The sequence below is a fragment of the Meles meles genome, chromosome 4 (genome assembly GCF_922984935.1).
Source record: "Meles meles chromosome 4, mMelMel3.1 paternal haplotype, whole genome shotgun sequence".
Lineage (NCBI taxonomy): Eukaryota > Metazoa > Chordata > Mammalia > Carnivora > Mustelidae > Meles > Meles meles.
The window spans coordinates 7190514-7414695 of record NC_060069.1 but is presented as its reverse complement, the minus strand read 5'-3'; the positions used below and the strand labels follow the sequence as shown (position 1 = coordinate 7414695).

General features: G+C 50.2%; 2 protein-coding genes across 2 annotated transcripts; both read right to left on the bottom strand.

Moving 5' to 3' along the window:
• Positions 1 to 3661: 3661 nt before the first annotated feature.
• Positions 3662 to 61912, bottom strand: RAB6B (RAB6B, member RAS oncogene family). Its single transcript, XM_046002912.1, has 8 exons — positions 61550 to 61912; positions 34667 to 34725; positions 13360 to 13413; positions 13053 to 13158; positions 11321 to 11432; positions 10224 to 10317; positions 7359 to 7425; positions 3662 to 5780 (listed from the first exon to the last, which is right to left on the bottom strand). The coding sequence occupies exons 1-8, from the start codon at positions 61617 to 61619 to the stop codon at positions 5716 to 5718; spliced, it is 627 nt and encodes a 208-aa protein (XP_045858868.1). The 5' UTR covers positions 61620 to 61912; the 3' UTR covers positions 3662 to 5715.
• Positions 61913 to 79786: 17874 nt separating this feature from the next.
• On the bottom strand, positions 79787 to 160811 carry SLCO2A1 (solute carrier organic anion transporter family member 2A1). The gene is made up of 14 exons (XM_046002980.1): positions 160442 to 160811; positions 124510 to 124647; positions 118417 to 118579; positions 99738 to 99965; positions 98761 to 98859; positions 96338 to 96474; positions 94499 to 94577; positions 93792 to 93956; positions 92567 to 92756; positions 90381 to 90546; positions 87896 to 88059; positions 84590 to 84654; positions 81906 to 82029; positions 79787 to 81741 (listed from the first exon to the last, which is right to left on the bottom strand). Exons 1-14 carry the CDS (start codon positions 160535 to 160537, stop codon positions 81621 to 81623), a joined length of 1935 nt encoding a protein of 644 aa, XP_045858936.1. The 5' UTR covers positions 160538 to 160811; the 3' UTR covers positions 79787 to 81620.
• Between the last annotated feature and the right edge of the window lie 63371 nt (positions 160812 to 224182).

Genomic DNA, 224182 nt, shown 5'->3' with positions numbered 1-224182 from the left:
TACGTGTGAGGCACTTAGTGTTCCATTGACTTGAGATTATTGTGTTTCAGCTGAAATGTGTGTTTCTGTTAGTGGTATTTTTGGTATATGTATCAGTGTACTTTGGTATTTCTAACTACAGGTAAGCATAGGATTATCAACGCTTCTTTCTCCACCCTTGCTCACTGGACACAACACAGCTACAGTGATAAGGAAAGCCACCTCGAGCAGCATCCTTCGTGCCACGCGGGGCGCTTCGGACAGGTCGTCTTCATGTTTGTGTGGGGCATCTCAGGGGGCTCCGTTCTTCTGGCAAGGCCCGGGGCTGCTGGACAGTTACGTTGATGCTGTGCCCTACATTATTTCCTCCCCTTGCTGTCTCTAGTCCTGTTACCCTGAACACAGTAACCCTGGGAAACGGTTGTGGGCTCGGAACAGCTTGCCTCTGGCTTCAGTCTGGTTTGTACAAGCGCGTGCACTTCGGCTGCCAGGCCTCTGCCCCTTGCTATCCCCGGACCTCCTCTATACCTCATTTTACATCTGGCAGCCGGAGAAGTGAGGCCTAGTGGGCAGAGCGTCTATTTCCTGTCCCTCCTAATTTAGAGGTGGCAGATAGGAGGGTGTTCCAGAAACTTTAGAACCTTCAAAAGGGAAAAATATGTAGTGAAGTTGAACTCAAGAGAGAATGAGACCTGATGAACTTGGCTTACTCCATAGCTCCAGGATTCCCAGCATTCTCAGGCCAGAGCAGTTCTGGGCCTGATCTTGGCCTTTGTGTCCTCTCTGGATTGGTCTCACGGTTGTTCAGGCTTTCAGGGCATCTTTTAGTCTGGAGATGACTGACACCTGAAGGGGCCTCTCAGGGATGTTCTCTAATCAGTGTGGGGAAAAGCAGGAGGGGGTATGTGGCTGCTTGGTGTCACCTGGAGGATGGATTATGGCTCACCTTAAATTCTTTAATGGCTTTCTGGAGATCACTAGAAGGGAGAGAGATTCAGTCCCTGCCCCCACCCTTCAGAACCCCCAGCCTTGGCAAGTGGGGACCAGGGATGACAGAAGTTATTACACAGCCCTGAGTCTCAGTTCGACCTGGGCCTTCCCTTTCCATTAGCCTTCAGACAGTGGAGACGATGGAAAGGAGTGAGACTTTCACCTCATTAGTGTGTCTGAGGATGTGGAGGGCCCAGGTGCAGAAGAGGAAGAAGCAAAGGGCTTTGGGTGGTAGACCCCCAGACGTGAGACAAGGGTTTATGGAGCAAGCATGTGAAGAAATCTGGTTTGGCACAGTGCCCCCCCCACCCCCAACCAGCCCCCCATATATGACTGCACCGCTTAGAAACACTGGACGAGAGGTTTTGTGTTGAGAATCAGGACAGTTTATTGTTTGATCAACATGCTGAGTCTTCCACATTTTACACAGTTTTATGTAAAGTCAGTGTGGCCATTTATGCCTGCCGAGCCAGTAAAAGATGGAAATGCCACCCTCTGTGCTCCTCATGGCCAATCGCTTTCAAGGGGATGGGTGAGGGAAAGTGAGAGGACAAGTTGACACACCACGCAGTGCAGGCTGGCCTTCCGCATCTGGAAGCTAACCGCTGGAAGGAAGCTTCCACACCCCACTGCAAGGATGAGCCATGCCCTCCGGGGAGTGTCAGCCACGCAGGGGTCTGACGCCAGAGAGTTGACACGTGAGAGCCCACCTAGATAGTTCATTTCAAACAAAACCTCAGACGGTGCCCTGGTGTTTGGGTGCCCGTGACAGTCAGAGTGGACGTGGGGACTGGCCCTTCTTGGCAATGCAGGAGTGTGACATGGACATGCATTCTTTCCCAGCTCACTCAGCTACGCCGGCCAGAGTCCTAACCAGAGTAGAGGTGGTCTGAGGAGCACCCGAGCCCGACAGCCCTTTGCGCGCAAGTGCACGGTCGGTCACATCTGCGCACACGGGTTGGTGATGGATAAAGAACGGAAACACCTGGGCTCTGACGGCTTCCGGCTTGCTGGATGACCAAAAGCAAGTGGCCCTTCTCTGCCTTGGTCTTCCTGCCCGTGAGACAGAAAGGGTTGCAAGACCTCCGTGTCATGCTGCTATGGCGAGATGGTGACACCTCACATGATCGAGGGAGAGGTAGTTTGGAGATGAGTGAGCGTACGGCCCTGCTCGGTTGCCGCAAAACCCGTTCGGCTGCCCCTCACGTGGCTCGGATGGGACTCGGTCCTTGGCTACCTGTTCTCACATCCTAACATCCTCACCTGCCTTCTGCCGTGTGAGGGAGAAGCTGCTCTGCCTGCAGGACACCGAAGCCAGCGGTGCCTGGTGTCACACCTGGTACTTGAGGGCAGGCGCTCCCAGCACCGGCTTTGCCATCGGGAGGCCAAAGACGTTGCACTCAAAAGAGGTCTGTACGTTTACCTGCCATTTTCATTCTTGCTTCTGTTGCCTGAGGTTCTCCAACTGACCTGCCATTGCTCCTCAGACCCAAGAGTGTTCCAGAATGTTTGAGGATGCTGACAGAAGAGAGTGGTGACAATGACGGCAGAGAGGCCTCTGACCAAGAGGGACTTGCTCCTAACTGGCCAGCTTGTTAACCGTGGCCTCCACGCTGCAGTTCTCACACTTACGCTGCTGACATCACCCCTTCCTCCGGGCGTGTGTGTGCATTTGTAAATACGCCATCTGCTTCCTGCATCTCACACTCGTTCAGACCTGTGGGATAGGAGCTTGACTGACAGCTTTGGAGATCGCCCCCATTCAAAGGAAGAAAAAAAGGCCCGAAGAGGAGGACTCTGGCCATCTCCCAGGTGAGGGCCAGTGCTCAGGGAGAGGGACTGAACGATGGCTTTGCCTCAGGCCAGCCCATCTGGATTTGGCAGGGATGTACCACTCGCTGGGGACGTGGAGGCAATTTCATCCCCTTTTCTTCAAGGGAACCCGACAATTTTATTACCGGACCTTAACTCCAAGTCAGGATACCACCTACAAGCAAGAGAACAGTGATGGTACCTGCCCACAATGAGAGCCAGGGAACCAACCCACTTCTGTGCAAGAGATCTGGCTGCCTCCACAGCCCTGGAAGTGAGGGGTGGAAATCGGGCCTGAGAGGAGGGTGACGGAATGGCATGGCACCACTGAGACGGGCCGGCAAGAGGAGACAACTGCCCTCGCCTGAAGCCCGCAGGGCTGGGGAGAGCCTGGACTCGAGAGAGGACCTTGCAGATTTGCTAGAAAGGCAGGGCTCACCAAGGCCGCGTCAAGCCATGTGACATCTGTCTACTGCATCTCTTACCGTTCCCAGGCTATGATGGTAAAAAAAACTGTTTGTGGTGCCTTAACTATGCGTGCACATGAGGAGGGAACTGAGTTTCTGCTTTGCTTTTACAGGAACGTTTCAGGAAAGCTACTCTTTAGTACCAAGAAAACTAAAATCCACCATTCATTCATTCACTGGGACCCAATGCAGATCCCAGCAAATGGGGCTGTCCCAGAGGCCAAAAGCAATGGTCCTCACTGCCGACCGGGCCGGACGCTATAATGTGGACTGTCATAAATTCTCACAAGGTAAGTAAGCACTCTTTCAACAGGCACCCCTTGCGGGGGCGCCATGGTTGGGGGTACTGGCCCACACGGGCATGCACGCCTATGCATGTGAGTAGAGAGAAATGGTGCACATATTCCCATGGCTATTTTTGCCTGTAGTTGAACACATCTATGCATTAGTTTATTGATGGCAAGACAATCACAAGTTTTTTGACAATATTAAGTATTTCTTATTTCAACACGTTGCAGTACTTTTGAATTTCCAAAACTGTTATCACAATGCAAGTTCCAACTGGAGAGCAGGAAAAACAAGAATGTACACGGAGCACATGTCTCTCTGTGAGAATGTGTGTGGAAGGCGCACACACAAGTCTGTCTCTATAATTATGTACACAGAGAAAAACTGAACACACGACACTGGAATCACGCTCGTACGTCAGTCTGTGCCTTCTGGAAGAGGCGCTCAGGAAGGACTCTATTCTCTTGTTCACCTGAAGATAAATTCCTCTCTAAAGATCCACTCCGACAGACACAATCTCCTTAAGCTGAGAGTGTGTGACAGGCCCACTGGACAAATACCAGTGAGTCCTGCCCACGTACTGGTTGCCATTTTGGATTAGTTTCTGAGAAGTTCCAAAATTCACTGCAATAACTTGTTAGAGTCCTGTTTTGTGGAGGAATTCCCCCTCCCCCCCCACTCCCAGATGGTCATTTAGCTCACCTAGGACATGCCTAACAGCAGCCTGGACGCAGAGACCATGCCAGCTTGGGAGGGCAGGGTTTATGGGTTTTGGCCAGAGTTGCCGCCTACGGCCTGGCTCTCCGCAGGGTCAGGTTCTGTAAGCCTGGGTCTATTTTGGAATGCTGGCCAAATGGGTTGCATTCCCTTAGAATTCTCTTCAGAGATTTTATAGGCCCTCAGGACTAAGCCCTTCTCAGAAATGAGTCGCAATGGCAAGGATGGCTCTCTGGGCAGCCTTCTGGAAACCCCCCATCAGCAGCACCCTCAGGCAACCAGAGCGCTGCTGCAATATCCTCAGGTACGTGCACAATGACTACAACTGCTCGATGCCAGTGGGGCAAGTCAGCTTTTCCAGAACAGCGCTCAACAGTATTAGCAACTGAGGATCTGAACATGCATCTTCAAGGTCGTGGTACCGGAATCAACACCCCCTTCCCCAGTCACAGACACACACCATGCGATACAGGCTCGAGCCTCCCTGGCGTGCAAGGCCGAGGGCTTCAGGGCAGTACACGCTGAGTTTCTCTTTGCTGTTTCCTTAGACTCAACCCAGACATGGGTGCTGACTACTGGGAAGGTTGGTTAGAACATTTTCAGAACCACACATGGTGCCCCAAGATCGACCTGTACAAGCCCACAGTTGCCAACAGCACCCCATCCTTCCTTCCGATGACCTTTTGCTCTGCCAGTCACTGAGTGGGCCATAGAGGGCACAGGGTGCAAGGCAAGTGCCCTCCACGCCTTCAAGGCTTGTCAGGGAGAGGAGGGGGGAGGCAGGAGTAATTCCGGTGAGGCCTCTGGCTGGGCTCCCTGCCATCCACAAGGCCTTAATTTCAGCTCAGGGCCATGGCTGATGTCCCACTCCGGCCGCGGAAGGAGGACAGAGTTAAAAGTTGCCTCTTCAGAGGCTGTTTTGTTCAGTGTTTGATTTAACCAGGTGGGGCCTGTTTGGTGGGTGGGGCTTGGGACTGGAGCCTAATTAAGTTGCCCCATTAATTGTAATTTAGCAGCCTAGGGTGGAGGGAGGGCAGAGGTGATGGCCATTCAAAGAGGGCAGGAAGGGGGAGGTGTGTGGAGAAGGTTCTCTGTAAGTTTACAAATATACAAAACCAAAAAGCACATCTTTTAAATAAAAATGACTACATTTTTATCTGGCAAAAAGTTGTATACACATGATTTAAATTTTTTTTTAAATTTTAAGTTTTTGGCAATCTTAATAAAGTACAATATATTACAACCAAACCAAAAAATAGTTGTTTAAGTAACAGCTGTTAAGAGTGACGTGATCCCTGATGCCCAGCCTCCCTCCCCGCCCCACCCTACTCCTAGAGACAGAGAGAAAAGAAAAATCCTCCCATCTTGATAAGCTCATTTCCCACCCCCCTCAGGAAGCTAACCAATAGGAAGCAACACAACAAGCGAGTAGTGTCAAAGGAAGCCGGCAGGTCCGGCTGCATTAGCAGGAGCAGCCGCCCTCACTGGCTGGGGGCTCCTGGGGTTTGTCCAGCTTGATGTCAATCACTGCGGGAGGCTGCGCTAAGGAAGATGACTGACGAGAAGCTGCCACCTGGCTCCTGTCCCTGGGCACCCCTCAGCTGCCCTGTGCAGATCCTCCGTCCTTCCACAAAATACCTAAGGACTCCTGTCTTTGCGGGGCCTGGGGAGGAAGGACGCGGTGTCACCAGCAACCACCCCTCTTCTTCCCACAAGCCCTCCCCCCTCATCCACCTGAAGCAAAGCTGGTCTTGGGCTGCGGGCTGACTGCGCAAACACCAGCACCACGGGCCCTTCCTCAGAAGCCTTCTTGGTAACCGGTGCCTCAGCCTTGTCAGCAGCCCATCCCATCCTCAAGTGCACTGAAGTGGACAGCCTGCTGGTCAGGAATGAATCCCACATCTCAGCCCAGGGCTAGGTGGGCCTTGGCCTAGCCAGTCCTAGACACACTAACCCCTCGAGCTCCACTCAGAGTGTCACTTAGACTCTGAAGATGCTGCTGGGGGAAGGCACAGCCCCAGGAAAGGCCTCCAGCCCTTCCCACTGGTGCCCTGAGACTGCGGGCGGGAGGAGCACCCGTCAGAACCACCCGAGGAATGGCTTCAAAATGCACAGCCAGGCCGCCCCCGGGCCCCCAGCAGGCTGCCGGGGCAGCAGGCTTGCTGCAGGAACGCCCGGGGCAGCCGACGGGGTGGAAGTGTGGGAAGCGCTGCCGTGGGACCCGCTGTGGCCGTCCTAGGGATGTTTGCGTGGCCCCTGTTTCAGGGCTATGGGAGAGACTGTTTTGGCTTTATGTACTATAAAGAGCCACGCTTCTCCTAAAGACCCCCTTTTCTCTCCTTGCCACTCTCTGGCCAAGGCATGTATTTTGAATATGACTTTCTCTATTTTTATTTTCCCTACACCTACATAAATAACATTTTTACCTCATGTATATATACATGAACATCTTTTTTGGCAACATGGCAGAGAATAAACTGCCTGCCTTCCCACTTCCTTCCACTGGGCCCATCGGACTACCTCTCTGAAACTCCATTTCTGCTTCGGGGTATGGTCTGAGGTTTGGGGCGGACTGTGTGAGTGGCGTGCAGACCCTGTCCCACGGGGCAGTGGGTGCTCCAGGGCTGTGCGGGGCAGGGCCGAGGAAGCGGGCAGGATACGGGAGGGGCGTATCTGCTGGGGAGACGGTCTTATGGAGACTAGGCTGAACCGTGTTCTGGGTGTATAGAAGCCTTCCACGCAGTGGAGGGTCTATTGGTGCCCATGGAATACAAAGTGATGCTCACTGCGAACCTGGGCAGTTACTATTTCTCATGCCACACCCTGCACAGACATTCACATCCATCTGGTCCACCCTCCATCCACCCCCCGTATTGTTTTGGAAATAGAAGCTCAGACTGTTCGAACGGGATGAGGTCTTAAAGCCCTTGAATTCAGCCTTGTCCCGGTCCAGAGGCGGGCCCACACCATACCCCTCAGCAGAGAAGGATGGGCTGGAGACCAGGCAAGGGCTCGCTCGCTGTTCTGAAGTACTAAGTGAATACGTCAATGGATAAATGGCTTCTCTAGCACATCTTTCACTCACTTATCAAAGGAAAAGGATACTCCCTTCTTTGCTTTTCTCCTGGACATTCTCCATTCCAGGCAGAGCTGATGCCACACGTCGGAAGAGCTGGAGAGGGAGGAGACGCAGGATGAGCCCCTGACCCCGTCTTTCCTGCCCCCACTGTCTCCACCATCTTACCTCTTCTAATCCTGACCCAGGGCTGTGTTCTCTTGTCTGTCCCACTCACTGTGCCCTGGAGGGCAGGGGCTACACCAAACTCCTCTCTCCCTTGCCCCTAGGGCCTGATAGGTCTGGGCCCTGACAGGCATCTCAGGCAACGGCTGAGGTCACCAGGTCCACGGGTCACCAGGAGCCGAATGTGGGTCATGCTGACTGTAAGGGACCTAACCCAGTGCAGAAAATGCTCTAGGCCCTGAGACAAGCCCTTAGGCAGGCTTCTGTCCCACTGCCTGTGTGGGGACCAGGTGGGAGGAACCAACTCTCAACGTGCCCTTGAGACAAATGAACCTCTGCAAGTCCACAGGCACCCAGGCAGCAGGGTGCTGGGAGCCAGGGCCGCAGTCACGTCGGAAAGAGAGACTTCCAAGACGATAAGCATACAGCATGTGAATTCGTGGTGCTGTGGGTTTGTTTCGGTGTGGGTATTAGTGTGATGTGTATGTTGTGTGTAGAGATGTACGCGTGCAAATGTGCAGTGAATGTGCGGTGTCTATGTGTGTGAGATTGTGTAAGTGCACAGGGAGAACCGTGGGGGGGGGTGTGTGTGTGCACGCGGGCACGCACACTGGGGAAGGGGTAGGCAGGGATGTCGGGGAAGACGTGGAACCTAGGAGGTGACAAGTACAAAACACTAGTTTAAGGCTCCAGAAGATTCTGAACACTCCCTCTCTCACTTCTCCCCTCATCTACGCCAGCTCTGGGGACCCGGTGAGCTCTATAAGGAGAGTGCACCTTGTTCATGGTCTCACCCTAGAGCCCAGCTTTGTGGGAGCACCCAGGCTAAATGGCAGGGCCAAAGGCGGTGAGGACCAGGGTGGGGAAGTCACTGGTGGGCCTGGCAGGGGATGGGACCTCGTGGGCAGGGATGCAGAGGCTGTTCCGAGGTGGGGCGGGAAGAAGTGATCCAGGTTGCAGAGGCCCGGTCATTCCTGAGCCTTCCTTCATGGCCTTGTCCCAGGCGGCACTGTCCTGCCTTCTGTCAAAATGGTCACAGCCTCTGCCAGTGGCCAACCTGCCAGTTAGGAGGAAACTCTTGGGGTCACAGGTGGGGCTCCAAGAGCAGCTACGATCAGGGTGGAATCCAAGAGTCCGCACTGCATGAGGACCCCTCAGAACCGCAGACTCTGACCTGACCACGTGTGATTCGTGCTCAGACCAGCACTGCGCTCCAGAGCACTCTGAAAAGGGAGGCACTGGCGTCTCCCTGCCTCCGACCACTAGAGCAGAAGCTTCCTGCCTTATGGACTGCTGTCCCCACGGCCCGGGACTTTTCATCAGGGCCACAGAGAGCAGCAACCCACTGCCTCCGACATGCCTCCAGGGACAGGTAGCTCCTGCGCCAAGAGACACCTCAGTGGCACTGGGAAGGGCGTGGACGTGAGCAGAGCCACACTGAGGGTGCTCTAACTGGGGAGGAAGGCACTGAGGCCTGGGGACCAGGGGGCCCCTCATCTGTCTCTCTGCTCTTCTGCCACCTTCCCCGGCGCCATGGGCACCGCCCATGCTGGGTGAGCCGCCACTGTCTCCAGGCCAAGAGCTGCTGGGCAGCTTGTGTAGTGCTCCCAGGTGCTGCTGAGGCCGGCCGGGCAGAAGAGACACCCCGCCAAGCCAGGCTCTGCACTCAGAATCCCCTCCGTAGGCCTCAGCACCCCTCCTGCCGCACCTCCGCTCGCACGCTACCTGGTCTGGAACAGCCCCCCTCTCTTCATTGAAGGCAGGGGCTCCTAACCTCTTGGGAACCAGAGACCTCCCTGGCAGTCTGCTGGGCCTACGGTCTCCTCGTAAGTGGGTGATGTCAGTGACGCAGGAGTATAGAGAAACCCATTCAGAACTGAAAGACACCTGGAAATCTCTGAAGACACCAGTTGGTTATGCACCAGCATTCTTCTGGCAGCAGGTCTAATCACCCCCATGAACTGGAGCAGCGATGCGTGTCAAGGCCAAGAGACCCGTAACCCCGCGAGGGGACAAGAAAACGGCTGGGATCTGTACTGTGCCCAAGCCAGCCACGTTCCTGGCTGAAGGAGGTGCTGAAGAGTCGCAGAGGCACGTGAAGATGGAGGGGTGGCTCTCTCCAACGCAAGGCCCCTGAGCTGCGGACTCCCATCTCTGGGGGGGGTCCACGGACCTAGGGAAGCCCCTGGCTGCGAGGCTTGGCCGTAATCTCCTCCACGGCTTCTCTGACCGTGGTGATTCCCCAGGCTTCTCCCCCTGTAAGCTCCAGCCGCACCAGGGCGGGCTTCTTTCTCCAAGCCCGCCTGGCCCTCCACAGCTCTGAGCACTTGCCAAGCCCCAGACATGAACCCGCAAATGCTGGTCAGACTGGATTTCCCACACCCCCCTCCTAAGTGAGGTAAGATGCTAGAGAGATGCTGCTTCTCTCACCTGGAAGTTGGTGGCTGGATGCCGGGCACCTTAAAAGGCCACGTGACTGGTTGCTGTGTGACGGCTAATGAGGACATGGTCCAGACACCACCCCCCCCCAGAGTGCCTGCTCCTGCCCTCTCTCGTGCTTTCCCAATGCTAGAAGTTAGCTTGTTTCCCATTAGGTGGGGTTCAGGGTGCTCTGACTGCTTGCCCCAGCCTGCACTCGTCCCTCAGGCAAGCTGGAGCTGGGCCCACGAAGGACCAGGCCAGAAGCCACACATGGCCCCTGGGCCAGATCAGCGCCAGGTGCATCCTACCTGCTTCACGTTGTAGCCAGTCTTGGCGCTGGTCTCAATGAACATGACGCTCAGTTCTTTGGCGCGCTGCTCCCCCTCCTCAATGGTTATCTGCCTGTGAGAAAGGGGAGAGGGGAAAATGAGTCCCTGGTAGAGGCAGAGGGAGCAGCATGAGATGAGGAGGCCTAGGTCCAGGACTAAGGTCCAGATGAGGAGGTCTTGGGTGCAGGACAAAGACATGGGGCCGCAGGAGGACACCAGCCTGCCCCTGTCCCATCTGGTTTGCCTTCCATGGTGCCTCCCAGCTCAGGAACAGGCCCTGCGGCAGGCAGTAAACCATCCTAACAGTTGTGTGCATCTGTGTCTAGAAAGCTCTTCGAGCCACACAGCGCCCCTTGGGTGGTGTCATCAGTCCCCATCTCCACAGGAGGACAGTGAGGTTAAAAGTGACTACTGCCTGAGGTTGCATGGAGAGACACTTAGCAGTAGAACTGGGCTTTGAGTTCCATTTCCCTTACTTCAAGGACAGACCTCAAATGAAGCAGGCTCGAAGTTGGATCATTGTGTGGATGGTCAAAGGACACTTCAGAAGGCCAGCGGTCCAGAACCTGTTGCTCTAGCTGACCAAGCTGGGTCCCCTGATGTGAGTGAACGAATGGGGGCAGGCGGCACCCGAGTCAGCCATGTCTGCCCACTGGAGACTCAGCGACAGACAGGAAATTCTGCCTGTTCACGGGCACAGGCATTTCGTGGGGACAGAGACACAAAGCAGAAGCGGGAGCCAGTGGGGGCCCGAGGGAGTGCCGTCTGCAGCTGCGCTGTGGCCACGGCCGGGCCCCAGACCCCGTGACGCCGTGCAGCCCTCTCACAGAGCAGTGCCCCTGCAGACCGTGGAAGGTGGGGCCTCAGAACTGAGCCGCTGCCATGGGCAAGTGTCTGCCAGGTGCTCACAAAGCCTCCAGTATCCCTAGGGGACCTTTCTCAGAATCACGGGGACAGGTCAGAAGCACAGACTCAACACTCCCGCATCCCAGAACGCCTTCTCCGGGAGGAGCTGCAGGGGACTGGAGGGCAGGCTGGGCCCGCCAGCCCCCTGCTCCTTGCACCCTCACACCTACCTCTTGTCGGCCAGGTCCGTCTTGTTGCCCACCAGCATGATGATGACATCACTGCCCCTCTCGGTCCTGACATCGTCGATCCACTTAGAGGTCTGCTGGAAGGAGTTGAGATCTAGAGGTGGAAAGTGGGGAGACAACAGAGTGAGAGTCACCCTGAGCAGTAGAGGGCAAAGGTGGGAGGGAGCATGAGACCAGGAGCAGGAGGGAGGGGACTGTGCACCCTCACACGCAGACCAGTGAGTGCGTACCTTCTAGTGGGGGGGGCAGGAGGGGGGAGCATGTGTGTCTGGGCAGCTGCTGCCCCAGGGCCCTGAAAGACCCTCATGTTGCTGAATGATCCCCGGGTTGTGGGGGTCACCCTGTTGGAAGGTCACTGTCATGATTTGCTACATGGATTAGTGGTTTTAGGGGCCCACCTGAGAATCAGACCTGACTTTGGGGGGCAGAGCGGAGTGTGAGAAATGGTGCACTGGACTTGGCTGAGCTTGGAAGCGGGTGTGCGTGTGTGTGTGTTGGTGGGGAACCCGAGCAGCTCCTGGAGGAGAAGGGCCCAACACAGTGGTCTCCCACTGAGGGGGGTGGCAATGGGAAAGGCCAGAGTTTCCGAAGAGAACCCTTGATCTCTAAGTAAGAGGAGGGGGAAGGTGGCCCCAGGAGAGACAATAGCCATGAGAAGTGAGACCATTTCAGGGCAGCCCTCTCCTCAGTCAGAAGATGGGACAGACCTTGGGGAGTGGTCGCAGGGCAATGCCCACCACTTAGCAGCCCATGCACCTGAGAGGGGGGAGGAAGCCTGTCCCAGGAAGCCTCAGTTTCCCCCAGCCTGCTCTCCCTCCTGCTCACATCAGGCTGCACAAACCCAGGCTGAAGGGCCCAGCTCCCACCTGTACTCAAGGTGGAGGGGGTGTGTGGTCAGAGGGAAGCGTGGAGAGAAGAGATGGGCAGAGCCTGGGGCAGCGGGCTCAAAGCAGTGGGGTACACGTGCTTCCCCATGTGATTTCAGTGCTGTGGACAGCACCCAGGGAGTCCTCCCTGTACAGGCGTAGGCCCAGCACAAGGGCTAAGCAGGTGTGCTCTGGTACACCTGCCTGTGCAGCTGAGGATCCGCACCAGGCCCTCTCCCTCCCCCCACCGTGAGTCTTCCACGGGGCCGTGCAGTTCTCTCAGGAACAGCTGTCCCAGCCAGAAGAGCTACACTGCGTGGGAAGCGCAGCCCACCCTCGGCTCTCCAGACCTGCTTGGCCTCCCCTTCCAGGAGAGCCTCTGAGGAGCTGCATGCCAGCTGACAAAACCATGGCTGCTGGGCCACGACTGGCTCAGAGACCAGTGTCTTCCCCCATCCTGACACATGCACACGCGCAAGTCGCTCCATAAGGGTCTTTCTGGCCGTCGGGGCCAAAGGGGGCACAGGGAGGTGGGAGCAGGCCAGCCTCATCTCTGCTCACCCCTACACACAGCCCCACCCCACCCCTGCTCTGGGCAGGGCCAGCTCAATCCCATACAGCCATGCCTGTCCCAGGAGGATGGGTGAGGCTGGAACCCATGCTGGTGGTGTTCGAAGGCAGCTCACCCCCTACAGCAAGGACCTGTCTTCCTGCAGTCAGAAGACAAGCACGCACAGCATACACACGTGCGTGTGCACGCACGCACACCCACACACACGCACACACGCACACACACCCTGGAGCCTCTGTGAGCCACCCTCCCTCTGGCACCCGAGGCCCAAACTCACTTGTGATGTCGTACACCACTACAGCCACGGTGGAATCCCGGATGTAGCTGGGAATCAGGCTGCGGAACCTCTCCTGGCCGGCTGTGTCCCAGAGCTGCAGCCGCACCTGTCGCAAAGAGAACAGGGTCTCAGGGAAATCCTCATGGTGGGGTGGGGCTGGGGGAAGGCCCCGGCTCTGTGATGTGGGCACTGCCAGCTCTGTTACGACAGGGCACGGGCACTCTCGGTGGTGCCCGGCTAAAGGCTCCAGGCGGTGAAGTCCAAAGGGGCCCTCCCTGTGCTTCTGGTTCTAAAGTCAGGCACTCACCGTACGATCTTCCAAGTACATGGTTTTTGACAAGAAGTCAATCCCAATGGTTGCCTATTAGAGAAAAACAAGGAAAGGTTAAAATGGAAAGGTCTCAGGCAAAGGGGCAAAAGCTCAGTGATCCAGACAGTGACAGCCAGCAAGAGAGGGGACACCCATGCCAAGCCTAAGGCAGGTCCTGCCCTGCTGTCCCTGCCTGCTCCCCACACTCAACAGTGAATCCAGTCAGGTCTCTCAGAGGAAGCAGCTTGGAGTTAAGTAAGGATGAGGACAGGGTTTCAGGCATGACAAAAGTGCTTTGAGAAGGCAACAAGAGCCAGGTGAGGAGGCTTCCTCAGAGTCAAGGCCACTGGTAGGTCTCTCTCCTGCCCTCCTCAGGTGGGGCCCTCGAGGAGAACGGGCCGGGCGGTCTCCCTGCCCAAGCCTGCTTGGCCTCACCTGCCTCCCACACTCACAGCCTCCCCTCGAGGCTCCTGAGACTCAGGCACCCAGGCCTGGGTTCACCTCTGCCTCCAGCAGGCAGGGGCGCAGTGGGGAGCAGGGCACCTTGCTGCTGTGTGGGCAGCAGAGAGCGGCTGGCCTTCCTCAGGGCCATCACAACCCACCTGGAGCAACATCTTCCTGGGAAAGCGCACTCTTTCCTACCCAAACCGGCATATTAGGAGCCGACCGTCCCCAACACACCTACGCCACACCTTTGTGCTCTTTCCTGGCCTTGGGCAGAGGCACCTGGACAGGGTGCCATCAGCCTTGCGGCCAGATGGCCGGGACCCACCACTCACTCGCTGTGTAGCCTTGGGCCGGCCACCCAACGTCTCTGGGCTCACCTGCCCCACAGCATCTATGATAGGCGCCAGACGCTGCTGGTGTGAAGCGGAGACGGCACTGCTATGCAGCCCTAGCAGCGAAGACTCAGACTCGGGCTGAGCGCCCCGGGCACTGACGCCGCACGGTGTGGCACAACCATGGGATCAGAGTCCTTGGCAGCCATTCAAAATCGTGTTCTTGCAACGTATTTAAGGATTTGGGGAAATAGGCTCTCAAGTGAAAAAAAAGGTGTAAACATCATTATAGTGTGACCCCAATGCGATGAGCGGAAGTAGAAGTATTCTTCATACTTTCTTAGATACTAACATGAAGGGAATACACTAAAGCCTTAATAACACCAGGGTGAATAATGGCATCACGGGCATTTTTTTTTTTTTGGCTTCCCTCATTTTAACTCCCTCTATTTTCCACATCTTCTACAATGAAAGTGTAATAGTTCTAGAGGTAGAACTAGAGTGTTTTGGAACAAAAATAAAAGACTAAAAATAAGCTCAATTGTACAGGAAATTGTGCAGCGACTTCCGATTACAAAACCCACAAGCCAGGGAAGCCCGAGGAAATAGAAAAACCCACTCCACAGCTCCCAGGTTGTCTGCACGCACACACACACTTTGGGACCTCCAACTCGTTCCACAAAGGAGTTAAAGTAGCTCTATCCCCCCAGAAGCCTGCTTTCATGCAAAGTTGTGCAGTGTTGAGGCATCTCACAATTCTACAACATGGGTGCTAGACACGCACCTTAGACATAATCCAATCCAACCCCTCTGGAGAGGAAAGATCGGGGAAGTTAGAGGGTACACACCTTGTGTGACTTTACGAGTCAGGGGCGGAGCTGGAAGGGTCGGCACCCAAAGCTTTGCAACACTTGGGCTCTTTCTACCCCAGCTTGGCGCACCTTTCCTACGTGGGGTGGTCACTGGGCGACAAGTCTGGAGTTGACACGTGGCTTGCGGACCCAGCCTTGCTCCTAAAGTCATATAACAACACTCCTGCATGCAGCGCAACCGTCCTCATCCTCGCATACCCTTAAGGAGAGATGTGCAGACCAGGTGGGAATCTCTCGCTTCGTCAGTGCTCCCTGGGCTCCCCAGGGAGTGCCAAGCTCCTTCAGTAAAGTGACCCTGGAGCTGAAAACTGGGTGTATGACCTCAAGGACTGGTGGCAGGGACTGCTGGCTGTCCTCCATATGCAGTCTCCCTTTCCACTGTAATAGGGTTCTACTGATGGCTCAATGGCTGCCCCAAATAAAGGTGCTATTTCCCAGCTTTCTTTGCAGGTAGGTGGCTAAAGTCTCGTCAGTGGGATGTAAAGGTGGTGTATGCGTCTCCTGGGATGGGCCCTTCATGGGGGATGGGATGTGGTGACACGCCCATAGCTGCCCTCTTTCCCTTTCCACTGGCTCAGAATGAAGACAGGTGGAGAGATGGTGGTGAGTCATCCTGGCCCGTCCAGACGAAGGCGACACAGCAGTGATGACAGAGCAACCAGACGGAGGAAGCCTGAGTCCCTGAGCCAGGGGAGCCACCTCAGAGCTCTAGACTGCTCACACCCACACTGTTGGGTGAGAGTGAACAGAACTTCTGTTTTGCTTTAGCTACTGCTATTTTGGTTTCTTTTAACACAGACTGACAACAGTCTAACCAATAGAGCAAAGAACCGTGGAGAAACATATCCCTCAAAGGTAAGCAGCGTGGACCTAGTGATATTCTTGAGGACAGTGTAACAACGAAAACCCCGATCTACTTCATGCGGGCACAAGCCACTTCTACTTCCATGGAGGACTGAGAAGTCACCAGATGACATGACAAGAATTATGCCATTTGGACCAAGCCTTAGCAAAGCTCAACTCAGTGGCCTCCACAATCATAAACGCCATTACTGGACACCCACACACTTTATCTCCGTCGCTCCTCACAAAAGCCTGACCACATGAGTGGTACTGAGGAAACAGTCTGGAAGAGGCCAACCTCCTCCCTCTTCAGCTCTCTCCCCCCTTTCGTCCCACTTTCATGCTTCCTCCACATTAGAGAGACTTCTGATTCTTTAATTGGACCACTCTGTCCCCAGCAAGCTAGGCCACTGAGCCACAGCAGACCTTCCCATGGCTGTACAGATTCTTGCCAAAACATAAGCATTGTCCCTGGGAATGACGGAACCATCAGCTTGGCCCCAAAATATATGCCTATGTTTAGTTTCCAATAATGGCTGTATAGTTTCTATCAAACTAACCCTCCCACAGATAACTATTCCAAAACTGTGGAGAAATACAAGAAATAACTCTTAAGCACTGAAGACTGATCAAAAGCTGACAGAAAATGGAGGGGTTACAATCTCTGAAGGAAGGAAAGAGAACCAAGTCCGATCCAACATCTAACCAATTTTTTCCCCTGAGGTTAACTTCTTAATCATTTAAGTTAGAAGGACTTGGTAAACACCTCAGGCTTTCCATGGGAAAACCACAAGGGCTGGCTTTGGGAGGAAGGTTATCATCTCAGGACTAAGGGTCACACCAGAAGACTGAGGGAAAAACCCAAATGACCTATCTTAACAAAATTTAAACATGGTAGATAATTCCTGCCCCCTTACCCCCCCAAAAAGATTAGCTGTCCATAATTTAATTGCCTATTAAAATAAAACTCAACACTCTTCAGAAGAAAGTAACAGAACCTAGGAATCTCTATGACTTATTATAGGCACACTTCATTTTACCATGCTTCACTTTATTGTACTTTGCAGATAATGGTTTTTCACAAATTGCAGGTCTCTGGGAACTCTGTGTAGAGCAAGTCTACTGGGGCAATTTTTGCAATAATGGTTGCTCACTTTATGTCTTTGTGTCACATTTTGATAATTCTCATATTTCAAAATTTTTATCATTATTACATTTTTTATGGTACTCCTGTGATGAGTGATCTTTGGTGTTACTATTATAATTGTGTTGGAATGCCATGAACTGCACCCATATAAGACAGTGAACTTAATCAATAAATGCTGTGTGTATCCTGACTACTCCATGGCAATTGGCCATTCTTCCATCTCTCCCTCTCCCTAGGCCTCCCTATCCCCTGAGATACAAGAATATGGAAATCAGGCCAATTAATGACCTGCAGTCATTGCCTCTAAGGCAGAGTTGCACATCTCTCACTTTAAATCAAAAGCTAGAAATTATTCAGCTTAGTTAGAAAGGATGTCAAAAGCTGAAATAGGTTAAAAGGTAAGCCTCTTGCACCACACCGCTAGCCAAGTTGTGAATGAAGGAAAAGTTCTGGAAGGAAACTAGAAGTGCCACTCCAGTGAACAGATGGGCCATAAGAAAATGAAACAACCTGATCGCTGATATGGAGAAAATGTTAGTGGTCTGAATAGAAGATCAGACCAGCCACACATTCCCTTAAGACAAAGTAAAGGGGCGCCTGGGTGGCTCAGTGGTTTAAGCCTCTGCCTTCGGCTCAGGTCATGATCTCAGGGTCCTGGGATCGAGCCCCGCATCGGGCTCTCTGCTCAGTGGGGAGCCTGTTTCTCCCTCTCTCTCTGCCTGCCTCTCTGCCTACTTGTGACCTCTCTCTCTGTCAAATAAATAAATAAATAAATAAAAAAAAAGACAAAGTAAAATACGGAGATAAGCCCTAATTCTCTTCATTTCTATGAAGGCTAGGAGAGATAAGGAAGCTTCAGAAGAAAAGTTTGAAGTCAGCCGAGGTTTAAGGGAAGCAGCCGTCTCCATACATCAAAGTGCAAGGGGAAGCAGCCAGTGCTGATGTAGAGGCTGCAGCGAGAGATCCAGAAGCTTGAGCTAAGATAACTTGCAAAGGTGGCTGCGCTAAGTAACAGATTTTTAAGGTAGACAAAGCAGCCTTATGCAAAGATGTCATCTAGGGTCATCTAGCTAGCTATTGACTGGCTGATTGATTTGAGGGAGAGTGCACAAGTAAGGGAGAGGGGCAGAGGGAGAAGGAGAAGCAGGCTCCCCACTGAGCAGAGAGCCCGATGTGGGGCTCTATCCCAGGACCCTGAGATCATGACCTGAGCTGAAGGCAGATGCTTAATCAACTGAGCCACCCAGGTGCCCCTAGGACTTTCGTAGCTAGAGAGGAGAAGTCGGTGCCTGACTTCTAAGCTCCAAAAGACAGGTGGACTCTCTCATTAGGGGCCAGTGCAGATGGTCACTTTCAGTTGAAGCCAGTGCTCATTTACCATTCTAAAATCCTAGGGTCCTAAGAATTATGCTAAATCTACTCTGCCTCTGCTCTAAAAACGGAACAATAAAGCCTGGATGACACACCTATTTACAGCATGGGTTACTAAATATTCTAGTACTAACACTAATACTAAATGTTGAGACCTGCTGCTCAGCAAAAAGGATTCCTTTTAAAATATTATTGCTGATTAACAATGCACCCAGTCATCCAAGAGCTCTGATAGAGATGTACAATGAGATTAATGTTGTTTTTGTGCCTACTAACACAACATCCATCCTGCAGCCCATGGACCAAGTTGTAATTCTGACTTTAAAGTCTTGTTACTTAAGAAATCATTCTGTAAGGCTTCAGCTGCCACAGACAGTGATTCCTCTGAGGGATCTGGGCAAAGTAAATTGAAACCTTCTGGAAAGGATTTACCATTCTAGATGCCATTAAGAACACTTGTGATTCATGGGAAGAGGTCAAAATATAAACATTAACAAGAGGTTGGAAGTTGATTCCAGCACTCACAGATGACTCTGAAGGGTTCAAGACTAGGGGCACCTGGGTGGCTCAGTGGGTTAGAGCCTCTGCCTTCGGCTCAGGTCATGATCCCAGGGTCCTGGGATCGAGCCCTGCATCAGGGTCTCTGCTCAGCTGCGGGGAGCCTGCTTCCTCCTCTCTCTCTGGCTGCCTCTCTCTCTGGCTGCCTCTCTGCCTGCTTGTGATCTCTGTCTGTCAAATAAATAAATAAAATTTTTAAAAAAGGAGAAAAAAATAAATGAAGGGTTCAAGACTTCAGTGGAGGAAGTTAACTGCCAAGGTGGTGGAAATAGCAGGAGATCTAGAAATGAAGCCTGAAGACGGGATTGACTTGCTGCAGTCTCACGAAAAACTTGAACAGATGAGGATTTGCTTCTTATGGATGAGCAAAGAAAGGGGTTTCTTAAGATGGCATCTACTCCTGGTGAAGATGCTGTGGAGATTGTTGAAGTGATGACCAGGGACTGAGAATACCACATAAAATGAGCTGATAGAGTTGCGGCAGGGTTTGAGGGCACAGACTGCAATTGTGAAACAAGTTCTACTATGGGCAAAATGCTATCAAACAGCATCACATGCTACAGAGAAATCCTTGATCAATGAGTCAACTGCTGTGACAAACTTCCTTGTCGCCTTAAGAGCCACGCCAACCTTCAGCAATCACCATCCTGATCAGTCAGCAACCACCAAAAGTGAGGCAAGACCCTCCACCAGCAAAATGATTACAACTTGCTGAAAGCTCAGATGATGGTTAGCATTTGATAACAATAAAGTTTTTGAAATTAAGTTATGTATGTTATTTTTTAGTCATAATGTTATTATATGCTTAATAGACTATAGTGTGGTATTAACATAACTTTTATATGCACTGGGAAACCAAAAAATTCATTTGCTTCATACTGTCATGGTCTGGAACCAAACCTGCAGGTATCTCCAAGGTATGCCTGTTTTTGCAATGTCCACTACTCAATAAAACAAGGTTTAGGCAAGTGAAGAGGAGGAAATTCAAGTCATAATCAAGAAAACAGATGCAGAGAGAAGGGCTTCAAAATGCTTGTTATATATATGTTAAAAATAGAAAGGAAAAGATGAATGATGAATTTCAAGAGATACATGGAAATTCTAAAAACAAAAACTGAAAAATCTCAACACTACAAAATACAGTACCTGAAATAAAAATGCACAGGATTTCTGTAACAGCAGCTCGAACGCTGCAGAAGAAAGGTCAGTGAACTTGAAGACAGGCTAAAATGAACTGTTCAAACTGGAGCACAGTGAGAAAAAAGATACAATAAAAATGAAGTCTCCTGAACAGCTCGGACAGTATCAAGTGATCTGCTATACATGCAGTTGGTGTCTCATAACGAGAATAGACAGAATCAGCAAAAAGATTTTTGAAAAAATAAGTTAAAATTTTCTCTAATTTGGTTAGAGACATAAACCCATGGTACCGAGAAGCTCAGTGAACCTAAAACACGATAAATACAAAGAAAACGACACGTGGGAATGTCATAGTCAAATTACTGAAACCAAAGATACAGAGAAAACCTTGACAGCAACCAGAAAACAGAAAGACACATTATGTACAAAGGAATAATGCCGAGAATGATGGTTGATTTCTCATCAGAAACAATGGAGGATAGAAGACAGTGGAAAAGAATCAAGTTCCTAAAGAAACAGTATCTCCGCCACCATTATGTCAGCCTACAATTCCACAGCCAGTGTCCCTTTGGTTCAGAAATGAACAACAAAACATTGTCAGATAAGGGAAAGCTGTGATAATCTGTCACCAGTGGGTCTTAATTAGGAGAAATACTTTAGGCTGCAGGGAAACGCCGCAGATGGACATTTGCATCTTTAAAGAAGGAGTAGAAGAGCACCACAGATGGTAAATCTACAGGTAAATATAAAAACAGATGACTTGTCCTTGATCACCACCTAACTTCTATCCATATCAGCAACAGTTCATAACATTCTCCCCTCTTCTTCTGTCCTCAGTGTGGCTCCCTCTCAGAAATGGCCTCAAATCCTACTTTTCAACACTAGTTATAAAGCACTTCAATTCCTTGTGTTTACCGTTAGTACAAAAACAGGGGTAAGCGCGGTACAATGATGAAACGTCCGAGTACTCAGCCTGCGCCGGCTATTGTGCAGAGTGCTTGACATGCCCTACTTCGTGTACTCCTGATAACCTCTGTTACGAGCTAGTTCCTCAGTATGCGGTCGCCACTGCTGAGACACCTGAGTGTAAGAGGTGTTAAGTCACTTGCCCGTGGTCAACAGCTGCACGTGGCAGAACCAGGACTGAAAAGGGTATTTGCAAAGTTGTCTACAAGTGTCCAGCCCTACCCCACATCCCTCTGGACTCTGAGTGTTTGCTCCTCCTGTTCGAAGCCAGCCTCTCCCTGCAGGTCCCCTTGTCCCTGACCCCCTCCTCCCAGATGATGCTCTGTCAGCCATCTTCTTTCTATTATTTTCAGTCTTTCATGTACTACTCACTCTTTGCCTTTGTCCAAGAAGTATTCTCAGAAATCTCATGTCCCTGTCACTAAATGTTTCTCTAGCTACTCAGCAAGTTCTCACCTCTCTTCAGGTGATATGCTTTCTGGAAAAGGACCCCAAACCCAGTCTCCCCTTCCTCCCCTCCCACCTGCTGCTTGACTAGGATGGTATGGCTCTGTCCTCTGTCCACTGAAGCTGTTCTTGCTATGGTCACCAGGAGCCATTTCATCTCCAAACTGTAAGGACACTTGCAGGCCAAGTTCTACTTGATGCCCTTGACCCTGCTGACCAATCCTTTTCCCTGGCACACCTCCTTCCTTTGCATTTCATGATACTACTTGTTTCTGGCTTCCCTGCCTCTCTAACTGCTGTTCCTCATTGATCTCTCATAGGAACTTGTTCCTTTCTCTAACATGTTGCTTGTCATTCCCTGTCCTATGTCAGGGGACCTCATTACTCTCCCAGCTTCAGTCCACATCCTGGGCCTTACCTCTGTCCTGCACCCCAAGTCCAGGCATCCAGCTGTTCACTAGACATCTCCCTAGACACAGTGTTTCCCACACAGCGCCCACCATCTCTTCCAAACCAGCTTCAATTCTCCCCCCTCCATGAACGGCACCTCTATCACCCCAGGTGCCTGCCCAAGCCTCTGGGCGCCCTCCTGAGTCCCTGCTGGTTGCCTGCTCTCTCATCTGCTCCCTCATGTCAGAAGAATCACTGAGCTGATGGCTTCACTCCGGAGCATTTCGCCTCTCCATTCTCAGCATCCCCCCAGCACTGCCCCAGTTCAGACCTCCAGCTTCTCTATCTGAATAACCTCAACAGCTTTCTAACCAGTTTCTCTGCCCTCAGGCCCTCCCCCTTATAACTAAACTGTCATCCAGCACCAGGGTTAGCTTTCTAAAACATAAATCTGAAATCAGAAATGAAGGGATTTCAGGAAGCAGAGAGAGTACAGCCAAGTAGTCAAAAGCAGAGGCTTTGAAGTCACGGAGACCGCGTTCAAACCCTGCATCTGCCACGCAGGGCACCTGTGTGACCTCGGTTTCTGGGTGAGCCTTGGTTCCCTAATGAACGGCACCGTCCGCATACATGGGCATCTCCCTCTGTCTCTCACTCCAGGGAGGGAATTTATGTTTCTAAAACATAAATCTTCCCTCCCTGCTATCCCTAAGAAACAGTCTAAATGCTTCACTGGGTCTACAAACAGTTCAGGGCCTGCCCTCACTTCCTCTCATGTCCAGCTGTTACTTTATATTTTACTGACCATGCTCTGGTCAAGACACCACATACACAAGTCACTTTGTGTTTCTAAGTGTTATCTTGTGCTGTTCCCTCCTTGGAATGTTCTTCCATGTGGCTAAAATCTATTCAGATTCAGCTCCTCTGCAAGTCCTGTTCTCCAAGTCACTTTCTGCACCCTCAGTTTGGCCCCAGGGCCCCTCATTTAACAGTGAAACAGGGAAGATCTCATACCAGTCAGTCTCTCCTACTGGCCAGGGATTCAGTGATTCTCAACACGTAGCGCATGGGCCACTTGCTTCAGAGACCAGGATTCCAGATAAGCCTGCAGGTAATTCATTTGTGCAGGGAAGGTTTGCAAACAACCTGCCTAGTCTCTGAGCTTGCGCTGTAATCAGCCTGAGAAGTCTGTGGTATACAGAGGGAGGGGACGTTCCCTCCCTGGAGTGAGAGACAGAGGGAGATGCCCATGTATGCGGACGGTGCAGTTCATGAGGAAACCAAGGCTCACCCAGAAACCGAGGTCACACAGGTGCCCTGTGTGGCAGATGCAGGGTTTGAACGCGGTCTCCGTGACTTCAAAGCCTCTGCTTTTGACTACTTGGCTGTACTCTCTCTGCTTCCTGAAATCCCTTCATTTCTGAAGCTGTCACTGTGCCCTGAAGCTGTCACTGGGTTTGCATGGGGGTCACATCGTGTCTGGCTTCTTATTGTCAGACTCGTATGGTCATTAGCCATAATAGCTCAGCAGAGCCCACTTAAGAGGAACTTCATTTGCATTTTAACGAGAACTACAAAAGAAGGCTCTCTAAGGAGGGAGCAAAACCAAGAACTTTTAAGATGGCCTTGGCTGGGCCTTGGTTACCAGGAAATCTCTAGCTCCCTGGCATCATCTATTTTCCCAGACACAAGGCACAAGCTGTTGGCCCCACACCACCACCAGCTGGAGCCCGTCTCTCTCAGGCCCTGGGCAGCCCCTTTCTGGCAAACACTGCGAGTAAATAATAACTCATTCACTTTCTCATCCTCGAATGCCTCCTAATTATTAGGCCCAGAGCAGAATGAGCCCCCGGCCCTGCACATGAGGACACATTCCCTCCCCCAGAATGCTCTTCCCCATGGTTAACGCCTATTTAGAGTTTCAGATTAAGCCTTGAACTTCCAACCGTGTAGAGGAGCTAAGATCACAGCACACAGAACTGTGGTCCTCGATGGATGGAAAGGACCAGGGCAGTGAGAAGGACTCTAAGAGAAGGGGGGCCCTGATTCTGATTTCCTGAGGCAAGATGAAGGAACTATACAAGTCCTCGAGTGAATACGAACTTTCCAGCAGGTGAAAATGGGGGAGTCGTGGAGGATGGGAAATGTGGGGAGAAAAGCCCCAGATGGAGGGAATGGAGAGTTCTGATTTCCATCACGGCAGAGCTCCTATCAGACCGAGCCTCTTGCAGACTGGTATCATGAACTCTGGACAGAATACAACCAACGACTATCTGAAGGCATGGCAAAGGGACCAAAAGCAGGTAGAAACTGGAGGGGAGTCAACTTAAAAAAAGGGAAGAGCCCTGGGTGAGATTCCTGCTTTTATGACTGATGGTTGGAGCCCAGGGCTCACTAAAATTTGGCAAGAAACCCACAATCTTGCTATCTGAGAAACAAGTCAGATCCCAAAGCTACCACAACAGCCAGATAATGTGGGAAATCCTAAACATGAGAAAGCCACAGAGAGGGCACTCCAAATTCTACATATGAAAGCTGCCGAATCTCTGACTGACCCAAGCAGACCCCAAGCAGCTTACCTAAAACTGAAAACAAAACAAAGCAAACAAATCTGATAAAACTTTAAAACTTGGTGCCTACTACATGGAAGAAAATGGAGAAACTGGGTCCAACCAATACTCTTCCGAAGTAAGAGGCATGATCCACAGTCTAAACTACAATGTGTAGGATAAATCTTGATGTACTCAGCATATTTAGTGCAAACCATATTCAAGAAAAAAGAGCACAGGTGGAGAACAACGTTGAGGTGACCCAGATACTGAAAGTAGCAAAGAGTTTAAAGTAGCTAATATAATTATGCTCAAGTATATAGAGAAATATGCTCAAGGCGCAGATTTTAAGAAAATCTCAGCAGAGAAAGAGAAACTATAAAAGAGAACCAAATACAAACTCAGAACTGAAAAATAATTATCTGAAATCGTAAAATCACTGATAGGCTTGACAGCGCACGGCAGTTGGAACAGCGAATGTGAAAACAGATCAACAGAAATTATCTGACAGGATGATGGGGGCGCCAAGCAAAAAGAACAATTTGCCACCCAGGCAGAATCCTCTGTGATTCCCTCTTACCTGCCACAACCCACACTCCCTCCTGAAGGCCAGCACGTGTCACAGAGGGGGGTGTGTGTTGATGGGAACGCGCGCATGTGTGGGTAGACCCCTGCACAATGGAGATACACACGTGTGCATGCAACTACGTATTCATTTGCAGGTATCAGTATGTGTACGCGGGCAGGAATGGGTGTGCTATGCTTGTGTGGGTGAGTGGGGCATGGGGAGAGAGTCTCTTCTGCTTTGAAGGTAAAGCCCAGATCCATGATATGCCCACAGCCCTTGTGCTGCCAGGAGGCTTAGAGGCCGGAGTGATCAGGAGACTTCATAGGCTCTTGGGGAGGGGTCAAGGGCAGATTTCTGCCAGCAAACGCAGGCTTCCTTCAGGGCCTCTCTGGGCTGACCATGACGAGTTCCAGAAGCTGCAGCTGGCAAAGTGCCCCACCTTTGCCAAATGGACCTGGGTGGGATCATGTGCTGTTTTCAGTGACCCCTGCCAGTGCTCTGTGATGGGCTGAGAAAAACACTGATTTGGGAACTTCTCTCTAATACGGGGATTATCCATAGCCTCCTTGAAGGACTGCAGATCACAGGAGTTAGACTACACACAGGTACTCTGCATAAACAAAAATGAAGGCTGACCAACTGACCAGAACATTTCTGAGAGAAGCTGTAAAAACCTGCCCCACAGAAGACCCACCCTCCCACGTTTCTCAGACTTGGCTCTTGGAAATACATCCCCATGTGGTGACCTACAGGACAAAGGTAAACTGTAATCAAGTGTTTCTGAGAAAGGCTGCGTGTTCTAACTCCTAGTGGAGGGCCATAAAACATGCTGGTGCAGTAAAGTTTCTGAGAAGTCCTGCGCTGAAGGAACATGAACAATTACAGGGAACCCAACATTTCCCAAGCTCCCTTGTTCTAGAAAACTTTGTGCTTATAATCCTTATTAACATCCCTTATTAATAAACTAGTGTTCCCAGGGCTGTAGGAAAGGATCTCTGGATTCTAAAGGAGACCACATCTCTCTTCCAGCTTGTCATGAAGTCTGAGTCAAAGTATGCATTCTCTGTTCTTCATTTCCTCTTATAAATAAATTAGTCTTGCTGGTAACTATGCCACAGGAATGCAAAGAGGATATCAAGACACATGAGCAGCGGGCTTGATTTCAGGGGCTCTCTTGCCAGTCCATGATCCCCATGGACTCAGCTGTGAGTCCTCAGCTGCGCGGTCTGCTGCCCGTCCCCCAGGAGGCTGGGCTGAGCTCTGCACTCCACTATCTGTTCCTGTAGTATCACGCTTACAAAATGCACTACTTACGAAGAATGGCAGCCATTTCATTGTACACAAACTATGAGAAATCTTAACAAACACAGATTCCCCAGCTGCGTCTACAACTTCAGAAGAAGGTGGTATTACACAGTGTCAGCGGGGACTCAGACACCGTCCAGAACGATGGTCTGTTGTACATCTCCCTCTGCACAAGACAGCCACTGGCCCACTGGATCCCCAAGAAAAGAGATGTTTCCTAAGGCACTTGTTGACATCTTTTTTGTTGTGTGCGTCTATGATGAAATATAATTTTGCATCGACATTCTGGCAAGACAGAGTAATAAAGTCTGCAGTGGAAATCTGCATGGTGATTTGCATAAATTGACTCAAGACTCTTCTCAGGAAGAGAAATCTTGAAAAGGAGTGTGTGTGTGTCTTTTTCTAACCTTGGCCAGGCCTTGGCCCATGGCTGGGGAATCATCCACAAGTGGCAGAAAGCAGCTGGGCATGACAAGCCCTTGACAATGAAGCTGCTGTCTGTGCTCTGCACCAACCATAAGACGAGAGTATAGGGTAGAGTCATGCAAATTAGCATGCAAATGAGGCTGGCAGAACTACGGATTCAGACTGGCAAGTGGGCGCTGTGGGGGAAGGAGGCGGCAGCCTCTGGAAAACATGCTGGTCAGGGTCTGTCCTTGCCAGCAGCTCAGCACTGCGCTCTGGGGGAGCAGACGCTGACTCAGGAGGCCACGACACAGGTACCTGGCTTCTTTCAGCCACTTCAGCCTCAGAGTCTGCACAGGCCGAGGGCCACTGTCCTCCCAGTGGAGACTGGCTTGTGCCTGCCACCAGCCAATTTAAGTGCCTATATCAATTGGTCTTTTACCTCCTGTGGTCTGACAGATCAACCAAACAGTATGTACCTTCTGACTTATATAGGGGTTAAATTTCATCAGAATCAGTCAATCCCTTTATTTTTTTTTTTTTTAAGATTTTATTTATTTAGTTGACAGAGAAAGATCACAAGTAGGCAGAGAGGCAGGCAGAGAGAGAGAGGGAAGCAGGCCCCCTGCTGAGCAGAGAGCCCGATGCGGGACTCGATCCCAGGACCCTGAGATCATGACCTGAGCCGAAGGCAGCAGCTTAACCCACTGAGCCACCCAGGCGCCCAGTCAATCCCTTTAAAGCCACGCAGATGGCCAGGGATGTGTGGCCTGAGGGCCACAAAAGGGTCCAAGCACAAAAGCCCTCTTCTTAACAGGGCGAAAGATGCTCCAAGTGGTGGACTTTTGAGGGTGTCTAAGAGCCATCTAGGGGTCAGCTACAAAGTGAACAGGACAGACTGTTGCCATCTGGGGCAGAGAATGGCATCACGAGCCCCTTTAACTCACAAAGCATAGCAGGTGCTGCGGTGGGCTCACCAATACCTACCGGTCACCTCTTCCTCCTCTACTTGCCTAAAGAAGGTCAAAGTGATCTTCTGCTCTCCCAGCCTCTCCAGAGGCTAACGGTGATCGGGTGACCCAATTCCGGCCAATAAGATTTAAGCTGCAGTCTGCTAGAGGGCGAGGGCATTCCAGGGAAGCACTTGCTTTCCTTTTCTGCCCTGAATGCAGAGGTGATGTCTGGAGCAGCAACAGCCAGCCTGCATGCAGATGAGAACCCACAGAGCAGAAGGAGGACCAGAGTGGGAGCCAGCGCCCAGGGACCACAGCACACTCGTGCAGCGGTGCCCCTGCAAGCCCCCCCGTGACTGCGTGCACCTGGAAAACTTCAACCCCTCTTCTCAAGCACCATTAGTCAGCATTCTGTACTAGGAGGGGACCACATTCCTAATTTGTATATGCTCAACAGAAGAGGCAGGAAGAGGAGAGGAGGGCAGGGAAGACAAGCGGTCAGAGCCAGAGCAGGCATGCCCTCAGTCCAGAACCAGATCATTTCCAGATGGAGCATGTGGGTGACTGGTGGCACCCCAGTCTCTGAAGGCACGGTCATCTTGCCAAGCGGCCTGGCGTTCAGGGACATTTTGCTGTATAGGACTGTTGCCGCCCATTTTGACCACAGAACTTAATGTTTCCGAAGATGGACCCGCACGCTGTGAACATAATAAGATCACCAGGTTGCTAGAGTTAAGTGAGGACTTGAGGCACAGCAGCATCTGGCAGAGCTGCCAATCCCTGTCCGGGGCAAGTGCAGGGATGGGGGGGACGGGGGCATGATGTCCTAGCCAGACACTCCATTAGGGAGACCTTGTTAGCCCATCTCATCACTATCGACCCAGCTGGAGGTAGAGCCGTTGCTGTCGTTGGTGAGTTTTTGTTCTGTTCTGCTTCCCTACAGAGTATACTGGGACACACATCTATGTCAACAGTACTGGCGGCCTGTGGCTTTCCATCACGTAGACTTTAAGACCCATGTGATGAGCTACGGTCGAAATACAAATGAACCACATTCTTACTGCTAAAGTTAGAAGCAACTGGTCTAGGTCATACAGGGGTTAAATCCTATCCAAATAGTTTCCAGGCTAAAAGAGAATACAATACTGAGAAAGTAGGATGCCGGCCCAGGGTCTCTGAGCTAAGCGACAGAGCTGGGCTCTTACCCCAGACCTCCTCGGCATGCAGCATCATTCTGGAGGAGAAAGAGCGAGCTGAGGTAAGTGCTGCATCCGTCTCCTTAGTGTGTGACCCCCCTCGGACCACCTCTACCATGGGCAGAAGATCCTATTCCTGTCTTCTCCAGGTGCTGGGCAGTTACCGGAACACCCCATGTGGATGGGCGGCATCTTAGATTCTGTGAAGAGAGTCCCCTCCGCCTGGTCCCCCACCTCCTTTCTACACTCCAACCCACAACTCATCAGTTCTTAGGGCTTCGGGAATCCAGCTTCCATGCAACCATTTGAGGGTCCGCCCCGTGTATTGGTCATTTTCAAACACCTTCCCTTGGTTGTTCCATTATTCCTTCCCACTCGACTCTTCGTTTTTCTTGGTGCTGATGGCACTGATGGTTTTCCCGGGTATCTAGACAGAAACCTAGCGCCCACTTCAGCCTCTCCTTCTTCTGCATCCCACGGACCCTCTCTGTTCATTCATGCCTTCCACTGCCCTTGGTGTTTCTGTCCTTGGCCCAGGCCCCTCACTCACCTCCCACGTGGCCCTGCATAACTGCTCCATCACACTCCTCCCTGCCCTTCCCTGCTCTGCCCCACATAGTGGCATCCAAGTCTGTGTGAGCCGCACCTGCAACCATCAGCCCTGCCCCAGCCCCGCGCTCCGCATCTGTCTCCTGCTAACTCTGAAATCTTTGATCCCATCAGTGCCCACAGTAGGAACCCTCAATAGCTCTCTGTTTCCTGCCTCCTGAGCCCAAGTCCCTCTGAGCTTCCAGGGCCTTCCCCAGGCCCAACCATCCAGGCACATGTATCCACGAGGCAGGGCAGGCTCACAGCCTAGGGCCCAGGGTACTTTTAGGGGACCATAAAAATATTTTCTGACTTTTAATTTCTTTGAAAATCAAGAGAAAACTGAACATAATAAAAATATATAATAATGAATTTAGTTGGGATTATATGTTCTCTTAACAACAGCTGTAAAATATAATTTCGTATATGTGTGTGTGTGTGTGTGTGTATATATATATATATATACATATTTAACAAAGGAAGGAACAAAGTACCCATAAAGGCAAAAGTGCATAAGGTCCATGAACATCAAAATGCAGCCTGCCAATAACCCAACCAAGGCCCCACTCTTACCCTCCACTGCCATAGGCAGACCCCTCCCCCCCCCCCACACACAGAGTGATGGATCATCACACTTGGGATTTCCACAAAGCCTTCTTCTTCAGCACGTAATCATTCCTCCCTCCAGCACAACTACAGTCAAACTGTCCCACACTTCCCTGCAGGACCTTCTGTGCCCACCAGAACAGCCACCAACCCCTGCCTCGTCTGAAGCTCCAGATGGTGCCGAGGCCCAGGCCAGAAGGTCTGGTCCCCACTGGGATCAGACTAGGAGGCGCCATAGTGGGCTGAAGAAGTCCCACCCCAAATTCATGTCCACCTGGAACCTCAGAATGGCATCTTATTTGGAAACACGGTCTTTGCAGATGTAAGCAGTTAAGAATCTCAAGCTGGAAAACCACCCCACATTTAGAACAGGCCTCTCCATCTAACGAGCGGTGTCCTTTTAGGAAGAGGAGAGGACACAGAGAGGCCCAGAGAGGAGAAGACTGCATGAAGACAGAGGCAGGGACTGGAGCTTCGCAGCCTGACGACACGGGTCTGTGGCCTACAGCGGCCAGACGCTGGGGGGAGACACAAGGAAGGCTTATTCTCCCAGAACTTCAGAGGGAGTGTGGCTCTACATTTCTGGCCTCTAGGACAGTGAGAAATTAAATTCTGTTCTTTAAAACTACTCAGTCTGTGGTCTTTTGCTCTGGCAGCCCTGGAAAAAGTCCAGAGCCCAGAGGTGAGAGGAAAGCCTCAGGCAGAGCGGCCAGCAACAACGGTGCAGCTCCCTGAGGGGACGAGGGCTCCGCGGGCACCCCTCGGCCTATGCCGGCACAGCGGTCACTGCTGTTCTGTTCCTTTCCCAGAGGCTCTGTGGGATCCCCGGAGTGACCCAGCATGGGCAAAGCCTCTCAGTCCTTCAGGAAGGGTCCTGGGCTCCTGGGGCAGCTGAGTAAGCTCCAGCAGGCCCGGGCCCTCTCCTAGGAACAGCCGCTCAGGTTAGCCGTCTCCTAACTTGTGCTGTGGTGGGAGGTCTAGGGACGGGCTGCTGGCTCTGGCCTTGGCTAGAAGGTCATCTCAGTCACCTCAGAGATTCAAAACCACTACTGCCTGCGCCCGCCTATGGATCTCTGGGCCCTCTCCGCCGTAGGTGATGTTAAGGTACAGCCAAGACAGAGAGCCTCTGAGGAACCCACGAGAAACCCCAGAAGAGTACTGTTCCCAAATCCTGGTCTCCCCTCCCAGTGGCCGCCGCGGGGGCGTGAAACCTCTCATCATGGCGCTAGTGCAGGTTTCCAAACAGGTGGCCCAAGGACCAGGCCTGCAGGTGTGTTTCTTCGGGCCTAGGCAGAGGGTCAAGTCTTATCACAGTGCAGGCAGCAGCAGGTGTCTTCCACAACAACTTTTGCAAGCAGTTTTTTAGTTGGGGTTCTACACAAGAGTTCATCTCATCAGGCTGTAAGTCTTGATTTTGGGCTTAATCAGGTAAATGGATTTTGATGGGGGGATGGGAGGGGTGGTGAGAGGCTGGTTAGCAAACGTGTCAAGAGGAGAACAAGGGGCTGTGCCAGGCAGGAGTGGCAGGAGACCCCGTCTCCTGAGGCCCACCAGCTGACAAGGTGGCATCCCCCCAAGGCCTGCTAGGCAGACAGGACCCCTCCAAGGGGTGGAACGAGGAAACCCAGCTCTGCATGCCCCTGGTCCTCACAAGTCCTCAGGCCAACCCCTCAGGGCCTCAGGCTTGTCCAGCACCAGACTGAGGGAGGGGAGGGCTCACGCACTGCCACTCAGGATGAGGTTGAACCCCTACTCCCTGTCCCCCGGCTGAGGACAGGGCCAGATTCTGCGGCCAGGCCATTGTCTCCCACTGTCCCTCCAGACACAGAGAAGGCACTAGACAAACACCTGCTGTCAGAATGAGTGAATGAGAAACACAGGGGATGAGAGACAGAGCCAGAGGCATATAAAAGGATGGGAGTGAGGGAGGGATGATTCTGTCCTGGGAACTGAATGTCTCAGCTAACGGGGAGGTAGGGGGCTCTGCCGGCTGATGGAGAGGACGTTTGAGGGGGTTGGTGGGGAGAGGCCAGGGACAACTAGCAACATTCCCCAGAGCCCCTGGGTATCTTGTCTACTTCCCAAATGTCTCTGCCACCATCTTAAGATAAACAAAATAAACAAAACCATTTCCCCCTCTTTCTCCAGAGAGTTCATTAAAATGGCCTGTGTATGCACAGAACTGGATCCCTGGCCTCCCAGCCTAATTACCATTTTAAAGAGCTTGGGAAAGAAATTCTATCTGCTGCAATAACAAAGTCAAAAAAGCCTAGGTGGGCAAGGTCTTGCTTCCCTTTGGGCTTTCTCTCCTTCACGCTAAGACATCTGGACTCTGTGGCTTCCTGGCCTGGTGGGGTCTAAAAACCAAAGCAGAGATTGCCCCTCCCAGCCTCTCTGGTGCCAGCAAGTACTTGACGCCAGCAATGTCCAGGCCCTGTGCTGGGCCTATGAATGCAGGGGCAGATCTGAGCGGTGCTGGCCTCAGTCAAACGCAGAGCCCGTCCAAGGAGCCAGAGCACACAGGAGTTCCTGTGGAACTGGGAGACTAAACGAGGCCTGAGGACAATGTGCTGGGGCAGAGGGGTCCAGAGTAGAGGGAAGGGGGAGGGTGGAGTAGAGGGAAGGGGGAGGGCCCCACCTACAGAGCAAACAAGTGCTCAGAGTCTTGATGAGCCAGAAGACCTTCTCATAGCAGAGAAGCAGAGGGGGAAGGTCATTCCAGCTGAGGTGACACTATGAGCCAAAGTGTGGAAGCGTGACTGTTGCTCATGTGGGGAGCAGCAAGCAGAGAGAACCGTGGGCCCAAAGGGTGCAGGCCCAAGCATTGGGCCATAGGAGAGGACACCGGAGAGGAGGTAGGAGGAGATTCTGAGAAACTCAAAGGACTTGGGGAGAAGTTGAGGCCTTGATCCATGCCAACGAGAATCACAGTCACTGCAAAGGCCCCGGGGCCACAGCTGCTGCTACCCAGTGCCAAGAACAGCAGCCAGCCAAGAGTCCCATTGTTTTCAGTGGGACACCAATGAGAGGCATTATCAATAACTTAGAATTTTTAAAAAATCAAATAATCAAATAATATCTGCCAGGTCATTTGCATACAAACAGGCACACACACAAATAAATGCATATCCAGTTAGACTTCAGAACTGAAGTGTGTTAGCACGGTAATCTCAAGGGAAGATTGACGTGGCCAAACTCCCCTATGGGGAGGCCTCTGGGAAGCCCTGGCCTGGAGAGAACACAAAGTGTGGCCAAGACAGACATTCTAAAGCCACTACCCAGGGTTTTGCAGAGAATTCCGGGCCCCCTCTGAGAGCCGCTTGTTCTTATCCTCTGTCAACTCTTCCCAAGGCCATTAGTTATCTGGTGTTTCAGACACAGCAGAGGAAAAGCAGGGAATTAAAGGAGGCAGAGAAGAGTGTATTTGAGGCAACGACGATGACTGGTCCTGAGGGAGACAGACAGACTAAGGAGCAGACACAGACCTGTCATTTGCCTTGAGCTGTGCTCCATATCCTGTGTAAGTCTGGGGAAGCAGAGGGACCTCTTAGCACAGCAGTCCCAGTTTGTGCTATAAATACGTGTCCTCTGAGGACTCGGGAACAAAAGGATCCCATGATCAAACACCACTGGGAGATCCTGCACACTATATCCCTCTTTCAGCAAATCAAAACCATCTACCGATGTTGTAAAAGCCTTGAGAAGTCCTGCAGCAGGAAAGTCAATTGACTTTTGTATACCAGTGTTCCCTATATCTGTATAGGCACCGAACCTTCATCCCTACCTTTCCCTCTCAAGTGACACCAGCTAACATCTCTTGGAACTCATAGCTTACAGAACCCACTGGCTTAGAAAATGATTACTTGTCCTTTTGTTAAGGAAGAACATATCTTTTTTCCCCCTTAAACATAGTTGAAATATTCTCAATTTTGTGCATTTCACAAAAAGCTATAGTTGCAGGGGAAACTTCCTTTATCTGTATGATCCTCCAGACTCACCAGTAATGCCAGTAGAGTGCAATGTTAGTGAGTCCCAGGAGCTCGGTCTTTGGGCTTCCTGGAGCCACCTCTGGGCCACTGGTTGGCCCCAGACCACTCTCAAGAGGCGGAGCTACAGAGGTCACTCTGCCCAGCCTCCCGCCCTCACCGAGCAGTGCAAGCCCATCACAACCAGCCTCTCCAGGAAGGAAGTGCCTCAGCCACTGTGCGTGTTCATGTGCACACATACCCCTGTGTGCAGGGGTGAGCCAACATAACCATGTTCAAGGAGCAAGTTCTCTTCCTGCTCTAATTTTCATCTCCCTCATTTTACATCTTGCCTATCCACTCTCCTCTACATGACGACACTCCAAGTAACCAAACAGTGTGGTGGTTTAGACTTGCCCATGGGGAGCAAGAGAACAGAGACTGAAACGTGTCCTCTCTGTTTCTAGAATTTTCCTCTTGGAAGTATTTCCTTTATCAAGGTCTGGACTTTCAAAAGGGCTCTGGGTCCTTAGTGGGCTGGGCCCAGCGCACAGAGGGGAAGCTCTTCCAAGACAAAACAGATGCTGGCATGGTGTCTAAGCGGTCATCCTGGCTGCAGACACGGTGGGGGGAGGCAGGGGCACCCAGGACCTCACCTGGTACGTGTTATCGAAGCTGTCGTACATGAACCGCGTGATCAGAGACGTCTTCCCGACTGCAAAACAAGAAGAAGAGAGGGTTTCAGCTGGAGCGGGTATGCTAGACTCCTCTAAACAAGTATCATGTGAAGCAAATGGATAAGGAACCAAAAAGCCTAGAGGAAAGGAGGAAATGTGGAAACGGAAAGAGGAGGCAGACCCCCGGACAGGGAGTCTGTCCCTCATGGGTGTCCCGTGGTGAGGTGGCCAAGGCTCCACCAGGTGGGCTGTAGGGGAGTTCCTGTCAGCACCAAGCAGGAGGCCTCCCCTGCCCCGAGAAGTCTCACCGCCCACACCCAGGTCTTCTTTGACCCCCAGAAGCCACATATGAAAATCAGAGCAAGCCGGTACAAGACAAGATGCCCTGCTCACTTGGGCCCGCGTCCACCTGGAAATACATCCTTGCCATTGGCCACAAGCTGGGGTGGAGGCATGCTCTTTTCCCCCATTCACTCAGCCTGGGGACTGGTAAGGAGGATGGCTTTCCAAGGAACTGGAGGGGGCAGCGGGAGTAAACGGACTAACCCCTCGTGGCTCAAGGGCAGGACTGGTTTTTGTAGTGTGTGCCTGAGGGTCTAGCTCCTCACAGGATGTGTGCCTGAGGGTCTAGCTCCTCACAGGATGTGTGCCTGAGGGTCTAGCTCCTCACAGGATGTTTAACATCCTTGGACCTTGCCAGGTAAATTCTGGCAGGATCCCTAGTCACGTGTCAATCCAGGACCCCCCCCTCCCACATTTACAGAAGCCCTCTGAGGGGCAGTAACACCCCCCAAACAAGAACCACTGGCACGGCTGAGAGAAATCAGGTAAGGCTCTTGGGAATTCCACAAATGCCGCTAATTTCCCAAACTGCAAGGCTGGGCTTCTGAACTAACCCTGTGCAGGTCCCCTGGGGCCTGGCAGTGGCAGAAATACCTATGGCCGCGTTTCTCATTATCTGGGAGGGGAGGAAGGGGGACAAAGGAACAGCTGTTGGGTCAGGCCCAGCACAGACTGCTTTTCTACACTGTCCCATCATGTCTCTGCCATGGGCCTGGGAGGCTCGGAGGGGAGACTAGCCCAGCCGAGCTTGGCTCAGAGCCCCTCCTGCTCTGGGCTGCTGGAGACAGACGACCCTGGCAGGGAAAGCAAGAAAGTCAGCTCCTGAAGGTTCTCTATTCTGCCTCTCCCGGATTCTTTGGTGGGATGTCCTTGGGCTGGGCCTGGTGGGGGGCTGCTCACTGCCTGGATGGAGCAGGGCAACCCTACTCGGCTCCTCTGGGAAGGGTCCTTTGCCAGTTTTGAAGCCTTAGTACTACACCATGTAAGAGACAAGCAACCATCTTCCAACAGCCAACATTTCTAAGGGAAAGGCATCGTCTTCTAGCCAGAAGGCACGTCTGACAGACTGGGGCAGATTCAGATGGCCGCATCTTTGACCCAGAAGTGATTAGCTGGATTCAAATCCTAGCAGGGATGCTATTTAGCTGTGTCGTTGTGAAGCGGCCACGGCTCCTATGGACCTCAGTTCCTCATTCTAAAGTGGGTACAGTAACATCAAAGACTTCAAAGAGCAGTGTTAAGAATTAAATAAAACAGGAGTGCTGGGCACATACGAAATGCTTAAAAGTGGAAGGAGGCAGCAGGCAACGAGATATTGAGACAATTTCCAGAATATCAGATAAAAAAAAATACTATCGCAGCCACTGGCTAGACCTTGCCTATCATACGTCTCTTCGTTTGGCTGTTTCTAATTTGCATCCTTTAAATAATCAAACTATAATTGTAAGTAGAACACTTTCCGGAGTTCTGTGAGTTGCTCTGATAAATTATGGAACCTGAGGAGGCTCTGCGGCTAGCTGGTCAGTGTGGTGTCCTTGGGAAGCCCACTGTGGCTGGCATCTGAAGTGGGGGGGGCAGTCTCACAGGGCCATGCCCTTGGAGGGGGGGTCTGAGGCCAGCTCTGGGTGGTACTGCCGGGTCATATCCCAGCTGGCATCACAAGAGCCACATTTCTATCCCAAATATCTCTGGCGTGAGCAGTAATAGACCCATGATGTCTTCTAATCTAACTTGGAACCTGAAAGGTATGAATCTGTTCGGTGCTTCCTAGTTGCTTTAAATCTCCCCTTACTTACCTTTCACATGAGGTGAGAAATGGAGGTTTCCCGCACAGAAAGGCCTGGCTGCAAAGGGCTAAGGGGACCACAGAGTAAAACCTGGAGCCAGCAAGAGGCAGACAAAATCAAAGAGAACACAGCAGCCACCTTTTCTAAGAGACAGTGGAAAGTTACCACCTCCTCAGGAAGAGGGGGGTCGCGGGGCATACTAGTAATTTCCCCAGGTGGTGCACACCACATCTCGCATCTCAGGGAAAGGGGTGAGCATCAGGGAGCAGGACCGGGAGAAGGAAGGATGACACCAACTGTCTTCCCGCGCTGGGTTTTCCCTGGGGCAGCCAAGCAGGCCGGGAGGAGAGCGTGCAATGGCAGAAAGTCACTAGGAGAGCAGGAGGGTCCGTGGAGTGGCTGGGAACTTAGAAATCCCTGCTAGGGCTCCAAAGGCCAAGTTACCCATCTCGAGACAACAGCCGCAGGCTGGTGGGGGAGCACTGGCTGGCTGGGCGACTGCCAGGTGGCAGAAGAATGCCCTGAGACAATAAGCTGTTCCCTGGGGTTGTGCAGGAGGAACTTGCAGGTGTGGAGTCCTGCCAGAGCTTCCTGGCATTCCCCCGATAACCATGACGGGCAGCCCCTCCCGTATTTGGAGTGTGCTCCAGGCACGCGTCTGGCACAGATTTACCTGGCGGCAGTGAGCAGAGGGCACGAGACCCCTCCCCGCTGGAAGCTTGCAGGAATTCTGTGCCTGCAGCAACCCCACACCAAGGCCTTAACACGGTTTAGGCCTCAACTCCCAAGCAGGTGCTCACATCAACCTCATTTTCCCACGTGGGGAAATGAATTGACAGCTACTTGCCCAGAGCCAGACTGAGTGTGGGATACAAGCTCCTCTCCCTGACCTGCCTCAGCGTCTTGGGGTCACACTGGGTCTCGGGATTTTTCCAGGTCACCGCTACCACCAGCATGGATGTCACAGGACTCTGGAAATGGCCCCAGCAAGCCAAGGCCCCTTTTCCCTAGGACCAGGTACAGGTGGGGGGCTTTGCCCCCCGGAGGTCTTGCTTGACCCAATCCGGAAGGTCAGAAACTGGGAAGTGAGAGGCACGAGGTGGGCTCAGCATGTGAGGGTAAATGGGCTTGGACACCTGGGACCCAGCACTCCGCCTCAGGCCTGGACTGAATGACAGGTTCGTTACCGATTCGTTGCCAAAGGGAATAATTTCCTTCTGTTCCTCCAAGCCCATCTTTCTCACTTCTCAGAGCAGTAGCCCACCTCTTCAACGCCTCAGCGCTCGCCCCAGACCACCTGTACTCTGCCCGCAGCTGCCAGGATAATGTGGCTCAGCCCCTCCACCACTGCCCTAGGTGGAGGTTTCGGGACCCGCAAACGGAGAGCTCGCACCACCCACCTCCTCAGCAGCCCATTCCCGCGCGCTCCCCGCTCCCCGCGAAGGGTGGCAGGACAGCCCCAGCCTCAGCCGCCACCTGACTGGGCACTACCACTGCGCCAGAGGCGGGGGAGGCCTGCAAGGGGCAGCCACATCGTGCCTCCGACCAGCTCCTGCCGCCTCTGGGAGCTGGCCTCCCCTCGCAGCTCTGTTCTCAAGGTCACACTGTCCCACATGCCTCCCAACAGCAGCTCCCGGACACCACTGCAGCAGCGCAGAGCTGATTCCGAGGACAAAGATTCAGCTCCACCGGCAGGATTATATTCAATAGCCGGGCGTATCGCTACTGAGCTCTTCTCTCTGCTCATGGCTCAGCAGTGTCTTCGGGTAGTTTAGTCCCACTTGATTAGGCAGGGAGACGCATTTTTCCTCTTTCAACCAAATGAGGGTGAGAAAATTCATTACCGAGCATCTGCCAGGAGTCTTTACTAAGGAGACCGACTGTCTTACTAGGCTTCTACTCAGTGCCGGACAAGAAATGTGCTGCCTAACTTAGGTTCCCTCAGTGAACCCCAATCATGGTCCAGTGGGTTAGTTTCTGCCGCAAGGTCACAGAGCTGCTAAGCACTGGAGCTGGCGTGTAAACCCAGACCTGCTGCCACCATCCACACCGCATGCACGACGTTGTGCAGGTTTATGGAAAGGCCTGACTGGCAGCAAAGCAGGAGATCGCTAAAAACCGGCCCAGGTGGCTGGGCCGTCGGGAAGGCCACAAGGTGGCCACAAGGGCAGTTGCTGAGCTGTAGGAGGGTGAGGTGTTCTCTCCAGGTGGAGAGAACAGTGTGAGGCAAGGCAGAGAGGCAGAGACACAAAACTCATGTGACAAGGGAGGCAACAGATCAAGGGGAGCAGAAATGTGTCTAGGAGCCATGGGGGACACACCGGGAGGTCGCCACATCCGAGTTTTATCTCAGGGAAAATGAAGCCCGACCACGTGCGAGGAGAGGCATGAGTGACAAATACTGTTCAAGGAAGCTCCCTGTGGCCAGGGGGTCGGCTCTGGGCCCGGCTGTGGAGGGCAGGAAGCAAGGGAAGGCAGAGAGCGCCAAGGCGGCAGGGCAGGGAACACACCAGGAGGATGGATTCTCTCCCAAGGGTGGCGGCAGCTTCCGAAGGGTCTCAAGTAGAGAGGCGGTGGGAACAGGGCTGGCCGTTCCTAACTTCCATGACGGCTCACCAAATATTCCCCATCCCCGTGCTCTTTGTACAATGTGCCACTGACCCGCTGTCCAGGGGTGAACTTGGGTGGGCCTGTGACTGTGGCAGAAATGGCACCGTGACTCTCCCGGCTGGCTTAGGAAAGGTGGCAGCCTCTGTCTGGAATGCTTCTGCTCCCTCATGCTCTGGAAGCTGTCCCTTCAACACAGCCACCATGCTGTGAGGAAGCCCAAGGCAGCCCACCTGAGGGAGGACCACACAGAGGCGTCTACCTGGCAGGAAACGGAGGCCCCCACCAGCAGCAGATCCGTGGGTGAGGGAGCCATCCAGTGACACCAGCCCACAGCCTCAGAGCCGTCAGCTGATGGCCAGTGAAACAGAAACACACCTTCCCTGCCAGGATCTGCCCAAACGATACAGATTCCTGAGCAAAGTAAATATCCATATTGTCTTATGGTACTGAGTTTTGGGTGTGTATATGAAACAGCATTATGTAATCAGAGCAAAAGAGCTGTGCTTTAGGAAGAAAATTTCCAGCACTTAGGGTAGACTGGCTTACAGGGGCCAGACTGGGGACAGCGGTCCAGCGAAAGACAGCAGATCTCAGTGAAAGCAGAGACAGCTGGGCTGGGGAGAAACAGAGCTAGGGACAGCAGGACCTAGTGACAGGTCAGATGCATAGGAGAGCCTGTGACACCTCTCTGTTACCTGGCTTTGTGACCAGCAGACAATGGAGCCATTCTTTAAGCCTAAGTAAACTGGACGAGGAGCAAACGCCAAGTCAGTCAAGTCACCCGGATTCAGGTCACCCATTAAAGTTTTTTTTTAATTGTCAGGCCAGAGCACAAATGACAGAATTAATCCAGAAAGAAAACCATTAACAAATGATTAGTAATAATTTTTCAGTCTCATGGGCTGAGAATCTAAACTTATTTTTCATGACTGTCATCATCATAAAATAGTTCTTTTCTCACCGAGTGTGTACTGTGGCCACAGAGGTTGTGCAAACCTGTCCAGATGAGCTCAGTCCCACATGCCCTGAAATCCCACCAGTGCGGTGCGGACTGAATGCTGGCCTTTCACAATCAGCTACCAGCACACACCTGGACCTCACTCCACCAGCCTCCCATAGGCCCCAGTCCCCAGGTCAGTGGCAGGTCCCAGAAAAGTAGACCTTCGTACATTTGGGTGGCTTCTAAGTAGCTGCAGAGGCCTCTCTACCCACTCAACACACACACACTGGGGCTTACTCTGCCAGGTCCACGGGTGGTACAGAATTCCCAGCGAGAAAGCAAGTGCGCTTCTGATCTCTCCCGTGCCCTGCTCCAGTGGGGGAACTGTTCAGGTGCAGATTCCTAACAGTCCAAGCAACTTCGGAGGGACAGTTGAGAGCCGACGAGAAGACAAGGCCACTCAGTTGGAGAACTGCAGTCATCTCCTCAAAGAGGTGGCCATTTGAGCTGGGTCTTAATTGGTGGGGACAGGGCATCAGGTGGAACGGGGTCCTCAGGGGAGGGGCTGGATGGAGCTGGGGATGTGAGGATGAGGTATCCTTTGCATACAGCTGTCACCCACACTTCTCCATGGCCACCATGTGAAGCCAAAACCTCCCAGGACCTTGGGGTCAGTAGCAATGAGGGCCCCCAGGCTTGGTTTGTGCCCCAGTCATAGGCTGATAGTTGAGTGGGCCTTGAGCCCCCAGACTTTTGCTCTAACACCGTCTCCCTCCATGAAGGACCCCTGTTATCTCCATGGCAGGTGTGGATGTGGTGGAGAGATTGCTGTGAGGGCCAGAAATGGGGCAGAACATGAGGGAGAGCACAAGAAATTAGCTGGAGACTTCGTGCAAGGTCTGGCAAGACCTGGCAGAGCAGGAACTGCCCACAGGTTAGCCCTCTTGCTGAGCCAGAAGCTCGGCCCATAATCTGTCCGAGGCCACACACTCACATTTACCACGCACATCAGCTACGGGATGCTGCTGGACGGTGGGGTTCTGCCTGGTATTCCGTGGGGCCACAGAGCTAGGCCGAGTAGGAGGCAGGAAAGACCTGGAAGAGCCCCCTGCCATTTCTAGGCCACCCTGGCAGGCTGCCCACTTCTTTGATACCTGTGTTTTTAGCAGAGCAGTCCACACGCCAGGGAAAGGGTCTCTGCATCCTTGGCCCACAGCCAGGCCCAGGTTAGAGAATGTCTGTAGCTGTCAGAAGGTGGCCCTCGGGACTGAAAAGGCAAATCTACTTCCCCACAGCTGAGGCCAATAACCCGTTCCTAGGTTAGGCCCAGGTGACTCAGGTATTCCATCAGCTCAGTTTCCAGAATACCAGTGGGAAAAACTGTGTGCGTGCTGAGGAGGGCTTGTCTGCTGAAGGGCTCAGTCCTTGCCCTGCCACTAGGAAGGAGACCAGGCCATCCTGGGCCAGTATCTCTGCTCTGCAGGGGCCTGGAGAGAGGACTCCATTGTTCCCCTGCACCCCCATGCCCACAAAGTACCCCCATTTGGCCTGCCCATGGGTGCACAACCCCTGCGTCCTACGGTGATGAGAGGAACCAGTGAGACACCAAGCTACATCTGTCTGACTCTCATTTCCTTTTGTGCTGTTTTCACAAAACAGAAAAGTCTACTCTAACCTCCTTGCAAGGCTGACAAGCCTGGAGGGCTAGGGGCCAGGCTCCCCATGCCTGCCCTCTCCACCCTGCCACCCTGCCAACATGCCACCCCATGTTCAGAAAGGCAGCTCTAGACCAGGGTTTTGCTGGCTCCTACCTGAGCCCTGAGGGGCCAGCTGGCTCACTGTAGGCTAAATGAGGAAATGTGAAAAATCCCATTTCAAACCATCCCCCCAAAGACTCAGACAGTAATTAAGAAATATGCAAAACCCTTCATTGGACACTTTAATTAAGTGTGTTAATTCCCTCTGACAGAGGATGCTCAGCCACCTGGGCCTCACTGAGGGACCCAGGGAAGACAGAACAGAGGAGGGAGAAGGGAGTGGGAGGAGGGGTCGGCAGGACAATGATTGGGGTTGGCTTGGCTGAGGTCTTCTCTCCTCTTCCAGTTGGGAACATGACCTGTTCCTGCCCCTCTCTCTTCCCTAGTGTCCCCTACCCACCCCTGTCTCTAGGAGAGCCTACTCTGTGTCAGGGGCATGGGGTACCATCCCCTCCCTTGGCCCCCTACCAACATACATCTCAGCTCTGCCATTCACTAGGCTAAGAGGTCATTATTCCAGGGAGGTCGGGCCAGATGGTCTTACAGGTCTGCTTCTGCTTTGGGGCTGGTGACAAATGCTTACCAAGCCTGAAATACAGCTGGATGAAAGCACCAACATGAGCTCCTCTCCTGTTAGGCGAGAGTCTCTCTGACCTTGGGTTTTGCCAACCTTCAAACACTTCATCCCATCCCCACTGCCTCCCCAACTGGCCTGGAGCCCTGAAAGCCCAAAAAGGGGCTGTGCTCTGGCTGTCTCGTCTGGAGGGAGGGCTGGGGCGCTGGCACAAAGGGAGAGGCTGTGCTATCTGCGTGCGACTGCTGCGAGTGAGAAGTGCCTATCTTACTGGATAGTCTGGCTTAACCCTTCTCCCTGACTTTTTTCCTCCGGAAGGGTTATTGGTAACTTTTGAAAATATATCTGCTTAAAATAGTATCAGGATATAGTAGTTACATATCAGTAACAATACTGAATAGCCTCCCAATCTTTTTGAATACCCCTCTTACACCTAAGGAGGTCCAAAGCCATCCTCCCCAGTAGAGGGCCTTTCTTGGAGCCATATTATAGGCACCTGACTTGGCTCTCCTATGGGACCCTCACATGAGACCCCACTGGAAATGGCCAACATGAATCTCTGGGGGTGGGGGAGACTCCCTCCTGGTTCTGCATATAGAGGCAGCCCTGATGTGGGTTTCAGCATCAGCTTATGCCAGTACCCAGCACAGGAACAGTGCCTCCTCCTGGATCAGTCCTGGTGTGACTCAGGCTGCTGTTCTGGGTCTGGTCCTTTGACCCTCCCAGTGACTCTGAACTTCCCAAACACTGCTCACATTCATTGTCTGCTCTGCTCAGATCAGCTGGATAGTAAAAGCAGATGTCTCTTGCTTGCAACTGAGAATTCTGAGAGGGATATAAGGCAAAAGACAAGTGAGCTAAAAAGAGAAGGCTGGAGCAAAGAGTTTGTTTACAGAAGTACATATTATAACATCTTACCAGCCCCAGAAGTCAGACTAAGAAATTATCTGAGCTCCCTGGCAGGCAAAAGAAAGAAAGAAAGAAAGAAAGAAAGAGAGGAAGGGAGGGAGTGGGAGGGAGGGAGGAAAGAAAGAAAGAAAATCTCAAAAACCAAAAAAATAAAAACAAACAAAAATCATGACCAACAGTAACATTCATGATATTCATGAGATTAACCAAATTAGTTGTTAATACTAAGCTTTTTATATGAGCGAGACAACAGAAAGTTCTTGAAAAGCGTCTGAAGGGCAGAAATCATGTGGCCAGTTGAATTACATGCTAATACAACCAACAGGATGAACATCACTGATGAAAAGCAAGGGTGCTACCAGCCCCAACAACACCACCTGCCCAAGTCACTGTTCACAGTCATGAGTCCAAACCAGTGTTTCCTATGAATAAATGATTAAATGAAAAACCAAGGGCCCAGGACTTTGGCTTGTGGTCAAGATGGAATAAAAGGGACCAGATTTATCATTTCACTTGAAACAACAAGAAAAACAGTCAATATATATGAAACAATGATTTCCAAGACCCTGCAATGAAGAATAGTAAAACCTGAAAAACACAGAACAAGTGACATGAGCCCCACAACTCCCCTCAAATTGTTGTTCTGAGGACATTTCAGGCCATAGCACAGGAAGGATGCAGCCAGGTGGACTCCTTGAGTTGAGGAGATCGTGCTCAAAAGTCCAGAGAAAACAAGGCAGCTAGAGTTCATAGGACAGAGTGCTGGAGAGAAGGGAGATGCATAGAGAGAAAGAGAATTCCAGGACATCCTCAGTCTTCAGCTAAGGATGGATCAGCAAATGCGTATAAGGAAACTACTCAAGGTTGGGGAAAGAACCACTCAAATGAATTAAAGGAAATTGCCTGGCATCCATGCAGGCCTGGGGGTAGTACCTGTTTCTACCAGCTAGAGTACAAAGCCTCATCATTTACAGGACACTGGGCTGTGCCTCAAAAGTAGGCAATAATTAGACCCACTCTGGTGAGCACCCCTCTAGTCCCAGCTAACAAATCTCAGGAATATTTATAGGAATACAAAAACTATCCAATACACACCAGGGCAAAACTCACAAAGTAATTAAAAATTACTAGGCATGCAAAGAACCAATAAAATAGCTCTCTAAAGAGGAAGAAAAAAACAATCAAAACCAGGCCCAAACTGACACAGATGTTAGAATCAGCAGACAAAGACATTAAAAAATTGCTATAACTCTATTTCATATGTCCAAAAAGTTAAGTAAAGATGTAGAAGACATTTATTGACACAAATCAAACTTCTAAAGGTATGAGATTTAAAAATACACCAGCTAGGATTAACAAGAGATTAATCCCAGATTAACTGCAGAAGAACGGATCAATGAATTTGAAGACATGGTGATATCTAAAATGAAACAAAGACAAAAAAGAATAGAAATAAAGGATTGGAACCCCAGTGAACTGTGGAATGATGTCAAGTGGACGAATATATATGTAATTAAAGTCCACAAAGGACAGGTTGTAGGGGAGCAGTGACAGAGAAAAATATTTGAAGAAATAATTACTGAAAATATTTGAAATTTGAGGAAAGCTATAAACACACAGATCCAAAAATTTCAATGAGTTCCAGGCAAAGGAAACACGAAAGAAACCACACCAACGTACATCATAACTCATTTGCCAGAACCAGTGATAAGGAGAAAATCATAAAGGTAATAAGAGAAAAAGATACATTATGTACATAGAAACAAAGATGAGAAGACAGCAATTTCTCCTCAGAAACAATGCAAGCAGGAAGATGATGGAGCAATATCCATAAAGTACTGAAAAAGAAAAACCTATCAACCTAAAACACCATAACTCTCAGATATATATTATCTAACATCTGTCAAAACCAAAGATAAAATAAAATTTTTTCAAACATTCAAACACTGACAGATTTCATCACCCGCAGACCCTCACAATGAGGAACGTTAAAGGAAGTCCTCCAGGAGAAAGTGAAATGACACCAAATGGAAATGTGGATCTACACTAAAGAATGATGAACATGAGGAATCGTTAATACATGGTTAAATATGTAATATTTCTTTCATATTATTTAAAAAAATCTTTGGGGGCACCTGGCTGGCTCAGTTGGTTGAGCATGTGACTCTTGATCTTGGGGTTGTGCGGTGGGTGTAGAGATTACTTAAAAATAAAATCTTTAAAAAAAATAAAAATCTTTAAGAGATCATTGACTTTGTAAACAAAAATAATAACATGTTGGACCACAGACCTAAGAAAACGTGGAAGAAAAAAATTTATGTTTCCTTCTCAAAAACCACAAGCAAGAAGAAAATGAAGTGACATTTTTCAAGTACTGAAAGAAAAGTATTGTCAACACAGAATTCTATACCCAGCAAAAATCTTTTTTAAAATGAAGGTGACAAAAAGGAATCAAATGCCAAAACAATTTCTGCTAGGAGACCTGTAACACAAGAAAGTAAGTTCTCTGGGCAGAGGAACAGGACACCTGCACACTCATGCTTACATCACACATATGACATGCACTTAAAGTCTGGCAGATCTGGATTTGAGTCCTGGGTCTGCCACTTCTTTGCTATGTGATCTTAGGTGAGTTACTATCCTCTCTGGGGCTCAGCTTCCTCATATGTACAATGTAGGTAGAAATGCCTATCCTCACCTCTCATACTATGAATTCTATGAGAGCAGTGAAAAGTTAACATTCTGAGTGAAACACACATGGAAGTCTTTGCACTATTCTTGTAACTTTTCTAAAGGCCTAAAATTATTTCAAGATAAAAAGTTAAAGGAAGAAAGAAATATGGTGATTTTTTTTTTTAAACAACGCACATACGTGCACACATCCGTGTCTCTCAGATTCTTGGCACATTCAGGAAATGGCTTGTTCTGATTTATTAAACATTCTGGTAATCATGAAGTTTTCCTAAGAAACCAGAATATAACTGGACTTGGCATCAACTTAGTCTTTTACAGAAAACCAGGACCTAGCTGGGCACCGGGAAGCTGCTGGGAGCCTTTCTAACCATGGGCCAGGGGACTGAGCAAGCCTGGACAGATCAGCTCAGTGGGCAGAGTCTATGAGAAACCACCACGTGTGCATGTGCGTGGAGATGCATGCAAATGCGCACACACACACACACACAGCCATGCTCAATCCAGCAGGCACCAGAAGCCTTAGTGTGCATTGGAACTCCCTGATCCTCCTGGTGTCTTAGCTGTGAAACTGAGACAACATCTGTGGGACCCTCTTGACAACCACTTGAGACCCGACCACACAGCTTTTGTGGACTATAGAGATCGTCCCAACCACAACTAGTGCACATACTGTCTGTACCTTCTCTGCCTCACTGAGTCATCTCAGACACTCCTGTCAGCTTCAAAAAAGGTGCAGTCTCCCCTCCAGGTCCCAACAGCAGCACCAACACCTGCTAGCTTTGAGTACTAGCCACCCTCCACTCCCTGCTCAGATCAGGAGCCCCCACCCACAGCACACAGTTACCCTCTGCCATGGCTTCCCTGGAGAGCCAGCCCAGGGTGGGCAGAATGACCCGAGGCTCAGTCCAGCTCCATTCAGACCCTACACAGGACAGTCGTGTCCACATGCCTGAGTAGCTGCACTCATGCTGCGAAAAACTGATTCATAGTGAGGATATGTATGTTTGTTTGAGAGAAGGAGGGAGCCCAAGCTAAATTCCCACCACCAGACGATCTTTTGACAAGGCCGGTGTTAAAGCAATCTGGTCGTTTATTGAACTGATAGGAACTCTTGGCCCATGCACAGCACAGAGTTTGGCAAAGCCGTATTTGTGCTCATGTTTATCCCTTCTTCCCGAAGCAGACTGCTGGTGTCATTGACAGTAAAAGCCTCACGAACAGAGAGAGAAGAGTGGGGCAGTGAGAATGAGCAGGCAGTGCTGAGAGGTATGGCTTATGCTTCCAAGGCTGTCAGGTGAGGTCCAGTCAGAGCGGCCCTAAGACGGTGGACCCACACCTACTCATCCATGGGAACACTGCTATCGTCTGGCCAGGAGAGCAAGCTCACTCAGGAGGTGAGGGTGGTGTCCAGATTGCAGGCTAATGTGGGCAGGGCACCTTCCCAGATGCCCAGGCCCCTCAGAGGACCCTGGGCTAACATCCATGGGTGCTGTCCCTGAGGTGTCCCTGAGCACAGAGAACTATTCTTGGCACTCTTCCTGGCCCCAGCTTCTCCTCCTCTCCTGTGTTCACCCTCACACAGTCTCACATAGCGGCTCACCTTGCTGCTTTGACAAGCAGGCAACAGGCAGAATCCCAGCCCCTGCACCTCTAGAGCCAGCTGGGAAGGGAAGAATGGATATACAGAACTCGTCCTTCAGTCAACAGAAAGAAGATGTCGTGAGGGACTCAAGGTCACCTGCTCAGGGTTCACTTGGGGAGCAGGGTTGGCCTTCCTGGGGAAGTTGAGAGATTGGCATCATTGTTCCTGAGGTAGAGAAGGTGCTCTAGATCTCCAGGGCCCTGGGCCTGGGGTTGGACACAGGGCCACCCAGTAGGGAGAGAAGAACACTATGTCTCCAGCCCCTGTGAACCAGGGAAAACTGATGACCGGGCCCTGGGGTGACCTGAGGGCCAGGCAGAGGGAGGGAGCAGAGTTAATGCTGAGGTCTGCCCTCTGGACTTGGATGTCTGGGTCCCAGGACAAGGAGAGGGTAGCCAGGCTCACCCCGTTCCTATCCCACAAGCTCTGGCTCCCTAAGAAGCCCTCTCAAAAGCTGCACTTGAAGTGCCATGAGCCATCAAGGACTCCAGAATTCATCTTGTCCAAGTCCCTCACTGAGCCGAGGAGATGTGCGGTTGGACAAGAGGGGCCACTTGCTCAGAATCACGCAGCACCAGGGCCATGGTCAGACATTTTTTCTCCTGGTTCCCAGCCAGATCTCTTCTTCAAAGGTTTCTCTGAGCCTGTAAGGCTTATGGAATTGTGCTCAGGACAAGGAGATCCTGCCTCCTGAAGTCCCAGTGGAAATACGCAACACAGAAAGTGCCAAGGAGCAGCAGGGAGTAAACTGCAGGAAGATGCAAAAGCCCGGTCCCAGGAGGCTTACAGATCAGAGTGGCTGCAAAGTACCTCGTCAGGGCAAGAAGGCAGGTAGAGGAAGTCTGACCCAGCCCTGACACGATCCAGTGTGTGGTGGCGAAAATGGAGGTTCGGGGAGCAGGAGGGTTTGTCGTGAGGGACTCAAGGTCACCTGCTCAGGGTTCACTTGGGGAGCAGGGTTGGCCTTCCTGGTGAAGGCCAGGGCCCCAGTCCCGGGGCCTCCCTCAACCCCTTTGGGTGGCCCAAGCCAGTGGCTTAACCTGGAGCAGGTCCTGGCCCCACCCTGGATGCTCCAAATCCTTGTCTGCAAAACAAGGGCATCTCTAAGGTGTCTCCTTCCTGGAAAAATGTCACCCCATCGTATTAGTTATGGGTTACTGTGTAATACCACAATCTTAGTGGCTTATAACAACAACTGCTGATTATCTCACAGTTTTTGTGGCCACATGTCTGGACACGGCTCACATGGGTCCTCTGCTCAGGGTCTTACAAGGCTGCAGTCGTGGTATCAGCGCGGTAGCAGCACTTTTTTCTAGCACTTGACGTCCAAGCTCTTCCAAGCTCCTGTGACTGCTGACAGAATTCAGTTCCTTGTGGCTGGAGGGCTGAGGCCCCCATTTTGTTGGGGCTGCCGGCCAGAGGCTACTCTTAACTGCTAGAGGCCCACTCACTGTTCCACGCCACAAAACCCCTTCCAGCCCTCTCACACGAGACAGCTTGCTTCTTCAAGGCCAGCAAGGGGACTCTTCTACAGGAACAACCGCGGGAGGGACATCCACCAGCTCTACCATACCATACTGGGTAGAAGCAAGCTCAGTTTCCACGTGCACTCAAGGGGAGGGGCTGTGCCAGGTCAGGACTCACTCGGGGTCACCTGAGGTGGCATGTGGCACACTATATCTCACATTCACATGTTCCTAAGAGATACCATCTCTACCCTGCACTCACCCTCTGCTTCTTCGCCCACAGTGGTGACAGGCTGGTCGTCTACAACAGAACCTCCCGGGCCTCCCTGCCTCGGGACAGAAGCTGCCAGCCCCAGAGAGAGGCTTGGGGTGGGGGAGGAAGGCTGGACCCCGGACGTGTCTACTGCACTGGGCATTTGCACGCTGCTCTGCCGGGTGCTCGCACACCACATCCAGCCCTCCCAAGCCAAGGTGTGCAGACGTGCTGACACCATCCAGACCAGAACCCTGGTTTAGAGTAGCCCTTCTGTGGCACAATGGAGGCAGGAGGGAGCTGGGTTCTGGCCCTGCCTGGGGAATTCTGCCCTCTTCTGATGTAGGTGGGAGAGAACCAAGGCGGGTGGTCGGCCTGGCACTTCTTCAGGCCTGCATTTCAGACTCTGATGTGGGCAGCAGCCTGCGGCACACTGGCTCGGTGTGAGGGAGGAAAGGAGGGACCTAATGAATCAGAATCAGAGAACTTCTGGTTCCTGGTGCTACAGGTAGGATCTGCTAATATTCTAAAAATTCAGCTACTTTGGGGGAAGGGGACCTTTTTTCCTTCCTAAAAAGAAGCTCTTCTCAGAGGTGCTCCACGCAGGGAAGAGCAGAACTAGACAAAGACCTCCTGCTCCCAAGACTTGATCCTGCTCACAGCCACCCCGTCTGGGAACCACAGGGTCCCAATGGGGGCAGAGCCAACCTGCCTCAGAGAGGGAGGGACAAGGCTGACACTGCTTGTCAGAGCACAGCACTGGGGCAGGACCGCTGAGCATCCTCTCTCATTGTCCCGGACAAGGTGAGAGCCCCTCTTTCCACTCCTGCCCTGCCACGCTGGAGGTCAGCAGCCGTCCACAGCTGCAGTCCCCACTGCTCACCTCGTCCTCGACCCAAACACAAGTCCCCGCACTCCTGTGCCCAGTACACATCAGTGCCTCCGTGGGAACCTCCAGTCTTTCACTCTGTTTGGACAGAACCTGGGCTGGAAGGCACCGTCACCTAGAGCAAACCACCCTGGTTCTCCCATTGCCTCGGTGCTGCTCCAGGAGCCCCGTGACTGCACACCTAGGTCTTTCCGTGTCTGGGGGAGTGCCAGCCCCTCCGTCTCAACGCTTCTCCATTCTTTCCCCCTAGCCCGCTCCCTTCACCGGATGCGGAAACAAACGAGAAACACTTGTTAGAAATGCTTCGCTTTACCCTCTTCAGTCCGCACAGTGTTTACTCCCTGCTCATCAATGGGGTCAGGACAGAACGTTCTCTCCGTGTCTCTCTGAATTAGCACACCATACTCAGAGGGACCTGTCTCTCACGCAAAGGGCACAGTCAGAGCTCTCCAGTCCTGAACCGGTGGAGATGGGTCTCCAGGTCCCACCTCTGCCCCCGGAGCAACGAGGAGAGAGCACAGGGGGTTCAAACGGTCAGAGCTGCACTGAGCTGTACGTGGCCAGCTTCGGGGCCCATTTATCTCCAGGCCAACAACTCCAGGTGAAGGAGACACCTCTGCTGAGCACCAAGCAGGGGAACAGGTCTCCTTACCCATCCTGACCTCACAGACAATAACTCCAGCATGGCTCCCAGGGGCCATGGGCAGTGACTGCAATGTGCTTGATTACTGATAATGAGGACATTCTTCACTCAACAGCCACACTAACGAACAAATACCCAGGTGGTGCTTAGGAACTTGCACAGGCACTGCCTGGGCAGAAGACAGTAGGGAAAGGGAGCAGGGTGAGGTTCCAGTCCTTGAGAACGGACCATGAGCGGCCTATGGGCAGGGGACTGTACCAACTGACCTGAACAGGCCACCCTCTCTGGGCTACTTGCCTGCCTCTATTCTGGCTCCCTGGCTCTGGCCCTCCACTTTTGGGCAGCCGGACAGCTTGAGATTGGGTTTTTTCCTTCAGGTCAGGGAGTGGGGCTCTCCCTTATACAATGCTGCCCCCCTCAAGTTCTCAGGGACCCCTAAGCTTGTTGGTGAGCTAGAATTCAGCAAAGAAGAGCAAGGGAATTCATGGGAGAAAGCAAAGACAGTGGGTCAAGCACCCATTGGAAGAGGAGCCCAGCAAGGGAAGAAGTGACAAGAAGTGGCGTAAAGGGCCTGGGGAGCTCACAAATCCAATGACCAGGAGGCTGGGGGCGCAGACACCTAAGAACCAACATCACACCAGGTGGTACGTCCTGTCTTGAGCAGGCAGCAGAGGGGAAGATTCTGGAAGGGATGCCAGCAGCCCTGGAGCACTCCTTTGGCAGGAGAGAAGCAGTGAGGGCAACCAGGGCATCGTGGAGGCAGGAAGGACAGAGGACTCAAGGTGGCTGGTTCTGGCGTATCCAAGTGCAGGGTAGCCGTGTAGAGAAGCCCAAGAGCCCCGCCCGTACACGCCTTCATTACCCTGGAGTTCTCACCCTAGAAAGAACCAGGAAAATTTATGTGCCCAGAGGCCTAAATCTCAGAGCTGGAAGGAACCTCAGGCTCACAAACCCTCCTTTAGATTCTAGCCTCTAACTGTCCCCTGCTTGGCCTGATTCAGGCTGCCTGCATCTCTTGCTTCCAATGAGGCCATACTCTACCTTTGTCTTCTAATCCATGAGCATGTCCCTCCTTGGTCAAAAACCCCCAGTTGTCCCCACTACCTGCAGGGAAGACCCAAACCCTGTGTGTGGAAGCAAGATTCCCTGGGGCCTGACCCTCCTCACTTCCCCAGCTCAATGCTTTTTCCAACCATGCTCCTTAACTCACCCCCCACACCTATGCTAGAGTCCAGCCACCCTGAACTATGCCCAATTCTCCCAGAAGCTCCAATCCTCTCCCAATCCCCTAGCCTTGGTATATTTGGGCCCTCTGCTCAAGATACCTCCCTTGTGTGCCTCTGAATTCCTGCTCACTGTGTAAAACCTCCTCTGGGAAGACTTCCCTGACTTCCCCCAGCAGACCCACCCCCAGCAGACCACGCCCATAGCCTTGTCTGTGTGCTTAATAGTCATGTTACCACCGGCTGAGATTTATTACCTGCTTACCTCACCAACTACTGTTGTAATCACAACATGGCAAAGCCTGGGCCCATGTCGTCTACTCAGGCGGCACCCCTTGTCTTTGGGGTATTCATAAAGCCATGAATATGGGGCTTCCTGTAAGCAGCTAGGGGGGCCCAGCAGAGTAAGGCTGGGTGAATCTGTTCACCCAGATGTTTTCCACAGCTCTGGGATGAGCTGTGGAAAAATGCCAACTAGGGAGTCTGAGGCCTGGGAGCTCTTCCCAGATCAGCAGTAACCGGTCTGAGCCCTTCAATCTGTGAAAAAGCTGTCCCCTCTCAGAGACACACTTTCTTCATCTATAAAATGGGTATGCAGCTCCACTCACCAGATCACAAGGGTGTGGGCTCTGTAGCTCACTACACAAAAATGACCCATCAGTGATTCTCAAATCCTCCACCTCTACTTCTTTCTCCCTCATTCATCTATAAAAAGGGGGACTGTGGTCACTTTTTCATTAACAAAATTACCTATGACTTGAGTATTTTCCATGAGCCATGCATTGATGTATTTGATCTTCCTGCAACCCCTGCTGTCTGGTGAGGAAAATGAGCTCCGTGGTCCTATTACATCCCAGCCCCACCCAGAGAGTGAGGAGCAGAGCCGGGGCGGAAGTGCAGGGAACTGGAGCAGGGAGTATGTAGGTGATGGGGCTGGAGCAGGCGCTGGGGCTGGCCTGGTAGGGACACTGCATATACCCCACTTGGTGCTAGCCATTTCCCAGCCCTCCCTGCTTACCACCCACCCACTGGCTGCAGAAAGAGGTGGTCCTAGAGTAGGAGTACCTGGGAGCTGTCCCCTTTTCTGCTATCTCAATAAAAGGTCCTTTCTGTAGGGTTAGGAATAATCATGGCAGGAAGGACAGGACAGCCCCATCCCTGTTTCCTGGCAACCTGAGTCAACCACAGCACCCTGGGGGCACACCAGGGAGGAGGGCCAGGAAGCCCTCCCAGGAGAGGAGGTAGCAGGCTGGAGAGGACCCTGCACTGGGGCCTGGCCAGGGAAGTTCTGGGGGAGACAGTTAGCAGCGGCCGTGATTACATGCCTTCCTCTCTGCAGTCCCTCTCACCTTTCTAGCCAGCAGTGCTGTCTCCCAGCTGGGAGTGTTACTGGCCTGGCATCATACCCCGAGCTGGCGCTGAATTCCAGGACCCGAGTTAGAGTTCCATGGGCCTGAGTGGTCACCCAGCCCAGTATCCTCTGAGGATATATCAAGCCAGAGAATGGTTGGGACTTATCCAACTACAGAGGCTGCTGGTGGCTGACCCCCGAACGGGATCAGTCTCCAGGGCCCTGATATCTCCAGGCCTGGGGGAGAATGAGGCCAGGAGAAGGGTGACCCCAGACCAGGGGGGAACCAGCCGCTTAGTATGGTTGGTTCTTCCCTGCTTAGGAATTCTCCGCTAAAACAGGGATGGCATCTACCTCCATACGGCAATGCAGGGCTGACCTGGGAAGGCCTTAGCCGCCCCACACTCTCTACAACTAACTCATTTCAAACCACCCCAAATCAGCAGTTCATTCTGTGTAAGAATGGAAGGTCTGATATGCAATCCAGCTCCAGCAGACTCCCACACCGAGACCCTGCTTACTTTAGAGCAATCCCCTGTCCTCCTCCCTGCCCCAGTGTGTCTCTCCAGCTGAGGGGAATCAGAGGCCTCTTCCCACTCACCCCCATGCTGTGATCCACCGGCCAATCCTCAGCAAAGATACTGGCATGTAATTCCCCAGGACACACTTACAGCAGACTTCAAGTCTCTAAGGCCTCGGTGTTCTTCTGTCCTCTCTTCCCACAACAGGGTCTGAACCTGCCTTTGAGGCATGAGGTCCAAGAGATCTCTATGTGTTTCTCATAGTGACTTGGGGTCAACTTCAATGCTGCCACACTGGCAGTGAGTCTGAGGCCATGACCAGCTCTCTCTGAGCCTCTGTCTCCTGATCTGCAAATCAGGGAAAAGTTCACATCTATCACAAGATACTAGGGAGAAAGTGCCCGGTGTGGAGCCTAGGGCATAGCGGGTATTCCTAACTGCTACCTGGAGGAAGAACAGAGAAAGCCCGCAGGGTCAGCTCCATTTCCCAGGAAAGGCAGACTTGTTCTGGACCCCTTCCCACCCATCATCCTCTCTAAGCCGTTAGAATGAAGAATCCTTCCTTGGTGTAGATGTGACTGTGAGACTTCCCAGCTGAGGACCCTCCACCAGCTCCCCACTTCCCTCAGAATCAAGTCCCAGTTCATAGCCAGCCTCTGTGACTTGCCCTCACCTCATCTGCAGCCATGGGGGAACCTAGGTAAGCCGGTTAACCCAATACTGGAAGCCTCCTTCTCTGGGGAAATCTTAGTAAGCCATCATGCCCCTTCACCAATTGTCCACCCAGGCCCTGGAAGAAATCTGCGGTCTCTAGCACAGAATGCACACAACTCCAGTCTTCCTCTCCCCCTGGCTCACTACCCACAGCACCTGCTGGGGCATCAGACTGCCAGTCCTCCAGTGCATTTCCTGGAAGTAACCATGGCTTTTAATGCTCTCTTCTGTCCTCAGGTGCAGGGTATCATCTGTTTTCTCCTGTACCCTGGCCTGTCCCTTGGGCCTGCCCGGGACACGTGGTCGAGTCACCTGGGCTCCCACTGGTCTTGTTACCAAGAGCCCAGGATAAATATGCTTTTTTACTAAAAATAAATCACTTCACTAAAACGACAAAGTATTCACAGCAGTGAACATTTGCTTTTTAGGAAGATTCCACTTAGTTTAGGCCAATAGTTATGGAAACAAATGGGAAAATTGGAAGTTTCAAGCCCTAAGATACAGTAAGGAACTTCTCCTAGGAGTCCATAGACACTATGACTCTTTATCCGCTCCTTCCCTGTCCCATGAAGTACAGACTCTGCCTGGTGCCTGTCTTTTCGGCTCTAACCAAAGCTGCCCACCTCAGAGTGTGTCTGGTACTTCTCCCTGACAACCTCCCCATCTTCTCTATTCTGTGCTGATAAATGGAAAAGGAGGACAGACAGACAGTTGAGAAAATGCCCAGCACCATTTTTTGAGCAGTCCACTCTGGATGTCTATGGATTGTGCTGTTCACCCTACTTCTCTCACCTTGATCAATGGTTCTGCCCAACAATTTTTTTTTAATATTTTATTTATTTGACAGAGAGAAATCACAACTGGGCAGAGAGGCAGACAGAGAGAGAGGAGGAAGCAGGCTCCCTGCAGAGCAGAGAGCCCGATGCGGGACTCCATCCCAGGACCCTGGGATCATGACCTGAGCCGAAGGCAGAGGCTTTAACCAACTGAGCCACCCAGGCGCCCCCCAACAATTTCTTTAAGTGATTTACACTGAGACCAAACAGCCTTGTACATTCAATGGTTCATTCATTCAGCAACAGTGGAAGACGCAAAGGATGGGGGACGGAGAGACGCTGCAGCCTGGATAGACACAGAAGTCACCCTTCTCAGGTCTGCCCCATGTGAGTCTGCAAGGTCAGGGTAACACCTATAAGGGTAAATATTCGTGGGCTGACTTCAGGGATGTTATAAGTAGCAAAAGGATGATAAGGTTATTTCGCTGTATTTTAATTTGGGGGCGAACAATGATCAGGATAATCAGATCAGGCACAGGATGGTACCATTACATTTGCAGAACCAGAACACATACCAACATTCTCATTTTTCTCTTCTGGTTAGTTCTCTTGTCTCTGACCCTCAGCATCGAGGGCACCATGCTTGTCTTATGCCCAATACAGGTTAATTCTCACCTTGGGGTCTCATCTCACTCTCTCTCATCTCATGCACACCTCTTTAAAGAAAAATAGCCAACATTCTGGGTCCATACACAACACCCAAGTTTCTCCCCATCATTCCAGCCACTCAAGAGGGGAGGGAAAAAATTGGGAGGAGAGAAAACAAGACCAAAAAGTTGAAGCACAGAACCCCCTTGTGATTTACCCCAGATCTCCAAGTGAACTCTGGCAACCTCTGGTTTGGGCATGTCCCTTCCTTCCCACCTTGGAGGTCCTGCTGCCTTCTCACATTTCTTTAGAGAAGGTGATGGGGATGGGGGTACCCTGAGAAGTTCAGCTTTTGTGAGATGAACTGTGGATTGGGCACAACCAAGGCTAAATGCTCCAACCCCCAGTGAAAGATTCGTAAGTGGTGCTAGTAAAGATCTCTAGGCTTGAGAAAGCAGCAGGTGTCAGGATGAAGAATCCTGTTTCAAAGCTGCCTTGACTCCCCTCACTTTTAATCTACAAATGGACTAGCAGTACCTATCACATAGTGAGGATAATCTCATCATTTTTAAATGCAGATATTTAATGAGCACAAACCCTCTGCAGATGGGAAGAGGAGAAAGGAGCTAAGACCTGGTCCTCTTAGATGTTTAAGTTCACCTTTAAGGGGCTTAAAATTCAGTTAGAGGTTTTGTATCTGAAAGAAAGCTAATAAACATTTAAAAATCCAGAGTGAGACAACAGAGAGGTCATGGGGCAGGATGGTGGTAGCTTTTAAAAATGCTCAGAAAGAAACCAAAGCTATGCCACGGTGTGTGCCCGGGTGGGCTGGCCACAGCAGAGTGAGCGGGTCTGGGAGGTGGCGGGGAGCAGACTTCTGAGATGGGCCTCAGGTACAATGCCCAGGCCAGCAAAGGGCTCCCTGTGTGATTAGGAGTGGTGTGTGGTGGATGGTAACAGACAGGCTGGGCCATGCCTTGGGTGGGACAGGGGGAACCCTCTGGGTGGGAGGTGGGGGAGAGGAGAACTGACCACTCCTTAACCTGCAGGACTGAGATGACTGTGGGGGAACGCCCCCACTCAGCGCTAACAAGCCAGACACCCTCGTCCTCCTGCTCCCCACCCTACCCCTTTCTTCTCCACAGCAGGGAGAAGACAGAGGGTGGGCCCCTTGTAAGACCTACTCCCCGCATTCAGTCCACCGAAGGAGTAGCAGCTGGCTGCCTACAGAAGCATCTCCTCTGAAGCCTTGGAAGCCATCTCTGACACCTGCCCACAAAGGTGGGTGGGACGCCCCACTAGGCTCTTCCGTGGCAGCTGTTCTTCCTGTCAGAGCATGCCGAGACCTTTACTGTAATTACAGCCACAGATGTCTGCGCTCCCCAGTGGACCATAAGTCCTGGGAGGCAGGGATATACTCAAAGACCTGACTAAATGAATAAATGGATGATGGAAGGAGCAAGGCAGAGAGGGAGGTGGGGAGGGAGAGAGTGAACAAATGACTGAGTGGCCAAAGGCAGCCATGTGCAGGGTCACTGTGTTGCACAACTCTGGGGACGCCGTTCACATTGTGCTCCCTGTGATGGCCCCTCCAGCAGCACAACCGTCCGGGACAGGACAAGGAGGACGCATGTCAGAGGGAGACGCGGTCATGTGGCCTCAGCCTGGGAAACCAGACCGAACTTGTGGTGGTCCCTCAATCTTCCTGCTTTGGCTGGAGGAGTCTTGGGAAAGGGAGGTCAGAGGGGCCGGAACACCCGCAGGTCTGTCCACATCCTTAGTCTCCACGACACATTCACATGCACTGAGGGAAGCCTAACCCCCCAGAGAACACCATCAGAACTTCGGAGGAAGACGTGTGTCCCCCAGGCCTCCTCTCCTTCCTCCTACACCAGCCCATGTGGTCTGGATGTTATCAAGTGTCACCGTGGGTATCAGAGTGCCTGCCCTACTACTGCCATCAGCACAAGAGCATGGCCAGCAGACCCAGGGACGGCCATCTGAACACCAGCACGACTGCACAGCCTTCCTACTGGAAGGAGTCCCCTCATGCTGGGTCCACAGCCCTCTCCGCAATCCCACCCCTGCTAGCCTGACATTGCCAGCCAGCCTGTATTCCATGGTCTAGGAAACGGCAGTCATTCTGCTGCCAGGAGGGGGGCCTTCTCACAGGCTAGACGTGTTCTCTCTAGAGTGGTTCCTTAAGGGCTTCCCACTCAAACCAGGCCCTGGTATTTCTGAAGGCTTCATGCCCTCCTGGGATTATCTATTTCAGGGTGTCCTCTGTATCACTGGGCTTCAGCTCAGGGACACCTTTTTGAAGTCCAACTATCTTTACCTACTAGTCTAGGGAGGTGCCACGACTATACCAGGCACAAGAAACATGAGAAGGCCACATCCCTCCAGGCCCTTCCCCTGGCTTCTATCCAGGGAAGTCAGCACTTACATCCAGACCCATGTGGCTCTAGAAGGCTCTGTCAAGCTCAGCTGGCCCATGTGTCCCAGGTACAGAAGGTGACTGACCTTCAAGGTCACATAGGAAGGGAGAGCCAGGGTAGAGGGAGGGTCAGACTTCAGGGGCTCCCTGCAACACACAGGCTGCAGTGACATAAAGGGCCAACACACACAAAACTTAAGTGCAGACAAAACAGAAGCAGTGTCTACAAAGGCAGTTCCCCAATCCCCCCCAGGCTCAGGGATGCATGTGTCCCCCACCTAACTCGGGGGCCCCAAAAGACTACAAGGTATACAACCCACTACACCCTCAAGTAGGAGGAGGCTTCTCAGGGCCCTAGGGCTCCCAGTCAGAAGGGACCAGGTCCAATAACCAATCACACTGACGGCAGAGCATTTATCTCTAATGACTTATGTTCTAAGGGCCCACAAACCCTGCCCCCAACCCAAACAGCCCAGCATTCCCACCAGGTCACCCAATGTAGCCACAAGTCTGATCAGAGAGTGACAATCCTCACCTCGATTCAGGAAGACTTCCCCATTCTTCGTTTCCCTGGTTCAAGGTCATCTTAATTCCCAGTGACATATTAATGATTGGGAACAGGACACGGGGTTCCAGCCCCAGAAGTGCTGGCAACTCACAGTGGGACTCTCCACAAACCCTCCCCATCCCTGTGCCTCGGACCTCTAATCTACACATGCAAGCTGGGAGCTCTATCTCTGAGGACTCAGAGGACTAAGCTCTCATTTCTGTGATTTAGGAACAGAGAGGGTTGACGTGGCTCCTCAGGGGCCTCAGCCTATCGGAGATTCTGAGGGAGTCCGAGTTTTCACTCAAACTCACAAGAGACATTCTCCTCATCAAAGCCCTGGTGCTTTACTGAAGCATGTTCAGACTTAGAATAAACAAATGTTTCCTGAGATCCTACCAGGGCCAAGGCCCTTTGAGAGGCACTGGGGAAACATAAAGAACCTCAAACGACCATTTCACAGAGACAGAAAACTGAGGCTCAGAAAGGCCTGGAAATCTGCTCAAGGAAACACAGGAATTCAACTCCCAGGCTGCCTGATTAGGCTTCTAGCCCAGGGCTCCAGGCCAGGTAAGATTAGCACTGAGATGCAAAGACTCCTGAAATCCTTTCAGGCATGGGAAATAGTGAGCTCTGAAGCTGGACTCTATAAAAATCAGAAACTCAGAGTCTAGGACACAGGGCTGGCTGGCTGAATTCATCGTGTTCTGAAATACCCAGCCTGGTCCCAGGATCCATCTCCCTGTTAGGACCTGACCTTCTGACATCCTTCTCGGATCCATCCATCCCAGATAATGAGCAGCAACACAGGAGACTGCCATGTGACCTTCACAACCCACTTGCACCCACACCAGGCGAGCACTGTTCCCTGAGCCCATCAGGTCCTCCTAAGGTTGCTTGTGTCTTGGCCCCTAGTACAGATAGGCACCAAAGCAGGTGAACTGGACTGGTCTGCCGAGCCAGAGCTGGGGATCCCAGCCCCAGCAGCCACCTTCTTCCTGAGGTGAGCTGGCAAGGCCCAGCAGGTCTCTCTGCAGCCCCAGGTAAGAGGCCTCTGGAGAGATGCTCTGAGAACCACTCCTTCCTACAGGTGTCGGAGGGGTCCACGCTCTTCAATCTGGTCCTCCCGCCTTGGGGCCAACCCGGGTTTCAGAGACGCTTCCCCCAGGGAGGCTGCTGGGCAGCAAGGAAGCTGTCTGTCTCCCCCTCCCCCCGCCCCTGGCCGGCTGCCACGGTGACCTCCCCTCCCCCAAGACGGGCGGTGAGCTGGGTGGTGGGGGTGGGAAGACTCCTCTGCCATCAGCGCTCGCAGGAGGGGTGCTGGGAAGCCAGGCAGGGCGTGTCGCCTGGTCCTTTCTCTGCCCAGTTCCAGGCTTCGCCGCCTCTTGGTGCGAGGCACCCCTGTACCATCCCCCAAATCTGCCTCGCACCAGGGAACCCTCGCCGTCCTCGCCCAGACCCTGAGCCCGAGAGACGCTCGCACATGCTGGCACCGGGCAGCGTCTAGAACCTTCCGTGCCCAATCCGACCTAGGCCAGGGGAGGTAGGCACCCTGTTCCTCTGCAGCCTGCGCCCGCTCTTTCCACAGGAGACAGGTGCCGGCCTTCCCCCACGGCCCTCTGTTCCAGGGCCTGGACGTGCCCGTCATTCAACATGGGTCCGGGCAGGGTCCGCAGGGAGCCCTCCGGCGAGACGCCGGCCCCGCCTCATTCTCCGAAGAGGGGCGCCCGTCCTCCCCCGGCCCCCGCCGGCTCCTGGCCACCTGCGCGGTCGCCCGCAGCCGGTGCCGCATTGCGAGCGAGCGGGCGAGCCCCGCTCCTTCACGCCCCGGCCGGCGCGGCTGAGCGAGCCGCCGCCCTCCGGCCTCCCCGCCGCGCCGGCCCCGCAGCGGCTCTAGCCCCGCACCCCACCTCCCACCCGCACCCCCACCTCGGGCCCAGCGCCCCCTCCATCCCTCCCCCGGGCCCCTCCCCGGCCCGGCCCCACCCGAGCCGGTCCTGACCCCCACATCCCCGTCCCTCCCCTCCACCCAGGCTTGGAGGGGCCTGTCGGGGCCGGGGCCGGTGCCCCCGCGGGGCGGAGGATGTGCCGGCGGGGGTCGACTCGGCGCCAAGCCAAGAGAATAAGCGGGGTACTTACCGCTCTGTTCCCCCAGGAACACCAACTTGAATTTTCTCAGTGGGTTCCCAAAATCTCCCCCTGCGGACATGGTGCTGGCAGCCGGGCCTTGCAGGAGGAGGAGAAGCGAAGGAGCAGGGAGGGAGGAGGAGGGTGAGGGGAGGCGGCCGGCGGTGCGGGAGCCGGAGGGGGAAGGGCTGGCTGCGCGCGTCCCTGACTCCCCAGCTGCGTCCCGGCCCCGGCCTGCGGCTGCGTGTCCGGCGGCGGCGGCGGAGGAGAAGGCTGGGGCTGGGCTGCTGCGGGCGGCGCTCGCTGCGGAGCGAGGGGCGCGCTCTGGACGCCCGAGGCGCGGCGCGGACAGCGAGGCGCGGGCGGAGCGGGGCGCAGGGACGGCGCGCGGGGCGGAGGAGCGCTCTCCCGAGCCGCGCGCCGCGGCCCCCTCCCGTCTCCCTCCTCGCCGGCGCCTGCGCTCTGCGCGCTCCCCAGCCTCTGATGTCATGCGGGGCCCGCGCCGCTGCGGGGCAGGGGGCGTTCGCCCGCTCATCCGGAACCCGCACTCGGCGGGAGAGAAGCGCCTGGCCGGGCCTCCGAGAGACCCCTAGACCGGGCCGTCTCTCACTGCCCGTCTACGTCTGCTTGCCTACTCCCTCGACCCCTCCTTTGAATCCAGAGAAATGACACGAAATTGTCAGGGGACATTTGTTTCTGGTCTTTTAAAACCTAGATGCCGGTCCCTTCCTCCACCTCCCGCGACGCCGATGCACGCCCCCCCCCAAGACAGAAAGGAGGATGGGGGAGACCAAAGGTGTGGTGGATCATGTGGGGGATAGACTGGATTGACTGTGACCCCATGGCGCCTCTAACCCACACTCCCTTCTCTAGATCCAGGTCCCTCCTCTGGGCACCTCTATGGGGTCATGGGTGTCCCTTAGACCTCGCCAGCAAGAGAGGAGGACCAGAAAAGGTGCACCGATCTCAAGCCAACCGCCTCCACAGATCATTTTATCCTCAATCTGCTGTCCCGTGGGATACCTGAATATCAGCGTGGCCGTCTCTGGACAGTGTTCTGGAGTTCCTGACTCTGGGGCCACCAGGCTGACAAGGCCACTGCTTGCCCTGGCAATCAGTTGTGTCTCTGAACAATTAGCTCCCAGAGGACGGCAGGGTTGATTCCATTCCCCTCTGCATTCGGATGGCCCACTGAGGCACATGGGACGAATTGTGAGTGGGTGAGAACAAGAAGTCAAGTGTTATGAGCACTCCCAGGACAGCCCAACGGTAAGGCATTCCCATTGATGAAGGTTTCACAAAACTGCCTCTTACCGTCCTAGTGCCACATGGTCTCCTTCTTTATAGCGGTTCAAAGAACATTTATTTGGGAACAAGCTGTGTGTGTGTGTGTGTGTGTGTGTGTGTGTGCATGTACATGGACACAGAGAGAGAAGAGTGAGAAGCAAACTCAACCCCCAGAGATTACCAAAGGACAGTGGTTATCCTCTTTCTGCCGTCCATGGCTTGACTGGGCTGTCTCCCTGTCTATCTCCCTGGTTTGTTTCTCTTAAGGCCCTCTCACACTGCTTGTTTGAGAACTAGCAGGTGAGTTCCATGACAGCAGCTGTTGAAGGTCCACTGCAGGATCTCAAGGACCTGAGAACTTAGCAAATAGTTGTTGAATGTTTGAATGAATGTCTAAAACGCAAATCAAAACAACTGTTCTATTTCTCAGAGCCACCCTTGCTTGGGATCCCCAGGGATTGGAGGCCAGCACTCTGGGATATCTACCCCACTGTGCCTGGCATCAGGCTCGGGGGCACCCTTGAAAATCCCACTCTCCTGCTCCGGGGTTCTTGCCCTCTTGGGTGACTGCATCCAGCTTGGGGCTGAAGGAAGCTCTAGAAGGAAAGGAGGCTCCCATGCTGCAGCCCTTCCTCCCCCTGAGCGGTCTCTCCACTGAAATTCTAGAGGAGTTACAGGCAAGCTGCCACCTGGGGCTGTCTTCCTGCGCCCTCACATCCTGTGCTGAGGACATTGTCAGTGTCAAGACAAAGCCACTGAAACGTGGCCATCGTTTAGGTAAGCCTGGGCAAGTCCTATACCTTCTCTGATCACCTGGTCCTGGTGGTATGCCAGGAGGCGAGGGATAGATGGGACCCAGGCCCCTCTGCACACCCAGAAGTCTTAAAGTCAGACTCAGCTGGGCTGACTATGGGTCAGGATGCTTGCGGGACTCTCAGGATTCTTCCAGTTCAAACGACGAAAACCCAGCTCCACCCACTTTAAGCACAGGAGACAGGTTGGCTCTTGTCGCTGGAGCTGATACTGGTGTCGTTCACAGAATGTGGTCATTGTGCTTGGAAGTCCGAGTCTGCTCTGCCCCATGTCCCCCTTCTTCCCTATCTTTTATCATTATTTGTCTCCCCTTATTTGGGGTCTTGTCCTTAACCGGCCCTAGAGGAGACAGGCTTTCTTCCGGTGGTAAAACATTGTGGAACGTGGCCACTATGGCACTCAGTTTGACAGTCCTACCAGAATGAGTTACTTCCACATAGCCTCTTTGTGTTCCTTTATTTTCTTAGTTAGTTAAAGCTTTTTATTGCATATGTACAATGTATATGTAAGTTATAAGGAAAACCTATCATCGCGAATGCCCATTGGCATTCCACCCAGCTGGAGAAATCAAATGCTACAATACTGCTGAGGTCTCTAGCTATTTCCCTCCCCTGCGTCCTTTTCCCTTCCTCCCTCCTCAAGACAGAAATGCACAACTCTGGCTTTTCTTTGGGCATTACCGCATTTGGATGTGTCCTTCAACAATACTTTGTTTTGTTTGCGTCTTTTGAACTTCATGTAAGTTATCAAACTGTATAGTCTCTCTTATGACTTGCATTTTTCTTAACATTATGTTCCTGAGATATGTCTGTCGATGCACATAGCGGCGGTTCTTTTGTCTTCGCTGCTATTTCGTGAACATTGGAGTGTATGCTCCAGTTTTTGTACCATTTCCAGTAAAATGTGTCCAGATAGAAATTTTTTTTATTTAAAATAATTTTAGGTTCACAGTGATACCATCTCCCGTTGCCATCATACATTAGGAAAACCAGGAAATGAACATCAGAAAATGCCCAGAGTTTTCTTTGTGCTACTGCAAATGCTGCTATGAACATTCCTTATGTCCTTCCTGAGGCACCTGGGAGAAGTTTTTCCAAGATATGTATCGAGTAGATGCATTGAGGTATAGAACCAAGTATGTTTGATTTTAAGACAAACTGTTTTCCAAAGATTGTCCTCAGGTCACCTGCTTCTCCTTCTTCCCCTATATTTGTTATTTCTTTGAGAAAGTCTTGGCTAGTCTCAGCCCTTTGCTATTATATATACATTTTTATTTTTATTTATTTATTTTTTTTTAAAGATTTATTTATTTGACAGAGAGAAATCACAAGAGAGGCAGGCAGAGAGAGAGGAAGGGAAGCAGGCTCTCCACTGAGCAGAGAGCCCGATGCGGGACTTGATCCCAGGACCCCGAGATCACGACCTGAGCTGAAGGCAGCGGCTTAACCCACTGAGCCACCCAGGCGCCCTTTTTTTTTTTTTTTTTTCTAAAGATTTATTTATTTGACAGAGAGAAATCACAAGAGAGGCAGGCAGAGAGAGAGGAAGGGAAGCAGGCTCTCCGCTGAGCAGAGAGCCCGATGTGGGACTCGAACCCAGGATCCTGAGATCATGACCTGAGCTGAAGGCAGCGGCTTAACCCACTGAGCCACCCAGGCACCCAAAATTAAACTTTTTATTTTGAGGTCGTTCTAGATTCACAAGCAGGTGTAAGAAAGAAGACAGATCCTGAGTATCATTTATCCAGATTCCTCCAGTGGTAACGTCTTGCAAAACCGCAGTACAATGACACAGCTAGGGTGTTGTCACCGATCCATCTCCGCTGCCACAAGGGTCCCTCACATGGTTTTTTTATACCCACACCGACTCTCCTCCTGCTTCCCCGTGCGCCCAGGGTGTTGAACGTCGAAGCTGACTCATTTTACTGCCATGCAATCTTGCACTGTGTGAATGTATCAGTTAGTTATCCCTCTATCAGAGAGGGACATTTTGGCTGTTTCGAGTGTTTGCTTATTACAAATATTGCTGACTTGTCCAGAATCAGTAAACGCTCCCAGGGCAGAAGCAGTCTCAATGCTGAGCGTACTTTCCTGAATTCCCATTTTCTCCAAGCTCTCCAATCTCCCCTGCCACTTCTTTACTACCTTGTTCTCTCTCCATTATCTTTAAGTATGTTTTATAAACTGTGCCTGTTTGTCTTGCTGTTCTGAATGAATTTCCTATTCTATCAGAAGTGGCACAGGTTTGCCTTCTTTGATTGCTTCTTGTTCTTCTTGTTCCTTCTTTTCTTTTCTTTTTTTTTTTTTAAAGGTTTGTTTGTTTGTTTTTTTACTTGCTTATGAGAGAGAATGAGCCATAGGGAGGAGCAGAGGCAGAGGGAGAAGCAGGCTCCCCGCTGGGCATGGAGTCCAATGAGGGGCTCGATCCCTGAGATCACAACCTGAGCCGAAACAGAGAGTTGGACATTTAACCAACTGTGCCTCCCAGGCACCCCTTCTTCCTTCTTAATTTTAGCAATATTCTCTCATGTCTCTGAATATCTTTGTTATATTTTGTATACTTACCTTGGGCTGTTGATCTGTCTGTGGTCTGCATTGTGTTGTTTGTTGTGTATCTTTTTAGTGGTGCTATTCCTCATGTCTCCACTGACTCTGACTTGTGAGCTCAGGTTTCTCTCGTGGTCATCAGCTGCCTGGTCAGATAATGGGGGTGGGTACGACTGAGGTCTGCTTTTGTCCCTCCAGTGAGAATGAAGGAGAGTGGGGATGAGCCCTAGGATGGAGAGCCTCAGGTACTCCAGAATCACTCCTTAACATCCGTTTTGCTTTCTTTTTTTTTTTTTAAATATTTTATTTATTTATTTGACAGAGAGAGATCACAAGTAGAGAGGCAGGCAGAGAGAGAGAGAGAGGGCAGCAGGCTCCCCGCTGAGCAGAGAGCCCGATGCGGGACTCGATCCCAGGACCCTGAGATCATGACCCGAGCCGAAGGCAGCGGCCCATTTTCACAGACAAAGTTCTCTAGTCAGGATTCCTCTTTAAATTACTTGGAACAAGCAGCACCGAAAGAACGCAAGCTCTTCTGACCCGTCGGTCACCATTCACAAGGAGGTCATCCACTGACCTTGAAACGGTCATCTGCCATCCATGAGGGTTTTGAGGACATTGGGACAGAAGAGTAAACGCCATCTAGTCCACCTGTGTGTGTTTTTATCAGAATCTCACCTTGGGCGTGGCTCTGATATGACTCTGACATTCCCAGGCAGCCAAGCTATTCCCACGGATCTCTTTCTTCCAGTGACAGAGGCCACCAGTCACTTTCCCTGGGAAATATGGGAGCGAGGAATGAGCAGAAGGGAGAGTCCCCTCCACGTTCTTCTCTCCCCATCTCTGCACCTGCCACCCCCACCTGAGACTGCCGTCAACTTTTCACACGAGTTCACCCTAGCTTTACTCTCCCCAGCAACCAGTCACGGTCCTTATGTTGTTTCTCTGTCTCATCTCTGTCATTTCTTTATTGCTAATTGTTTTGGAAGCAACCGGAAGCCAAGGCTAGTTTTCTAGATCGTAGGACGCTACTATCTCTCTTTCTTTCTCCCTCCTCCTCCTCCTGGAACTCCTTGTCACCGTCATTAATGCCCTCTTCTTCCTCCTGCTCCTTCTTCTTTTTCTACTCGAAGTTTGGTTACAGTTTTTTGTATCTCTGCTTTTCAAAATACTCTGCAAGGGAGCCTTTAGAATTTGTTTTTATTTCGGGGCGCCTGGGTGGCTCAGTGGGTTAAGCCTCTGCCTTCAGCTCAGGTCGTGATCTCAGGGTCCTGGGATCGAGCCCCACATTGGGCTCTCTGCTCAGCAGGGAGCCTGCTTCCCCCTCTCTCTCTGCTTGCCTCTCTATCTACTTGTGATCTCTCTCTATATATCAAATAAATAAAATCTTAAAAAAAAAAGAATTTTTTTTAAATTTCTATACTCTTTTCTCTTGATTTGTTTTGACTTGTCTTTGTCACGAATAGCCTCAGTCTAATCATTCTAATTGTGAGTCACTCATCTGAGACACTGAGCTTCTCTCTTGTTCAATTCCTACTGAGGTCCACCAAATGGTGCGTCCAGGCTGCTGCACCGACAATGGGGGTGGGGAAAGTGAGGTTAAACTAGGTATATATGGGCAAGTCGCATTTAGTGACTGCACGTGGATGGCGAGGAGGGAGCTGTGCAGTGGGTGGACCGATGGAAGTTTGAGACAGCGATAAAAATGTCAGGACGATGACAGAGAAGAGCTAAAGGATTTCAAATAAGGGCAAAATTTCTGCCTCATGATCTGAGGTTGTAATCTTCGCTGAGGACTCTTCAATAAAGAGAGGATTCGTTACTGTATGAACATTAGAAGTTTCAGTTATTGGGGAGATTACTGAAGGGCTCCTTATTTAATAGGGTACCATAAGACCCACAGTCTCTGTTGCAAGGATTTTCATATGCGTGAGAGTGAGTTAGAGACCCACGGGCCTCCTTATTGTGCTGGTGGAATGCTGTGGTCTTCTCTTGATGGCTGGGAAATGGAACAAGAACAAAAGAGAATCTTAGAAGGAGACAACTCCCTATTCTATGGATATGGATATAGATACACTGGTTGGATGAGCAGATGAATTAATAGAAAGGATAAAAGGATCCATGGGAGATGGAATGGACTGATTTGGGAAAGGGTGGCTCCATGGGTGAGTGGAGAGATAGAAGAATTTCTGGACCAATGGATATATCTATTTATGTATTCATGTATAGGTGGATGGATGGATATTGGAGTGAATTAGTATGGATAAATGGATAGATAGGCGAATGGGAGGATGATGTGTTGATTGACAGATGAAGTCGGTGGAATGTCTGGATAGATGAATGGCTATGTATGTACGTCTGTAAGTTTGTGTCATGTATGTGTGAGTGAAATAATGGATGAATGGATACCGGGCTACACAGCTGGGTAATGATGGATAATGAGCAAATGTATAACTGAACGGGAGCAGTGGATAATGGATAGATGACAACAGGGTGAGATTTGAAATTGGGCCTTCATTTGCATTCTGACTTTGCATACTAGCTGTGTTACATTGTGTAAAATCTTTTACTTTCTCTAAGCCTTGGGAAAAATTTTAAATTTTTAAGAAAACATAAGTTGCAATTTAGAGTAAAAAATTTAAGGGGAAGTATTGTTGAATATAAGTATTTTTGAAAATAAAAACATTTGAGAAATAAATATCACTAGCTGAGAGGGGATAAAGATTTTACTTGAAGTTAAATTTCTGTAAGTCAAAAGGAAGATTTCGGTAGTAGAGAAGCTGTGGTGAGATTTGGAAACATTTAACGATGAAGTAATATTAATAGAAAACATTTTACAAATTATATTTATGAACTAAAATATAAACGCTATTTATGTAAGAATATTAATGTCACAATACGTGAAGATGTGGGGGAGGGGGAAGGAAGGCTCTGGATCTGATGTCCTCATTTTTCATTGCAGGGAGTCAAAGGATGATGCCAAAATCGAAGTATGGAATGTAAAAATAATTACTGAAGTTGCAATGTTTTTCCCCTAAATCTCTTTTTGTGATTATAAAAAGATCTTTAAAAATTATCTCATACCTAATATAACTAATAAAAATATATCTAATATCTAAAACCATACCTAGTAAAAAACTCTAGTATCTAATATAGCTAATCTGTATATAATTATGTTATATATAATTATATGATAATTTTATCTATTAGATATTATTAACATAATAATTAGAGTTAGATATAATCTTTTAGATTCCTTTTGATTTCTTCTTCCAGTTTTAAATACAAATGAAGTTAAATATAATAACATTGCAAGTAACATATATAAAATAATCACATATTTATCAAAACCTTTCGGTATATCTATTTAGCCTTTCTGGAACACCCACATGAAAAGATCCTCCTAATGTAAATGCTAATTATTTATGAACAGTGGCATTTGAATTTTTTTAACCCCCATGTGGTGCTTGAATAATTTATAATAAGTATGCATTCTTTTTATAAAATTCATACTGGTTTTCTTTCATATAGAAAAGAAACATTTTTAAAAATCACTTGCTTATTCTAATCTTGTCATCATTACCTTAAGTAGTTTATTCGCAGGAGTGCACTATAATCTTCAGCAGTCTACCTCTAGAATTACCATTAATTTTCTTTGGAGTGTAACCTCTCCTCTCAAGTCCTTAGAGACTGCAATTCTTATTCTGTGTATTTAGCAGGGAAAAGTGTTATTTTTTTTTTTGTATGTTCAGTAGAGAAAAGTAGTTATCAAGATGCTTGTAAAAAATTATGAATGTTTGCCTCGAGTTGCAAACGATATTGGTGGTAGGAAATAGATTTGCTCATAACCACTTGACAAGTAATTCTTGACTATGTCCCTCCAACCTTGTTTATAATTAATCTGAGAGTTTATAAACTAAGGAGAGCCCCTGGGGAATACAAAGTTAAAGGTAAGATTTCTTCCTTAAAAATATTTAGGCAAGAATTTGTAGCATATGTTTTTTAAAAATAAAATATAGAGTCTTTCTTTAAAGATTTTATTTATTGGTCAGAAAGAATGAGAGCACAAGCCGAGGGAGAAGCAGGCTTCCCACTGAGCAGGGAGCCAGAGGCAGGGCTCGATCCCAGGACTGGGGATCATGAACTGAGTCAAAGGCAGATGCTTAACCGACCGAGCCACCCAGGCACCCCACATAGAGTCTCTTTTAGGGCAATTATGGAATCACGGCCAGATGGACAAGACGCCTGGCCTCCCTGGCATAGAGCTTTATCTCGTGGGATGTCGAGGATACACTTCCCTGCCAATTCACAGCTAGGAGGGGCTGATTTTGCTGTATAATCATTTAATCACAAATAGAAAGGAAATGCCAGCTCACCAGCCAACTGGGTTGAGGACCAAAATTTTAGAAACTTGGTCACAAGGTGAATTTAGGGTTCTAGCTGAGAGGTCTTATACTAGCTTCCTACGGCTGCTGTAACAATGACCACCACTTTGGTCAAACTTTGTTCTGACCAGCAGAGGAGAACAGAAAACTATTCTTACAGTTCTAGAGGCCACAAGTCTGAAAGTAGGATCACTGGGTTGACATGAAGACCTTGGTAGGGCTATGCTCTCTCTGAAGATTCTAGTGGAGAGTGGTTCCTTGCTTCTTCCCGTTGCCTTCTCTTCTGTGTGTGATCGTCTGCCTCCCTCTTATACGGACACTTGTGATAGTATCTAGGGTCTGCCAAGATTATCCAGAATAATCTCCCCATTTTAAGATCCTTAAATGACACTTGCAAAGTCTTTGCCATATAAAGTAACATTCACACCTTCCAGGGGACTGGGGTATGGCCATATTCTTGGGGGCCAACATTCAGCTTACCATAGGTGGTAAGATTAAGAAAGCTAGGAAAGTTTCTCTTCCCTCAAATAGGTTTCCATCTCAAAGCTGGGAATGCGCCACCGTACTCAGATCTGAATTGTGAATCCCCGACATGGGAGGTTTCCATCGTTGTCCCAGGCCAAGGCAGAGGGTCAGGCTTTCCTCAGGCCTCCCTTTGTGAAGGCTCTCTGCAGAGAGGATAAAGCCTCAGTCAGAGAAGACACCTGTGCTGGCTGGCTTGAGTTTTTGCCGTTTGGGATCCTTGGTAAGGACAGGAAGGCAGAAGGGGCTGTGCTGATCCACAAATGGCCAGGCTAGGGCTCTCATGCTTCTGGCTCCAACTTGTTTCAACAGGAGTCAGTCCCGACCACATTGTCTCTTTCCTTTTCTTCACTGTGCACGGGGCATTTGTATGGGGGCATCATTCACATTTCAACGATAAGACCCACAATATAGGAGCCAGAATGAAAAGGAGGGGCTCACTGTGTACGTGTCAGGGTGTGTAACCCCCTCTCTGGAAGTCACCTTTGGCTTTGCACCCCCGAAGATCTCCCTGCTTGACTAAGTCATGTGGGTTGAGAGGCCCTTCTGGCACTGGGTTGGGTTCCATTGTTTAGTGGGAAAGATGCTCCCCACCAACACGGTGAAGTGGGAGGTGACAGGAGGGTGTGTCTCTAGGGATTCTCACTCAGCACATATGAATCATGGCCATACGAGGTTATCTACCCAGAGATGTTGAATAATATTCCAACGGTATTCAAATAAACAGTACGGCGATCTGTGGATTCCTGACTCATTGTCTTAACAACCAAAGGCTTGATGAACATTTCGTTCTTCCTGCCTGTCCCCCATGAGTCACTATAGCCCCAGGGGGCCCATTTTTGCAATCCTATAGAAAGCCAAGTGAAAGAGTGTGATTTTAAAACTCTAAGATATGTGTAAGCATATTAAATAAGTTTTAAAAATTCATGGGTAGAGAACAGACTTTACACAAAAACAACTTTGCTCTTGAAATAGGTAGCTTGTGGGTATAAAATTAAACTATTAATAATTAAGCTTCCGGGGCGCCTGGGTGGCTCAGTGGTTTAAGCCGCTGCCTTCAGCTCAGGTCATGATCTCAGGGTCCTGGGATCGAGTCCCACATCCGGCTCTCTGCTCTGAGGGGAGCCTGCTTCCCTCTCACTCTCTCTGCCTGCCTCTCTGCCTACTTGTGATCTCTGTCTGTCAAATAAATAAATAAAATCTTAAAAAAAAAAATAATAATTAAGCTTCCATTTAACAAGTAAATATTGTGCTCTGACAAGAGAGAACAAATATATGCAGATATTTTGGGGGTAGAAAGCTATTAATTATAACATTTTAAGTTCCAGATGAATTTCAAACAATAAAGATTAAAATGTTATTACAATTTATGCTGAATGTTAAAACTGATAATCCTATTGCTTCTCACATAATTTTTTTGCCCTATCAGACAGTGCAGACTGAGCAAGTGGGGAATAAAAAAAATCATTTCTTTTATTTTACTAAGTTAAGAAAATCAGACTTTTGGCTCAAAGCCATCTCCGTCTCAAATAAATCACAGGGCAGGTGGTAACTTGCGACATGGTACTATCAGCCCTCGTTAAAAAAAAAAAAATCATAAATATAAAAGTAAATTGGTAGAAGTTTTATGATGGGAAAGGCTTTCCATTTGAGGGCCTATTAGTACAAAGACCGTTTACTTAAAAAGATGGTAAAATGTTATTTTACAATAAAACCATGCGTGTGAGTCTGAAATGTACTCAGAACCACCAATTCAAGCAACCTTGGGAAAATCAAATCTGAAGTGTGAGTCTGACTTTAAGGATGACTCTGTGTTTCCCTCCCCGGGGGTGATGGGTATACGGCGGTGCCCGACTGAGATACATGCGTGACCTGCAGGCACTTTGTTCTGCAAACTGGAAGACTCGAAGTACAGAAAGCTCAACGAATTCTTCCCAAACCATGGACCCACCACGGATTCCAGAAGCAGGACATGGCTGCAACCACAGACCCCTCTCCTCGTGCCTCCGCAGTGCCTAAGCTTTCCCCCTTTATTTTTTTCTGTCTCCAAACCTTGGGTCTGATCAGCCTTAAGGCGGGGGGGGGGGGGGGGGGGGGGTGCCATGAAGCGCGGTGGCAGAGTCAGGGAGAAGAGGTCAGGCAGAGAGACGGAAGTTCAGTTCGGACGCCGCTCTCTAGCGCCCCCCGCCGGCAGTCCTCCGCCGGCTCCTTATTTCTCAAGCACCTCCCTTCAGCCCTTTCCCGACAGGCTCCCGGATTTTCAGTGGCTCAGCTGGACTCTTTCAGGGCGTGTGTATGCGTGGAAATTGAAATACCCACAGGGACTCAGCCGGTGATGTGGGGCCCCACAGCAACCCTAGGAGTACAGGGACCATCTAAAGGAGTGCTCTGTACTCCGCTCCAGCCCCTTGTCATCTGGCAGGAGTGCTGGCGCCCAGGGTTTTTTTTTTCAAAAGAAAATCCAAAATTCAAACACTCCCCCACGTTTGCGGCAACTTGAAAACGGGAATGTCTTGTGGGCCTATCAGAACCCAGACACCGTCGGTTCCCAACATCTGCTTTCTAACAAGGCACATTCTGGCCCCGGGATCAGCTCCTGCCCTGGGGTCAGCACACAGCGGGGCTGCTGCGAGCCAGTGGGGCCTGGGGTGCTCTGCTGCTCACAGGCCCTCCCCTCAACTCTGGACCCATGAGAGCATCCCAGCTCTGATCTTTTCCAGCGCCGGTTCCCCCAGCAGCCATAATGACAAGAAGGAGGCCTCCTTCCATAGAACCCACCTTGCCAGCCCGGCTCCCCTTTCCAAATACACCTGCAGCCCCAACGGCCTTTTATTAAATAACCCAGAAACCTGGCTGCATCTTTCCTCTGTTAACAAGCTGTCAATGCCTTCCCATTACCCACAGACAGCATCCAGTTGCTAAAGGAGGTGTGCGTGGTACAATGACCACCCATTATGCTCCGGCAACTTGTAATGTGCACTCCCTGCCCCTGCATTCCAGGCAAACATACCCCAGCTTTCTTACCTGCGAACCTTCACTCCTGCAGCCCAGTCTGCCCAGAATAGCCCCGTTCTGAGGCCTTGCTCAACAAACTTGCCCTAGCCTTCAAGGTTCAGCTGGAGTTCACGGCCTCTACTCTTGCCCCCTACCACCCCCCCCCCCCCCCCAGGCAACTGGCCTCTCTGAGCTTTGGGGGAGCCCCATGGACCTGCTCCTCCCCCTCTCCCCCTGCATTCCAGTGTAGGTATCCATCTGTCTGTACTTCTTCACGGCACTGCTGCACCTGTAACAGATTATTAGCAATTGCCATGCAATTTGCGTGCCTTCTTGGTGATGTCTCTCTTGCTTCCTGAATTGTAAATTCCACGGGGGGGAGGGGTTCTGTTTGTCTTGTTCAGCCACAGGCTGGTGCCCAGTGCTTGCTGGATGTCTGATTCCACAGGATGGGCAATTGGATTACTCCCCTGGTGGCGATGCCCAGGACACAGACAAAGCTTTCTCTCTGATGCCCGCTCCCATTTCAAGGCCAGGCCCTCGAATGTGCTCTGGGGACCCGAAGAAACAGGGATCAGGGGGACCTGAGCCCTCAACAGCCGCAGAATGGTGGTCCCCAGAGGGCGACGCTGTGGAGAGGCTGCGAGGACTCCACATTGCGGGCTGGGTGGCCGCTCTGCACAACAGGTCAGAGAGCGTCAGGAAGCCGCCTTCGCCCTTTGGTGCTTCCCGGCATCTTTCCCTTTGCTCTCCGTGTTCTTTAATGTGTTCACTACACATTCGTGCTGAAAATACAGATGAACAGACTAAATAGTGCTTTGTCGCCGAGCGGGAGAGAGAGACATCTCCTTAAGGCCATGAGCTTGTGAGCTGGTGCCCAGATCCCAGGCGGCTCCGGGTCGCCAGGGTAGGCGGTGTGGGACTGGGGTGGGCGTGAGGACCAAGGGCGCCCAGGCGGGGGCAGCTGCGCGGCCAGAAGCCGGGCGGAGTGCCGGATCGCCGCGCGGAACCGTCCCGGCCGCGCGTCCCTTGCGTCCACCGGGCGTGGTGCCTCCGCGGGGCTCCTGGTAGGGCCCGGGCCCAGGGACGGGCGCGCCCTCTGGTGGCCGACCGCTACTCTGCGGGCTCGTGCGGCCCTACGGGGCCCCGCTCTTCGCGGACCCTAGAGCCCGCCTGCCCAGCGCGCGCCCCCTCCCGGCAAAGGAGAGAAATGCAACCGAGACCGCTGTGCGCTGCGCCTCAGGCTCCTCGTCTGTGAAAGGGCGGAATGGAGGCATGCTACAGGGCTGCAGTGATGATTCAGGGTGCTCGCCTGTCTACCTCGCTTGGGACGGCGTCTGAGCTATCGGAGCCCTGCGGTTCAAGAGTCCCTCTGAAATCTCAGTGTGTCCGGAGAGGCTGCTTGGGTCAAGGAGCCAGAGAGAAACAGTGTGAATTTGGCCTGGGTCCTTTCCCAGTGAGGACCCACAGGAGAGCTGTCACATCCTGCCATCCCTGTGCCTCTTCTGTAAACTAGGGGTAGTGAGGTGTCATGAGAACCAAGGTTTAAACAAATGTTAGTCCCTATCTGGGACCTCTGAGGTCACTTCTGAGGATTGGAAGTCTGTTAAAGGGGATACCTCCTGTATCTCACTCACACTGATGGCCAGCAGAGTAAAGAGAAAGGGATTGGCAACAATGGGGGACTTAAATGAGTTGCTTTATTTGCCCTGGAGATGAAGCCTCTCAAATCCCAGCTCCAAGCCTGGGGCTCCAGGGCCCAGATGGTCAGAGAGAGGAGGTGGGAGGGAAAGGATGGACACAGAGCAGCTTTCACCCCACCCTCGGCTGGGGCAGCTTTGGAGCATTGACCAAGGGTGAGGCTGCAAATGGGTGGCTCCTTCAAGTGCATGAGGTAGGGGCTCCCTGAGTGTGTGGGGCAGGGCTGGTGTGTGCTGGGAGTACGGTAAGGCAGCCCCTTGAGGGTATTGCATGGCCCACTCAGGTGCCCCTTTCCAGTGCAGACTCCAGAAGGAGGCCCAGAGCTAGGAGCACCTTCCTGGGATTGGTTGGCTGGGGCTCTGAGGCTCTTCTCCCAGGTCCCGACCAAGGAGCCAGGACTTGGCTGGCCCCACCACTCACAGCCTGCCGTAAGCCAGACGCCAACACCCTCCAAAAGCCTCTAAGGATCTAGTTGAATCCAGCTGCCTCTCCAGGCCTTATGTCTGATCTCCTTCGTGGGTCCTGTGGCTCATGGTTTCTCAGAGCTTGCCCAGGTTTTCCTGCTTCCTTCCCATTGCCTGGAAGGTCTTTGCACCTTGTAGTCTCTTGAGATCCAGTCCATCCTCCAAGACCTGGATCAACCCCCTTCTCTGATCTCTCAACCAAATGAGCTCATAGCACTTGAACTCTGCCCCTGTTACAGTCTTATTCTGGCTCCTAATAAGCCCCTGAAGGCTAGGGACCACGTGTTTGTCATCTCCGGCTCTCATCTGCATTAGGTACTAAGTGAACAAATGGAGGCACAAGTGACAGCTGGAAGGGGGCCTCGTTTTTTCCATTCCGAGGATAGGATTAACCATACTGGCCTTCCAGGGCGGGTGGAAGTTCGGGCTGAGGCTCCTCCAGAGCGCGTCAGCTCACTCCTCTTCCTTCCCAGGGTTGCTCAGACAGCTGTACTCCTCTTTGGCTTCTCAGCCTGCCCAGGAAATCTCTCCCATCTCAAGAGAACCTTCCTGGGACCCGCCTCTCTCTCAGCTGCTGCCCCAGCGCCCCTTCCTCAGCTTCCTTCCCCACCTCCCCTCCTCTCTGCAGACTGCCTGTGGGCTGGGCCTTGCCTAGAAATCATCCCGTCCCCTTTCAGAGCCAGCGTGGAAGCTGCCTCCTTGGAAAACACTTCCCCCTTCCCAACAGCCTGACGAAGCTGGCTTAAAGGTGCAAGAGCCCCACGTCCCCCAGGTTCACCCCTGGTGGAGAGGTTTCTAGCACTGTCTGTACCTGCTTTCTGTTTCTTCTGAGCTCACGGGATTATCTTTCCCCACTCCCATGACAGCCAACACGCTGGGGGCAGAGGTGGAGTGTGTCACCTTGGGGCCAGACTTGACTTACCAGTGCGGGACCTCTGAAGACTTTCTGGGCCTGCCTGCTCAGTGCTGGTGGCACGGTGTGACATGGAGGGACCTCGGCATCCAGGCAGATGGCATTGCGGAGCCACTGCCCTAGAGAGACAGCTGGACCCACAGGAGACTTTGGGTGAGCAAGAGAAGGGCTCCTGTTATGTCCTGTGACAGACGGGGATGGTGACTACGGCTGGTCCTGCCTATCCTGACTGAATTCCAGTTAGAGGAGCTGGCTGGATGAGCAGCTGGGCAGCAAAATCCCTGTGCATTTTAGTCACTGTTACTGACTTCAAGATGTGGCAGCGCCTGGGGTGGGGTGGGGGGGGGTGCAGGGGCCTCAGCAAGTTGGGTTGACCCCTGTGTTGTGTGGGGACGAACGGCAGGGTGTGTCATGGGAGAAAAGCTTTCTCTTGCAATTTGCCAAGGGCTTGCCTGAAGCCTGTTTACATATTTAATCTCTGAGGAAAGGTTATAATGAATCGGGTGCTATTGGTAGGAGATGGACCTTTTCCCCAGGTATGTAGTTCCTATGATTGGAAAAGAGGATTTCTCCTTTGGATTTGCAGTTTATGTCTGTCTGTCTGTCTGTCTCTCTCTCTCTCTCTCTCTCTCACACACACACATACAGAGCCCCTGCCAATCTCATCACTTTGGGAATCTGTAATATGATATTTTCATAACAATCCGAGACAGCCGGATTCAGCCCCCAGCTTAGCTGTATCTCTCCACCTCTGCGAGGGCTTGGAGAAGATCACAATGTGGCTTTGTTTCCTAAGCGAGAATCTGCTAACCTGTCACCAGGTGGGGGGGTTCCCTTGAAGGTCTGTCTGTGTGTAGCTCTCTCTAGGGCCTTTTTGTCTTGAAAGGCTTTTCCTCTGTGCATTTTCTCTGTGACTCTCCTTTAACCCATGGTGCTATGGGGCGAAACCGGCCCTGTGGGATGAGCACGGGTAATGTTCTTGCTACTTGAATGGAAGGTGGGGGTAAAGGACGTTGTACCTGGTCCTCCCCACCTCCCTTCCCCCTGACATAGCCCTCAACAGATTCCCCCACCTCCCTCCATGGGCCAGTGAATATCAGTGGGAATAGAGGGGCCTCCCCCTATTTCAGAATGTCTCAGTAGGGAGGCTGGGGCTGCTTCTGAGTCTGGAGGAGAAAGAACTGGCAGCGTGATTTAAGTCCAGACCCAGCTAGGTGTCATTTGGGTAAAGTAGGCCACAATGATTTACCCAATTTCAGGTTCCTCGTCTTGGAATGGGGCCTTTGGACCAGTGCGGCCTCCCTAATGGGACTATGATGAGGATCACCCCAGAGGGCCTGAGACCCAAGGATAAATCGTGAAGAGATGGTATTTGATTTTCACTGCATTTCCCCCCTCCTGTGCTAAGAAATTCCAGGAAGGATGAGGTAAAAATTTCCTACAGACCCTTTCTCCCCTGGCTTTTTTTGTTCAGCCCTTGAGGTGCTAGATTTTGCTGGCAGAGGAAGTGGAACCAAGAGGTGGGCTTCCTGGGGCGGGGCAGGGGGAGGGCCTAGCCCTGCATCTAGCCTCTGCATGGTGGGGGGTGGGGGGAGTGGTGGGGTGGGGGTGGTGGTGGTGGTAGGAGCAGGGCAGGTCGGGAACCTCAGCCTGGGAAGGGACCAAGGATCCACACTGGCAGGACCCAAGGGACTGTGGATGTCTTTGGGGGCCAGACCATTGAGGAGGGTCGACGCTAACCTTCCAGCCAGCTGGCCGGATGACAGCTAGAAAGCAAACCTAACTGATTCAGAGAATAATTGTGCCATTGTCTGCGCACGCTCAAGCTGGGAGAGTGAGACTCGCACTCTCAGTACGTGGCACGCACTTAACACAGCACAGTGAGCTCTGTTCTTCATGCCCACCGGCTCCTGGTTGCAGCGGCCCAGGGAATCCGATTAACGGACACCCCTTCCCCTGCCAAGTCTTTGACCTACCAAAGGCCCACAGAGTCTCAATTCTCAGCGGCCCAAGCACAGGTGGGGGTCACCAAGGTTCCGCTGCACTCAAGACCCACCACCCAGGAGTAGGGACTCCCCATGTCGGCCTCACAGGAGGGGCCTGGGACAGGAGCCACTCCCATAGACCCGGGGGCTGGCTGGAGGGGTTGGGAAGCTGGGTTTTAACCACATCCTCTGTGAGTGTCCAGCCCTCCGGGAAGTTTGCTCAGCCTTAGAAGCATTTGCTCTAGAACTGAAATGAAGGTGGCCCCATTATAGTCTCTGCTGGCCGTCAGGGGAAAAGCTTTGCCGTGGGGAGGGGTAGGATGGCTGTGACCGAGGGGCCAGTGACAATTAGGATATGAATGCTGATCTGTCTCATGGACTGAGCTATTGGTGCTCCGCTCCACCTGCAGATATGAACTCAAGGCACCGTGGGCCTTTGATGGTAGTCTGCAGAACTTCACTGAAGGACCAGCAAGCACCTGCTGCCGGCTCTGAACCACACTGATGGGTGGGGAGTCATGCTACCTCCGATCCCCATGGCCAGGCGCCCCTGTGGTTGTGGCATGGGCACCTCCTCCAGCCAGAAAGTGCAGGTTCTATGACGGATACAGATGACATTACAAATTCACGACCGAGTTATATCAATAGCAAAATTATAATATATTAATAGCAACATCATAATAGAATAAAGCCTTGGGAGGGCAATCAGTCTTCCAGAATCTGCAGGTTGGTATTCATTGTTCGTGAGCTCAGCTGAGGGCAGTGCCTCCAGAATTTGGTTACATCACAGAGAGGAGGACCAGGATGACTTACAGGGAACCATTTTCCAAGCAGAACCGTCTTAAAATGCTGTCACTGTCCCCGGAGGTTGCATGGAGCCTCCCTTCCTGAGTGAGATCTTTGGAAATAAGGCCACGTGTAGCAGTGTGACTTTCACAAAGACTTCAGTCTCACAGCAGTTTGGCCACTGGCATACAATTTTGGCTTACCACCCCATGAGTCTTTTCCAGAGATGGCTTCTGGAGGGTTCTTCCAAGAGGAGCGGCACTCAGGGGGCCATGTGTGGCAATAACCAGTTCCATCTGCTCCAGAGGACGTGGTGAGCCAGATCTCTGTCTGGCAAAGGGCCAGGTGCTAGGGCCCTCTGGTGGGACACAGATGGTCAAGATCCTGTTGACAGTCTCTGGGTTTGTGCTGGGTCTCCCCTGCTGCTGCCCACCGAGCACATTCTGGGAGAAGGCCCCGTGTGGATGGAGGGAGGGAGGGGGAGCTCCTAGGAAAGCCCAGTGGAAAGCCGTGTTTGGCGCTGCCTTGCACAAAGCTGGTCTGCAATAAATATAATACTTGATGAAAGGCCTCCATTGTGGACACCTAATTCCGAACCTTCACCACACAGCAGTGGGGTCGCTTGACCCCGGGCCCTGGAGGGGCAGTGAGGGGAGGCTGAGAACATATTGATGAACACAGGCGTGTCTGGAGCCAGAGAAGCCAACCACCCCGGCTTCTGTTTCACAGACTCGCCATCCAGCTCAGCAGCCCTTGACGCCACCCCCCAGCTTCACTGCCTGCTCTGTTGACATCTCAGACTGCCTGTCTTTACTCTTCGGCACACAGGGCGAGGTCCAGCAGGGAAGCCCATGAGCGGCCACCTCATCCACTCCCAAGGAAACTCGGAAGGGTCTTCCCGTCACTCTGAGTTGAGCAGTCTCGTCCTCACATAGAGGGTGAGGGAGGTTGGGCTCCTGACCACTTCACAGCCCTCCTTGGGTCTTCACCATGATGTCGCTTTCTTAGCACAGAAGGAGCTAGTTAAGAGGAACAGCATGTGGATGACCCACTCTCGGGGTATCTTGGTCTCTGCTCTGGTGCCTGAGGGTGTGGTACCTGAGAGGGGATCGGCTGACCAGATTCCTTCCCAACATGGCAGCTTCCAAAATGGCCTTTTGGGGTAGGAAGCAAAGATCTGAGGGGAAGGAGGCCAGTCCCTCCCCGGTTCTGTGCTGATGCTGAACCAAGACACAAAGGGGGTTACAGCCAAGCCCCTCCCTCTGCTAGCCTGCCTCTGGCTGTTAACCATAACCCAGCCCTCTCCCTTTCGCTCTGGGGAGATAATGCTTTGCTCTCTCCTCTTAGGAAACCAAGCCTTCCCCACAACGCTGGGGTGGGGGCAGGGGCTGCATCCCTGCTGGGAGATCCAGCACCCAGGAGATCCTGGGCACAGGGCCGCCTCCCAAGGAGCTGAGAAGTCCTGGCCCTCCAGTCCAGTGCCCATCCAGCCCAGGTACACAGTGGACCTAAGGAATCCTGGTGGGGGAGAGAGGTGAAGGGGAGGCAGGGAGGGCAAATGGTGACTGGGGTTTTCTCTTATTTAAAAAAAAAACGGAAATGATATGTTAACATTAGTAAATACAGACAGGTGTGGGGGGCAGGGTCCACTTTCTGGAGCAGGCAGTGACTGGCCTAGGGTCAAGGGTCAGATGAGGCCCGCAGCCTTCTCCTGCACGTTGTACTCCTTGTTCTTCTTCACCCGCCAGCTGATGAACAAGAGCAGCAGCACGCCCAGCGCCTTGTAGCCCACCTGCAGGCCCAGGTACCTGGGGGGCAGGAGGAGATGCAACAGTGAGGGGGCACGGCGGCTCCGTGGTCCATGTCCCAGGGTCAGGGCCATCAGGAAGGGCAGTGGCCCAGGGACTATGCTGTCACCACTCAGGGAAGGATCCATTACCACCCGGGCCATGGGGGCATGCGGGGCCCTCACCTGTCTCGGAGAGCATCGTTGTCATAGTACGCACAGGCCCCCCGCCTCCCTGAGCACTGCGAGCTCCACCGGATGCACGAGTGGTCGATGGTGAGGCCGTAGAGGGCTGGAGAGGGCAGCCAGGCTGGCGTCCGCGGGAAGAGAGTTCAGAGAGCCCAGGTTACACAGAGCTGCAGGTGGAGGTGCCTGGCAGGGTGGGGGGCGAGTCCCTGCCCCCAGTGCCCCCGCATGTTCCCATGAATGAGAGCGGCTCCGCCCCACCCCCCGGGAACTGCAGTGCCTCTGGACAGCCAAATAGCTTTCTGGGAAGCCTGAATTTCTCTTTCCCTAGAGGCTTAGGAGAGAAAAGAGACCTGAGCCATCCTTTCAGGGCAGTGAGTCACAGAGGTCACTTAGCTGCCAGCTCAGACAGACAACACAGTTCTCACACTGGATTGGCCTCAAGTGGAGAGATGCTGACTTCCACAGGGTGGCAGGGGTCTCCAGAGGGCAATGACTCCTCATGTCCTCACAGGGCCTGGAGGTGGGTGGGTGCCCTCGTTCTAAGGAGGAGGAAGGTGGGCAGCATGGCTAGCTCACGCTCTCAGAGCCAAGAGGGTTGGGGCTGGCCTTTGAATCCTTGTTTCCTCGAAGCCCATGCTCTTCCAGGACACCAGGCTGCCTGCTGCCGTAGACAATGCCCCCGGAAGACCCCGGACACCCTGGCTGCTCAGAGTCTCTCCCCCAGCTCCCTGAACTTCCCCACAGTTGAGTGGTGAGACCCGATCTAGCAGAGGCTCTAGAGGCCTTCCTGCTGTTAAGTATTCAGAATGACCCCTGTATTGTTAGCTACAGTTCTAGGCAGTCACTGGACTAGGGAGGACTTTGTCCAGGATCCACACCCTGAACCACGGCGCTCAGAACAGCCTGGCCAACCCTGTGGAGGATCCTGAGAGAAGCTGCTTCAGGAGGAATGAAAGAGGAGATCTGCCTGTGGCTCCACCCATAACTGGGAACCTTCAAGAACCAGCCTCTCTTCTCAGACCCTGCTCACTTCAGAGTCTCTGGCTAAGCAGAACATGGAAACTGGCCAAGGGGATTGTCCACCAACATAGTAAATAATAGTAGTAAAATAACGGTAATAATATAATATAATATAATAAAATAATAGTAATAAATAAAGTAATAGTAATAAAAAATTCCTACTTAGTAAAATAAGTCCAGAAACATTACTGGCCAAGTCCTGGTGGGTAATTTTAAACTTGCTGTGTTTTATCCATGGGAAATCCTGCCTTCTACCCCACAGTGCGATTGCGTTCTTGGGTGATGAATGGAAGGCCTCTAGCCCGGATTTTCTAACTGTGATCCCATATCGAGTTGTCTGAGCTCAAGGGACCAAAAAAAAAAGGCGGCAGCTGCCGTGAGTGGTGGGACAGTGGTTGTTTCCCAGGTGGCTGGGAGAAGCTCTTCGAGGCCCATCCGGGCCACTGGCTGCGCTGGGCGCAACGCGGGGCTTCCTTCCCAGCTGAGGTCTCAGAGCGAGCTACACATGAGTGCTGTGTGGTAAGAAGGAGCCGTGATGATGCCTCAGCCACCAAGACATGGCAGAGCTCGCTGCCCTGCGTCCTCCACGCTGGTAATACAGGCCCGAGCAGCAGGCTCTGAAGGGGCGGTGCTGGTATGAGGGCAGCCAGGGGCCCGAGGCTGAGAAATCCCGTGGAAAAGACTGGTTCAGTCATCATCTGCACGCCCCACCTAGCCTCCGTGGGAGAGGCCCTGCAAAGGTTGTGGCTCAGCAGGCCCCAGGAGGGACATCACCAACACAGCCCAGAAGCATCAGGGAAGCTGCTGGAGGGCCAAGTGCAGCCTGGCTCCTGGATAATAAGGCACGGCGGGCTCTGCAGGAGGGATTTCAGCACTGGAGGGCAGCCAGGACCCTATAACAGTGACTGAAGTCCTTCCCGGGTTGCTGCCGAGCTCCCCGCTGCTGTGTGCACCTGCTGCATCCTGAATCAATACTCAGTTGCGCGTAGTCCCTTTACTTGGCTTACCAGGCCCTGCAAGAGTCTGCATGCCACGGCCTGCGTGGGTCTCGAAGGCCTGGTCCGGCCTGAGCCTCCGGGAGAGGGTCAGTGAGGGGCACACACGCGCCCCCCCCCCCACGCCCCCAGGGAGGGCCCGGTGTTCCCAGCTCCCCCCAGGCAGGGCTCCATTTCACGTGGTCTCTGGGCTGCTTGAGTGTAGGCTGGGTTTGCCGGCAGAGGGCCCCACACCGGGAAACACTTGCTGAATAGAGGCAGGAGGAGTGAGTTCTCTAAAGTGGGAGGGAAGCCAGGGCCAGGCTCAACTGCTGTTCTGGCTGGGACAGGAATGCAGGGGTTTGTTCCTACAGCCAGTTCTTGGAGAAAGATGAAAAAAATACCTGCGTTCAATTCTTTATTAGGTATCCTCAGCTGGGTCCACTCTTCATTTTTCTTACATAGTTTTGTTTGGAATTAATGCCATAGATGGAATCTTTCCTAACCTCAAGTAACGGGGAAACTGCCCATATAGGGTCTCGGCCTTTGCTGACGTGTTGATGATGCACTGCCTCTCCTTACAGCAGAGATGAGACAGGGTTTCCCCCACGCCTGCCCCTCGCAGCCCCGCCCCCCCATGGCTTGGAGCCCCTCCTCAGGAAGGAAGGGGGCATCTCAGACACTTACCCAGCAGGCGCATCAACAAGAACTGTACCCCGATGGCAAATGACTTTTCGTCCTGGTTCACCACACTGAAAAGGAAAATAGGAAGAGTCAGGAGCCAGAGGACTCGGGGATGTGCCTTGGCTCAGTCGGGGCAGCCTGCTGCAGAGCCAGCCAGAACCTCCCCTCAAATGGCCCGACAGCCACCTGGCTGGCTGGGTTCACCCCGGCCGAGTGCTCCTATTGTTGGAATTGGTGGTTCTCAAAGCGTAGTCGCTGGGACAGTGGCGTGAGCCCCCTGGGAACTCATTAGGAATGCAGATTCTCAGGCCCTACCTTAGACCTGAGAATCAGGTCCCCTGGGGTGGTGCCCAGCCATCTGTGCTTTAGGAAGCCCTTCAGAAGATTCTGTTGCACAGTCAAATTTGAGAGCCTCTGGTCTTGTGGTTTTTAGGGTTGCCCCTGCCCCCTTCAAGAGGCAGAGGGCAGAAGAGGCTGGGAATGGAGAGAAGGATGGGAAAGGGTGTGTTCACAGCAGCTGGTCTGAACAACTCCCGTGGAGTGTGAATAGCAATAAAGACAGCCCCGATGAAAGTGTAATTAAGGCCCCTGGGCCCTAGGCTTCTGTGTGCAACTGAAAAAATCCTTTACCGAGGGGCCAGCTTTGTGGGCATGTGGCCTGTGCTGCCCCCCAGGGCCCTGTCCTCAGAAAGGCCCCAGGCTGGATTTAATGTTCTGCTGTGGCTGTCTTGAAATTCTTAATAATTTTGGAACCAGGAGCCTCTCATTTTCAATTTGCGCTGGGTCCTGCAAATGACAGAGCTGGTCTTGTCCCTACCCTTGTCCCTACCCTTCTTCCCTCAAGAGAGGACAAGTGTTCAGCTGAGGAAGGAGATTCAAAGAAAGACAGGGAAGCTATCTGGCGGTGGTATTGCCAGGCCCTGCCATCCCAGCTGGGCAGGGGACAGAGAGGGAAACCCCATCCACAAGGTGGGGAGCCAGGAGGTGGCCTACAGAGGCACTAGGCTTCTCCTGCTCTGAACACCCACACTCCTGGGGGGTGGGTGCCATGGGGAAGGGCTTTTGGGGTGGAAGGGACATCAAGGAAGGGAACTCAGAAGTAATGTCCAGGTCTCTGCACACATTTTGTTCTGGCCCCACACTCCTGCTAGCAATATGGAAAAGGGCCCTCTTCCAGGTCCTCTGAAGGACAGCCCATTCAGAACCCCCTGCCCATGAAACTTCCTCAAATCTCAATCTAATGGATACTCCCTTTATGCCCACAGTTTCCTCCAGTGGCCCAAGTTCATAATAGTCCCAGTTATTGTCCCTGAGCAGACTCCCCTAGATTCTGGACTGAACGCGGCTTGGGTACCCCAGTTTGGTTTCTGGTGAACAGCTTGAGCCCCTTCTGGTGTCTGCCCTCATCGGCTGTGAACTAACTCTGGCATTTGGTCCTCTGTCTCCTTCCAAATTTCTGGTGAACCTTCCCTCCCAGCCTGTATTTCTACATCTGGTTAGGGGCCAGGGTACAAATAACACTTGGGTCACCTACAAGGTCCTCTTGAAGCCTCACCTTCTCCACACTAAATAGCTTCCATTCTCTCATCTTTCCCAGTGGGATCTATCTTTAAACCATTTTGGGATCCAGGGGCCTCTTCCGTTTCGCTCCAACCCTTGATCAGACTTAGAAGGGAGAGGTTTTCTAGGAAAGCCCGTCCTGTGGTTGAAAGGATGCTCTTCCTTCCCCAGCCCTGGGGCTTGATGGAGCCCTCTGGGAGGCCGACTGACAGGGACTGCCCCTTACCCGCTGCTCAGGAACTTCCCTGTGAAATGTCCTTATCCTGTTCCCTCTCCTTGTCATGGCCACCCATGATATTTCTTGGGGTTACAGGGTCCACCATGGCCTATCTGGTCCAGGTGCAAGATGTAACCCCACTCAAGGTCTTGGATGAAAGCACCGGCGCTTGGAAGGCACAGGGTGGGGAGGGACAGAAAGAGGGTGCTGATGGTGTCGGGAAGGGTAACATGCTGGGGCTCTGAGCAGCCCCACTCGCTCCTGTGGAATGTGCTAAGAACACAAAATTCTGACTACTCTTTTCCCGGGCCACTTCTCAGGCTTGTGGTTGCAGTAAGCAACCCGGAGGCATGGGGTAAAACCTTACGCTAGACCAAGAGCAGGCTTGGTCTACGTAGGTGGTGGCTTTCTCAAGCTCAGTGTTCCTTACCATGACAGGAGCTCACTGTGTGGGAAGCATACACCTGGGTCCTCCAGGTCACCCTGTGGGATGTTGGGCACAAGGATGAATGATGCAAGGTTCCTGCCCTTTGCATGCACCTGTGAGTAATAGACCTTTGTCTTGGAACCACCAGGCTCCTATCTCCTGCCTGCATTCTCGAAATAGTAACAAAAACAGGAGCTTGGTAGTTTGCAAGCTAACTTGTCAGCAGGGTAAAATCCCAGGCCCTGACACGTGGCTGCTTCTGTTATCTCCTAGCCTTTTGGGAAAAATAGGCCATTGGCACCTAGCTAGCTGTTAATAATTCTTAGAATTTGGTTAACAGTGATAATTAACCAATATACAGAGTACCTTATATTTACAAAGCAATTTATCAGATAATCCTGATACCAGTCCTTTGTGGTCAATATCATGAACCTCTTTTCATAAATGAGGAAACTGAGACTCAGGGAGGCCGGCAACATCCCAGGACATACAACAAGTGCGCAGCTGAGCTGGGTCTTTGACCCTAGCACTGGACGTCCAGGTCCTGTGTTTTTCCCTCTCTGCTCTCAAGGAGGGTGAGGACAGAAAAAAGGTGGGCAGGGGTGGGTTAGGTGAACTTGGTTGAAATGTTGTTTTCTCTTTGGCAGAGGGTGAGGTGAAGGAAGGGTCAATTCCCTCTCAAAAGCTCAGAAGCATTCCAGTAATGGGACACCTCTGCTCTCCCCTCCCACCTTGGCCAGCCTCTCTCTTCTGACCTGAGAACTTGGTCCTGGCTCCTAGCACACTGAGCTTTTCTTATTTTCATCCTTTCTCAAAGCCCTCATTCTGTCTCTGGAACTTTCCACATTTTTGTTTGTTTGTTTCACCTTAATTTTGTGCATCTACCTGAATTCTCTTCCTTCCTCTCAGTTCTTTCAGGATTTAAACATAAGTGAATCTTCAGGCATGTCCACAGTGTGGAGCCAGGCAGCCTGGCTTCCTCGAGGCTCAGCCCTTTGTGGCTCTGCTCTCCTGGGGATGGGGTCTCTGTTGGTGGCAGGAAAGGAGGAGAGACAGAATCAGGCAGGCAGGGCAGGCAGCGTGGGGGAAGGAGAGGCGCACTCACCGCAGAACCATCATGTAGAGCGGGTTGTGAGAGATGCAGGCTATGAGGGCCACGAAGGAGATGAGGAAGATGGCCGGGAGCAGGAAGTGGGCACAGGGGATGGGGCACGGTCCCGTCTTGGCTGAAGCGGATGCCCCGGTCACACAGCTGCAGTTCAGATACGTCTTGGAAAGGAGAGGGAGGGGGAGACCTGCTGTCATCATTGCACAGCCACACACTTCAAAGGCCGGCACCAGCTCCAGCCAGAGAGTCCCTTGGGTCTGGGGAGCTGGACGATGATGCATGTGGAGGCTGGAGAGCAGACCCGGTGAGGTTTTTGAGGTGGCCCACGGATGCCACCTCTGACCGCTGTTTGGGCCATCAAAACCATCTTTATGGAAACCGGTCATGGAGCATGGGCGGGGCCCCTCCCCAGTTCCACCCTTATCAGGACAGGGGGGATCCCATGGCCAGGCAGGGCCTACCCAGCAGGGGACTGGCGTGGGGAGGGGAGGGCTCTCTCCGTGATGGGGCTGCCCTGTGCCCAGCCACTGTGGTTGTTTTTGCTGTCTGTGTGCTTCTTACAGGGAAAGCAAGAACGGTACAAACAGGAGACATCAGTGGGAACCCAGCAGAATCCACTGAACTCTTCATCAGTCAGGCCTTTGACAGAGCTTCCTGCTTGAGAGGAGCTTCTGGCCATGAAGGTCTCTAGGGAAAGAGTCCCTGGCTCTGGTCTGTTCGTACAGTTCATACGGTTCAGCACTCTTATACAACTGGCTTTGGGGGCCACTGCCCACGTCAGGTGGTGTTCGCCTTTCTTCTCACAGCATCTGATGGACTGGCCTGCGACCATTTCAATGTCCCAGTAGTTACAAGGCTAGGACTGGAATTAACCAGCTAGCAGGCTTTCTTCCGGCAGACGGCAGAAACTACGCACCCTCTTTATTTTGCCTACTGGGAAGCTCAGAAATAAGTCATAAACAATACAGCTGTTATTTCTCTCAGTCTGCGTTTTTTTAGCATACATTTTTTTCTGTTTATAATCTACTGTCTTTTCTTGAGAATGGATTTGTGCTATTTTGGGAAACCTGTCAAGATAATTTCTGGAAGTAGATGAGTCAGACGGAAGTAAATAAAGATAAGAAAACCACAAAAGCCGCCACAGGCTCCTCTGACTAGAAGGCAATGGAGAGACCATCTTGTTTGTACTCTTTGTCCTCCCTCTGCCGATGAAGGTGGCTGTGAGAACAGCCCTGCCCAGTCCTCTTGGAGGAGGAGGCTAAAGTGGCGGCCCCGTCTTGTCCATGGCCTCCACACGGGCTTAAGGGAATGAGGCACGTTCTTTTCCTTAGGGCATTTCATTTCTAGCAGAACTGCACAGACTTCCCACTGCTCTCAGGAAAAGGCACATCCAGCTCCTAGGCCCAGCCTGCCCAGCCTTGGCCTGGGTGTGGCATGGCTCTCAGCGCTAACCCTGGCCTTCTCAGCTTTCTCCTGTGCCCGGCTCTGTCATGTCCTTGGGCCCTGCACTTGCCGTTCCTTTCCCTGGAAGGCTTCACGTCCAGGCCTTCCTAGGGTTTTCTTCTTCTGGTTGTTCAGTTCTAACGTCACCTCCTCAGGGAGGCCCCCAGGAACCAGAGAGGCTAGTCAGTAAGTCTCTCCACAGCATGGGTTACATTCTAAGATTACCTTGTACATTTATTTGCTAGAATGAAAACTCGACGAGAGCAGGGACCTTGTCTGATGGGTTCACCACTGAGACCTCACACCTGTGGCTGTGCTGGCTGGTCACTAAGTATTTGTTGAATAACCAAATAGGTGTCTGAACTTGATTTGCTTCTGGCTGACCCTAGAAGCCAGGAGCCTTAGCCCTAGAAGGCTGGTAGAACCTCACCTTGTGGACCCAGTGAATGCGGGCTGTGCAAGTCAAGTCTGGTGGCCAGGAGTTTCACGACCTTGAACAGACGTGCCCCAGACTGAGGCAGGGTCCTGGGTTCTAGTCTCACATCTGCCCCCAAGTAGCTGCATGACTTCAGACCAGTTGTAAGGCTATACACATGTCGGGGCTGAGAGGTTCGACCAAATGCCCTAGATCGCGCTTCCAGGTTCTAATCATAGATCTCGATTCCTCTGGGCCTGTTCTTGTGGCTTCCCACACAGCCAGGATGCAGAACCCAGCGCTGTCCCTTAGGATCCGTCAGGATGAGACTCAAAGGCGTCAGCCGAAGGAGTGCTTTGGCTCATTTCTGCTCTGAGCATTGTTGGGCCTCAGGAATGTGCATTTTTTTGAACATCGGCCAATATTTAATTGACTTTGGGCTGTAGGCATCTGGTCATGACCTTAGGGAAGGGGAGGTAGAGAGCGGGCGGGTGTGGCGCAGAGGCCACGAGGCTGGGATCGAGTGTGGCTTGGGTGGCATTCTGCCCATCCTGGTGCTGAGGAGCAGTCTGTGAGGGCCTGTGCTGAGCACAGAGACCCCAGTGGGGCCTCTCCTGCCCTTACCAGCTGCTTGGAGGTCATGGAGCTGATGTTGATGCCGCTGCAGCCGGCCTGGCACGGTGAGAGGTACTCAACTCCGTTGTCTCCGCACACTGGGTGGAAGACGGAATCTGGGCACGAGCAGTGCCTGTGGCAAGAGGAAAACTGCGGATGTATAGAACTTGATGTCCTGCCAGCAAAACAGGAAATGGGGAATCAAACAAAGCAAGAGCAAAAGAAAAACCTCCCTACGCCAGCCCAGTGTGAGTTCCCCGTCTGGTTAGTGTGCCTGTGCGTCTCCGTTTGTCTCGGGCCAGCGCCACCCTGGGATCTAAATTATGCTTATTGGAGCCAATGGTACATTGACGGCTTGGTCAGTGCTCATGGCATCACCAACTGCTGCCAGGAGGACGTGGTCAGCAAACCCCACACCGCAGAGGGGCATTAAGACAACCAACCAACCAACCAACCAACCAACCAGGACTCCAATGAAAGAGACGGCAGATGCTACACCAAAGTCACAGGCAATACTTCCCTTCACTCCTCTTCCACCCAGGCTTGGGGTGAGGGAAGACTGGGGCCCCTGGTCCCTGCATTCCCCCCTGCACTACAATCCAGGGGGTTTCACCAGCTGATCTCACCATTCCCACCATTCCTCCTCATCTGACATTCACGATTGCTCTCGGGGGGGGGGGGGGGTTGGATAGGCTGACAAATCACCGATCAGGGCTCTGCTGAAAGAATCACACTGCTGATGGTTAACATTAATGGGGTATCTCTTATGTGCCAGGCATAGTGCCCAAGACTTTTCATGCTGCCGTCGTGGCAATTCGACAATTAATCATGTCCCTTTTGTGATGAGAACACTGAAGATTAGAAAAGTGACTTTTACCAGCTACAAAGCCCTGTGCTAGAACTCACCCCAGTCTGAGGACAAAGCCCTGTGCTAAAAACTCCCCACAGGGTGGGGGGAGCGCCTGGGTGGCTCAGTCAGTTAGGCATCTGACTCGCGATTTCAGCTCAGGTCATGATCTCAGGGTCTTAGGATCCAGCCAAGTTGGGCTCCGCGCTCAGCAGAGAGATTCCTTCTGCATCTCCTTCCCCTTCCCCCTGCTTGCTCTCCCTCAAATAAATAAATGAAATCTTTAAAAATCTTTTTTAATTTTTAGAAAGGATTTCATTTATTTATTTGAGAGAGAGAGCAGAAGCAGGGGGAGGGGCGAAGGGAGAAGCAGGCTTCCCGCTGAGCAGGGAGGCCAAGGCAGGGCTCCATCCCAGGACTCTGGGATCATGGCCTGAGCTGAAGGCAGATGCTTCACTGGCTGAGCCACCCAGGTGTCCCTAAATAAATAAATCTTTGAAAAAATAAAAAGGCTCCTAGTCTCAAAGTCTTCTCAGCTTCTCTCAATCCATAGTCAGCTTGCAGAACAATACAAACCCGGTGGGAGTTTGCCCTGAGCAATCCTCCCTTCCCTCACACCCCTCCTCTCCTTGACCCACCAAAGACAAACGAGGGTATCGCAAAGAAAAAGAGAAAACATGAGTGCTGAAAGGTAGTTCCTCCAACTGTTGCAATCTCATTAGGCAAGACCTAAAAGAAGAGGTGGTTGGAAGGGGCACCCAGGAGAAAGTACACGCTCCTTGCTCGGCACCCTCCCCTCACGGGCCCCTACAGCTCTTGCTAAACATGAAGCCAGACTTCAAACTTGGGGCCGGGTTGCTTTATTCCATCTGACAGGTATACTTTACCTGCCCTCTTCCTCACCTGCCCTAATCTTTGGTTTCTGCCATTGCTTTCATTGTTCTTTCCCAGATCTTTTCAAGTCCCTTCTCTCATCTTTCTTCAGCAGCTCAAGAAGACTTTGTAATTGTAGCCGGCACAGAGCGGATGCTAAACACAGCTTATTTCCTGGTTCCTGAGGCTTACGGCCCTACAGATTCATCCTGAAACCAAACTAATTAGTTTTTGGTGCTCCTTAAAAAAACAGAGCCCTGATCCCAATGGCTGGTGGCCCACTAGAACCCTCTGATTTCTTCTCATAACTGAGCATGCGATTCAAGACCTCATTTTCTACGTTGCCGCATAAACGGTTAGGTCAAAAAGGGAAAAGGAGAGCAGAGAGTTGAAGAAGCAGAAAGGAAGAGGATGGCAGCCAAATCCAGGCTCTGGCCTCAGCAACGGGGATCTTCTCACCTCTCATTCCCATTACCTGGGGGGATAGACACCCTCTACAGTGGGGGTGGAGCATCCCATGAAGAACAGCGGGGTGCAAAGGACCATGGAGATGGTGATGATGGTGGCAGCCACTCGGGGAATGGCTTGCAGAGAGAAAACAAAACGCTTCATGAGGATTCCTCCAAACAGCATTCCCAGCGCCGCAGCAGGAAGGTTCACAGCACCTACAGAAAAAGAGAAGCTGTCTGGGTGCACAGGACTGGGATTGGGGGCAGGACCATGACACTGGGCTGAACTATGGACAAGGGTCATGGCTCTTTGAAGGAACATTTGATACGTTCAATTGCAATGGTACTAGCTGACATTAAATGAGCGCTTCCTGTTTGCCGGCACATCGAGCACATTGCCCTGCTTGTGCAAAGAATAAAGAAACAAGTGAGTCCTTGCAGCCAGAGGGAGGTGGGTTGATGGTGCATTTATTAAGCACCTTTCATTACCTGGCCCCTCATTACATTCTCACTGTGACCACATGGGTCCCACGGTGGTGCCCCTGTCTAATGTGCTAGCTGGTAACTGAAGGCTAAAGGGATGAGGTCACGGCCAAGGCCTTGACCACCTTGCCACTTCCTCATGGCCAGGCTCCCCTGTAGATTGGGCTCAGTAGTTCACTTTGGTGCTTAGTGGGACCACGTCAGGACTTCTCAACCTCAGCTGCACAAAACACCAGTGCTGGGCCCTACCCAGAGACTGCGCTTTCAGGGACTGAGCATGGAGCCTGGGCGTCTGTATTTTTTTTTAAGTTGTCCAGGGGATCCCAAAGTGCAGCCAGGGTGGAGAATCACTGGGCCACATATTCCTTACCCAGGTGAATGCATTCAGTTCCTTGGTGAAGAAGGGAAAAAACCCACAAGGCATTTTGCCTAACCTCAAATTCTAGCTTCTCTCTTTCCTCTGTTGCCCCTGATGATGTCAGGGCTTTTGGGAGGCTGTCAGACTTCCAGCCCCTCTGACGGGGAGGAAGGCAGACCCTAGCCTACACCCATCCCTGCCTGGAATGATGGGGGTCCCAGAGATCTGCCAAGAACATTCTAGATTGCTAACCAGGAAAAATGTCCTTAAAATTCTTTCCTCTGGCTCTTGTCTGTGTCCCGTCTGAACTCGCCCCTCCCTGGATGGGTGGAGGAGGGTCCAGCTGCTCCCGGAGGCTGGGCCCAGGCAGGGTCCCCCAGCCCCTGTAGCACCCACCCTCCAGGACTCACCAATGAGGAAGTTGGCGTAGGCCGCGGAGGCGCCATACTGCTTCTCTAGAAACTTGTTGAGGAAGGTGGAGAGGCCCGCAATGACCGAGGAGAAGGTGCACTGGGCCAGGACCACCAGCATGAAGAGTGGGTTCATCAGCAGCCTCAGGAAGATACGGGGGAAGCCTGCAAACAGACACTGTCAGGGCCGGGCCCTCATGGCAGTCATCACAGGGCTACGTTGGGACTAGTCACTGCCCTTCCTCTTCCTCTAGGCAGCCCTCCTGTCTTCCTCAGGGCAGATCTAAGGCACCAAGATGTTCAGTGGCCGGAGGCACGGCAGCTGCCCGACTCCCACTCGACATGCTCACGGGCTAAGTAAAGTGAGGGTGTGCCGAGAAGATATCAGGCAAAGCCTGGCTAGAAATAGAGCTAACACCAGGAAACTCCTTCCCACATGACAGCCACCTCCGTGTGAAAGGAGGGGAGAGAACGCGGGGGCCGGGGCTGGGAAGCGGGGCTGACTCTGCTTACATCTGAGTCTCTTGGAACCTGCACAGAAGCAGGCACCAGGACCCCTGGCAGGACCCCTCCTGAGAGATGGGACCACCTGCTCTTACTGCCACTTACCACACACCACACCACATGAGCTGGGGCACCCCCTGACCCTCAGCTCAAGCAAGTAGTCCCCCACCCCGCCCCAGGGCTTTGCGGGGTCCGTTGGTTACGTTTAATGAAATCCATCAGGGAACTTCTTGGCTTGGCATCGTCCATCTTCCTTGCTTCATCCACTATGGCAGGAGACCTCTGCGGGCAGCGAAGGGGGAGAATGTTAAGGCCCAGGTTCCCTGTAGTGACCCTTCCCTGGGCCCTTGCCCCTCCTGGTCTGGTCTCGCTGGCTCAGAGACGGGCACCACTGAGCTGCCCCAGGTGTGTGGGAGGGTGCACAGAGAATGCTCTCTCCAAGTAAATGCCACCTGCATGTCCGTGGACCCTGTGTGATGGCTGCCGGCAAGAACATGTCTGTGCCAAAGCCTCCAGAGACTCCTCTGGGCATGTTATTCGTGTCTAACTTTCCCTTGCCTGATGCCAAAAGGTGTCCGATCAGATCTCACCCCTTGTCTGTCTGTCATGGCTACACTTCTTCCCCATCCTCAGATTCCAGGGGCCGCAGGCTTCTGGGATACACTGATCTAGAATGACCTCTGTTTCCAGTTCTTTCTTACTGTCTCCTCTATAGAGTCTCTGCTTCCTTCTGGGCCCAAAGCTGAGTCCTGCTCAAGGCTCCATCCTGGACCCTGGCCCACACTTTCTACCCATACCACCTCAGTGAGTTTGCCTATCTCTTGTGAACTTGTCAGCAGCAGCTTTGAACCCCTACCCACGGTGTGCAAGGCTCCCGAGCTCTGACGCTGTTAGAGCTCCCTGGAACCCACCACCAGGCATGGGAGTCCCCGCACACTGGGTGCTTACTCTACGCTAGGCGCCGCGCCAAGCCTTCCACACATATCGGCTCTCCTCACAGCCTCGCTGAGACAGTTGCTCTATCTCCAGTATGTTAGAGGAAACTTAGAAACAAGCGAACTTGCCCAAGATGCTCAGCATCTGGACCCAGACTCAGGTGTGCCTGACCCCCAAACAACCACGATGCACTGACAACCTCTGAAATTCTTCCCCAAGCCAAGCAGAGGCCCTCCCACCCCTGCTCCTCTTCCCGCTGCTCGGCCTAGATCTCACACCTCACTGCCAAATGCTGAGCTCTGGCTCTGGCTCAAAACCTTGGTGCTAACTTCGGCCCCCTTCTCCTCCAATCTGCCCACTGCTGAGTCCTCGGCACCCTCTCCAAGGACGTCGCCCCCTGCCCTTTCCTCAGCTGCCCGGCAACCCCTGCCCTGGCGCTCAGCCGCATTCCGCATGTTTACACAGGCCTCTTCAGATGGCCAGCCTTCCCTCCTTCCTGACTCCCCAACCTCGACCCAGCTGCCATGGTGTGCCCTGCATGGTTACCCACTCACTGCAGCACCCCCGAACCTTATGGGATCACACCCTATGCCTAACATCGAGGCCCCACTGAGACTTCTTGTCTCTATTTTCCCTTCTCATCGTTTTCTGACTTCCTTCCCAGCAGACAGGGCCGGTGGACACCCCGGAGGTCCCTCTGCCCATAGTCAGCTCGCTCTCAGTGCAGCCTCGCGCTCTTCAGCTCCAAGGGTCTCCTTCCGACTCAGTCCTGTGGGTTCACACATGATGGGCCAACTATGCCAGGCCATATATTCAGCTTTTCCTGACTCTTAACTGTGAACCTGCTGTTTCCCAAAGTACATTCCCTGGAACCCTCCGGATGCCTGAGATGCTGATGTGGTAAGGGGAGGCTGGTGAGAGACCATCTCTTGGAAATTCACCAGCACTCTTACTTCTCCAAGCCTCTGAGGAGTCCTGTATCATATAACTTCTCTAGACTTAACCCAGAACTCGCTTCACTTGCGGGAGATCCTCAGTTCATTTTTCCCCCACACCTCCCTTTCTTGAACTCTAATAGGCAGAGTCATGGGCTCTCAGGACCTTACCTCTGCTTCCCTGAGCATCGTTCGAGGAAAGAAAAAAAAGGGGAAAGAGGTGAGAACCAAGGAGCCTGAGGAGATGAGCAGGCCCAGCCACCAGGCTCCAATCCACCGGGGGTCTCCGGGGCTCAGGTTAATGGCAGCTGGAAAGACAGCAAAGGGAACAAGTGTTTTCTGGATTAATGTGGGATCTCATTTTGCTGGAAAGAGGGCCTCTGATCAGGAGGACTTTCTTTCCATGCTGCAGAAGAGGTAAGTCATGAGCTAGAGTCTGATTCAAGACAACATTCCCTCTCCAGGCCAGCTGGTCTGCAGAGCATGGCAGCCAGAATCAGAGAATCCCCAGGCTGAAGGAATCAGAAACTTGGCCTCACTTTATTTTATTCCCAACCCTTGGTAGGAATAACAGTGAAGGCGGCTCCATCTACCCACCTCCAATTAATCAGAAAATTGAGGATCAGAGATGTTAGCTTTGCCCTGGTCCAAGGTCAAGGCTGGTAAGTATGATCTCATTGGCCAATTTTAAACCCACGTCTCCCTGGTGTCCAAATCTGCACGCTTAACCACTGAATGCTATGGCCTCCCATTTTATTGATCCCTAAGAAAGGAGGCCCCATAATCCTTAGAGGCCTGATGGAACAACCATCATCAGAGTGGGTTGCTGAGCCTCCAAAGGAGATACTTCCAGCAACGTCTCCCACCTGCAGCTGCAAGTCTGCCGTTGTGTCTCTCTGTAAAGAAGCTATGTAGGCGTGGAGGGAGGGAGATGGTAGCAGAATGGCCCTCAGCCAAACAATGTCAGGCTTCACTGGGCACTGTCCCTGGTACTGGGAGCTCAGCTTCGAGTCTCTTTGGGCAACTAAGAGGCAGGAATCAACTCAGGAAGTGCCAGTGAAAGGGCAAAGATGGCTTGACCCTGAGGCAGAAAGTTCCCCCGGGCTTTTCCCTGTCATGTGAAGTAAAGGAAGGGGACACCTCAAGGAAGACATCGTGGTCTGATGGCCCCCAGGAGCAGCAGTTTTGGACTCAGGCAGCACGGTGGCTCTAACGCCTGTCCACATTCTTTGTGTGATGGGAAGGCTCCGATCTGCATGCCAGGAACTGGTGGGAGTATCACTCCTGCAAGTCTGGCTCAGACCTGCCTTCTAGCCACATCTTCCGGCTGGTGGGAGGGAGCTTCCTCTATCTCCCCCACACTTCACGCAGGTTCCCTCTCTTGGCCTTGTCCAAGTATTCTTCTCCATCTGGAAGGCAGAAATCCTCCCCCCGCCCCGCCCCGATGGGGCTCAGTGCAGCTGTCAGTGGTCTGGGACGCCCTCCCTAAACACCTCAGGCAGGAGCCCTGTCTCCTGCCTTGGAGCTTCCAAGCACTTCACCTGCCCCTCTGTGAGGCTGGCTCTCTCTGCCCTCTGGGAGGCGGGCCGGCATCAGACAAGCTTACGAAGGCCATGAGCTCTTGCAGGATTCCCTGGGGGGCTGCCTCCGTGAAGGGTTACCTCAGTGTTTGTGCCCTGGCCTATAGACCCTATGTCCTCCTCATTCTAAGATACACAGTGATTTCGTCCATACCATTTTGTGAAGAATAAGAGCTCATTCCTGTAAACCTCTTCATATAGATCAGGCATGTTCTAATCCTGAGGACAGCTCTATTGTACTACCATTAGGTCCATTTTCCTTGAGGATTAGGCCCATTTACGATGAGGAAACTGAGGCACAGAAAGATGTAGAAACTTGCTCACGATCACTCAGCTGGTGAGAGGCAGAAGAAGGATTAGACACAGCCCATTTACTGCCAGTGCCCATGGAGTCCCACATGACGCGAATCATATTCCGTGTCTATATTTTATGTAGTGCCTCTTTTTTATCCTCAAAAGAGCTCTTATTAAATCTTTTTTTTAATATTTTATTTATTTGACAGACAGAGATCACAAGCAGGCAGAGAGGCAGGCAGAGAGAGAGGAGGAAGCAGGCTCCTTGCGGAGCAGAGAGCCCCATGCGGGGCTCGATCCCAGGACCCTGGGATCATGACCTGAGCGAAGGCAGAGGCTTTAACCCACTGAGCCACCCAGACGCCCCTTAAATCTTTTTTTTTTTTTTTAATAATCAAACACCATCTTAGAATCCAAGGACTATAAAACTATTTTTAATACCACCACCAAGATAGGCAGCTATGGTGACAACCAGTGAGGCCCTGCCCCAAGTCTCAAGGTTTCCTGCTACAGACTTCCCAAGGACAGACAGGGACCTGTGCAAGACGCAGCACGCGGCCCGCTCCCGGCTGTCTGAGGCTTGGCAGGGGTGACGGAGTGAGGGCAGAAGGAGACCCAAGCATGTGGATTTAAAGCTTCATTTTCTGCCCTGCCTGGCTGGGGCTTGGGAGGTTGTTTCGTGGAACCAGTGTTGGGCTGGGCATCCCTGCCCACACTCACCTGTGTCCACTCTGCCGTAGTCCACGAAGATCTGCAGCATGACGGAGCCCAGCAGGTACCCGAAAGCCGGTCCGAATACAGAGATGGCAAATAAGATGGCTGGAGGGGAAAGTGGGGAAAGGAGGCTGAGGGAGGTTGAGGGGGTGGGTCAGCCCCAGGTTTGCCCCCTAGCTGAGGGATTCCTGAGCTGTCCTCTGGCCTTCACAAGTCCACACCCAGGGCATGTCCCATAGACAAGACCAGGATCACTCAAGATCCTGAGATGTGCAGAACCAAAGCTGCTTCTCCTGCAGCCAGCTACCAGAGAGACCCACTCGCCAGGAGGGAAAGGCTCCCCAGCATTTAGCGATTCCTGCCGGGCATGCTGGTGGCCGAAGCTCCCCGCAAATACAATGATGGGGGCTCCGGCAGCAGCTGTGGGGCTACTGAGCCGCAGTGTGCTCTGTCTGGTATGGGGCGTGGGCCTCGAGAATGCTCAGCGAGGTTTGTTCTAAGGGAAGGATGGCAGCAATAGATGATCATTTGGTATCTGCCTTGTTTGTCCTTCCTTGAGGCCGTCTGGTCCCTGAGTGGACAGTTTGGGAAGACACGGGTACCCTGGCCTGTGCCTGGAGGATTGGACAGCAGCAGCTCCAGGAGCTGGTAAAGGAGCTCCCCTGTGCCCGGCGTGGGGCTACTGGGTTACACACATTGCATATTTAATGCCACGGCTGCCCAGGGCACAGATACTGTTAGCCCTGTTCTGCAGGTGAGGACCCTGGGGCCCTGGGGGCCAGCCACCTGCCCAGGATCACACAGCTGGTAGGTAACAGAGCTGGCCTTCCAACCAGATCTGTCTGCCCCCGCAAACCTCAGCACTCATCTGCTGTGTTGTGGGGCAACGAGGGTCTGACCTCAATTCAGCCCCTCTGGGCCTCAGCAAGTGCCACTTTGGGGCTGGGCCCCCTCCCTGCGGCTTCCCCAAGCCTGTGACTCACAGATGTACAGGGGTGAGTTGTTGGGCTCAGAGAAGTCGTCCACATAGGAGATTCCGAACGGTTGAATGGGCACCGTCCCAATGCCTGCCAGCAGCTGGGCGACCACCATGAGACCCCACATGCTGCTGGTCTCCTTCCGGGAGTCCTGGGCGGTGCTATGGCACTTGCTGGGGGGCTGGTCCTTCCAGTGCTTCTGACAGAGCTCGGCTTGGAAGTGGCTGCTGTTCCCTGCAATGAGAGGGCGTGCTAGTCACCACTGGGTCTTCTGCTTCCACCAGCAAGCCTCCAAACCTGCCCTTCCTTTCAGGCCTTTGGGAAGTGACTGTAGACACAGAGGTCAGAGTGTGGCCTTCCTGTTCCAGGAGCAGCCCTTCTTGGGTGGGAGAGGAATCTTCTGCCCATGGCTATCCATTCCGCCCAGGGCTGTCCTCTATGGGTACAGGTGGGGAGCTGAGCATGGAGGCTGAAACCGTCATTCCCGGAGGAAAGGGTCACTCAGGTGAAAAAGGGGGATCCAGGATCCAAACCCAGGCTTGCGGGCCTGAAGCGCCCTGTGCTCAGCCTCAGGCTTGGGGTTCCCAGGGTGTGGCTCTCTTTAGTGGGACAAAGGCCATTCTGTCTCACAGAAGACAGTATCAGCCCCACCTGGGATGCATCCCTCCCGTGTCAGGACCCTCGGAGCCTGACTCCTGGATAAGCCTGGCAATGTGTCACACAAAGGCATTTAATGTCCTTACGGAAAGTGGGCAGCAACCAAGGATCCTACAACGTGGGGAGTTAAGGAAAGGACTTGAGACCGTCTAGTTCAAGCCCTCCTATTACAAACGGGGAGCTGAGGCTGCACCCACAGGAGCCAGACTGCACCTTGAGACCCTTCTGTGAGGCTCCCAGAGATTCCCAGCATGCCACGAGCACTGTGCAGTTTGTGGCTGTGGGGACCGGGCCAGGCTGGACTGTCACTTCCATCCGGCTGTTTTTAACTTGGCCCACACTCGCCAATCGGCACTGTCACCTCTCCAAGGCCTCGCAAGCTCTTGAGGGCTCCCTTGCATAAGATCCCTTCTTCTCTTACCTTGTCCGAGCCAATGGACACCACTGACATCCCTGATCTTGCTCTATTTTTGTTCTTTTCACACTAACATAATCCCCTTTAATTCTCATTTGGGATGCTCCCAGAGAGGGTAGAAGCCCTGATCTATGGGGGTCTCAAAGCCCCACAGAGAGGAAATTCAAGGGCTGCAGACTGGATCTGCCCCTCTTGCTCCACTCTGCCCCAGGTTGCCCTGGATGGTGAGGTGGGCGGGCCTGCCCGCCTCATCCCCCAGGATGAGGGGATTCTCTCCGTCCCCCAGGCACACATGCTCTGTCCAGCCTGGCCCGACCCTTACCTGTCTTCTACACTGGTGTTTGTTTCATAGGACACATTTGAAAACTGCTGGGGCCTACGGGGCTCTCCCACTGAACGGGAGGCCTGTCCCAGGAACAGCAAGGAAGGGCAAGATGTCTTCTTCTCAGGGTCATCCAGACTGGGGGATAGTTTGCATGCTGAGTCCTGGAAAAATTCCTGGGCCAAATTTCGTCCATCCTCAGTTGGTCAGTCATTTGGGAATAGTGACCGTGGGCAGGCACTCTGCTGGGGTGGGGGACAAGGAGGTGACCGAGACAGGCACAGGTGCTCCCTTGGCCCACTGCGCTACAGAGCTCACTGAAGAAGCAACCACAGTGTCGCCTGGGCCAAGCCAAACCACAACGAGATACCCTCTCACATCCATCAGGATGGTCATTATCAACAACAACAACAACAATAACTAACAGGAAACACCAAGGGTTGTTCATATAAGATGTGGGAAAAGTTAGAGCCCTTGTACATTGCTGGAAGGAATGCAAAATGATGTGGCCACTATGGGAAACAGTACGACAGTTCCCCCAAAACTTTAAATACAACTACCATGTGACTCAGCATTTATAGCTCTGGGCATATACCCAGAAGAATTTAAAGCAGGACTTAACAGATACTTCAACACCAGTGCTCATAGCAGGGTTATTCACAAGAGCCAAAAGGTGGAAACAATCCAACGTGTATCAACAAATGAGTGGATAAACCAAATGTGACAGATACATAGAATAGAATATTACTGAGCCTTAAAAAGGAAGGGAATTCTGACACGCTACATACCAAATGGAAGAACACTGAAGACATTATGCTACCTGAAATAAGCCAGACACAAAAGTACAAACACTGCAGATTCCACTTCTATGAAAAAACACAAATAGGCAAATTCATAGAGACGGAAAGTAGAATGGTGGTGATCGGGGGCTGGGCGGGCAGGGGAATGGGGAGTTAGTGGTACAGCTTCAGCTGGGAAAGATGAAAAGTTCTGGAGATGGATGGTGTTGATGGTTGTACAATAGTGTGAATGTGTCAATGCCCTTGAACTCTACACTTCAGGAGAGTTAGAATGGCAAATGTTATGTTAAATATATATATATATATAACCACAATAAATAATGATGTAGCCTGCTCCACGCTGAGTCGGCAGAGGACAGGGAGTAGGTGGGAGAAGCGCAACCCAGCGTCGCTGGGAGAGGGTGAAGGAAAAGATTCCTGGAGAAAGTGGCCCTGAGCTAAGAAGAAGCAATGGGAGTAGACAAAGATCAGCCACGAGGAGGACGGGGGAACAGCAATGTGGAGGGGCTCAGAGATGTCGGTGACATGCTCCAGGGTACAAAATGCGGCTCGCTGCGAGCCGCACGCAAGGAGAAGCACGGTGAGTCACGGCCGCTCCTGGATGGCTTGTGGGTGCTGGGAAAGGGCACGGACTGTGTCCTAAGGAAAACCCCAGAAGGGTCAAGATCCTGATGGGAGCGGTGCAACGAACACATTGGAGGCATTAGACCCATTGGCAAGGTCCATGTGTAGAGAGTGGAATTGACCCCAAAAAGAGCTATTTTGGTGGTAAAATAGGTGAGGCCGTGCATTGCACGTGGGGCAGCGAGGGCTGGCCGGCTCTGCGGACGTGCAGACTGGATGCACAGCCCAGAGGCGTGCGTGTGAGACACACGAGGCCAGGCTGGCTGCGGGAGTGTGTGACAGATGAAGGCCTGGAGAATAAGTGTTTTCTTCTAAGAGTTCTAGTCCTTGATCTCTCTGATTCTTACTATTTTACTATACCCACATTTATGAGAACACTGTTGCCGGCGTGGATGGTAACATTATTTTCTGTGGGACATGTATGGTCACCGAAGATCATAAAAATGTCGACTGGCGTCTTCAGCCTTCATATGGCGCACTGCAGCATACGCCAGGAGCACAGAAATCCTCAGGAAACTCCACCTGATGAAACGCCCAGGCGGCAAAACCCTCTGGGGGTCGTGGGCGTCATGATCTCTTAGAATGTTACACTCTGTGTCAGGAATTGCCTTTATTAAAACATGTACTTTATTATTTTTTTTAAGATGTTATTTATTTATTTGACAGACAGAGGTTACAAGTAGGCAGAGAAGCAGGCGGCAGGGGGCGGGGGGGAAGCAGGCTCCCTACTGAGCAGAGAGCCGGATGTGGGGCTCGATCCCAGGACCCTGGGATCATGCCCTGAGCCGAAGGCAGAGGCTTTAACCCACTGAGCCACCCAGGCGCCCTTAAAACGTGTACTTTAAAATATAGGCCATTGGCCCCAACTCTCAAGTGTGTGGAGTTCCTCTTTGGCTCTTCCACATTCTGAATTGATTCAAGATCTCCTAACCCACTGTCTTTTCCTTATGTCAGCCCTGAATGGGGCCAAATCCACCCTGGCCCAGGCTGTGACTCATGCAAAATTCACCTGCAGAAGAGCAGGCTTCGTTCCCCAGGAGCGCTGCCCAAGGGAAGCCGCAGCTGGCTGTCTGGGGGCAGGGAACCCCAGAGCCAGGAAGAGCAGAGGGCAGTGGTGGTTGCTATGACCTGCCGCTTCCTGCCTTGATGTGAGCACAGGTGTTTATACCAGAAACAGGCACAGTGTGGGCTTCCCAAGAACTCATGCCTGAGACTCTGGCAGTGGGGGGCTATGGCCTGCTTCCTCTGGTGAGAGCGGAGTTGTCTAAAATTTAGACCCTTAGGCTCTTCTCTTAAAAATCTAGGGGACAGGGATTGGTGAGCCCAAGGGCTAGAAGAAAGGGGAGGAAAAGACCTTGTGTTGGAAGATCTTGGCAAAACTGGTGATGGGTGGGGGGACTCAACTTTCTTTGGTCCACTCCACCCCTCTCCTCCCTGGAGTGGATTTCTCAGCTTCCTTTAGGAGCTCAGGCCCATGCGAAGGGAACAGAGCCACTTCCCCCCATTTCCCAAGCATTCCAGCAAAGGCCCTGTACCCAGATACTCTCCATTGACTTATGGAAGCATATCACCCTCCTCTTCTGATGTTGCTCGTTCTGACCTTCCCACCATGTCAAATCCTGTGGTGAGGTCAGAGAAATGCCTGCCTATTCCAGCCACCACAGACTCCAGAGGCTGCCTGCCCACCCAAGGTCCCTTTCCTCCATCTTGGAGAGCCCTGAGAATGGGAGAGAGGGGAGTCTGTTCATCAGAGGGATGTCAGTCTGTTTCTCATCTTCCCTGAGGCCGACTTCTGGAAGGCTCAAGTTCATCAGAGCACATTCTTTTCCCACAAGACACCAGAAGTCTGGCTGTGCCCGTTTTCACAGGGCTGTGAAATGCTAACTAGAAACAGGCTGGGACCTCTCTCCTCCTCCAGCTACCCCAGCACCACCCCAGCTGCACGTGAGTCAACTCTCTGACTCATTTCCACAATTTAAAATCAGAGTTTCAGTTCTAATTTCTGGACCCCTCAGTGGGTTTGGAAAGATAGGAGACTCTGTGGCAGGAAGGTCTATTTCCCCAGAGTGGGATCTACAGAGACAGGGCAAATCTGGGCAGACCAAAGTCTAACCATTCCATTGTTCAAGGACTTACATTTCAGGGGCAGCCAGGCTGAGGCCAGCAGGAGGGCTGCCAAGGGTATAGGAGGTCTCTGCACAGAGATCTGAAACTGTGTCAGAGACAGGACCCTAGAAGGATCAAGCAACATAGGAAGTCCATGGCAAATGGGGCTTTCCTTTGACTAGTCATGCTCATCATTCTAGTAGAGGAAAGAGAGTTCTTCCAGGTAACAGAAAGGCAGCAGTGAGTTCTCCTCCAAGTCATGTTCTTTGAAAGCCACACATACCTCCCTGCTCAGAAGGGGGCATGGTTTGCAGATGAGTAGGGTCAAGTGAGGCAAAACCCAAGCCTCAGAAGCAGTCCATAAGAGAATAATAGGAAAAGGCCAGGGGGTGCTTCTGAAGAGTCTTCTGGAAACATGTTCAAGGTGCCAAGCCCTTAGGCTATCAGCAAACCCCTGGAACCTCATTCAGAATGCTCCACTCTGAAGGACCTATTTCCTAAATTCAGCTACTCAACAATTCTTCCCGAAAACTCTGGCAACACCCACTAGCAGGCCTGGAACAGACTGTCCCAAACTCAGACATGATTTGAGGTCTCAAAGTGGTTTGCAAAGTGGGTTGTTCACACATCAGAAGTGACTGGGTTCCCAGGGCAGTTCACAAAGCCTTGTTATTCCATAATGCCTCGATAATAATATGTGGTCTCTTCCACTAGACCAAGTCTCCACTTACAAAATAATTTCTATGAGCATGCATTCCAAGTTTCATTCTGGAACACTAGGAGACTGTTCTCCTCCTTCTGCACCAGCAGAAGCCAACAGAGTTAGGTTTGACAGCCTGAGACACATCATAGGGTAGTGAAAGCGATTCGCAGTTTGAAACCAGACAAATCAAGTTTAAATCTCATTCTACCACTCACTGGTTGGGGGCCTCTCAGAACCTCAATGTCTTCATCTCCAAGCAGATATCATAATACCTACCTTGCAATATTCTTATTAGGATTAAAAATCATGGGTATATTATAATCTGGGGCATAGTGATCAGATAATATCAATTTTCATCCAGAGACCAGAAACTCTGAGAAATTTAAATGAAGGTGGGGGATGGTGGAACCATGGAGACAGGTGATAAAGCCCAGGTTTCTAAGAACCTGGGGGCTGGGTCTAGAAACTGGAGACAAATAAGATCAGTGCTGATCACCAGCAGAGGATGGATTGTAATAAAGGAGCTGCCTGGAAGGGTTCATATTTTTGAAAGAAAAGAGTGAGCTCAGGGAGTGGAAGGAGAGCTTTCCTGGGTTCTATCCTCCGACTGAGTTTGCAAGACTAGTTCTGAGGTTGAGGCTGGTCACCCCTTCACACACTGTTACCCCAGCACTAGTGGGGACCCTGGGGAAAACGCCTACTTGTATAAGGAGGCCTGTGACCAATGAGCCAGACACGAGAGGGCCAGTCCACTGCGCATGACGAAACAAGGCTGGACGTTACCCTGCCGGTGAGGGGCTTTCTGCACCCACACCCTTGGCCCTGCACCCCAAGGAATCACCACCAGGTCAAGGAAAAAGGAATCACCTGGCCTGGCTCATCATCAAAACTATTTCTTAGTGGATAGTAGGGATGGAAGCTCTACCTGAGTGAGAAGGATGGTGGCTGAAAGCCATTTAATTTTAATGTTGGAATAGAGGCGAACTTAATATGCACCCCCGACTGGGAGTGAAGCAGGACTTACTCTTCAGAGATTTATTCAACAGGCTGATGAGGAGCTCTTTGGAAAAAAAACGTGATTAGCTGAGCCAACATGAGTTCATAAAGAGCCATTCATGCCAAACCAACCTCATTTCCTTTGTTCGTGGGGCTCGCAGGCCAGCAGGAAGTTGTAACATGGTGTTACTTGACTGGAGGAAGCCTTTTGACAAAGCCTGTCATGATAGCCTGGTAGACAAGATGCGGACACGTGGCTGCAGAGTCCTCTGGGGAGAACCGGCTTAAAGCGTGCCCAGGGCTGGCATCAAGGGCCCGTGTGACCAGGGAGATGACCCTGACTGCACACCACTCAACACTGTTGTCACAGGCTTGGGTGAAAGCAGGAGCAGCTGACAAATTTGTGAACAACACAAATGACACAAACTGGGAGGGAGAGTTAATAAGACAGACCATCAAAGACTCTTAATAGCAGGAAACCAACTGAGGGCTGCTGAAGGGGACGTGGGTGTGGGACGGGGTAACTGGGGGATGGACACTGGGGAGGGTATGTGTGTAATAAGCACTGGGTATTACCTAAGACGGAGGACTCACTGACCTGTACCCCTGAAACAAATAATACATTATAGTTAATTTTTAAAAAGGAGGGAAAAAAAGACAGTCAAAAACTTGAAAACTTAAAATTAGGCTTGAGGCTATAAGGAGGGGCTCCAGTCAAGGAGAATGAAGCTAATGGAATCAGTCTGGGCTGCTATACCCAAGTATCCTAGACTGAGGTGGCTTAGAAACAACAGAAAATTATTTCTCACAGTTCTGGAAGCTGGAAGTCTGAGATCAGGGAGCTGGCACAGACAGGTTCTGCTGAGAGCCTTCTTACTGTGTCCTCACAAGGCAGAAAGAGAGTGAGGGAGCTCTCTGACCTCTAATGAGGGCTCTGATGCCATTCATGAGGGCACAACCCTCATGCCCTCATCACCTCCCAAAGGCCTCCCCTTCTACCACCATCATGGTGGTTCTGGCTTCTCTTTGCTGTTTTCCCCCCTTTAGATTTTTTTTTTTTTTTTTTTTTTTTGACAGATAGAGACTACAAGTAGGCAGAGAGGCAGGCAGAGAGAGAGAGAGGAGGAAGCAGGCTCCCAGCCAAGCAGAGAGCCCAATGCGGGGCTCGATCCCTGGACCCTGGGATCATGACCTGAGCCGAAGGCAGAGGCTTTAACCCGCTGAGCCACCCAGGCGCCCCTGTTTTCCCCCCTTTAGATCTGAGCCCCACATCCTTTCTGACGGTGGCCAATTCAAGCTGTGAATCCTGAAGAGTGCTTTTGTCCTTGTCTCTTGCTGGTTTCCTGCCTCCTGGCGGGTAGCACACTACCCCGATATGTCTGGTGGTTCCCATTTCAAACCTTTGGGAGGTGTCTGGGCACAGCCAACGGTTCTGCTCTACCAGGTGTGGCAAGAAGGGCAGAACGTTCCTCCCTGTGTCCTCCAGGGATCCTGAGGATCCCTGAATGAGGCCTCCTGAATGAGAGATCAAGGGTTTCTTCAAACCCTAATCCCCAGTGGGAGAGGGGCCCACACTCTGTTTCTATAGGGCTAGTCCTCACTCCCTAATGGTTTTCCTGGGGTGCCCAAAGCCACTGGAACAGTAACCGTATTTTCTTTTCCACCCTGTGTGTTGACTCTCCCAAGGGAACTAACCCCCTGCAACCTCCCACCACACCCAAGACATACAATGAGCGGGGGGGGGAGGCGCTGGAGGAGTGACTCTCCCCAGGGCAGCGGGGTGCAGGATACAACTCGCAGGGTGCAGCTGGCTGCCTAGGACTGCCCACCCCCCACCCGAGCCAAGCAGGACTGACACCCCCGGCCTCACTCCTGAACAGGGGAAATGACTAAACCAGCCTGGAGGGCCTGGCTGGGATGGGGAGCCACACTCAGGTCCCTACTCAGACCTCAGCTGGAGACTTGGGAGAACAAGGGGTTCTCGTTTCCAGGCTGGCCAAGGGATCCCACAAAACAGATGCTAACAGAGTCTGACAGTCAACTACTCTCAGATCAGCTGCTGGGGCCTTTAGAGGGATCACAGTCCTATTGCCATGGAAAAACGACCAGTTCACCTGAGGAGCCCCAGCTCCTTCCCTGGCCTTCCCCTAATGTTCAACACTACAGCCTAGTGTTTTCTATCACTTCTCCCCATAGGTTTCTATTCTTTCCTACAGTATGCATTTAAAAATGTTCCATATCAAATTTTATTAGGTTTTGCTGTGCTCATCTGTTTAGGGCTATTTTTTCTCAGTTGATTTAATCACCCCCATGTGTTTTGTGACCCCCCCCCTTGTTATTTTCTCTTCCTTTTCAGGTTAAATAGACCCAACTAGCCAGGTTGAACAACCAATTGTTGTTCGCCAATTGCCCACCCACTCAACCTCCCAACATACACACTTTCCCCTCTGCCCCCGTATATACCCCCAGATCCACACCCTCACCAACTCCCACCATACACACTTTTCCCTCTCACATCCACCCCATCTCAACCCTCCACACGGCTCCCCCACATCTCTTCCCTTGCACACAGTCCCACCTCCACCCTGCCTACCTCCACGTACAACCAGTTCCCATCCACACCAGTACACCTTCCCTCACACACACACACCGATACACAATTACCCCACAGACACACTCACACTCCCAACCCCCCACGCCAACCCCGAGCACCTTCTGAGCATAGCCATCTCACTCCAGCTGGGCGTTCACCACTGAACAGCCCTGAGCTTGTTTGCCAAGAGCAGTTCCCTCAGCGGGAGGACCCTGAGTGGCTCCCACCGTTCAGCGGGGCAGGTTCTGCTCTGGGGGTGGGGGAGCTGATTCTAGGCCCTGTGTGCTGTCCACTGAGGAAGAAACCGTCACTCAGGAGCCTGAGGCTTCCTCTCCTTATGCCTCCTCACCACCCTCCTTCCCAGAGACACCCATGGGATGAATGAGCAGGGATGAGCTGGCACGTTTATGAATAAAGGACTGGAGAGTGACTCTTCCCTTTCTTCTCTTGCCTGCTTCAAAAATGCAATCCAACCCCCACCTCTTATCTTACAGGAAGTTCCCTGCCTGTGTGCATCCATTGTCTGCGTAGTAGTCGACTTCCCTCTGGACGTGCCTTGGGACCTTTCACAGGTTACACCTAGTCCTGCCAGACACTGGTTTCCGAAGACCCTTCTTTCATTTCCTAAGGGAACTGGTGTCACCTTGGCCTGTTTCCCGTCCACCAAAACCTCTCTGCGCCTTCCAGAAGTGGTCTTGGAGGCTTGGCTGGGTAACTAGTCTTTTTTTTCTAAAGGCGCCAGGGCACATTTCCGGACCCCTCTGACATTTAGAAAATCTAAACATTCATAAATGTCTGCCTGGCCTTTTTTAAAATTAGCAATTAGTTGTTAAAGGTCTCCGTGATTCCCACAATGTTCAGCCCCTCTTTATTTTTTTTCCTAAAATACATAGTTACTCTTCATTTCCCATGTTCATTTCTGGAGTAGCTTTGCTCCAGGGGAGGAAATCAGCAATCAAGACATAATAGGCCTGGGGGTCATTACTTATGCGTAACAGATTTCAAATGTCACAGTAAGGGCAGGCCCAAAGAAAAATTTGCTGGACAGCCAATATGGGCACTTTACCTATACTATTTTGTGTTAATTTTGCCCTCAGAACACCTCGAAAGTGAAGGTATTCTGGGTACCATTTTACAGATAAGGAAACTGAGGTTCAGAAAAGTAAAGTAGGAGCTTGCTTAACGAACCGTGGCAAGTAAATGGCTGAGCTACGTTTGAATGCTGAAGTCCGTGCTCCACCCACCATACCAGGCTGCTCCAGCTGAGGGTCTGGGAATAGAACAGAATAGCAGCCCAAGCTTCGACTGAGAGACTCACTGAGGACTCACATATGGAGGGTGCAGCCGGCACTATGTTGAGGGAAGAGCCCTGCTCCAGGCCAGAGCAGAAGACCTACAGTGAGGACGAGGGAGAAGCTGCCTTCAGATGGCACCGGGATGCCGGGCCCATCAGCCATGAGCTGTGAGACTCAGCTTGCTACTGGAAGCAGGATGCTTCCTCATTTGGGACCCTAGTTTACCCAGCATAACATGTATCTTCTCCCCATTACTGCCGATCATTTTTGTTCAAAGATTTTACTTATTTTTGAGAGAGAGAGAGAGAGAGAGAGTGATCGAACATGAGCTGGGGAGGGGCAGAGGAACGAACAGGCTCCATCCCAGGACTCCAACGTTATGACCTGAGCCGAAGTCAGACACTTAACCGACTGAGCCACCCAGGTTCGCCATTCTACTACCATAGGTTATAAACGCCAACATTTAACAGGCTAAATTCTGAGCAAGCATCCTCCCACCACTTATAGCCCTGTGGGCAAGTGTCTGTTTCATATGGGGAGGAACTGAGTCTCGCTTGGGGAGGAGGTGGCCCGAGGGAGGGCGTCTCCATTCCCAAGGACTGCCTGACTCCAGAACACCACTCAGGGTGGTACATTTAATAAAATGCATTTGTTCCTGATTGCCTTGCCTAATTCAAACCTAAAGTTCCCGTAGGAATACATTTGAAATAAGCTGCTTTTCAAACTTTTCCCATGAAGTGAGATTTCTGGCTATTTTCATTCGCACATGTTAGCATAGCAAATGCCCATGCTGCCCTGGTACCCAGCACACAGGCCCAGATAGATGCCACCTATGTGGCCTTGGGCTGACATCCTCCTCATCCCACCTCCTGACCCCAGGAAGATGCCCTGAAGGTGGCTCAGCCCTGAGCACTTCCAGCTGCGGCTATGACACTGGCCAGAGTAAGGGAGACTGCTGTGCCTGATTGTCCAAATAGAATTTACACAGATGAAATGAGCAACAACACTAAAAAAAGTTAATTTTCCTGGTCTGTGGTTCCTCCCTGCAGGCTGAGAGGCCAGCTGTGGTCCCTGTCCCAGTCCCCTTCAGTTTGCTCTCTGTGGAGTTTGGCTAAGAGCACTGAGGTCAAGGAGGGAATGGCAGAGTGTTTCCCTCCCAGCGGGGAGGATCATGGTGGGCTGAACCCCGGCCAATGGACTATCCCTAACAAGGAGTGGAGTGATTGCTTTCAGAGGCCCGCCCATCTCTGACCACCCTCTGTGGTGGCTGCTCTGTGCGGAGAAAATGCCGTTGGTATGTGGCTCACACTACGGGCAGCCAATCCACCAACCCACAGTGTGTGATGCCTGGCAGGATGCCCTTCCCTCAGCTTGGCCCCAGTGCCCCAGGCTCCTTGCTGGTTTCATTAACCCAGTCCTCATGCTGCTGAGGAAGGGGCCTATAGTGAGCTTGGCACGGGGTTGTCTGGGACGGTAGCCAGCAATGCCGGACTCTCCTTTAGAGCCGGCCTCAAATCCCTTGTCTAGACTGAGGAGGGAAAAGAGCATGGCAGGACACCTAGGTTTGGGTCTATCTTACTTCTGGACCTACTTGAAGAAGGATTCAGTCTCTATATAGTCCAAATAGATACAAGGCTGCAAGGCATTCATGAGAAAAAATCAGTTCACTGGTGACTTACGTGGTAGTGGGGAAAAGAGTCCCATGATCAGAACCAAACAGACATTTCATCATTAGACACTGCGACTCTAGCTCCATTCTTTTTCCACTCCAGCCTCCCTACCAGAAGTCTCACAACCCATTAAGGAATCCCTTCAGGGCACCTGGGTGGCTCAGTTGGTTGAGCATCTGCCTTTGGCTCAGGTCGTGATCTTGGAGTCCTGGGATCGAGTCCCATGTGGGGCTCCTCGCTCAATAGGGAGTCTGCTTCCCTCTCTCCCTCTGCCCAACCCCCAGATCATGCGTATACTTTCTCTCTCTCAAATAAATAAATAAAGTCTTAAAAAAAAAAAAAGGGAATCCCTTTTATCATTGTAAGTGATTCAACTCTTGAACCTGACCTCTAGATATGACAAAACGACAACAACAACAACAACAACAAAAATCCAAGCCTGACATTTAAGTAAATGGGTAAAGAGGAATCAGAATCAGTTACTCCCTTAGCACATCCTTTGGTGGCTCATTTATCCTCAGACATCTTTAGCTCCAATACAGTGGGCCAAGGATGAGCATTTGTGGACTGGGCCTACCTTTGCTGCCCATCACAAAACCACTGCCACTTCTTACGTCCTTCAAAACATGTACAAGTTTATCCCAAGCCAATAAACTATCACAAAATTAGCTCCAAAGTAGCATTGTTCCTGGGATGCTGAGTGAATGCAAATGCAAAACCACTTTGTAAGGCGATTTCCCCAACCCAGACCACACAAAATTTCTACAGGGGAAAAAAATCCCACTGCAAATGATCCCATAGTCAAACATTATAAAACATATGGTAAATAATCCACGAACAAGAACAAGCAAACACAAAACACGGGAGGATTAGCATTCCCAAAACTTTAGCTAAGGGGAGCCAATTGAAAAAGATTATATAAAATAAATACATTTAAAATAATTGAAGAGACCAGAAGAAAAATAGGAATCATAAGACAATATAAAAAATCATACAATAGGGCAGAGAGATTTGAAAACCTAAAATAACTTTAGAAATTAACAAAATATACAGATCCATTAAAATGTACAATGTAGAGTATGAGCTGAATCAGATTAAGAGAGCTAGAGGGAGACTAAGTGAGCAGGAAGACGTACATGAGGAAATCACCCAGGAGGCAACTTAGATGAATTAAGCACTTGAAACTATGAAAGACAAGAGACCAGGAGGCCAGACATCAAAACATATTATGTATAACACATTTTGTAATATATGCATTAATGTATTATAAGCTATAAATTATATGCATTTACATATATTCTCTATATTTTTATATCTAATACAGTAAATGGATTTTTAGAGGAAAGAATGGAGAAAATAGGGTTATGCAATATCAGGAACATTTTTGGCTGAGAGTTTTTCAGAACCAAAGGAAAACCTTAATTTCCAAAAGAAATAATAGCACACTGAACTTCTAAACAGGTAAGTAAAAATTAACCTATACTGAGAGACACCATATGGTAGACATGCACGACCACAAAGAAGAGAGACAATCTTAAAGTCAACGGGAGAGAAAAAATGGGATTCCCAGAAAGGATGATGTTGAGACTGATGGAGAAGTCCTAAGACCAGTAAGAGGAGCCAGAAGACAGAGGCATGGTACCTTCAAATCATTGAGAGGAAATAACTAGGAGTTTAAAACCCTGCTTGCAGCCAAACCATAATGCAAGGACAAGGATAAAACTGACATTTTCAGACACAGACTTAGAGATTTTCTCACTCATGGGCCCACCTGCAAATAATGCTAACGAATATATTTCAGGAGAAAGGAAATTAAATCAACAAGGGTAGGTGAAATGCCAGAAGAAATTGTGAGTAAATAAACCAGTAAACTTGTGGGTAAATACATGTAAGTGCTGACTTATTTATTATTAACAGTGACTATAATAATAATGGGTCCTAGGGGGCAGGTTAAAGACAGGCAGAACGGAAGTACGGGTCAACAAAACATGGAAGATGGAAGAGGACAGTGAGTAGCAAAACATCTCAGCACCCTTACTTTGTTCTGTTGGAGAATAAAGACATTCATCAGCTTTAGGGATTGTGAAGTCATAGGTCAGTGTTAAAATGTAAGGGCAAGGGTGAGGCATACTGTGTTCACGGACTGGCAGACTCCATAAACATGTCCAGTATCTCCAAATTGATCTATGAATTTAATACAATTCTAATAAAAATTCCAGAAGCATTTTTTTAGGTAGAGACAAGCTGATTATAAAGTTTATATGGGGAGGCAAATGAATAAGAATAGATAAAACAATTTTGAAAAAGAAGAAGAAAGTTGGAGGAATCATAGTACCCAATTTTAAGTCTCAACTACAAAGTTGCAGTAATCATGGCAGTGTGAGAATGGGAAAGAACAGACACAGAGACTAATGGAAAAGAAAAGAAAGTCTAGAAAAAGACCCACATGAGTATAACCAATTGATTTTTACTAATGATGAAAAATATTAAGTGGAGAAAAGGTAGTCTTTTTTTTTTTTTTTAGATTTGATTTATTTATTTGAGAGAGAGAGCACAAGCAGAGGGGACACCAGGCAGAGGGAGAGGGAGAAGCAGGCTCCTGCCTGAGCAGGGAGCCCAATGCAAGGCTTGATCCCAGGATCCTGGGATCATGACCTAAGCTGAAGGTGGATGCTTAACTGACGGAGACACCAAGGTACCCCAAAAGATAATCTTTTTGATGAATGATGCTAAAAAAATTTAACATCCATGCAATAAGAAGAAAAAGAATCTTATAGAAAATTAACTCAAGGGCGCCTGGGTGGCTCAGTGGGTTAAGCCACTGCCTTCAGCTCAGGTCATGATCTCAGGGTCCTGGGATTGAGCCCCGCATTGGGCTCTCTGCTCAGCAGGGAGCCTGCTTCCCTCTCTCTCTCTCTCTCTCTGTCTGCCTCTCTATCTACTTGTGATCTCTCTCTGTCAAATAAATAAAATAAAATCTTAAAAAAAAAAAGAAAATTAACTCAAATTAATCATAGATCTAAATGTAAGTGGGAAGCTATAAAACTTAAGGGAAAAAAACCATGCATAGGAGAAAATCTTCCTGACCTGGAACTAATCGAAGTGTTCTTAAATATGCACCAAAAGCATGATCTCTTAGAGAAAAAAGAATGATAAGTTGTATTTCATCAAAATGAAAAACTTTTGCTTTGCAAATGACAGTTTTAAAAGAATGTAAAAGATAAGCTAAGACCTGGGAGAAAATATTTGCAAATCTTCTACCCAATAAAGAATTTGTATCCAGAATTTATAAAGAACACTGACGTTGAGTAAGAAAACAGATAATCCCATTACAAAATGGACAGAAGGCTTGAACAGACACCTTCCCAAAGAGAACACATGCATGACAATAAACACACGGAAAGATATTCAACATCATTAACTTATATTTATAAAAGACACTCCCAGACACAAATACTCACAGCAGCTCTACTGGTACTTGGTACAAACTGGAAACAATTCAAAAGTCTTTCAATGGATGAAAAGGTAAACTGTGGTATATCCATACAACAGAATACTATTTGGCAATAAAAATGAATGAGCTACTGATACATGCACCAACTTCAGTGAATTTCAAAGGCCTTGGCCCAGGGAAGAATCCAGTATCAAGATGTTACCTGCCTGATGTTGCCATTTCTATGTCATTCTCAAAGCTACAAAACCGTAGCAATGGAAATGGGCTAGTGGTTGAGGTGAGTGTGACCATGCAGGAATAGCACGATGTGTTGGAGCGATGGAACTGTTCCGTATTCTGTATTCTGATTGTGGTGGCTACCCAAATCTATAAATGTGTTCAAATTTATAGAACAGTGTGTCACGCCCCAAAAAAGTCAATCTTACTCTCTAACAATTTTTAAATGTTTCAACGTAAGGATAACTAATAATGTATAACTTCCAAACCTGTAGAAGAAAAAAAGATAAGGCTAAATAAATAAGACAAAGGGGTGCCTGGGTGGCTCAGAGGGTTAAGCCTCTGCCTTTGGCTCAGGTGATGATCTCAGGGTCCTGGGATCGAGCCCCGCATCGGGCTCTCTGCTCAGCGGGGAACCTGCTTCCCCCTCTCTCTCTGCCTGCCTCTCTGCCTACTTGTGATCTCTCTCTCTGTCAAATAAATAAATAAAATCTTAAAAAAAAAAAGAAGACATAACACTAGAAGGAAGAAAAGCATACTGATATGCAGTGAGCTTAAGCATACCAACTGCTGGGGAGTGGCCACCTCCTGTAGGGGAGGAAGTGGGGAGCCAAGAGGGAGTTAATGTCTTCTTTCTTTTTTTTTTTAATTTTTAAAATTTTTTAAACTTAAATTCAATTTAGTTAACATACAGTGTATTATTATTTTCAACGGTAGAGTTTAATGTTTCATCAATTGCATATAATACCCCATGCTCATTACATCACATGCCCTCCTGAATACGCATCACCCAGTTACCCCACCCCCACCCATCTTGCCTCCAGCAACCTGCAGTTTGCTTCCTAGAGTTCAAAGTCCCTAAGGTTTGCCTCCTTCTCTGTTTTTATCTTATTTTATCTTCCCTTCTCTTCCCTTATGTTCACCTGTTTTGTTTCTTAAATTCCATATATGAGTGAAATCATATAGTATATATCTTTCTCTGACTGACTTGTTTTGCTCAGCATAATGCCCTTGTCTCAGTTCTTTTTTAACAAAGAGGTATCTGGCGGCCTAAGTGTCCACGGACAGCTACCGGGTACATAAGATGTGCTGTAGCCATACAATGGCATATTATTCGGCCACAAAGAAATGAAGTTCTTGATACATGTTACAATACGGATGAACTTTGAAAACATGATGCAAAATGGAATAAGCTAGATAAAAAAGGACACATATTTGTATCATTCCACTTACATGAAATATCTAGAATGGGCAAAGTCACAGAAAGCAGATTAGAAATAACCAGATGCTGGGGAGAGAGAGGAGTGGAGAGTTACTGCTTAATGGGTGCAGTATCTGTTTGGAATTGATGAAAAAAAATTGTTGCAAAGTGATAGTTGCAAAGTATTGTGAATGTAATTAATGCCACTGAATTTATACTTCCATTAGTTAAGATGGAAATTTGTGTGTGTGTGTGTTTTTAAAGATTTTATTTATTTCAGACACAGAGAGAGAGCACCAGTGGGGGGGAACGGGGAGAGGCAGAAGTGGACTCCTCACTGAGCAGGGAGCCCGACATGGGGCTTGATCCCAAGACTCTAGGATCATGACCTGAACCAAAGACAGATGCTTAAATGACTGAGCCATCCAGGTGTCCCAGTTTTTATACTTTGTACATACTTTACCACAATTAAAAAGTAACATGAGAGGGGCTCCTGGGTGGCTTAGTCGGTTAAGCCTCTGACTCTTAATCTCAGTTTAGGTCTTGATCTCAGGGTCATGAGTTCAAGCCCTATGGTGTGAAGCCTACTTGAAAACACACACACACACACACACACACACACACACACACACACACACACACACCCCAAAACCATAATACACCAAAACCGTGGGCTGTATACCTTAAATGGGTGAGCTGTATGGTGTGTGAATTATGTCTCAATAAAACTGTTAAAAGAAAAAAGTGGAAAGAAGAAAAGAGGCATCTGAAGGAAAACTGATAAAAATGATCAGTATGTTTAAGTGTTTGTTGTATTATTTTCTTTACTTGGCTATATTTTGATTTTTTCATATTAAAAAATAAAATATTTTTTCAAAGAAAAGGGAACTCTTACCAGGCAATTTCATGTTACTTAATTCTTTGTTTATTACTTAGGTAAAATCCTCATACATGTCTCCCTACCACAGGGCATATCACTAAGAATCAGAGACTGTGTTACAGAAGGGGCTACTTGTCCAAGAATCGGGAGACCTGGGTCTGTCTCTCCCTAACTGACTGGTGCCCTTGGAAAGTTACTGAACAACTTTGAGTGCCAAGTTCTCATCTTAGACCTTTTCTCTCCCTTTCACAGGTATCCAGGAGAATCAAATGAGATCACAGTTTAAGTGTATTGTAACCTAAAGAATGACGGACGAACGTACAAATGTCAGGAAGTATTAAACACATGATTGAACATGCAGAAAATCCACAGCTCTCATCGTGGGCAATGCTTTGACCCTCTGCCAAGCCCATCACAGGCACTGCTCGAAAGCATCCCCACTTGCGTGCACTGGATCATTCCTTGCAGGAAGCAGAGGGAAGTATGAGGAATGGTGGGGGAGGCAAGCCACCTGCTGTACGCTGTGACCTCAGCAAGTCAGGGCTGCTCCAAAGCTCTGCATAATTCTGTACGTTTCACTTTGAGGTGTGCTTTGGGGAGAAGCAAAACAATAAAAGCCAAGGACTCTTTCTGGTGGGAGAGGACAGCATGGCCCTAGAGTGGTACCCACTACCCCAGAAGCATCCCCGCCAACTTTGGTGAGATGCCCACTCCTTCCTCATTCCCTTGAAGCAGGGGTTGGGGGTCACTCACCAACGCTGGCCACAGTGTACTGGTAGGGCTCTGAGAGGAAGTGTGGGAGGGTGAGGACGAAGGCACCCGAAGCTAGGAGGAGACCCCCAATGCCGATCAGCCGTGGACGGTGCACCCGGCTGCCAAAGTAGCTGACGAAGATGATGAGGATGGCGTTGCTGATCTGCAGAGAGAGCAGAGGGGCCGAGTGAGGCCTGAGCCTTCGTGCCTAGTCACACAGAGAAGACTTGATTGTACCTGGCCCAGGAAAAACAGGGATGGGAGAGGCCACCTTGTGTCAGCCTCACCCAGAGAGCCCCACAGTGGGCCTGGGATATGCTGATTCAGCTCTCCCCTATTGTCAGAATCCCTTCCCAGCCTCAGCCTCTTGGACCAGACAAAGGAAAGTACCTAGGGACCATGAAAACCTCATAGCCTAAATTTCAACCGTCTTAGGCCCAAACCTCTAGGGGCAAAGTCCCAGGAAGCTTCCAGTTCCAGCTGGCTCCTAGGAACAGTACACACTGACTAAATGCCCTAGGGACACTGGCTGAGTAGTCAGAAAGCCACCAAGCAACATGTACTATCTCATTTCCTCATGCAACAACTCTCTTTTGTGACAACAGTGGGACTCAGAATAGTGGGTAACTTGCCCAGGCTATGAGGTTAGGGACTGTCCGAGTTTAAAGCAGCCAGTTTTAACTGGACTGGTCTACTGCCTCTTGGAGAAGCGGGTCTCTGCCCCACAGCTCTGCTACTGACCTGGCCCTGGGCCTCCTTGGGCTTACTTCCACTCCTGTCAGTGAGGGAGGAGGACTAAGCCACCCCAAGCTCCTTCCCAGCTCTAAACATCAGTAACTCCACATTCTTGGTGCTCCCTGGAATGTGTGGTCTCCCAGCCCCACCTGAGCCAGGGAAGGGAAGTGAAGGCTCGGCTTAAGGAGCAAAGTCTTAAATGATAAAACAGGGTGTTGGCAGGTCTTCTGACTACAGCTCCGTCCAAAGAGAGGATCCTCTGGCCCAGAACGTAAGCTCCTCTGGACTGGAGGAGCCCTGAATGTCGGTACCCACAGCCCTGCCCCATTCACACCACGGTCTCCTTCTGGCTGGAAAAGCAGGTGCCCCGTCTCAGGAAATAGGAGCCAGAGTCTTGGTATGTGGCTCTTACCAAGATCACCAACTGGCCACATCTCAGTTTTCTTACTTGACCTCTCAGAATGTGATTCAGAGAGCCATTGCTGCCTGAAACATTTCCTTCACTGAGTTTCCCAGACACCACCTTCTCCTAGTTTTCTTCCCCTGGCGGTTCCTTCTCCCTTTCCTTGGCTGGTTCCTCCTCGCCTCCCTGAACTCTCAGCTCTCCCAGCTCAGGCCCTGAACCTCTGCTCTTGTCTGGGTGAGCTCATCTGGTCCCATGGCTTTCCATGTTCTGTGTGTGCTCCTAATTCTCACAGGCTTAGCACACCCAAACCTCATGCCTCCTCACCTACCTGAAAACCTGGGCCCCCACCTCAGTCCTCTTCATCTCCGAAAATGGCACCAGCCTCCTACCAACGGCTCAACAAGACACCCGAGCGTCATCGCTGACCGCTCTTTCATCACGCACATGCCGCCGTCAGCTAGCCCACTGACCTTCAGTGACCACCTGGAAGCTGCTTCTCTCCACCTCTCCCACTACCTCCTGGTCTGAGCCATTGCCGTCTCCTCCCTGAACTTCTCACAGCGGCCTCCTCCCCGGGCCCCTGCCTCCACTCTTGCCTCTGTGCAGCCTGTTCTCCACCCAGCAGCCAGAGTGGTCCTGCTGACACATCAGGCCACGTTCCCTCTGTTCAAACCCCAAACAGTAAAGGCAAAATCTGCCCCAGAGCCTCCACAGCCCTACGGAGCTCCCTCCCCCGTGAAGGCTCTGATCTGTTCTCCTCCATCCCTCCCCTTCACTCCGCCCCGGCTGCTCTCTGCCTCCAGCTGCTCTCCCAGCTGCACACATGCGCCCTCCTCAGGGCCTTTGTACTTGCTGCCCCTTTCTCTTGCTTGTCCACAGGGCTCCCTGGACGTCTAACCTACTTTAGACCTATGCTCAGAAACTTCTCGTGAAGGGCTTCTCTGAAAAATGAGGGGGGTGGCGGTGGACGAAATGGGTGAAGGTCCTCAAAAGGTACAAAATGCCAGTTATAAAAGAAGTAAGTACTGGGATGTGACGTCCAGCATGGTGACAACAATTAATAACATTGTCCTCTTTATTTGAAAGTGGCCAAGAGAGTAGATCTAAAACAATCTCATCAGAAGAAAAAAAAAATAGTTGTAACTACGTGAGGTGCTGAATGTTAACTAGACTCATTGTGGCGATCATTTTGCAATATATACAAAGGTCCAATCGTTATGTCGTATACCTGAAACTAATATCATATTGAATGTCAATTATATCTCAATGAAAAGGAGATAAGTATAACTTATCTTTATAATAATTAAATATCACTTATAATTTAAGTTATATTTAAATATTTTATAATTTAAGTTCTATTTAAATATTTTTATAATTTAAATAGTTATTTGAAATATAGCCACCATTGCCCTCTGTGACTTTATTTTTTTTTTATTATTTTATTTATTTGACAGAGAGAAATCACATCTAGGCAGAGAGGCAGGCAGAGAGAGAGGAGGAAGCAGGCTCCCTGCGGAGCAGAGAGCCGGATGTGGGGCTCGATCCCAGGACTCTGAGCCGAAGGCAGAGGCTTTAACCCACTGAGCCACCCAGGCGCCCCTGTGACTTTATTTTTCTTCATGGCACTTGTCGTTATCTGATCTACCAAGTTTTATTTATTTCTATAAACAAATGTTACATTTATCAGTAGAATGATATATGAGCAGAGAGTTCTGTCTGTTCATTCCTGCCTCCCCAGGCCTAGAGCAGTGTTTAACATACAGTTGGTGCTTATGAAATATTTGTTGAATAAGTGAATGAATGAACAAAAGATAGGCTTTTTCAAGAGGAAACAATTGCCCAGAAGCCCCCTCCTTTGTCTCCAAGAGTAAGATGGTTTATAAAACACACAGAAAGGGGGTGTGAAGGTGTGTGTGGGGAGGGGAGTAACCCAGCCTGATCCAGGGGGTTGCTCCAGCCCCTGGCCAGATATCATTCTAGGAGATTCTGAAATGCACTCCTGGAAGCAAAGCATTATTCTTAAGCTTCTTAGATTTTATCTCCCCATGTTCTTATTTCTCTATCATTTTTAAAAAATATTTTATTTATTTATTTGACAGAGAGAGAGGTCACAAGTAGTCAGAGGCAGGCAGAGAGAGAGGGAGAAACAGGCTCCTCACTGAGCAGAGAGCCCGATGCGGGGCTCGATCCCAGGACCCTGAGATCATGACCTGAGCCGAAGGCAGAGGCTTAAACCACGGAGCCACCCAGGCGCCCCATCTCTATCATGTTTTTTAAGACGTGATTGTGTCGGACAATATCAGCTAAGCTAGCCGAAGCTGACTTTAAAAGGTCTGGGTGAGGGATGGCAGAGTGCCCCCAAAACGGGGAGGAAGACCTGGAGTGCCCAAGCCCCACCCATCTGGACTGGCCCTTCCAGCACTCCCAGGGCATGTGCTCGTTTCTCAGCCGGAAGTAGGACTTCCACGGCTCTTATGGCTGATGCTGGCTTAAGTCCTTGGTCCCCAAACTTTTCTTCAGCAGTGGTTTCCCTTTGCAAAAACAGTTTTAACATAACATAACATAACATAACATAACATAACATAACATAACGTAACATAACGTAACATAACGTAACATAAACATAACAAACATACATTATGCTATATGGCACAATGTAATATGATATGATATGACACAATATAATATATAATTTTATAGATATACATGAAGCTGTTCTAGCTGAGGAGAGGAGGGTCTCTAGAGTCCATGCCTCAGCCTCTCAGTCCCTCTACAACCCAAGCTCCATTGTAACATATTCCTGCCCATCAGTGTCCCCAATCCAGAGGGCTCCAGGCAAACTGGTGGGAGGCATTAAGGATGGGACCTCAAGGGCTCCCTCTGATTTTGTCTGCTCTGGTCTGGCCTTTAGCAGTGGGCAGGAGAAGCGGTTGCTTCACTGGGCAAGATGCCTGTGTCTTCTCCTATCAGCCAAGCTCCTCATCCTGCTGCTGGCCCTTTGTACCCAGCCCTCCTCTCCCCTTCACTCACCCATCAGCCTAGAAAGCTCTGAGACTGGGCAGCAGCCTGATTCTACTATGATACTGATTAGTAGTGTGCTTAGAACACCAAGTTGAGAAGAGTCAGAACCTGGACTCAGCTGGAAAGATGACTGCGGTCGATTAGTGATACCTGCCAGGGATAGGACTGCAGTGACCCAAATGTCAGAGATTCTGTCTTCCTTCCCTCCAGGAGTGAGGACGATGTATGCCAGGGGCATTATTAAAGTAATAGGCCAGCCCAAGGACGTGCAGTCTGTGGAGGGGTGCCAGGTCCCTGTGCTGTGATCCGTGTTGTGCGGGAGCTGGCCGAGTGGCAGGAGCACAGCCCATGTGGAGAAGTACACGCTCACCGGCATCACAAGGAAGCCAAGACACAAATGCACAGACAGAGACACACGTGTATACACACACACACACACACACACACACACACACACACAGACAGGAAGCAGTGGCTCTGGGAGGGAGCTCAGAGGAGAGGGCCCGAGGCCAGCAGGAGTGACTGATGGGCCACGGGGCTGCAACTGGGCAAGTACCTGCATGTCCCAGGTGCGGAGACAACCCATGTTGGTGGGTGCGTGCAGAGATTCTGGCCATGTGTTTGCAGGAGAGGATTTGGGGCAGAGCAGGGCTGTGGACAAGGGAGTGAGGAGGACTGGTAGAAGCAGTGGGTTGGGGTTCAGAGGGGGACCTTAGCATGGTGGCCATCAGCCAGACCTGGGCTCGGACGCTGGCTGCCTTTTATGTGTGGCTGTGGCCAGCCTCGATGGGGCACTCAGGCTTTAGCTGTAAGCTTCCTCATCTAGAACCACGGCTAGGCAGAGATGCCCCCACTCCTAGGACCGCGAGGGGGATCTGGCCCAGGGTAGGGGCTCCTGAGGGCACTGCTGTGTAGGCCACTGAGAATGAAGGAGTAAAGGGCAAAGGAGTGTTTCCAGCTGGGAGCAGGATTGGGGATGGGGAAATAGAAAGGGAGCAGCTCGAAGGCACCCCCCACCTTTTTTTTATGGCTCTGTCTTAGAAGCTGGCCTGGTGGAGGCCAGGCTTTTAAATGACTACATCAACCTGAATTTCACTAAGGGAAGATGGAATTCTGCTCTGGGAGGGAGAGGCCATGTCTCCATCCCAAAAGAGTGGGCCTTGTGGAAAGAGAAGAGAGAAGCCAGGCAAGGGAGACCCATCGCTTCACGTGGAACGACCAGCGTTGCAGCCACAACAGAGGGGGCTCTCCTCTGCCTCTTCCTCCCTGGTTTCCAGTGACTCCCAGCTGACCCTGCCCTTTGACCTCTCACTCCCCATCTCTGGGGCCACCCCATCTTCCTCTAACTCTGATATGCGGTCACTGAGGGGCAGTGTGAAATCCCCGCTGCCGGGATGGGACGTCACAGAGAGCTGACCTCATTTGGAAGTCAAGGCCATTGCAGGACTCTGGCTCCTGTGATCCTCCTAAGACAGGAGCTACGGGGCCCGGGGCTGCTTCTCCACCCGCACGCCTAAGACTCATCTACCCCTGGACCACGGATGAGCAGAGGCCACATAACCTTGTGCGTGGTCACAGAACTCAATGAGAGAGACGCAGCGTTGGGAGGCAGACGGCCCACCACAGCCAGGGCAAGCCACAGCACACGCTCTGCCCCAGGGCCTGCACCTGTCAGGTGGGGCGAGGAAAGACTCGCTCACACGGCTGCAGTGACTGGGCCCCAGAGCCCGGTGCTGCCAGAGTCTCTTTGCTCAGTTCCCAGTGCAGGGAAACGTCAGCTGCCACCACACCGGCCCCATCCAGCCATCCCTATTCCCCATGTGTGCCTCCCAGCTCCCCGTTCCCCTGCCCCTCCCAGAGCCCCCAGCTGGACTGTGGATCGGGGTGGGGGTGCACAAGTGGGGTCTGAGGGACCAGAACCTCCTGCTTACCTCATTCAAGCTGGAAATGAGCCCCGAGGAGGAACTGGAGAGCCCGAAGCGCTTCTCGATGGTGGTGAGGCAGCTCTTGAAGTAGGCGCTGTAGAGAAGCTGGCAGAGCTGCAGGAGGCCGTGGCAGAGCACGAACACCTGGGGGAGGACACATGGGCTGCTGAGGCCTCCCGATAGCCGGCCCCGGCCGCGACCTTGGCCTTCACTGTGGGGCCTCGGAGCAGGGAGGCCAGCAGTCTGGCCTGTTTCCTCACCTGTTACGTGGGAACGCTCCGGTCATGGGATGGTCCTGAGGGTGAAACAGTATCCGGGTTACACCCATGATTTACACCCCACCCCAAGGACTGGCTCAGTGCCGGCCACCATTCCCGTCATTCCTGCCATTCACATCCGGTCAGCATAAATGGACCTGCAGGACCACGGTGCTGGAGAAGCACCCCCGAGGCAGGGGCCTGACTCACCAGCCACATCCAGAGCACTTAGCACTGGGGAGTGCCCTCACTGCTCCACCGAGCCCAGCGGGCACTGATTTGCCTTCCCTCCAGTGTCTTGGGACGCCTGGGGGCGACTCTCCAGCCAGTGCAGCTCACTCCCAGGGGCACAACAAGCCCTGGGTCCCATTGCTTCACTCCTCTTGACCTGTCCTCCACTCCCCTCTCCAGCATCAGCACCCATTCTCTGAGGCTCACCTCTAATTCACCGTGATGGTGCAAACCACCTGGTTTGAATGGCTACCCCCCCCCAGTCCACCTCTCATCTGGGGTGTCTGTGATTGTGCTTGTTTCTCTTGCATGGATGATAGGGGTCCCGGGAAGGCCCCAGGCCATTGTCCCTGCATCCCACCCCACCCCATAAGCCTGTCCCTGTGGGTCTGAGTGAATGTGAATCTGAGTGTTGCGTTGGCGGGACAGATACACAGCTGTGAGGGTGGACAGCAGTTTGTAGCATCTGGAGTTGGCTCCAGGCTGAGCTCTGGGATTTTCTGGGTTCTTGGCGGTGTGCTGGGCCAAAGCAAGCTCAGAGCCAGGAGCCCCACATCCCTGAGCTCCCCTGTGAGGTGCCCCTTTCTGGAGACTGCACTTTTCCTTCAGGGAAGGGTGGGGTGTCCTTACGTTTCATGGCCTGCCAAAGTTCTTCTCTTAATTGAAGGCCTGGCATCTTGGGACAGCTATTGGGGCTCCACCTTCATTTCCGTTTCCTCGCACAGCTGAGCCCACCCCGTGTACAGGGGCCTCTCTCCAGGCTGTGGGATCAGAGCTGACTTTCCCTCTCCTACCTGCCAGGGCAGAGCCTTTGTGAGGCCAGCCTGGGGCTTCTGACAGGGCCCAGCACTGGCTGCCTGCCCATGCATCAGGCTCACAGTTTCCAAATCCAAGGAGGCCGTTACACCCACAAAACCACACGTCTCTCCCGACTGCCTCCTGCCTGAGCCCGCGGCCACCTAGCTCCCCACCAGGGACAAAAGGAAGCCTGCTCATCTGCAGGGAGAGGGAGCACTCCCTCCCTGCATCCCTACGGAGCCTTTGCTGTTTCCCCTCATATACTGGCATTCTTGAGATTTTATGATGAAGGTGTTTTTGAAAGCTAGTCCCTTGTCTTTTACAAACGGGGAAACTGAAGTCCAGAGAGGGGGATCCCAAGTGCCTGCCCAGCATCCTGCATACAGTCGGCCCTCTGGGCTTAGAGGCCAGGCACTGGAAATGCCTGAGGTGGACCAGTCTGGGGCTGCCTCTCACTCCACCGAGCTCCCTTAGCCAGTGCCCGCCCTCTTGGGCCCCAGATTTCCCTGTGAGGTAACTGGGCTAAATTGGTGGCTCTTAACTCAGTTTTGATCCATAATCACCTGGTGGGAGGTGGTGGTGTCTTTGAAATCTAGAAGTCAGGCCCAGCCCCAGGCCTCCTGAATCAAAATTGAGGGAAGCCCCCTGATTTCTCCCCGGCGCCTCTCCTACTGGCCCTGTCCTGTGCAAGCAGGTCCTGCCTCATCCCCAACCCACCTCTCTCCCTGGATTACTGCAGCCATCTCTCATTGGCATCCTGTCTGCCCCCTTAAAACCCTTCATCCCACCACCCCAGAGACAGCTTTCTCAAACTCAAATGCAAGCAGGCTGTCCCTCAATTAACATTGCTCACTGCCCCCTGCCCCCATTCCCTATAAGATAAAAACCCACGCCTTTGGTACGGTATTGAAGATGCTACAGATCCTAGACCTTGCCTGTCTCCGGCTCCATGCCTTGCTGTGGCTAACTGTGTTTTATGAAGACTGGCTATACCTGTATTTCCTGTCCTACATGCATCTCTTCCAGTGTGACAACGACATTCCTTCCTCAAGAGGTGGGGTCTCTGTTCCCTCGCCTTCAATCAGGGCTGATCTTAGCTGCCTGCTTCTAATGAAGAGAGTGAAGCAGAAGTGAGGCTGTGTGACCTCTGAAGCTAAGTCCTGATAGAGGATCCATCTGGCTCCTTCTCTCTTGGGACCCTTAGAAGCCAGACATCTCATCGTAAGGAAGCCCAGTCTCCCCTACTCGTGGGGCGGTCACATGTCGCTGTTCCCGCCAACTCCAGCTAAAGTTTCCGTCTGCAACCAGCATCTGCTGCCAGAGGAGTTACTGAAAGAGTCTCTAGAGGATTCCAGCCCCAGCCTTCATGCCAAGTGGAGCAGAAATGAGGTATCCCACCAAGCTTATGTAGATGACAGATGTGTGAACAAACAATGCTGTCATTGTTTGAAGCACTAAGTTTTGGGTCACTGTGTAATGCAGCACTAGATGCTTGCGACACCTGCTGCCACACACCTTGCCCTTCAAACTTCATCAAGGTCATATGCCTCAAGTTCCCCACAGCACACATTCATTGTCTGTGTCTTTGCTCGCTATCTGGGCACGATTATCTTCCCCTTCTTGGTCTGGATAATTACGTCTTCTTGGCTCGTTTTGCCCAGCATGGGGCTCAGTCATGAGTCTAGCTCAACGTCGGTTCTAAAAACCCCAGTACCCCATTGCTGCAGAGGCCTCTTGCTGGCGTGGCTCATGGTTGGCATTAGAAGGAGCATCTGGCAGGAGTGAGGACTGTCATAACGGCCTGGGAAAGAGTACAAGGTCAGACCAAAGGATGGCCGTGGGGATGCAGGGAGAGAGCTGCAGAGGTTGAACTGACAAGGCTCTCACCGATTCAAGGTAGAAGAAAAGGGGCAGAGTTTCCAGCCTCAGGGCCAGGAATGGGGCAAGGCCATGTGTGGAGACAGGGGCCCCAGGTGGAGGGGTGTATGCGGAGAGGGAAGGCAGTGAGTTCAGTTTTGGAACACCTGAGTTTCTGAGCATGAAACTCAGAAAAGACCAGTCTCCCTCTAACCACATTAGTAATGAATTAATAGGAGTGACTAACCTCTACCAAATTCCCCAGCAGCCTCATGAGAAGAAGGTGAGGACAGTAGGAGAAAAAATCTGTCTCAGGTCTTTTCTGAAAGGTGTGCCTTAGGTCTTTCCAGAAAACGCAGAAATCCCCCATTTTCTACCCCCTGATATGAGGTGGGAGACCCACCTAGAGCCAGCCAGCACCTGTCCACGTCCTATGCCCCTCACAGATCCATCACCAGCTTCTGGCCACTGCAGCCCTGTCGGTCTGGGTGCCTTCTGGGTGTCTTAGCAGAAAGGCCGGTGTACATGCGGGCCCTTCATTCCAGTGGCTTCAGCAGATGGAGGGGAATGAGAAGATGTATGGCCACCGGGGAGAAGATGCCAGCAAGGGGAAGAAGTAGATGGAAGGTTGTTGCAGAGCATTCTGGCCAGGGCCACTCAAGGTCACAGCCATCTGACCCCACTTACTGAGCTGATGCCGACTGGACCCTGGGACCATCATCCAAGCTGCTTGACCTTACTAAGAACCCATTCCATGGTCAGCATGAGATGGAGAAGCAAACTGTCAACACTTGCAGGAGAAATAGAACATGGGGTTAAGAGTCTCTGGGGACGCACTGGTGGGAGGAGCGTTGCACAGAGGAGGGATACTCAGTAACTGGAGACTTCTTCCACTCCCCTCACTTGCCAAGTAACCGAGCCTCTCTGTTGCTGCCTGAGAACTCTAGAGCCAAATTTCCCACAGGGTGCCACGCAGAACACCCCTCGCTCGAGATGCTTGAAGTTGAAAGTATTCTCAGGAGAAAAAAGTTTGGAGAATTTTGCTTACGATCATCCTGCCTCATGAATATTTACAATTCATATTAGCATATTAAAGACTTTGAGAAAGTCAAGAACTGCTTAACTGCTTTATCCAAATTTCTCCATAGGTCTCCAACCATGGAGACCCCCTCGCCCAACATACACTTCTAAAAAATAGACTTAACAGATAGTAGCACCTTGCAAAATATACTTTGAGGGAGATCCCATGTCACTTTTAGAAAGCAGCTTACTGGTAGAATCAGCCCTGTGAATTCTTCAGAAAACGAAAATAAAATAAAGATGTGTTACACGCCCTATTACCTTTCATAAAAGAGCGCACCATGATTTCCTATCCCCTCACTCTACTTTTTTTTCTTTTTCGTGGCACTTCTTGCTTCCTAAAATTATATCATTCTCACTTACTGGCATGTCCCCCCACCAGACAGAGACTGCAGGAAAGAAAGATGATGAATGGTTTTTAGGGTGCTACTTCCCCATTGCCTGGAACAGTGCCTGGTCCGCTGCTGGGGCTCTGTTGTCAAGTGAATGAATGTGTCTTTAAACACACTAACTCATGAGTCCTTACTCCAGAAATTCATCTGTCAGAGTAGCCATTCAGGAAGCTGCAGGTTCGTTGTAATGGTCTGTCCTCAGTCATATATGAACCCCCCTTCAGAGCTGCTTTAGGTCAGTCCTCAGGCTGTAAAGGTCACAAGGCACAAAGAAGCACGTGTCCCCTCTGCTGCCCCATTCGTTTACTGGGCTCAATGCTAAATCACTGTCGGGTGTTTCTAAACTCGAACTAAAAAGTTCAACAATGGCACTTATGTCTGAAGGAGCTTTCTGGGGTGGTAGAAATATTTAATGTTTTGATTGTGGCCGTATTTATGCAGGTATTTACATTGTCAAAGCTCATCAATCATTTAAAATCTGAGCTCTTATTAGATGTACACTATATTTCAATAGAGTTGATTTAAGGAAAAATTGATTTTTAAATAGATTTGCAACCATGAAAGCATTCAAAATAATGTTCTGAGGCTTTGAAGGGAATTCCATAATTTTGTTTTTTCTTTTTTTTTTAGAGGGGCAGGGAGGGGCACAGAGAGAGAGAGAGAATCTTAACCAGGTTCCACACCCAGTGAAGAGCCCAGTGTGAGGCTCAAATCGAGGACACTGTGATCACGACCTGAGCTGAAATCAAGAGTTGGACGCTTAACCAGCAGAGTCATCCAGGCATCCCATTTCATTTTTTAATATTATGAGCAGTGTCATTGGAATACGTGTATTTATTCAAGGAGCCCACTTTGAAGGAGGAGAACCCATGTACAGGGCGAACTCTGCGTGGGTGCCAGTATAAACAGCTAGGTTTGGGGGGAGGAGTTCATTCTCTGATCTGAAGAAGAGGCTGCAGGAGAGGCGACCATAGGCAGAGACGATCCAACAGCTAGCATGTCTTTAGACACATCTTGTAGAAGGAAGCTCGAGGAGAAGGCTAACGTGAGGGACTGTTCCCACAAGGTGTGGTGTGTGGGAAGCTCTAAGACCCAAATCTTCACACCCACAGCTCCGTTCCTCCCACAGCACGAACAAATGTGAAGAGGATGCCTGGAGAGGAGACTGGGGTGGTCATGCAGATCTTTCTTCTAATGAAGAGAAATCTTTTTGCTACCTGTGTCCAAGAGCTACCAAAGGCTGATGAGCAGCTGTGATGGCGAGTGGAGGTTCAGACCGGGGTCCTGGTCAAGCTTCCGGATGTAAGGAATACAGCCATAAAGGGTGAACCATAAGGACACTATAAGGACAAGGAGGGAAAACTTCGCAGCTCAGGATGCATGAGAAACAGTCAAAGGGCAGCCAAGATGAGGTGTCCTTGACTCTACCTGTTCATCACCCTCTTTTTCAACCTAAGCGTTAGGACAACAATCTGAGGCATCCACTCGTGATTACAGAGACCCTGGGCAGAAGTTCTGAAATGCAAACCCCATGAAGTTGCTACCCATTTGATCACTGACTCTGCTGTGAACCACTTCTGATTTTGTCCACACATATCCTGGGGAAGGCAAAACTCCAAAAAATTCACCGAGCCTGAGGTCCACTAGGATGTGATGTCTCTGAGATAATTTGGTATATGAGGGAGCCTAGGAGTGGGAAGAAAACCCTTCGGGGGGGTGGGAGGACTGACCAAGACATAGGCTGTGACTGCCCAGTGTGCTTCATTCTACCAGAGGCTGCTGCCAGCAATCCCAACAGAGCTATTCTTCAGAAAGAAGGAAGGAGGGAAGGAGGCGGGGAAGGAGGGCAGGAGGGAAAGAGGGGAAGGAGGGAGAAAGGGAGAAGAAAGAGAAAAGACGAGTGCAGTAAGACCTTATTCTCACTTTCCCCAGCAATTTGGGGAGAGTTCAGGGGTGTGCTGAAGGCCGCTCTCCAGCTCTCTGAGGGAGGGAGGAAGCAGACCCCACAGTGCTGCTTGCTTTCATCCCTCCAGCCTCTGGGAGTCAAAATCTGGCTGCAGTGTCCCTTCTGTTGCCCTTGTCCCTAGGCCAGAGCTGAGCCCACCGCAGACAGGCTCACATATCTGGTGGGAAGCACCAGACCTGCATGGCCATGCTGACAACCCCAGGGGGTCTGAGCGACAGCTGGCCTTTGGAAACTCTTGTCCACAGTCAACCGGAATCCCTCCTATGTAATCACAAATCCACTTCCATCTCTTTTCTCTTTTTCGTCTTTCCCCCTTATTCTGAATCAATGTATCACATATGTTTAAAAAAAAAATCAAGTAACACCGAAGAGTTTAGAATGCCAAGGTCCTGGCCTGCACTCCGCCCTAGCCCACCACCCGTGCTGCAGGTCGGGGACAGCCACCTCTGGGGTCAGCTTTTCTGTGCATTGCATCCATGCATATCAAAATAATACGCTTGTTCTGCAGTTTCCCGATTTGTCACTGTAGACTGCCCGCCATTAGAGGAGAGGATTCAACTCCCTAGCTCTTGCCTCTCCCATCCTTCCCACTGCTCCTCCTAACTCGTAATTGTTCTCTGCATTTGTGTGTTAATATGGGACCATTTCACTCTGAGTCAAGCCAGCTGCGAGCCCGAAGGAGCAGGGCTTCCCTGCTCGGCACACCCCCATCCTAGCTGATGGTTCCTCAGCTCATGGAGAACGTTGTCTGTGTTTTCCACGGATCAAAGGATGCTCTATATTTCCCTCTCGGGGTTCAGCCCCACTTCTCATTTCTGTCTCTGCAACACCACCTCGTTCTAAGTCTGTTGCTCTCTAGGGCTGTGCCCAATCCAAGGGCTCCCCACACTGTAGGCCCCATGCATGCACCTGGGAACGGTCCTTCCTTGGTCCACTGACATTCCCAACCATCTCCATATTGCTGAAATTATTGCAACTGTTCATCTACTCATAATCTCTTTCCCTCTTCCCTCTTTTTTCTGTTACTGGCTTTCACCATTCTTTCATTCTTTATTCTCATTATAAGGAGAATGATGGAATTGAGGGAAGACAAACATGTGCCCAATCTGCCATCTTGAATCATAAACTCAATGTCTTTCTTGATGCTAATCTAGCAAACAAATTGATAATTCTGTGCCCACTTTTCCAATGGGGAAAAAAGCAGTATACACTTGTCAGTGGACTAAACAGTCAAAGCAAAACGTGTACCCCTGTCTTTCTCTACAACTCTCCCCCACACCTCCCTGTTACATTCATGCATTCTGCTACCTCATTTATTTGACCACAGTCTTCCAGAGTGGTTGGAGTGCCTCCAACAGAAGGCACATGGCCAGAGAGTGGTGCTGGCTCTGGGTGTCTGCCCAGCTCCACTGGTATTTGTGTCTTTCAGTGTAGATCTCTACCCTCATAGCCCATTGTCAGTCCTGGCTGGCAGTTCACCACATGGGTAGGACCTAGGAGGTGAGGCTCTGGGCAAAAGAGGCCATAGTGCAAATGGGGATGAAGAAGGCAACTCAGAAAGGGTAACTCCTGGCTGTTGCCCAGTGACCTCAGAGACAAGTAGGCCTCTCACATGAGACTAAAAGGGGAGGCAGGTCTCTGGGAGGGCTCCTCTGAGGCCCACCTGAGAGGCTCCTCAGAGCTGGATGGGAGACAGGTATCCTTTTCCCTGTCTGCCAAAAGAAAAAGAAGGGAGCCAAGCAAGGACTCAGATGTGAAAAGCCTCCTTCACCAGTTGGCCTATTTACCCCTCCTCTACCGTTTGCAGGGTGTGACTTTGGATCCACACCATGGCCCCGTGGCCCCAAAGGGAAATGTCTCTTTCAAGAAGTGATTCAGGAAATCAAATATTTTCCCATGCAGGAAGACTGTCTGAACAAGATAAAGTTCAGAGATTCAAAATAGCCAGTCTTGGGTCAAAGTTGATGGTATTCATAGTGGCGATAATAAAAGGTATCTTTAGTGTTATTATGAACTAGAAAAATGCCTTTGATATGACAGGGTCCTGGGAGCCCTTGGAAGTCTAAAAATCGGGATAACCTAAAAAGAAAAACATGATTTCCACTACTGCTTCCTTGTTCCTTAAGAGGGAAGTAGCCAGGCTGGAGAGTTGCAACTGGGAACCAAGGGGAGGCCGGTCAAGCCAGTCCCCTGATGGGTCTCTCCAGCGCCCCCTTGGCAGCCTCTACTGTCCACACAATGGCCTTACTGTATAGCAGGGTTCTCCTCAGATGACTGAGAAAGTCCCCTCTCCGAGGCCTGTAAGAGCTGCTTCAGGGAGGATGGAGGCTCAGTGGAAGCCAGGAGGCCACAGAAAATCACAGCTAGAACGGAGGAGCATCACACCCAACTGGGCTCCCTCCCACTTTCATATTGCCCAGGGGGTCCTGGCCAAGGCACCTCTTGGAGCCGGGTCCCCACCAAATTGAATTAGGCGAGATCTTTTGGTCATTTTTTAGTTTAGTCTACTCAGCTTAGATAAAAATCTCACCTGAAGGCCTCTATGTAAGATTGAAATTAGGATGGACAGTGAAAGTCCCAACCTGCATAATTCCTTTAGTTTTTGTTATTATTTTGTGTTTTTGTGTTTAATATTATTATGAGCTAGAAAAGGCCTTTGATAAGCCAGAGTCCTGGGAGTCCTTGCAGGTATATAGACCAGAACCATCTGTAAAAACATACAGCTGCCATTGGGGTGTCCTTGTCTGAGGGGACGCTGGGCACAGAAAAAGGAGGTACAAGAACTCTCTAGCTCCTAATACCGGTGATCCTCGAATACTTTGGGCTGTGGTTGTTTTGTTTAGGTTTTCTCCTGTCTGACACTTGGCTCCAGGGAGGGAGAAGGCAGATGGCTGGGCTGATTTGGTATCATTTGTGAGGGAAGATAAAATGAAGAACAGAGAGTGAGAGATGGCCTGGGATGATGGGAACCTGAAGCCTGGGCTTTAGAAATCCTGGATTAAAAAGAAAATTCTGGTAGAGATGAAACACGAGCACATGAGACTAAATGAGTTTATCAGATTAGCTAGGAACATGGTGCTCAAGGGTTCTCAGAAAAACCAAAACTTTGAAACAAACCTATCATTGACATTTATGTGAATACGTGTCCAAATTCTTCTGCAGAAATTCCTGAAATTATTTACTTGTTTTTTTTTAAGTCAGAAAAGCTTTCCTTCATGGAGTACAAGTGTCATTTGCGTTTTCCAGAATCTGGCACAAGAGCAATTTGTTAGAGTGAAACAATCACCGTTAGGGAAATTGCTTTGAATTCACGTATGACAGGAAAAGAACATTCAAACTGTATTAATATGGAGACTTCAACCTATTTTCTATTCTTCCTATACTTTGTAGTAAAAAGACAGGTTGTTACTATTTTCCCCTCACTTCCCTGAAGGAGGGGAAGCTCGTTTTTCAGGAGGAGAGAAAGCAGGGGCTGGAGACATGGTATCCAAAGAGCTCAGAACCCTGAAGCTGATCCCCAGGAAGCTGGTCGGGAGGAAGGCTGGCTTGCGGCTCTGGGGAAGCACCAAGGGGCTATTTTCTTCACATCACCTTGTCTGTTTACTTATTTTGTCTTCCCCCTGCATCTGGCTATCCGGCACGTAATAAATGTCCAGTCAATATTTGCTGTGTCCTGCTCATCCCCATACTACCCTGAGAGGCAAGCAGGATTCCTTTCTTTATGGATGAGGAAACAGAGCTTCAGGGAAGCTTACAGTTGTCTCATGTCACACACCTGGCAAGTGGTAGCAGCCAGCCGATGCCAAATCAGGCTGTCGTCCTGCTCCACCGAGCTGCCCAATCTTATGAGAGGATTTGGGGGGAAGAAGTCATCCCTAAAATTGTTTTTATCGAGATTGGTTATCGGGGCACCTGGGTGTCTCAGTCAGTTGGGCGTCCAGCTACAGGTTTCAGCTCAGGTCATGACCTCAGGGTTGTGAGACGAAGCCCCGCGTGGGGCTCTCTGAGTAGGGAGTCTGACTGGGATTCTCTTCCTCTGCCCCTCCCCCACACGTGTGTGCGTGCTCCCTCTCTCTCTAATAAATAAATCTTAAAAAAAAAAGGTTGCTGGCTCTGTAATTGCCAATCCAGTGGCCTCCAGAGGTGGCTTACCTAAGTTCCGCAGTGTTCGACACACTTGTTCCCCTCACCTTTGTGATGTCACCCGCCATCTCAGTGCTCTTTGCTCTGTCTGACTGTCTCTTCTTTCTTAGAAGCCCTTTTCTGGCTTCCCAGAAAATGAGGGTGGTATCTGGGCTCTGTCCTCAGCCCCTTTGGCCGTCTCCCTATACAGGCTGGCACTGGGCACCCCACTCACCCCCTGCAGGGCCACCCTGGAGGCCCACTGACACCCCCTGGCGCAGCTGGAGGGCAGACCCCCCTCCTCTAGCCCGGACCATGCAGTGAACTGCATTCCACACATTGCAGCTTTGACGCCCGCCAGTATCGGAGATTTGTGACCCAAACCATTATCTTCCCCTGGGTCGTCTCCACTTCTCATTTCAGTTCTTGCCCTGGGACGTCAGCCTCCAAACCAAGACTCAAATCCACACCAAGCTCTCCAGCCCTCTACTCCAGTCACTGTCAGATCCCACCTGGCCACTGTGACAGGTTCCCGCCCTTTTCCTCAGCCTACTCCCTCCTCCTTGCAGTCTGCTCTTGGGCCAGTAGTCATCTTTTCAGAAACTTGAAGTATAACATTCACACAAAAAAGGCATAAGTCACAGAGAACAGCCTGACAAAATTTCACAAGCTGAGGCCACGTAAGGGACCAGTACCCAGATCAAAAAGCAAAAAGGGCCTTGTTTCCCAGAAGCCCTTCGTGCCCTTCTCTGCCATGCCCCACCTCCCGGGGAACAGCTCTCCTGACTTCCAGCAGCACAGGTCAGGCTGCCTGTTCCGTGCTTCGCGGAAATACTATGGATCACATACTACGTCAGCAGATCTTCTGAAAATGGAGATCAGAGCCTGTCCTGACCCTGTCAAAAAGCCTCCAACAGAGTCCCACCAGCTCAGATTAAAAACAAGCCAAGTGCCCCAGCCTCCAGGGCCCTCCCTGTCCCAGCCCCCAGGCACCTTCTGCTCTTGTCATGTGACCCACCACCTGGGCCTCCTCTCAGGTACCGAGCTATCTCTGTTCAGCCTGGGGTAGAAAGTGGAAACTGAGCGGAAAATTTATAGCCCCTGTGAGATGATGTGTTGCCTCAGAGCCTTTGAGGGTGGAGGTCATTCACCCTCCCCGGGGGCTCTTTACTCCCGTCCCCTCCCTGATCTTTCTGGTGGTGGAGAATGTCCCTCCTGTTACACACTCCCCATTGTTCATTGGGGCAGTGAGCCCTGGCTGCAATCACAACCACCTGCCGTATTTGGGGCCCTGAGGCAATCCTGGTGCCTCACATGTACCTGTCACCGGGCAGGAGGGCAGAGGGAGGAAACAGTCGCAGAAGCAGGGCTGCTACTTGATGAGAGGAGGCTATGGCTTGGCCCATGCTTCATAACCAATAAATCAATGGGAAGGATTACATTTCGGCAAATGGCACCACTGGTTCCTGAGGTCCCTGTAAGCCATAAGCCAGTGGATGTGAAGTGATTAAAAGGTACTGTAAATTCCTTGTACAATGGGTTGTTTTTTCCTTCCTATTGTATTCCAAAAAGTTCTGGAGCCTGGTAAGTTGCTTAGCAAGCCCTTGTAACTTTCACTCTCCTCAGAGTTTCACCCTGGACCAGCTCCCTATCAGAGCTCCCACGCATCTCCATTTGTAGAAATGAAAGCTCAGACCCTTTTTGGCTCTTGGCCCCACCAGATGCAGCAGCAGAGGAGAGACTGGAGCCTCACCCCTGCAGGGTGAGGAGGGGAGCAAGTGAGCATCTGGGAGTGGCCTGGCCCACTGGATGAGGAGCCTGAGAAGGTTCAGTAGAAACAGGTGGGTACCCTGGCAGGATAAGGAAAGAGCCCTTGCCCAGGGAAGCCCCTGCCAGGGACGGCCCATTCCCACCTACTCTCCACTGAGTAAACCATCCCCAGCCTCCCCCGGTAAACCATAGCGTGCTCAGCCCATCAAAGACACAGGGAGGACTGAGAATAAAGCATCCAGAGCCTGTAAGAGAGTCAAACACAGCTTGAGAGGAGGCTGAGCTGCTGCCCAGCCTGAGAGGCCAAGGCACAGACATGTGTGTGTGGCTGCCCATGGGTGCAGACCCAGACACTTCGCTGGGCGCCGCTCCTGGTACATCAGCACTCTCTGTCCTGCCTCTCTAGTGTCAGGGTGCCCCCAGAGGCTCCAGCACAGACACAATGGGGCACGCAGGCACACACATGCACCAGATGGGCACACTCAGCCCGCCACGCCCATCACGTGCACGCACACAGGTGGGGACTCCCCTGCAACAGGCTTGTCAGTGGCAGAGACATGCTTTCCCACATGGGAACGTGTCACACCGTTCCGATTGTCTTGGCATTCCCCTGCATGCTCAGGGACCCAGGATTCACAGCCCCAGGCTGTTCTCCCAGAGGCCCACACCCTTCCAAGATCCTGTCACTCTGGAAGAGAGGCAGCCCCCTAAAACCTTGGCCCCAGGTGGAGCAGGCCCTTGGTAGCCAAGACATTCAAAGGAAAACCCAACCTGCAACAGAGTGAAGTGATTGCTCCCACGTAGGGAAACCACATTTCTGTAGTTATTCCCTCCCTCTGTTCTCCTGGTGGCAGGTGGAAGGATGGCAGGAGGAAAGGGCTTTGTCCCACACTCGAATTTCTCTACCCCCTCTGATACTTCAAGGGAATAAAATGTCTTCCCAAAATGCTAAGCTATGATCATGATTCCAGAATCTGCCACCCGACCTCCTGTAGATCACAAGAGGGGCGTGCTCCCTGGTAGTCTCCTTTCCCCACACTGACCCATGAGAGTCAAAATATTAAAGATATGGACCCAAAGGGTTATACCACCTACAGTTCAGTCCCCTAACACTCTTTGTTATGATCCTCATGACTGATCTCATGTGTCTCTACACCCAACTCCCTCTGCCTCTGAAACTCACAGCAAAGTACTCGGGACACTCTCTACCACCTACGCTGGGCTCAGCCTCCTTGCTGGGGATGACGGGTTTAACTCTATCCTTGGATTAGATTAGGGTCAAAGCCCTGACTCCTGGTACCCGTGAATGTAACATTATTTGGAAATGGGCTCTCTGCAGATGTAAGCAAGTTAAGGTGAGGTCATACTGGAATCGGGCGGGCCCCCCGCCAACGACTGATGTCCTTATGAGAAGAAATTTGGATACCGAGACACACAAGACAATGGAGGCAGAGAATGACTGATGTGTCTACAAGCCAAGGAATACTAAGGACTTCTGCCAGTCACTAGAAGCTGTGACCCCCTTGGTCTTCATCTCCTCATTCAGTGACAGAATCCTGTCCCTCTGGTCCAGCTATCCTCAGCTGACCCTCGCAGAAACCTGTTTCACCTCCGCTGGGCCAGGTGGGTGCACCACCTCTCCTCCAGCTCCAGGGGGGTGCTCTCACTGACTTTCCAGGTGACTGAGGAAGCAGGTTGCTTTATTTTTCAATTGTTAAGTCCCTCCAAGTTCACCCAGCTATTTCCTTAATTCCTCTATTAGTCACTTATTGTCCACTGTGGGCAAACACAGTAATAGCCAAGGTCTCCTGTGCTGGGCACCCATTTCCTGCCTCACCCTTGTTCCCATCCTTGATCTGTCTTGCCTTTAGGCTCCTCTCCCCAACACTGGGTGTCTCTTTACTCATTCTCAGGTTCCTCTGCCTTCTATCCACAGCTGGAGGTCCCTGAGAATGTTCCCCAAATATGCAGAAATCTGTTGCATGTGAGCCAATAGTTATAGGAAGCCCATACAAAATGGGGGTGTGGTGTGCTCCTTCTTTCCTCCAGCTGAAACTCTTTTCCTTTCTACCTTTCAGAGCTGTTGCACAGAATGCCCTGTCTTCCTGGCTGATGACAAATCCTCACCAGGATCAGTCCATCTTCAAGCATCCTGCCACAGGCCAGAGAACAGATTCTACTCACCATTTTTTTCTAGAACTATAGAGGATACAGCTCCAGATTGACTTGCTCTTCCAGACTATTCTTTTTCCTGACTCACTGCAAACCTGTGCCTGCCAGCATGCACACCTGTAGGAGGCCTCCTTCCTTTGCATGGCTGGCTCTGGGAGGCACTTGTGTCTATTGCTTAAACACACCTCTCAGCATGTGGGTTCTGCCTCCTGCTCATGCTGCTCTCTGCCTAGAACTCTCTCACGCACCCTGCCCTCCCTTGACTCCTTGTCGGTCTAGCTCTGATTTCCCTGTCAAGCTCTGTTTGCGCATCACTTTAATGCCATCACCCGTGTGATTTCAGGGCAGTCGTGGTTATATTGGGAGGGGCGGTCAACTCCTAAAGATCTCACTTAGTTCAAAACACACACAAGTCAAGACTTACCCTTCACTGCATGTGGGCTCTCCCTATGATGACTGAAACAGCGCCTCCCTCTGGCAAAGGTGCAGACAGAGTTTATGATTCCTTCGGACTGCCAGCTCCCATAGATTTGATTGGGGCTGTGAGTGTGTGCGTGTGTGAGTGTCTAGTTGGAGGGGACATTATTTGCTCATTTTGCCCAGGAGGAACATAAAAAATAATGTGATAAGCAGATATGTATTGAATACCATCATGGGCCAAACATATTCCGTAGGAAACCAAGGGCCAAGCAGGGCCAGACCCCTCCTGGGGCTCCCATTTGTTAAGAAGATGAGGGATATGTACACAATAGTAGTATCTGCTTGTAAGAGGATATGGAAGGTGCTGGAGTGGCCATACACGTAATGGTGCCAGAGGCGCTCTGAATTTGAGACCGTGAGGGAGAGGTCCCTGGAGAAAATGAGGTCAGAGCTGGGTTTTGAGGATGAGGAGAATGTCAGAATGTAGAGAGGAACAAAGCGGTCATCCTTGCCCAGAAGACAAGATGAGGAGTGGAAAAATGCAAGCATGACAGGATTAGGGGTCAGGAAATAATATGGTTAGCCTGAGAAAGTTCTGGTTAGGTGAGAAGAGAAGAGCAAGTTAGGAAACAGGATGGTGCTTAAGGAGAGCCATAGAATTTTCTCTCTCTTGGGCCATCACTGAATACTTGCGGGCAGTGATGATGCTTGTCAACCAGTTCTAGAAAGGTTTAACCAGTAACAAAGGGAGGAAGAGAGGAGAGAGAAGGAAGAGGAGAGGCAGGTAGGCTCATGCAAGGTCTTGGAAGAGGTAGAAGAAGCCTCCCGTCCGGGGGTGGCTGTGGACCAGTGGATGCCAGCATGAGAGATGAGCTCCAGGGGAGGCCGTGACTGGATGATGAAGTGGAGGTGGGGTGGGGGGCGGTGAGCAGCCAAGGAAAGGGAAGGAAGGAACTCAAAATACAATGGAATCAGGGTGAGTGGTGACAACTATTCAACCTCACACCCAAGGAGAAAGGAAAAGATCCTTTGGACCATATGGAATTCAAGGACTAACCTCTAAAATAAAATGGAAACTTAGTAGCTACATGTAGGGTTTTGAAATAAATCCCCCCCTTGGGCTTTATGCAATGTTGACACTATATTCCTTGAGCAAGACTACAGCTATGGGAAGATGTCGTGTCCCATTATCTCTTCCACCTTTTGCTCATATTCCCCAAGGCCAGAAGAGCTCTATGCCTTGTTAGAATCCACAGAACTATAAGTTACCATCTTGACATGCAGAGTCTGCCTGAAATGGAGCCCCGAGGAACACCGCCAAACAGAATTTCACTTGCTAGATTTGCAGGAGAACCAGGAGGCCGCATGGCTGTCTGGGACACAGAAGTCTAACTTGAAAGATGAAGGATCTGGAGCAGAATGGTTGCTAATAACATACGTGATTCGGTCCAAGTTGAGTCTTTTGTCTAGTCTCCAGGGGCGGGCAGCTCTACCACCAAAGTCTGCACCAGGATGCAGGTGGTCCTCCATCCCCAACAGCACAAGGCCCAGGCCATCTAGTCTAGGTCTACTCTCTCCATTCCTTCAACGCATTTCTAGACTTTTGCAGACAGATGGCTACTCCTGTGACCTCGCCTCTTCGACTTTCCTGTGTGTCACCTAAGGTGCTCTTCTCCCCTCCCCTCTGTCTGCCTTCCTCCCAGTTCCACTCCTCAGCTCAGCAAGGAGGGCGAAGAGGGAGAAACACTGGTGGGCCTGCAGAGGGAAAGGCAGAAGGAACTGGGTGGGAACCAGTCTTTGGGCAGAGAGTAGGGAGGGCTTTAGTCAGCACTGCAGAAAATGCCCAAAGTCTCCCTTGGAAACCTTCCTCAGGTCTTAGGCTGGTGTCTGAGAGGAAAGGAAACTGTTACATGAGAGGTCAAGGCAGGAAGTCAAGAAGGCATGCTAGCCTCTTTCCCATCGGAAAGCTGTGTTTAGATAAAAGCAACCAGAACATCCTTCCCTCTACCCACACCCTCTGGTACTCCCTCCCACATCCACTGCCCAGGACCCCAGGAACTGACAAGGAGACAAAGCTGCAGTGATCTCCTCCGCTGCTGGGAGGGCTCGCTCATGTCAAGGTCTCCTGTGCACTGCGACATATCCCATCTAAACACAGGAAATGTGGGAAGGAGTGGGAGCAGGGGGGAAAAGCAAGCCAATTTCTCAAATTCTCTGTTTACCTATAGTATTTAATTTTAACCTATAAATATCATTAGTTCGAACACCCCTGACCTAAGAACATTTGCCATCCCCAAACTACCTGGGGTAAAAAAGATTGGAAATGGAACTCAGCCTAGCACACGGCAAGTCTGTGGGCCCAGAGCACCTCTGGAGAGTCTCTGAATTCAGCATGTGGCCGGCCACGCTCCTGCAGGCTGAGAGCCTCTGTGCTCTGCACCCTCCCCACCTCCTCTTGCCTGGCCCAGGGGCTGGTCTCAGGGTCTGACGTGCATAGCCCTTGACTTTGACCCTGGCTACACGCAGCAGGAAGCTGCCCAAGTTCCTCCCAACCACTATGGCTCCACATTAGAGACACTCCCTGGAAACCATTTCAGTTTAACTGACTACTTCCCATCATTAGCTTTACGGAAATCTTGGGGACAAGGATATCACAGACAGCCCAGTGACCTCTGCATGGGAATCAGTGTCCTGATATGTGCCTTGCCTCAGAGTAGAGGTTCTAGAATTTCAGGGTGCATCAGAATTACACAGAAGGCTTGTTGAAACAGCCTGCTGGGCCCCACCTCCAGTTTTAGGTTCAGAAGCTCTGGGATAGGGCCCAGGAATCTGCATTTAGAACAAGGTCCCATGGGATGCTGATGTTGCTGGTGCAGGGACCACACTTAGGGAACTGCCACCTCAGACTTGAGTAGATCCACCTGAGCTTTAACGCAAATCTTTCTTTCCAGACATTTCTTTCCCGGAGACAAGGCCCAATCTCTGTTGCAAATCCATTACCAAAAAAGGGGGGAGGGGTGAAACTGAGGCAATCTCATGATTTCTCGGCACTTCCCTTGGCCACCTGGCCATGTGGACATGCGGTCCCCTCACGTGGGTCCGGCTGCGCTACTGGTGGAGGCCGGCACACTGGCCCTGGCTGTGTACTTCCGTCCACCTCCCAATTCCCTTGACTATCCCACGCTGCCTTACCTAGAGGTGTTGAAGGCAAGTGCACGGCAATGTGGTTTCATCATCCACACCTGGTTTGTTTTGGCTGGGATTTCTACCTGCAGGTTTAAGACTCATGAATGAAATCATCAGTAAGCATCCTTAGACGGGAAAAGATTAGCTAAGCAAATACTTGACGCCTACCAGCTGCAGCCCTAGGAGCAGCAGACATGAGCTCACTCACCTTCCCAGCACCGCTATCCACTCACGTCTGCAGCCCAGAGGCCTGTGACCGCCACAGCACATCACGGGACAAATACTGATAAGCAACATAAGGAAGGGGCATCTAGGCATGGGCGATATGCTGGGCATCTGATCTGTGCGGAGGACGGAAGGAGATGCCAGTCATGGGAGAAGTGGATGGAATGCCCCATTCTAGGCTTCCTTGCAGCCACTCACCCCAAAACGTGCCTTCCTCCCCTCAGTGACTTCAGCAAAGCCCCTCTGGCCCCTGCAGCCCTTTTTGGGGGGTTTGTCTATTGCCCAATGGTGCTCACCTCTCCTGGAGCCCTCTGCCTGCTGCTGCCACATTCTGTCACGTGCAGGTTCTGAATGTCACTGCCCTTTGACCCTGTGACAATGTTTTTGATGTGTCAGTTTGGCTAGGCTACAGTCCCCAGTATTCAGTCAAAGAAACGTGGGTGGTGCTGTGGAGGAAATCTGCAGATATCACTACAATACGTAACAAGTTGATGTTAAGTAAGAGATTATCCTAAATAATCGGGGCAAACCTGACTCAAGTAATCAGAAGGCCTTACAAGCAGGTGTGGGAGGGAGAGAAAGGAAAGGAGGGAGGTGGGGAGGAAGGAAGAAAGGGAGGAAAAGAATGAGGGATGGAGGGAGGGAATGAAGAAGGGAGGGAGAAAGAGAGGGAGGGAAGAAAGGAAGGAAGGAGAGAGGGAGAGAGGGAGGGAGGGAAGGAAGGAGGAAGGGAGGGAGAGAGGGAAGGAGGAAGGGAGAGAAGGAAGGAGGAAGGGAGAGAGGGACACAGGGAGGGAAGGAGGGAATGAAAAAGCTAGATTCCCCTGAATAGGAGTTTTGGCTCAATTTCTGTGCTCATCTTTTCATGACTGTATGCCCTATGAATTTTTGACTCGATTATCCAGTCGCCACAATTGTATAAATCAATTCCTTGAAATACATATACATATACATACATGTATGTGTATCTTCTATTGACTCTGGTTTGATCAGACCCTGAGACAGACAAAACAATGACCTCCCCAGAGTCTCAGTCCCCGGCAAATATGTTGCTTTACATGGCAAAAAGGACTTAGCAGAAGTGATTACGTTTTTCAGAATAGGAGAATATTCTGGGTTATCTGGGTGGACCCAAGGTAATCACAAGATCTTATAAGAGGGAAGCAGGAGAGTCAGAGTCAGAAACAAAGGTGAGAGGGAGAGAGACTTCAAGGGGCTCAGCCACTGACTCTGAGGGGGAAGGAATTTTTTCCACAAGTCAAAGAAGTAGGCGGTCTCCAGAAGCTAGGAAAGGCAAGGAAACAGATTCTCCACCAAAACTTCCAGAAAGACCACAGACCTACCAACACCTTGATTGTAGGTCTTTGTCCTCCAGAACCGTGAGATAGTAAATTTGTGTTGCTTTAAGTCACTAAGTTTGATGGTGATTTGTTCCAACGGGAGCAAAAAACTAATACAAACACTGATTTGTCCAGGACCCTTCCCTTCTTCCCCAGTAGCGACGCCTTCCTCCATTCAGGCTACATCTTTCCCCTCAGCAATGTCTCCTAGAGGTGTGTTCTCTTCCTCCCAACAGGAAGTCTTCATTTTCTGGTCTGCTCAGCCCTCCTTCTGAGACCAGCACTGCCCTCCTCCTTGTTCTAGAGAAGGGCCCCTATTCAGCCACAGGGTTCCAAGAGGAGGCCCCTGTCAGAGGATCCTGCCTTGCCTCAGGTAGGGGCGCACGACCCGGCAAAGCTAATCAGAGTCACCCTGCCCTGCCTCAGGGAGGGGAGCACGACCCAGCAGAGCCAATCAGAGTCCTGCCCTGGGATTCTTTCAAGGTGGAACTAAATGAAGGGCAGTAGGTAAGCTGCTTGCTGAGCATGACTCAGCCATGAAGAAGACAGGTTTACCGTGTTAGATATTGGCAGTGACATTCAGAGAAAAGTACAGAGGGCAGACAGAGCCCAGCTGGCACTCCAGACCATCTGCCCAAATCCTTGCACACTTTTCTACTGTGGTTCTTTTCTTTCTCTTGTTAGGAGATCCTGGATGGTCTAGATATTCGTCTCTAGTCAGTTTTAGACACTGCAAGCAAGTCACATTCTGCCATTCTTCTTGCCTAAAAAAACTCTTTTCTTTAGTTGACATTCTTCTGATGTATTTTGCAACTTTTTCTTTGAAAGAGCATGTAACTAGATTCTCTCTCCCTCCCTCCCTCCCTTTCTCTCTCTCCCTTCCTCTCCCTGTCTCTCCCTCTCTGTCTCTGTCAGAGCATGTAACTAGATTCTCTCTCCCTCCCTGCCACCTCTCTCTCCCTCTCTGCCTCTTTCCCTGTTTCTGTTTCTGTATCAATCTGGTCTGAGATCTCTAGCTCTGAAATGGTAAGGATGGTCTGTTTTCATGTGTTGTAATTTCTGACATATCTAGATTTATATCTACTTCGTTTAATTGTGCTCCTATTTCCATGATTTTTTTTGTTTTATTTTTATTTATTTTTATTTTTGGACTTTCATTCTCTTTTCCAGCCTTCTATTGGTTTGATTACATTTCAACTTTTTACTCTTTTCTGCTTTGGAAGGTATACATTCAGTGTCTTTTCTGTTCATGATTACCCAAACATTTTAACATACGTAACTGACTTAACAAAGACTAAAGTTAAATAAATTTTCCACTCTCCTCCCAAACAAGCCAAGGACTTAAGACTTAACTTCAATTTTCCCTTCTAATTTTTCATATGAATGGTGTGTATTATCCTTCTCCCATCTTTTCTGCCCTCCATAAATCTTTATTATTTTGTCTACCTACAATTAATTGCTACCACTTTTTGCTTCCTATCCTTTTCTTCTGTTTTATTTTTTGCTTTGTGAATTTTGCCCTTCCTTATTTTAGCGAGGACTCATGATTAGTAAACTCTGTTTCTGTTTGAAAAATCTCTAATTTGTCTTCTTGAATTATTTTTTAGTTCTAAAATTTGAATTTGGTGGTAATTTTCTTAGCATTCTGAAAATGATTGTTATTTTCTAGTGTCTATTATAATTTTCTTTGAGAAGACTGGTGTCAGTCTAATTACTGGTTCTTGTAAGTAAACTGCAATTTCACCCTAAAGCTCATAAAACTTTCCTGTCTTTACTGTTCCTCAATTTCAGTGTACTCCGTAGACGCGTGCTTACTGTAAATTTACTGTGCTTTTTTACACTGCAGTACTACAGTACTACACTACAGAATGTTTTCTCAATTCTGAAAATTCTCTGTCACTTCGTCAATACTGTCTGTCACTCACTCACTCTACTCTCTTCTTTGGTACTTGTTTCAGACTTCTATTGGACTTCATCCTTAAGTTTTCGTACCTCTTAAACTATTGTTCACAGTTTCCACTTCTTTATTCCTCTGTGGCTGATTCAGGGTGACTTCTTCAATCCTCTTATAAAATATCACTTATAAAATATCATTAAGTGCAGATGTGATTAAGTTGACAGTTTGAAATTGGGAAATTATCTAATCAGTTATTTAACCATTCACTGAATTTTTACTTTTTATATCTGTGTTTTTCATTTCTAGAATTCCCATGTGTTTCTCAAAACTGCCCATTCCTTTTTCATAGTGTTTATTTGGTACTTTCTATTTCTTCTTACACCCCTTTCAAAATTTTTAATATGGTTTTATGGTCTCTTTCAGAATGTTTCATTATCTCAAAATCTTGAGGTGCTAATTTTCCTCATTGATATGTCTGTTGCTTATGGTGGATCATTTCCTTGTGTAAATTTTTGTTGTAAGCTCTTCTTCCAAGGGCATTGTCTTCTCCTAGGGATTCTGGTTGGTCTGGATTACAGAAACATAATTCCAGATTGGTTTCACTCTTGAGCCTGCCAGATGGCAAAGAGTTATCATCAGCCCCAAAACAATTTTTATGCTACTTTATTTGCTTAGAGATCCCCATACCCTGTGGATAGTATAAATTCTGTTTTCAATTCTATGTGGCATAGACTTGGGGTTATGATTTCTTAGAGAAATTATTTCACCCAGAGGTCCTGTTAGAGATAAGCCTCTTTGCAGTCCCTAGGGAGGTGGGCAGTTTTATTAGCTCCCTTCTCACCAATGGCCCAGCTTTATGCATCAGTCCAAGGGCCAACTCCGCATGTTTTCTTTGCCATCTGTGTGATTACTAACACCTACTCACCATTAGGAGTTTCTTTAGGGGGGCGCCTGGTTGGCTCAGTGGGTTAAAGCCTCTGCCTTTGGCTCGGGTCATGGTCCCAGGGCTCTCTGCTCAGCGGGGAGCCTGCTTCCTCTTCTCTCTCTCTGCCTGGCACTCCAGGCCATTTGCCCAAATCCTTGCACACTTTTCTATTGTGGTTCTTTTCTTTCTCTTGTTAGGAGATCCTGTATGGTCTAGATATTCGTCTCTAGTCAGTTTTAGACATTGCAAGCATGTCACATTCTACCATTCTGGACAAATACTCCACCTGCTTGTAGTATCTCTCTCTGTCAAATAAATAAATAAAATCTTTTTTTTAAAAAGGAGGTTTTTTTTAGGGTTTCTTTACTGGTCTAGTCATACCACACACACTTCTCCCCTCCATCCTTGCTGCAGGGTCAGTTGGTACACTCACTGTTTTGGTTTCAACTCATTTTTCATTTCCTGAACCTTGAAAATTTCACTTTCTTGCAAACTTGGCTCCATTTTTAAATATTTGGTGGTGTTCTATTTTATGAAGCATTTATAGTATAAAGTCCCACATAATGTGAACCTGTCATATTGATGGGAGGCATAGTTATAATTCACTATAGTTCTTTATGATCTTCTTTATGATCCATCTTATCCTAACTAACCACAGCCTTGAAAGATAGGTACCTTGTCTGATATACAGCTGTGCTCCCCAAGCAGAGGTTATACATCCGAAGCATGAAGGTGACTTTAGAATTCAGAGCCCATGGCCCCAAATGGATTAAGCAGAATCCAGTTCTGTCACTAGCCTCTTCTCCTTCATAGAACCCAGTTCTTTTCTCTCTTATTTGATACACTTTGTAACTAGGTTTATTTGTGCATCTGCCCACTGTTTATATATCTCTTGAGAGGGCACAGTTTGTTCATCGTTGTATCCTCGATGGTTGACGGTAGGTGATCAATGATAACATGTTGCATGAATGAATGAACAAAATGAATGCATCTCAGGCAGCCTTCCTGACACCATTCCTGGCCTCGGAGTTTTGAAAGCCCTGCTGAATACAACACTTGTAAAGTGCTATCATACAGCAGGGGGTGTTAATCACCGCTCACCAACGGACGGGGAGAAAACCCACCCAGGATGTCCCTGCATCATCCCAGATATAAAAGTCCAGGCTCAGGACCAGATCCCAGGCAGCGCTTGGCAGTTCCTGTCCCAGCCTCTATCCTCTCTGCCTCTCCCTCAGGCCCACTCTTCCTTCATGGCATGGAGCCCATCAGATACACTCACTTCCCTAAGATGCGTGGCCAACTTTAGGGCTGGATTCCCAAACTCTGAGCCAGCCCCTTGGAGTGGGCACCAGGAGAGCACAGACGGAAGTAGAGAAATGCCTCTCACATCTTCCCGGAGAAGAAAATGTTCCATAGTTTTGCTTTTCTTTCAGAATTAAAGTATTGTTGTGGCGCCTGGCTGGCTCAGTCAGTTAACTGCCTTCTGCTCAGGTCATGATCCCGGGGTCCTGGGATCCAGCCCAGGCTCCCTTGCTCAACAGGGAGTCTGCATTTCCCTCTCCCTCTGCCCTTCACCTCGCTCAGGCTCTCTCTCTCAAATAAAAAAAAGTCTTAAAGAAAGAGAAGTAAAGTACTGTTTTCTGACTTTACCTCCAACTCTGAAGAGACGTAAGACTCAAACACAATAACAAATGTAATAATGCGTGGGAACAGCGGTGGGAACTGCAGGAACGGTCCTTCTAGAGGAGCCCACAGCCCTGCTGGCCATCCTGGCTTCACCTTTGCTCCCTCCTGAGGTACGGGAGACCAGACACCTCTCGTCTTCTCTGGTATTTCATATCCCACAACAACTGTCTCGCTGTATCCGCCAAAGGGGGTTGTGGGTGTCACCACAGGCTTTAGGGCTTTTTTCTAATTATAAGTACAGGACGTTTACCACAGGAAAATGGAAAACACAGACAGGCACAAAGAAGGAAAACAAAACCACTTGTAGACTTCTCACACAGAGAACTATCCGTTTAGGGGTACCCTCTTCAAGTCTTCTTGTGACTTAAAAATTTGGATCATCTCTGCCAGTGGTTGCCTATCCTGCAGCCTCTCTGCTTCAGATCATAGAATGAACTCTTCCCCCCAAGTTTAAACTATTCTCAAGAAGACTTTTAAAAAATTGTAAATATTCCATAGATGGATGTCCCTGGGTGTATCTGACTCTCCAGTTGCTAGACATACAAGTCATTCCCTCATTATAAGCGTCTGAGCATGTGTGACTCACATCACACATTGTTCTGCTGTGAACAACAAAATGTTGTTCTGCTGACTGGGTTTCCATTTATTCTTTAGGAAGGGCTTCTCAGCCACCTTCTGGCTTGTCCCTGGCCCAAAAGCCTGTGTGCTGTGCAGCTGCAGTATCTGTCTAGCCTGACGAGCACAGGGGAGGGGAAAGAGGAAAGTTGAGGAACGAAGACTTTCAGGGCCACTATTGTCAAAGTTGGCTTGGGAAAATAAAGTAATAAATATAAATAAGTAGCCCCGCTTATGTCTGTTGGTATGAAGGACTGAGGTAGCGAAGCTCTGGCTCAGCTGGCTGGGATTTTATTTATTTGTTTGTTTATTTATTGATCTGAGAGAGCGCAATAGCACCCATGAGCAGGGGAGTGCTGCGAGGGAGGGGCAGAGGGAGATGGGGCTCCATCCCCGGGCCCCGGGATCATGACCTGAGCTGAAGGCAGGAGCTTAACTGACTGAGCCAGCCAGGCGCCCCGGCTGGTTGGGATTTGGGTGGGATGCAGGAAGCTGCCGTAGAGGGAAGAGTCATAAGACAGAGTCCCCAAATACCAGCTTTGTCACCGTGAAATGTGGCAGTTCCCATGAGTTGCCTAACAGTTTTGTCCACTATGAAATGAGGATAATATGCATCTTGGAGCATGGGAGGTAGGATTGAGTCAAATAGCATTTCTGAAAGGTCCGCTTATTATTTCACTAATTGGCACATAATATGTTCCCCCAAATGCATTTGCTTTCACGATTAAATATCCATATGCCCCATATATTTTCCCATACATATGTGCCCTAATAAAATGTATCCATCTTTGTGATGATAGCTCAGAAGATCATATCATAATTGTTACTAATAAGAATGTGTTGCTGAAGGAGGGAATATTTGTAATTTTCAGGCAACCAAAACAGGCTTGTCCCCACTCCTTGTGAGTTTTACGTGCCTACATGTTAAATTTACATGTTGATTCAGTAGGACTGTGCTTTCCTGGGATACTGAGTATGAAGAAGAAGCCCCAGGCTGCAGTGAACCTAGGAAGGCAGCCTCCTGACATCAAGGGCAATGTGAAATGAAATGGACAAACACAAGGCCCTGTAGGCTCACTTACCAAGTCGGTAACAAGATCCGGGGTGGGGATGACCCAAAAGACAAGGCTGGTTCTGTAATAATTTGGCCCTGCCATTTTGGGAGGGGAGGGTTGTGTGTGGTGTATTCCTGGAGTACATGCCACAGGAATGTTCCTGCTGGCATCGGGCCAGATCCCTCTGTGAGGGTCCCTGCTGGGCACTCTGGTGATAAAGTCAGGACAGAGTCCCCTGTGAGCCTCTCTTCTACTTCCTCCTGAGAGATGTCATCTAGTTGGAGGCCAGAGGATAAACAATGATTTATCCAGGGCTCTTCCCGGCTTGGCACGGACACTCCATGAAGGTCTGCAGAGTCAGGGGGGAGTGAGATCGGGAGGTAAGAACAGAGGAAGATGGGGGTAAGGAGGAAGAGTGTGACGAATGGGTTGGGACAGGCCTCGCAACTCATGAAGGTATAACAAATTTGCAGGGTCTGTGGGGGCAGAGGTCCCCATCATGGGAAGGTCTCTGCTGGTTCCAGAAAACTCAGGGCCCACCAGCTGCCACAAAGCTGGAGGCTCCTTCATGAATGGTAAACCAAACTCCTCGCAGTGACTAGGACCCACAAGAAAACCTTTGTGGTCAGGGACAAAAAGATTTGGGGATCACAGATATCCTTTAGCAATGCCTAAATTCAGAGCTGGTTCAGCTCTGACCCAGAGGAAGGTAGCCCAGGACACCTGGCTTTCCATTTCAACCCTGCCAAGCAACTCCCCAGTTAGAGAAACTTAGGAGAGAAGGGAGACTGCTTTTTACTGGAAGTATGTAGGAGAGCAACCAGGCAGAGAGGGTTCTGTTCACTTTCCTCTGGGGACGTGCATGGAAGGGCAGGAGATGATTTCAGCTCATCATAGGAAAAACTTTAAACCTGTGGTGTTACTAGTTCCTGGACTTGCCTTGGGAGGGGTTCCTCATTACTAGGGCTATGCCAACAGAGGTAAGGACATTGTCAGGAGGATTCCTGTGCCTTTAAGCAAATGGTCTTTCTTATCATGTTCAATTTTGACATTCAATAAGCCAAGAAGCACTGTCTTTCCAAGGTCAGTTTTATCATCACTTGTATGAGATGTTAAAAATGCTACATATCATGAGAAGCAAGGAAGACAGGACCGGGCAGGGGGATACCTGCATACAAATAAGAAGGAATACGGGGCTGCTGCTCCATGAGCCCCACCAACAGTGTCCTGGTTCCTGCTCGTCTTCTCTCTGGAAGACTACAATCTCCTCCTGCCATAGATCCTGGAGGCTTATTTCCATCACCGAGCACCATCCCTGACCCTCCATCGGTAGCCCCTCTGCCCCACAGTCAAGGTGGAAGTCCATTCTTGTACAATGTCACAGCGAGGGAGGCAGTAGGGGGACCAACTTGTCCCAACCTGTCCAGAACTCTTCCAGTTTTAAAACTGAAAGTCCTGTGTCCCAGAAACTGCCTTAGTCCTGGGCAAAACGAGGCTGGTGGTCGTGTTGAGAGGAAGGCAATTTACGACTCTTGCTTCTTGAAAGCTTGGGAGCCTCTTAGGCAGCCAAGCGCAAACAGTAATAGCTGGTACAGAGCCTCACGTTGGGGACGCTCAGGAGAGGCCCCTGTGGGAGTGAGCCCCAAGCTCCCGCGCCAATTCTCATCTCCCACCACTTCCCTCAAATGCGCTGAGAATCAAAGACAAAGCAGGAAGCTTTCAAAGGGGCCTGAGGCACAAGGCAGGAAGGATGTGAAAGGGACTGAGACAGCGGGCAGTCTAATCCCATCCTGGGCACCTGGGTGGCTCAGTGGGTTAAGCGGTTGCCTTTGGCTCAGGTCCTGGGATCGAATCCCACATCAGCTCCCTGCTCAGTGGGCAACCTGTTTCTCCCTCTCCCTCTACCTCTTCCCTCTGCTCATGTTCTCTCTTTCTCTCTTGCACATGTTCTCTCTCTCAAATAAATAAGTAAAATCTTTCCCAAAAAATCCTATCCTGCAAACTTATTAGCAGCCCATTATGCAGGGTAAGGGTGACTCAGGAAACCTACTGTCCTCTCCCTGCCCTTCCCTTCTGCTACTCTCCTTTTCCTCCAAGCCCACAGAGACCTCAGTACATTCTCTAGCCAGCTCATCTCCTGGCTGTCCCACAGGGATCAGCCCAGGAAACGGCTGACATCCACACCCCATAGCTGTCCCACTTAAACTATCTAGGTACGGTTCCCTCTTCGCTTCACAAGCTGGCTGAGTGAACTAACTGGATAAACTAGTTCTGACTTGAGGTCTCCCTGTGTCGTGTTTCCCAAACTTGGTACGTTCTACCTGGGAGACACATTTGGGAGACACGAGCTAGACACAGCATAGCTTCCTAGAGCATCAATGTTACTCCAGGGTTTGGGGGGAAGTACAACATATTTGGAAACATATAGCTATACTATGGAAGAAAACATAAAATTCACTTGATTTTAAGATAAAACATATCCCAGAAATGCAATACTCTTGGCTCATCCACTCCTCCTCTTGTCTACCCCATGTGGAAACCTGTTCACTCTCTCCTAGAATTCAGGGCATCTCGGTGGGATAGCTGGACAAACCCTGGCTTACTGCAGCCCTCCCTAATGACATCTGCATTTCAACTGAGACCTTCTGTGTTCTAGGCCAGCATCTCCCAGGGGTGTTAGATGAAACATTCTTCAGAACATAAATAGGTATTACTGATGTTTGATGAAACTTGTTACCAGAACTCCCAGATTTCTACAGGATTTAGGTGCACACTAAATTTCTACTAAAGGGTTAGTGTGCCTACTTTCTGGGGGGCAGGGGGGCAGCCCTGTGGGGAGCCAGCACCAATGGTGACCAGACTGATTGTCCCTGGTTTATTTAGGGTTAGTGTCCCAGGCTGGTTCTCCTCGCCCCAGCCACGCCAGAGCCTCCAGCATTTCCCCTGAACCTCCTGAGCATCTCGTTCAACAGGGCAAAGAGGCTGGGAGGACTGGCTCTGGGAGAGGGCTACTCCCTGGAGTATCTACCCATCCTTCAACCCCACATTGCAGCCTGACACTCCCTGCCTTGGTTTCGTTCCCCACCCTGATCGAATGTAATCCATCCCAAATAGGAGGACACACCCAGGGAATCAAGGTCCTCCAAACTGAGAGAGCTGGGCATTGATCAAAGACGACCTGCCAGTCTGCACCCTCCGCTTCTGCCAGGTTTCACAGCAGGTCTCCCGGAAAAGCTCAGACCCATTGGGCCCTGCTCCCAGTCTCATCTCTGTCACCAACTTAACAGCATGAGATGAGAATCTGAGAACTTGCAAGGAGCTCAGAGATCACTGAGCTCAGGTCCAAACGTTCACAGATGAGAGAATCCAGAACTGAGAGGCATTTTGTGGCCACAGGAAGGAGAGGGCTTGGCAGCGAGCTGACCCTGAGAGAGATTTCCTGCTTGCTATTTGCTGAACAGGTGGCCTTGAATGAGCCTCCATTTCCCAAGTGTGAAATAGAGATGCTGAAATCGCCCTTGTAGGGCTGTTGTTGAGAATAAAAAAGGTTTAGGATCGAAGATTAACGAATCAAGCTCAAAGGAAAAGACAACTATTCAGCTAAGCCCAGAAGAAAAGCCAGAGCACAGAAATACATAAGATCCCATCCAGTTACTAAAAGTGAGGTTCAAATTTGCCCTTCTATCTTCTTAAAAGGCAACGTCGAAGGGAAGCTGAACGGGTTATGTACGTAATGTGGTAACGATAAGATAAACACATACCACCGCAGACTAAAGTCAACCCTCTACCTGACATCGAGACTTGCTGAGTAGCTACAGTAATCAAGATAGTATGGTCCTGGTAGAGAGATTCACATATACATCAGTGAAGCAGACAGAAAACCCAGCATAAATCCACACAAGCATGGCCAACAGGCTTTTGACAAAGGAGCCAAGGCAATTCAGTAGAGAAAGGACAGTCTTCTCCACAAACGGTGAGGGGGCAATTGGATAACTACAGATACAAAAAAAAGAAAGTGAACCTCACACCTACACAAAAATGAACTTAAAATGGATCATAGATTTAAATACAAGATTATAAAACTTTTAGGAGAAGACATAGGAGAAAACTATCAGGAACTAGGTTTGGTGAAGAGTTCTTAGACATACACCAAAAACAGGACCCAGAAAATTAAAAATCAATAAATGAGATTTCATCAGAATCCAAACACTTTTTTTTTTTTCTGTGAAAGACCCTGTTAAGAGAATAAAAAAATAAGCTACAGACTGGGAGAAAATATTTGCAGACCACATGCCCAACAAAGGCCTTGTATCTAATATACATAAGGAACTCTCAGAGCAATAGTAAAAATTCTGATTAGACAAAGGATAAACTCTACGAACAGACATTTCAGTGAAGAGCACATACACATGGCAAATAAGCAAATGAAAAGATGTTCAACATCACTATTAGGGAAATGCAAATGAAGACCAGGCCGAGATGTTCTACAAACCCATTTGAACTAGCTAAAGTAAAAAGTAGTGACAACACCAAATGCTGCCAGAGATGTAGAGAAACTGGATCTCTTCTAAACTGCCAGTGCAAATGTAAAACTGTATGGTCGCTTCGGGAAAAGTTTGGCAGTTTCTTTAAAAAAACAAAACAAAACATGCAACTACCATCCAACCCAGCAAATGCACTCTTGGGCATTTATTCCAGAGAAATGAAAGTTTTTATCTATCCAAAAACCTGTACGTGATTATCTGTAGTAGCTTTACTTGTAATAGCCCCAAACTGGAAACAATCCAAATGTCCCTCAATAGGTGAATGGTTAGACAAATCACAGGACATCCATACCATGCAGTACGACTCCGCAATAAAAGGGAACAAGCTATTGATATCAGCAACATCCTGGACGGATCTCAAGGGTATTAGGCTGAACGAGAATAGCCAGTCTCAAATGGTTACATATTGCATGGTTCGTTTATGTAACATTCTCAAAATGACAAATGATCGTGATGGAGAACAGATTTGGGGTTGTGATGGTAGTCAGGCAGGAGGGGGTAGGCAAGAGGACAGGGGAGCAGCACAACAGAGATCTTGGTGGCGACAGAACTCGTTCTGTGTCTTGAGGCAGTAGGGTGATGGTTCCACGAATCTCTACATGTGACAAAACGGCATGGAACTACACACACACATTCTATCAATGTCCATTCCCTGCTTTTGGTATTACAGTGCAGAACTAAGACAGAGCCCCTGGGAGAAACTGGGTGAAGGGTACATAGCACCTCTCTGCACTGTTTTTCCTAGGAATAGATGATTATTTCAAAATAAAAAGTTTTTTTTTTAAAAATTCAAAATAAATCAGGCTTTGTCTGTACTAAGGACTCAACTTTTTCCCATGGTCCCTCAAAAGGATCCCCCAAGGACTATGGGGACAACCCAACTGTGCTGGTCCTGTGGGTACAGACAAGTATAAATTCACATAGCTACTTCTTTACGTCCTTGTTAACAGATACTGAGAGTGCAATGCCCAAGTACACGGTCATGAACTTATGATTTAAAATGGGGGCCACTGTCCGGGAGCGTCCCAAGCTGCTTCTTAGCTTCATCATGCCCAGCTCTCTGGCTTTGGCGCATAACTGGAGCTCTCTGCAGGCCAGTGCCTCCGCAGGCAGAAGGTGGGGTGAAGCAAGGGCTGGAGGAGGCTAAACCCATGGATGGGAAACCAAGCAGGGGTGGGAAGAGGGAGAACAAGGAGGGATGAGGTCTGCATTGGGGACCACCTACGTTCCTCTGCATTCCACAAACAGAACAAGAGAAGGTGAGGGAAAGCCATGCTCCTAACCCAACATCCCAACATCATATCTTCGTCTCCTAGAATGGGGGAAAAAAGTCACAGACAAAGGAGAATTATCCGAAAGAGGTAAGATAAGTGGTCCATATTGTGAGACATAAATCACTCTTCCCTTTGTTCTGTGGCAGTATAGGTCCCAATTCTTTACCAGGAGTAGGGCCCTGAGTATCATCCCAGGAGAAAAGGGTCGGAGTGACCTGTGACCCCCACCCAACCCGTTCCCATTGTTCTCCCCTCCCTCCCCATACCCCCACATATAAGCAGGGCAAGCTAGACCCTCCCAGGGGATAAATAAATGGTGTCCTCAACATCAGAGAAATACCCACCAGCCCCAGGGCAGGAAGAGTGGGCACCCTAATCCATGGGGTCAGTTAAAGAGCTCTTTGGTCCAAGGATTCTCTTGAAAGTGTTTTCCCCAGGCATAAACAGTCAGGTTGGTGGCGTATAGCACTTTCCTCTGGAAACCAAGAGGTTAAGCCCAAGAAGCTAAGCCTAAGCTGCCTCCCCACATTTGGGGGTCAGAGGCCTTAGGAAGTTATAGACACAGGCCAGGATAAAGCACCTCTCCCTCATGTTGGGGCCTCCCTCCCAGGTCAGTGGTCACTGGGCCACTCAGGCCATGCTGTGAGATCTGTCTATCCCTTTTGTCCCACTGTGCATCCCCCGCCCTCCATCCCCACTGGATTCTCCCTCCCTGACCGGATATACACTATTTCCCTACGCAGGGGCCTGAGGTGTGGGAGTTCCTGAAATTTGGGCAGCAATTACCAATGGTCTACTCCTTTTGTAAGATAACCTCGGTTGGGCCCCTCAAAGTTCATTTTAAGAAGAAACAGATCTCTTTGAGGCTGCCAGGACCTGGTAGTCACAAAAGCTCTCTCCTTCCTCCTCACCCCCACCCCCATAATCGCTGAATGAACCTGTTTTTAATTTAGAGTTCTGGAGGCTGAACTGCTCTCTCTGACAATGACTAGGGAGGAGGTCTACTTCTTAAGAATCCTGTAGCCAGAGGCAATACAGACTGTCTCCAGAATAAATACAATTGTATTTACTCTTACAGGAGAGAGTACAAAAACCTCACCCCGTAAGTGAGAGCCACCAGGCCCTTTAGGGGAGAGTTGTGAAGAGTGAAAAGGTATGACCAGCCCGTTACTGACTGGAGACATCCATCCTGTAGCCATGAACCGCGACCCCTGCTTACAGCTGGGATTCGTGTGCGTCAGCAGGGCCTGAAGAAAGCACTGACCCCTTAGAACAAACATACCTCCAAGATCCCCACGTGCTCAACCAAAACTGAGCAGCGCTGTGTGGTGCTGAGGGCAGGTGCAGGGCAGTTCGTCTGACCCTGGGGTCTCACATATCTAGTTCCTCAACACTCCACCCCTTTCTGGCTGTGTGTCCGCACTCACTACGCCTTGGTTTCCTCACCATTATGGGGGCAGTAATAGTATCCACTAGATAAAGTTGTAATGGGGATTAATCATAGGTGGAATCCATCCAACGTTCTTACATCCAGATAGCTCCATTAGGGTTAGCTACAATTACATCTATTTTGGATATTAACTGTGGTTTCTCTCAACTATTAACTATGCCCCATGACTCTGCTGCCCAGGGAAGGTGAGAAATGCCCCCCATGTGTTAGTAAGAGGTTGGATCCACATCTTGGACCTACGTCTCCTGGCCTCATCCCCTTCCCCCTAAACCATATGGTGTGTAGGGTTTTGCAGGAATGTCACAAAGCCAATCATTTAGTCTGCCCCAGCATTGAGGAACCCAGGAAATGATGGGTCCTTTGGTTGGGTGTCCCCTGTTAGCCCCTATGTCACACATGTTCACAAGACACACACAGTCCATCCACCAGTGAGAGGGCGTGCAGGGTAGTCACCTAACCTCTCATTGGGAGGAGGGAATCTCCCAGGAAATTGCAATTCCCCAGATAATCATTACTGCCCTCTGGAAGAAAAGGCTTACATGAGTTTAACTAATGGAATTCCAGGTCCCAGATTTGCCTCGGGATATCCAAACTGTACCTGATTTCAGGTTGACTAAGAGAAGCTAATTGAAGTCTCTCTAAACTTTGGTTTCAGAGTTACAATGGATCAATGGAGATAAAAATTGATCTGATTTTTGGGATTAAGAAAAACTCTCAACTGGTATGAACCTTTCAGAGGCCCATTGGCCTGGGTCCAGGCCTCAGGCACGTGTGGTTAAATCATCAACATATGAAAAATTATCTCATTTTTACAGATCTTCAAAGGAACTGCTGCCATAAACTTATTTTTGGAACACAGGGCAGGTCTAAATGGATCAGTCTCATTGCGGGTGACCTTCACTGTCAGAAAACTGTTCTGGGGCAAGCGACCCCTCTTCCCCTTGTTGGTGAAATAGGGAGAGGTGCCCCCACCCTGATTCTCTCCTGGGCCTCTTTCTTTTCGGACCACCCAGCTGTTGCTCCCACCCTTTCCTCCCAATCCCTAATTTATAAACATCAAATTTTCTACAGTTCTCTGCTGAAACTTCTCCAAGTCTCTTTTGAATGGTGGGACCAAAACTGCACACAGTGTTCTCATCCAGGTCTGGCCAAAGGTGAGGCAACTGGAGGATCATCTGAAACGATCTCAACATTTCTGTGTCATATTGACACCCAACCATGGAATCAACTCAGCCTTTATTTACTGTGGTGTGGAGACAGGGCAGAAGCAGGAGTGGGGATATCAGCTCCACTGCTAACAATATAAGTAAGTATATAGGTGGGATTCACCTATGATCTGTGACCTCCAGATCCCTTTCTGTTGAACACTCAAATAATCAGTCCACAGAGACACCTCTCCCCATTCTGCCTTTAACTGCACCACTGCTAGGCTTTACCTAGCCCCACCTGACTGTATGATTGCTGGAAAGAACCTCTCAGGACCATTCCTCTCCCTCCCCACCCCCGGGGCGGGGGTAGGGGGTGGGGAAGTCTTCATGTGGGCTCTGCAGTCCTCAACACAGCCCTTCTACCCTCTCAGGAGGTGCATTTCGCGGTTGTTTCTGCCCAGGCAGAACCAGCCAAAGAGCCTGAGTGTGGATTCAATTACTCCAGGTCCCCCTGGAGCGAGGGAGGAAGTGCAAGCATTCCCCAACCCCCTGCTGGACAAAGAGTTCTCGCCATTCGGCCACCTACACCCCATCTTCACCCATTCCCAATACCTTGCCAGGAGAGAGGCACCTGCTCCGTGTTACCGAACGACCTGCGAGGGCCGGCTGCCTCCCTGGGGCCATTTCCAGACCAGGAAGCACGCGGCGTTGGTTGCCAAGCCCCCGGGGGGGAATTCTGAACTTTGCAGGCAGCGGCGCAGAGAGGTAGCAGAGCCGGGGACACTGCTGCTTTTAGGGAAGGGGAACGTCCCTTCCACCGCCCACCCAGGATGAGTTAGGCTCTGAGCTCCAGCTCCGAGGCACCGCACAGCCTGTCATCGTCCCGCCACCTCCAAACCACCCCGTCCCGAAGTTAATTGCCCGCCGGAGACGGAAAAAGTACCCCGCGAGTTCTGTTCCAGTGGAAGGGCAGGACAGTTGCCAACTGAGAGGAGTCCAACCAACAGGCAGGTCCTGTCATTGTCCCGCTTCTTGCCCCGATGAGGGAGTGGGAGCGCACGCACACACACGCACACACGCACGGACACGCGCACACACACACGGACACACGCACACACGGAGACACGCGCACACACACACGCACGGAGACACACGCGCACACACGGAGACACGGACACACACATACGCACGGAGACACGCGCGCACACACGGACACACACGCGCACACACGGAGACACACGCGCACACACGGAGACACGCGCACACACACGGACACACACGCACGCACGGAGACACGCGCGCACACACGGAGACACGGACACACGCACACACGCGCACACCCGCCCAGCGCGAGCTCTTCCGTGCGGGCGTCCGGCACCCGCCGCCCGCCCCGGGGATGCGTCCCTGACCGCGGCACGGAGGGCTGAGGGGAAGCCCCGGCGCCTCGGCGTCCCCCTCGGGCCCCGCAGCACCGCTGCCGGCGCCCGCCCGAGGTGAGCCCGCCGACCGCCGCGAGTTCTGCGCTCACCTTGATGTTGCCGAAGACCGAGCGGGAACAGCGGCGGGTTCGGCCCGAAGAGGCGTCGCTGCCCTGGCGCGCGCCGGGCTCGGGCCAGAACCCCATGGTGGCGGCCCCGGCGGGGCGGGACGGCGGCTGCAGGGCCCCGGCGGGCGGCGGGGCGGGCAGGGGCGGGCGCGTCGGGTCGGGGCTGCCGCGCGGTGGCTGGGGAGGGCGGCAGCGGCCGCCGGCGGAGGCTCACAGCGCGGAGACTGCGCGAGCGAGTGCGCGCCCAGAAGTTTTGTAAGTGGCCGCCGCCGTCGCCGAAGAGGAAACGCGCTCTCCCTCCTCCCTCCTCTCCGCCGCTGTCCAGGCGCTGCGAGCCCCCGCCCCGCCCCCGCCGCGGCCGCCCCCTCAGACAGGTGTGACGCGGCGGCCCACGGCGCGTGACCTCGCTCCACGCCCGGGGTCGTCTGTGCTCCCGGAGCCCGGCTGGGACCCGGAGGCGTGACCGCCCGCGAGCAGGTTCGGCCTGCCGGGCGGCCGGGGGCGTTGGGCCGCGAGGAGGGGAGGTCGCGGCTGGGGCGGGCGGGGAGGGGGGAGGCAGGAGCCTGCCCGGAGGACTGGAGGGGTGGGGCGGGGGGCGCAGCGGGGACCTGACCGGCTGGCGACTGGAGCGGACCCGAGGAGAGCTTGGCAGGGCTTGGGGGCAGGAGAGGCAGGAGGAGAACCGAGAGGCGCGGGAGGGGCCAACGGGAGCTACGGGGCTTGACGGGGAGCCGAAACTTCAAGAAGAGGGGTGCCGCGGCGCCCCTCCCGACGCGCAGGGAGATTCACAGAGCGGGTCTCTGCTTGTTTGCACTCGCTGAAAACCTGCGCTCACAGTTCCGGTGATGGCTCCGAGACTCGCTGAAGCTGTTTGTGTCGGGGACTGATTTATATTTAAACTGCTCTTTGCGCTGGAGAGGGGGCCGCCCCGGGCAGGGCCCGAACTCTCTGGACCTGAGCCAAGGTAAACTGCAGGCGCTGTCAAGTGTCAGCATGGCTGGGTCTGGCCTGAAATATTGAGGTCAGGAGAAAGGGTCCCCCGTGGACATAAGAGACGCACCCTACTGACCTCTGTCTCTGGGGCTGGAATAGAACAGCGGCTTTCTCCCCCCCCCCCCCCCCCAAGATTTTTTCCACTAGGATTTCTACTGCAGAAAAGAGAAAGAAGGTGAGGCTTTTTAAGAGAAGGAGAAGAAAGTTATGCCAAAAGCAGCTGCAGTAAGGAATCCAATTCTGGAGGTATTTTCCAGCTCCCTAATTCCTGTAGTCCTCTGCAAGCCCACTCTACTGCCAGGAAAAGCACACGCCCAGAAGCTTTGGATAAGACAAAGACCCACAGGACAATGCCGTTCGGGGCCTGATCTGGGCTGTCCTCTGTCTGTGGGCTTCCCCTCTCCACCTGCGGCCCAAGAACCCTGGACACAACAGCCCGTAGTGCTGGAAGAAAAGCCGTTGGACAGTGGGCAGCCTCTGGCCACTTCACTCACCCACAGAGTAAAGGACATCTAGAGAGGCTTTCCAGAGCCCTGCAGCATCCTCAGACCCAGAACAGTCAGGAAACTCCAAGTCACCAGTCTACCTTTTTAGAGAACTTGAAACACAAGGACAGCTGGCACGGGGAGCATCCCATGAGCGCTGCAGAACCCATGGCGTACTGTGCCAGGCATTCTGTTGGGTACCTAATGCATGATTTCATAGAATCCCAGCATTAGTCCAACAGTTACGGGTACTGTTGCAATTTGGATTTTATAGATGATGGTACCAGAGAGGTCAATTAAAAAAAAAAAGACTGGAAGACACACAGCTTGTAAGCGATGGAGCTAGAACCCCAACCCAGCTCTGCCTGACTCCAAACCCCAGACTTGGAGCACTGCCCTTTGAAAAGTTATCTATTCCAGCAGCCTAATTTCACAATGAGAAGAGCTTGAAGAGAGCATTTCATTTCATTCAGAGTGGAGAAGGCCCCAGTCACAGGCACACTGAGGCTGCGAAGCCTGGAGCTTCTTTCTTCAACCCTGAGTGTAGCCTTGTCATGGTCCTCTGATAGAAACCTGGGGCGAGCCTGCTTCTCCAACCCTCATTTTATCCTACTTTGTTAACCTTGCTATCTTCCTGCTGTCAGGACCAGCATCATCTCTAAAGGAAAGCCTTATTCAGAAATGCTCACCAATGGTTATCTACTTTTATCTGCTCTTACAAGGTAGCATTAGCTAAATGTAATGGAGACCTAACCAAAGTGGCTTCAATGAGATTTATTTGTCTCATAGGAAGAAGCCTGCTAGTAGGTAGTCCAGGGGTCACGAACTAGGCTGGGAGGGATTCCTTAGAGTGGCTAGGTCATTGTCACAAGATAGCTGCTCCGCCTCCAGCCTCTTCTCTTAATTCCAAGAAGGAAGTGGAAGACAGGAAACAAGAAGGAGTTGTGCTCACATCAGGGAAACAAATCTCTCCCCTGCATGCTAAGCTACTTTTCCCTAAATCTTGCTGGCCAAGACTAGGCCATATAACTACCCTCTGCAAAGGAGACTAGGAAATGTAGTTTACGTTATTGCAATCTCCTGAACAAAACTGGAGTTCTGTTAGGGAAAAGGGGAGAAAGGGTAGTGTGTATTCAACTTTCAGGGCCTGCACAAAGAGTAACCCGTTTCCTAAAAGCACCCCCAGGGTCTGTTTCCAAGATCCTCCCCAAAGCCTTTGATTTCAGCAAACATTTCTTAGCACGCTAGAAAAATAAAGCACAAGGACAGTCTCTGACTTCAGAGACTCCATGGTGTCAGGTAGGGAGCAAGAAGAGAAAGCATCAATGTGTTGTAGAAAGAGCATAGCTCTCTGTCAGGCACAGCTGCTATGGGGGCATAGAAGAGGGGCCCTAACTCATTCTGGGGCATCAGGAAGTCTTCCTGGAGGAAGGGAGCCTCAAGTTGAGGCCTAGGGACTAAGTGGATTGGGATGATGGGGGTAAAGGAAGATCAATCTATCTGCTCCATGGTTTCAGTCTGGTTGGAGACCGAGGGACAGTGGGACTGTGTGGTACAGAGGCTGGAACACTGAGTGGCATGATATGAAGTATGGGCCTTATCCCCAACACAATGGGAGCCACTGAAAGCTTCTGGACAGGGGGTGCCCTGGGCAGATTTGCATTTCACAGAGACTTTTCTGGTAGCTGAATAGGAGTGCAGTAGGACGGTCTGTAGAACCCCAGGAGCTGCGATGAAGGTGTGTTCTGCAGCAAGGGGACCATGTTGGGGAGAGAAAGAAGCAAGAGACATTGACAGGAGATGGCACCCCGGTGTTAGGGAGGGAATGTTAGGGATGACTCCCAGGATCTGACTTGCATTAGTGATGCGAACCCCTGATAGAGAGAACCCAGGAGACCAGCAGATATTGGGGATGCAGGGAGCCCATCTGGGCTTATTTTGAGTTCAAACTGCCTGGAGTACATGCAGGTCTAGATGCCCAGCAGGGAGGTATATGGGTCCAGTGCTCAGGATGGGTGCTGGGCTAGAGATCGGGTCTTGGACATCCCACACGGAGGCAGTGGGTAAGCCTTGGGAACCGATGAGAACATGTTGATGAGAAGTAGGTGCACAACTGACCACAGCAACATTCAGGGGTGGCACAAGAGATGGAGCCAGCAACGGAGACAGAGGGGAGAGCCCAGCCTGCAGGGAAGCCAGCTGAGAAGTGGTGTTTCAAAGAGAAGGTAGGAACCCATCCAGGTTGTGGAGGAGGGAAGTTAAGACCCAAGAATGGCCAGTGGGTTGGCAACAGGCTGGCAACTGAAAACCGTGGCAAGAGTGTTTCCGGTGGGCAGTGTGCATAGAGGCCAGTTATGTGTGTTGCGGAGGAACCAGAAAGGAGCTAGCAGCAGCTTTCCCAGGATTGCAGAGGCAAGAAAGACAGGGAAGAGCTTTGGGTTCTCTGCTCTGTCTGAATCTCCTGCTTTCTCAGTTCTCATGTTGGACCAGTTGCATGTTCCCACCTCTGGGCTTTTGCTCATTTTCCCCCTGCCTGCACCGCTGCCACATAGGGCTTGGCTTCTACCCTCCAAGAGCAGCTCCTGTTGCTACCTGCTTTGGGCCTCCGTGATAGGAGTAGAAACCTGCCTTGCAGTGGTGCAGACCTGTTACATACACTATCCCTTGTCTCTCGGGAAACTAGATGTCACTAACCCATTTTGCAGGTGAATAAACTAAGGCTCAGGGTGCTTCCCTAGCACATACAACGTGTATCTACCTTTATTATCAGAGGTGAATAGAGACAACACATGTGGGGGCCAAGGGCACAGACCTTACAGTCAGGGGTCGATGCTGACCACCCTCAATGGCCTGCTTAACCTCCCGGCTGCCCAGTGCTTCTCTCTAAGATGGAGATCTTAATCTCCTGGGGATGTCTTAAAGTATTAGTGAGGTTTCTGCTGGCGCTGTTGCTGTGGTGTTTGGCAGTGCTTATGGCAATAAGTGTGCCCAATGTCTCTTTCTCTAATTCAGCTGTGAGCTCCTTCTGTGCTATTTCTCCTTCCATCTCTCATGGGGCCCAGCACACCCTGTTGCTTAAAAAATGTTTATTAAATGGAATTGGGCTTAACTGAATTCCAAAATGCCCCAGTGACTGGGGAAAGCCTCATTGTCCTGAGGCTTCCAAGCCATCTCCATCAAATGCCTACTGCCTGGGGCCGTCCCTTCTGCCCAGCCCTCACCCCCAGGCTTCTTGTTGTCCAACTTGCCCTCCCTGGTGGCTGGCATAGTTCCCAAGGTGTGTTTACCAGTCCACAGGCCACGCCCTCTTCTCCCACAGCTGCTGATGAGGGTGTCCGGGCAGTCTGAATCCTCAGGCGTGATCATGAATTCACTCTGGGCGCCCCACTCCTGGAGGGGGAGGTCCCTCGGTGCCTGCACGTCACCTGTGACAGGTGGAGGGCACACCTGCAGCCAAGTGCTCTGCCGCTTTGTCACTGCCCCGGACAGTGACAGGGGCAGTGACAAAGTGCTGCCCCTTTATTTAACACACACAGTGTGTTTTTATTTTTATTTTTTTTTTGTTTAACACACACAGTGTTGAAAGTCTGTACCTGGAACCAACACAATGTTGATTCATTTGATCCTCAAAACAACCCAAGGAGGGGGGTTACTTTCATTAGTGCACTTGGTATTTGGAGAATCGGAGGCACAGAGAGGGAAAATAACTTGCTTGAGGACATGTAGCTAGCAAGTGGCAGAGCCAGGATCTAGACACTGACAGGCCAGTGCAACGTCCCAGCAGCTGGAGGCTCTTGCTCACAGAGACTGCGTCAGAGCGTGCGGGTGGGCCAGTCAGAACCTCCCTCCCATTAGGGGTCTGAAGCCCATGTTGGTGCCTTGCTCATCCTTGCCCCCTCTGAACCTTGGTTGCCAGCACCTCTGGCCTGGAGTGCTCACCTTACATAAGGTCCGAGCACAGCCTGGGGTCTCTGTGGCCCTCCTAGACCCAGCTCCAAGACCCCACTCTGCTCTGGTCCTCTCTGCCATGCTCATCCCACTCCTGAAGCACGTGCTGCACGCCCCTCTCTCTTCCATGGTGACGTAGGGCCCACCCTGCACTCCGACAGCCCCACACCTCCCTCGCAGGACCTGAGGCCGACTCTGCCCTCCCTTTCCCGAGAAAACGCTGCGACAAGAGGCAAGGGTGCTACAGCACCAGGGGGTCCCGCCTCCTGGGACCCCAGCTTCTCTGCATAGCACCTGGGGTGCGGCAATGCTCGGCACAGGCTGGGACAGGCTGTAATGGGATTTCCACGTGATTCCAGGGAAGACTTTTCAAGGCCCGGCTGTGTTCTTCTCTCTGAGTCTCACTCCGTGGAGGTTACTCTCTGCTTTGACAGGAAGCACAGCGGGGGCAGGAAAAGGAGAAACCTAAATAGGCCTCACCCTGCATCCCTCCCATGTCCGTTCCCTGTGGGTCAGGAGCCCCAGCCTGGCCGGGGCCTCTGCACCCCGCCCACCGCACTTCAGGTTGTGGGGAGGGATGCTTATCACAGCCTGTTATCCTGTGCGGGCTGGTGATAACCAGCCACGGGGTTCGGGGGTGGGTGGGGAGCTCAGCCTTCACCTCTGCCTCCTGCTCCTGCTGGGCTCACACAAAACTCAGTCCGTGGGCACCTACATCATCCTTGGCCCTGTGCAGCCCCAGGGCCCAGCGGATTCCTGTTATTTGAATGTTCCGGAGTAAACAGAAAACCAGGGCCTTGTGTCTGCTGTGCTGCGTGTTTTTAAACTCGGTTGATCCTTATATTATACTCTTTCAAAAACAATTTTAACTGTCCCTTAACTCTACTGGGAGAGGGAAAATATTTGTCTCATCCACCCATCGTTCCATACCAGTATTGAAGCTTTGATGGATTTCTGGGTTTTTCCCTAATTCTTCCCAGTGACTGTGTTTTCACTTATAAAACTCACAGTATGCCATCCGGCTCCTACTCTTCGATTGCAAGCACTGTTCCTTGTTGAGAAGGGCTCATCGCCGTGCCCGCGAATGCAATGAAGAGTTCTTTAAATCCTGCACTAGCACTGAATGTTCGGGGTGTCTCTAAGTGTTGTCTTTTACAAATAATGACTTCAGTAATTTTTTGCAAAAAAAAAAAAAAATTGCCTTACGGCTGATTGCAAGCAGTATAATTTAAACACATTTAGGTATTTTTCTCTGTGATATTTAAAATCAGTCGCCATGCTGCATTCCCACCCCTCAGGTCCCTTCTTCCTCCCCAGTAATATCCCTCTTAGCCTTGGTAGAGAAAGACCAGAGCCCCAGAGGGAATGGCATGGCTGGAGAGTCCACCTCGGCACTGGGGACCCCCAGGTCTTCCTTATCCCCAACAGTCCAGACCAAGCCCTGGAGCTCAGAGTGCTGACTCAGGGCTGATCCAAGGATGCCATGGAGTGTGGCTACCTTGATCCAAAATCCTGTTCCCTACCCCTAGTTCTGGAGAAGGAACTCGGGCCCCAGGACTGTAGGTCAGAGGCCTTACATGGGCACCTTCCTGGGGAGTGCTGGATCCCTCACCTGTGAATCAAGGTATTGGACTTCATGATCCAAAGGGGGGTTATCCTCTTGTTCTCTCCATTTCTGTCAACTGATTAGCCGTGTGACCTATTGCAAATCACTCAACCTCTCCGGGGGGCACTTGCCACTTAATGCTGCAGGAAGAGTGAACCGGACTCCCTCGCCCTCACTAACGATCACCGTTATTACTGTTGTTTCCTCCTAACTCAGCAGAGCTTCCCTTGTGGGTCCCTGCTCAGCTGTTCCCTGCTTTTCTCCTTAGGAGACCCTGCTCTCTCCATAATGACATTTCCCCAAAGACTGCTGTTCAGTAGAGCCTAGGAGACACTTACTCCAGACCCCTAAGTAACTTGTCTGGAGCCCCATCCTCCCCTAATGCTGGGTCCAGGAGGCCACTACAGGAGTAGAAGTCCTCGCAGGACCTGCTGTCCTCTGCCCTCCCTGTCTTCCCCTCTACATTCACATGGGAGAGTCTGGGAGTCCCAGTCCTGGCTTCTCCTCCTCCTCCCCAGGAGCCCAAGTCCTGGGCCCTGTCATGGCCATAGCGCGCACACACGTACCCACATGGACAGGCCTCCTTAAAGCCTTCTTGGTATTTCCGGGTTGGAGGTGCCCCTCCCTTCCTCACCTCTCCCTCACCTGTTCACACAGGGTTCACCTATGGAAGCACTCCTGAAGGAAGGGTGCTGAGCCTTTCCATGTTCTCCATGTCCCACCTGGCTGGTAGTATTTGATCACCCCTCCACGCCACCTGTGTCCCCCGTGCGCCCTCTCCCTGGTTCTGAATCCAGGTCTGGGCTCCTGCTCCCACCTGACCCACCCTTGCTTCCTGAAGTTATCTTCTCCTCTTCCCTATATCTTGCTTCTTGGCCACCCCCTCTTCTCCTTTCCCTTTACGTGTCTGCAACCTGCCTGCTTACATGAAAGCCTTCAGCTCCCTATTCCTTCCCTTATGCACCTTAGCACGCCCTCCCTGTCTCCCAGGGCCTGTTTCTGTCACTGGGGGAAAGGGAATGGGCGTCCCGCCTTGCCAGGCACACACCCTCCCTGCACTGTTTGGACTGACCCTGTATCAGTGGATTGTGAGTCTTCGGGGCAGAGACCAAGTACAAACACCAGCGCAGATAGCAGGATGCCACCCGCAGAAGACAGAGCAGGGACAGCTGTCATAAGAGCCTACCTCCTTAATACTGGAAGAAACCAAACCAAAACAAAACCAAAAACCTGTGTCTCCCTGCCTCTCAGTCGGGAGGGACTGGTGGGGATGTCTGTGCTTATCCTGTACCTTATTTCCCAGCTGAACACCGCTGGGGGCGAGGGTGCCGGCCGGCAGTGATGGCTCTGATAATGACCTCCTCCGCAGTCTGTCCTTGCCCTGTGTCCTGCCCCTTGCCCTGTGTCCTGCCCCTTGCCTGGCTCTCTCCCGCAGCATCGAGTGCTTTCCCAGCCCTTCAGGGCCTGTAAAGCTCTCTGGGGCCCTTCACCTGGGCCTGGGGTCCCTAACACACCCTGGGCCATGTTCGCTGTGCACTGAGTCACCTGATGAGGTCACTGGAAGTCAGGCCTCCTCCCTGGTCATGGGTCACAGGGAGGGAGCACATTGCTGGGGATTCGGGAGGAGAATGTTCAGTGCTCCCCTGGGAAGCCAGTGGGAGAGGAAGCTGAGGAGGGTGTCTAACAGGGACTAATCCTTGCAAGGACTCTGGGCCCAAGACCCTCTGGTTACAGTAGCAGGATGATGGCCAAGGAGCAGACATCTGCTTTTGGCCCCTTTTAGAACCGGTCCCACTTCAGGTGGAAGCACCTGACGTTCCTTTGGGGCACTACCCATTCCCACTCTCAAGTTGTGAGGCCTGGTGGGTTGACTTCCATTAGGGCGGGAGCATGCGGGGCCAGGCCCTCTGCTGGACAGTCCCTCAGTCAGGACAGCGCGCTCTCTCCCAAGGTTGCCAGCAGGGATGACACGTCCCTCAGTGTCGGGGTCTGGGGCATTCTAGGGAGAAGCAGTGGGAATGTAGGACAGAGGTCACCAAAGCCTGTAACCAAACCCTTCATGCTCTGCCACCAGGCCTCTAAAGCCGGACTTTGCAGTCCTGGGAGCCAATAGATTCTCTTTACGGTTTAAGTTCTGCGGAGCTGGATTTCCTGTCGCCGGCATATTAGATAAATCCAGGAAACCAAGGTTTGGACAACCCCAGGCAAGACTAAAAGAAATTATAACAAAATGTTAATAACGATAATCTTTCCATAGTGGGAAAGTGAGACTTTTTTAAAAAATCTTGTTTTTTCTACATCTTTCTGATTTTAATGATAAATATCACTTTATAATGAAGTAAATAAGCTTTATAAAAAACAAAAGAAGAATCATTTGGCCCAATAACAGTTTTCCACAAGCACCATTTCAGAACTGGAGCCAAATCTCCATCATTCCCTTGCCTAGACGGGTGTCCGGGGAGATGCTCCTGGTCCAGCCCAGCTCTGACCTTGTGGTCTTAGGGGAGGGAGAGGCCACTGCTCTTCACCGTGCCTGCACAATGAGAGGGTATGTGGGTGGCTTCAAAGTGCTCCCAGGGTTAATGTCCCGGTCACCGACTTTTGTCAAAATCCACATCCGGACAAACTCAAAGGAGAGCTCAGCGTCTTCGAGCACTCACATCAGACAGCCAGAAAATGGTGCTGCTCAGTGGTGGCTCCCTCATCAGGAACCCAGACCGTGGGCTGCGCGCTCTATCCTCACATCAGCCTGTACAGGAGCTCTGGTCCTTGTGCTCCTTTCCCTGGGAAGAAAACTGAGATTCAGGGAGCCCAAGAACCTACCTATGGCAATGGGGCTAGTGAGGAACAGAGCTGGAACGTGAACTGCAATCCATCTCATTCCAAAGTCCAAGCCACGGCCATGCCTTAACCCACCTCTATTCCAAAACAGTCCTGGATGACTTGTCTCTTTGTCCCTTTCACAAATATTTACTAAGCACCTGCCGTGCAGGTGACATGATTCTTATTTGCAAAGGAGACACGGAGGAAATAGAAGATACCAGCATATCTCTCCAGCTCCTAATACAGATCTGTGATCTCAAGAGGAGTGTATGCATCCTGGTGAGGGCCTCCGCCCATCCCGAGGGCAGTGGACAGAATACATCACAATTATTCATAGCTATTTCTATCTCATGGTTTTCAATTTCTATTTTTATGCTTTTATAAGATTTTATAAGATGCATGATATCTTGATATAGGAACATCCACATAAACAAAATTATTGGGGCACTTGGGTGGCTCAGTTGGTTAGGCATCTGACTGTGTTGATTTCAGCTCAGGTCATGATCTCGGGAATGGAGCCCTGCTGGGAGACTCAAGCAGGGAGTCTGCTTGAGATTGTCTATGTCCGCACACTACCCCATGCGAGTTCTCTCTCTCTCTAAGAAAAATAAATAAATCTTTTTTTTTAAAAAAAGAGTTATCAGTGATAAATGTTTGATGCCTGTGGCATCAGAAAAAACTCACTAATTATGAGTCTATAGATGGGTAACTATAAAATAAAAATTCAAGTTTATTTGAATTGAGATGAGATGAGAAAACAATGGATGTGGTAAGAGCTCAGAGGCCAAGGAGAATCAGGAAAGTCTTGCAGAGAAGGTAGGAGCTGCATTAGGGGAGTAGGCTCTATCCAGGCAGAAAAAGAGGAAAGCATTAAGGCAACAAGAGAACAGAATCAACTACAGCTCGATTTGAGAAAGCGCCCCTCTGTGATCACTCCCAGACCTAACTGCTCCCACTGCCCTACCCTTCCTGCTCCTCTCAGCCTGCCTTGAGCCTTGGGTCCATAGTCACTATCCCTTACTTCCTCAGCCTCCGCCCCCTCTGCTCCCTTCTCCTGCCTTTTGGTGGAACTGGCTTCCCACAAGGGCCGACTTGGCCGCTTCTGAGTGGAGCTGCTCATTCTCCAACACCCAGGGCCATCAGGGTAGCAGGAGACTTCCTCCTGGGTCCCTGAGGCCACTTCTGTTTCTTGGACCCTGCCTACCATGAGGCTTACATACCCAGCCCAGCCCCGCTGAACCCCTTTCTCATTTCTGACCCCTCTCCCCCTGCCCCTGCAGGTCCCTCTCTTCACGGTGCAAGAGCTTTTCCTTGGCTGCTTCTCACACCACGTGACCACCCTTCCATCCCCACGTCCTCGGTGCCTGACCTCCTCCCTGTTGGAGGCCTCTCCCTCTCAGCCACTTCCTGTGCCCACACCTGGGGGTTGTCTCCACCAGGAGCTGCTCCACCTCTGGACACGCGTGTTCTACTCTGGCCAAACCAACCGCAGCTGGCCTTGCCCTTCACAGAGATGCCCAGCGCTTTCTTTAATGCCTTCAATCCTCCCATCTCTCCGTCCCCATCTATTTCCACTTCCTTCCAGCCCACAGTCCAGAGACTTCCTTGGAAGGGTTGTCCCACTTCTTGACCAACCCCTTGGCTTCCTCTTGCCACTGTCCCGTTTTTTTGTTCTCCTTTACGGTCAGGCTTCCTGAGATCTTCTCTATTTTTCTCACTTACCATTCACAGCTCACCCACGATGAGCTGGCTTGGAGATTTCACCATCAGAGTGGGATCACCCTTGACAAGTTCACCGGGGGCTGTGTTCTACTCTTGGCAGGTTCTCAGCAGCCTCGCCCACTCTCTCGTGGGGGCTCTCCCCCTGCTGAGCCAACACAGCCCACTTCTGCCTCTCCAATGCCAGCACTCTGGGGCTCTGCTCCCCTCCCCACTCTGACCCTGTGACCTCAGCTGCCATCTGCTGCTGTGAGTCGCTCACACCAGTGTTCTCCAACCTAGATCCTCTCTGACCTCCAAGCCATGCACGCAGTGGCCCCTGACCTCTCATTTGGACAGCCCACGGGTGCCTGGAACTCAGCTGAGGGCATCCGTCTTCTTGTCCGAAGCTCCTCACCCTCCTGCTCATCTGTTTCCCACCAACAACTCCAAGGCAGAAATCTCTGAGTCTGGCTAGATGTCTTGTTCACTCCCAACAGCCAAGCAGTTGCAATAGCAGCAAAAGAGGAAGGACGAAGGTCACGGTGTTGTTCATCCAGACGAAGATAATTCACTCTCTGCAGCCAGGCTAAAGTTTCCAGAGTAGGGAGTCTCGGAGCCCAGACCGTGAAGATGTCCCCACCATAGGCATCAGGAGACCACCTGGGCCCATGGCTCTGTACCTCACGCCACCCTCAATCACTCCCCTTCTCCATTCTGTCTTTCAAAACTGCTTCTATCTCCCTAAAGCTCCCGCTTCCCTTCAGAAGTTAGCAAGGTTTCATACTCTCCTGCCCTTGGAAACTTCCAAAGACTCTGCTGTAGGATGCGTGGCTTGGCCATTCTCTCCTCGTACAAAAGCTTCACCGTAGTGGAGGGGAGGAGGCATTTAGACTCACAGTGATAGGAGGGGGTGGGAGACTGTCAGAGGACCCTCCACGCCAGCTGCAACCTGCTTCTCCCCTCTTCAGTGTGTCTGAAGACCTAAAACATTCAATGTAGCTCATGCGCCGAAGTTCATCCTCTGCTAGTCACGTGAGAGTCATACCCTTAGCTAGCCTAACTGCTCTTACTACAGACAGACCACCTGTCCCTTCCCTGACCTCAGGTTGCCTTGCAAAACCCCGCTTCTTCCACCTGTCCCTGAGAGACAGTGTCAGAGGTCATATGGAAGCCTGGCCCATCTGGTGTCTACGACAGCACATTTTGAGTTCCATTCACCTCTGCTGCTCTGTCTTCCCCACTACTGACGGACTTTAGTGGAAGTTGAAGAGCGAAGCCAGTGGACAGCACCAGGGCCCTGGGGACTCCAGGCCCTTGGGTTGCTCAATGAACAGTGGGATCTGGTGTTCTCACCTGTATATTATGTATGACAAGACTTGCCTGGCCTGTGCAGATGCAGAGAAGAGGAATGGAAGTGGTTCGTGAGGAGCAGTGATTCTCATACTCGACTGTGTTTCAGAAACACAGATCATTGGGCCCTGCTCTTGGAACTTCGATGTAGTGGGTCTGGGGTGAGGCCTGAGAACTGGCATTTCTAACAAGTTTCCAGGTTTTCTGCTGTGGGTCCAGCAACCATGCTTGAGGATCACTGTTTCAGAGGAAATTGCCTGCTCTGGAAGCCCGCAATACCTACATACATGGGTCATTCCCATCCAAGTGGAAGGAATGGCTTCGTCCTTCCGCTTTGGCTCAGCGGACAATGGGGAGTCCCTTGACATCAGTTTATTTCTGTGCCTGGACTCACCCTTGATTCCCTCTGCAGTGGCTGGAGAGCATAAAGTAGGAATTCATGGCCATTAAAGGTACGCAAGCCCTGGGTCCGTGGTAGAGATTGCCATCAGGGGGTGCTCTGCCTGCTTCTAGGTTAGACGAAGACACTCCTTCCGGACTGTTGCATTTTCTCTAGGCTCCATCCAAGTGAGTTTTAAAGGGACACATCCCTCTGCAAAGGCTGAAAAATATTATCAATCACATTCAGAATACTGTGGTTCCTCTAGCACCCCGAGCGCCCCGACCGGCAACCACAGAAGGGCTTTCCACACGGGGCAGATGCCAGCCCTGGAAAGGAAATGGAATGAGCACAGCGCACTTGCTGATGTCGGAGTACGGGCAGAGCTTCAACACAGGCCAGTGTGGCTCCCCAGGGGTCAAGCCTCAGAGCCAGCCCGGCTCCTTCCTCTCTGTCCTCTGTCTGCAGGAGGGACTAAATAAACAGGCTTTACCTTGAGCCCCCTGCCAAATGTCTGCCCTGCTTCCCTCGGCCAGCAAGGGCTGATCGTATCTGTCCAGGAAGAAGGGCGCTCGTGCTCAGAGGGCTGAGGTGTACAGACTCAAGAACGTACGAAGCTGCTGGGGCGGGGTTTGAGTTACCCTGGACGAAGCCTAGAAGTATTTGGTATTTTCTTTGGCAAATGCTGCAATAGGGCAGTACTCACTTCCTTACCAAGACCCAGATTTGATTTAAAACAGCCATATTTTAATAAAGCCAGCGGAGCCGTGCCTGGGCCATTGCCTGGCACTCAAAACGTGCTCCATAAATATTTGTTGGATGAACGAATGCCTTCCTTCCAGGATAATCTGTCCATTCCTGAAGCTCTGACATGATCCTGGCTACTCCCATCTAGACGGAGTTTGTCCGATTTCTTTTAATCCTTCCCTTTTTAAAGTTCTCAGATGGGACAGAAAACAAATCCTTTTTCATCCTGCAGCAGGCTGCTTGGGGAACAATGGATTGGTCCTTCAGAAGTTCACAAATGAAAAGCCTCTGGCCACAGGCTCCCTGACCACTTGGCCAACCTGGCCCTCCCCGCCACTGGCCCCACCCCAGAAGGAGACCCCAAAGACCTTCTGATCGTCCCCGATCAGAGACTAAAGATCCAGGAGACTAAAGATCCAGGAATCCACAAGGGTAGGGCGTCCTCGATTATTTCAAGGTCATCCCACCCCTTGTAGATTCCTCATCAGGTAAAGCCCCTAATTCCCAGGCCTCAGATTTGGGGCCTTGAAGGAGGACTAAAGAACAAAGAAGAGCCAGGGATGGGGCCAGGGGTTCAATAAAAGGCACATGAAAGATTTTTTTGAAAGAACTGATTTGGTCACCAAATACAAGCAAACCTGTCTTGCCCCGAGCCAAGAGTTGGGAAGCTCTGCTCGCAGCTAGGCTTCTTTTCATGCATGGCTCACCTTGTTGGTGGGGCTCTCAGTGCCAGACCCACAGAAATTCAGGCATAGGGGGCGCCTGGGTGGCTCAGTGGTTTAAGCCGCTGCCTTCGGCTCAGGTCATGATCTCAGGGTCCTGGGATCGAGTCCCACATCGGGCTCTCTGCTCTGAAGGGAGCCTGCTTCCCTCTCACTCTCTGCCTGCCTCTCTGCCTACTTGTGATCTCTCTCTGTCAAATAAATAAATAAAATCTTAAAAAAAAAAAAAAGAAAGAAATTCAGGCATAGGCCCTCTCCCTAAGGGAAGTCAGTTTTGCTGGGCAGACAAAGCTATCTTACCTAAAGTGGCCAAATAATGCGATAATGTGGCCTAAGTTAAAGAAGGGAGTCTATGGCATATCACGGTATATAAATCATTATCGAATTTCACATTTTTCTGGCTTAGATGGTAATAATTCATAACCATTCACAAAAATGCTAAAATTTATGTACCCAAGATCATTTCAAGCATCCCCATGAACTAGGCTCCTTTCTTTGGGCAGTGTCACTCGGGCCCGTGGCCAGGGGAGAATCCTTACATGTTGCTCCAGCTCATGCTGCCTCGGGCTTGGACAGTGCTGCCTGGCTGGGCCACGTGACCCAAAGTCACAGCCCCAGGTTTCCTTCTGGGCTCTGAGGCCAAAATGACTTCTTGGAGCAGAACTCCCGAAAGCAGAGAGAGCCGGAAGTCGGTTCTTGAGTCTACTGAGGCTGGGGTCTGCCTGCTGCCCTCCCCGCATCTTGGCCCTTTGCCCGCACAAATCAAAAGCAGTGCACCTCCCCTCTTTCCTGCTTGTTCTTTCAATATCAGATCCAGCTCGTGACCTGGCAACCACGACAAGAAGAAATATGAGGTTCAAGCAGGTTTACCTGCCCGTTCCTTCAGCCAAGGCTGCTGTGGCGGGAGATGTGGCTGCTGATGCGCTTAAGCAGGGGAGTGGGCAGGAGCCCAATCCGTGATCCCCCCTCCCCACCAGGGCCAACAGAGGTGTCCACACACCCCCAAAACGCCGTGTAGGGAAGTGATGCAGGACATCGCATCCGAGAGCGAAGTTCATCCCACAGTACTTCACAAGCATGCGAGGGGATAAATCCGTCTAACATCTGACACTTCACAGGATAAATGAACACGATTCATCCGTTTTCAAGTATCGAACATTTTGCAACAGATACTGATTTTTGTTGGCATATCTCCAATCCGCAAGTATTACTAATAGGGCCTAGGAAGGTTATCGAAGTCTAGGAATAAAGAAATCTTATGATTTAGTTTGCAAATGCATATGATGGTGTCATTAACGTGGATAATGTCATAGCAGGAGTCCGGCTCTGCTCTCTCGTGGGAATCACTCGTGAAGAAGTTCCCGGCGTCATCCTCACCCGGGTGCGACGTGGAAGTACACGTCTCCCTCCAGTTTTTCTTCTTCCTTTCTGACAGCGTGCTCGTAAGTGGACCGACAGGGCATTATGGCAAGTGAAATAAGTCAGACAGAGGAAGACAAATACCATATGATCTCACACATATGTGTGCTCTCAAAACCAAAACAAACAAAACAACAAAAACCGACTCAAAGGTGACAGCGAACCAACTGGTGGTTGCCATAGGTGAAGGGGATTAAGAGGTACAAACTTCCAGTTATGAAATAAATAAGGCGTCCCCATGTAACGTACAGCATAGGGAATCTGGTCAATAATATTACAGTAACTTTGGTGACAGATGGTTAACTAGACTTAAATAATGTATTTCTAGATGTCAAAACACTACACCATACACCTGAAACTAATTTAATATTCTATGTCAACTATACCTCAGCTTCAAAAAAAAATGGATATTCCTGAGTATCTTGGTTCATTCAGGCTGCCGTAACAGAATAGCCTGGCTTAGAAACAGTAGAAATTTCTCCCTCACGGTTCTGAAGGCTGGACGCCCCAGGTCAAGACACTGGCAGATTCTGCCTGGTGAGAACCCACTTCCTGGTTCAGACTGCTGTCTTTTCACTGTGTTCCTCTTTCCTCTCGCAAAGAGGAAGAGACAAAGGAACTCTCTGGGATCCCTTTCATAAGGACACTGGTCGATCCCATTCTTGAAGGCTGCCCCCTCAGGGCTTAATCTCCTCCCAAAGGACTCACCTCCAAACACCATGGTGCTGGAGGATTAGGTTACGACATATGAATTCTGGGGGGACACAAACATTCAGTCTTTAGAATGGGAAAAGAAAAGAAAGAAAATCTAGAGCCCATGGCTGTACAAGCTCAGAGCTCTATGCAGCTGGTAACTTACCTGAGCTGCAACACTGACCTGACCTCTGGGGGAGCTGGGGGCCTGGGCATCAGTAAGAGGGGCCCAAGGCTTCATGCCCTTTGTAGGACCTGAGAGAGGGGCATTATGCCAGGAGATGCCCGAGTCTGCCCTCATGAACAGATCTTTGACAAACCTAGTTCTTTATGACTAGTTACAGGTTCCTTGCAGAGCCTCTGATGTGGATAGCCCGCGCCAGTGGATAGAAGCCCCAGGTTAGGATCGCCAGAGAAAATGCCGTGTGAATTTCTGATGAAAAACAAATATTGTGTGGAATACACTTTTACTAAAAAAATTATTTGTTGTTTATTGAAAATTCATATTTAATGGGCACCCGATATTTTTAGTTGATAAATCTAGCCACCCTGCACGAGGTGGCTAAGGGCCATGAGGGGCCAAGTGATGACGAGCATCCAGCCTGATCGGCCTCTCCAGACCACATAAGCTAATGCGGTCTGGGGGCGCCCGTGGGTCGGGTGGGCCTTGAGTGGCCTCCCAGAGAACAAGTCCACTTCATCCATTCTATAAGCAAGTGTCCTTGTGCTAGCATTTAATCGCAGAGACATGAAGCATTTCCGGGAGATAAAAATAAGCAACAGCCAAATTCAGTGTGAAGATCCAGGATGACAAACCGAAACCAGATGCCTTATATCGAATACATTTTTGTTTCTTTGAGGTCACAGATGTCAAAATCTTAAGGCGAGGAAGACTTGAAAGGGAGATAGCTCTCACTGGTGGGTTGTTCTATGAATGGGGAAAAGATTATCATTATTTTATTTGAAATGCAGAACAAGGATTCAAGGAGAGCAATGCAGAAATGCAGAACAAGGGGACCAGGGGAGTAAGCCTTGGGCGGAACTGGCCAGTTTACAGGGGTCATGAGAGGGGGAGAGAGGCCGGCTACTGGGAGGCAAGCAGTGTGCTGATGGGGTAAGGTGTTCCTAAGATGCCCAGTGTCTGGCCATGTGTGTGCATGTGAGTTGTTGCTTTGGGGGGCACTCTGGATAACAGAGAGCGCACAGTGATTATCCAGCAGAGCCCCAGGACATGGGAGGGCATACACGACCCAACTGGGAGGGGACATGAGGAGCTGGGGGCTGGTAACCCGGAGAGAAACCTGGGCCTGTTCATGGCCAGTCCCATGGGAAGGACCTTCTGCCAGAGTGGGAGACTCAGGCTGGGGAGACGTCTTGGGGGGACCCCAGGGTCTGGCATGAGTGTGGCCTGAACTGAGTGGGAGTAGTCAGGACCTGCCTGGTACCTGAATGGACAGGAAGGGACAGTGAGGACCAGGCAGGCACCCCTTGTGGCTTCGTGGCTTGGACAGAGGTGTTGGGAGCCACGCTGTCTGACATAGACTCCTGGGACGTGGGTTAGGAGAGTTGCTCCCAGCTTTACCTGGCGTTGGACAGTCGGCCAGCTGTGTGTCACCAGTCCCAGGCCTGGCAGCTAGTTCTGGCCGCAGGTCCGGCACCAGTCCCTGCGCTACTGCAGACAGCCGCCCCTCCTCTCGGGAGCTGTGTTCTCAGCGGTCCGAATGAGGAGGCCCAGACAGCCACCGTGGGAGTGTTCTGGAAGTCACGGCGTCTCTCTTCAGGTCTGCTGGGCGGGTGCATCGTGGCTCCTGGGCCGGAATCTCCCCGCATGACAGTAGCCCTGGCCAGGATCCTCATGAAGGCACTTAGGCTGGGCACACGCCATATGCCATTACTACCCCCACTTTTCTCCGTGTTTAATCAAGAGGGTCTGAAACTGAAACAACTGGAAGAAAGTGAAGCTTGACCTTTCCCCTTCTCTGAGGGAGACACAAACCCAAATGGTGGGGACAAAGGTCACTCTGTGCCTCTTGAAATGAAAACTGAGAGAAGCGTTGGGGACTTCCTCATTCCTTGTCTTCTGTCAGCAGCTCCGGAATGGCTCGGGTTCCTGGGACTCAGCAGGCCCCATAAAGGCTGTCACTACAGCCCCGTCAGCCAGGTGGCCAGGTCACCCGCCCCGCCCCATCCTGCACTGGGCCCAGCCAGGCTGCTGAGGGCGGAGGGCTGTTTCCTTGCATACCTACCATGTATAGAATCTCTCTCGCTCTCTCTCACACACACATACCCAGACACACACTGTCTCTCTCACTCACAGACACACAGACACACACACAGAGCCAGGGGCCTGGCCTCGATGCTGAGGGACAGCAAGCCCTTGGAGTGGTGCCTTTCTTCCCCAGCAAGGGCGGGACATCTGCTTCCTCCCTCCGCACCAGGCTTGAAATGGTCCGCACCACCTCTCCCTCCCATGAGCCAGGCTGTTCCCCGTAACTGCATTTTACTGCGCTTGCCCTGATCCAAAGGACACTCAAGACCTCGCCCTTGAAAGACCAAGCCACCACTCGGCAGTTTTTCCCACGTGTATAACGTGGAGGGCTGGAGGCACTGGGCATCCCGGCCACCAGTGCACTGGCAAATCAACACAGTTCTACTTATGTCCGTGTTCGAGAAGCTCTTTTAAGCCGCAAGAAACGCAGACACGCTCAGGTGAGCTGGAGTGCTGGCTGGGTGTTGGAAAGGAAGACAAAGGACAGACAAAGAGCTACTTGGGCAGGACTCCTGCAGCACCCTGCCGTCCGGATTCGTGGTTTGGGATGAGTACGAAGGCAGCCTCAGTAATGCTGATCGTGAGCCTCTATCCAACACTCGTCCCAGCTGGGTCGCAGCATGACCTGGAGGCCCAGCAGCCGTGATCATGTGCCGCTCACAACAGCCCTGTAGGATAGGGTCTCATCACTGCCATTTGAGGAGGAGGGTGTTGGGGCATAGAGAGAGCTGTGACTTGTCCGGAGTCCTACAGCTGGTACGTGCAGGACCAGGATGCAAATCCAAGCTGTCGGGAGCCCCGCGGTGTAGCACAGGAGAATCACTCCGCCAAGGCGACCCGCCCCCGCCCCCATGTTCCCCTGCCCCGGTGGATCTGCCATTGTCTCAAGATGACTTGCCCACATCTCTGCGGGTCTAGCTTTCTCTCTGTCTTTCTCCATCTCTCTCTCTCTCCTCAGAATCTCCTCCTGCTTCTTGCTCTGTGTGTCCAACTCACAGCTCCCTGGGAGAGGACATTCAGAGGCCATCGGAATCCAGCCAGTGTGAACTGCTCTGAAAACAAAGTATTTGCCAAACTGGACCTTTCTCTGTCAGCGGTGAGCAGCTGCCTGTGGGTGGGGGCTGTAGTCGGGGCGGCGGGCCATGGTCAGTCAACACAGGCACCCCTGAGGGTGGGGTAGGCACCCTACCAAGCACAGGTTGTCCAGCGTGGGGTGTTGTGGGTTTTTTTTGTTCTTGTTTTTGTTTTTTTCTGAAATCTTTACTAAATATAGCTCTCATTTTCTGACTTTATAAGAATCATCTAGTAGGTGGGGCACCTGGGTGGCTCCATCCTTAAACATCTGCCTTCGGCTCACGTCATGATCCCAGGGTCCTGGGATGGAGTCCTACATCGGGCTCCCTGATCAGCGGGGAGCCTGCTTCTCCCTCTCCCACTCCCCCTGCTTGTGTTCCCTCTCTTGCTATCTCTCTCTGTCAAATAAATAAATATAACCTTAAAAAAAAAAAAGGAATCATCTAGTAGGCATAATTGAACTCAAAACAAAGAAATTAGTCGGGATTTTATGATTCCTGAGGCACCATTCTGAACTCCAACTGGATCAGGCTGCAAAAGTACGAGGTATAGAGCACTAATGTGTGGCAACATCCAGGAAACTCCCTAAACATCTTTAAAAACTACGTTCCTGATTGGTTCTTTGCCTTCACCTCAATGTGGAGGCAACAGTGAGAAGGAAATTCCCTGGCAGTGGGTTCCTGTGAAATCAGGCATCATGTTCTGAGCTGCAAATGTAAGCAGGCCCCATGAGATGCGGCTTTCTCCTCCTCGGACCTCCCAGCTCAGGCTGCTGAGGGGCTTCGGAGACTCCTCAGACAGCTGGGACCTGGGCCAGCTCCTCGGTCATCTCCCTTCCCAGGAGGCTCCTCTGTTGGCAGAAGGACAGAAGGTGGGGGGGGGTGTCTCAGGTCACTCTGAGAGGTCACAGGCTGCTAATTCACTCTTGGAACTGTCCAAAAAAAGCCCATTTGGGTTTGATCCTTTGCACAAAGAGATTAGAGGACACAGAACTTGACATCTCCATGTTGTCCAGCTTCTGTTAGAAAACATCCATCTTTGGGGCGCCTCGGTGGCTCAGTGGGTTAAAGCCTCTGCCTTTGGGCTCAGGGTCATGGTCCCAGGGTCCTGGGATCGAGCCCCGCATCAGGCTCTCTGCTCAGCGGGGAGCCTGCTTCCCTTCCTCTCTCTCTCTCTGCCTGCCTCTCTGCCTACTTGTCATCTCTGTCTGTGAAATAAATAAATACAATCTTGAAAGAAAGAAAGAGAGAAAGAAAGGAAGGAAGGAAGGAAGAAAGAAAGAAAGAAAGAAAAAGAAAGAAAGAAAGAAAGAAAGAAAGAAAGAAAACGTCCGTCTTTATGGAGAAGCATGGCAGTTGAAGCAAAAGTCCAAAACCCTTCACTGAAAATACTTGGTCAAGACTGAAGAGTCACACCCAGAGCTGCAGTCTGATTCCGAAAGCTGTCCTATGTCAAACAGGACTCCCTGTGGATCGGAAACACCAACGGCCCATAGCTACTGTGGGGCGGGTGCCGCTACAGGACAGTGTGTTCCTTTGGGGCTTGACCCCCGCAGTGGACCAGAGGCAGCTGAACTTTAGTCTTCAATTCAAGGGCACCTGGGAGCAAAGCTTCGGGGTTGGAATTCCAAGCTTTCTCCCCTCTGGCCCCAGGGTGCGTCTGCTGGGGTGGGGCCTGGGACCTGCCATTTTCCTAAGTCAGGAGCCAGGCAAATGAGGAAATGGCCTCCCATCACGGGCTGCAGTGTGGCATTCACAGGACAACAGACCAACACTCAGAGTTATACCAGGCAGGCCTAGATTTAAGGGGAGCTGGATGTCGGTAGCCTTGTTTGGCCGAGAAAACATGTGTTTTGTTTGTTTGTTTCCTGTTACTCTACTTTCTACCAAGCTTTAATGGGATTTGTACCCAGCACCTGACTTGGAAACTCTTCCAAGAGGGTCAGTATTGACTACACTGATTATGTGGGTCTCACTTCCTTGACCTTTAGCCTGTACTGTTGATCAACACAGTTTCAAGGGGACACCTGAGCACTGAGGGTTGTAGGTTAAGTGATGAATCACTCAATTCTACTCCTGAAACCAATACTACACTATATATTAACTAACTTGCATTTAAATAAAATTTAAAAATAATAAAAAATACATATATAAAGGGGACACAAGGCCTGAAAGGGGGACAGGAATATGTGGTTCTGGGGGAAGGCAAGTGGACCCCATGGCACCTCGTGAATTAATAAACCTCGTTCAGGAGAGGAGAGGAGAGAAGGGAAGGCTATCTGACCGCAGCTTCGCTGAGCCCTGCGCTCTCCCTGGGAGGATCTGAGACACCACAGCTTAGAGACAACTGCTTGACACAAACAGATCTCCCAAGCCCGACAGCCCAGCATGCCCAGACAGGACTTTCAATGCATGTGTAGGGGGTTTGGGCACAAGGCCCTGGATGTATGCCCAGCCCTTTCCAGAGAATACAGACATTTCTCTCCTCTGCAAACAGAAAAAAAGGAGAGAAGAAGCGGCATTTTCCATCTCAATCAATGGGGCCAATGCCCTTCCAGAAACTCTCTCCTCATGGAGCCTTGACAGAGTATTTTCCTGGGGGTCTTTGCCCAGAGATGGCCCCCCATGATACCATCAAGACTCCCCTTAAGCTCCCAGGTTCTTCAGGAGAAAGACCCAACTGGGCATCTCTGGGACCGAGGGAGGCAAGGGGTAGACCACAGGGCACTGCCGAGACTGATGTTTGGAGCCAGCGTGTGTGTAAGCAGGAGGGGAGCAGAGTAACATAGTTCTCTGGGCTTGTTAACATTCAATGAACCCCACCCAGACCTACTCTTTTGGTGTCCTGGGGCTGATGTAACAAAGTGAACAGGGTGGGAGGCTTAAACAACACACACATATTGTCTCACAGCCCCGGAGGCTAGAAGTCCAAGATCAAGGTGTCAACAGGGCTGGTTTCTTTGGAGGCCTTTCTCCATGGCTTATAGATGACCGTCTTCTCCCTGTGTCTCCACGCCATCCTCTGTCTTTGTGTGTCCATGTCCAAAATGCCTCTTCTTATAAGGCACCAGCCACATAGGATTACAGCCCACCCTCATGACTTCATTTTAATTTAATTACCTCTTTAAAGGCCCCGATCTCCAAGTATCGTTACATTCTATGGTATATTGGGGGTCAGGATGGCGACGTAGAATTTGGGAGGGTACAATTCAGCCCCTCACACCTTCTGGAAGCAGCCAGCCTCTTATCCCATGTGAGCAGCTGTGCATCCCACTCACAAAGACAATCCTGCGTTGCCCACAACGCATGTTCCCACGTGCTTTCCCCTTTAATACCTTTAATTCACCCCAGAGTCAGCACGTGGAAAGCATTCTTGTCTTATTTTATCATTTAGGCACCTGAGAGGCAAAGCTAGCGGCCCTGAGTGGCCTTGCCGGGAAGTGAGTGGACGGCGCTGAGACCTGGTCCCTCACTCCTCTGCAGTGTGCTCTCGAACTCGCCCTTGGGACTGGAACGCTTCCCTCCAAGGAGAAAGAAAAGACTTCCTCTGAGAAGAGCCTCACGCCCCAGTCAAGTGTGTGGGAGCTCAATCTTGTCCCACTTAATTTGCCTGAGCCTCATCTCATAACATTTATTTGTTAAATAAAGTCACTTCTCCCTGCCGGGGGCTCTCATACAGCCACTGTGGGCCAGGCACTCTGCTGGGCAACCCATGTGCATGACATCTCAAAATAAATCATATTTTGTAGATGAGAAAACGGAGCTTCGGGAGATAAAAGTAAGCAGCTAGTCAGAGTTGGAGGAGTGCTCTGAACCTAGATAAAGGTAATTCAGAGTCCCATACTCTCTCCAGGGTAGTGACCACCAAAAAATTCGTGTATTTTTGAAGGGCCCACTTTACTCCAGGCACCGTTCCATGTGCTTCTCTAATGCATGGTATTCATCAGTTTACAAAACAGACACTGATCCCTGGCCTTAGGGAGCTTATAGTCTTCTAAAGGAGACAAACAGTATGTACAATAAATACGTAAATCATGTTATACATTGGAAAGTGCGAAATACCGTGGAAAAAGAAAAAATGTCGGGTGGGATGATCGGGAGCGCTGGGGCTGGGACAAGTGGCAGTATTAAATGGGTGGTCAGGGAGATCTGCAGGGAGAGAGTGATGTTTAAACAAAGACTCAAAGGAATGAAGGAACTGAGCAATGTGGATATCTGGAGAAGAGTATTCCGGGCAGAGAACAAGTGCAAAGGTCCTGGGGCAGGAGTGTGTCTGGAGCAAGAACAGCAAAGAGGCAGTGTGGCTGGGGAGGCCAGGAGAGTGCCGGAGATGAAATCAGATAAGAATAGTGACCAGCTGGTGTTGGATTCACAGACGTCTGCCTTGACTTGGCCTTTCCTTTACTCTCAGAGACGGGACCACCAGAGGGCTCTGAGCAGAGGTGGGGCGGAGTGTGGTCTGCCTTACCTTCCAATAGGATCACTCTAGCTACTGTGCTGAAAACTGACTGCAAGGGAACAAAGAGGAAGCAGAGACACCAGTGATGAGTCTTCTGAAATAGTCCAGACGGTGGCTTGGACAAGGTGGGCCTGGTGCGGCAAGTGCCAGACTCTGCAGCCATCGCTGCTGTTTCTCCTCTTTTCTGGAAAGTCTGTGGAATGGGGCTGCTTGCAGTCCGGCCCTGCTGTTCCCGAGAAGCAGCTCTGAGGCCAAAGAAAGCTGCTTCGCTGTCTGAATCAGTCTTCTCATTTAGAAAACGGGACAAAACAGGGTTAACAATCCCGGCCTCACAGGGCTGTTTGAGACCCACCTCTGACAATGGATGTGAGGTATGAGCGAGTGACAGGCGCTCAGTTCTAGATGGCTCTCGCCACGCCCTCCAGACCCCACGTCCCGAAACCTGCTTCAGATTAAGGCTCTCAGCCCTTGCCCTCCTGCCCCCAAAAGGAAGCAAGTACTGATGGATCTCTGAATGGAAGCACTTTGGGGCACACGACATTGTGCGATCCTTCCCCCCGTTGGGGGGTGGTGCTCACAAATGGACACAGCCTTCCATGAGGCCCCGGAGGCAGAGCCCCAGGCCACGGGGGGAGCCAGCTTATAGAGGCCCAGGGACCCATGGATGAACTTCAGGTCTTCTGACCCCCAGGGGAGGGGCTGGACTGAGCACTGGATTGGGGGTCCAACAGCCTGCATTTCTTTGTGAGACGTAGTTGACATTTATCATTATGTTAGTTTCAGATGTGCAGCCTAATGATTGGATCTTCGCAGATACTGCAAAACAATCACCACAGTACGTCAGGTTAACGGCGATCTGCGTTTCTGTGATGACTCTGCCAGTCTCCAGCTCATTATACTGGAGAAATGACTTTCCTCCGGCCCTCCGTTTCCTCCATTCATCAAGTGCAGATAATTGGCAAAATGTCTGTGCTTCTGGAGGTTTTCTGGGCCTGAAGAGAGCCCAGGCAGTTGTGGAGTCATGGATTTACTCATTTCCTTATTCTCCTACATGACTTGGCCCTATTTCCTGGCATCCACCTCTCCCCAGTGAAGCTCATTTGGTCTGAGCCAACTCTACAGGGAGCACCAGTGATCTGAGCTGGGATCAGAGAGTCCTGGGACAAACCTGAGCCACACAGCCTTACTCCTTCCCTTCGAGATGTGTGAAGGCATTTCCCTTAGAGGGAGATGACAGGGTGATTACAACGGCAGGTAGTTAGATGGTCCAGCTGGAAGGTCCCTTAGAGACCCTCCTTTTACAGGTGGAGAAGCTGAGGCTACGAGAGAAGGGACTTGTCTAGGACTACTTGCCGAGGACACTGGAAACATCTGTTTTTAAAAAAATAAACAACAAACAGCTTTTCTAAGCTACACTTGGCATACATTAACGTGCATATGAAGTATACAATTTGGTGTGTTTCGACAAACATACATACCCATTGAACCATCACCTCCAGAAAGTTCGTTGTGTCCCAGTCTGCTTTCTGTCACTATCGATGAGTTTTTGCTCTATTTTAAGGTAGAGCTCACAGGGCTGGCTGACAGATTGGGGGATGGGAGGTGGGGAAAAGAGAGGGTGATCAAGATTTTAGCCTGGGGACTAGAAGGTTCAAGTTGCCATCCTCCGAGATCAGGGTGGAACAAAGTTGGAAAGAGCCTCCAGAGCTCAGGTTTGGACAAGTGTCTGAGCTGTCAAGTAGGCCCCATGCGGAAAGGATTGGTTGTAGCTGGCCCTCTGAGTCTGCAGCGCCAGGGCATCCGGGCTGAGACACACAGAGAAGGACTGAAAGCCAGGGATTGGATGGGTCCCCAAGGACTGAGCGTAGTTGACAACCAGGCTCTGGCTCTCCTACACTAACAGGTCGTTAGGTGCTCTAGAAAATGCACTCTGGTTCCCAAGTCTGCCCCCATTCAGGGGTCAGGCCTCCCTGAGCCCTAGAGAGGGAGTCCTCTGAAGGCAGAGCTGTGTCGTTCCATCTGTGTTTATAAGGTACCTGCACAGTGCCCGGTCCCTGGTAAAAGCTTAGTACATGTTTGTTGAACAATGGGGCTAGAAAGGGCAAGAAAAACGCTCCCCACCTCTGCAAGGTCTCAGGAATCCACTTCTGCTTTTTTCCCAGAGCTATGAGTCACAGGAGCGGGACTGCTTCCCACAAGCCGGGAGGACTCCCTTCCTCTAGCCCTCACCTCTGGCCTGTGATTCTGCAAAGAAGGAAAAAGCAGAATGACATTTGATTCACCTTTCCCTGAGCTGCCTTCCCAAGAAACCCGTCAGTTAGGTCCTATCATTCCCACTTTACAGATGCGGAGAGTGGGGATCGAGAGAGAGGGTGGGGAGCAGATTTGAGCCCATGGCCCCCGAATCTACTGCTGCCTTCCCATGAGGAAAAAGTTCTAGTGTAAGGGAGGGGGGGCCCTGGTGACATTGCATGAAGGCTTGAGGGAATCTGCCTTTGGCTGTCCCCCACATGTCTCTTCTTCCTCTGTAAGCCTGTGGTAAGATGAGTCGCCCCTTTCATCTTCATGCCCAGTACCACCCTTGGCATCCCGTCCCGGCCTGCCCTCTCAATATGAGCCCCAAATGCTTCCTGCCCAGCCCTGGCCTCAAGAACCCAACCCAGGTGTGCACAGGCTCACATGACAGTACCTTCTGACAACCCCAATACTGCAAGGACATTCAATCTGCCCAATCAACACAGCTGGGCAGTTCCAGCTGTGTCTAGCCTGGCACACAAGTGACAGGCCCCATGTTAGTCCTCCTGTGGCTGGAGAGGGGAGGTCAAGAGCTCAATTTCAGGTCATTAATTGTGACTGTGAGGAGCATTCTGGAGGAAAAGGCCAGGGCACACGATGGAGGGACTGGTCATCCTGGGGTCCATGGAGGCATGCTGGGGATGTGAGGGGAAAGATGGGGATGAGGGGTGAGCAGGAGTCAATGAGGGGAAGACATGAGGGGAGAGCATTCCTGGCAGAGGAGAGAGTAGGGCAGAGCTCGAGGGACAGAGAAGGTCTGTGTGCCTCCGGGGGACACCAGGTAGGGGACTTAGGAAGTCTGGAGAGAAAGGACGACTCTAACTGGTATGTCTTGTCCACCAGCAGAGAAACAGGCCCTTAGTTGGATCAATGGCTGGGATGCAGGCACTGGGAGTGGGCAGTGGTCTGGGGGCCAGAAGCACTCTAAGGAAGGAAAGTTTCGAGGTCAGTCCCCACTCAACCCTGCTGGAAGAGTAGGGGTTCCTGGTCCCCACACACCCTGCGCACTTCAGGTTTCCAGCACTGCCTGGGAGGAGGCCCAGGCCTTCTGTCTGTAGGGAGCTTTCGGAGACGGAAAGGTGGAGCCCTGGAATGTGCTGACCTCTGCCTGCCTCCTGCAAGGCCCAGGCGCTGAGACCCATTCTTTCCAGCACGAAAGCTCTGCTGAAGCCAGGGGCGGGTGTGGTCCCGTGCTGGGCAGGACCACACGGGAGCGTCCACTTCCCTTAGGATGGTTCCCAGAAGGACTTTGGCTTCCCCGGAGCCTCCATCCTCCTCCCCAGCATCCTTCCTTAATGAGGAGAGGAAGGGCCCTGAGGCCAGGGTTAGCACAGGGCCCAGCCAGGGCAGTGCCGGCTCAGGGCTTCCTGGGCAGGGCTTTACAGGCACCCTTGAAGCTGGTGGCCCTGCGGCACCTTTCAGGAGACTTCACAGTTGGTTTTGGAAACCACTCTGGTTTCGTAGGAGCAGGACATGGCCTGCGTCCTGAGGGAAGTGGCCTAGTGACTGGAAGGGCTTGGGGGCTGGGAGGAGGGCTACAGGGCAGGGCCCTGCAGGGAGGTAGGGAGGGAGCCCACTCTCGGGTGCCACACTCACCCTCTCCAAGCCTCGGTGACCTCGTCTGCACGTGGAAGCCACAGTTGGCTCTGCCAATGCCACAGGAGAGGCCTGAGGTCGCAGGAGGCCGTAAGGTGCTTCCCGAATGTGGGGTGTCCAGTCACCCTGGGGAAGAGATATTGAGGTGAGCCGGTGACAACCTTCAGTGGAGAGCACAGAAGCTGCCGAGCTTCCAAGGGCCCAGCAGGACCCCCAGAATGAGAAGTCAGACAAAGCCTGAAGACTTTCTTTGGGTCCCTGATTGTGAAGTATAGTGTCCCGGGAATCTTTCCCCCAGATAGACTGAGCTCTGCACTCCCCTGTCACACCAGGACTTGGGCCAGTGGTTCTCCCTGGAGGTCTCTGAGAATCCGCCCCCGGGCGGAGGGGTTACACACATGCGTACTCCGGGAGCTCAGAGAATCCCCGAGGTGGGGGGTGCACCCGAATCCCGGCCGCAGGACTCCCAGGGGTGGGTGTGTAGGAGTCAGGATTAGGCAGGAACTGCGAACGAGGCAGGAGCCCCTCCCAGGCAGCACCCCTAAAGCCCTCTGTACTGCGTTTTGTGTCCCCCCACCCCCTGCAGAAGTCTTCCCCGTGGAGCGTTCTCGAGTGCATGGACTGGATCTTCCTCGAAGCCGCAGTGCGTGGCACCAAGCAGGCCTCTCTGTAAGCGCGCTGGGAGAGGAACGAAAGAAGCTCTTGGTCACCTCCCAACTCAAGCGAGCTGTACCTCTGTCTCTAGCTCCCAGCCCAACGCCCGTACCCAGCCGGTGCTCAGTAAATGTCTGGCAGCTATTAATTCCCCCAATAAACCTGCCCCCCAGTCAACACACACCATGTGGCCTTTCCCAAACACACCTCCTATGTTCCCAGTCCCCCAGCCCTGTTTTCTCTGTGGGGTCTCTTCCCTAGCTGACATCCTGAGCGTCCTGCGCAGGCCTCCTGTCCTGGGATGCCTTCTCCAACTGGCCTAAGCTCAACACAGCAGTGCCCCAGCCAAAAACCTCCCAGGTCTTCCCTCAGTCCCCCCCGGACTGACTCTCAGGGTTCACGGACACACCCCTACCCCCAGCCCTCACCCTGATGGCAACCCCTGACACAGTGCCCAGACAGACAGTAGTCCGCATCCTACAAACACACACAGACAAGCACACGGGACCTCTCGGCGGTGCTAGGGTGGACACGCCTGCAGGTGTGCACAGGCCCGTGCTCACGCATGCCCCCACTGCTTCCCAGTTTGGTTGATAAGGCTGAGAGGCTCTAGACAAGTCCCCTTCTGCCGTCAGAAAGCCCTGAGCTGATGGTCAGGATGCCTGGGTGGCTCACCTTAGAAAAGTCACCCTCTTGACCCTCATACTCCCCGCCTGTGAAATCAGGAGTTGGAGAACAAGAGCTCCCAGGCCTCCATCAGCTCCTAAATCTGAACATGGTGAGAGCGGTCGATCATAGCACAGGAACTAAATTCCCCAGAGTGACCGGGGTGAAGCAGAAGCAGAGAAAGGGGCTCGGAGCACCCTGACGGGTGCGTCTGTGCTCCAGGGTCCCGTGCGCTCGTCCTGGTGGCCGGGTCAGTCTCCCTATGAGAACTGCCCGAGAAGCTGAGGAAACAGTCTGTGGGGATCGTCGGTCCTCTGCTCAGGCCTTTGCCACATTTTCTCTATTATCAGTTCCCACAGGGGTGGTGAGCCCAAGCCTGTGGTCAACTGTCCCACCGCATTTGAGACAGATTTCTGGGAGCGAGCCCTGAAATTGCCTCCCAGTGTTGGAGCAGGGAGAAAAAACCCGATTCCAGAGAAGGACAATTTTTGCCGGAAATTAAAGCCAGCCGTGGTTCCTGAAGCCTGCGGGCCCCCACCCTGTCATCCCTAGGGTGGCCGGTGCCCTCCTCCTTGGGAGCTGAGAGACTCGGTCCCCCCGCCTTTCATCTCACTACTGCCTGCTCGGTTCCAATCAGCAGCACTTCCACTTGGGTTCTCCACCGTGGACTTGCTCCTGAAAATTTCTGGAAGCTTCAAATGGTGCAAACAGATTGTTTTCATTATGATTATTCCGGGTTTAACCTCCTGGCCCTGCGTCACCAAGATTGCAGGGCTCTTTCTTAGAACTGTGAGAGGCCTCACCCCCTCAATCAGTCTGTATTTTTCTTCTCTTCCGTTCTGGATTCTCTTCTCAGAGGCCACCAGTCCTCCGTGTGCCCTCCGTGCCTCCTTCAGGCATTGTCCAGTGATGTCTCGGGGTCTCTGGGGCAGCAGAGAGGCACCGTGACCCTGCTCTCCCGCCCACGCTGCCCTGTGATCAGATTCTGGCCTCTCCACATCTGCTTCCTAGTGTGAAACCAGCATCTCTAACCTACCTCCCAGAGGGCTTAGGATCTGCCAACATTTGGTCTGAGTGTTTTTAATATGAAGATTTTCTTATTCTTCAAAATTGTAGTAAAAACAACATACCCACACAAATGTGTTACATACAAATTTTAGTACATTGAAAACTACCAACACATTAACTTGGGCTGCTGCATTTTTTTTTTTTTTTGTACAGACCTTAGAATAAAACTTCATTTTAATTAAATGTGGTCCTAGGAGAGTCCAGAGAGCTGATTAAAATAATTTTTTAAAAAACCCAAAACATACTCTTATAAATTCAAGTTCTTCTCCATGTGACCAGGATTTCCTTGATATTCGATCAAAACAGATGGCAGCTGTTCTCAAATGGGGTGATTTTTGCCTCCCGGACAACCCCCCCCGCCCCGCCCCGGGACACCTGATAGTATCTGGAGACATTTTTGGTTTCCACTCCTGAGGGGAGCATCGCTCCTTGCATCCAGCAGGTAAAGACTAGGGATGGTGGTAAACATCGTGTAATGCACAGGACAGACTCCACAATGAAGAAATATCTAATCAAAAATGTTGGTAGTGCTGAGGCTGAGAAACCCCGATATGAGAGAAGGTGCTAGATGCCTATGGTGGCATGAATCTGATTGATTCCCATAACCCTGGATTTCAAGCAGTTATCTAATTCAAGACTGCCTTATTGTTCTCACCAAATGGCTTCATAAGTACACACCCAAATAGGAAGACAACAAATAAGGTTATGCTCAGTAAAACACTGTTTACAGGGGGTTCCAGGTAAGAGTCTTCAAAAAAAAAAAAAATCCGTAGCTAAGGAAGTCTGCAACCAGTTGGCCTAGTTGCTGTTCCTGATGCTTCTGACAGCCTGACTTTCCAGCTCCAATCCACACCACTCAGGCACCCTCTTGGCTTCAGGGAAAGGCACAGACCCCTCTGAATGAGACTTCTCAATATATGGGAAAGAGGGCTTATCATCCCAGTGGAGTGTAGGCTCCACAGAAGAAGGAGTTTTGGTCTGCTTTGTGCCTGGCACAAAGTAGTTGCTCATTAAATATTCACCAAATGAAAGCAAGACTTACTCCCAACGTCTTGGAGGGACTGAAGTTTCTCTATGACTGTTTGGAGGGCAGAAAGGTAGGTACACACCTCCTACGGCCCCCTGCCCTGAGCTACCATGCTTCTCTTGGCCTGGCTGGTCAATTCCCAGATGAGGGAGTCCTAGACACACATTCATAGGAGATTGGCTCCTTCAAAGGAGGCTCTGGACATATCAGGCACACCTCCCTTCTCCCAATCCTCTGGTCAAGGAGTAACAGTCTGGACCCGGGATGGAGTGGGCCTCTATACTTCGCTTCCATCTCTGCAGGCTCCTCCCAGCCTCCCATGCACTCCACAAAGAGCCTCAGTCGGGCCCGCTTGGGGCTGGTCCGCCACGGCACACTCATTGACAGCTTCTAAGGCCAAAGAGTATTTCCAAACCACCATCCCTTCCCGGGACACAGGCTAGGACTCTGGGGAGTCATCAGCCCATCCACCTGTGCCTTCTGGAGCCTCACATGGGCGACCCAGGTGCCAGGGATGCTGTACTGCTGGTGCAGCAACCCCTCTCCCCTCAATGGTCCACAGTGTTTGTTAAGTGGAGGCTCACCAAGCACCAAAATGTGCCCAGTCCCATGCTAGACCCATGAACACAACAGACACTGGGCTCATGGATCACTCCCCTGAAGTTCACCATTAAGTCACTGTTAAGTGGACAGAACAAAGCCTCAAGCCACGATGTCCAGAAACTCAGACACTCAAAGATCTGCCCACTCCCCAAACTCAGAGATGCAGAGACCCAGAAAGGCCATCCCACTTCTCACTGAAAGCCAGAGTCCTGCCTGGGAAGAACGCAGGAGCTCCAGGCTCAGCCCTGACCTCGGACTTCAGGGGGACAGTCTCCTTATAGAAGCTATTCAGTTTGCAGAGATCCTGGGGGAGGGGAGGAGGATGTCCCAGGAGGCACATCCAAGGGGAAACGTGCTGTTTATATTTCAGCAGGCTCTATTGTTTCAAAAGACATTCTCCACAACAATGGCGGGATGGGGTCAGAATTCCTTGTCTTGCGGTTGATGGCTGCCGGGTTGGGCTATTTGTTTAGAACAAAAGTCATCACCTAATCAAAACAGCCAGCTCTTGGAGTCTAAAACCTATCTTCTACTATTGAATTGGAGGATGGAGGCCAATACACGACAACTGAGTTTACTTGCTCCAGATGGTGTTCTCGCAAAGACTGGAGCACGCGTCATTAGACTGTTGGAGTAAGAAGAGCAGTCCCCTGGGGCTTCTCCCCTACCGGAGGGCCTTATGCAATAGCTGCACAGCACAGTGGGCTCCAGAAGGGGGGGGAGACTGGGTTTTCCATGAGCCTTGTCTCCAACCACCAAGTATCAAGAAGAAATTGAAGCCTGTGATGGTGAAGGTTTGTTTTGCTGGGTCATATGGTGACACCGAGAGGGTATCCCAGGGTCTGTCCCTGTTAAGGGCAGTTCAGCACCTGCCCCTCCCACAGGTTTACTGATCCCACCTTCCAGGTGCTCAAGACAAAAACCCTGGGCTTCTACTGGCATCTCTCTCTCTCTCTCTCTCTCACCCACTCCCCTCCACTGACAACTTCTCCTGGCTCGCCCTTCAGTTTTCTGTCCCGACCAGACCACCCCTCCCACCTCCTCCACGGCTGCCACCTGGTCCAAGCCCCAACTTCTCTTACTTGGGTTACTTCCGGGGCCCCCTCACCAGTCTCCCTGCTTCTGCCTTTGCCCCTCTAGAATCTGTTCTCTACACAGCTGCAGAATGACTTTTAAAATGTAAGTCTGATGTTGTCACTCTTCTAGAACATTCCAGAAGCCAAAGAACCGTTCCCAGCTCACTGGACCAAAACCTAAAGTCCTTTCTGTGGCCTGTAAAATCTGTTCCCATATTTGTTTCCAGCTCCCTCTTTCTCAGGAGTTTAAAGCAAAGAATAGGAAAGAGAGAGCATGAAAAAGAAAATACCCATTGAGGGTTTCCAGCTGCAGAGACAATGGTTCACCTTGGAAGGATGGCAGATGCACAGATGAAGCCCGAGGCTGTGAGAGCCTTCTGGTTCCAGGTGCCACTGGGAACCTGCAGGTCCCATTGAAACAATGTTCCACGTATATAACACTGTGTTGCTGGTATGGAAGTTAGCACTGGGATTGCGATGGGTGGGGTTGCTGTGTATGAGTAAGTGTTAGGGTTTGGGGCGGTCTGTGTGAGACGGAGGGATGCCTCAGGTGGTCTCTGGCTGGCCCAGCTGGCTGGTCAGGGAGAGCACTTCAGAGAAGGGTGGTCAGAACGCATGCTCACAACCACGACAGATGATAATGAACTCGGGAAGATATTGCAGGTAGAAGAACTGAAATAAAACAAGAAACAACAAACTTTTTCCTGAGCAAGGGCTGAAAGGCTGGAAAACAAGGGCATATCTCAGCTAAAGTATAGGATTTAGCTTGAGGGACCAGGAGGAGACCATCTGCTGCTTCTCAGGTACCCAGTGCGTACCAGGGCCTATGGTCAGGGGTAGAAGATGGAAAAGGGCTGGCTATCCCCACCTTATCACACCCTGCACAAGGCCGTGGGCATTCGAAACACACACATGTGCATACCCATGCCCTCACACACACAAGGAGGAGACATACCGGGATGAGATATCTCAATGGCCTTTGCCAAAAGTTTGTCCCAATGGAGAACAGGCAGCGGTGCTGAGAGATCCACAGAGAAACTCAAGTTCCTCCCAGGTCCCACCCAGCGGTCCCCCGGAGCCAGCCTCTCGCTGTGAAACAAATCCTGTGAAGAGGTCCTGTTCCTTCCAACAAAGCACCCCATTATTTCTTCCCATCAGAAATATTGAGACCCTAAGATATGTTGTTAGCGGAAAAAGGCAGGGTGTGGGACAGTATGTAAGTAGGTGGCCTCTTGTTTGTGATGTTAAAAGTCACCATAATAGGGACGCCTGGGTGGCTCAGTTGGTTAAGCGGCTGCCTTCGGCTCAGGTCATGATCCCAGCGTCTTGGGATCGAGTCCCGCATCAGGCTCCTTGCTCAGCAGGGAGCCTGCTTCTCCCTCTGCCTCTGCCTGCCACTCTTCCTGCCTGTGCTCTCTCTCTCTCTTTCTCTCTGAGAAATAAATAAATAAAATCTTAAAAAAAAAAAAGTCACCATAATAAGGACGTGTCAGCTGAGCTCTGAACAGAAACAAAGACACTGGCAGGATGGGGTGGGGGCAGGAGGCAAAGAGACCCTTCGTTTTTACTGCGTTTTATCATCAGGTTTATGTATTACTTAATCAACATAAGGAATTAATTTAAACATTTTAATTCCCAGGCTCTGAGGAGGCAGATTGTTTCACAGGCAAGTCCCCAAGCATGGTGGCTCACAGGCCTTCTTCACACCAGGGCCACCTACGTGCTGTGGCCCCAAGCAGGCCCCAGGCTCCAGCCTGTACACAGAGCACCCAGGCAGGGAGACACCGGGGAGCCTATGGAGGGGGCCTGGAGAACCAAGCTGCGTCTGAGTGGATTCAATTCCAGATGGCCACTCAGCTTTCACACCGCTCTGTTGGGGAATCAAGGTCCCAGGAGAGGAAGTCCCACTGACCAGAGCTGGTCTGGGGCCCACCCAAGGCTGCATCAGGGTGACAGCGAGAACCGCCTGGCGCTATGAACGGGCATCCTGCACATGGCTGGGTCATCCCTGCTGGGGATGCCCACAGTGGGGAGTCTTCATTCACGTCACCGGGTGCCGTTAGGTCCCAGGCCTCCACAAATGGCTGAACATTCCCCACAAGGCAGATGGAACACAGTGCACTTGAAACTACAGGGTAAAAAAAGGCTGGGTGGATGGTCAGATTAAAGGAAGCATGCGAGTGACGAACCGGCCACAGGAGACAGCACACATTTCCCACTGACAGAGCACCCTGTGAGACAGAGGGATCCTGGGTCTTGAACTGTGAAGCTATTCTGGACAAGAGTTACACTTTCAGAGGCAATTAACGGGATTTGGTTGTGTGACTCATGTTATAAGCCCACTGGGGCTAAAACCTCAGAGTGCCTGCAAACCCACACCCTGAGACCGTTCCTTGGCCCGTCGCAGGGACCAGAGAGCTCCCTGAGAAGTTCCGCGGCCCGAGAACGTCGGAGGTGGGTCCGTAGATCCCAGCACGTTCCAGAGCTCTCTGGTAGGTGGCCTACTTCTTGGCGACCTGGGGGCACCCTGCAATCTATGAAAGGACACTTCTCTCATGAAAATGCTGAAATAATTGGAGCTGAGTGACACAAATCTGGCATGAAAACTCCTGCCGTGAGTCCTAAAGTTCGGGCTGCCAAATACCAGTGCTCATACTCGCTTGGTCAATATTAAACAGTGACTTACTCCAATAAATAAAGAAGATTAAATACAGCTTCATAGGATTTCTTTTTATTACATTAAAATCCATATTCCAGAATAGCTAATAGGCTTACTGTACACCTCACAATTGTTATCAGTAAAATATGAACTTTAACCATTCTGAAACAGGCAAAGGGGTTTTCAGCAACAGGGACAGCAAAAGGTCAAAGGGCTTACAAAAAAACTATTCCCAGCCACAGACTAAGAGAAAGGAGGTGGGCATGCTAGATTTCCCCTGGTGGTTCAGCCTTTCGAGATGAGGTCCCCATTTTAACTTCAGAACAGTCTTTGGTTCCTTCTGTGAGTAGCTTGTTTCATGCGGCTGAAAACAGAGGGGTAGGGCTGTCTCTAATCTCAACCCAGGCCCTCTCTCCCCAAGAGGGTGACCAACTGTTCCAGTTTGCCCAGGAGTGAGGGAGTTCCCAGAGCACGGGCTTTCAAAGCTAAAACCAGAAAAGTCTGGCAAACCGGGACAAAGTTGCTCAACCTACTCCTTGCTCATTCGGTCCTCACATAGCTGCTAGCTGCCTTCTTGAGGCAGATCCAGAGGAGAGGGAGGGGAAGTGTGGTCCTGGCAAGAAGAGTTGAATAATAATAATTTCTCCCACATGGTCATCCACCTACCCTAGACTCCGTGGCAAGGGTTTCTCATACAATATCTCATCTCACACTTTCCACAAATGTTTTCCCTGAATGACACGTTAAGTGATCTGTGCAGGCCCACCCAGCCAATAGATGGAGAGGCAGGAATGGGGACACAGGTGTACCCATGTCAACAGTACACCGGGAACACATGAATACAAACCAAATAATCATTCTGCAGGCTCTTATATCACTCATTTAAAACTTTTCCCTGAGAAAACCTAAAATTTTTTGAAATGCTCTATTCTCTCAAAATTTAACTCTATTTTATCATGCCTAAATTGCTCTCAATATATATAGTTTCTTTTTAAAAAAGATTTATTTATTTATTTAGTTGAGAGAGAGAGAGAGGCAGGGAGGGGCAAAAGGAGAGAGAATCTCAAGGGAACTTGGCACCCAGCATGGAGACCCACACAGGGCTTGAACTCACCACCCTGAGATCATGACCTGAGCTGAAGATGAGAGTCGGATCCTTAACTGACTGAGCCATCCAGGAGCCCCTAAATATATACAATTTCTGATACCCTGTAAATATTAAACACAACTGTCATATCACTCTTTTAAATGTATGCAATGATAGGAATGCAAAATACCCAAGCCCTGTGGAGGAAAATTAAGTAATAGCTAGCAAAATTACATAACTGTTTCCCCTTTACTCAGCAATCCTACTTCTAGGAATCTAACCCAAAGACACACCAGCAAAACCAAAATAACATATTGTAAGACTATTCACTGAAGCACAGTTTATAACAGCAAAATACCAGAAACCAATTTCCAGCTATCAGGGACTGGTTTAATAAGCCACAGCAAATCAACACAATGGAGTCCTGTGTAGGTATAAAGAGGAATAAGGAGAATTTCTATATTCTTTGTAAAATCCATAGGACATATATTGTCCTACGGGTTAAAGTGGCTCAGTGGGTTAAAGCCTCTGCCTTCGGCTCGGGTCATGATCCCAGGGCCCTGGGATCGAGCCCCGCATCGGGCTCTCTGCTTGGCAGGGAGCCTGCTTGCTCTTCTCTCTCTGCCTGCCTCTTTGTGGTCTCTGTCTGTCAAATAAATAAATAAATAAATCTTTTAAAAAAGAAAAAGGCAAGGTGTAGGATCCTATGTATAATACTACTTTTTACGTGAACTGAGGAATAAAAATAAATTCATATTTGTCTAAATTTCAAGACAAAGGCAACAACAGTTGAAGAGGAAATGAAAAGTTTCCCACATGGGGGAGTGTAAAAGAATTAGGAAAGGACAATGAAAGCTGAATTTACCTTACTTTATTGTTTTGACTTTGGAATCATGTAGATGTTTCAATTAAGTAATTAAATAAAATTAAAGAATTTTCAAAAATGAAAATATGAAGAACTGAAGAAAATTAGAACTAAAGAAAATATACATAAAAACTGAATATAAAATAAAACAAATGAACCTAACTCAATATCAAGTTGGTGGCTTAAGCATACAGAATTATTAGAGTGACTTTAAAATACAATAATTTGGCTGAGTGTTCCAAATAAGACGTATTCTAAATAAACTGCATAGAAATCTTAAATTGATTAGTTCAGTAATCATGTTGTGGTGATAATACTAGCAAAATTATTTTGAAACTATCAAACAGTAAGAAAAAATCAGTAATTATGTTAGTGTTAATAGGAATCAAAATTTTCAGTGTAAAAGAGATACAAATACAAAATTTTAAATTTAAGTCAAATTCTATAACCTTAAAGTTTATTCTGAAATGTTAATATTAGCTCATAATTTTATATATTTTAAAACAAATACTTATTTCCTAACTCTGTCTGCTGCAAAGATCTAGAAGCAATGATCCACCCAGTAGCAATGAGCACTTCTAGCACTCAGATTATGGTCTCTAATTACAATTTTCCAATAAAGAACTTCTTGGAGAAATGTCTTGAAGGTCTGGAGCAGGAAATTTACAAGGTAAGCCTTCACAACTCTGACAAACTAAAAAGCAAGTAGGCTACCCAAGAGTACTGGACTCATGCCAAAAGATCACAGGAGTAAGTACCATGGGCCAGAGATAATTTAAACATCAAAAAGAATAGTGACTGTAATGGAATGAAATACAGCATGTGTATTAAAAAGAACTGAGCCCATGCATAATAATACAAAAACAAAAACACTGTCGACACAGCCATGGTCCCTGAGCATCCCTGCATGTTCTTGCTGGACGTGCAGAGAATGCCAGATCCTGATCATTCTATATCCAGGCCATTTATCAGGGCCATGTTAGCAGCGAGTAACATTAGGGGGATGAGTCGTTCTCCCTCCAGGACAAAGGTGACTCCCTCCTGTGATACAACCCCCCTGCATGTACAGCATCCACTTGGGTGGCTCTGTGTCGCCTCATGGGACTTGGGACAAGGGCACTGAAGTCTTGTTGCTTGCCATGCTATGAGTGGTAAAGTCCTTTGTCTCTGCCCCAGCTGTTGCAGTATTAATCTGGGATCCATGAGACTGTGACAGGTGAACTTGGTGAGTTTTCATAAGATAAGATCTTAGACACCCATCTCACCGGTCACCTTTAGGAGCTATTAGGACACCAACTATTATTTTGAAGACTGGTGAAAAGAAAGTGTAATTCCTGCACAAGCCCTACTCCAGGGTAACTAAGTAGTTGCTGTAGGAAAGTTCTCCATCAGAGAATTTTAGGTAATAAATTCAGAAGAGGTGGACACAATTTGAAAATCACCATTTTGCACACCCTAAGCAATAATGTATTTAGGCAATGTTCATTAATGGCTGCCTTTTAAAACCACTAGCTAGAATGTTGATAGAAAACTCTACAGTGCACCAATCCATAATGAATGTCTCACAGAAACAGAGATAACAGACACTGTGTGATTTCTGCTGTGATAAAATAAGGAATTATGCCATTTATGAAATGTTCTTTTTAAAAAATATTTTATGTATTTATTTGACAGAGAAAGAGAGAGAGAGCACAAGCAGACAGAGTGGGAGGCAGGGGGAAGGGAGAAACAGGCTCACCTCTGAGCAAGGAGCCTGATGTGGGGCTCGATCCCGGGACACTGGGATCATGGCAGAGCTGAAGGCAGATGCTTACCTGACTGAGCCACCCAGGTGCCCCCATTTATGAAATGTTCATATAGAAAACTGCCCGTGAGTCTGATTTAAACTTCAGACTTAACTACCTTTCACAGGAAAGACAGGGAATAGAGAAACATGTGAAAGATACCATGAGGGTGTAAACAACAATGTCTAGACTATTGCAAACTCTATAGAACAGATGCCTTGGTTTCTCCAATGAATAAATGACCAGGAAGAAAAAAAGAGGTAGAACTGTTGGATATTGCAGTACTGAAGAGACGTGCAAACCAAATGCAATCAATGTGTGAACTCTGGGTCCTGATTTAAACAAACCATCTGTAAAAGCCATTCATGAGACAACTGGGGAGTTTAAACAAGATGGGCTATTTGATGATATTAAGGAATAATTGTTAATTTCTAAGTGTTTGGAGTCCTTCTTAGAGATTGAAGTATTCACAGATGAAATGTTATGAGTCTGGAATTTGCTTTAAAGTAATCCAGTGGCCAGAGGCAGGGGGAGGAAGGAGGGGAGGGGTTGGAGATGAAAGATCTGTCATGTGTTCATTATTAACGCAGGTCATGGGCACAGGGGGATTTGTTTCACTATTTTCTTTAGTTCTGTGATTGAAAATTTCCATAGTAAAAAAGTAATTTTAAGCAAAATGGTACTATTCTTGGGTTTCTTAAATAATGCAACTAATGAAATCCAAATACAGAAAAATGTTTTTGGCAAAATTAGAACAGTACTTCGAATCCGAGAAGGAATTAATCCTATTGAAACGAGCTGCTTTCTAAAGGTTGTGAGCAGAATCCTAAACAGCATGCAAGAACATTTTGTCCCAAGCCCATACCTAAGTAGACAGTCTACTTTAAATTTATTATCTGGAAATCATTCACATGAAAAAGTAAAAATATTATCATTTTAAAGACATCAGATTTTTGAATATCAAAAAGGGGTCTACACATTTAGAAGGCTTGGAACCCACTGGACTGGAAGTAGGTGGGAACGTCCCCTGCAAACATCGTTCCAGGTTTCTCTACCCCAGCTTCCCATCCCGCCCCTGAATCTACCAGGTAACCTTACTCTGTGTCTCAGGCTGTGTCATAAAACTGTCATTGGCTCCCCTGGGTCAGCTGCTCACATTGGTCCTTCTCCTTTCTGCCTCCGTTTGCCTGTTGCTCTCAAACTCTTGTCTGAGCCTGCAGTGTTTGGTATGTGACATGGTACGGGAAGGGCGAAGCCCCCTCGTCCTAATGTAAATCTGTACACAAGGAGGCAGTCCCAGTCCTTCCAGACTGCAGGGAAGGGCTATGATTTTCAACCCCTTCCTCCCCACAGGTCCTCTCTTCCATCCTTACTTTTCCTCCTTTGAGTCTCCAGATAGGCCTTCCTTCACCACCTGTATCTAAAAAGGCAGACTCCTGTGTGTTCCCGAGGGCCCAGCAGGAGGGCCACAACAGCCCTTCTAGGAAGGCTGGAGCCACCTGAGCCCTCTCAGTTCTCTTCAGGCTCTGCTTCTGATGAAGAAAGAATGAAGAATTGTACATGGAATGGGAAGGGACAGAGAGGAGAGCCAGCATAAGACAGCATGTGGTGGAGGAGAGGGATGGGCTTAAAGGCCTCTTAGGAGGGCCCAGACTGCTCGTACTCAAAGAGTGAAAGATGAGTCCAGAAGACAATGAGCAGAAAGATAGTCAGCAGGTCCTCACTCAGAGATGGTTAGTGTGCTAGGGCAAGGATGGGGGGGCAGGGAGGTGGGGATCCTGGACTGAGAAGGACGAGGAACATCTTGGGAGAAGAGAGCCAGTCAGTTCCTGATTCATTATTCAGGAAGCAGATGTTATGAGAGACTCTGGCTGGGTTGCAGAGCCTGAGATAAAGTCCTACAGCTAAAGCCTCCCTATTTAGAAAATGTTACAGAGCTTGATACCTGAGGGACCTTCAGCAGGGCTGAAGGCCTGCAGGACCCCCACCAGAGCTCAGGGCTCCGCAGAGCTGGCCCCGAATGCCCTGTGGTTTGCAGGAAGCCAGTGTTTCAGGGTTTCTAAACCTTGATAACAAGGCCATAGATCCCCTCTCCCAGCAACCAGTCTCCTGTCTAGGAAAGTTTGGCTTGAAGTACAGTGATATCAGGCCAGTTGAGCAGAAACAAAGGGCTTCCCTAGGACTCCTGCTTGTGGCAAACAGCTGTGCCAGCTGGGCCCCCACAGAGAAGAGGAACCATCAATGGGAAATTGCTGCAGATGAGGGACTGAGTGAAAAATGGACAGAGCTCTTACCCGGAGAGGCTCTGATGTTTTGACCCTCCCACAGCCACACCCTAAGTGGCAATTCCCCCAAAGTGGAAGCAGAGACAGGGAGGATGAGATCTTGAGGAGCAGTGGGTCCACAAGAAAGAGCCCCTCTGAGTCCAGCTACCCCATAACTCTCCTCAGGGATACTTAGAACTGCATGTGAACTCCTAGCATATCCCTGACCCTCTCTCTACCTTCTGCTTCTGGTTTTCCTAGGGCAGAGCAGGGACTGACTCTGGGTCAGTTTGGTTTCAAATCAGATACCGACCTTGAAAAAAAAACTTAACCTCTCTGAGCCTATTTAATGCTTGTTATATAAAATGAGGATGGGAATTCTGACTGCTTCAGAGATTTGAGGTGAGGGATATAAGAAGGGTCCCCAACTTGGCCTGGCACCCAGAAGGGGCTTGATACCAGGAGATTGTCATTAACATCAATTTGGGCCCTAACATGTTACCACAGTAGAAGGGGAGCCATCTTTAGGGAGGGGAAGTTGGTCAGACTGTCTCCCTGTGACTGGGCAACCAGAGTGCTGGTTTCTATTAGGCAGGTGGTGAGGGGAAAATTTTACTTGTCATGGGAATGTCCCTGCCCCAGACTCCCTTTGAGGCCGAGTAAGAAGTCTGTCTGAGTGAGGTGAAGTTTGGGGGCGGTTACAGAACCCACAGAGTCACAACCCTGGCTTCTACAACACTTCCAGTTCTTGGAGGCTGTGAAGGAGACACCACAAATCTTACTCTCCCCTTGCCTGGGAGCGTCAGAGATTAAATCCTGAGTGATGTGGGAAGGACTCACACTTGAAGGCTGACAGGTCTGTGTGCTAATCCAGGTTTAGCCTCTTAGCTGCAAGGCTGAGACAAAAGTGAATCCCTCTGAGCCTCAGTCTGTTCATCTCTAAAATGGAAGTAATGATACTGACCTCCAGTGCTGCAAACAACAAGGGACCATGCCTGCAATGTGCCCGGCACAGCTTGGGACATACAGTGGATGCTCAACACCCATCAGGACCCCTTTCCATCCCCTTCCGCTGGGGGAGAGACAAACACAACTCTGGGCCTTGCTTCCATCCAAGGATACTGACTCACACAGGATGGCTGGGTGACACTGTACAGGTGTGGTAAGAAGTGGGGGACAGTGCTTGCCTTATCAGAACTGTTGGAAAGGAAGTCCTCTGAGTCTCCATTCCTCAAGAAATCAGTGAAGACGTGAACCCACGAAATTGGGTTGTGGTCTTCCCTGCAAGCCTTCCCTGACTGCCTGCCATGCCCCCCGGGGTCATGTGGGTACCCTCCTCACAGTTCCTGCAGTTCCAGTGCTTGCTCCATTGGCTGTTTACATGTCTGTCTCCCCACCGGGTGATGAGCACTGTGAGGGCAGGGCTGCATCTTGTTCATCCCTGAATCACTGGCACCCAGCACACGGGTCCTTCCAGTGCCACCTCTGGGCCCTGGATGTGAATGGGAACATTCAAACACCAGGCTGGATCCTGTTCTCCAGACAGCGTAGAGAAATACCTTTCCCTCTCAGAAGCCAAATAAAGGCTATAGCGGACTTCTCTGACTCTAGGACCAACTAGACATCATACATGACTCATTAAGAAATCAGCCAACTTGGGGTGCCTAGGTGGCTCAGTCCATTAAGTGTTTGACTCTTGACTTTGGCTCAGGTCATGATCTCAGGGCCATGAGCTTCAGCCCCAGGTTGGGCTCTGCACTCACAAAGAGTCTGCTTAAGATTCTCTCTCCCTTTAATCTTTAAAAAATCTTAAAAAAAAAAAAAAAAAAAGGAAAGAAAGAAAGAAATCAACCAGATTGGGTAGGCTGACCTTTCTAGGTCTTCTAAGACTCTCCAGCTCACTGGTCTGGCCTTTGAGATAGGCCTGTTAGCAGTGGCAAGTCCCTGTTATCTTAGGGAGGGAACAGGAGTTTGGGCTGGGCAAGAGCACACTTCCTGGAAGGCAGGGCAACCCCACAATGGGAGTGCACAGCTACCCTTACCTATCCCCAACAACTCATGCAACTTCCGGCTGAGCTATTCTGCTTCCTGTAGTCCACTCCCTAAGAGAGGAGTGTCTGAATAGTGAGGTGTGGGGTTTTATTAAGCCTCCTCAAGCTGGACTAGCAGGCCATTAGAAGGTCTTTGACTTTAATTCTGAATGCAATTGGAACCACTAGAGGGTTTTGAACCTGAGAATGATATGTTCTGAATTACCTTTTAACAGGATCCATCTGGTTTCTGAATAGCCTGAAGCAAGGGGCAGAGCTGAATGTGTGAGATCACTTACACAGAATTACTTGATACTGACATTCCGTCTGCACTTCCCATAAACCAAGGCTTAATCCTTACACAAAGAAACAAAGCAAAGCAAAACAAAACCAAAAAACAAACTAGGAAGTAGGTATACGTATAATCATACTCTTTATAACAATCAGAAAACTGAGACAAAGAGGTTAGGTAACTGTGCAAACATACACAGTAAGTAACTGCTAAAGTCAAGATTTGAACGCAGGCATTTTGGCTCTAGAGGCCATGCATGTAACTGGCTCACTATATAGACTATGTAGGAGGACATCTGACTCTGGATGTATTTCAAAGGAAGAATCATAAGATCTAATAATGGCATTATGTGGGAAATCAAAAAAGAAACCAAGAGTGATCTGAAGATGTATTTCTTACCACTTCTATTCAACATAATCCTGGAGGTACTAGCCTAGGTAATAAGGCGAGAAAAATAAATAAAAGTATAAGGATTGGAAAGGAAGAAGCAAAATTTTCTTTATTTTGTAGGCAACATGCTCATATGTGTTAAAAATATATTTTTTAAATTTTTTAAAGATTTTATTTATTTATTTGACAGAGAGAGGGAAAGAGTACAAACAAAGAGAACAGCAGGCAGAGGGAGAGGGAGAAACAGGTTCCCCGCTGAGCAAGGAACTCAATGCATGGCTCAATCCCAGGACCCTAGGATCTTGACTTGAGCCAAAGGCAGACACTTAACTGAATGAGCCACCCAGGAGCCCCATATGTTAAAAATCTTAAGGAATCTACCAAAAGAAGTTACTAGAAGCAATAAGAGAATTTAGAAAGGTCACAGGACATAAGGTCAATATATAAAAATCAATCTTACTTCTATATAATCAGCAATATATTGAAAAATGAAATTAAAATGCCAATTATAATAGTATCAAAATATATGAAATAGAGATAAATTTCACAAAGTATGAACAATTCCTGTTCACTAAAAATTACAAAATATTATTAAGTGAAACTAAAGAAAACCTTTAAAGAACAAAGAGATATACCATGTTCATGGGTTGGAAGAACCTACATTGTTGTCAATTCTCCTTCATTTTGAACTATAGACTCAATACAATTTCAACCAAAATTCCAGCAGGTTGTTCTCAGAGAAATAAACAAACTGATACTAAAATTTATATGGAAATACTAAGCATGTAAAAAGTCAAATTAATCTTGAAAGAGAAGAACAAATTTGGAGAATTTATACTATACTTGATTTCCAGATATACTAGAAAGCTATAGTAACCAAGAAAGTGTTGTATAGGTATAAAATCAGGTGCCTCGTTAGCGCAGTAGGTAGCGCATCAGTCTCATAAAATCAATGGAACATATTAGATAGTATGGAAATAACCCCATGCGTATATGGTCAATTGATATTACACAAAGGATATCATCTTTTCAACAAATGATGTTGGAAAAATTGAATATCTGTAAAGGAAAAAAATACCCTCAATTCTTACCTTACATCATATACAAAAATTAATTTGAACTAGAGCATGTACTACTTAAATACAAAAGCCAAAACTATAAAATTTCTAGAATAAAATATACGAATAAATCTTTGTGGACAGACAAAGATTTCTCTTTTCTAAAAAAAATTTTTATTTATTTATTTTTGAGAGCGAGAGAGAATGAGCAGGGGAAGGAGCAGAGAGAGAGAGAGAAGCAGACTCCCTGCTGAGCAAGGAGTCTGAGGCAAGGCTCCATCCCAGGACCCTGGGATCATGACCTGAGCCAAAGGCAGACACTTAACCAACTGAGTCACGCAGGGGCCCCCAAGCAAAGATTCCTTAAACAGGATACTTAAAGCACTAGCCATAAAAGAAAAACTGATCACTTAGGTTTCATAAAAATTAAAAATTTCTGCTCTTCAACAGCTACTATTGAGAAAATGAAAAACTGAGCATAAACCAAGAGAAAATATACATAAATTAGACATAATACATAATACATAAATTAGAAAAAGAATTTGTATCTAGAATATATAAGAACTCCTACAACTCAATAGGAAAAAGACAAACTGGGGTACCTGGGTGGTTCAGTCAGTTGAGCATCTGACTCGATTTCAGCTTGAATCATGACCTTGGGGTCGTGGGATCAGGCCCTGCATCAGGCTCTGAACTGGACATGGGGCCTGCTTGGGATTCTCTCTCTCCCTCTGCCCCTGCTCCCGCTTGCTCTCTCTCTGTCTGTCTCTCTCTCTCACATACACACAAAGATGACACCCCAATTTTTTTTAAGTGGGCAAAAGCTTTAAACGGATACTTTATAAAAGAAAACTTGGGGCGCCTGGGTGGCTCAGTGGGTTAAGCCTCTGCCTTTGGCTCAGGTCATGATCTCAGGGTCCTGGGATCGAGCCCTGCATCGGGCTCCCTGCTCAGTGGGGAGACTGCTTCCCCTCCTCTCTGCCTGTCCTTCTGCCTACTTGTGATCTCTCTCTGTCAAATAAATAAATAAATAAATCTTTAAAAAAAAAACAACTTATGAATGACCAATAAGCACATGAAAGGATGCTCAAGCCATTAGTAATCAGTGAAAAAATGGATTAAAACAACAATGAGAAACCATTACATATGCAATGACCCAAAAGAATGATTAAAATTTTAAAACTGACAACACAAAATGTGGGTGAGAATGTGGAGGAAACCAAAACTCTCAGACATTGCTCATACATCACGGGAATATAAAACAGTAAAAAAAACAGTTTTGCAGTTTCTTATAATGGAGAACACATACTTGCCATATGACCAAGCAATTCCACTCTTAGGTTTTAAGAGAAATAAAAACATATGTCCGCAAAAAAACTTGTACACAAATATTCGACAGCTATATTGGCTCCAAACTGGAAACAACAAAGATATCCTCAACAGATGAACGGGTAAACAAATTGTAGTAGCTGTACACCATGGAATGTTACTCAGCAATAAAAATGGACCAGATCTCTACAGCATGACGCTGGGCAAACGAAGTCGGACGTAGAAGAATATATACTGTGTGATTTCATTTACAGGAAATCCTAGAAAAGGCGACACTAGTCTATAATGACAGAAATAGACTGGTACCTTCCAGGGGGTAGGGGAGGGACTGGCTTGCAAAGAGACCTGAAGGAATTTCTGGGGGCGACGCTCACGTTCTACATGTTGACCTGGGTTGTGGCTACCCAGGTACATACTGTTCTTAAAAATCCTTTTGTATATACACTTAAAAGGAGTACATTGTGTTTTATGTAAAGCTATAGTGTCTTTTAAAAAAATACCCTAATATAATTGCTTTTTAAAAATCGAGAGAAAAGGAGCACTAGAGACAGCATAGAGTGGGGCAAGTTCTCTGTGGTTTATGAAAGTCCCGTGCTTGGCATACAATAAACCGTCAGTCCTTCTTTTGATAAATGAAGAGGGCGTGGAACGGGAAGGAATAGCAGGAAGCGATGATGGGGAGGGAGAGGCCAACCAGAGACACTGTTCAGGACAGCAAGCTAGCTGTGCTGCTGGTCCAGCTGTCCTGGGTTGGAGTCCCTCTGCCCCTCACCGCTCCCCTTCTCAAACTGATCTCTCTGTGAAAGAGACACGGCCCAGTGAGATCATCCTGACAAGGCCTGAACAGATCCCAGGCCTCAATCCATATTCGATGTTATACTTGCAACAAAGAGGCCCCCCATAGCTCTACGGGCCCCCTCTCTGTTCTGGACGTGACCTAGTAAAGCCTGTCCCTCGCTTCTGCCTTCTTGCCCTGCTCTTCCTGACCTTCCTGGCCTCAGAAAGTGAGGGCAGCTGTTAGTCCCTAAGTGAGGGTGTGCTGTCTTTGTGGCTGCCCAGGGGACAGGAACGGGGGAGGGGGGGATGCCTGTGTCTCATGGGGCCTGAGGACAGCTGCTGATGTAATCTCAGCTGCTATTCTTCTCAGAGAACCGCTGAGATATTTAGATGGGACTCAATAACAAAGGGGACTTCCTCTTTGGATCATACTGTTTGTCCCAACATCTGTGGCCTCTCTGACCACAGAAGCTCCAGACCTCTGTCCCTTACCCTGCAAAACCACAAGGATGATTTGTTGGTCCACAGAGATAACAGCAGGGCGAAGAATAATGACTGCAGGGGTGTGCCCCCCAACTAGGTCCTGTTCCCAGAAAGAGGGAAGAGACAGAAGTCAGGGAAGCATGGAGCTGGGAGGAGCCATAGGATCTAGACCTGCGTTTTCCAGGTGTGATATGTGGGATCCCTGAAGGTAGGCTAGGACACACACCATGTTCTAAGCATGTGGATTGGTTTTTATAGACACTTCCTATTCATGTCGGGTTTTCCATTTATCATAGGTGTATCTGAAGCTGCCTTTTAAAATAATTGCACCTGAGGGATTTTTTAAAATAGGTCTTTTTAAAGAAGAGTGTTAAGTAAATAATGAAATAGATCCTATACAAATATAGCCCAACACACAGATAATGAGCAAATCACTGAGACTTAGAGAACATTGATATACTCACACTACCTCTGACAGATTAGGAAACAGAGACCCTCTGGGGTCCCACAGAAGTTTTAAAAAGCAAGATTCTTAGTAGCAAAAACACCAGCACCTAGGAGCCCTGATCCACGGAGGAGGAAGTCCCCTTTGTTCCTGAGTCTCATCTAAATATCTCAGCAGTTCTCTTGGAGAGGAAAGGGTTCCCAGCCCAGGGGCAGCCAAGCTTGTCACAGAGCACTGGGGCACACCTAGCCACTATCCTATCCCAGCCTTTGAGGTGGTCAGCACTCTGGGTCAATAAATCGTCCTAGGGAGGTAGCGGACGAAAGGTAGGTACTTGGTGCTGAGAAGTCAGCAAGCCATTTCCTCTTCCTCACAGACCCATAGGAAGACCGCATTTCCCTGTGCCCCTTGCTTTTGGGTGGGGCCACGTGATTAGTTCTGGCCCATGGAATGTTGCTTTCTGGCCCAGCTCCTAGGATCTCTCATGAACTCCTCAGCTGCTCTCCTTCCCTGCGAAGCAGATCTGCCTGCCTCATCTGAATGCAGAGGACCCAGCAGAGGCCTACACAGGGAGGAGGGAGCTACAAGATGGAACGTTCGTTTTGTTTCTGTGCACAGAGAGGAAAGGCTTTGTTGTATTAAGCCACTGAGATTAGGTTTGTGGATGCTATTAGTCCATCCTGACAGATACAGAAATTGGGAAAGGAAGAGCGGGGTTGCTGAAATAAAGTCATACTGTGTGTGGCATGGCTCAGAGTACGTGGTAAGCAGTGAGGAAGCTATATTGAGGGCTGGAGAAGTAGAGATCCATGTTGTTGGAGAAAAACCGTTTGATAAAATGATGGGTTTTTTTTGAAATATGAGAGGAAGACCACACACCTAATGAATCCTCAGTACCAGGGCTGAGTACCAGGGCTAAAGATGGGAGCGGAGTCTCAGTTTGTGTGGATGTTACTGGCTGTGATGACATGGTGTTCCAAGAATCATGTGTGTTCAGGAGACACTCAGCTTGGCGTAAAAGTAGAAATGAAAGGAAATTTGACAGTCCAGAAATTTGGCACCTTAAAGGATGGGAAAGCCCAGTATTTTGAGGCCCCAACTAGGAAGAGAGAAGCTTTTTAAAAGGTTTGGCCAATAAAGGCTCAATAGAACTTAGTTGGATAAGACACTCAGGGAAAACATCTTAATTTGGGCCTTCTTGTGAATGCTGGTAGCTGGTGGGCTGGTAGCTGCATTTACATCGAGAGAGAGGTAAGGGAGGGGGTGAGAAAGGCTTTGAGAGTAGAGGACTAGAATCAGAAAAGAACTTTGGTGATTAATACCTGGAACCGAAAGCAAATAGATTAGCAAGGTGATAAGTGTCTGCAGGATTTCAATTTTGTAAGCTACAGCAAGCCTGGACCACAGCCAGTTTTGACTGTTCAAGACCTAAGAAGCTGTGGTCAGAGTGGCGAGGGTGCTGTGACGGGAGGCAAGCTGGACCCCACGTTCCTCCACACACCACACCCTGGGAACTTGTCTTCTCTGTCAGCAGCCAAGCCATTTGCAAGTTCCAAGGAAACGGACACACTGAACTGAACAACTGGATGACTAACAGACATCTTAGATTTACAATGGCAAAAGGCAAACATTTTCAACTTCCGATTCTGACCAAAGTGGATTAATGCACCAGGTTTACTTCTACCGAAAACAACTAAAAAATTAGACAAATATATAAAACGTTGTCATTAAGTGCTTGGATATTAGGCAGTGAAGAAGGATGAACCCTGATGGATGGGAAGCAAATGAGATGCACCCTGTGATGGCCCCCTGATGCCTGGAGGGGAAGACCCAGGGACAGCTTAGCAGTCTCCTCAAGTTAAGGTGATAGAGCTGGGAGGCCAGAGTGGCTGGACTTTCTTTGCCAGGCAGATCATCAGAAAGGAGCAGTTGCACAGAGAACTCTAGATTTGGTCCCTGGAGTGTTCAGCTGAGTGAGTACTGGCCATGCACTTGTATGAGGAAATTTCATAGGGCGGGGGAAAGTATCTCCTGAAAAGGTCCACAGGGAAAATCCCTATAGCGCACACAGGGACAGACATAATGCCTGCTCCTACCACCCAGAGAGGAAAACTTCATCGTTCACAGGGCATCAGATAGAATACACAGGAGAGTTTGCTTCAGTAGTAGGGGAAAATAGCCCTAGACTAAATGCTACCTATCTAACAAAGCTTAAACCAAGACCTCAAAGAATTAAACTGGTTCCAAGTAACTTAATCATACCCAACAAGAATCAGACATCTTTACAGGAATACAAAAACATCTACCATCCAACAGGGTAAAATTAAAAATGTCTGGCATACACTCAAAGATTGTCAGGTCTGCAAAGCAGCGGAAAGATTATCTGTAACGAAGAGAATAAACCAGAGTTTACATAGATGGTAGAATCAGTAGGTTGGAATCTTAACACAGTTACTGGAACTATGAATCATATGCTCAGGAAGATAGATGAAAGTTTGAACATGTTAACTAGACATGGAAGATATAAAGAATACTCAAATTAAACTTATAGCCATGAAAACTACAATGCCTGGGATGTAAAAAATACACTGCGTGTTACACAAGGCAGGAATTATGGGAGGCAAGATTCGTGAATTTGAAGACAGAGCAATAGAAACAACCCAAAATAAAGCACAAGGAGGAGGAATACTCCAAACAAAGCATCAGTGGACTGTGGGACACCATCAGGCATCCCCATATAAGTGCAACTGGAGTCCCTGAAGGAGAGGAGCGGGGAGAGAAGAGGTGAAAAATGCTTTTCAGCTTTCTTAAGATATAATCAACATATTAACATTGTATAAACTTAATGTGCTATTTACGATGTGTCGTTTTGATACACATAAGTGTATCACAGAGGTATATACACAAAAAAGTATATTGCAAATGATTACCACCATAGCATTAGCTAACGTCTCCAGAACATTTAAGATCGGCTGTCTTAGTAACTTCCAAGTACATATCGCAGTATCATCAACTACAGTCACCATGCCGCACTTTGGATCCGCAGGACTTATCTTGAAACTAGATATTTGTACCCTTCGGCCAACATTTCCCCATTCTTCCACCCACCAACCGCTGGGAACCACCCTTTTGGCTCTTTTTAGATTCTGTATATGAAAGGTCATACAGTATTTGTCTTTCTTTGCCTGACTTATTTCACTTTGCATAATAACTTCAAGGTCCATTTGTGTTGTTGCAAATGGCAGGATTTCCTTCTATATCATGGCTGAATAATGTTCCACTCTGTGTGGATATATACCCACAAGTAGGATTGCTGGAGCATATGGTAGCTCTGCGGTTCTTTGGTTTTTTTTTTTGTTGTTGTTGTTTGTTTTTTTGGCCTTTTATTTTCCAGACTAGATAAAAACAATGAACTAAGATATTCAAGAAACTCAGCAAACCCCATGCAGAAGAAAACTGAAGAAAAGCACACTAAGGTATTCCATAAATTGCTTAAAATAAGAGATAAAGAAAAAATCTTAAAAGTAGCTGGAGAGGAAGAAAAAAGATGTATATCTCTTGTTGCAATTAAATGGAACCCGGAATTAATCTAACAACATCTTTAAAGTACTGAAAAACAGGAATTGTCACCTTGGAATTTTTTACCTAGTGAAAGCATCTTGCTGGGATATGACATCATTTGAAAACTGTGACAAGTATGACACGCATACTATAAACTCTAAAGCAACAACTAAAACATCATAGAGTTATTGCTTAAAAGCCAACAAAGGAGAAGGAGATTTAAAAAATTCTAGATTGATCCAAAAGTAAGCAAAAAGGAGAGAAAAGAGAGCAAAGGACAGCTGAGATTTGGCACTGTTAGAGCAGATCCCCTATCCTGAATAATACAGGCGGATAAGCAGGCAGATGGGTAGGTATGATACAGATGGTGGGGAGGGTGGTAGGCAGATGGGTAAGTGATAAGTTGAAGGTCATGGACTACTTACATTTATCCCAAGATCTTGGATCTTCCAGATCCCTGGAGGCCCTGGTCTTGATTCCTCATATCTTGCCTGACTAAATGACTGCTTAATTTCAGCTCAGTTTCTTCCCTAGGGAAGATCTGTGAAGAGATGCACCGTGAAGGTTGGATAAAATTTAGACACATAGAAAGAGAAGGGGATGGTTTTTGAGGAAAAGCTAAAGCATCAACAAAGATAATAGAGAAAAAAAAATTGTTCAGAAACAGCTAGGATACCAATTAGGGATTGAATGAAGGCATAGGATCCGGAGGCTATGAAAGCAAAAAAAGCTGAATGACGAGTTACAGTAATGACGGCTGTTACTGCTGGTTTATTGAGTGGTTACTGTGTTCCAGGAGCTATGCTAGAGGGAGTACCTATTTTTTAGCTACCCTCTGAAGCTGGCATTATTACCCTGATGTTATGTTGGCAAAGAAAGATTGATTAACATGGCTATAGACACACAGTGGGTGAATGTCTCAGCTGGAATTCAAACCCAGGCCAGGATGACCCCAATCTGGGCCTTTTGTTGCCTCATAGAACAACCTTCTCAAACCATCTAGTAGTTTGAGAGGTCTTAACTGTCTCTGTAGGCCCTCTGCCTGGGGATGCTCTATTTTTCTTCAGAAGGTAAGACCAAAAAAGTGGGGTTGACCTGGGGTGGTCCCGCATAGTACTGGGCCTCAGAAACTGAGGAGGCAGAGAGTGGCACCTCAAAGGGGGCACTACTTTCTCTTATCAGTCCGTGATCCTCACCCTGAGCAAGAGTCCCCATCCTCCAAGGGACTCTGGAGATCGGGGCGAGCTTCCTGTATTAGTTTGAATCCCAGGCCTTGCTGGATGTATGACCCCAGACTAATCCCTTCATCATTCTCAGCCTCTGTTTCTTCATTTGTAAAAGGGGAGTGTAGTTCTTAGCCCTTGGATGAGCAGGTGCAACACACACTCCACCAAGCTGGGTCATTTCAACCTTAAAACAAAGCAGTGAGCTGCCGGGGAGGGTGGCTGGCATTGCACAGGGAATGGCCCTGGTTGCACTGAGCCCCGGGCTCCAAGATGCAGTGAGAGGAGGGGGTGCTGGAGAGGGGCAGCCTCAGACAGCAGAGTCTGCTCCCTGTTCTGCCACCTGCTGGCTGTACGTGCACTTTGTACACGTTCTGGACATTTCTGGGACTTGGTTTCCTCATCACTAAAGGGGCATAGTCATGGGGCCCACCTCAAACGCAGTATCAGGAAGACTCGGTGAGCAAGTGTCTTCGGGGCCTGGCCTAGAGCCGGGGACACAGCTGCTCTCCTGTTATTTCTGGCACAATAACACAGGGGTCCTGATGCCAGGCGAGGGGCGGGTTCCTGGCATACAGGGCAAGCAGCTCCTCTCCTTGCTCCTGCCAGCCTAGAGTCTGGCTAAGCAACACCAGGGTTGGCCACTAGAGGTGGAAGCATGAGGGTAAGGCCTTTTTCTTTTGTGGCTAAAGCATGTTTACTAGAGAACAGCCAGGGGTGCCAAGGGTCATGTTTCTATAGCCCCGGGAAACACTCTAGGGGGCTTGGAGGGAGCCCTGTAATGAGCAGTACTTGACAGGTCTGAGCCCCTCCCATGCCTTTGGTCTCCAAGTCTCTGTCTCTTTGTGGTCCCCTCTCTCCTACCCTTTGTACCATACTGTCCTGCCCTGGTGCTCTTCATTCCTATCTACATGCTTTTTTCCCATGTCATGGAAGAAAAATGAGTCTCAAACAGCAGGTGTGGCTTCTAAGTCACAAGTGGGGAAGAGTTTAGCTGAAGCAGAACCAGGCCGTCCATCCCCAGTTCTGCCTCTTGGTACTAGACCTGTTCTGTTGCCAGGCCAGAGCACAGAGCAAAGCAGAGAGGAGGGATGTAGTTTAGACCCTGATGGCCACAAGGAAGAGCCTCTGACCTTGGCCTCCCAGGTGCCCGCGCTAGTCTAAAATGGACCCGGGCATCCCCTCCTCCATGTAGAAGTCCACAGGCAGGCTTCTCCAGCAAGTGGGCTTCTCTGCCCATCGCGTCCAAGACAGCCCTCACTAGAACACTTGGGCTTTTCTAGTTGTCACATTCACATTGTTCTGAGAACTGACTGCCCCGTTCCAGGCCTCCAGCTTCCCCACTTCCTCCAATACAAGTCAACGGCGTGCTAACATTAGAGGCTGCCACAGTCGGTTTCACGGTGTTTCTGGATCCTGCCGGGCAATGTCAGTGCTGTGGCACAGTCCTGTGACTGACAGCTTCTGTGTCCATCTCACTCTCCAGATTCTAAGGCCCCTGAGCACAGAGACAGGCCTTACTGTCCCTCTACCTCTAGTCCCTAATAAAGGATCTGGCACTGGGTGCATACTCAGTAAATGAATGTTGATTGAAAAAATGGGCGACTCAGTCAATGAATGAGGACATCCACACAGACAGGGCCTCAATCCCTCATCTGTGGAAGTCTCCACAGCCCTTTAGTGTGGAGAGAGCAGAATGGGTCTGAGTGGCAGGAAGCAATGTGGAAAAGGAAGGCAGCCCCCTAAGGCCAGGTTATATGAGGCCCTGTATGAAGTAGGGGCTTCAGCTGCAATTGAGAAAAGTCTCATGCGCCCTGCCCAAGCAGAAAGGTCTAGAGGCAGAACTGCTCTAATGAACACTTTTTCCATTTGTGCTCTGGCATAGAGTCCTCCCTTAACCAGCAGTTCCTTGACTACTAAACCATTGTCAAATTTCCTGAGCACCTACCATATGCCAGGCATTGTGTTGGGCACAGAGGATTCAACACAATCTGCACAGACCCTAACCTCATCAACCTTCCAGCTAATTGGCCAACAAGTAATTAGCCGTCTATCTACAGTGTGGTAACCTGCAAAAACATCTGTTCAAGAATGCTTCACCTTCACCTGTATCTTGAGTGACAAATTAGGATTTTTATGTGGACAGGCAGGGCAGGGTTTCCCAGCTTTCCTCCTCTCCATCCCCTTCCTGGGGCAGGGGTCAAGCCCATTAGGACCCTGTCCCTTACCCAACTAGGCTAATGAGGTAATAGGAGGTATTCTTGAGTAAGGTAGGATAAGGGGAACAATGTACCTGTCACTCACCAGTCCTGCTTATCTCCTTTCTTGTATCACATGGCACAAGGCCAGAGCTGCACCACAAGGACCTCCATTCAGCAGAAGACAGGCTGGGGACCAGTTTAGGAGGAATGCACCTGGGCGATGCTGTGGGAGGATGAAAACTTGTCTAATGGCTGCATCTCTATGAGCCTGGTCCAGGAAGGGGGTGGACCCTTCATCTCCCTCTTCCTTGGGCAACACTATCTCCCCTCTCTGGTCCATCCATTCCTGAGTCCATCCGAGGGAAACCCTGAAGGGTCTGGTGGCCTGGTGGCTGGAGCAAAAAGGCAATGAGGATAGGTGGGCCTGAGGGAAGCACAGAGGAGACTGTGGAAATAGTGAGAACACAGAGTGTCAGAAATGCTTCCAAGAAGAGTATGGATGGGTGTGAGCCAACTTACCCTCAGTTGTTCTCAAAATGCCTTGGATGGGCAAAAGCTAACAGACGACTCAGGAAAGATGAAAACTGCTTGGCATCGTACTCTAGACTCCATGCATGTACTTCTCCCTTCAGGAGGCCCCATAGAAACGCATTCTTCTCTAAGTTTTCCAATGTTAAGGCACACCCAAGGAGTCACCAGAGAAATTCCCTAGTGTCTGACCTGTAAGTCCCTCAGTCCCATGATTAGAGCATGATTCTCACTGCTTGGGTTGTGCACGAGATGCCAAGAACTCACAAGAACCACCTGAGGGTAAATTTCTCCAAGCTCGGCACCACACCACAGGGAGAGCGGGTGTTCCCATCTCTCCTCCAGCACATGGAGCCTGACCTAACAGAGTTCCCCAGTAATACTCATGGGATGCGGTGATGAGGGTGCAGGTGAAACGGTTCAGAGGCAGAAGGGCCTTCGGTAATAGAGATAAACCTTGGAGCTTTGGGGTCTCCCCTAAGAGGAGAGCTCTGCTACAGCTTTACTGTGTGACGTGGTGGACATCTGTCAAATGTCATCAGGAAACTTGAAGCTGGAATGGCACCCAAGCCCAGACCAACATCTTGAACAAAGGTAAGAAGTTGTGTTTGAAAAAGTTCCCCTGGGGCACGGTGGGACTGTCCTCAGACTGAGGCCCAGGGTGACTCCTGGGGGAGCAGGTGGCAGCTGGGAGGCCTGCCCATCACTCTGGCCCCAGGGACCATGGCCCTTTCCCACAACCACCCCCTGACCCACCTCTGGCCTCTCTCAGCCAGTTTCATTCTTGTGTAAGCATCTGTTGCTTCCCTCCAAAGGCCCACCTCAAAGCCTGGTGCCCCTGAAAAGACACCCTCCTGCACATGCAGAGGAGACTCATCAACTCTATCTTAGTCTGCTGAAAAAGGTTCCCATGGGAAACCTGAGCTAAAGCAAACAAACAAAAAACCCAAAAGGACAGAAACAGGGCTGCAAGCAGCAAAACCCAAAGGTCTTCCAGGGTAGTGCATTCTGAGTTTTAACAGGGAGACCAATCCAAATCACCTTCGGTTCTTGTTCAAATGCAGATTCTGATTCAGGAACTCCCAGGCTAGGCAGTCGCTGCCAGACTGCAAACTACACTGTGAATAACACGCCTAAGAGATAGCAAAGCAGGCAGCTAGGAGTATAGCTTGGCCTCCCGCCAAAGATGGGACTGCATGGGGCCTTCCCTGAGCTTAGCCAAATGCCACTGGTGGGCAACAGGGCCACAGCCAGGGCAAAGGGGCCAGAGGTCCCCGTTTAGAGAGGTATTCTCTGGGAGGCTTGGCCCTGGTGCTCACAGAACCCAGATCTCTACTGATACCTATCCCTCAGCCTCTCTGGTCCAACCTCCTTTCCTTAACATATTTTATTTTATTTTTTAAATTTTAAGCAGGCTCCACACCCAATGCGGGGCTTGAACTCGTGACCCTAAGGTAAAGAGTTGCACACTTCACCTACTGAGCCAACAAGGCATCCCCTCAACATCCCTTCCCTTAAAACAAATTCTGGTTGGGGAACTGTCTGAGGTTTTTTGTTTTTTTGTTTTTTAAGCTCTCTGCCTCTCCTCCCTAATTATTAACTCCTCAAAAAGAGACAGACTTACGTTCCGACTGGTTGGAACTCGATTCTTCACTGGTCTTCAAGGTCAACTTTGTCTGCTCTCTCGGCACTCCACTCCCTCATGTAAACCCAGGCACTTCTTCCTCCTCAGGTGGGCCTGGCCACACCTTGCTTTCTGGCTCACCTCTTCCAGCCCTGCAGTGGGCCTGTGAACTTGCCTGGACCTGTTCTGCGTGCCCAGACATCTTAGAGTCACTTGGACCTTGAGGCCTAAGCCTCCTTCTCCATGCAGCTAGCCACAAAATGACTTACTAGAAAGCATCACGTAGTTGTCCAGAGGTTTCTCAGGACTCTTTTGGTAGAAAGTGACAAAGACAAAAACCGGGCTCATGGGGCTTAAATAATCCAAGGGTCTTTATTATACATTGACCCAAAATGTCGAGGGGCAGGACTGGCTCTAGAACTATGGGAGAGCACTAGGACAGGGGGAACGAGAACAGAGAAGGGGATGGAGATTGAGTGAAGAACACACCTGGAATCTTTCTGAAACACCTAAAGACAGAGACAAGCAGAATGTGCAGGCCAGGGGAATGGGGACAGACAGCCAGGCTCCGGCACTAGCTGCAGCTCACCAGCTTGGTGACCTCAGCTTCTCTTTGCCTTGTCTCCCACCATTTCCGGTGAGCATCTGGATCCACCTCCCGTTCCATCCCACATTTGCTGTGCCCTCCACCTCAACACTTTCCCGCCCATCCTCCCTTTCTCCTGTGACACTATATCACCCTTTAAGGTCCCACTCACAGCCCCCCTGGATCCCTCAGGGAGGGACTGGGGCTTAGTCAGTCTGCCCACCCTCCTATCTTCCACCACCATCTCCCTACTCCCAGCATCACCTGCTGCCTGTGTTAGTCCTGATCATTCCTGTGGATCTTTGACAGTCTGCCTCCCTTACCACATCTGGCTCCTACAGACAACCGGTATACTCAATTCATCCCTGAACACTAAAGCTACTATAATGAAGCATACAGTAAGCATGCATACTGAAAGGACAAGATGTGTATCCAATCACAATTCTCTAATCAAGAAAATGGATATACTGGTATTTCCCTATCTACCTCCCACAGTTGTTTCAATAAGCAAGAGACAGTATTTGTGAGTGCACAGTGTAGATAAAAGGCATTTTTAATGTTGACTGGACATTGGTGGGAGAGCTTAGTAAAGCCACTCCGTGTTGGTTTCTGGTCCAAGGCCTAGTCTCATCTCCCCCAAATCCCCACATTCTTCCTTCCAGTATGACTCTTGACTACCTGACATGTAAAGGGTGTCTCAAAGATCACAAGTCAAAGTGCCGGCTCTGTAACACATGAGGTCTAGGGCTGTAGAAGGAAGAGAAGATAGGAAAGAAAGTATAAACAGTATTGTTTTTATTCTAATTATACAGATTAATCAAATCCAAGCAATAAATATGTGATGAAACCCATATTGTTACAGGTTCATCAACTGTCAAAAACAATCAAGATGGGAGACGGCACTTGTGACCATTCTTTACTTTCACATTAGCAAAACTCTTGAAACATCTTTGTTCACTCCCCAGTCCCAAGCTCAGAGGGCAGTCACTGTTCTGGCCAGTAAATCTGGCTGAAGTAAATGTGGTAGATTCAAGTTAAGGGTTTATGTGTGTGTGCATGCACATGCACGTAACAGAGACAGACAAACACGAGACAGAGACAAAGAGTTATGGGGATAGAGATGAAGAAATTGAAACACTCAAAGTAGCTAGGTAGCAAGACACATTTGGAGAGAGTATGATTTGGGACAGAGATAGAAATAGGGATACAGATAGGAGAGAAAGATACACACACACACACACACACACACACACACACACACACACACACAGCTCTTTACTAGGTTGATGTCAAAGACCACCAGGAACATACTGCTAGTTGAACAAAGTTATTGGTCAGCTGCAACAAGGGATACTACACATCATGGGGAACCTTTGAAGCACTGGCCTTATTGCAACAAGGACCAATAAATACAAATTTGTTTGACCACAGAAGTGTTTCTGGTGGTCTTTGGCTGGTAGAAATCAATAACTGTGGTGAGTTATCAAAAATCACAATAAATGTAACAGGGATAAATTCACTTATTTTAAAAGGCCTGTCAGAGTCTACTCTTAAAAAATGACACTCTTTTTAAAAATATAGCATACTATGGGCGCCTGGGTGGCTCCTTGGGTTAAGCCTCTGCCTTCGGCTCAGGTCATGATCCCAGGGTCCTGGGATCCAGTCCTGCATTGGGCTCTCTGCTCAGCAGGGAGCCTGCTTCCTCCTCTCTCTCTCTCTCTCTGCCTACTTGTGATCTCTCTCTGTCAAATAAATAAATAAAATCTTTAAAAACAAAACCAAAAATATATAGCATACTAAAACATTGCAGGAAGTAGAAGTATGGGTAAAGATGTATCATGCAAATACTTATAAGATGAAATTAGGTATACAGTATTAGTATCAGTCAAAACAGAATTCAAAGTAACAATCACAAACTGGGATAGAGAAATATATTTGGTAAGAGGTATGATATGAGGATAATACCTCTTATTAAAAAGAAAACATGAAGTCATGACCTAAACTGTAAGCACTAAACAAGATGTTTTGCCATATATGAAGTAAAAACTGATTGATATAAAAGGCCCAGAGATACTCATTGGTTTCTCTCAAATTTCTTAGAAATTGGCAGATTATCTGGCTTAAAATAAAAAGCAATGACATAGAGAGGTCAAAAAGAAAACAGAGCATTTGAACCACACTGTAGACTGATTAGACCTAACAGACATACAAAGAACATTTCACCTTATAACAAGGAAATGTATATTCTTCTCAAGTGCATGTGGAACATGCTCCACAACAGACACATATCAGGCCACAAAAGAAGTTGTAACAAAATTGAAATTATACAAACGTCTTTTCCAATCACAAATAGAATGAAACTAAAAATCAAGAGCCCAAGGGAAATAGAAAACTTCAAAAATGTGTGGAAATTAACACAATCTTAAACTACCAAAGAATAAGCCACAAGAGAAATTAGAAAATACCTTGACATAAATAAAAATGTAAGCACAACATAACAAAACATACAGGATCCAATGAAAATAGTGTTAAGGGGGAAGTTATATAATTTTAAATATTAAATGTATACATTATAAAATATTGCAATTCAACATCCTAAATTTACACCTAAAGAAAGCAAGCAAACAAACAAACCCACAACTAAACCCAAAGCCAGCAGAAGCAAGGAAATAATCAATATTAGAGAAGAGATAAATGAAATAGAGAATAGAAAAGTAATTTTAAAAATCAATGAAATTAAGAGTTAGTTCTTTGAAAGATGAACAAAATTGATAAAATCATAGCTGGATTAACTGAGAAAAAGAGAGAGAAGACTCAAATAACTAAAACAAGAAATGAAAAGGAGATATTACAAATGATGCCACAGAAATAAAAAGGATTATTAAAAAAATACTACTAACAATCATACACAAATGAGTTGGATAACTTAGAAGAAATGGATTAATTCCCAGAAACACACAACGTATCAAGTCTGAGTCATGAAGAAAAAAGAAAATCTGAGCAGACCAATAACAAGTAGAAAGATTAAATCAATAATCAAAAACTTTCTCAAAAAGAAAAGCCAAGCACCAGATGGCCCACTGAAGAATTCCACCAAATATTTATGGAAAAAATAACACCAATTCTCCTGAAACTCTTCCAAACAACTGAATAGGAGGGAACACTTCCAAGTTCATTCTATGAAGCCAGAATTACCCTGATATCAAAGCCAGATACACTATTAGAAAAGTACAGACTAATATCCCTGATCAACAAAATACTAGCAAACTGAATTCAATAGCACATTAAGAGCATTATATACCATGCCCAAATAGGATTTATGCCTTAAATGCAAGGATGGTTCAACATGCAAAAATCAATCAATGTAATACATCACAGTAACAAAATGAAGGACAAAAACAACTAAACCCAAATATAGCAGAAGCAAGGTATCACTTGGTATTTCAACTGAGACAGAAAAAACACTGGACAAGCTTGAAATCTTTTCATGACAAAAAATATGCAACAAACTAGGAATAGAAAGAAATTATTGCAACACAGCAAAGGCCATTTATTATAAGCCCACAGCAAACTATACTCAATGGTGAAAAACTTAGTTTTTCTTCTAAGATCAGGAAAAAAGCAAGCATGCCCACTCTGACCACATCTGTTCAACATAGTATTGGAAGTCTAAGGCAGAGCAATTAGTAGTAAAGAAAAAGAAATAAGAGACATAGAAATTGGAAAGAAAGAAGAAAATTATCTTTGTTCTCAGATGATACTATATTCTTATATGTAAAACCGTAAACACTCCATACACATTCCCCCCAAAGTTTAGAATAAACACATTTAGCAAAGTTGAAGAATACAAACCCCAACACACAAAAATAAGTTACATTTCTATATGCTGAGCATCTCAAAAGAAATTTAAAAAACAATTAATTTTACAGTACCATAAAAAAGAATAAAATTTCTAGTAATAAACTTAACCATGGGGGTGAAAGACTTGTATGTCATCAACTACAAAACATTGGTGAAAAAATTAAACATGATATAAACCAATGGAAAGACATCCCATGCTCACGAATTAGAAAACTTAATCTTGTTAAGATGTTCATATACCGGGCGCCTGGGTGGCTTAGTTGGTTAAGCAACTGCCTTCAGCTCAGGTCATGATCCTAGAGTCCCAGAATCTAGTCCCACATCAGGCTCCCTACTCAGTGGGGGGTCTGCTTCTCCCTCGGACCTCTCCCCTCTCATGCTCTCTCCTCTCATTCTATCTCTCAAATAAATAGATAAAATCTTTAAAAAAAAAAAAGATGTTTATATTACCCAAAGCAATCTATAGATTCAATGTATTCCTTATCAAAATCCCAGCAGCATTCTTGGAGAAATAGAAAAATACATCTTAAAACTCATATGTAATCTTAAGAGACCATGAATAACTTAACAATTCTGAAAAAGAAAACCAAAATTGGAGCGCTCTACACTTCCTGGTTTCAAAACATATTACAAAACTACATTAATCAAAAGTTTGATACTGGCATAAAGTCAGATACATAAAGTAATGAATAGAATAGAGATCCCAGAAATAAATGCTCATATATATGGTCAAGTGATCTTAGACAAGGCTGCTAAGACCAGAGAGTGGGGAAGGGAATAGTTTATTCAAGAAATGGTGGTGGAAAAACTGAATCTCCACATGCAAATAAAATAAAATTGAACCCTTATGTCAGATAAAGAATTAACTCAAAATGGAGTAAAGACTTAAATGTAAGACCTAAAACTATAAAAATTCTGGAAGGAAAGATTACAGAAAAGTTTTATGACATTGGACTTGGCAATGATTTCTTAACTATGACATCAAAAGAACAGGTAACAAAAGGAAAAATAGACAAATGGGATT

Bases quoted from the DNA above. Each gene is read 5' to 3' on its own strand.
- RAB6B (XM_046002912.1), bottom strand. From the start codon at position 61,619: ATGTCCGCAGGGGGAGATTTTGGGAACCCACTGAGAAAATTCAAGTTG. The intron at 13,414-34,666 runs GTGAGGTCCTGG...TTTCTCTAATAG, and splicing joins GCTTCGATAACACGTACCAG to GCAACCATTGGGATTGACTT. The intron at 10,318-11,320 runs GTAGGTGTGAGG...CCTTTCTCACAG, and splicing joins ACGGACCTGGCCGACAAGAG to GCAGATAACCATTGAGGAGG.
- SLCO2A1 (XM_046002980.1), bottom strand. From the start codon at position 160,537: ATGGGGTTCTGGCCCGAGCCCGGCGCGCGCCAGGGCAGCGACGCCTCT. The intron at 96,475-98,760 runs GTGAGTGTGGGC...CTGTCTTTCCAG, and splicing joins CTACGGCAGAGTGGACACAG to CTGCCATTAACCTGAGCCCC. The intron at 88,060-90,380 runs GTAAGGGCAGGA...CTCCTTTCCAAG, and splicing joins CCATGACCTCCAAGCAGCTG to ACGTATCTGAACTGCAGCTG.